General features: G+C 42.2%; 7 protein-coding genes and 2 pseudogenes across 20 annotated transcripts; 6 read left to right on the top strand and 3 right to left on the bottom strand.

Moving 5' to 3' along the window:
- Positions 1–936: 936 nt before the first annotated feature.
- Positions 937–23,672, bottom strand: Znf605 (zinc finger protein 605). 3 transcript variants are annotated; one of them, XM_076838304.2, is made up of 7 exons: positions 23,507–23,672; positions 22,975–23,188; positions 19,655–20,489; positions 19,205–19,389; positions 12,090–12,210; positions 11,784–11,876; positions 937–6,777 (listed from the first exon to the last, which is right to left on the bottom strand). In XM_076838304.2, exons 4-7 carry the CDS (start codon positions 19,217–19,219, stop codon positions 4,943–4,945), a joined length of 2,064 nt encoding a protein of 687 aa, XP_076694419.1. In that variant the 5' UTR covers positions 19,220–19,389; positions 19,655–20,489; positions 22,975–23,188; positions 23,507–23,672; the 3' UTR covers positions 937–4,942. The 3 variants fall into 3 exon arrangements, with proteins under 3 accessions (XP_076694419.1, XP_076694427.1, XP_076694408.1); XM_076838312.2 differs by having other exon boundaries at positions 19,205–19,775; positions 20,349–20,489; XM_076838293.2 differs by lacking the exon at positions 23,507–23,672 and adding an exon at positions 23,271–23,384 and having other exon boundaries at positions 19,205–20,489.
- A 4,102-nt stretch (positions 23,673–27,774) lies between these two features.
- On the top strand, positions 27,775–44,544 carry Znf26 (zinc finger protein 26). Of its 2 annotated transcripts, XM_076838413.2 has the most exons (4): positions 27,775–27,975; positions 38,587–38,713; positions 38,961–39,056; positions 42,841–44,544. In XM_076838413.2, the coding sequence occupies exons 1-4, from the start codon at positions 27,943–27,945 to the stop codon at positions 44,211–44,213; spliced, it is 1,629 nt and encodes a 542-aa protein (XP_076694528.2). In that variant the 5' UTR covers positions 27,775–27,942; the 3' UTR covers positions 44,214–44,544. The 2 variants fall into 2 exon arrangements, with proteins under 2 accessions (XP_076694528.2, XP_076694536.2); XM_076838421.2 differs by lacking the exon at positions 38,961–39,056.
- Positions 44,545–58,426: 13,882 nt separating this feature from the next.
- Znf84 (zinc finger protein 84) lies at positions 58,427–89,259 on the top strand. Of its 2 annotated transcripts, none has more exons than XM_076838271.2 (6): positions 58,427–58,568; positions 59,804–59,972; positions 64,830–65,026; positions 75,186–75,312; positions 75,917–76,012; positions 82,543–89,259. In XM_076838271.2, exons 3-6 carry the CDS (start codon positions 65,012–65,014, stop codon positions 84,522–84,524), a joined length of 2,220 nt encoding a protein of 739 aa, XP_076694386.1. In that variant the 5' UTR covers positions 58,427–58,568; positions 59,804–59,972; positions 64,830–65,011; the 3' UTR covers positions 84,525–89,259. The 2 variants fall into 2 exon arrangements, with proteins under 2 accessions (XP_076694386.1, XP_076694396.1); XM_076838281.2 differs by lacking the exon at positions 58,427–58,568 and adding an exon at positions 58,746–59,376.
- A 5,373-nt stretch (positions 89,260–94,632) lies between these two features.
- On the top strand, positions 94,633–111,960 carry Znf140 (zinc finger protein 140). 6 transcript variants are annotated; one of them, XR_013089172.2, is made up of 5 exons: positions 94,633–94,910; positions 97,084–97,210; positions 97,419–97,517; positions 108,758–110,136; positions 110,848–111,960. XR_013089172.2 is itself a non-coding variant. In XM_076838447.2 (5 exons), exons 1-4 carry the CDS (start codon positions 94,902–94,904, stop codon positions 109,909–109,911), a joined length of 1,389 nt encoding a protein of 462 aa, XP_076694562.1. In that variant the 5' UTR covers positions 94,633–94,901; the 3' UTR covers positions 109,912–109,939; positions 110,600–111,960. The 6 variants fall into 6 exon arrangements, 5 of the variants coding, with proteins under 5 accessions (XP_076694562.1, XP_076694571.1, XP_076694548.1 ...); XM_076838447.2 differs by having other exon boundaries at positions 108,758–109,939; positions 110,600–111,960; XM_076838456.2 differs by lacking the exon at positions 110,848–111,960 and having other exon boundaries at positions 97,422–97,517; positions 108,758–110,463.
- Positions 111,961–113,183: 1,223 nt separating this feature from the next.
- On the bottom strand, positions 113,184–126,612 carry Znf891 (zinc finger protein 891). Its single transcript, XM_077110128.1, is given in 12 exon segments — positions 113,184–113,251; positions 113,254–113,337; positions 113,340–113,573; positions 113,576–113,624; positions 113,626–113,790; positions 113,792–113,835; positions 114,031–114,382; positions 114,384–114,434; positions 114,436–114,678; positions 114,681–114,755; positions 119,199–119,831; positions 126,565–126,612. Coding segments are annotated over 12 exon segments (2,046 nt in total).
- Znf10 (zinc finger protein 10) lies at positions 119,570–149,415 on the top strand. 5 transcript variants are annotated; one of them, XM_076838364.2, is made up of 8 exons: positions 119,570–119,753; positions 122,669–122,783; positions 123,653–123,787; positions 129,578–129,732; positions 130,451–130,528; positions 135,110–135,236; positions 135,538–135,630; positions 142,810–149,415. In XM_076838364.2, exons 5-8 carry the CDS (start codon positions 130,496–130,498, stop codon positions 144,258–144,260), a joined length of 1,704 nt encoding a protein of 567 aa, XP_076694479.2. In that variant the 5' UTR covers positions 119,570–119,753; positions 122,669–122,783; positions 123,653–123,787; positions 129,578–129,732; positions 130,451–130,495; the 3' UTR covers positions 144,261–149,415. The 5 variants fall into 5 exon arrangements, with proteins under 5 accessions (XP_076694479.2, XP_076694488.2, XP_076694498.2 ...); XM_076838383.2 differs by lacking the exons at positions 119,570–119,753; positions 122,669–122,783; positions 123,653–123,787; positions 129,578–129,732 and adding an exon at positions 132,953–132,981 and having other exon boundaries at positions 130,501–130,528; XM_076838394.2 differs by lacking the exons at positions 119,570–119,753; positions 122,669–122,783; positions 123,653–123,787; positions 129,578–129,732; positions 130,451–130,528 and adding exons at positions 130,691–130,887; positions 132,899–132,981.
- Positions 149,416–171,911: 22,496 nt separating this feature from the next.
- Positions 171,912–173,064, top strand: LOC143407068 (tetratricopeptide repeat protein 1 pseudogene; annotated as a pseudogene).
- Positions 173,065–178,487: 5,423 nt separating this feature from the next.
- LOC143642007 (zinc finger protein 124 pseudogene) lies at positions 178,488–179,974 on the bottom strand (annotated as a pseudogene).
- Positions 179,975–190,156: 10,182 nt separating this feature from the next.
- Znf268 (zinc finger protein 268) lies at positions 190,157–197,774 on the top strand. The gene is given in 7 exon segments (XM_077110127.1): positions 190,157–190,643; positions 190,852–190,959; positions 190,962–191,054; positions 191,057–191,178; positions 191,181–191,763; positions 191,766–191,908; positions 197,676–197,774. Coding segments are annotated over 7 exon segments (1,635 nt in total).
- The last annotated feature ends 46,019 nt before the right edge of the window (positions 197,775–243,793 follow it).

Here is a 243,793-nt window from a genome sequence, read left to right as displayed (position 1 = left end):
AATTCAATTTCTTCAGTAAATATAACTGTTTAGTGACCACTATTATCATATTTTCTCTAAAATTTTCTAGAATTTATAGTACTAACTGTTCTGCCACACCTGTAATGCTGTCTTTATCCTGTTCATTGTAGAAACTGACCATTTTATAAACCTTTTAAATTAACCTTTTATCTCTGATTTTCTCTCATTTATTTTTCAGTACTGGGGATTGAACCAGAGACACTCTAAACTGAGTTACACCCCCAGCTCTTTCAGTTTTATTTTGAGACAGCGTCTTGCTCCTGCTTTAGTCTCTACAGTATCTGGGATTACAGGCATGTGCCACTGTGCCTGTCCTGTTGATCTGTGTCCTGTGCCTGTAAGTTGATCTGGCAGTGGAGTGTGATATTGCGTGGGAACTTGTAGAGGAAAGCAGACTTCAGGTGTAATTTAGTTGAATTTTATCTTTTGAACTAGTCATGAGAGGTTATATTGACTACTGGGTTGATGATGCATGCCTGTAATCCCAGTGACTTGGAAGCTAAGGCAGAAGGGTTAGAAGTTCAAGGCCAGCCTCAACAAATCAGAAAGACCCTATCTCAGAATAAAAAATAAAGAGAGCTGGGGATATAGCTCAGTGGCAGAGTGGCCCTGGATTCAAATATAAATAAATAAATAAATAAATAAATAAATAGAAAAGAAAAAAGAAATTATACTGTCCCCTATGTCACAGACATCAATAGATAAAACTGGCTAAGATGATGGGAGTGGGAATCTCCTTTACTTTGTAAATGAACGCAGCTGTGAAACAATCCTGACAGATCATCCTATGCAAATTATAACAAGGACTATAAAACAATTACAGATAACTCAATGCTGTGTTCTACTTATACCAAATATCAAGGCATTTATTTAATCCCTTAGAGACAGAACAGAGTGATACAAAAGTTCATGAACACAGATTGCCCTGTGCTTACTGGCACTGTCCAAAGAGGAGGCCTGCATCAACGTCTGTTTCAAAAGAGATGACATGCGAGTCCAGGGGAAGGGAGCTTCGTCGCCACCCAAGGGCTAGTGAGGCAGCTGAGTTGCGGGAACGGAAGCCACACAGGGAGTTACTCACTGGCAGTCTAGTTAGCCCAGTCAGCTCCATGGGACCGTTAGCTAAGCAACTCCTTACTCTCAGAGAGGACAGGCTTCTTTATGGCAGTGTGTGAGAGGGGACAATGGTAACTGAGGACTGGCAGAGACCACATGAGCTGCACATAAGGAACAGCAGAAAGCGGACAGGGCCTTCCAACCACACAGGGTGACTTCTAGAGCCTGGGCAACAGTTGATCTTGCTCCTGGTCCAGGATGATACAGCCAGTAATAGGACTTCTTGGAGGTATGTGGCTGACCCAGAGGTAGCTTAAGACTTTGCAAACATTTTGTTTTCTGTTACTGAAGAGGGATTCAGTAATAACTGCAAGACTGTTTATGTTTGTAACAGACAATAATAGACTCCAGGGCCATAAACGTGAAACACACACACACACCCTTTCATATTTGTTATAATTTCTACTGCATTGTTAAAATACAAAGACAAAATATTAATATCTGGAATATGAAATCTTGACAGATATCAGTCTGTGTCCTTGAGGCACAGGTACCAGGGCTAATGCTCTCACAATCTTAGTGCTCATTATTTAACACAACGCAGAAAACAAACCACCTTAAGACTGGGTGTGGTGGTACAGGCCCATTATCCTTCTATCTGCGAGGCTGAGGCAGGAGGATCATAAGGCCACCCCGGGCAGTTTAGCAAGACCTGTTTCACAATTAAAAAGAAAATAAAAAATAAGAAAGGCTGGCGATATAGCTCGGTGGTGGAGCTCCCCAAGTAGTGTGCTCCGATATGCCCCACACACTCAATAGCAACTCAAGGATGTTAATAAAGGGGCGATCTACAGACATCTCCAAAATGAAACCAAACCAGTGGTGGCACCCAGATCTGTATTCACCCTAGGTCTGAGGGCAAGGAGAAGGAGAGCTTAGGAAATCTTTAGCCAAAGAGGGGCCACAGCCAGAAAGGCTGTGAACTGGAAAGCCAAGCCAGCGTCCAGCAGGGAGCGGGGAGGGCACAGAGAGTCCCTGCCCTCCCATTCGGATCTGCTCCTGGTACCTTACACTGTTCAAACCTGAGAAGAAAAACCAGTGGAGTCATTCCTAAGACAAACTCTGGGGTGCAAAGGAGAAGGAGCAATGGGCCTGGAGAGACAGAAAGCAATCAGCATATGAACACCTAGGACTTAGGACTCCCGAGTGTGGCTGCTGAAGGGGACTTACCCTGAGCCCCAGGAACAGCTTCCCACTTGGTTGATGGGGTCCCTTCAACTACCCTTTCCCCAAAGCACTGGGGACCTAGCCCAGGGCTACTCTCACACTGAGCCAGCCCTTTTTCTTCTCGGAGCTTTGGCTCCTCCTGCCTCAGCTTCCTGAACAGCCAGGATCACAGGCATGGCTACTGTGTTCAGCCATGTCCAACTACACTTAAGGGTCACCCACATGCTATGTTGCCAGACACTTCCCTTCTCATCATCTCAAACACTCAGAGTCTCTGTCATGATACAGGTTGTGAGGGCCAACTCTCCCCTCAAAGCACTCTGAAGTGCTCTCATCCACCCCTCATCGCCATTCCCAGAACTCTGGGCTCCCTAGACAGATCCACACTTCCATTCTGTACTGTTCTCTGCTGCCCAGGGCTTCCTTCAGCATCTCCTATGGGCAGGTCAACCTGTGGAACAAATAATCTTCTGACTCTGAGAAGGCTTCATTTTGCCTCCATCATTTATAGATTTTTTTTAAGAGAGAGAGAGAGAGAGAGAGAGAGAGAGAGAGAGAGATTTTTTTAATATTTATTTTTTTAGTTTTCGGCGGACACAACATCTATATTTGTATGTGGTGCTGAGGATCGAACCCAGCACCGTGCGCATGCCAGGCATGTACGCTACCGCTTGAACCACATCCCCAGCCCTTATAGATGTTTTTGATGGAACCAGAACTCTAGGTTGTGGGGTTTGCTGTGGTGCTTTCTTTCAGTAATTTAAGGCAGCTTCCTTATCTTCTTACACAGCCCTGTTCAGATGCCCTGCTGTGATTTGTTCCTGTGTATGATTTCCCTTCTAAGTGCTTTAAAATTGTTGTCTTTTTGCAGTGCCAGGGAGGGAACCCAGCACCTCACACATTAGGCCAGCTCTTTTCCCCTGAGCCACAACCCAGCCTTTCACTAAATTTTACTTGGAAACACAGTAGCTTGATATAGGGCCAGTCAGTCCTCTGCTAAAACAGGGCTTCTGAGAGCCCACCTGCTGCCACACGGTGACCAGCCATTCGTCTCTGGCCAGTTCCCACTTGAATTGCCCCTGCCTTGCACAGCTCCAGCTGTTCCCAGGTTTCTTACACATGTGTAAATCCTTACTCAGCCAAAGGAGTTGGGGATCCCTCAGACAGCCCCTCTCTGTTAAGCACACCTCCACATCTTCCCTGCAAACTCCAGCTATTGTGGCCCTGTGGGAATCCTTCCCTTCTCACCACCAAGGCTATTCTTGGCCCCTTGCCTGTGTGGCCACCTGGAAACTGCCACTGTAGTAGGCTGGGTGACCATGAGTCAGCTCCATCTGTCTGGGACCACAGACCACATGTGTCATGTCAAGAATCATCACTGGCCAAGATGTGGAATCAACTCAGGTGTCTGTTGCTGGATGAATAAAGAAAATGTGGTATATGTGCACAACAGGATATCATTCAGACATAAAATAATGGAAATGCTGCTTTTGTTTGCAACAATGAGGTTGGAACTGGAGGTCACCAAGTAAGTGAAATGTGTCAGGCATTGAGCAACAATACCACCTGCAGAAGCCAAGTCTGAACTCAAGGGAGCAGAGACCAGCCAAAATAGGTTCCCAGAGCTGGGAAACAGTGGAGGTGGGGAAGCCAAGAGAGGGTAGCCAATGGGCCCAGGTATGTAGCTGGACAGGAGGACTGACTTCTGACATTCTGAAACACAGTAGGTTGACTATGGTGGGAACAGTTAGCCCTGGTTTGCAGAATTGTGATGGAAACCATGGGCACTCTACCACTGAGCCACAGCCCAGCCTTTTTCATTTTTTAACTGTGAGACCCAGGCTGGCCTAAACTTGTGATCTTCTTGCCTCAGCCTCCCAAGATCCTGGATAACAGGTGTGCACCACTGCACCCAGCAACAATTAGCAATACGAATATTTCAAAATAACTAATGAATAGGATCCTGAATATTCTCAACACTAGAAATGTAAAGCTGAGCTAACAGATAGATGCCAATTACTGATATGCCTGACCTGACCATTACACACTGTATCCACACTGTAAAGCCATACTAAAATCCACAAATACATACAGTTACTATGTATCAATTAAAAACATAAATTAAAAAAAGAAAAAGCCTTTTTACATAGAGCTGTTGAAGGCAGGAGCATGCTCTGATCCTGGTTATTCCACCACACACAAGAGAGAAGTCTTCACCCTTTAGCAGACATGTCTGTCTGAGACTGACAGCTGTTTGTAATGATTTCTACACAACAGACACAGTTTCCTGGCAGAATTACTTCAAAGACCCTTGGACACCAGGACTCCTCACATAGACTCTCAAGACACAACGTCCAGCACCTCCTTTCTGATGACACCTCTGAATCCTGAGGAGTTTGCTCCCCCAGCTTTCCCTGTTGAAGTCTCTAAACACGAATCCCTGTGACCTCTGACAGAGGGTGCTGCCAACCTCACTTCCACCTTGGCTTGTCCTCACAGGGGTGCCCCAGGGAATCTTCTGGGAGAAGGCTTTTGCACAACATCTGCTTTTCAAACACTAGAAAGCTCTCGTGACTCAACTCCCTGCTAGCACGTTTCCAGCAGCTGCTATCTCAACAGGAGTCTCTCCTACGTATCCTCAGTGGGGACATCTGACGGCAGACAGGGGTCGGCCCTTGCTGCACTCATGTGGCGTTGGTTCTGCGTGGTCTTTCTGGTGCAATGTGAGCTGCGACCTGCTGCTGAAGCTGCCACCACACTCACTGCATGCACAGCCTCTGCCTGCTGTGTGGCTCCTCTGGTGCCTCATAAGATGGGACTTTCTGGTGAACGATTTCCCACATTCGGCACACTCGTAGGGTCTCTCTCCTGTGTGAATTCGCTGATGGATGATGAGCTGTGCTTTCTCAAAGAAAGCTTTTTCACAATCACTGCACCCATGGGTTTTCTCTCCCGTGTGGTTTCTCTGATGTTTAATGAGCTGCACCTTCTGAACAAAGGCTTTCCCACATTCGCTGCATTCATAGGGCTTCTCCCCCGTGTGGATCCTCTGGTGCCTGAGCAGTTGTGGCTTCCAGGCAAACGCTTTCCTGCACTCACTGCATTCAAAGGGCCTCTCTCCAGTGTGGGTTCTCTGATGGTGAGTGAGACTGGACTTCTCACTGAAGGCCTTCCCACACTCACTGCATTTGTAGGGCTTCTCGCCAGTGTGTGTTCTCTGATGCGATATCAGGCTTGACTTCTGGGTGAAGGCCTTCCCACACTCACTGCAGCCATACGGTTTCTCACCAGTGTGAGTTCTCTGGTGAGTTAGGAGCTGTGACTTTCCAAAGAAGGTCTTCCCACATTCCACGCAGCCATAGGGCTTCTCTCCAGAGTGAACTTTCTGATGCCGCATCAGCTCTGACTTCTTGAAGAAGGCCTCTTCACAATCGCGGCATTGATGGCTCTTCTCCCCCGTGTGGATTATCTGATGCTTGATAAGCTGCGGCTTTCGGATGAAAGCTTCACCACATTCCCTGCATGCGTAGGGCTTCTCTCCTGTGTGAATTCTCTGATGCCTAATGAGGAGTGAGTTCCTGCTGAAGGCTTTTTTACACTCACTACACACATAAGGTTTCTTGCCAGTATGAGACCTCTGATGAGTAATGAGCTGAGACCTCCAAAAGAAAGCTTTCCCACAATCACTGCATTTATAGGGTTTCTCTCCTGTGTGCACCCTCTGATGTGTGATGAGCTTCACTTTCTGGGAGAAAGCCTTCCCACAGTCACTGCATCTATAGGGCTTCTCTACTGCATGAGCCATCTGATGCCTTTTGAGCTGGGACTTCCTGCTGAAGGCCTTCCCACACTCACTGCACCCGTAGGGCTTCTCTCCAGTGTGAGTTCTCTGATGTAGCATGAGCAGGGACTTCCTGCTGAAAGCCTTCTGACACTCGCCACACCCGTAGGGCCTTTCCCCTGAATGTATCCGCTGGTGCACAGTGAGCAAGGACTTCTGTGAAAAGGTCTTCCCACACTCGCTGCAAAGATAGGGCTTCTCTCCTGTGTGAGTTCTCTGGTGAATGGTCAGCTGTGACTTCCTGTGGAAAACTCTGCCACACTCCAAGCACAAGCAGACTCCTGTGTGTGTCCCACAAGCCTTGTTGCTGCTGGTTCTTCTGTGTTTCTTGTCATCACAGTATTGTACCTCTCCACAGGCTCTGCCGGGTTTCACACAAAACAGTAACTCCTTGCTGAGCTCATCAAATTTCTTTTTGCCACAGTTATTTTTTGGAATAAGAAAATCAAAAGGATGTTTCAAACTTTTTTCACCTCTGCCACATTTATGGAGTCTCATTCCTAAGTGAACAAAGTTCATGCTTGAATTAAATATTTTCCCCAAAACATCACATCCATGGCCTTTCTCCATGCTTTTAAGCTTGTCTTGATTATCTTGAGGCCATATTTTAGAATCACTGTCTAGCCAGATTTCTAAAAAGAGGGAAAAAAGAACCATACTGTGTAATTTCCTCAGTGACTATGCTCATGAACACAGTGAGACCCACAAATACTCTCTATGTACTGGGCACTGACATATTTAATGGAAATGGGAACCGGTGTTAGAATTACAAAGGTCAAAATTATGCAGTCATCTGCAATTTTCTACTTTATGTCTGGAACTTTGTTAGCTGCAGATTATGGAAAAAGACAAGGACAAAACCATCAGAGAGACACATGATACGCTGAAAATGGGAACAGCAAAAGAGCGAGTCGGCACAAGAGAAGACGAACTTGGCCAGAGAAGAGCTCAAGTGGGACGTCCTTCACTCCAGACAGCACTGATGTCTGTGCCACTGCTACACTGAAAACCTCTCTGTGCCAGACAGCCACCTGGCTGTCACCTCCAGGACCCCTCCACCACTGGCATCACTTTCTGGTGATAATTTCAAGAATTCTCCAGAGCTCACGTGAACACTTTTATCTGATGCATGTTGACATTCAGACCCTTTTAACTGGATCTATAACTGAATCATAATCTACATATAAAATCTACATAATGTTATAAATTGAAATTATTCCAAACCATAAGAACTTTCTTGTATAACCTTAGTACCACTTTTTCCATCCTACAGGTATATGTACTTGTGAGTTCCACCACATGGCTGCTTAATGAATATTGGAGTGATCTTTTAAAGGTCTGCTGACTGTTGATGACATTGTTTATAGCAACTGGGAGGCAAGATTCCCAGGAGGTACTCTGCAAGATGAAATATTTGGTGAGATTCTAAATGTAAAGCAAGTACTCTTTTTTCTTAAGAATACTTTTTGTGAGGCATCTCCTCTAATTCTCAGACATCAGAATTTCAGGGGAAGAGCCACTTAGAGCTGCTGATGTGGAGGAGAATGAGAATGCTCAATGTTTCGTGCATGAGTGATGTTCACATAGTCCACTGAGAGGAGAGAAAACAGAAAGAACTCTGGAGACCAGAATCAAGAGTCACAATCAAACACATGGAGGGGGAGAGTTTAAGAGCAAGTTGCTCTTTAAAATATAAGAAGAAATAATAATTTCAAATTAAGATCAAGAAGCAGTGTTAAGAAGTATATTTATTCAAATTAATAAGCAACCTGATATCAAGCAATAATAGAGTAGTTTACCTATGGATTTAAAGGCTTAGATATTCAATTGTATCAAAAAACCTTAAAGGAAATAAAAACATGTCATTTGGGAAGACAGGTGGACTACTGCTAGTGTTATACCACAGAACATATATGTTTCTCCATTCTTTTTCTGCCATGTGACCCTCATTACATCCTGTTTCCAAAATGACCTACTTCCTAACTGGGAGTCCAGCTTCCAATTCTAACCACTACTCAGCATCCAGTCACCTTTAAAAATGTAATCAGAAGCCAGGAGCAGTGGCATACCCTGTAATCCCAGTGGCTCAGGTGGCTAAGGCAGGAGGATCATGAATTCAAAACCAACCTCAGCAATGTCAAGGCGCTAAGCAACTCAGTGTGATCCTGTCTCTAAATAAAATACAAATAGGGCTGGGGATGTGGCTCAGTGGTTGAGTGCCCCTGAGTTCAACCCCCAGAACACCCCCCACCAAAAACAATGTAACCAGGCCTTTTCATCCTCCTACTTGAAAATTTTTTGATGCATGTCCTGTAAGACTGGTTTGCTCTAACCTCTTCAATTTTATTTCACAATATTCTCTCTCTTTTTTTTTAATCACAAAGACATTTTCTGCCATGGGTCCTCTGCATGTTCCATTCCTTAAATTTGGCATGCTCTTCCCAGTTTTCCAGCAGGCCTGGCTCATTCAAACGTAAACATCACTTTGACAGCACACTAACAAACATCCTGTTTATTTTATGCATAGTACTTATCAAGTTGATGATCCTCTACTTCTGTTTCTCCCTGTAGAATGTCAACTCCATGAGGGTTGGGGTAGGTGGTAGTTCCCACTGGTACTTTCCTAGCTCACAGTGCAGTACATAGCTACCTCGATGTGTGGGGAGGAACATACTTGCTGAGTGCTAAAGCAGCTCCTTCCTGTAGCACTGAATCTGATCATGAACTCTATACTCAATTATTGAATGCCATACAGTTCTGTATTTTCTTTTATGTTAAATTCTATGCTCCTGCATGGTTATTTCATGACTCTTATTTCCTTCTGAGTCCTCTCATTCCATATAATAGTAGTGGTTCTAAATTTTTTAAAAAAAATATTTATTTTTTAGGTTTCTTTTAGGTGCACACAATATCTTTATTTTATTTTTACGTGGTGCTGAGACTTGAACCCAGTGCCTCATGCATGCTAGGTGAGCACGCCACTACTTGAGCCATATCCCTAGCCCTGTTGGTTCTAAATTAATGGGGGAATGTGAATTCTATCACTGCAGTTTTCCCAGACTCTACATACCCAGACCTGCTAGCCCCCACAGGAAGGGCCTAGACCTAGACATTCTGAAGTACTTCCCAGCATAGGTTAATACACAAGTTAAATGGAAACCCTTCTACTGAACAGATATTTGACCAATAAGAAAGCTCCTGATGGGCACAGTGGCACACATCTGTAACCCCAGTGACTCGGGAGGCTAAATCTGGATGATCGCAAGTTCAAAGACAGACTCAGCAACTTGGTGAGGCCCTTAGCAATGAAGCAAGACCCTATCTCAAAATAAAAATAATAAAAAGGGGTGGGTATGTGGCTCAGTGGTCAAGCACCCTTGGGTTCAATCCCCATACAAGAAAAAAGAAAAAGAAAAATGCTAGTTGGGTGTGGTGGCGCACTCTGTGATCTCAGTGACTTGGGAGGCTGAGGCAGGAAGGTCACAAGTTTAAGGTAAGCCTGGGCAACTTAGCAAAACCCTATCTCAAAAACATAAAAGGGCTGGGAATGTACCTCAGTGGTAGAGAAACTGTGAGTTCAATCCCCAATACTAAAAACAAAAAAGAAAGAAAAAGAAAGATCCTCTTTACCTGCCTCCATAATAATAAACAAATACAATATTAATAATTGTACCATAAATTTCACATGGAACAGAGATCAGTAAGTTCCTGGCCATCTCCCTAATCTTAAGCCTAACAGTTTAAGGAATCCCAGTCAAGTCTGAACAGGCCTCAGGTCCTATAATATAGGTGCTCAGCAGGCAAGGGCTTCAGACAAGCTGGAAGTCAAGGAGCATCCACTGCAGGGGGAAGCTCAACCAGAGGGTGGCAGTGTCTATGTGGGGAGAGCACACCCCCACCAAAGGCTCAGAGGCAGAGAGAAACATGGGGGACACTGAAGAAGAGACTCGTCTAAATGCTCTGGGTACAGAAGAGGCACAGAAGAGGGGCTTAGTCAGGCTCTGCCACGTTCTGCTATTCTCCAGTGTAAATAGAGCTTAACAACACACAGCAGGGCAAATGTACCAACACATAAACCCAGTGCCCCACGCATGCTAGGCGAGCATGGATACACAGCCTGCAAGGGGAGGATTGAGACCCACTGAGAGGCCTCAAAGGCAGGGCTGCAGCAGAGGCAGGAGGCGTCTCCTGGCTGTGTCAGTGCTCAGCTCTGCTCCACACCACTTGCTCTGCCTTCCACTCTGTCTCTGCTGTAAGACACACAAGGAACCCTACCGAGGTGTGAGCATGCTGTCTCTGAGCATATGGAGCCTGATCATCTTTGTATATGATGATTGGCACCCTTGAAGCTAGTTCTCTGAAACCCCTGGGGATCTTATTTGCCTGTTGTCAACTGTGCTGTGCCTGCACAGGCACTTTGTTACTAAGTTACAAGCTGAGACAGAGGCATTTATGGAGCAGAAGACTCTTGGTATGGAAAAGCACATAGACAGAGATCATCTGGGCAATGGTATCTGTAACCTGGGAGGGCAGTAATGTCATTTGTTAATTCAAAGTTTCCTTCATACTGTTAAATTAAATGAGAAGCCTTGTAAAAAATTCAATAATGACATACCTATTAAATTTCCAAAGGGAAAAAAGCCCAAATTTGTCAAATTAGAGGAAGGAAAGTAATAACTCAAAGAAGTTCTACATTAATATGAACTCAAAAGTGGTTAATGTTATTTAAAGTGAAAAAAAGTGGGTAGAGTTATGGCTCAGAAGTAGAGTGCTCGCCTAGCATGCGTGGGACACTGGGTTCGATCCTCAGCACCACATAAAAACAAAACAAAGATATTATATCCACCTATAACTAAAAAAGAAAATATAAAAAAAGTGAAAAAAGTTACGGATTTTTTTTTTTTTTTTTTTTTGGTATCGAGGATTGACTGAGGAGGACTTAACCCCTGAGGCACATTGCCAGCCCTTTTTTCTATTTTATTAGAGACAGGGCCTCACTGAATTTCTTAGGACCTTGCTAAATAGCTTAGGCCTTGCTAAATTGCAATTCAGCTCAGCTGCCCAGGCTGCTGGGATTAAAGGCATGTGCCACTGTATCTGGCTAAAAATTATGAATTCTTAAGGAGGAGGACCAAAGCCTACCTCTGTAGGACGACTTGGAAGTGGGAATAAGGAAAGTAGGAACATAAGGCAGGTAGGAAGAACTCTTTATGCAAGGAAGGGGTCCTCAATGAGTGGCCACTGTGTATGTGCTGCACAGGTGGAGGGCTCGATTCATCCTAAACTACACACAGGGGCTGGGGTTGTGACTCAGTGGTAGCGTGCTTGCCTTGCATGCATGAGGCACTGGGTTCAATCCTAAGTACCACATAAAAAAATAAAGACAATAAAGTCCATCAACAACTAAAAAAAATTTAAAATAAATAAATTAACTGCACTCAGAGAGCCCAGCAGGCTAGGGCACGGAACAGCAAAGCAAGAATCATGAAGAACTCCTGTCACTACTCTGGAGTCAATTCTATAAAGATTTAGGAATTTCAAACAGTTTATAAGCAACATTTCAAAAGTACTCACCTATTGCCAAAACCCTGAGATTTAATTTAATTCACCGTTTTCAATACATTTCATGATTTCTCACCTGAAACATTCTGGTGTAGGGTTTCTTCATATACTGTCCATGACTCCTCTTGGTCTAGCTTGAAAACGGCATCAGGTTTAATGATTTGATAACCTGGAGATTGGAAGGAGGTGACATGGACCCAGCTGCCTGAGCTGGAGTCCCTTGAGGAATGTCTTATTACAAATGCTCTGAAATAACAAGAGACTAAACACCTTTCAATTTGGTATTGGAATCAAGGAATCTCTGGCATCTGAAATGCATATGCAATCAGTGAACACCCCAGAGGCCCGGTTGGACACAGCCAATCACCGAAGGGCACCTCACCCAGGAAGAGCAGGCTGCTGTAATTCTCCAGCATCACGTCTCTGTACAGGCTCCTCTGAGTGGGGTTAAGCAGCTGCCACTCCTCCCATGTGAAGTCCACAGCCACATCCTCAAACGATATCTGAAAAGCACAATCCCGGCAAGTCTACAGTAGTCCCACAAGGCTGTGCAGAGCACAGGCTCTCCTCTGTGTGTGACAGCAGCCTTGGGCACAGCACTTTGTGCATCTTCCCCTCCTGACTCACTTCCACAGAACAGAAGGGCACAGAGTGGATGCCACTTCCAGATTAGGTTATCAGAGACTGATTCCCTACTGGGAACTTGCTCCTCCTCTCCCTGGGGGAGGGGTATGGCAGCCATGTTGAGAGACCCAGGTGGTGTGCCTGGAAGGGACCATCTCTTCTAGCACCTCCAGAGCCCTGGCAGGTCCCAAGCCACAGTGGTATGAGGTGAATGCCTCCTGGTTTCAGCCACTGAGGTTTGGGGTGATTTGTTGTCAGCAATGGGTAATTAATAGGACACCCTAACACTGCATTATGCTTTGAAGGAGAAAGAAAAATGCCACTCAGCTACTCATCATGGTGAGTGCATTCATCCATCTACCCATCCAGGAATCAGAAACTAGAACAGGTTGTCTCTAAATAAGCACAGTGAATCTCAAAGAAGTGTCATGGGTATCTCAACAGAGCGGGAAAGCCCCAGGGCATGAAGACCTGTGCCTAGTCTGCCCTGCAGAGTGACAATAGCACCTCAGCCTCTATGAGAACCAAGCCACTACTCCTTCCAGAGGCAGCTTTGCCTCCAAGTCAGAACAACCAGCCAGCTCTTTCAGGATTCTTGTAAAACACAAATGTTGAACAGTTAGAAACTAACAGGCACTAAAATATGAAGATGAGCGGGAAAAAACTCATGTTTTCAACACCCTTTATTTAGACACTCAGCAGAGACAGTGAGGTGAACAGGGCTATGAAGCAAGTGTGTGCAAGGGAGGAGACAAAATGGCCTGAGCACCACGTGTGAGGACACTACCAGGTTAGGCTCTTCAGGGACTGGCAGACCCCTGAGAGGTCTTGAGAGGACAATGGGAAGGGACTTCCCAGAGGCAGCAGCAGGAGCGAAGCCATGAAAACAAATATGCTTCCCAGGCTGCCAGGAGTTCAGGAACACAGGGAGGATGGTGGGTGACCCAGTCTCTTTCAAAGTGAAAGCTGAGGCCAGAGCAGGCAGAGGCCCACACTGGTCTGGGGTGAACGTGAGCTTGTGTGCCACAAGAGCTACAGAGGGTAAGAGTAAAAGAAGCAAAGCATGGAGCAAGCCCAAGTACAGAGACCTGCTAGCTTACTTTCCCTGGTAAAGCTGGAACAAGAAAAGGGTCACTTGGCTTTTGACTGATGAAAAATAACATCAAAAATTAATTTCTTGGGCTGGGGCTGTAGCTCAGTGGCAGAGCACTTGCCTCGCATGTGTGAGGCACTGGGTTCGATCTTAGCACCACATAAAATTCAACCAATAAAATAAAGGCATTCTGTTCATCTACAACTACAAAAAATTTAAAAAGAAAGAAAGAAAATTAATCTTTTGCCTCAAATCTTAGTGCTACATGGAAGGGTGAAAAACTGTCTCCTGAGAACTCACAACAACAAGCTAGACTTACGTGGGTACGTAATCTAAGTACACAGAACAGGTGTGCTTTGCAAAGACCTCAATCAGAAAGAAAGTGGCTTTAGATGGCAGTACATCAGGCCCCTGCAGAGTCAAATGTACATACTATCTAGAGAAAGGAATCCAGATGCTTCTTGAAACAAAGCATGAGGAAAAATAAGTGCAGAGTGTACAAAGAAACAAAGCATCATGACTGAGATCAACCTTAAAAACCAAAGTCCAGACCCATTAGGATATATGAAATAAAGGCTGGGGTTGTGGCTCAGTGGTAGAGCACCTGCCCAGTACGTGTAAGGCACTAGGTTCAATCCTCAGCACCACATTAAAAAAAAAAAAAAATTATTACATCCATATGCAACTAAAGATTAAAATAAAATAAAATAAAATAAATATCCATAGTTCATTCAGAAAAACAAAAAAGGTCAATGAAAATATGAAACAGGACCAAAAGGGCTTGTGCATTGGCACATACTTGTGATCCCAGCAACTCAGGAGATGGAGGCAGGGGGATCACAAGTTTGAGGCCAGTCTCAGCAACATAGCAAGATACTGTCTAAAAATAAAAATAAAACAGGTTGTGGATGAAGCTCAGTGGTAGAGCACCCCTGGTTCAATCCCCAGAACCAAGAGGGGGGAAAAGAGAAAGAAAGAAAGAAAGAGAGGGAGAGAGAGAGAGAGAGAGAGAGAGAGACAGCGCGAGCGAGCAAAGGCTGTACAACTGAGTACGCAGATCTGATGAAGAACTAAACAGAATCCTAGAAATAAAGTATGGGTGTGAAATGAAGAAATCACCGTATAGTACACCAGATGCAAAGATGCGGGGGGCGGGGTGGGTGGATAGATCAGAAGAAGCTCATAGTGAGACAAAATCACAGAAATGGAATATATAAAGCAACCCAGACTATAGCTGACTACAGTGATACATGTTAATGACAAAAACAGTTTGAACACAAAAGTTTAAAAAAAGGTAGCAACATATAAACAATAAGCAGCTGGCATGGCTTTTTAAACAAAGGCAGTAGACCTCAAGAAAAACATTATTAGACACTGCAGAAAAAGGAGGATTATCAAGTATAAAGAACACTTCAAATGGTAAAGGGTTAATTCTCAAAAAAGACACGTTGACTCTGAATGTGTATGCACCTAAAAATGGACACAACGACAGAAGTCAGCACTCTTTTCTGAGGAATGGACATGATATGCAGTCAGAAAATCTGGAAGGATGCAGATGGCCTGAACAGCAGTTGGGTCAACTTGACCTAATGACTCTTAACTCTTTTTTTTTTTTTTTAAATTTTTTTAGTTGTAGTTGGACACAATACCTTTGTTTTATTTATTTATACGCGGTGCTGAGGATCAAACCCAGGGCCTCGCATGTGCTAGGCGAGCTACAACCCCAGTCTGACTCTTAACTCTTAACTGAGAACACTCAGCCCACAAGAGCTAAGCAAACACCCCACAGTGTATGAACATAGTGCCATAAGGCAACCCATAACTATTTTAAAATAAATCAAACAAAGTGTGTTCTTGGACTATGACAAAATTATCTAAAAATCAATAACATGTATCTAGAACATTTCCAAAGCCATATGTATGTGAATAAGCCACAGGTTGAATGGGAAATTATCGGGATATTATGAAAATAGTCTAAACTAAATGAAAATGAAAAGACAACTTGTCAAATTTTGTGGGATATAGTTAAAACAATGCTTACATGAAATTTTATTAAAAAAACACTCATATATTTGAAAAGAAAAAGACCTAAAATCAATATCCTAAATTATCATTTTTAAAAATTAGAAATGTTGGGCTTAGCAGTGCATTCCTGTAACCCTAGCAACTCAGAAGGCTGAGGCAGTTTGATCACAAGTGTGCGGTCAGCTTCAGTAACTTAGCATGGCCATGAGCAACTTAGTGAGACTCTATCTCAAAATGAAAAAATACAAATAGCTAGGGGTGTTGCTCAGTGGTTGAGCACTCCTGAATTCAATCCCCAGTACCAAAGCAAAACAAACGAAAACTAGAAATGCTGGGTGTGGTAGTGCACACCTGTGACCCCAGCTACTAGAGAGGCTGAGGCAGGAGGATCACAAGTTCTTCGCCAGCATCAGCAACTTAGTAAGATCATATAACCTAATGTAAAAAAACAAAAATCAAAATATTTAAAAGGATTTGGATGTAGCTCAATGGTAGAATACAGAATATTTGCACAGCATGCATGAAGCCCTGAGTTCAATCACTAGTACTGCAAAATATCAATCAATCAGGGACTGGAAGTATAGATCAGTGGTAAAGGATACGCTTAGCATGCATGAAGCCCAGGTTTTGATCCCCAGCACCTCACACCTATACACACATACACAAGGAATGTAATCCAAGGGATATAATGGAAATTCCATAACCTAAGAAATGATATCTATGGAAAACATACAACTAATAACATATTTTGATGGTGAGACAAAATGCTTCCCCTATAAGGATCAGAAGACAACAAGAAAGGCATCTTGCACTGTTCCTATTCAAACTCTGTACTGGAGCCTTAGCTAGTCCAGTATGGAAAAAGAAGCAGAAAGTAAAAAAAAATAAAATAATAAAATAAAATAAAACCCTATTCATAGATGACACATTTGTCCATGTATAAAACGCCAAAAAAAAAAAAAATCTGTCATGCGGATACGCACTACCTCCTAGAATGGACTAGTGAACTCTGCTGGAAAACAAGAGGCCATTTCACCTGAGCCAGTGGTTTCCTGCACGCCATCAGTGAACAATGGGAACAGAACAGGTCTTATAGGGCCATTTACATCAGCCCCCAAACACAGTCAGGTACCAATATACAGAGAAGGCAACACAGTAACAGTATCTGTGTGTTACTAACTGGTGACAAGAGAAATCAAAGAACATGACATCATGGACAGACACACATTCCATGCTTGGAGATGGAGTGTGGCCGGGTCATCACTTCTCCCTGAAAATGCCACGGATTTCACACAAAGTAGCAAGTGTTGGCTCAGCGTAGAGCGCTTGCCTGGCACGTGGGAGGCCCTAGGTTCGATCCTCAGCACCACATTAAAAAAAAAAAAAAAAAGAATAAATAAATAAAATAAAGTGTTTGTTTGGTTTTAAGACTCCCCATGGAGCCAGGGTAATTAGGACAGGTGGTAGTGGTGAAGGGATAGATGCACACAGCTCACTGGAACAGACCAGAACCCAGAGATAACCTCATAAACATGTTCTGCTCCAGAGTCCATTCAACAAATGATGCCAGAGCAACTGTGTACCCATGAGCAAAAGGATGAACCTCCACATAGAACTTACACTTTATGTAAGAACTTATTCAAAGTGCACTGCTGCAATCCCAACAACCGAGAGGCTGAGGCAGGAGCACTGCAAGTTCAAAGCTAGTCTCAGCAACTTAGCAAGGCCCCGTTTCAAAATTATGAGAAGAAAGTGAGCAAAAGAAGGATTGGACATAGTTGGGTGGTAGAACACCTGCCTAACATGTGCAAGGCCATGGGTTCTGTCCTCATCACTGCAAAACAGGACAAAACAATGAGCAAAAGATCTTAACAGACACTTCACCAAAAAAGACTGGATGGAAAATAAACACATGAAAAGATGTTTGATGTCATTTGTCAAGGGAAAAATGCAAACTAAAATCATAGTAAGATACTACTATGCATATAACAAAAGGCAAAATGTCAAAAAACTGATGGATGCTGGTGAGGATGTGAGCAATAGCAATTTCCACTTGCTACGGTCAGAGTGTAAGATGCACAGCAACCTTGGAAACATGTGGAGACTTTGGCGGCAGCTTATAGAGCTGAACACACTTGCCAGAAAACCCAAAAATCCCACTCCTAGGTATTGACCCAGGTGAACAAAACACTCATGGTCAAACCTACATGCAGAAGAATGCATTATTCCTAACTGCTAGCAGGTGCCAGCAACCACAGTGCCCTTCAACAAGCAGATGCTTAAACAGCTGGTACATCACATAGGCAGACACTGCCCAAGGACAGCACTTGGGGCTAAGGGGCAACCAGCCAGTCCTAGGTCCATGACTGAAGAAGCATTATTGAATGGCTACGTGCTGTTTCTATGTTTTATTTCTTTTGAGAGGGTTCTTTCTATGCTTCCCAGAACTTGTGGGCAGAGTGATCCTCCCACCTCAACCTCCCAAGTAGCCAGGACTACAGGCATGCTCCCCCATGCCCAGCTGATTTACATACTTTCAATTCCATTCGCGTGACATTCTGGAAAAGGAAAAACTATGCCATGAACCAGACTGTATACAACAGACAGACCAACTGATTCAAGACTGAGGAGTTCACAAAGATGAGGGGTGCCTTCTGGTAAAGGAACAGCACAGGGGCCTCCTGTTCAGGGCTCCTCTGCAGTGGCATGATTTGGTCCCATACCTGTTGCATGGACCCGACCTAACTGGCGTGCCATCTCAGGGGAAGGGGCACTTACTTGGGCTCCTGCCTGTACCATCTCAGAGGTGAGGGATGGTGCTGCCCTTGCTCTTTGGGAGGCTTGTGGCTTTCCCTGATGACTCTGATGCTTCGCAGCTCAGCTAGGTCAGCTCAGCTGAGCTGCCAGCATACAAGTGAACTTCAAAACGAAGAAAACATGAAACTTTTTGTATATTTATTTGAACAACAAAATTCTTAAGAAAATAAGGAAGGAAAAGAATGAAAGGGAGAGATAAGCAAGGTGGTCAAGAACTCCTTTTCCATGAATTAGAGCACAGATACAGCTGGAGGCAGATGCCTGCATGCGCACCTTTGCTAACAGAAGCACAAAACATTTTAACCTAAACTATCAAAATTCCAACTGAGAGGACTTATGGGGACCCGGTCAACTCTGCCAGATGACTTAGTGTCCTTCCTGAAACTAGCATCTAGGTAGGATGTGTCCCTGCTTCAGTCTCTGAGGAATGGTGTTCTGTGTTCTTTAGGTTCATTCCCTTAGCTTACACTGAGGAGTTTTAAGGAGCTATCCTAGAGCACATGCTATGATGGGTGCCATCTACTACGCCACTTATCTCAAGAGCCATCACTGCTTCCTCTTGTGTTGCCATCAAGAAGTGTGCACTTCTCTCAAACACTTGGTCTGCCTTTTCCTTCCCATGGAGGACACTGTCACTCCTAGTTCCTTTTCTGCTGTGGGCTTTGGGAATGTCTGAGAAAAGCCGGCTGCTCACCTTTGTGACAATGGAGGAGCCCGTGTCTTCTTTACCTATCTTCCAACTTTAGGCTTCTGTATGGCTCTATATTATTTAATAAATATAAAATTTGTGCTACTTTTGACATCTTCTTTCCCAAGTTTATCATTTATCTTTGATTATGACTTAAATGTATTTAGACCTTTCCTGTAATAAAGTCTCCTGTAAGCCTCATCACATCCACAGTGGGGAAAAAACTACTAAAGATAAACAAATAACTCACCTGTGACTCAATCATTTTCTGCTGCTCTCAGGAAACCTGCTGTTTTTGACTTCTGTCTGTTCTGACTCTGGAGAGAGGCCTTTAGTGAAAGATCTGGAAACCAAGACTATATTCTCATTCTTGAGAATCTCACATGAATTCTCTGCTTATCTCACATGAATAGTTTTGTTTCTGAGAGCAATGGTCTGTGAATGCAACAGAAATGTCATTTTAGATGAGGTCACTGGTCTGGGGACCTAAATCTTAGTTTTCTCTTTCTGGGAACTCAGTCTTGTAAAACCTCGGACTAGATGTTTGGTAGACACAATCAGGGCTGTGGGCTAAGAAATGGGAGAGAGCCTTGGCTTCTGGCATATCTTCTGCACCTGGCCTGCATCTGGGCCACGTCTCTACCACACTGCAGTAACAACCCCGGTGCCTTCCAGGAAGTGCTAGAATGAAGTTGCTCACCTCCTTGGTCCAAGCAAACACTCCCCCACAGGAGCAGCACTATGGAAAACTGCTCTGAAGAGACATGAAGGGATTGTGGAAATGCAATGATGATGACTCACTCCTTCTGCAGCAATGTTTCCTGGGGCAGGAATGAATTCATTAATTTAAGTGAAATTATTTGCCTAGATGTTATAAGGCAAAATGCAACTCTTTTGTAGACAGGCAGAATGGTACTCAGGAAGTGACTATTAGATTAAGATGAGGGGCTAGGGATGTAGCTCAATAGTAGAGTGCTTCCCCACCATGCATGAGGCCTGGGTTCAATGCCCATTACTGTAAAACAAACACAAAAAAACAACCAATAAAAAAGAAACAGTTTATAAAAGACCACAAGGTACACATCATATCATTTTAGGCAGAATTACAGGAAAATACAGAACAAGATTTAAAATAAGTACAATAAACTAAACAAACACATCCCACATCCTGATGCACACAAACAGAATTTAAGTTTCTTCACGGCCATGGACCAGGTCACTTATGTTCAACCAGATGTAGAATCAGAACCAAAGATTTCAAGGGCTCAGGGTTGTGCAGGAAAATCAATTTCTTCATAAGAGTAATCTTTAAAGGAAATGTTGAAAAAAACCTTACCCCATAAATTTTGGGACAAGAGGGATAGAACCCTACCTCACACAACAAAACTGCTCACCAAAACTGTCCAGCACTTGCAGTTAACACCTGCTGTGTACTCGGGTGCTCCAGGCAAGATGGTGTCCATCCCCAAAGTTGCTTTGTGGAAGCAGGCCACAGCAAGCTCACGTTCAGTCTCCATGGGCAAGAAGCCTACAGCCTGGCATGGATGACCAAATGTGGTCAAGGAGTCAGAAGGCTCTTTTCCAGAAAACAGGTGAAACTGAGCAAGAAGACGTACAGCATGCGCTCTCTGTCCTGTGTCTCAAATAATACCAAAGGCTGCTGAGGAATGTTGTGGGAAGACCATATCAACCAAGGTCCTCATGCAGAGGGCTGAAGTTGGACATGGCCAGGGACAGAACAGACTATGGGTTATAACTAGCAAGGCGGAAGTTATAGAAGGCAAGACCCTGAAGCCGGGGGGGGGGGGGGGGGGGGGGGGGGGGGGGTGTCGCTGAAAACTTAAGGAAACACTCAAGTAAAAATAGTTCCTGACCAACAGTCACAAGCTACAATGAGAGGCCAGAATACAAAAAATGAGTATGATTATTTAACAGAAGTTACCTGTGAGAGGCTTGCCTGGGCCCACACATGACCAACACCCACTCGGCCCTGCCTCCAGTCCCACAAACATGGAACCCCCAAACATCCCTCCCTTAGTTACCACCTAAGAATCCTCCAGCTCCATATCCCAAGACCTCTGCAGATCACAAAACCCAAAAGGCCCCTCTGTGAACCTCCAGATCACACAACCACTGAACCCCATAAATTCCACTATCACTTGCCCCAGTATCCCCTCATCCCCACAGAATCTCAATTACCAATTGCACAGCCCCATATTCTCTTCTTAACAGGCCACCCTTCTAGGGCCTTCAGTGACATGCACTGCAGGTTCCCTAGTGACTCTCACTGGCCTTATGATAGCTAGCATCTACAATCCTCAACCACTGACCTCAGACTGGCACAGTATTGGCATTGTGTGCCAGGATGACCAGAGATCATGTGGCTCCCTGCCAATGGCAAACAAGCCAGAAAGCTCCAGCTTCCCTCTCATCAACACCCACAGGCCCAACTTCTCCCCCCCTCACCCCTCACTCCATGCTTATCACAGACACCTACAGGCATACTAGTCATTCACCCCAACAGGCCACCCAAACATGAAACCTCATTCATGAGTCACCTGTCAGGTACCAGTCATCTCCGGCCCCCTTGGCTCAAGCTCCTCGGCACTCAACTCCAACCCCCTCAAGTAACAATGCCAATCCATGTAGGGCATAAATCAATGGGACCCAGAGTTTCTCCACACCCCCACCAATGATGACATGCTCAGGACTGGAGCTTCAATCCTGACCCTCCAGTGCATGCTCAGAGTACCTCGCCCTCACTCACTTGCCCTGGTGCTGGCCATTCCCTTATTTTTTATTTTTATTTTTTGTGGAACTGGGAATTGAGCCCAGGGGTGCTCTGTCACTGAGCTATATCCCTAGCCTCCTCCTTTCTTTTGCTAAGTTGCTCAGGCTGGCACTGAACTTGTGATCCTCCTGCCTCAGCCTCTCAAGCTGCTGGGATTACAGGAGTGTGCCACCACACCTGACTAGTGTGTCAGTCATTCCTAAGTCATACTGGGCTCTCAATCACTTGGTCCCATGGCAGCCACAGAGTCATCCCTATAGCACTGAGGCCCCAATCATAGGCTTACCCAGCCCTTCAACGACTTGTCCATTTACTGACTAAAACCAAGTCAGTGAAATCCCTGTGAGTCTCAGTAAGTCCCAAAGGACGCCAACCACTCTCTCCTCCAGTTTACTTGCCCTCATAGCTGCCCCAATGTGTTCTCACAGAGCCTCTCATCGCTGACATCCCCAGCCTTGCTATCTCTCTTTCACTGCTGCTCCAGTCATTGAACCCCAAGGGACACCCAACCCCTTATCCCACAGGGTGCTCCTGCACATTCTCTAATTCATCCCATGTTTGCCCACCATTCACCGGCAGCCTCACAGGCTCTCCTGATGGCCACCCTGCACACAACTGATACTAAGCTGCTCCAACCACTCCAATTACTAGCCCCACTGTTCACTCACAACCCCCACCAAACCAACACTGACTTATATCCACACAGTGCCCCAATTTCTGATGCCTCCATCAAAAAATCCTCAAACACAGCCTAGAGAAGAAACTCAGCCACTCACCTCCCCTAAAACAGCAATCACTAGCAGATAAACAAATCCAGAGTAAGGAGACTTACCTCCCAGGGATTATTATGGGGTAGGAAAAGGGAAATGGGGGACCACAATAGGGAGGATGTGGGGCCCTCAGATCTACACTCATCTTTGCAAGACAGAAAGCAGTTTCTTTCACAGAAAGGATAAAGAAAGTTAGAAAGAATCAGGTGAGGCAAAGTGGGATTAAAGAGTGGGGTGAACAGGATGCAAACCAGAGACTTTCTGCCTGCTGTGAGGAAAGGCTGTATGAGGGCCAAATTTCATGGAACTGGAGGAAAGAACAGTCCATGTTTGCTAACCAGATTTTTTTGTCCTGCCTGATCCATGGGGTTCACTAATCACTGCTGAGGCAAAGAATGAAAATGCAGAGGATCCGTGTCTGGCTTATCACAGGCAAACAAGGGCACTCTCGGGACTTACCTAGAACGTGCACAAAAGGAGCTTCTCTACAGTGAGCCTTTTCCTGGAGATTTCTGAACCTCCGCTGTTTTCCAGGAGCACAGAGCTCAAGTAAAACCCAACGTCTTCACAACCAACAGGACTTCCAGTTAATGAAACACCCAAAACAGATATACCACAAAAGCATCCTGTCCAGCCTGCAAACGAATCACTGGCAACCAGAGTCTTAGTTAACCTGCAAAGAAATCGGATAGACACAGTCGCGGGTCTGCGGATGCACTGGGCCCCAGCACAAAGAACTGATGCCCAAGGGCTACCCAAGGAGTCTCCCACGAGTCTTCCGAGGGCCTTGAACACTCAGCCCTTAATCCCAGACTGCTGTTTTACAGACGCGCCCCTGCCCAACCCTCAGGTGTCTACAGGTTAACTATCCACACAAGTCCAACAGGCAGGTACGCCAGAGACCGCCCCGGCCCCGCCCCGGCCCCGCCCCGCCCCGCCCCGCCCCCCGCCCCGCCCCGGCCCCCGCCACGCCCCGCCACGCGACACCCACCTCAGGGACACTTATCCACAATCCGTTCCTGGCGGAGCAAGCGCTGGGGGCCTCCCGCGAGCCTGAATCAGAGCGGTTTCTGCACAGGGGTCACGTGGAGTACAGGCCAGACGCCGAGCCCTCCCCACGCTCAGCCTCTGTGCCGCCCGCCCCAACTCCGCTCACCCTGACAGTAGGCCTCACGACGCCCAGGCCTACGCGGCCTGACGGCGGAAGTGTCCGTGCAAAACTACATTTCCCAGAATCCCGCTCGCGCGGGCGGGGCTGTACTTCCCAGTCTGAGGCTTTGTTTCCAGTGGTCTCAGGCTGTCTGGAAGTTGCCGCTTGCATTATCTAACATTTTAATTTTGGGGTTTTAGCATCATGGATTAGTGTAGATCTAATATACTCATTTAAACTGATCTAGAATGTATTAATGAATATATGCATAGAATTTGTCTATCAAATCATTTAAAATACTTTAAAAATTTTATATGTAATTTTAGTTGTTGATGTACTTATTTTTTATTTATTTATATGGGGTGCTGAGGATCTAACAGAAGTGCTTCACACATGCTAGGCAAGCACTCTGCTACTGAGCCACAATCTCAGTCCCTTAATCTACTTTTATAAATGGTGCATGAAGCATTCTTATGTTTGTCTTGATTTCATATGCAAGTTTTCTCTAACTGATATGTAAATGAATCAGTAGCTCCAAAGGTAGATTGTAAGTTATGAGTAGCTTCAGCTTTACTAGATTTCATCAAATAGGTCAACAAAATGGTTATATCAATTATCACTACTGTTGTAGGGAAAATGAGGCAAGGCACCAAAGATAGCAGGAAACAGTTTTATTTGGCTTCAGCCAGGTTCAGAGGGCATAGCTTTTGCTGTAATCAATTAATCCTCTGAACCCCGAGTTCAGGGAGTTTCAGAGTTTTATACCGAACATGGAAGGGGAGGGGCTCAGAAGTTCACAGTCTGCAGAAGATCACATAAAAGCAACTTTTTTTCTTTCACTGTTTTGGGCAAGTTAACTCTTCAAGGACAACACCTGAGAAAGGGAGAGCATCTTCTCCCCTTTCTTTGCTCCCCCTGCCAGCTGTTACCATGTGCTGGGAGCCATCAGCCAAGTAGGTATGACAAATTCCTTGCCAGCTTACTCCCATGCTGTCTAGTGGAAGGACTTCTGAAAGGTGACCTTGCTCAAGGACCAGGGCAGGATCCGTGTTTAGGGTGTTCCCCCTTTAGAATAGGGCGGTTTAGTATAATAGGAGATTAGGGTGTTCCTCTTTTGGAATAGGGCGTATCCTGCTGCTGAGTTCCTCTTGAGTGCTTAGGGTCAGACAGTATATTTTGGGAGACAGAAGCCCATGCGGTGTGGATTTTGGAGAGAGTGGATTAGGGCAGAGTGTGGATTTGGAAAGAGAACGTGGATTCCCCCAGAACGTGTTTGTAGACGGCCAGTGTGAGTTCGGGAATAAAGAATTGCTGTTTGAATCTACAAGCTGTGTGGAGACTCGTGATTTGTGCCCAGCCGAGAGACTGCGGCAACCATGGAGCCCATTTGTAACTTAACTTAAAGATGTAGACATCTCTGTGAAGTCCCAGCTCAAGGCCAGAGGCCTTGTTTGCACATTTCTTCAAAGTACTATACTAGATAAGTTTGTGAAAAACTAGTAAGAGGTGTCCAGCACCTGGAGTGCTGGTATCTTCTTGGCCAGTGGCCAAGTAAAACAGGACGACAGGAAAATAGGAGGTTCATCTACATTGAACTCTTTTGCTGACAGTCCTAAAATCAGACTGGGTGAAGATTTCTGGAGAAGCCCAGTTAAGTCTTTTCTGTGGAGAAAGCGGGTGCCACTTCACTACCTAGAGCAGAGTCCAGGAGTTTCCATTTGTTTACTACACTATCTACGTTATTATAATGTACTTTTAACTACATTGCCTCTTATCAACTTGTTAAGATTATGAAATTTCTTGTGGTCACTTTATTTGAAAAAAGCAGCTTCTCCTACAAATTCTTAAAAAAATTTGCCTTCAGTTTTATCGTATTCCCCTGCCTTATTCAATATTTATTTAACAGAACACTTTTAGAAAACATTTTCAGGCAGAAAAGTCTCTTCATTTGTATTGATGGCTTTGTTACATTATTATTGAACAGAATTGTTTCATCTGTTTTGAATAAAGAGCTCATATATCTGCTATTATTGATGTGCTTCTAGTTATTTCTCTACATCTACTGTATTTTTTCCTTTATGAAGTTGGTTACCATATTTGGTGCACTGATGTTCAAAAATGCTACATAACTCTGTGACTCTCAACTCATAGTACAAAGCATTATTTTTGTATGCCTGCCATGTACAATTTATGCCATTACCATAGCCCAAATATGTTTATGTCTTTCCACTATTTCAGAATATACTGAATAACAAATTCACAAGCTACACTGCTTACATTGGTTGCAGTTTTCAGAGTATTGGAGGGTCTCTTTATAGTCATGCTCCTGGCAATCAATCATAAGTTCTTTATTCCTTTCAAGCCTTTTTTTTAAAAGTTCTTTTCTTTAATTTTTCCATTCCAGTCTTAATTGCTAATATCTTAAACACTCAAGTCAGACATCATACTGTGTGTGTGTGTGTGTGTGTGTGTGTGTTTGTGTACATGCATGCCCACACACTACAAGAAGTGTTAAGTATTAAGGCAGCCACAGGGCAAAGGCACAGAGCACTTGCAAATTTATTGCTGTATGTAGTCAAATTCGGGTTTTTTAATTGTTGTTTTTGTGGTGCTGGGGGCTGAACCCAGGGCATTGCGCATGCCAGGCAGACACTCTACCATAAAGGCACATTCCCAGCCCCTGGTTTTAAAAGAACCAACTGAGTTGTGAAAAGAAAGGTTCAGGGTGTCAGCTTTAGGTATCAAGTTGGAGTGGGTTCTGTTTTTGTCACTGGAAGAAAAACTGAACTGGGCTTAAGATTGAGAACAGGGAATTTTTAAATTCATCACTGTGATTTTCCTGGGCAAGGCTGTAACAAATGATCAGGTGATGCGGTCAGGGTGCCCCCATGTCCAAGATTGGTAGAAGACTCCTCCTTTTATGGAGCTTGTTGTGGTGTATACTAATAAATACAATCAATAAGAGTGTAAAATATAGATTATAATATTTTGATAAGTGAGATAAGACAATTATAAAGCAAGAACTGCCATAGACAGGCCTCAGACTCCATTTTGCTGTCTTCTTTAAAACACTGTTACAAGAGTTGTTTCTGAGAAACTGAAATAAAGCTGTTTTCTTAAAAAAAATATTGTCTTTCTGTAATTTGTATTCCACGAATTGTACCCAACTCAGGATGCAGCGGTGGTCTTGGTGAGCTATATCCTGGGTTTGAATGCCCTTGTGGGTCTACACAACTTCGAAGTAGTTTCTCGCCCCGCCAACCTCTGCCCAAGTTCAGGATGCGACTGTCTAGCATCTATGTGCTTGAACCCAGGACGGTGGTCAACTGAACTGCAAAGCTAATGCTATTTTGGCTTCTGTTTATCACTTGCTTGCTGATTGGAAAATTCCTGTCCTTCCTAGAGCCCAAGGTCCCACTTACCAATGTTCTAATTTCTATGATTGGCTAACTTACATGATGCTAAACAAGTCACTGAGTTGGGGGTCTTCGTGATTATATTTTCTTTGGATGGACCTGGAAGCTGTTTGAGTCTTTACAGTGGGTGACAGTACCTATCCAGGTAAATAAAGCTCTCTTTTGATTTGAAATTTAGACTTAGGTGCTTTCTGAGGCGTCTCCCCATATCAGGGTTAGGTAAGGGGGGTCACTTCTGGTGAGGTTGATAAGCCCCTTTGTCTGGTGTCTCTGATATGATTTCGGATGTTCACCTGTACAGATGTTTCTGGGCACGAATGAGTTATTGATCAACTTGTACATTATGGTGGTGCTGGGCAGGTGGCAGTTGCTGACTTGCATAAACCAGGTGTAAAGTCACTCTGCCTCCCACTTGGACTCAAAACCGCGTGGAGCGGAGCACAGTCTTCTGTCCCCTCGCCCTTTGCGGGGGTCCCCGCCCCCACAGGTCGCGCTGTGATGCTCTTCCTCCTAGTGTAGTGGGAAGGCAGGCGGTGGGCGGGGCTGGCGGTGGGCAGGGGCGTTCTTTTCAGGCTCCGACCTCCCTTCCACTCCTCCGCCCCCGGAGGTCGCGCTGTGACGCACTTCCTCCTAGTATAGAGGGAATGAAGGCGGTGGGCGGGGCTGGCGGCGGACAGGGGCGGGGCACATCCGTCCCCGGCTCAGGCCCGGGGCCACGCCCGGGTGCTGGTCTGCCGGGCGTGCCGGGACGCTGCTAGCAGCGTGCAAGCCTCCAGCCCCATCACCCGCCGAGGCCGCCGCGCCGACTGGGGCAGCAGAGAGGAGACTCCGAGGGGCGCCAGGCTCTCCGCGCCCGTGGGGATGGCCGCCAGGGTCCGGACGGCGCCGTACTGGGTAAGCAGGACTTTCTCGTGCCTTTGAAAAGCGACCTGGCCCGTTCATCCCTGCTGTCGCATCCAGGACCTGACAGGACCTGAGCCCGGCGGCCCCTGGGATCCAGAAGCGCTCCTTATGGTATTTTGCGTCCGGCGTCGTCTTTGGCAGTCACCCTTCGTTGCCAGCGGTGGGCCCAGATTTCTGAGATTCGTTGTTTAAGGAAAGATCTTCGTTTGTCTTTTTATGCAGATCCATAAGAGTTCTTTGGGGGGAAATTACTTTCTTCTTTCGTTTGTGCAAGTGCTTGTTTATTAAGTGACTTGGTGTTCACTCCCTGAGGTTGGTGCTTGCAGTGCGAAGGTAAATTACGTTTCTTGTTTCAGGGAATCTGTGGTCGGATGCGAAGGGAAATCAAGTGAACAGTGAGGAAGGAGGACAAGAGATTAGCTGGAAAGTGCAAAAGAGAAAGACGCAGGGTTTTTTTTTGTTTTTTTTTTTTACAGAGGAAGGCGATAGTGGATCTTTTGGACTTTGTGATTGTTGGAGTAAAGATGAGTGATTGGATTGCTGGACCTGTTGCACTACATGGGTGGTTGTAGCATTTCCTGAGATAAAGATCACTGTTAGAAGAGATAACCCCAGAAAGACTCTCAGATGTTGAGTATGCAGTGCCTGTGCGTAATCTAGAGCTCCCGTGGGCAGACCAAACTGGAAACACACAGATTGGGGACACATTTATTCCAAGAAACTCAGAGTGTGGCCGAGTAGAACCCTGAAGAGCACCAAGTTGAGGATTCAGGATAATGACGAGGAAAGGATGTGAGATGAAGGACCAGAGAGCAAGAGAAGCGAGAGAAAGGAAGAGTGATTTTCCCCTAAGCTTGAGAAAAGAGAACTTCGTAAAAGCCACGATATGAAGTGCCACAGAAAATTAATAATTCATGAGAAAAAAGGTTTTTATCTGTTTGATTTGGGAATGTGTAGTCTCAGGAAATTTTGCAGAGTAGAGCATTTTGGGGGTGGTGACAGTGAAGGAGGGCTTCAGGTGAAGGGCAGCAGGCTGAAGGAACTGATCAGCAGCAGTGGGGCTGTTGGGTCAAGTGGAAAGTGGAATTAGGGTGCCAGGGAGAAGGGCACTTCAAAGTCAGTGAACTTTTTGTTTTTAAACAACTATATAGAAAATATAGTGAGATAAAATAGCCCTGTTTACCACAGCAATTTAAAAAACAAGTGAATTTAGAATATCTGGTAAAAATAACATTTTAAAACCATTGAATAATGTTAATAGCTATTACTGTTGACTAGCTCTCTTAAGCTCTTTATGTATGAAGTCATTCAAGCCTCATGGCTCTATTTTACAGGTGAGGAAACTGGGAACCTGATATGGTCCCAAACTACTAAGGAATACTAGGAAAGTAGGATGACAAAGCTAAGATTCATACCCAGGCAGTTCCTCTCTAGTATGTGCTCTCATTGCTTCTCAGCACTCCAAAAAACGTTTTAACAAATGTAAACAGAATTTTCTTGTTTTTGAGTGCATGTATTGATTTAACAAGCACTTATTGACAATTGTTAAATGTTTCCCAGAGGCCTTTGCGTTAAAGGCTGATCCCCAGGGCTGTGCTCTTGGGAGGTGGTGGAGACTTAAGCCTAGTAGGAGATTTTAGGTAATTGGGGACATGCCCACAATGGGGACAACGGGACTCCCCCCTTCTTGTAATCATCTCTACTTCCCAGCCCTGAGGTAAGCAGTTTTGTCCCCCCTGAGCTCTTGCCCACATGTGCTGCTACGGCCCACTGCAGTGGGGCTACCCAAATGTAGCCTAAAACTCTGTAACTATGAGCCCAAATACCCTTTTCTCCTAAAACAGTTGATTACCTTAGTTATTTGTCACATTAATGGAAAGTTTACTAATGCAACTATTTGCCAGACACTTTTCAAGAGCATGCAGGTATATTTTCTAATGGACAAAGACCGAGTCCATTACCCCTAGGGGGAAAATCATCAACGCTTAGAGGAACATCACTTTAAAAAGTTGTGAATGTTATATGTACAAATGAGAGAGGCTGGGTGGCTTCTTCAGGTAGCAGAATCAGGAAGCTCTCTCTTGAGGCAACATTTAAACAGTCTGAAAAACAGTATGGTGATCGTGGAAAGATGGGTTAGATGGAAGAAGCATTTCAGGCCTTGAAGAAGAAGCCAAGGCCAAGAAAACCCGCATGGTTCCTTTCTCAGGTGGAAAGCAAGCCTGTGGCCTGAGTGAGTGAGATGTGGGTGTGTGGAAGTATAGAAAAGGAAGACCATATTATTAGACTTTTAAAGTGAAGAATCATGATGAAAACCTTGGAGTTATTTTGTTTTGAAGTAATTTACAAACTAAGAGAAATTGCTAGAAGAGTATTTTTAAATTTCCTGTGTTGTAAAATAAAAACAACTTTCCGAGATGGGAATGGTTGTGCACACCTGTTGTCCCAGTGACTTGGGAGGCTAAGGCAGGAGTATAAAATGTTCCAGGCCAGTCTCAGCGACTTAGTGAGACCTTGTCTCAAATTAAGAAATAAAAAGGGCTGGGGGTGTTAACTCAGTGGTGAATTATTGGTTTCCAATCTGTGATATCGCATACACACCCACAAAAAAACTTTCTGTGCACCTTCATCTAGATTCCTCAGTTGTTACAATTTTGTAATCATTCGCTTTATCATTCTCTAGGTATCCATGTATGTGTGTGTGTGTGTATACATATGCACACACATTTTCTTCTCTCTGCCTTTAAAAGCCCTCTTGCCTTCCCACCTCATCTTTTTACCCTACTGAGTTTTTTTCTTATTTTATGTACATGGACACAATACCTTTATTTTATTTATTTATCTTTATGGGATGCTGAAAATCGAACCCAGTGCCCCTCACATGCTAGGCAAGTGCTCTACCACTGAGCTACAACCTCAGCCCTCCCTACAGACTTCTCTCTCCCCGGTCTCCTCCTCTTCTCCCCTGTCTCCTCCTCTTCTCCCCTGTCTCCTCCTCTTCTCCCCTGTCTCCTCCTCTTCTCCCCTCCCCCACCCTTTCTCTGTCATTTTTATGGACACAAATGCTGTAGGGTTATATTCACAGTATAAAAGATTGTTTCATTCCTGTTGAACCATGATACAAAGAAAAGACCTCGGACTCCAGTTTTAGACCAAATTAAAGCAAGTTTATATTGTGTACACAAGAGAGCTGACCAGCGACTGCCTCACCTGAAAAAATAGTCCAGAGGACAGTGTCTGATCTAAGGGCAAGGGAGGGGGGTTTATAACAAAAGTTACAAAGGTAATGTCTTGGGAATTTACAGCTGACAGGGTTCAGGCAAGCATAATACAGTAATCTATCTAGCAGGTTTATGACCTGCATACCTTAACATCTCAAGGTAGGGAGCAGACTCATCAGAGTTGATGAGGAGCAGCTGGGATTTCAGGGAGGGTGGTTAACTGGTCAAGGAGAGCCGGGCACCTGTAAGTTCAAAGCATGGGCAGGAATCTCAAGCAAGTTTTTAAAACATCAAATTATGGTAAGGCCAAATAGAAATCTTAGTATTTTACAGTAAAACAGAAATGAGCTTTTCATGACTTTGTGATGAGATGGCTCCCAATCTTAAAATGGAATTAGGCTGGGTTCATCAATTCCTTCTATTCTACTTCACAGAAAAATTTGCCATATACTTTTTTTTTGTTTTGTTTTTGTTACCGGGGTTATTGAATTCAGGGGCACTTGACCACTGAGCCAAATCCCCCACTCTATTTTGTATTTTATTTAGAGAATGGGTCTCATTGAGTTGCTTAGTGCCTCGCTGTTGCTGAGGCTGGCTTTGAATTTGTGATCCTCCTGCCTTAGCCTCCTGAGCTATAGGGATTACAGGTGTGCATGGCTGCAATATACTTTTTGTTGTGCATCCTCCTTTGTGCTTTTTATGTCTGTTTTACCTGTAGGATTATGTACACAGATATCTGTTTTGTGTTTTACTGTGAAAATAGCTTTATAGATTTTCCTGTTTAGTGTGATTTCAATTACATTCTCTCTTTAAGAAGCAGTATTTTAAATAGCACCCCGAACTCTGTTGGCCATTGCTTCCCTCCTCTTAAGTATTCAGCAGCTTTGAGGGTTTTTGTCCAGATCTTTTCCTCAAGATACATGAGTTATTAATGTTGCTATTTCCCTGTAAATTTATTTGGTGATACAAAGAGCTCAGGCATATTCTGAGGGCTCTGACCTCATCGGTGCACCAATCCATCAATGTACTCATAGCTGAAGGGGCTATTGGGAGATGATCACAATTGTCAGAGGTGGGACCTAGTTGGAGGGAGTGGGTCCTTGGGGGCACATTTTCAGGGACTGTATTTTGTCCCCCTTTTTTTTCCCTCAGGTATTTTGTCACAACAACAACAAAAAAGCTAAGGCATTAACTGACTCAGAATAAAGGACATAGATGCAAAATGAAGGCAGAGATGCCTGTTATATGTACAGGCCCATTTGGAGAGTCTTTGTTTTTAATAAAAATAGTGTCCAAGTCACTGTTACAAACTCACTTCTCTGTGTTCTGGCTGTGAGAAATCCCAGCTTGTAACCACTAGGGAGCTTTACCTTTCTGCTCTTATTCAATTCTTAGCTTTTGATATCCTGAAACTTTTCAATTTTTTTCATATATAAATGTTTAAATTTTAAAAATAATTGATTACAATTTTGAATTTGATAGGTGATGGGGTGGACTTTAAGCTTTGCTTAGTTCAACATTGAAAAAAGATTTGGGGTGCTAGAATGTGGCTCAATGGAGAGTGCTTGCCTAGCATGCATGAGGCTCTGGATTTGATCCTGGCACCACAGTAATAAATTATTTTGGGCCAGGTAGGTGGCGCATTGCCTGTGGTCCCAACTACTTGGAGACTGAGGCAGGAGGATTATGTGAACTCTGCAGTTCTTGGCCAGTCTGGTCAACACAGCAAGACCTTACCTCAAAATAATAACTGCAGCAATAAAAACAATAAATAAAACAAATTTAAAAGTTTTGCTTTTAGGTAGGAGGATCACAAGTTCAAGGCCAGCCTCAGCAACGTAATAAGAACCTGTCTCAACATAAAAAATAAAGGGCTGGGATGTAGCTCAGTGGTGGAACGCTGATGGGTCCAATCCCCAGAACCCCCCCCCCCCACACACACACACATGTTGTTGTTGTTGTTTATACAAGTGCCATTATGCTGTATATGGTAGTTATGCAATTTGCAATAATATCTTCACAGAATGAATGTGTTTTATTTGGATTTCCTGGTCCCCTATCAGAAATTTATACTGTTCAGTTTATCCAAACTTTGAAATATTGAACAACTATACACATGTATGAATATTTCCCATTTCAGTAATTTTTGAAAGAATTCAGAGATTTTTCAGGTTCACAGGAAAGCTGAGAGAATGGTACAGAGATAGCCCATAAAGTGTTCCACACATGCATAGCCTTCCCAGTGGTCCGTGTCTCCCACCAAGGAGTACACTCCCTGCATGGATGGACCTACGTTGATGCTGGGCTTCACTCTCAGGTGAAGTGCTCTGTGCCCTGTGAGTCTCACACAGAATGGTTTCACTGCCCTGGAAATCCTCTGTTCCCTCCTGCTTATGCTTTTCCATCCCCTGGTCACTACAGATCCTTTTACTGTCTTCACAGTTTTGCCCTTTCCAGAATGTCACATCGGAATCATGTTTGTGTGTATTCCTTTTAGAATTGCTTTTTTTACCTAGATGCATGCATTTAGAATTTTGTGGCTTGATCACTCGTTTCTTTTAGTGTTGAATAATATGCCTTTGTCTAGAAGTACCATAGTTTATCACCTATTTAAGGACATCTTGGTTGCTTCCAAGTCTGGGCAATTAGAAATAAAGTTACTACAAACATTCATGTGTAGTTTTTTGTAAGTACTTAAGTTTTCTTCTCTTTTGGGTAAATTCCAAGGATTCTTTTTTTTTTTTTTTTTTGCCTTTGTAGTACTTGGGATTGAATTTGGGGTTGCTCTACCATTGAGCTAGACCCCTGTCCTGTTTTTACTTTTTATTTTGAGACAGGGTCTTGCTAAGTTACCCAGACTGGCCTTGAACTTTCAATCCTCCTGCCTCAGCCTTCTGAGTTACTGGGTTTATAGGCGTGGTTTATAAATTGTGTGTTATAATTGTACACACAATTTAGTTGTAGATGGACACTGCCTAGCATTTGCCAGATCTATGGTAAGAGTACATTTAATTTTTATAAAAAAGGCGTTCCAATGTGACTTTACCATTTTGTATTCCCCTCAGCAATGAGTGAAATTTCTGTTGTGCTGTGTGCTTGTCAGCTTTTGGTAGTGTCACTGTCCACATTGTGGCTATTTTTCATTTTAATGAAGTCCAGCTTATTAATTCTTTTCTTTCCTCTTTGTGGTTCTGGGGGTTGGACCTAGGGCATATTAGGCAAGCCTAGTGCCACTGAGCCACATCACTAGCCCCAGCTTATTCATCTTTCATGGATCATACTTAGAGTGTCTTATCTAAAAAGTCATGCTAAACCTAATGTCATCCAGATTTTCTCCTGTTATCTTTAAGAAGTTTATGGGTTTGCATCTCACATTTATGTCTGTGATTGATTTTGAGTTAACTTACACACACACACACACACACACACACACACACAATTTAGTTGTAGATGGACATAGTACCTTTATTTTGTTTATTTTTATATGGTGCTGAGGATCGAACCCAGTGCCTCCCATGTGCTAGGCAAGTGCTCTACCACTGAGCCCCAACCACATCCCCTTGAGTTAATTTTATTGATGTCTGTGTCTAGGTCTTTTGTTTTGTTTTGCAAGTCTTGTTCCAGCACCTTTTGTGGCAGACTGTTTTAGTCAATCTCTTTGCTGTTCTGACTAAAAAACCTGAACAGAACTATTTTAGAGGAGAAAAGGTGTATTTGAGGGCTCTGTAGATAGCCAGCTCCATTCCTTGGGGCACCAGATGAGGCAGGACATCATGGCAGAAGTATGTGGTGGAAGAAAGCAGCTCACATAATGATCAGAAAGCAGAGAGAGACTCCACTGTCCAGGTGCAAAATATATACCCCAAAGGCACTCCCCCATGGCCCACTTTCTCTAGCCACATCCGGCACTGATTGGGTTAATAATCATTTCACCTCTAAGCTTTCTTGCATTGTCTCACAAATGAGCTTTTGGGGGACACCTCATTTCCAAACTGTAACACAGACTCTTTTTTCCATTGTATTTTTATATTCATAAGACAGTGATTTGTGGCTTCTCTTGTTCTCTTAGCTTGGGTAGAAGCTTTCATTTCATCCATCTTTTCATAAAACCAGCCTATGGGTAATGATTATTTTCTGGTTTATTATTCCTTTTTTTTTTTTTTCTTACTTTGGAGTTAATTTGGCTTTCCTTTCCTTTTTTCTTTTTTCCTATTCTCTTAATTTCTTAAGGTGGTACTAGGGATGATTCAGTGACAAATTCCTCCCTAAACACTTCTTTCATTGCATTACATATATTGCAATAAGTTGTACTTTCATTTTTGTTTAGTGTGAAATATTTTAAAGTTTCTCTTGAGACTTTTCCTTTGCCCTATTTGTTATTTATAAATGTGTTGTTGAATCTTTATGTGTTTGGAGGATTTTTCAATTAACTCTAGTTATTGATTTCTAGTTCCATTGATTTCTTGTTGTGTTTAATTCTGCTGTGTTCTGAGAGGATACAGTGTATGGGTTCAATCCTTTCAAACATGTTAGATGTGTTTTAAGGCCTAGAATGTGACCTTCTTGGTGAATAGTCCATGTGAGCTTGAGAAGACAGTGCACTCTGTTCTTGTGTGAAGGTCATAGAGAGCAGTTACATTCAATGGCTGAAGGTGTCTTTGAGGTCAGCTGTGTCCATACTGATTTTCAGCCTGTTGGATCTGTGTTTCTGATAGTGAGGTATTAAGGTGTCTAGCTGTGATAGGGGAATCATCTGTTTCCCCCTGGGGTCCATCAGTTTCACTTCACCTATATTGACACTCTGTCATTGCACACATATAAATTAGGAATTCTTATTTCTTTTCTTTTTTTAACCTTTTATCTTCTTATGTGATATACTCTGCCACTGAGCCACAACTGCCCTGTTGTTTCTTTTTATCCTTATGCAATGCAGTTCTTTGTTCCTAATAACCTTCCTTGCTCTGAAGTGAGCTCTGTTCGAGATTACTCTGTCTAGCTTGACATGGAGGCACACACCTATAATCCTAGTGACTCAGGAGGCAGAAGCAGAAGGATCATAAGTCTGAGGCCAGCCTGAACAACTTAGCAAGACGCTGTCTCAAAAAAAAAAAATTGTTTAATTAACAGAAAGGGTTGGTAGGGTGCTCCTGGGTCCATCCCCAGTTCCACAGGAAAAGCAAAAAGGAAAGAAATACCTGTACTATCTACTCCTGCTTTTTTTTATTACATATTTTTTTTTAGTTGTAGTTGGACACAATACCTTTATTTTATTTATTTATTTTTATGTGGTGCTGGGGATCAAATCCAATGTTTCACACGTGCAAGGCAAGTGCTCCATCATTGAGCTACAACCCCAGGCCTCCTACTTTCTTTTGAGCTAGCACAAGTTTATCTTTTCTCATTCATTTACTTTTAATTTATGTTACGGGTTTTTTTCTTCAGTTTTGGAGGTTTCTGTTGATATGTCCTCAGGCTTAGAGATTTTTTTCCCTTTGCCTTTTTCAGTTTACTGATAAGTCCATCAAAGGCATTCTTCATTTCTTTTCAGTGTTTTTGATCTGTAGCCTTTTTTTTTCCTTGAGATTTTCATCTGTTTGCCTATAGTACCCATGTGTCCTAGCATGCTGTGCACTTTACTCTTTAGAGCCCTTAGCATATTAATCCTGGCTATTTTTTTTTTGAGAGAGAGAGAGAGAGAGAGAGAATTTTAATATTTATTTTCCAGCTTTCGGCGGACACAACATCTTTATTTGTATGTGGTGCTGAGGATCGAACCGGGGCCGCACGCATGCCAGGCGAGCGTGCTACCGCTTGAGCCACATCACCAGCCCTAACCTGGCTATTTTAAACTCCCTGATAATTCCAGCATTATTGGGATTGCAGCCTGTGACAGGTTTTTCCCATGTGCCGTGCTGTGATCTGTTCTTTTCCCTCAACTCTTGTATGTTTTCCAGGAGTTCCCTCACTGTCTCTCCCTCTGGGGTGTCCCTCCCTCCAAGTGTATTCTTCAGGGATCCTTGGGCATTCCATAGAGTCAGGGAAACTGCCTCCTAGAGTCTGCACCTGGCTGTGGCCTTAAGCAGTGTGGAGAGAAAAGGGATCCAGCTAGGACTGAAGCAGTTGCTACCCCTGGCCTCCCTGGTGCTGCTCCTGTACGACCCTCTGACTTCTCCACAGCAGTTAGAACATCCTTCAGAACATAGGGCAGAGTCCATCCTCTTCAAAGCCTCTGGTGGCTTTGCATTGACTTGGGATGCCCTTACCATGTCCTCTGGTCCCGTAGGCCAACTGTGCTTTCACATTCTCGGCAGAGAGCTGCTCATACCCTGTCTCCATTGCAGTGCCTCTGCCCGGCCACCTGGCTCTGCTCCCTGCCTGCATGGTTGGCGACAGCTCCCGTCCCTGCTAGCACATTGTGTGGCTATACACTGACTTGAGTGACAGCTGCTGCCAGATCCTGGGTGGGTGGGACGTGGGAGCCTGGTCTGCACACGGCTCCCAGCCTTTCCCTATTCTAGCTCACACTTCTTTCTGGCATTCTGACTTTCCGTCCCAGAGGTTTTGGAGTTTCTGTGGGCAGCCCCTCTGCTTGTCTTTGGATTAGCTTCTCTCCTGGAGTTAGATACCACCTTTTTTTTTTTTTTTTTTGGCTTTCTGTTTTCTAAAAATCTGCTAAAATATCTTAATACCTTCTCTTTATTTTTATTTTCCTTTTCTTGTGAATGTGTGTCTGTAAGTGATTAAGGTGATTTAAATGATTCTCAATAAGAGAAGTTATTAGTAGTCTATCATGCTGAAATTTCCCTCCCTCTTCTGCCTACTGCAACTTTCAAATCACTTTTATTTCCATATCTTTTTTAAACTTATTTTCATGTTTTCCTTCCTTCCTTTCTTCTTCTTCTTCTTCTTCTTTTTTTTTTTTTTTTCTGTACCTGGGATTGAGCCCAGGGGCACTTAACCACTGAGCCACATCCCCAGCCCATTTTTATTTATTTATTTATTTTTAAATTAATTTTTATTGTAGGTTGTTCAAAACATTACATAGTTCTTGATATATTATATTTCACACTTTGATTCAAGTGGGATATGAACTCCCATTTTTACCCCATATACAGATTGCAGAATCACATCAGTTGCACAACCATTGATTTACATATTGCATTTTTATTTTTTGAGACAGGATCTCACTAAGTTGCTGAGGCTGGCTTTGAACTTACTTTGAAAATACTCCTACCTCAGGCTCTTGAGCTGCTAGGAATACAAGTGTGCTCCTTCGCACAAGCTGATGATTGAGTTTTAATTCTACTTTTCCAGTTGCTCTGTGTCTCCTGTATCACTTACTGTAATGACATCTGATTGAATGGGGTATATATTATTATAGGGCTTATTGTCATTCAACGATGTGTCCCTGGAGTTTTCTTGGGAAGAATGGCAGCTACTGGATTCTGCACAGAGGTACCTGTACAGGGAAGTGATCCTGGAAAACTATAGCAACCTGCTGTCAGTGGGTGAGTACTCAGATCCCAAGTCACACATCACCATCCCTTTTCTTTTATGATCTTCCCCCTGAAGCCTCTGATGTACTTAATGACTATGAACTTGAACTTTAGAGGTGAAGTTTTCCTCTTGGGCCCTCACCTCCTGGTTGTGCTGTTTCCCAAGGTACAAATGAGCGGTTGTGTTTTGTAGTTTCTGAGCCCTTAATTTCATCTCCAGCAGTTTGGCCCTCATCGTTTGTGATTTTTCCATTAACAGGATATCATGGTACCAAACCTGATTTAATCTTCAGATTGGAGCAAGGAGAAGAGCCGTGGATACTAAATGCCAAAATGTCCACTCAGAACTGTCCAGGTGGGTGAGAGCTAGGAAGATGGGAGGTGTAGAGGTAAACTGGCTATTCTTGAGAGCTTGGCACTGCTGGGTGTTGTGCATAGAAATCTTGGGAGTCCTCGAACCCTTGCAGCTGACTTACGATGAGACATGAGCGCCTCCGGTCAGCAGTCACGGACACACTGGGCCTCCTTCCTCCCTGGCTTTGAGAGGTAGGCATGCCCTTCTTCTGAGTTCTGCCCCACGGTTTGCCTCCTGGGTCAGTTTTCTTCCTTCCCACAGTCGAGGATACCTTCAGAGAACTTCTTCCCCTGGCTCTGTGTGATCCGTCCTCTTCCCTCACATTCCTTTCTCCTTTCTGGTGGGTGCATTGCTTAGACTCCACCCACAGCCCCACATCTGGTCTCACTGTATCACTGTGTGAGTTCACACACCTTCACACACTGGGCTTGCTCCCCAGTTCAGCCTCCTTCCATTCTGAATGTTTAGGTTTTTCTCTTCACTGTGGTATTACCGGCAGTGCCACCTTCCTCCTGTTCTCCTTCTGCACTTGGTTCTAGGGCTTATATGCCTGTAGGAGAGCTCCCCTGTGCTTTCCCAGGCTTCATTCTGGTGCAGAAATGGGAAGAAACTTCCTTCCAACATTGCCATTCCTCCCAGTTTCCCCCCTCTGTGGGCTTTCTGTTGTTGTGACAAAATGCCTAATAGAAACCACTGAAAGGAGGCAAGAGTTATTTTGGTTCATGGTTGCAGAGGTTTTGGTCTGTGGCTGCTTGGCTCCCCAGCAACAGTCCTATGCTGAGGCAGAGCATTGTGGCAGAGAGGACCCAGGAGAGCAGAGCTCTCCCTTCATGGCAGCCTTAAAGCAGAGAGAGAGAGGGAGGGCAGGAGGGAGGTCTTGAGAGAATGTAAGCCCTTCATATTGTGTTCTCAGGGCCCACTGGGGCCACCTCTGCCAGTGCCCACCACCTCCCAGGAATGCCATCACCTTGTGAATCCCTCAGTGGACTAAGCCACCGATGAGCTCAGAGCCCTGAGGGTCCAGGCACTCCCTAAAGCCCGGCTTTGAACCCTGCTGCCTTGGGGACACCCTGGGCCCCGCCCTGCCCGTCCCAGTGCTGAGGCTGCTGTGCAGCTGCTGCTGCACCCTGGACTGGGGCTCACTGGGAATTCTGTCTGCTTCCTTTCTACTTTGCTGATCTTTCAACTGCTTCTGCCTCCATTACTGTTTTGTCCTTTGAAAACTACCTTGTTGATACTCGTCTTCTCAGTTGTCACTCAGACTAGATCATTATTGTTGTAACTAGGAAGCTCAGATTCACAGTCATATCTAGGAGCTTTCATCGTCTTAGCTGGTATTGCTGGGTTTGTTTTCATAAGCATCCTGTCATTAGTCTGTGAAAATAAATGTATGTCTTCAATCCCGGATTTAACCAGAATAAAACAGTAGGGAGTCAGTAACCTCTACTGGCAAGTTGTCCTCTATAGAGCAACTGCAGACACTCCTCTTCTAGAAGGGCAGATGGCAGTCATTGTTGGCTCACCTTTCCCTGTAGAGGAAGGTCAGGGAGGGCTCTGTGCCCTGCACTTCCCGTGAAGCATCTTTTGTTGTCCTCTGTAGTCAGACCTTTTTTTTTTTTAGTTGTTTTTTTTTTTAGTTGTTCTTTTTTTTTTTAGTTGGATGGACACAATATCTTTATTTTATTTATATGTGGTACTGAAGCTCGAACCCAGTCCCTCACACATGCTAGGCAAGTGCTCCACCACTGAGCCCCAGCCCAGGCTTTTGAGAGAATGCCCATTCTATGGGCCCTTTGAGTAGTCTAATCAGTGCCCACTTCTGTTGTAGTAAGTCTTAGAGTAATAAGGCTTGAAGAGTCAGACTGTTATCAGACCAACCTTGGGGCTCCTTTCCAGACCTTGCAGGCTTCCAGTCTGTGATTCTGGGGGGTTCTGTTGTTTTCTGACTAATTCTGTGAAGCAGTAATCCAGCAATGGAGGAGTGCTATGCAGAAGTGGTCTGCAAGGCCAGGCCTTCCTTCCAGCCACTTAATGGTTTCCCCTTGTGGTCTGTCCACTGCCTCACTTCCCAGTACAAACCCTAACTTGGGCCTTCTACTACCCTTGGAGTGGGGCTGTGTAGGAAGAGCTCTGGAGAAGTGGGTGTGCCGAGGCCCACACAGGGCCTTGCCTATTCTGGTCAGCCCTGGACCTGAGCAGTGCCCAGGACTTCGCTTGCTGCCATCTCTCTTGGCCCCTGGTCTGGTCATTACTATCAGTACCAGACAAGGTTTGGGCCTGGATCTGGGCTGTCACCTGCAGCCCTGGTCCCCTGGTGGTCCCTGCCTTGTGTCACTTTGACATGCTGTGCACTTATCCTGCATGCAGCACTCAGGCCCGGCTGTTGACTCACATGTGGGTGCGTGGGCACTAACCTCAGGTGCAGCAGCGCCCAGAGCTGCCCTCTGCCTGCACCATGCTCTGCGTTTCTGAGGAGCCCTGCACCTTGTATGGGAGCTGGCGATCCTCCCCTTTCCTAAGTCCCATGGCAGCCCCTCGGTGGGTACTCTGGTTCTTCCTCCAGTGGTTCCCTCAGTGTGGTCCAAACCACTATCATCGCATCCTTGCTGACTTGCTGATGTGCTTCTCTGCCCTTTTCTTTCTCATTGTTTATGTCATAACCAGACACACCTTTCTAAGGAAGAATATTATTAATGAGGGTCTCTACTGAGCACCTCTGGGTGGCAGCAGACTTTGCTTCTTGCTCTCTGCTCTGTTTCCCAGTGGGTCCTGGATGTGCTCATCCTTTCCTATTTCCTGTTTCTTAAACCTTGCCAAGGAGTTCTCCTCAGGAAGTTTGTACTTGCCATTTCTTCTCGGTTTGAAGTGTTAGGCTTTGGGATTCATTCATCCTCCTTTTTAAAAATTAATTGTATTTTTTATACCTTTATTTTATTTCTTTTTAAGTGGTGCTGGGGATCAAACCCAGTGCCTCCCACATGCTAGGCAAGTGCTTCAACACTGAGCCAAAGCTCCAGCCCTTCATTGTCCTTTTTTGCAGTACTGGGGATGGAACCCAGGGCTTCATGTGTGTTGGGCAAGCTCTACCACTGAGTCACAAACCGACTCTTTTATTTTACTCGGAATCAGGGCCTTGCTGAGTGGCTGGCACTGGCCTGGAGCTTGCTCCCTCCTGCCTCGGCCTCCCGAGTCCTGAGATTGCAGGCGTGCCGCTGCTTCTAGCTTTGTTCTCCTTTCTAAAGTCTCGTTGCCATCAGACCTGAACATCTGGCCCCAGGAACCTTGTATCCTCTGAATTGACTTTTTTGTTTTTTTACTTGTAGTTTTTTTAACTTGTAGTTGGACATGATACCTTTACTTTATTCATCCATTTTTATGTGGTGCTGAGGATTGAACCCAGGGCTTCACACATGCTAGGTGAGCGCTCTGCCACTGAGCCACAGCCTCAGCCCCTGAATTCACTTTTTAATTAGGTAAAAATCTCACAGTAATAAAATTCATATATAAAATAATTGGGAATTGGCCCCTAAGTACAGGGTAAGTTTTTTAAGCCTCTTTAGAAACCCTTTTTTTTTTTTTCCAATCACTGCCAGTTTCATGAGGAGATTGATTCCTGTCTCCCCTTCACCCCTTGCCCCCTATGCTTGGCCAGTATTTCTTTTGAACAGTGGCATAGGCCTAGTAACACAATTTTAAAAAAGACTCTACTACATGCATTTTTAAAGCTTTCTAATTAATTCCATATTAGAATTTAAGAACTGCATGGTGTTTTGTTTTTCCTTAGAAGTCTGGGAAGATTGGTACCAGAAAAATCAAGATGAGTTTGAAAGTATTGAGAGAAGTCATGCTTGTAATATGTTCAGAAAACTTCACATAAGCAAAACCCACGTTTCTTCAGGACAAAGACTCCATAAGTGTAATACACTTGGGAAACACTGGACACAAAACTTGGGGTCAAGCAGAGGTTATGTAAGAAAGACGCCTGATGGTTTTCATGGGTGTGAGGAATCATGTTTTCTTAAGCATCAAAGAGCTCATAGCATAGAAAAATCCTGTGTATGTAACGAATGTGGGAAGGCCTTCCGTTGTAGGTCGCAGCTCATCGTGCACCTCAGGATCCACACAGGCGAGCGGCCTTACGAGTGCACCAAATGTGAAAGAGCCTTCAGTGCCAAGTCCAACCTGAATGCCCACCAAAGAGTCCACACTGGGGAGAAGCCCTACTTGTGTGCCGAGTGTGGAAAAGTCTTCTCGTTCAGGTCGCAGCTCATCGTCCACCAGGAGGTTCACACAGGAGGGAAGCCTTATGGTTGTGGTGAATGCGGGAAGGCCTACAGTTGGAAGTCTCAGCTCATTTTGCACCAGAGAAGCCACACGGGAGTGAAACCCTATGAATGCAGTGAGTGTGGGAAGGCCTTCAGTTTGAAGTCCCCATTCGTTGTACACCAGAGAACTCACACAGGAGTGAAACCTCACAAGTGCGCTGAGTGTGGGAAGGCCTTTAGGAGTAAGTCCTACCTCCTGGTTCACACCAGAATGCACACAGGAGAGAAGCCCTATCGGTGCAGCGACTGTGGGAAAGCCTTCAACATGAAGACACAGCTGGTGGTGCACCAGGGCACTCACACAGGGAACAATCCTCACCAGTGCAGCCAGTGCGGGAAGGCCTTCGGCAGGAAGGAGCAGCTCACTGCTCACCTGCGTGCCCATGCCGGGGAGAAGCCCTACGGGTGCAGTGAGTGCGGAAAGGCTTTCAGCAGCAAGTCGTACCTTGTCATCCACAGGAGGACACACACAGGAGAGAGGCCCTATGAGTGCAGCTTGTGCGAGAGGGCCTTTTGTGGGAAGTCGCAGCTTATCATACACCAGAGGACTCACTCTACAGAGAAGCCCTATGAGTGCAGTGAGTGCGAGAAGGCCTATCCCAGGAAGGCGTCCCTCCAGATCCACCAGAAAACCCACTCAGGAGAGAGGCCTTTCAAGTGCAGCGAATGTGGGAAAGCCTTCACTCAGAAGTCCTCCCTCAGTGAACACCAGAGAGTTCACACGGGAGAGAAGCCCTGGAAGTGCTCTGAGTGTGGAAAATCCTTCTGCTGGAATTCAGGGCTCCGTATACACAGGAAGACGCACAGAGGGGCCACCCGAGTGATGAAGTGAGCATGAGAAACTCCTCAAAGGGCAACAGAGTGATGACCAGAGGTCCTGAAAATGCACTCACATGACGAGTCATGTGGGAGAGACCAGCACAGCTGGGAAGAGCCTGAGAAGCCCCCAGGAGGCAGTCACAGGGGACTGTCGGGACAGGAGCAGTGAGCCTACCAGGTGTGGTGTTGTGAGAAGACTTGGGACGGTCATAACTGAGAACACCTTGCGGTTTACTCCGTCAGGGAAGCATTTTCCATAGGAACTGTGTTGCATGGAAAGCCACATTACAAATTGGAAGCTATGTTTTATAAAATAAAAAAAAATTCATTATAAACAATAGACTTTTTCATGGGGGAGTGTAAAAGTTTTTTTATTTCTTTTTAATGTGTAGATAAAGTAAAATCACAAGGCACTTATTCTGAAAGCTAAGGAATATTTTGTGTGACTTTCCTTAATTAACACTGAATAGCATTTTTCAAGAATTTGGCATTTTATTTTTTAATGTAACTTGTCATATATATTTGATAGTTTGTGACACAACATCCCCCAGTATTCTCCGTATTAAATGCTAAGTATCAGCATTGTCTCCTTTCTTTTTAGTTGTAGATGGACACACTATCTTATTTTATTTATTTATCCCTACTTGATGCTGAGGATCCAACCTAGGGCCTCACATGTGCAAGGCAAGTGCTCTACTACTGAGCCCCAGCCCCAGCCCCAGCGTCTCTTTATTTCTTAGCAATGTAACTAAAAGCATGTTTGGCTTATAATTGGAAGGGTAGGTCCTCCCCTGCAATTGTATTTGCTCTCAGAAGTCACATCCAGGAGCAGGTCAGGATGGGGCTGCAGGGCTGCTTCTCAGGTCTTGTGGCCATGCATGTGATTCCAGTGACTAAGGAGCTGAGGCAGGAACATGGCAAGTTCAAGGCCAGCCTCAGCAACTTAGCAAGACCCTATCACAAAATAAAGAATAAAAAGGGCTGGGGAGCCAGGATTGTGGCTCAGTGGTAAGTGCTTACCTGGCACATGTGCAGCACTGAGTTTGATCCTCAGCACCATATAGAAATAAAGGTGTCCATCTACAATTTAAAAGAAAAAAAAATTTAAAGCATTGGTGGGGGGGCGGCTAGGGTTGTGGCTCAGCGGTAGGTAGAGCACTAGCTTCACATGTGCGAGACCATGGTTTCTATCCTCTGTACCACATAAAAATATATATGTGAAATAAAGGTATTGTGTCCAACTACAACCAAATTTTATTTATATATATATATATATATATATATATATATATATATATATATATAAATAAATAAAGGCTGGGGATGAAGATGTGGCTCAGTGGTTAAGCACACCGGATCAAATCTCCAGTACAAAAAAAAAGAAAAACAACAACTTTTTAAATCAAAAGAGGAAGTACAAAACATCACATAGCTGCACGTTTCCATAGAAATACTGAATGAATGAATAAACTAGAAACATTGGTTGCCTTGAGGTTGTGAGACTGGAGTAAGGGGTGGGACAATTAACTGAGTGTGTCTTTTGTATATTTTTTCATTATTAATACATAATGTACAAAATAATGGATTTCTTTGCAACATTTTCATACATGCATATAATGTACTGTGAGTGTATCCACCCTCCCTATGTATAGTTCCTAAATATAATACTTCAACTAATGTTCTCATCCTTAAGAACTTCAGGGAATGAGTGAATTCTAGTGAGGAGTTGGTTTTTCACAGTGATATGGATAGGCAATACTGAAATTCATGTGTATTCCAGACCAAGCAAGTAATTATAGTATGGAAAATGAGAGCCAGGTTTCTCACTGTTGGCAAAGGAAGTTAGGAATTTTGACGAGGAACTCCTGTGGTGTTGGACTGGAATGGGAAGTATCAGTATGAATTCATGACTGTGTGTAAAGACATAGATACAGATGTGCATACTTCTTGCACTGTATCCTGACAGATCTGAGACACTTACGTCCAATAAAAATAAGCACACTGGCTGTTCCTACTTTGCTGTCTAACTACCATTTCCCACTGTAAGGAACTAGAGAGCCTTGGAGAAATGGCTCAGTCTAGGGCTGCAGTTGGGAAAATATGGATGAAATTTGATTATCTTGCTGTGCTAGAACGTAAAGAAGTACTCAAAAGAGGATGGGATAAGGAGTTCCTCTTCCAGTACGCAGACTAAGGAGCTCTTTGGACTGAATCCCAGTGAAGCTGCAAAGAATTTAAAGTCTCTGGAAACAGCAAAAGGACATACATCAAATGGAGAAACATATTCAAGAAAACCTACTAAACTTGGTGTGATGAGTGAGAGTCCATGGCATCTGAGCAATATCTTACTCCCTCCTTTCCAGCTCACCGTGGTGGAAACTCCACTTGGGAAGTGTAAAAAGTCCCAGGGTTTCCACTCCTCCAGCTCCCAGCTGAGGCCTACGGTGCCTTTTCAGGCCCTGCCCCCACCCCCAGCTACCCGTGGCAGAGATGAAGTACCACACAAGGGTTCCCAAGATGTGGGTGCTCCTTTTCCATCCAGCCTTCACTCATGGGATGGAGGCTTCACATGAGGTCTAGCATGTTGAGAATACAAGGACCAAGTCATCCTCACCTAGCCCGCCCTTCCTTCCTTCCTTCCTTCCTTCCTTTCTTTTTAAAATATCATTATTTATTTATTTGTATGTGGTGCTGAGGATCGAACCCAGGGGCTTGCACATGCAAGGCAAGTACTCTACTGCTGAGCCACAACCCCAGCCCACTCTTAAAGTAGAGATTTCACACCAGGAGAGACAAGCTGAGAGCCCCAGAGACCATAGCTCTTTTTCATCCCCCTACTGAGCTTCTAGATCCTAAGGTAGGGGTAAGTCAAAGAAAAATGAGCCATTGTCCCCACCTCCAGCTCCAGGACTGTGACTCAAAATTATGCTCATGGGGAGAGGCAGAGTTCCAGGTTTTTCCCTAAAGGAACTGGCTTCATGGGCTGGAGTGTAAGTCCAGCCTATAGGATCCTCCAATGAAGTTGTGATGCTATGGAATTAAGAGGAGACTGGTAGACTCATCGGAGACAAAAGCTAAATTCCTAATTTCCTGGAGTTACCAGGGAGAGAGACAGCTAAAATACACCCTCCTGGGGTCCTAACATAGCCAATGACCTCAAACACTATTCCTGTAAAGCTGCCCAGATTTAATTGAATCAGATGTTAGAATAGATTCAGTTACCTCTAAGGTCAAAACAATAGCTAGCAATTAATAGTCAACAGCTGACGAAGAGAGAAAAGACCCTGCCAAAACTGTCTTCACAGTGATGGTAGGTGATTGAGTCTGCACTCTCATTGAGTCTGACATCAAAGATGTCACCCTGTGGGACAGAAAGACCTAAGTTACCTGCCAGTCACTATGCCAACAGTTGGCTGTAACAATTATGATTGCCTAAGGAGCCCATATACAAAGTTGAGTTTTTTAAAGAGAGAGTGGGGGGGAGAGAGAGAGAGAGAATTTTTTAATATTTACTTTTTAGTTCTCGGCGGACACAACATCTTTGTTTGTATGTGGTGCTGAGGATCGAACCCGGGCCGCATGCACACCAGGTGAGCGCACTACCGCTTGAGCCACATCCCCAGCCCCCAAAGTTGAGTTTTTACATTATCTAAAACATAAAAAGAAACAGGAAAGTCTGACTGATAATGTGAGAAAAACAGCAGGCAACAAAATTGCCTTAACAGAAATAAAAACTTCCTGTAGGCATGACCAAGTAGCAGATAACATAGACTTCAAAGCAGCTGTTCTAAGAATGTTCAAAGAAATAAAGGAAGGTATGAAGATAATGTTCATCAAATAAGGAATATTAAAATAATAATAATTAAATAGAGAAGATCATCAACAGATTTGAATTAGCAGAAAAAAAGAATTTAAAAAACTGACAAGTTGATCGTGGTTATGTAATCCAAAGAAGAGAGGGTAAGAATGAAGAAAAATAAATAGCCTCAGATAAGTATGGGACAAAATCAAGCATACCCACATAGGTATAATGGAAATACCTGAAAGAGAGGAGAGAAAGGGGAGCCCAAAAGGCAATGAGAGGCCTAAAAACTTCCCAAATATGTTGAAAAGTTCTCATCTATACATTCAAAAAGTTCAGTAAACTTCAAGTTGAATACATGCAAAGAAAGTACATTATCTAACATAATATTAAAAATGCTGAAATCTGAAAAGAAGAAAATGTTGAGAGCATCAAAGAGAAATGGAACACAAGGGAAATTCATTAAGATCAACAGCTAACTTGTTTTTAGAAACAGTGGAGGGCAGCAGGAAGTAGGGTGTTTAGGGGGAGCTAGAGTGCCAACCAAGAGTCCTATGTGTATAAAGCGGTGCTGCTCCCCTCCACCTCCCCTGCATGGAGAAGTGGACTCTGTCAATAACACCATGAGGAAGGAAGAAGAAAGGTGGGAGCAATTTGTGTCAGGCCAGGAAAAGGACTCCAGATAGTAACTTAAGGCCAGTGCAGCAAATGAATAGAATCAGAGAAAACAAATGGCAAGCATAACAAAAGCTGTAAATACACACTTTCTCAGCTTTTTAAAAGATATAAAATTAGTAGGCATAGTGGTACAAGCCTGTAATCCCAGTAACTTGGGAGGCTAAAGCAAGAGGATCACAAGTTCAAGGCCAGTCTGGGCAATTTAGCAAGACCTTGACTCAAAAGAAATTTTAAGGGGCTGGGGCTTTGTTGGGGTTGTAGCTCAGTGGTAGAGCACTTGCCTAGCACGTGTGAGGCCCTGGGGTGGATCCTCAGCACCACATATAAAATAGATAAAGTTATTCTGTCCATATACAACTGAAAGTAATAATAATAATTTTAAAAGGGCTAGGTAAATTCAGTGGTAAAGACTCCCTGGGCTCAATCTCTAATACCCTCCCCAATAATAATAACAAATGAATAATAGGATTGTTTTTTGATACTGGGGATTGAACCCAGGGGTGCTTAACCACTGAGCAATATCCCCAGCCATTTTTTAATAAAAAATATTTAGAGACAGGGTCTTGCTGAGTTGTTAAGTGCCTCACTAACTTGCTGAGACTGGCTTTGAACTTGCCATCCTCCTGCCTCAGCCTCCTGAGCCACTGGGATTACAAGTGTGTGCCACCACACCCAGCTCAAAAATATTTTTAATATCTGATTCAAATTAAAGTAGTATAAATCAGTAGTAGCTATCCCTGGAGGGAGTAACTAAAAAAAAAAAAAAAAATGGTGAAAAAAATCTCTAAGAAAAAGACATTACAAGCTTTAAGCTACCCATAATCCCAGTGACTCAGAAGCCTGAGGTAGGAGGATGGCAAGTTCAAGGCCAGCCTGGGCATCTTAGCTGTTGCAGGATTCTGGCATAGAGAGTCAGGACACCTGGGCCTTCAGCAGGAAGTGTGTTTATGAGTGCTGGCACGGGCTCAGCAGATTCTTATTCAGAGGTGGAGGGCCCAACCAGGAGTCACATCCTTATCAGCTCTTGTCAGCCTTCTCTTCATGCCAGCTTCCATGCAAGGTAACAAGGTCTGCCTGGGAATTTTATCTGTATACTATAGGGTTCACACAGAGTTACAAAAGACTTGTGGAATGTGCACACTGATACTGATGGTACCATATTTCCTTTGTTTTGAGAAAGTCCCTACCATATAGCAAGACCCGGTTGCAAAAGAAAATGATAAAAATGGGCTCTTGAAGTTTAGCTCAGTGGTGGAGCACTTGTCCAGCAAGTGAAAAATCTCTGGAATCAATCCCCAGTACTGCAAAGCAATAAAACACAAACATTGCAGCCAGGTGCAATGATGCACCCCTATAATCCCACCTACTTGGGAGGCTGAGACAAAAGGATCACAAATTTGAGGACAGCCTCAGTAACTTAGCAAAACTGTGTCTCAAAATAATTAAAACATGAAAACAGAGGGTTTGACTCATTGGTTGAGCCTCACTGCTCATTCCCCAGTACTGAAGAAAAAAAGATGCAAATTTACATTAAAAATATTTACTTAGTGCAAAAGAAATTAATGAAGAAATTATGAGACATAATCAACAAAAGGGAAAACAGCAGTTATAAATCCAATTATATTGATAACAAATGAGAATGAGCTAGTTAATAAAAAGGCATGGTGTATGAAATTGGATAATGAAGTAAAATCTATGAGCACTCTACAGGAGACTGTTTCAGATTCAATATATGAAAAGACTAGAAGTAAAAGAATGAAAAAATATATGTCTTGCAAACAGTAGCCGTAATAAAACTTGAGTGATTATCCTAATGTCAGACAAAATAGACTAATTTTATTACATTACTGTGCTGGGAATTGAACCCAGGGCCCCATGTATGCTGTACAAGCTAAGCCACACTCCCATCCCTTAAAATAGTCTTTAAAACAATAGACAGCGCCACATTTTATAAAGATAAAAGAGTGACTACTGCAGAGAGCCATTCTGAATGACCCACACCTTCCATCCTGAAGCGAGAGGAGAGGCTTTGACCAATCACTACATTTTGTCGTCCCGATTCTGGAAGTTGCAGGTATGTCTTCAGATGTGAGTGGCACCCCTGAGGTTGAATTACACTCACTTGTCCCTTGTGACCCTGCCCTTTCTGGCTTTTCTTTGGATGGAACTTTCTAAGAATAAAGGTCCCCCCCAATAAAAGCCCACCTCCGAACGTGCTCGCTCTCTCTTGCCAGCCTCTGGTGACTTTCTCTTGCTCTCCCATTTGGGGAGCCGCAAGCTGAGAGTGGAGAAACCATCCTGAAGCTTGTTTAAAGGTAAAGTGTGTGTCTTATGTTTTATTTATTGTCTCTGGAAATTCTCACGAGTGACCCTAAATTCAGCTGCCCATGTGGGTCAGGGGCAGCAGACTGCATCAAGATGATATAGTAATTATAAATTTATATGTACCAAACAACTGAGAATCAAAATATATGAGGCAAAAATCTCACAGAAATAAGGAGAGAAACAACAACAGCTATAGTTGGAGATTCAATATATCACTTCCAATAATGTGTAGAACAATTAAGCAGTAAATCAATGTATTAGTTTTCTAGGGTTTCCATAATAAAGAGCCACAAACTAGGTGGCTTAAGCAACAGAGATGCATTGCCTTACAATTCTGGAGGCTGTCTTCAGTTTCGGTCTCCTTCTGAGGGCCATGAAGGGCGGATCTGTTCTAGACCTCTCCCTTGTCTTCTTATGTCTCTTTACCTCATCTTCTAGGTGTCTGTGTCTAAACTTCCCTGTTTATAAGAACACTTGTCATACTGGCTTAGGGTACAACCCTAATGACATCATTTTAGCAATGATTTAGCAAGATTAGGTTTGTAAAGATCCTATCCCCAAATAAGATCATACCCTGAGGAATGGGAGTTAAGATTCCAACAATCTCTTTTGGTAAAAGTAGATACCATTTAACTCATAACCATTAACAAGGAAATAGATGATTTGGGGACAGGGGTTGTGGCTCAGTGATGTAGCACTCACCCAGAATGGATGAGGCACTGGATTCCATCTTCAGCACCAAATAAAGATAAATAAATAAAGGTATCATGTCCATCTACAACTAAAAAATATTTTTAAAAAAGAAATAGATAGGGGCTGGGATATGGCTCAAGTAGTGCTCACCTGGCATGCATGAGGCACTGGGTTTGATCCCCAGCACCACATAAAAATAAAATAAAGATATTGTGTCCACCTAAAGCTAAAAAAATAAATATTAAAAAAGAAATATATTTTAAAGAGAGCAGTGAGAGAGAGATAGAGAGAATTTTTAATATTTATTTTTTAGTTTTTGGCGGACACAACATCTTTGTTTGTATGTGGTGCTGAGGATCGAACCCGGGGCGCACGCATGCCAGGCGAGCGCGCTACCGCTTGAGCCACATCCCTAGCCCAGAAATAGATATTTTGAATAACAGTATAAACCTACTAGATCATATAGTCTTATAGAAATCATGCCACCAGAACGTAATTCTCCTCCTGCACCTTATGAATCCATATCTGATAGTATCAAGTATAAAATATATAAAAATAAATTTACTTGTGGTTTTGTAACTCTTAAATATCTTAACTCTGGTTGTGGGTACATGAACTTATGCAGGTGATGAAGTTAAACAGAACTTAATACATACCCAAGTATAAGAGAAACTGGGCAATTTTTAAGTATTGTGTATTTCATCAAAGGCTGTGATATTGTAATAATTTTGTTAAAATGATAACAGTGGGAAAATTTTGGAAATGTGTAGAATGGATTTCTCTATTAATTTTCACACTGCAGGTAAATTTTTTTTAAAGATGGGGTCTCTGTGTTTCTCAGGCTGGTCTTGAACTCCTGGGCTCAAGGGATCTCCTGTTTCAGTGCCCATGAATACCTGGGATTACTGGCATGTGCTACTACACCCAGCAACTGTAGGTAAATTTGTAATTATCTCAAAAAACTTTCAATGAAAATGAAAAATCTAATAAATATGTAAAATGAAAATAAATAAACTATTATATTCAGTCAGTGAATATAAATACTGCCAAATAAATTGCAATAGAATAAGCAACATGTTCACATTCCAGACTGATAACACTATATGATGAAGGTAACTGCCAAAAGGCTACAGGTAGCATAATACCAGGGTGAAAACCAAAATAAAGTGAAATGGAATTTCATGTTGTTTAGACATATATGCTGATGTGATAAAATAATTTAAAAAAAAATCTAGGATCTGGGCATGGTGGCAAACACCTGTAATCCCAGCGGTTCAGGAGGCTGAGGTAGGAGGATCATGAGTTTAAAGTCCACCTTAGCAACTTAGTGAGGCCCAAAGCAACTGAGTGAGACCCTATCTCTAAATAAAATATAAAAAAGGGCTGGAGATTTGGCTAACTGGTTAAGTGTCCCTGGGTTCAATTCCTGGTATGCCCCACCAAAAAAAAAAAAAAAAAAAAAAACCTAGAAATGATAACCAAAAAAGGTAGCTTCTGTCTCTATGGAAGAAGCAGTGAGTGGGGAAGAGGGAACAGTAAACTGAGTTTGCAAATTATTTGTGGCTTTCTATTTCCCAGATTGGGGGATAGATTTGTGGGCATTTATGATAAAGTACCTGAAAATTATATTAGATGAAAAGAGGATATACAGATAGTTTAGATTTTTGAAAATGAAGACAATACAAAGAATAACCATAAATCTCTAAATGTGTTATCTTAGATAACCTTTCAATATTATCTTAGATAACATTTTTTAATCTTCTAGGGAATTATACATTGCCAAAGTTGACCAAGCAGAAAAAGCAAAACTAAATAAATCAATAATGAATTTGAAATAAATGAATAAGAAGCCTAAATGATTCTCTAGGAAAAGTTTACCAAACATTGAGGACTTTATCATTATATGTTAGGAAGTATAAGAAAAAAATTTAAAGGATAAACTATCCCTAAATTCACTTTACAATCTTAGTAAAACCTTTACACCAAATTAGTATAGAGACAGCAAAAGAAATTATCATAGGCTAATCTAATAGATGAAATTTTTCAGATAAATGGAATCCAGATCTCTTTTTCACATCTTCGTATATGCCTGTATTAGGGCAACCATAGGAAATCCCAGTGATTGACCCTTGTTGACACAGGTGGAATATTTTCTTTTCCAAAGATGGCTCTAACAGTAGCTCTCATTTCATAAATCATTTATAATGTGGCCTAGCTGTTCCTCCCTTTGAAATTCTCATCCCACTGTTTTGAGTTTTGTAACTTACTTTAAGCCAAAAGAATGGGGGTGGAAATGTGAGAAACACACTTACCTGTCCAACCCAAGGAATGGACTTATAGCACAGGTAGAGGCTTTATTTTAATGATTGTCTTGCAAGATCTGGCATCTGGTGTCAGAAATGCACATATTGGGTATGGCCATCATTTTATTCCCTTGTTATGGGCCAGGTTATATGGGCAGTGACCAAGTAGACTCCATTTTAATGGAGACCCCACATTATGTAAGAAATGCTTCTCCCATGGGAACACCCCGCCTCTGTACCCATCAACAGTTTCTTAGCACAGCATGTTTGGCAACACAAAATGGAAATTCTTATACAATGTAAAATTATTCTCTTTGGCTCCCATTTTTCTTGGAATGTACCCTGTTAGAGATTGATCATCTAGATGTTAGTAATCATTCTTTAACTTATACTAAACTAGGGTCGTTTTGACTCACTTCCCTTCTGCTTATGATTTCAGATCTCACGACGTTTATTTATGGTTTTGAATCATAGCAACAGCCACTTATGATTAATGTGGTTTTGGGCTCCAAAAGGTATACTCAAACCCCAGGAGGGTGTCGAAGGGTGCAGACTTTCAGCCTGCTCCTTGGCCCACCAGCTGGTGGATCTGGACCACCAGCAGGTGAATAAAGGTTCTGTCTCCTGCTTTAAGATAGACTAGGTGATTTATGGCAATCATGCCATAACAATCTAGAGTGCAAGGTCCCTTCCTTGGTTCCTTGTTGGCTGAGTACTATGGCATCTGTATAGTCACCTAGGTTTTAATGTCTTCTATTGGGTTATTTGAAGAAATATGCCTTGGGTCATTTAAAGTTATCCCCAAGTCCCTTTGTTATCTTGTGGTGGGAAAGTCTTAGGGTGAATGCATTCTGACACACGTGCAGCTTGCCTTTCTCTTTCTGCTGGCCAGCCCTCCTGTTTGTCAAGGGGCTGTTCAGGTGCAGTGGACTTTGGATTTGCCACACCCACAGGCTGTAGTGCTATTTTGCAACTTTCCCTTCTCTAGATCCCCTCTGGGGGCCTTTCTTTCATTCTAATTTTAGATTTAAGGCTGAGTACTGTATTCTGAAAATGGACCACTGGACTTTCTGGTTCTTTCAGAAGTGATGGTGCAACACTTTTCAGGATATAAAAAGCAATGTGTGTCTTTCTTTCTTCCTGGAATACTTGTTCTTGAAAACCATCTATCATGTAAGCAGTCCTCTCCTAACCCTAACTCCCCATAATTGAATCCAGGGACACTCTACCACTGAGCTACATCCCAAAACTTTTTTTTTTTTTTGAGAAACAGTTTTGCCATATTGCTCAGGCTGGCCTTGAACTTTCAATCCTCCTGCCTCAGTCTCCCAAGTCATTGGGATCACTGGCTTACGTCAGTAAAGCAGTTCTTGAGAGGCTGCAATGTTAAGAAACTTCAAGTAGTCCAACTGTGAAAAATAATGACATCTTCATAGTCATGTAAGTTATAAAGTTTTGGGTGATATTTTGGAAAGCAGTTGTGATGGGAATAAAAATTTGGTACTGGGGTGGGGTGCTATTCAATAAAAACTTAAAACATGGCACTGGATGTTACCACCCAGAATTTGCAAGTGTCATGTTCACTGAAACACTCAGGGTCACTCCAGGGGAACTGGGCTGCACAAAATAACCACACAAGAGCCAGAGATACCTTTTTCTTTGGTTCCTGTACAGCTCCTCTGACCTTAAGGGGAGAGAGAGAGAGAGAGAGAGAGAGAGAGAGAGAGAGAGAGAGAGAAGAGAGAGAGAGAGAGAGAGAGAGAGAGAGAACACGTGTGTATGAGTGCACGTGCTAAACCCTTTTATTGGGAGGAAGCCATTCAAATGAGGCAAGGGATCAGGTTTCAGGGGGTTGAGTCTAGCTTCCTGATGTCTGCTGTCAGCAGGTTGATTGACATCTAGGAAGGCCATACCCAAAGGCAGAACAAGAGACAGGTACACACAAAGTGTTTCCATGGAACATTCTATCCCAAACAGGGCAAAGGGGTAATATCACAAAGGAACAGGTGAGTGTAGCTCAATCCATGGGGCGACACACCTATGTCTGAAGACACATCCTCAAACTTCCGGGACTGGGGCAATGTCCAGGTAGTGACAAAGCCTCTCCACTCCAGGACTGAGAACACAAATGCATTCAGAGTGGCCTCCCACATGCTTGAACCTCATGGAATATATTATTAAAGCCTGAAGGGCCTTGGAGAGGGTAATAGCAGAGCCTTTGTGAAGGAGCTTGCTGGGGAATTTGAAGGAACCTAGTGAAATTCCATGGAACACGGAGAAAATGGGACTTTGTTTTGTAGATGTAAAATGGAAAATTTACCTGAAAGGAAAGTGACCATGATACTTGGAGCGACCAAGAGATCTTTATTGTGGCGATGTTTGATAGATAGGAGAAAGAGGAGGAGAGAGAGAGAAAAGGTGGGGGAGATGTTATGCCAGATTCATGGGACCCCAATAGACCTCCAGGAGCTGAATCCGATGCAATCACACAAGAGTCTTTATTGCAAGCTCGAGCCTGGACTCACAACCGCTCCGTTGCAGCGGTCCCAGGGAGTGAGCCCCGGTCCTTTATTCAGTGAGATTTTATAGGTTTTGGGGGGATACTCTATGCATCACTACATCACACAGCAAATCATTCCATCCCACGGGAAAATCAAACCACAACTCTTAACATTGATTAGCACATTCAATGGCGGGAAAAAGATGGGTAGGGGTGATTAGTTAGTACAAGAAGGGCATTCTTTTGAACTGATTGGTTTAGGCCATGAGGGGTGTATGTGCTGAACTACATGGTTTCCCAACATGTTATCAACCACCATAAACTACTTGGGGGTCATCTGGCATTCCAGGTATTTTCCCTGTCTCATGCTGATTGGAGGTTGCTAGGGGGGGTTGCTATGGGTCCTTACCTAGCCTAACTGAGTCAGGGACACGTGGCGCCACAGACTTCTCCTCTTATTTACAGACAAACAACTCAGCTGGGTGGGTTTTTCCAAGGACAAGGGTCATGTCCCCTTCCTTGGACAGGCTTTGCTCTGAGGTAGAGGCTGGTTTCTCAAAAATGGAGTCACATTAGTTTCTCAGAGCAAAGCAAGAGAGAGAGGAGAGAGTGAGAGAGAATCAGAGAGAGAGAGAGAGATGGGGAGGGGCCCAGCAAGAGAGAGTTTTTATAGCCAAAATCTAATGGGGTGTTTGGGTCTGCAAATTGCCTTGTTGGCGTACAGTGATTGGATCATACAGTAGTTGCTAAGGGTGTCATCTTCTGCCTTCAGGCAGACCGGGCAGGGGTCAGACATGGGTGGGTGTTGGTTGCACCAGATGGGTGGGGGCTGAGTGTTCAGACTTGAGGCAAACAAGTGATCATGAACCAAACGGATGGGGGGTCAAGTGTCCAGGCTACCCTGCAGCTTAGCCTTCTCCACAACTAACATTACCTACTGACCTCTAATGTTGTAGATAAGTGAGTTTTAAACAATGTATTCAGGACACTACCTGGCTTTCTCCATGCGTATAACAAAATCAGAGCAAGGAGAAACTAAAACTGAGCTATTACATGGAGGAAATGTCTTTCTTGCTTTCTCAGCAAAAGCAAGGTCCTCAGAAAAAAGATGAAATGCAGGGCAGGCTATAATATGATTAGGTGCGATTTCAGATGGATTCAGAGGTGCCTAATGAACACCTTCAAACAAATACAGGCCTTCTGAGGGCATGCTTCTGTGGAACCTCTTGCAAACAACAGAGCCATTAAGAATTAATTTTTTTCTTCAGTGCTGGGCATGGAAGGCAACTTAAGGCCTTCTGCATGTTAAGCAAGTGCTTTACCGCTGAGCTACATCCTTAATGAGAGCTGCTGTGTGTTTCAAGGGTATGCCCCCACTAAACACAGCCCAAGGTACAGAAACAAAGACATTTATCAGGAGCTGGGGCTGGGGTCAGCAGTAGCACACTTGTTTGGCATGTGTGAGGCACTAGGTTTATAAATAAATAAAGGCCTATCAACAACCCCCCCCCCCCAAAAAAAAAGACATTTATCAGGAGGTAGTTTTCGCCTAAAGCAGTCGCCCACGGCCCCCTTCCTCCCACAGCCCCCCCATTACCCCAAGCTCCTCCCACAGCCCCTCATCTTCTCCAGGCTCCCGCCACGGCCCCCCCATCTTCTCCAGGCTCCTTCCAAAGGCTCCTCCCACGGTCCTCCAGCTCCCACAGCTTCACCGACCGGCTGCTCCTACAGCTGCTCCCACCGTTCCACCCACGGGCTCTCCCACGGACTCTCCCACGGGCTTCTCTCAGGGGCTTCCCCCACGCGCGCTTTTCTGGGGCGTCTGCGTATCGGACGGGACGCGCGTCCCGCAGAGCACACTGGGAGCGGTAGTTCTGCGCGACACTCCATCGCGCACGCGCTCTCTGCCGCGCCGCCCTGCTCTTTGTCCTTCGCTGCCCGGAGGCGTGCGCGCTGGTCGCTGTCTCCTTGGGGCCTCGGTGGCCGGCGCTGGGCTGCGTATTTCTGCGTCTGGTTGGGCGGCGCGACGATGTTGAGGGATCCGGGCGACGAGCCGGCTGAGGGGAGGTGGTGTCTGCGACCGGCGGCAGGGCCGGGCGGGAGCGCGGGCGAGAATCCGGGGGCGAGTCCGGGGGCGCGCGGCGGGGCGGGGCGGGAATGCGGGCGGGAGCCGGGGGCGCGCGGAGGCCGGGCTTAGTCGCGGGCGGCCGCTGCGCTCTGTAGGTGACCTGGCAGAGGCTGACCCTGGCGGGCCCTTCTTGGGCTGAAGCCGGCTCTGGGTTTGATACTGGCTTCCCTTTTCATGGAATAGAATTTTGCCGTTGTGAAACCTGCTGCTGACTATGCCTTTGTTTCAGTCGGTGGTGCTGGTCTGACACCACTCTGCTGGCAGGTTGTTTTGTTGAAGTCAAGGACTTAATTCAGGATGTGTGCTTTTATCAGTTATGATAAATATGAAATGTGTGATGGGTTTAATGTTTTAATAAACATTAAAAAGAGCGTTATTCCTGATACATGACCGAAGGTAGTCGCCTTGGTGCCTTTATAGTCAGCAAACGTAGGTACGCTTTTTAATGCGTCTTACCTTTTTATATTTACTAAAAAAAAAAAACAAAAAAACAAGATTGAGAACATGCTGCTTTAAGTCATAACGGCATATCATTGCTATCTTTCTTTAACGTTTTGTTGAAAGTGGGGAATTTAAACTTACTCCAGGAGTTCTCATCAGGCTCCTGATGACTTGTCTGTTTCTCTTGCTTTTGTTCCTAGTCTGTCGAGGAGATACCAGTTCTGTATATGGGACTGTGTTGCACCTGTGCCCTGAGTGTAGACAGAGCAGAGAAGGCCTTTGCCTACTCCACCCCTCTGTTTTGCGGTGGGTGATCACAGGCTCTGAACAGGAACTGCATAGGTCCAGGGCCCAGGTGTGAGGCTTCCTGGCATCGTGGTACATGTTGGGAAAGAGGTGAACCTCTTTGTTACACACACACGCTCACACTCTCTTTCTCTCTCTCACCAGAGATTGAACCTAGGCATCCTCTACCACTGAGCTACATCCCGGTATCCAGGTCCTTTTTTGCTTTGAAATAGGGTTTTTCCCAAGTCTGTGAGGCTGGTGTCAAACTTGCAATGGATCCTCCTGCCTCAGATTGCTGACTCCCAAATCTCTGGGATTCAAAGTGCCTGTCTCCTTGCTGTTCTCTGTACTGGGTTTTCTGCACTGGGTTTTGTGGGGAAAAGTCATCTGGTGCATGGCAAGTAAGTTACTTTTTCTTCTCTGCCTTTCTTTGATATTCTCTTAGAATTCGAAGAAGCCTGGAACTGTAGGATGAAAATGCAAGTTGCCCCTCCCTTTCAAAGATGCACGTGAGAGCTGCTATCACAGGGAGCAATGTAGTGTTGGAAGGAAACTGCCACAGTGAAAAAATGAAGCCAATGAAGTTAAAATGAGCCACATTCTGCAGTGAGGGGGTAAGTGAGGACTGACTATCAGAGAGTTACAAATATCAGACACCCCCCTCTCCCAGTACTGGGGGGATTGAACCCAGAGCCTCATTTTGTTATTTTGAGACAGCATATTGCTGAGTTGTCCAGGCTGCCTCAACTTGTGATCCTCTTGCTTCAGCCTCCTGAGTAGCTGGGATTACAGGTGTGTGTGACCACACCTAGTTTTAGAAATATTTTAAAACTACCCAGATTGCTTATCACATCCCTTTCACCTGAAATTCTCAGAGATCTTTGATATTCTCTGCATGAAATCTAACTCATTTTCACGTATCTCTCCTTTTGACAAATTCTCAGTGAAATCTGACTAACCTTCACCAAGTAGACTTTTACAAGCTTATAAAGGAAGTTGAAATTACACTGTGAATTCAGCTATCTTCGAAGAAGATGATTTGAATGATAAAGAGATTTATTGTTTACGTTGTCATAATTTTATTCTGTGAAACTAAGTGAAAGCATAATGCAAAGAAAATTAGGTTTCTTTTGGAGTATCTTCTTGGTTCATGGTATATATGTGTGTGTGTTCACACGTACGGGCTATAATTTCCTAATTTCTCAGAGATTTTGCTTATTTTTGTACCTGGGATTGAATCTGGGACTTTGTGCATTAGCAGTCTACCACTGGTCTACATCTTGACACTTTTTATTCTATTTGAGACATGGTCTTACCAAGTTGCCCAGGCTGGCTTTGAATTTATGATCTTCCTTTCTTGGCTTCTCAAGTAGCTGGGATTACAGCTGTAAACCACAGTGACCTGCTAAGTTGTTTCCTCCCCTCCTTCTCCTCCTCCTGTTCTTCCTTCCTCTTCTTCCTCTTCCTCCCCCTCCCTTTCCTCTCTTCTCCCCCCCCCCCCTTCCTTCCTTTCTTCTTTTTTTGATGATACTGGAGATTGAACCCAGGGCCTCTCACATGTTAGGCAAGCCCTCTACCACCAAGCTATATCCCTAGCTTCCTCAATCTCTTAAGAATGTTATCTGTAGCCAGTGTGGTGACAGATGTCTGTAATTCCAGCTACTGGGGTCGGGGTGGGGCAGCTGAGGCAGGAGGATTCCAAGTTTGAGGTTAACTTCAGCAACTTAGTGAGACACAGTCTCAAAATTAGTTCAGAGGTAGAACACCCCTGGGTTCAGTCTCTGGTACCACCACATAAATAAATAAATAAATAAATAAATAAAAATAAATAATAAAATAAAAAAATAGTGGCTAGATTAGCAGTAGGAGTTACTTGTAATGTTTTTCTTGTGTACATTTAAAAATGTTGTCATAATTTTACTTTTGCAACGATAGTTACTGCTAATATTTGTTTAATAGTAACTGCTAGTTGCTGGTCTCAAATGCATGTGTTATCACAGTTTAGGATATAAATAAGTTGCTTCTATAACTGAGAGAAATCTGTCCTCCTGAGGTGGCACTGAAATTTGGGTCACAAAAAGATATGTAAATGAAGAGCTTTTTTTTTTTTTTAATTTTTTTTAGTTGTCAATGGACCTTTGTTTTATATACTTATTTTATTTTTATTTTTATTCTAATATGTATGACAGCAGAGTGTATTACAATTCATATTACACATATAGAGCACAATTTTTCATCTCTGGTTGTATACAGAGTATATTCACACCATTCATGCCTTCATGTATGTACTTATGGTAATGATATCCATCTCATTCCACCATCTTTTTTACCCCCTTGCCTTCCCTTCCTCTCCCACCCCTTTTCCCTATCTAGAGTTTGTCTAATCTTCCCATGCTCCCGATCCCAACCTTATTATGAATTAGCTTCCTTATATCAGAGAAAATATTCAGCATTTTGTTTTTTGGAATTGGCTAAATTCACTTATCATTATATTCTCCAACTCCATCCACATACCTGCAAATGCCATGATTTTATTCTCTTTTATTGCTGAGTAATGTTTCATTGTGTATATATACCACATTTTCTTTATCCATTTATCTGCTAAAGGGCATCTAGGTTGGTTCCACAGCTTAGCTATTGTTCATTGTGCTGCTATAAACATTGATGTGGTTGTTTTACTATAGTATGCTGATTTTAAGTCCTTTGGGTATAGACCAAGGAGTGGGATAGCTGGGTCAAATCGTGGTTCCATTCCCAGCTTTCCAAGGAATCTCCATATTGCTTTTCATATTGGTTGCACCAATTTGCAGTCCCACCAGCAATATATGAGTGTGCCTTTTTCCCCACATCCTTGCCAACACTTATTGTTGTTTGTATTCTTAATAGCTGCCATCCTGACTGGAGTGAGATGAAATCTTAGAATAGTTTTGATTTGCTTTCTCTAATTGCTAGAGATGATGAACATTTTTTCATATATTTGTTGATCGATTGTATATCTTCTTCTGAGAAGTGTCTATTCAGTTCCTTGGCCCATTTGTTGATTGGGCTATTTGATTTCTTGGTATTTAGCTTTTTGAGTTCTTTATATATTCTAGAGCTTAGAGTTCTATCTGATGTGCAAGTGGTAAAAATTTGCTCCCAAAATGTAGGCTCTCTCTTCACCTCATTGATAGTTTCTTTTGCTGAGAAGCTTTTTAATTTGAATCCATCCCATTTATTGATTTTTAATTCTTCTGCTATAGGAGTCTTATTAAAGAAGTTAGGGCCTAATCCCACATGATGGATATTAGGATCTACTTTTTCTTCTGATAGGCACAGTATCTCTGGTTTAATTCCTAGGTCCTTGATCCAGTTTGAATTGAATTTTGTGTATGGTGATAGATAGGGGTTTAATTTCATTTTGTTGCATATGGATTTTTGAGAATTGAACCCAGTGCCTCACACATGTCAGGCAATTGATCTACCATGGAGCCACAACCCCAGCCTTTTTGTTTGTTTTTGTTGCTGTTTGTCTACCAGGGATTGAATCCAGGGGCAATTAACTACTGACCTACATCCCCAGCTCATTTTTTCTTTATTCTTTTTTTTTAAATTTTTATTATTGATGGATATTTATTTATTTATTTACTTATATGTGGTACTGAGAATTGAATTCAGTGCCTCACACATGCTAGGCAAGCACTCTACTACTCAGTCACAACCCCAGCCCCATATTTTTTCTTTTGAGACAGTGTCTCATAAGTTTCTCATGGCCTTGCTAAATTGCTGAGGCTGGCTTTGAACTTATTACCCTCCAGCCTCACTCTTCTGAGCCACTGGGATTATAGGCAAGATGTTGCTTCTTTTTTTTTTAAATGTCTGGTAACATTTTTTATTTTTACTTTTGTAGTTGCAGAGGGACAACATACATTTATTTTATTTGTTTATTTTTATGTGGTGCTGAGAATTGAATCCAGTGTCTCACACGTGCTAGCAAGTACTCTGTCACTGAGATACAGCCCCTGTCCCCCTTTTAAGATGATTTAGGAGTGATGCAGTTTTTGTGGGAATAAGTGACAGAATGTGTGCATGGAAAGAAGAGCTAATTCCAGAATTTATGGTGTATGTATGTATACATAACTACATAAATATACACAAATGACAAATGATGTGATGATATTAGTGGTAAATACCTTGAACACAATTGAAAGGAGAGAAGACATTGTAATTCTCCTTTTTTTTTTTTTCAAATTTGTTACTGGGAATTGAACCCCAGGGCACTTTACCACTGAGCCACATCCACTGTCATTTTGTTTTATATAAAATGGGGACTATATTAAATTCCTTACAGGGTTGTCCATGAGAATTGAAAACTGTCCTGCGTATTGTCTTATGTGTAGGAAGCACCAGTGTGTTAGTTGTTACTGTTACAAGGCCCCCTTGTCTTCATCTTACCTCTCATTTGTCAGTCTGTGTCTGCTTTATCCTTACCAGTTAGGCTCAGAAGGCAAGAAAGGAAAAAAAAAATGAAGGAATAGTAAGTGTAAGAACCATAATAAATGTGTGTTGAATTTATCAGGAAAAAGGTTATTTGAATCAAACAACAGGTCTGAGCTCTGAGCTATTGGGCTAAACAATGCTGAAATTTTAAATGTAATTGCATGAAGGATGACAGAAACTCACAAAGGAGTACTGATGCCACCAGAGAGGTGAATGGTAAGGCAGAAAGCATCTGGCCTCCAGAAGCATGTGGCCTCTGTGCAGACCTCAACAGAATCACAGGAGCTGGAGAGTATAACACTTTTCCTTCAGAAACTGATAATCAGCTATAGACAAAATAAAGGAATGCAGGAAGAATATGGAGGATTTTAAGGGACACTATGGCTCAGGTAAAGTTCACTTTTGTAAAACTCAGGTAGCCAATAAAGGGAAGGAATTGATTAAGACTGAGATCTGGGGGCTGAGGTTGTGGCTCAGTGGTAGAGCGCTTGCCTTGCATGTGTGGGGCACTGGGTTTGATCCTCAGCACCACATAAATAAATAAAATAAATAAAATAAAGGTATTGAGTTCGTCTACAACTAATCGTTTAAAAAATAAAAGACTGAGATCTGTTTTAATTTAAGTCACATAAGCTTTGAAAATTTTTATCTGACTAAAACAGAGTTATCTTTTTTGCTTTAAAGGATTTTTAAAAGTGATTTGCACATTGGTGTCCACAGTGAATTTTAAATTAAACTCAGAATTATTTTAATTATGATACTTGTTGTCTGTTTGTGAAGACACAGACTTGTGATGTATTTTACTATGTGCTGCTTGTGTTCCTGAGAAGCTTATTTGAACTATATAGCAAACACACCTGGCTTTACATATCATACATTCCTAGTTTCTAAAAGAGGAAGAAAATATTTGTGCAAAGTATGACATAGACTAACTAAAAAGAATGCATTTGGTGAACATCCCAGTTGAAGTGCATTTGTCTCTGCGTCCATAGATCCTGGATCCCCGCCATTAAGCCTGCTCATGTGAACTAAGGGAGGAGTTCCTGTAGCTAGAGATCACTCACAGTGTAGAAGACCTTGCCAAGACCTTACCCCAGATTTTGGGGCAGAGGCAGAAGAGACCAGAGCAGAACAGATCTCACACTTGTGAATCCTCTTGCATAGGCAACTGAAAATGACCACAGTACAGGTGAGTTGATGGTTCATTCCTCATTATTTTTCCAGGGGGTTAGAAGAGGTATGCAAGTGTTCCATAAAAAGAAAAGTATGAGTAGTGAAGAAATCAGGAGGGAAATAGTCTCAGAATAGAAGCTTGGGATTGGGGTAAAATTGGACTGGTGCCTTCAGAAGGTCTTAAGGTTTTAATATTTATAAGCTATAGTGTCCCATTTGATTATTGGGTTTGGACTGCAAAATTGGCTCTCACATTTTTAAATACTTTTTATTTATTTTAATTAGGTATATATGACAGCGGAATGCATTTTGATTCATTTTTGTATACAATTGTAGCACAACTTTTCATTTCTCTGGTTACACAAGATGTAGTGTCACACCACATGTGCAGACATACATGTACCTAGGTTAATGATGTTCGTCTTGTTCCACCATCTTTCCTGCCCCCATGCCTCCTCCCCACCTTTCCCTCCCCTTTGCACAATCATATTTCTTCCATTTTTCCCATGCCCCACCTCATTATGGATCAGCATCCACTTATCAGAGAGAACATTTGGCTTTTGTTTTTTTGGGGATTGGCTTACTTCAGTTACCATGATATTCTCCAGCTCTGACCATTTACCTGAAAATGCCATAATTTTATTATCTTTTAATGCTGAGTAATATTTAATTGTGTATATATATCACATTTTCTTTATCCATTCATTTGCTGAAGGGCATCTATTGTGCTTCTATAAACATTGATGTGGCTGTTTTACTATAGTATGCTGATTTTAAGTCCTTTGGGTATAGACCAGGGAGTGGGATAGCTGGGTCAAATCGTGGTTCCATTCCCAGCTTTCCAAGGAATCTCCATATTGCTTTTCATATTGGTTGCACCAATTTGCAGTCCCACCAGCAATATATGAGTGTGCCTTTTTCCCCACATCCTTACCAACACTTATTGTTGTTTGTATTCTTAATAGCTGCCATCCTGACTGGAGTGAGATGAAATCTTAGAATAGTTTTGATTTGCTTTCTCTAATTGCTAGAGATGATGAACATTTTTTCATATATTTGTTGATCAATTGTATATCTTCTTCTGAGAAGTGTATTCAGTTCCTTGGCCCATTTGTTGATAGGGTTGTTTGTTTTTTTTGGTGTTAAGTTTTTGAGTTCTTCATACATTCTAGAGCTTAGAGTTCTATCTGATGTGCAAGTGGTAAAAATTTGTTCCCAAAATGTAGGCTCTCTCTTCACCTCATTGATAGTTTCTTTTGCTGAGAAGAAGCTTTTTAGTTTGAATCCATCCCATGTATTAATTCTTGATTTTATTTCTTGCGTTTTAGGAATCTTATTAAGGATGTTGAAGCCTAATTCAACATTATGAATATTTGGGCCTACTTTTTCCTCTATTAGTTGCAGGGTCTCTGGTCTAATTCTTAGGTCCTTGATCCACTTTGAGTTGAGTTTTGTGTATGGTAAGAAATAGGCATTTAGTTTCATTTTTGCTTCATATAGTTTTCTAGTTTTCCCACTACCATTTGTTGAAGAGGCTATCTTTTCTCCAATGTATGTTTTTGGCTCCTTTTAGTAGTATGAGACAACTGTATTTATGTGGGTTTATCTCTGTGTTTTCTATTCTGTACCATTGATATACAAGTCTATTTTGCTGCCAATACCATGCCTTTTTGTTACTATAGCTCTGTAGTATAGTTTAAGGTCTGGTATTGTGATGCCTCCTGCTTCACTCTTGCCAAGGAGTACATTGGTTATTCTGAGTCTCTTATTTTTCTAAATGAATTTCATGATTGCTTTATTTGTTTCTATAAAGAATGACATTGGGATTTTAATTGGGATTGTATTGAATCTGTATAGCGCTTTGAATATTATGGCCATTTTGTGTGTGTGTGTGTGTGTGTGTGTGTGTGTGTATAATTATATATATATATTTTTTTTTTCAAAAAAATGGCCATACTATATAATTTTTTTTTTTCTTTTTTTGTACTGGGGATTGAACTCAAGGGCAGTCAACCACTGAGCTATATTCCCAGTCCAATTTTGTATTTTATTAGAGCCAGGATCTCACTAGGTTGCTTAGCGCCTCACTGTTGCTGATGCTGGCTTTGAACATGCAATCCTTCTCTCTCAATCTCCCAAGCCATTGGGATTACAGGTGTGTGCCACCACTCCTGGCTCTGTTTTGACAATATGAATTTTTCTTATCCAAGGGCATAGGAGATCTTTTCGTCTTCTAAAGTCTTGTTCAATTTCTTTCTTTAGTATTCTGTGGTTTTGATTGTAGAAGTCTTTTACCTCTTTTCTTAAGTTGATTTCCAAGTATTTTATTTTATTTTATGTTTGAGGCTATTGTGAATGGGGTAGTTTTCCTAATTTCTCTTTCGGAGGATTAATCACTGATGTATAGAAATGCATTTGATTTATGGGTATTGATTTTATTTCCTGGTACTCTGCTGAATTCATTTATTAATTCTAGAAGTTTCTGGTGGAGTTTTTTGGGTCCTCTAAGTATAGAATCATTTCTTCAGCAAATAATGATAGTTTGAGTTCTTCTTTTTCTATTTGTATCCCTCTAATTTCTTTTGTCTGTTTAATTGCTCTGGCTAGAGTTTCAAGAGCTTTGTTGAATAGAAGTCATAAAAGAGGGCATCCCTGCCTTCTTGGCTCTCAAATTTTTGACAGTTATAATGATATGTGAATGTTGATATAAGTTGCACTATTCAAAGGGAAAAGCAAACTGATCATAGAAAGTATTTCTTGATCATTAGGTTTCTGTTTTTTTTTTTTTTCCTTGATGAAGAATTTAAATAAATAATATCATGGGTATTGTTCTCAATAGAAACAGTGTAGTAAATGCACGTGGGTGCTTTGCTTTATTCTGAGGGACTGAGTTAAACCCAGGCCTTTCACGTTAGGCACATACTCTATTGCAGAGCTACATCCCCAGCCTAAAATCCACACTCAGAGTGTGATTGGAGGTCAGAATGCCAAAGTGGGACTTAGTGAGTGATGACTGTAAGTGCTGGAGATCCGCCCAGGGCCTGTGCATGCTGGGATGCATTCTGCCATAGCTACATCCCCAGCCAACCATAATTATTAGTTCATTTGCCCTTTTATATTGTAAAGCCCAATTCATATGAAATGCATATAAATGTAAAACTATTTAATGAATTATTATCAAGTGGTTATGCATGAAATCACCTCTTAGGTCCAGGAATAAAATATTCCTACCCCAATGAGGATTTGCCTGTACCCTCTCCCAATTAGCCTGTGATGCTACTTTCTTACATCTTCATTGGGTTTGAGAACAAGGGTCTGCTGGCCTTGTAAAGTGATTGTGAAGTTTGCTCTCTTTCTATGTTCTCTGAAAAAATTTGAGACCATTTTATTTATCCTTTAAATGTTTGGAAGAATGGAAGAATTCACCATGGAAGCCACCTAGATCTTGAGTTTACTTTGAAGGAGGGTTCTAAATTGTGGGGTCAATTCTTTAACAATTATAGGCTTAATTCAGATTTTGTTTCTTTTTTTTTTTTTTTAATTTTATTTTTTTATTGGTTATTCAAAACATTACAAAGATTGCAGAATCACATCGGTTACACATCCACATTTTTACATAATACCTTAATAGCAACTGTTGTATTCTGCTACCTTTCCTATCCTCTACTATCCCCCCTCCCCTCCCCTCCCATCTTCTCTCCTTATTTTTTTCCCATTCCCCTCACAAACTCTTATATGTAATTTTGTATAACAATGAGGGTCTCCTTCCATTTCCAAGCAATTTCCCTTTTCTCTCCCTTTCCCTCCCACTTCATGACTCTGCTTAATGTTAATCTTTTCCTCCTGCTCTTCCTCCCTGCTCTGTTCTTGGTTGCTTTCATTATATCAAAGAAGACATTTGGCATTTGTTTTTTAGGGATTGGCTAGCTTCACTTAGCATAATCTGCTCTAGTGCCATCCATTTCCCTGCAAATTCCATGATTTTGTCATTTCTTAGTGCTGCGTAGTACTCCATTGTGTATAAATGCCACATTTTTTTTATCCATTCATCTATTGAGGGGCATCGGGGTTGGTTCCACAGTCTAGCTATTGTGAATTGTGCTGCTATGAACATCGATGTGGCAGTATCCCTGTAGTACGCTCTTTTGAGGTCTTCAGGGAATAGTCCGAGAAGGGCAATAGCTGGGTCAAATGGTGGTTCCATTCCCAGCTTTCCCAGGAATCTCCATACTGCTTTCCATATTGGCCTCACCATTTTGCAGTCCCACCAGCAATGTATAAGAGTACCCTTTTCCCCACATCCTCGCCAGCACTTGTTATTGTTCGACTTCATAATGGCTGCCAATCTTACTGGAGTGAGATGGTATCTTAGGGTGGTTTTGATTTGCATTTCTCTGACTGCTAGAGATGGTGAGCATTTTTTCATGTACTTGTTGATTGATTGTATGTCCTCCTCTGAGAAGTGTCTGTTCAGGTCTTTGGCCCATTTGTTGATTGGGTTATTTGTTTTCTTATTGTTTAATTTTTTGAGTTCTTTGTATACTCTGGATATTAGGGCTCTATCTGAAGTGTGAGGAGTAAAAATTTGTTCCCATGATGTAGGCTCCCTATTTACCTCTCTTATTGTTTCTCTTGCTGAGAAAAAACTTTTTAGTTTAAGTAAGTCCCATTTGTTGATTCTTGTTTTTAACTCTTGTGCTATGGGTGTCCTATTAAGGAATTTGGAGCCCGACCCCACAATATGTAGATCGGAGCCAACCTTTTCATCTATCAGACGCATAGTCTCTGATTTGATATCAAGGTCCTTGATCCATTTTGAGTTAACTTTTGTGCATGGTGAGAGGAGGGGATTCAGTTTCATTTTATTGCATATGGATTTCCAGTTTTCCCAGCACCATTTGTTGAAGATGCTATCCTTCCTCCATTGCATGCTTTTAGCCCCTTTATCGAATATAAGATAGTTGTAATTTTGTGGATTGGTTTCTGTGTCCTCTATTCTATACCATTGGTCCACCCGCCTGTTTTGGTACCAGTACCATGCTGTTTTTGTTACTATTGCTTTGTAGTACAGTTTGAAATCTGGTATTGCTACACCTCCTGATTCACACTTCCTGCTTAGAATTGCTTTTGCTATTCTGGGTCTTTTATTTTTCCATATGAATTTCATGATTGCTTTATCTATTTCTACAAGAAATGCCGTTGGGATTTTGATTGGCATTGCATTGAACCTATAGAGAACTTTTGGTAATATTGCCATTTTGATGATGTTAGTTCTGCCTATCCATGAACAGGGTATATTTTTCCATCTTCTGAGATCTTCTTCTATTTCTCTCTTTAGGGTTCTGTAGTTTTCATTGTATAAGTCTTTCACCTCTTTTGTTAGGTTGATTCCCAAGTATTTTATTTTTTTTGAGGATATTGTGAATGGGGTAGATGTCCTCATTTCCAGTTCAGAAGATTTGTCGCTGATATACAGGAATGCCTTTGATTTATGCGTGTTGATTTTATATCCAGCCACTTTGCTGAATTCATTTATTAGCTCTAGTAGTTTCTTTGTAGACCCTTTTGTGTCTTCTAGGTATAGGATCATATCATCCGCAAATAGTGATAATTTAAGTTCTTCTTTTCCTATTTTTATGCCTTTAATTTCTTTCGTCTGTCTAATTGCTCTGGCCAGTGTTTCGAGAACTATATTGAATAGAAGTGGTGAGAGAGGGCATCCCTGTCTTGTTCCAGACAGATTTTGTTTCTTTATGTGTCATTTTGGGTATGTTGATTCTTGGGAAGTATAGCTACTTCATCTATGTTGTCTAATAAGTTTACATAAATTTATTCATGATTCAGGGTTTTTTTTTTTTTGTGAATTTTTTTTTTTTTTTTTTTTTTTTAGTTGTAGATGGACACATACCTTTGTTTATTTATTTTTTATGTGGTGTGGAGGATCGAACCCAGTGCTTCACACATGCTAGGTGAGCGCTCCATTACTGTGCCACAACCCCAGCCCCATAATATCTTTTTAACAGTTTTGCTGATATATGATCTCAAAAACATCTCCTCACTTTGATGTACAGTTGAGTGAGTTTTAAGCAAATTTTCATTGTATAACCATTGTTACAGTTCAGTTCTAGAAGATTTCCATCACCGAAGAAAATTCTGAGTGACATTTGTGGCAGTTTCCATTCCTCCTCACAGCCTGAGGCAGCTGCTAATTTGCTTACTCTGTCGATTTGCCTTTTTAGGGCATTTCATGTCAGTGGATTTATGTAATATGTAGTCTTTGTGTCTGGTGTCTTAATTAGCTTAATGCTTTTGTGGTTCATCCATGTAAGCATGTTAGAAATTCATCTTTTAGTTGACAGATTGTAGTTCCTTATATTGCTTTATCCATTCAGTAGTTGGTGGGTATTTGTATTGCTTTCTCCTCTTGTGAGCGTGCTGAAATGAACGGCCACGGGCAGGCTTCAGTGTGCACATGTGCTCTTGTTTCTCTTTGTCCATACCGAAGAGTGGCACTGTGAATTGTGCAGCAGAATCATATTTACTTTGTAGGAAGCAGCCGTGGTTCCTCGTGTCTGGGTCAGCTCACACTCCTGCCAGAGCATGGTTGCAGTTTCTCCACATCCTGTCCTTCAGGGGATGTCTTGATTATCACCATTTAGGGAATGTGAAGTGGTGTCTTACTAGGGTTTTGCTTTGTATTTCCTTCATGGCTAATGATCCTTTGTGTGTTTAGTAGCTATTCCTGTACCTTTTTTTTTTTTTTAATCTTTATTTTTTATTTATTTATTTTTATGTGGTGCTGCTGAGGATCACACCCAGGGCCTCACCCGTGTGAGGCAAGCGCTCTATGGCTGAGTCACAATCCCAGCCTTCCTGTATCTTTTTGATGAATTATATTCAGATATTCTGCCTCTATTTTAATTGGGTTGTCTTTTTATTATTCATTATAAGAGTTGTCTGGTCAAGATTTTTATCAGAAATCTGTACCCTGACCCCACCGCAGGCTGTGTTTTGTCATATCTGTTTTTTTGTGGGGGAAGAGGGTACTGGCAGTTGAACTCAGGCAGTTTACCATTGACCAGTACCCCTAGCCCTTTAAAAAAATATTTTTTAAGAATCTTCAGAAGTTGTTGCAGTAATTCACTCGCAGGTCAGCATGAGAAAGAAAGAAGAAGCAGAGCAAGCAAAGCAGCAGCAGAAAAAAAAGCCCTTTATTGTATACAAGCAATCTTTTTATAGTATTGTGAACAAAGAAGGCAGCCTTCCAACAGCAATAAATCAGGTCTTTCAGCTAATTAAACATAACATACAGAAGTTTTACTTTCTAATCAGAAGTGACCTGCTTCTCATGGCTAATCTATTCTAGGCCTGGAGCATGCTGAGCTCTGCTCTTGTTAAGAACAGATAATAAAATTTTTCTTAGCGCCCTCCTAGCCCACTTGGCAGAACATCCCGTTTGCAGGCAAGTCCTCCCAAGGACAGTAGACACCTCGTTTTCAAGCATATCCGGTGTTACCTTATCTAAACCTTGAGGGAGCCTCTTGTTTGCGAGTAGGCCCTCCCAAGGACAGCAGACACCTCGTTTTCAAGCATGTCCGCTGTTACCTATCTATACCTTGACAGAATATCCCGTTTGCAGGTAGACTCCATCAAGGACAGTAATAGTAACGCAGTCACATCTGATTCTCTATAAGAAGTGTCTCACTAAATTGCTTGAACTTGTGTTTTCTGACATTTAAATGTTTTAAATTTCATTTTATGCTTAAGTGGGATTGTAGAGTGCCATCATTTAGTGCCCTTTCCTTTCTTTCTTATAAGATGCTTTACATACTGCATCTGTGTATATTAATACCTCTGTCAGACAATGTGAAGTTTTGCCATCGGTCATCATGTGAACACCGATGAACTTGAGAGAACAGTGGCTTGTGTTTGCCCAGATCTCTACCATGGTTGTTGTTTTTCTAAGTCACTCTAGTACCATTTCCCTTCTCTTTGAGAACCTCCCACTGGTAATTCTTGTAGAACAGGTTTGTTGGGTTTGAATTATCTTAGCTTTCTTTCATAAGAAAAGTTGTTTCATCATTATTCTTGATGAATGTATATATTTTGTGGTGCTGGGGATTGAACTCAGAGCCTTGTGCATGCGAGGCAAGCTGTCTACCAACTGAGCTGTATCCCCAGCCCCCTGATGAATATTCAAGCTAGAAACAGAATTCTGTGTTTACAGGTCTCTCCTTTTTGCATTTGGAAACATTTCACTCTCTGCTGAGTTGTTCTGATCCTAACAACTCAGGAGGCTGAGGCAGGAGGATCACAAGTTCAAAGCCAGCTTCAGCAACTTAGCAAGGCTTTGTCTCAAAATAAAAAGAGTTGGGGATATGGCTTAGTGGTTAACTGTCCTTGGATTCAAGCCCCTGTACTCCCACCCCATCACCACTCCTTGAAACAAGAAATATTCCACTCCCTTCTGGTCTCAGCTTTCTAGAAACTTTCAGCTAGTTGAATTGCTGTTCCCTATGAATGATGCCATATTTTTATTTCATGAATTTATTTGTATTTGTCTATTTTGGGGTCTACTGAGCTGCGTCAGTCTAGGCTTATACCTTTTGCTGGTTTTAGGGAGCATTTGGCTGTCATCTCTGGAAATTCTTATCTGTGGTGCTGTTTTCTGTTCTGGGATATTGTGCCACTCATCTTGCTTCCCAAGCTCTGTAAATTTAGGGGTCGACTCTACTTGGGATTGAACCCTAGGGCCCTCTACACTGAGCTGCATCCACAATCTCTCTCTCTCTCTCTCTCTCTTTCTTTTTTTTCTTGAGACAGGGTCTAGCTGAGTTGTCCAGGCTGGCCTTGAACTTTTGATTCTCCTGTCTTAGCCCCCAGTATCTGGGATCACAGGTGTGCACCAAAACACCTGGCAAGCTCTGTCGGTTTTTTTTTTTTTTTTAATTGTTTTTAGATATTGATGGAGCTTTTTTTTAAAATTCATTTTTATTTATATGTAGTGCTGAGAGTCGAACCAAGTGCCTCACACATGCTAGGCAAGTACTCTGCCACTGCGCCACAACCCAGCTCCTCTGTCAGTTTTAAGTCTTTCTCCATCTGTTATTCAGAATGGATGGTTTTGTTGATTAGTCTTCAGATTCATTGACACTCTCAAGGTGAACAGTGTGCATTTGGTGACACACTTCTTGGGTTTAAAAAAAATTTTTTTTTTTAATGATAGGATTCTTTATTTTTAAGATTTGTGTTTTTCTTTGATCTCAGGAGACTAGGACAAGAATTCATCTTGTTACAGTCTCAGTCATCTTTTGAAAACGTGCCTTTGGACGTGTTATCTTCCTTTCTATAAAGTGGCTAACTGTCAGCAGTAAGACGTGTGTTCTTTTTTATTTTATCTTATTTTTTTGCAATTGCTTGATTTTATTTTACATCAGGTGGTGGGCACAAAGCAATCTTCCTTAATAAAGTTGACAATTAGCTTCATTTAGAAGATTTCTAATCATATCAAAAAGAAAGTATTCATCTTACCAATTGTTCTGTAATCCAAATAAATATACAATAGCTTGGAAAACAAAATTTAGAAACCAAAAGCCAATGTAAAAAGACAGATTAAAACAACCAGAATCATGCAGATGGCGCAGATTTAACATTTTCTTACTGCATCATCAGTGTCAGGAATCTGTCCCTTTAGCTGGCTCCATTGCTGGGATTCAAAGAAATGCTTTTATTTCCGGCTTTCATTTCACCTTCTGGATCCATCCAATATTTTCTAATATCAATTAGAACTTTCCCTTTAAAATCTTGAACCCTGAGCTGGGCATGGTGGTGCTCACCTGTAATCCCAGCAGTTCTGGGAGGGCAAGGCAGGAGGATCGTGAATTCAAAGCCAGCCTCAGTAGCTTAGCAAGACCCTGTCTCAAAATAAAATAATGAAGAAGCAGGTGATGTAGCTTGGTGGTAGAGCAGTTGCCTGGAGTGCACAAACTCTGACTGTAATCTTAGGTATCACTCCTGTCCACCTGTCCCCTCCAGAAAAAAGAAAAATACCCCGAGGGACATAGTAGGTGTCTGTGTGATGTGCAGTTGTGAGAGCAGTGTGTCGAGCCTGGCACACCTCTCCAGGATCAGGCAGTGATGACCACCTCCGGCTCACTGGGATTGTGCTCTTCCAGGAATCATTCTCCTTTGAAGATCTATGTGTGGCCTTTAGCCAAAAGGAATGGCTGTTACTGGGTCCCCATCAGAAAGCCTTGTACAAGGATGTCATGCTGGAGAACTACCACGTCCTGGTGTCACTGGGTAAGAAAAGATTCCTCAGGGACCTCAGAGTATGTCCAATGCATTGCTTTTCTCTTTTTTAATAAAGTTGCTTAATGCTTCTGAATTTTTTAATGATTTTGGACCAGAATTTAGGAAATAAAAGTCTTGGATTATGTTGGCAAGAAAGTATCTGGATCCCACCTTCCCAATAATGAAACCTTAAGTTTGTTGTCAGAAACCTAACTGATGAGTAGTGGTGACAGTGGTGGGTGTCTGCCGTGTGCTGTGCTGCATACTGCACACCCCAGGTGCCTCACAGGAGGGAGTCCACCAGTTTAGGCATTGGAGCAGTCCTGCGTGGTAGGTACCCTTTTTTCCTGAGAAGAAAATTGAGGCAAAGTCCCAGTGACTGAGAGCAAGAAGGCCAAAGAGCCTGGAGTTGAACCCTGTGGTGTGGCTCCAGAGACAGTGCCGAGTGGAGCAGTCAAAGATCCTTAGACCTGTTCACCTCAGGGGCAGCTGTTGTCATGACTCCCAAGAATTGTCTGTTGAGATGAAGACCCCCTGTTAAGCCCTGCTGCTTCCTCAGAGGCCCTGAAGCCCAGGAGCCAGAACCAATCCCTTGGTGATTTCCCCCCAACAGGCTATGAAGTTATGAAGCCAGACGTCATCTTCAAGTTGGAGCAAGGCGAAGAGCCATGGGTGGGAGATGGAGACACTCCACGTTCAGACTCTGCAGGTGAGCGTGAGAGAACCTGGAGGTGGGCGGAAGTAGAAATCCAACCTCAGCGAGTAGTATTGGTCTGGAACCTTTGAAATCTGCTCTTTTCAAAATCCCTATACCTGTGTGGTGATTTGGAGCAGCTAACGACAGCTACTCAGATAAATCCCAGTCAGATGTGGCTTCTTGGTTTGCAGTTTAGGATTAAACGTGTTTTCTTCCTCAGAGTCCTGATGTTATTCCCTGCCTTGGAATCCAGGGCTCATACTTGTTGTGTGATCTGCTCTCCTTTGGTGTGTGTGATCTGTCCTTCTTTCCCCTGTGGTCAAAGATAACCTGCTTGTGCATTCCAGCATTTTAATTTTCCCTTCAATATTGGAGCAGCTTGTGAAGCCCTCTGTTCAGAGTCACTTACTAAAAAATAGAGCCACTACCCATCCCAGACATTGCCTCTTCAAATAGGTCCTGTTTGTGTTTTCTCTGGATTAGACCATGGAGTGTAAGGGGAATCTCTTCCTCCCATTCTTCCTTATTGTTGTCTTTACTTTTATTTATCTTTATATATTTACAGTACTGAGAACTGGAACTAGGGGTGCTGTACCACTGAGCTGTGTTGCCAGCCCTTTTAAATTTTCATTTTTAGACAGGTCTTGCTACTTTGCCCCGGCTGGCCTTGAACTTTCAATTTTCCTGCTTTAGCTATCATTTTTAAATGTTCTGCTCTTTGGGAGATAAATATCTTTTGAAAGTCTTCCCTCCTCAACTCCCACTTAAATTTTTTTTGGTTGGGGGGTACCAGGGATTGCACTTAGGGGCACTCAACACTGAGCCACATCCCCAGCCCTATTTTATTAGAGACAGGGGTCTCACTGAGTTGCTTAGCACCTTGCCAAATTGCTGAGGCTGGCTTTGGACTTTCGATCCTCCTGCCTCCGCCTTCCAAGCCTCTGGGATTACAGGTGTGCGCCACCGCACCCGGTCCTCAACTTCCACCTAAATGTCTCATTGCTGAAGTTCTCAAAATGTTAGATGGATCGGATTCTGAATTTTCATAAGTTACCTTCAATAATACCATTGTGCTTGATTTTGAAAAAGCATACCACACACACTGAACAGTTAAACCTTATTCGTTGTCTTTTGTTTGACATTGGCTTAGGTTCTCCCAAAAGAAGATCCTGAGATGTATATCTGATTGTAAGAATTTACTGGAGAAGGGGTCTCCTCCAGTGCACCAGGAGACTGGGGATATGAGAAGGGAGGGGCAGTGCCAATAAAAGGTGGGCAGTGGAGCTTGGTTCCTCTGAGAGCCCCCAGACACTGTTGCTGTACCTTCACCTTTGTCCCTTGGGGAACTGGGAAGCCTAGCCTTTCCCCTTTACCTCCCACCTCTGGTTCAGGACTGCTGTGACATTGTAAGTCCCCAGAATGTCCATGCCTCTACATGTGGACCATGCTTGCACCTACCCAAGAAAGGCTCCAAGTAGTGGAGAGTGCAAGTGTGTGGGTGGGCACCAGGTCAGGTATTCTCCAGATAATTTGCTGCATACCCTAGCTTTTACCTCTGTATTAAAATAATGCTTGTGGGCATAGACTAAATGGACACTGTGCATTTCATAACTGAAGCAGAGAAACAAAATTACAGGCCTTTGCATCTACACATGCAAAAAAAACAAAAAACAAAAAAACAAAACAAAACAGGAACCAACCAAATAAAAAAATATTACAACACTAGGACCTGGTCTGGGATGGGACCTCAGAAAAGGGTGAGAATTATGTAGGCTGGAGTCCCAGAACATTTCACACAAGACAGCATAGACAGTTCCTGCAGCAAGGACTAAGAATCTGTGGATAGCTAGCAAAGCACAACAGGAAGTTCAGACACAGAGAATAAATGTTGCAAGTCCACAAATACTGAGAAATGTTGAAATGGGGCTGCCATAAATTTGCAGGGAAAGAAGAAAATAGACAAATGAGTAATATGCTGTCACACTGGAGAAGACTTGGAAGAAAACGTTACACCCTTCGGCCAAGTTCAGAGAACACCTGCACTCTCCTCTATCTGGAACCTTTCTTGCACCTTTCTTAGGCAAGCACTCTACCAGTGAGCCACAGCCCCAGCCCTGGAAAGATTGATTTTGTCTCAGGGCCTCAGAATTTCAGTCCATGGTTGGCTGGCTCCATTGCTCTTGAGTCTGATGTGAGGTAGAACATCATGGTGGAAGGTTGTGTCAGAGGAAAGCAGCTCTTCTTATGGCAGTTGGGAAGCAGAGAGATGAGGGTGGGATTGGGGAGAAGGTGAACCATTTCAGGGCATGCCCCCAGAGATCTGCTTCCTCCAACCAGTCCCCACTTTCCAATCATCCACACAGCTGCCAATGGATTAATCCACTGGTGAGGTCAGAACCATCATGATCCCTTACAGCCTCAAAGCCCCACCTCTGAAACTTGCTGCATTGGAGACCATGCTTTCATCACAAGACTTTGGGGGACATTCCAGATGCAAACTCTGATACTTGGTTAAGAAGATGTTGGGCTGGGGTTGTGGCTCAGTGGTAGAGCACTCACCTAGCCTGTGTGAGGCACTGGGTTCAATCCTCAGCACCACTTAAAAATAAATAAATAAATAAATGAAATAAAGTTATTTTGTCCATCTACAACTAAAAAAAAAAAAGTGACATCTGTAGCTGGCTTTTATTTTTTTAATTTTTAAAAAATATTTTTTATTTGTCCAATAAAAGTTTATTTCACTTATCTATTTTTATGTGATACAGGGGGTTGAACCCAGGATCTCACACAAGTGAGGCAAGCACTCTACTGCTGAGCCATAACCCCAGCCCCTTATTTTTTAAACTTTTTGTTCAGCATTTAAACATTGAATGTTTATATTTCATTGCAAGGCAGCGCATAATTAATTGTCAAAATTATTTATGCAAACAGGGATTGCATATAAGTGTCCACAAGACCACCCCATGTTCAGAGTCATAAGAGAGACTCCAGGGCCTATAGCTACTTGGCCTGTAGCTGCCCTGTGGTTGGGGTTTATTTCTGTACCTTAATGAGACTGGATCATAGGAAGAGATCCCAGGCAGAGTCTAAAGGAACCAGTGTACTAGCTTCCCATGACCTCCTTGGGACCACATGGTGCACTCTCCTGCAGAAACATGTAGTAGCAACTGGCGTCCAGTTTGCCTGCCTAGGGAAGCCCATTAGGGCCTCATTGCCCATAGTCTTCTTGGAGTTGGCAGGTATGGCTCTGTCCCCCTGTGTTGACAGGCCCTAGCAGTCTTATCTGCAGGTGTGCAGTCCAGGGGGAGCTGGCAGGTATGGCTCTGTCCCCCTGTGTTGACAGGCCCTAGCAGTCTTATCTGCAGGTGTGCAGTCCAGGGGGAGCTGGCAGGTGCTCATTTCCCCTGTGCTGACATAACCCAGAAATCTATAGGTGTGCAGTCCAGGCATGTGAGTTTTTGCCACGAACAGAATGCTGGGAGCACTCTTCAAGCCTTGGACCGAGGCAGTATCTAAGAGACAACTGTGCAGGCAGGCTTTCTCTGGAGAACACTCACTTTTCTGCATTGAGTACCTGCTGATCTCTTCTGCTTTTCAGGCACCGAACCAGGTGCCCTGGGCTCTGAAGGGGCAGTAAGGATGTATTTCCTTCCCATGATCTCTGCTGCTTTTCTAGCACTAAGACAGGTGCCTTGGGCACAGTAGGGGCAGTGGAAATGTTTCCTCCCCATATAATGCTCATTTTGCAGTGAGAAGATGAAAGAACAGGAGAGCAAATAACCCAAGTAAAATCCAGACCCTGGCATGGCAGTTGTGGAAATTGATTTACATGTCACAATAGAGAATGTATTAGTGTCTTTGGGCTACCACAACAAAATACCACAGAAGCAATGGCCTAAACAACCAGAAGTTTATTTCTTAGGTCAGATGTTATGGTGCATGCCTATAATCCTAGTAATGTGAGAAGCTGAAGCAGGGAGATCAAGGCCAGCCTCAGCAACTTAGAGAGACCCTTTCTCAAAATAAAAAATGAAGGGCAGGAGATGTCACTCAGTGGTTAATTGCCCCTGGGTTCAATCCCCAATACCAAAAAAAAAAAAAAAAAGAAAAAGAAAAAAAGTGAAGGAAGAAGTTTATTTCTCACTTGGAGGAAATCCAAGTCAAGGTGCCAGATCTCTGGTGAGGGCTGTCTTCCTGACTTGCAGACAGCTCCTTTCTGCTGTGTGTGACCTTTCTTCAGTGCATGCTGGTGCAGGGGACAGTGTTCTCTGGTGTCTCTTATAGACACTGATACTATCACTTCAGAGTTCCATTCTCACAGCCTCTTTGACCTTCATCTTTTCCAAATGCAGACTCAGTGGGGGCTTCAGCATATGATTTTTGAGGTAATACAAGTATGCAGTCCAGCACAGAATGATAAATGTGGAGAAGCTGGGTCTGCACATGAGGACCATGAGATGAGCAAGCTGTGTGAAGAACTAGGAGAAAGTGTCCCCAAAGGAATGACAAATAGGAATGTTGTAAGTCAGGAAGGGGCCTAGTGACTTTAAGAAACAGAATGGAAGCCTGTGTGGCTGGAGGTCAGTGTATTGGGAGCTCTAAAGTGACTGGGAGAGGGCAGGGGCCAGTCCTGCCTCTACTTGGAGGCAGTGAATCTTTAAAGAATTTTTTCTTCTCTGATTGTTTCTTTCTCCTTACAGTGCTGGGTTTGGAACCCAGGGCCTCAAGCATACTAGGCAAGAGCTCTGCCTCTGAGTCACCCTCCCCTCCCCCCCCCCCCCGCCCACTCACAGGCATTGAAAAGGAGCTAGGAGTGCTGGGGATGTGGCTTAGTGGTAGGGTGCTTGCCTGGTATATGCAAGGCTCTGAGTTAGTTCCCCAGGACACCCCCCCACACACACACACACACAAGAATTAGGATTGATTTATAATTTTAAATAAAAGTTTAATTATTTGATTTATATTTTTGGAAGTTCAGTCTGACCACAGATTGGAAGATGTAATTAGATAAAAGTGTGATTAGAAGGTGGTAAAACCTGCTGGTGGTGCACACCTGTAATCTCAGTGATTCGAGGCTGAGGCAGGAGATCAGAATTTTGAGGCCAGCCTCAGCAAGTCAGCAAGGCTCTTTCTCAAAATAAAGAAATAAAAAAAGGTCTGGGGGTGTGGCTCCATGGTAAAATGCCTCTGGATTCAATCCCTAGTGCCAAAAAAATTAAAGTTTTCACATTACTGATTGTATTTCACACCCAAATTGACCTCACACAAAAAAGCTTTTATTAAAAAACAGGCCTTTTGAAGAGCACTTGCAGCAATTAGTGTTAAGTGGTTACACCATGAGGATGATGGATATAGAGCTATATAAAATTACTATCCAACTCAGAACATGCTGAGAATGGTAACTCAGGTCTTGGGATGATGTGAGTGAGCTGCTTTGTGGATTTCAAAGCTGTGTGCCTGAGGATTTGAATGAGAGAGGACATGGTTGAAGTGTGGTGCAAGCGAGGGTCTGTTGGTAGTAGTGTGTGAGATGTGTGTGGCAAGTTTAAATCCAACTTCCAGAACATCTGAGAATGGGGAAAATATACAGAATAGTTCTCATCCTCAAGCTTGAAATGGCTGTAGGCAGTTACTTCAATTCATTCATGTGCTTCATATTACTTACCACAGTTTTAGCTCAGTTGTGTTTTTTTTAAAAATACCTTTGTTTTACTTATTTATTTTATGTGGTGCTGAGGATTGAACCCAGTGCCTCATGTGTGCAAGGAAAGCGCTCTACCACTGAGCCATAACTCCAGCCCCAGCTCAGTTGTGTTTTGTATAATCTGTTCTTTGTCTTACCGGCTAACTGTTCTACTATCTTGGCAGTCCCATGATATGCTTTCAGTGGGCACCGAGTGAGGTGGTTCCTGAGAACACTGGATCAGTGCTTCTTCCAGCCTCTTGTCTTTGTTTCTGATTGCTCTTTCTGCATGTTTTTTTTTTTGGTGGTGGTGGGATACTAGAGATTAAACCTAGGGGTGCTTAACCACTGAGCCACACCTATAGCCCCTTTTATTTTTATTTTGAGTTGGGTTCTCATTATGCTTTTTAGGGCCTTGCTAAATTGCTAAGGTTGGCCCCAAATTTATGATTTTCCTACCTCTCCGAGTTATTGGGATTGCAGGCATGCACCACCACTCCTGGATCTTCATGCATTCACATTTTTCTTTGATAAACTCATGTCTGGCAAGAGCCAAAGGTGACTGTAGGTTTGTTCTGTTTTCACTGCTTCCTATATTTTTCAGTACCTAGGGGGTAAGCATTCTACTTTGGGAGTTATTTTATACTCAGAGGCTAAACCTTAAAAACACAGTTGGGCTGGAGATAAAGCTCAGTTGGTAGAGTGCTTGCTTGGCATGCACAGTGCATCCCCAGCACCAAAAATAAATAAATAATAAATAAATAATTTTTTAAAAAAAGGCAGTTAGTACCTCAGCATAGCATTTCTGGTGTTTTATTTAGTTAAGCATAACCAAATGGGTGTTTTGTTTCCTTTGTAGAAGTCTGGCAAGTAGATGGTCACATGAAGTGGCACCAGGATAACCAAGACAAGCTTAAAAATGTGAAAAGAAGTCATGAATGGGATGCATTTGGAAAAAATTTCAGTCCAAGTATGAACGTTGTTCCTTTAAGTAAATCAAATAATGAAGGTGACTTAGATGGATTGATTTTAAGACATCATTTAGATTTGCTTATTCCAAGAGCAGATTATGGAAGAATGGAATCAGATGACTTGAATGTATTTAATAAATTGTTTCTCAATACTGAATCTGAGGAAACTGATTCTTGGTTGAAATACTATGAATGTGATAAATGTGGTAACAATAGCTATAAAAAGTCACAGATTGTCATTTTCCACAGAACTCGGTTAGGAGAGAAACTCTATGAATGCAGTGAATGTAGGAGACGCTTCAGTAAAAAATCCAGTCTCATTAAACATCAGAGCAGACACATAAGGGAGATAGCCTATGGCTGTGGTAAATGTGGCAAAACCTTTCCTCAGAAGGCACAGTTTGTTACACATCACAGAACTCATACCGGAGAAAAACCCTATGATTGTAGCCAGTGTGGGAAAGCTTTCTCCCAAAAGTCACAGCTTACGTCCCATCAGAGGACACATACAGGAGAGAAGCCATATGAGTGTGGCAAATGCGGGAAAGCTTTCTCCCGGAAGTCACATCTCATATCTCATTGGAGGACACACACAGGAGAGAAGCCCTATGGATGCAGCGAATGTGGGAGGGCTTTCAGTGAGAAGTCAAATCTTATTAATCACCAGAGGATTCATACAGGAGAGAAGCCCTTTGGATGCCGGGAGTGTGGGAGAGCCTTCAGCAGGAAGTCGCAGCTGGTTACCCATCACAGGACTCACACAGGAACAAAACCCTATGGGTGTGCTGACTGTAGGAAAGCATTCTTTGAGAAATCAGAACTCATCAGACATCAGACTGTTCACACTGGAGAGAAACCCTATGAGTGCAGTGAATGTAGGAAAGCCTTTAGAGAGAGGTCAAGCCTCATTAATCATCAGAGAACCCATACAGGAGAGAAGCCTCATGGATGCATTCAGTGTGGGAAGGCCTTTTCCCAGAAGTCACACCTCATATCACACCAGATGACACACACAGGAGAGAAACCTTTTGCCTGTAGTAAATGTGGGAAAGCCTTCAGCAGGAAATCCCAGCTTGTTAGACACCAGAGGACTCATACTGGAGAAAAGCCCTATGAGTGCAGTGAATGTGGAAAAGCCTTCAGTGAAAAGTTAAGCCTCACTAATCATCAGAGAATTCATACGGGAGAAAAACCGTATGTGTGCAGTGACTGTGGGAAAGCCTTCTGTCAGAAGTCCCATCTCATTTCACATCAGAGGACACACACAGGAGAGAAACCCTATGAGTGCACAGAATGTGGCAAAGCCTTTGGTGAGAAGTCCAGTCTTGCAACTCATCAGAGAACTCACACAGGAGAGAAGCCATATGAATGTAGGGACTGTGAAAAGGCCTTCTCCCAGAAGTCACAGCTAAATACTCATCAGAGAATCCACACAGGAGAGAAACCCTACAAGTGCAGTCTTTGTACAAGAGCATTCTTTGAGAAATCAGAATTAATTAGACATCAGAGAACTCATACAGGAGAAAAACCTTATGAATGCAGTGAATGCAGAAAAGCCTTCAGGGAGAAGTCAAGTCTCATTAATCACCAGAGAATCCATACAGGAGAGAAACCCTTTGAATGCAGGGAATGTGGCAAAGCCTTCTCTCGGAAGTCACACCTTATCCCACATCAGAGGACACACACAGGTGAGAAGCCCTATGGATGTGGTGAATGTAGGAAAGCCTTCTCTCAGAAGTCACAGCTTGTTAATCATCAGCGAATCCACACGGGAGAGAAGCCTTACCAATGCAATGAGTGTGGGAAAGCCTTCCCACAGAAGTCCCAGCTCATTAATCATCAGAGAACTCACACAGTAAGGATGGCCTAGGTGTGCCCATGATGGGACGTTTTGACAGATCTCACTTTGTTCTACTTCAGAAAATGCAGTTATGGTAATTTTTCAGGTAATATTTGTATCACGTTTTTCATCAGAGTATTCCTTAGGATCAGAACTCTATAAATGAAGCTATATAGGTAGAGCACTCAGCAGGAAGCATGCGAGAATATTTGGACACCAGCCTTCATGGAGCAGAATGATACTACGAACACAGTGAGTAACATATCCTTCCCAACCATGGTCAAGTCTTATGCAGTGGAAAGTTCCAGCAAGGGAAATCCTGTGAATATCAGAAAGCCTTCCAGAGGTCAAATCTCATCAGCTATTAAATATTCCCACAGGAGATGAGGGATAATTCCCAGAATGCAGCAAGTGAGGCAATACTTTTTCAGGAAACAAGAGCTTGTTGTACATAAGAATATGCCGTTAGGAATGAACTTCTATGAAATCACTATCTATGGGACATGTACCCCCAGGATGTTGTACTTTAGAGAGTTCATGTTGTAGATAAGCCTAAGAATTACCTTGGAAATGTGTGACCCTTGAAGTAATGCTGTCATGGAAACCTCACAATTATAGATGTGGGTACCAGCAGTCTAAGTGGGTGAGAGATGTTTCCTTCAAAGTAGGAAGTTTTAAAAATATGTGAATAAATGAATCATTGAAACATCTGAATAGGAGATTTCTTGTATTTATGGCTTATTATCCTCTGTCACATAATGCTTTGTATTTGGGCATTGCAGGTAGCTGTTGCAGGAAGCGTGAAGCATATGTAGCTTATGGTCCCTTTGATGTGTCAAGACACTACATGTCACTGGCTTTTCTGTCTTAATACTGTGAAAAGGGTAATTGATTTAACATGGCTTTTTGCCAGAATCAATAGATTAGGCAATAATAACACATTTCTTTTTTCTTATTGTTTGTTGACATCTACAGAAATTGGTTGTTAATATTGACCTTCTTCTTCAGTAATGTTAACATTTCCAGTGCCCTCAGAGTCTGAGGAACATTTTATATAAAATCTTGTATATGCAGAGGCAGGAACCAAGAGTAGCACAGTGATACAAGATACTGACTGAAGAAGGGGTGGTGAGCTGCAGTCCTCTGCTGCAGACTCTGAGGGACACAAGGCCTCAGGTTGTTCCTCCTGCCTGTGTTCCCAGGCTGCGAGACCCAGGCACAGCTTGCCTCCGAACTGCTGTGATGAAATACAGCTGCTCTGTGTTGCTGCTGTTCTGGGTGTTGTTAAAAAAAATTAGTTGTGGAAACCAATTATTTAAGAGTGACAATTCACTGTTAAGTAAAATACAATGAATTTTGTGGTGAAATACTCTGTGAACATTCAGGGAAGCTGCTTCTGCCTTCCTGCACATTTCTGTGACTACTGGACAATTATTAGGAAACAAGATTTCTGTAATTTCTTCATTTGACATATTTGTGTTTCACCTTCTTTCAACAGCTCCATGACTCCTGGGAGAAATTACTATTTTAAATTTCATTTCCTTTAAAATGCAGGAAACATCCCTTAGCTAAATTAGAATTTTATAGTTCATTCTCTCTGTAATGTTCAGAAATGTCTAAAATCAAGCTTTTGGGCTTGATTTCAAACTTCAGAAAATTGAGATTTTTCTTACACAGAAATTGCTTTTAAAAAACTTATTTATTTTGTTTATTTTTATGAGGTGCTGAGGCTCGAACCCAGTGCCTCACATGTGTGAAGCAAGTGTTCTACCACTGAGCTACAACCCTAGCCCCCGCTTGTTTTTTAAATTTTTTTTAATTTTAGTCTTCAATGGATCTTTATTTTATTTGTGTATATGTGGTCTGAAAATCAAACCCAGTTTCTCATAATTCTAGGCAAGCAAGCTACCACTAAACCACAGCTCCAGCACCCAAAATTGTCTTATTAGTATGGTTTATGTAATTTCTATTCTAATCATATTCTTTCTTTAATTAATTTTGCAACATGGTTGGGAAGTTAAGACATTAGATAAATGTGATTCAATTTCTAAACCAATATAACAGAATTTCAATGTCCAAATTGTCCCCACTCTTTTTTCATAGTAATTTTTTTGTGGTGCTAGGGATTGAACCTAGGGCCTTGGGCACACCAGGCAGGTGCTCTCCCATTCAGCTATACCCTCAGCCCCTCCCCTCTCATAGTGATTTTTTTTGTGTGTGTGTGCCAGGGATTGTATCCAAGGGTGCTTTACCACTGAGCCACATCCCTAGCCCTTTTTATTTTTTATTTAGAGACAGGGCCTCACTAAGTTGCTGAGACTGGCCTTGAACTTGCAATCCTCTTGCCTCTGCCTCCTGAGCCACTAGGATTACAGGCAGGTACCAGTATGCCTGGATCATAGTAAATTTTTTTAAACAATTTTTATTTAACTTTTAATTAATTAATTAATTAATTGTTTGTGGTGCTGAGGATTGAACCCAGGGCCTTGTGCATGCGAATCGAGCGCTCTACCGCTGAACCACAACATCAGCCCCTCATAGTAATTTTTAAACATCTAACTTCCTGATTCATTATTCTTCCTCCAGTTTATTGTGTGCCTATTTTCTCTAATGCTTGAAAGTTATTTTGCCCGGCAAAGGAAACAAACCTTTGTAAATGAACAAACAATAACAGAATGATGTTCGGCTTTGTGATTTTTCCACTTTTCCCTTCCATTTCTCATGGTGTCTCTTTCCTAGTCATACAAATTGGTTCATTAGGTCTAGTACTGAGTCAGCAATCTTTTCCAAATTTGCTTGCTCCACTTTTAGGTTATTCCACTAACTATTAAGCAGTTAAACCTAATACTGTCTTCAATGGGTAGTGGAACTTCAGCACTAGCCTGCTGATTGATTGTCCGAGAACAACCCTCAGCTTTTTGAGAGTCAGGCTCTAGTCACAGGGAGGTTCAGTGCTGACTCAGAGACCTAGTCCACAGAGGACCTGGTGTGCACCCAGTTGCTTTGTGAAGCCTCTTTGGAACTTTCTGATTCTGCCACGTCCCTGGGGGGGAGCTCTGATTCTGGAATTAGATATTTTTAGTGTATGTTTTAAATGCCTTAACTACAAAAAACATCTTTCTACACTTCCCTCATTGATTTCCTATCATAAATCCCACATCACGAAGGAAGTTTTGGGGTTGGGATTGTGGCTCAGTGACAGAGTGCTTGTCTAGCACATGGAGACATTGGGTTTGATCATCAGCAACACATAAAAATAAATAAATAAAACAAAGGTATTTTTTAAAAGGAAATTTTGTTGGGCATGATTGTACATGCCTATAATTCAGCTACTTGGGAGGATGCAGCAGGAAAATTGAAAATTTGAGGCCAGCCTCAGAAACTTTGCTAGACCCTGTCTCAGAAAGCACTAGGGATCTAGGGATGTAGCTTATTGATAAACTACTCCTGGGTTCTATCCCTAGGACAAAATAATAATGATGTTAAACTGATTTTACTTGTGATTTCATAGAGCATATTAAGCAATACTGAGGGAGAATACTTAATATGGGATAGCATTCCTTGTTATCCTATTTGGCCACCAGTTTCTTCCACAGATCTCGAATTGTATGAAGTTCTACAAAAGATGATTTATACTGTACTCTTTTTGCTAAGGAACGGGGCTTTTTGGAGGTTCAGTTTGTGTATTTTGAAACCTATCCTAGGTATGCCCTCTGTTTGGCATTTTTTTTTTTTTTAGGTGGACTCTGCCACAGTTATCTGTGGATCCCCCCATAGGTTCCTGATGTTGATTTGAAGAATGCTACCTGTAGAAACCTGAGATGAATACCATATATAATTTATCTAGCAAAGCCTTTATTATAAACAACAGAGTATAGACCTCTAGGCCTTTGGGATGTACCCTTGAGACTTCCTCAGTCATTTGGTTGTTTGTCTGGCAGTATGCATCCAGGTTGTCAATCTCAGTGGGCCTGCCTGTCTACTTATTTGCTTAGGGTACCAGCAACCTTTCAGATGCTTAGCACCTGAGAATACTGTTCTGAGTGCTCGTTAATTATCCAGGGCCCTTGAAGCTTCAGGCACACTCTCTGCACCTTGCCCCCGTTCTTTTTAGTTCATTTTCTTCACTTCTTACATGTAGTGGTCATTTTAATGCAAATTTGCTAACACATTTTTATGTTGAAATATTGTGACCCACTGTGGACTCTTCATTGAAATATACCAGGACTTTTATACAAACCCATGCCAATATATTTTTAAATTATTTTTTGAACATAATTTTTTTCTCCTATGCAATATTTTCTGGTTTCTTTGAACTATTGGCAGTTCCTAGAGGTTTCTGTACTCTCTGATCTTTGTTTTTTTGGGGGGTGGATTTTTTTTTTTTCCAAATCTATTGCAGCTAAATGCTGTGGTTCTTTGTTAATGGTTATCCAATATTTGATGCATGTGGTTATGAACCTGTCCATGTATTTCTCACTGTGACAATGTAATCATTGTATGTTTTATCTTTTCCATTAGAAGGCTTCTGGAAAGCGTGACTCTTGTCTCTAGTTGCTGGAGTTATAATATTTAATGTTGGCTGTTTTCTGTTCCATGGAGAAATGTGGTCTGCAGTAGAGAAGATGAAGCTATCGTGGAAGCAAGGTCCAGAAAAGGCCTGGTACCTGCTTCTCCTTGTCTTGATGTCCAGATTTACTCTGCCCTTTCCATGCTTCAATTGTTGGGATAATCCAGATATCCTAATAAAGCCTCTTGTTTGCTTTGCTGGTTCATGTTGTGTTTGTTACTTACAACCCAAATATCCTTACTAACACGAAGCCAGGCTGTCATAAAGTGGGTTCTTAGGAGGCAGGCACTGAGAAGTTTGAGGTACAAGGTGTTTCCTGAGGTTAGCAGCTGCCGAATTGTGGGAGAATAAGAAAGGATTAAATAAAGGAAAATGTCAAACTGGACTTTCGGTTGTCCCAAGCCAATGGCGCCCAGAGCAGATATTGTTTGCTGGAATGTCTTGGTGGGCCATGATGGCCAGGCCTGGCTCAGCTGTGAGAGGCAGGCTAGGGGCCCTCAGGAGACCTGGACAAGTTGATAGCCAGGTTGTCTGCTGACTGCTCCCTCTGCCAATGGACAGCATGTTCTTCCTTGAGGAGGATCTGGACGATGCATCTGGGACTGCATTTTGCTCTTCCCCTGCTTAGACACTGTCTTAAGTTACCTCTGGAAGTCGCTGCTCTAGGGTTTCAGTGGGGCTCTGGGACACCGAGGAAGGTGAGTAGGACAGCCACAGCTCCTCTGGCTGTGTTTGCTCCCTGGTAGTCCCTTTATTACGGCCTCTGGCATGTCCCAGGACCTCATCCCCACAGGGTCTGAGCCCTCATCACCATGCCCTTCCCTGATCCAAGCTGCTGTCTCTGGCCATTACTGTAGTAGTTTGGCCTGGAAGCCCCAAGAGGCGCCTAGAGGGTCCTGAGTTCCCCTCCTGTGGTCTGCTCTGTTGTGTGATGGCAGCTGAACCTCTTGGTAGTCAGTGCCAAGCAGCCCTGCAGAACCCCACTCTCCTGGCCTGCTGGTCCTGGCCACAGGGAGCACAGACTTCCCACAGGGCATCTGTGGTTGATGGCTTAGAACACATTCTCTGACCTGTGGTGTAAAGGAGTCAGGAACTCTAGACCCACAGAGCCCAGAGGTGTCACATGAGGCACAAGGTTCCCCATGGGGTCTTTGGTCACAGAGGCAGGTGTTCTGCTCTCAGCCAGGTGTTTGGGCCCTGCACATTCTCTCTGGGTATGCGGAACCATGCTAAGGTCTTTGGCCTGCCTGGTTGCTGCAGGCACACCTCCAGCAGAGCTCTTCAGAGTACAGCACCACTGTGAGGGTGCTGGGTCCAGAGGATCCTTGCGTCCTGAGCATAGTCTTGCATTTCCTTTGCTTCAAAGTGGGTCCCCCTCATCTGATGCACTGTTATTTGGGTCCCCAAATGGCATAGCACACTAAGTCTTTGCAATTGTTCTGGCTGAGGCCAGATGTTCATCGAATTAAAAACTTCCCTTGAATCTGCCCTATAAGAACAAACCACTGGGTTTTCTTAACCCAAATGGCCAACCTGAGGCCAGTTTTTACTGATATCCTTCAGGAACCGTACCTCCAGGGGCACAGCTGTGGCCTCTGGTGAAGGTTTACTGCCGACAGTGGCTGAAACAGCCATGGAAACGGGACTTCAGTGTTGCAGTAATTCATATGCAGGTCAGCATGGGAAAAGAAAGAAGAAGCAGAGCAAGCAAGGCAGCAGCAGAAAAAAAAAGTTCTTTATTGTGTAGAAGCAATCTTTTTATAGTATTGTGAACAAAGAAGGCAGCCTTCCAACATCAATAAATCAGGTCTTTCAGCTAATTAAACATAACATACAGAAGTTTTACTTTCTAATCAGAAGTGACCCACTTCTCATGGCTAATCTATTCTTGGCCTGGAGTATGTTGAGCTCTGCTCTTTGTTAAGAACAGATAATAAGTTTTTTTCTCAGCGCCCTCCTGGCCCACTTGGCAGAACATCCCGTTTGCAGGCAAGTCCTCCCAAGGACAGCAGACACCTCGTTTTCAAGCATGTCCACTGTTACCTATCTATACCTTGACAGAATATCCTGTTTGCAGGTAGACTCCATCAAGACAGTAATAGTAACGCAGTTATATCTGATTCTCTACACTTGGGTGTTGGCCCAACACAAAAGCCCTATCTTTGCCCCACAGCTGCCTGTTCATGTGCCAGCTGGGCCAGCGCTATTGTGGCAGCCCCTAGCCAGATCTGGTTGCTCTCATGACTGTCTGGAGCCTCTTCCATGACGTTCTCTGATTAGTATCTATGGGCAACATGAAGATCTCCATGCATGCCCACCTACACGGTCTGTTTTTACTGCAGTCCTGGTCCAACTTTCCCCTTCCAGGCCCTGTCCAGCCAGCTGGACCATGCACCAGGTCCCTGTGTCTGCAGGCCTTGGGCCACTTTCCACAGGTGGTTAGCTTCGTGCATCTGTAGCAGAGTGGCTTCCCTTTGTGACTGTCAAGTTGCCCTTAAGTGAGTTGCCTTGCTTCCACGCAGAACTGAGGCTCTCCTGTCTGACGGTTTGCACGGGGCAATAGGTGGCCATCGGCAGTGGAAATAAGTGCATCTATAGATGTGGGGGTTACAGCCCTCAGGGAGGCATCCCTTTGGGTAATGGCTGCACCTGTCCACATTGATGCCGCAGTCTTGGTGTGACTCAGCCCTTTGTGGACAGTGTGACCACATCGCTTGATGGATTGCAATGGGGTGTTCCATCTCTCAGGTCCTGATGACACACCAGGAGCTGTTTCTCAGGAGCACATGTGCAATGATTTTAATGTGGCCACCCCCACCCAAACTTATGCTGTATCTTGGTCCCCAGTGCGGTGGTGTTGGGGCTTCAAATTTGTTTTTTATTTTTTAATACTGGGGATTGAACTGAGGGGCACTTTACTGATGCACGTTTTTGCTTAGCTGCATAGCCAACTCTATTTTTTATTTTTGAGACAGGATCTCCCTGAGTTGCTGAAGGTCTCCCTAAGTTGCTGAGGTTGGCCTTGCATTTGCTGTCTTCCTATCTAAGCCTCCCTAGTCACTGGGATCACAGGCCTGTGCCACTGTGCCTGGCTAAGGAAGACTCATGCTCCTCGAGGGAGCAGGTTCTTGCTCTCTTGGGACTGGGTGACTGTACTGGTGAGACTGTGGTGTTATGAAGTGAATCTGGCACCTTTTCCCCTTTCTCTCTCTGTGTCCCGCTGTCTCTCTCTGATGCTTCTTTCCAGTACTTGCATGAGGCCCTTGACAGATGCATCTACCTCATCTTGAGCTTCCCAGCCTCCTGAACTGGTGTAGAGAATCAGATGTGACTGCGTTACTATTACTGTCCTTGATGGAGTTTGCCTGCAAACAGGATATTCTGTCGAGACATAGAAAGGCAACAGCGGACATGCTTGAGAACGAGCCATCTACTGTCCTTGGGAGGGCCTGCTCGCAAACGAGGAGCTCCTTCAAGGTTTAGATAAAGTTACAGCGGACATGCTTGAAAATGAGATGTTTGCTGTCCTTGGGAGGGCCTGCTCGCAAACGAGAGGCTCCTTCAAGGTTTAGATAGGTAACAACAGACATGCTTGAAAACGAGGTGTCTGCTGTCCTTGGGAGAACTTGCCTGCAAACGGGATGTTCTGCCAAGTGGGCTTGGAGGGCGCTGAGAAAATTTTTTTATCTGTTCTAACAAAGAGCAGAGCTCAGCATACTCCAGGCCGAGAGTAGATTAGCCATGAGAAGCGGGTCACTTCTGATTAGAAAGTAAAACTTCTGTGTGCTATGTTTAATTAGTTGAAAGACCTGATTTATTGATGTTGGAAGGCTGCCTTCTTTGTTCACAATACTATAAAAAGATTGCTTGTATACAATAAAGGACTTTTTTTCTGCTGCTGCTTCGCTTGCTATGCTTCTTCTTCTTTCTTTTCCCATGCTGACCTGCAAGTGAATTACTGCAACAAACTGGGAATTATATGAACCTTTTTAAAAATAATTACCATGGTCTTAGGTATTGTTATAGCAGAAGAAAACAGACTAAAACGATAAAATTGTCTACCACCAGATGGTTTTCCTACAGAGCAGCTGAGATGGGCCTGTGGTTCTCCCCTGGGGTCTATCACAAACTCTGTGTGGCATCTTTCCCTGTTATTGACACTTTGAGCTCCATAGGGTGTGCTAGATTGCATGCCCAAGCATCAGGGCTGCTTTTATTGGTTGACCTTCTGGAGAGCTCTTTGCTCTACCCCCCATGCTAGAAGCTACTTAATGTAATGTACTCAAGTTCCGTTCATTTTTCTCCAAATGACATAATTTCATTCTTCTTTATGGCTGGAAAAAAAATTCCATTGTGTGTATGTACCACATTTTCTTTATCCATTCTTCTGTTGATGGACATCTAGATTGGTTCCATAGTTTGGCTACTGTGAATCATGTTACAATAAACATGGGTATGCACATATCACTGTAGTACAATGACTTTAACTGAAAATAATTTCTAGCCAGGCGCAGTGGCCCATGCCTATAATCCCAGTGGCTTGGAAGGCTGAAACGGAGGATTGTGAGTTCAAAGTCATGGTCAGCAAAAGTGAGGCTCTAAGCAACTCCGTGATACCCTGTCTCTAAATAAAATATCAAACAGGGCTGGGGATGTGGCTCAGTGGCTGAGTGCCCCTGAGTTAAATCCCGAATACCAAACCAAACAAAACAAAACACCAAAACAACAACAACAGTAACAACAAAAAACCCCAAAAGTAATTTCTAAATACTGGGTAGAGGACATTCAGGTGAAAAGATTGCTGAACGAAGGATTCTTTTAAGATCAGTTCACTGTTCTCTGGGCCTAGTGGGCATCTGGAGGAGATGTCATTACATATTGGAAGGTCCTCATGCGTCCTCCTCTATCAGACATGGCAGCATCCCAGGGGTTCAGTGAGTCCAGAGCGCTAGTATCTGCACCTCTTAAAGTGCAGGCAGGACAGGTAAGGACAGGCGGGAGCAGGGGCGCCCCTCAGGCGGCTGCTGCCTCACATATTTCCCAAGTCTTTAGGGAGCATCTTTCAGCAGCTCTGTAGGGGCAGGCCAGACTGTTACTGCTGTAACAGTCACAAGGCTCTGGTTTCCTGTCGGCCGGCAGGCTGGGGGCTGCGGTAGGACCTCAGGGAGGTGGTCTTCTGGGCTCTGGTTTCCTGTTGGAGTCCAGGGCGGGCTGGCAGTTGTGTAGGGACACAGGGAGTGTGGTCCCTTGGGGTCGGTTTTCAGTCTTAGGAGTTACTGTCCGGGTTTGTAGAAGGTCATCGGGGAGACTTATTTTCTGGTCCTTGGTTTTGTGGCTGGTACCGGGGCCTCCTGGGAGTTGTAGTAGAGCCGGGTCCTCTGGGCTCCAGTTTCCTGGTAGGGTCCCGGGGTATGCTGGGAGTTGTAGTACAGCCGGGTCCTCTGGGCTCCAGTTTCCTGGTAGGGTCCCGGGGCATGCTGGGAATTGTAGTAGAGCCTATAGGAGGCAAGTTCTCTGGGCTCCGGTTTCCTGGTAGGGTCCCTGGGCATGCTGGGAGTTGTAGTAGAGCGTCAAGGAGGTCCTACTAAGCTGAGAGTTGATTGTGATTGTGTTGGTGCTGCAAAGGCCGGTGCTTGGTTGTTGCAGAATTGTCCTCCTGTCGGGAGACCTGTCCCACAGCGGTGTCCCTCGGCGGAAGCTGCGCTGCGCCGCAGGGGAGGAGGCGGCGTCCTGGCTAAGTTGCTGCGAAGAAGGAGCACCCGCCGGCCCCCGAGGCTCGCGGCTCCCCACCGAGTCGGCTTCGCGCTGCACCGCTCTTTCCCGGAGCCTCCTGAACCATGTCTGTGGTAAGCTGACTCCCATTTCCTCTCGGGTGCGCAGCTGGCTCAGGCTCGGGTCGCCAGTGCGCGGGAAGGCCGAGTAGTACAGGCGGCTCTGCCCTGGCCTTGGACCGCCGCTCTGTCCTGGCCAAGCTCTTGGACCGCGGCTCTGTCCTGGCCTTGGACTGCGGGGTCTGCCCTGGCCAAGCTCTTGGACTGCAGGTCCCGCCCTGGCTTTGACCGCGGGCTCTGCCCTGGCCTTGGACTGCAGGCCCTGCCCTGATCAAGCTCTTGGACCGCGGCTCTGGCCTGGCCTTGGACTGCGGGGACTGCCCTGGCCGGGCTCTTGGACCGCGACTCTGCCCTGGCCTTGGACTGCGGGCTCTGCCCTGGCCGGGCTCTTGGACTGCAGGCTCTGCCCTAGCCGGGCTCTTGGACTGCAGGCTGGGTGGCAGGAGAGGGCAGGTATCTTTCCAGATGCTGCTGTTCCTGGCTGATGGAAGGAACGCTCACCTTCTGGGCGACCCTTCCGCGGCTGCTGGCTCACATATTCCCCAAGTCTTTAGGGAGGATCTTTCAGCAGCTCTGTAGGTGATTTGTTGGAGCCCCTGGGTACTTAATGGAGGAAAGTTCTGGAGACCCCCTCCCTTCTGGATGGGAAACCTTGTGCTGTGGTTTCACAGTCCCTCCAAGTGATTCTGATGCATGGCCCCACCTGTCTGGAGGATGCAGCAATAGCAAAATTCCCGAAGTCACAGAACTCATTTTTCAGATTTGACATTAAGTGCTTTTATCAAGGAACACTGATTGCTTTTATCTCATTTGGGCTAAATGCTTGTCTGATTATTGTGTTTCACAGGAGTGGGCATAACAGGGTCAGCCATTCCAAATTAACGCACCAGATTTTGCTTCCACATGCCTGTCCTACTTTTTGTTACTGTTGTCTCCAAATCCAGAAGCTATCTGGAGGATCTTACTGTTTCCTTTATTAGTTAACCTTTTGTCACTTTTTAAAAATCTTTGAAACTAAAAAATAACTGCCATCAATCTGATGCTGCCACTAGTTCTAGAATTTTCTTTCTTTCTTTCTTTCTTTTTTTTTTTTGGCTATGCACTAGGGATTGAACCTAGAACCCTGCGCACATTAGACAAGGGCTCTACTTCTGACCTCCATTCTAGCTCAAAATTTGGGACTTTTAAAATTCCCATTAATATCTTAAGAGTTAATTAGGCGAATCACTTAAGTAGTTCAAAACCAGCCTCTGAAGCATGTTGTTGACTGCTGTTATGCTTCACAACTCTTTCTTTGGGACAACATTAGCAAAAGTGAGTGCACATGTCCCATTTCAGAGGTGTTGCTGCTATGTGCTACAGCTAGTTATTACCGTGAAACAGGCCAAATCATCTTAAGATAGGCTGTTGCTAAGGAAAACAGACATTGTTTATTTGATAACATTCATGAAATGTATTTTTTTGGTGGGGATACCAGGGTGCTTAACACTGCACTACATCTCTAGCCCCCTTTAAAAAAATTCTTTTTGAGACAGGGTCTGGGTAAGTTGCTTAGGCACTCATTTGTTGCTAATGCTGGTTTTGAACTTGTAATACTTCTGCCTCAGTCTCCTGAGTCGCTGGGATTACAGGTGTGTTCTGTGCCCAGTATGAAATATAATATCTTAAGAATTTTTTCAACTAGAGTGTGAAATTCTTATTGTTCATGTATATAGTCCTAAATCTTGAACAAAATTAAATCATATTAGAACAAATCACTTGCGGTTTTCTTCTTTTGAACAAAACAATAAGCTAAGCAGAGTCAGGCATTATGGTGTACACCTGTAATCCCAGCTACTCAGGAAGCTGAAGCCAGAGAATCATAGTTTTAGGTCAGTGTGGGCAGCTTAGTGAGACCCTGTCTCAAAATAAAAGGGTCTGAGGGGTATAGCTCAGTGGTACAGTGAGTGCCCAGCACACTTGAGGCCCTGGGTAGCTCAGTGGTACAGTGAGTGCCCAGCATGCTTGAGGCCCTGGGTTGGATCCCTAGTGTGGGAGGGTAGGAGAAGCTAGATTGTTAGTTGAAAAATACTTAGAATTCTGGAACCTCTCATTGTCACTACTCTGCACATTTTCCGTTCTCCACAGTGAGACTCATCAGGGACTAGCAAGGCAGGTCTTGGTTGTGAAGACATCTGTGTCATTTCAGGAATCGGTGACATTCAGAGATGTGGCTGTAGACTTCTCCCAGGAGGAGTGGAACTGGCTTCAGCCTACTCAGAGAGATTTGTATAGATGTGTAATGTTGGAGAACTACAGCCATCTGGCTTCACTGGGTGAGTATTCCTCTCAATTGCCATCAGGCCACAATTTTATCTTCATTATAGATGTTGGAAATGGATTTTTACAAATTATTTCATCAGATGGAAGTATAACATCATCAAATCTTCAAATTTTTCATACTTCAATGTGCTATTTATTTTAATGGTCCCTTTTTTCTTAGAGTTTAAGGACTGACTTTGAATTTATTTTGTTTTCTGTAAGCAGGTCTTTCCATTCCTAAGCCAGATGTGGTTTCCTTATTGGAGCAAGGGAAAGAGCCCTGGCTGGGAAAAGGAGATGTGAGCAGAGATCTCCCTTCAGGTGGGTGAGGTAGAAACTGCCAGGGAAAGTTTTTAAAGTAACAACACCACTAGTCAATGAGAAGGCAATACTTTTAGAATGCAAGTTGGGAATTTTCCCACAAACATACCAACGATGTGGAGATGATGAAGTCTTGCTCACAGTGTACATGAGAGAACTCAGCCACATCCCCAGCCCTTTTTTTTTTTCTTTCATATTTTATTTAGAGACAGGGTCTTGTGGAGTTGCTGAGGCGGCTTCCACTCGTGACCCTCCTGCCTCTGCCTCCTGGGCTGTTGGGATGCAGTGTGGCTGCCAGGCCTGGCCTCACTGTGCTTCCTGCTGTCTCACACTGTGCCTCCTGCTATCTCACCTTTCTTCCTTCAAATCAGCAAATGTGTCTGTTGCTTAAATAAGAGTCATGTATAGTTTAAAGTGCTGTTCTTTTTAGTCATCTTGGAAAGATTAAATCATTGTTGTTTGGCTGGTTGATGATCGATTCATTTATTCATGTATTAATAGTTACTGAAATTTTAATCTTGTCAAGACTTTCTCTCAGGCAATACAGAGACTAAAGGATATATAAAATTGTAGAAACTATCAAAGAATTTGTGGCCTTTGTGTGTTTTTAAGTAACATGAGTTAGAGATTAGCAGTTCCACAATGAGAGAAGGAATTTCAAGTTGGTATTTTAGGCCGGAATATTCTGGGTAGGGATTGAAAAGAAAACAAAAAACAGGAAAATCCTGGTTTTTACTTATTTATTTAATTTTTTTTTAGTTGTTGATGGACCTTTATTTTATTTATTTGTATGTGCTGCTGAGAATGGAACCCAGTGCCTCATACATGCTAGGTAAGCGTGCTACCACTGGGCCACAACCCTAGCCCCAGGAAAATCCTGGTTTTAGAAAAAAGATGACAGATAAGTTTGAGATATACTTGATGGGATTAGAGGATGATACAAATGAAGGTGTCCAGCCATGGTTGTTGGAATGTATCTTAGAAAAAAGTTCAGGCTAGAGATGCAGATTTAGGGATCTTACACAAAGAGGTAAAAATTGAAGCCATAAATAAACTGAGAATGGCTCTGAAAGCCTTCCTCACCTTTGGTTGGCAATGCAATTGCTGATCAGACGCATCTTTATTTTTATTTTTTTGATACTGAGGATTGAACCTAGGGGTGTAAAACCATAGAGCCCCAGCCCCATCTTTTTATTTTTAATTTTTTTAACATTAAGAAATTTTTTTAGTTGTACATGGACACAATACCTTTATTTTTATTTCCATGGTGCTGAAGATTGAACCCATGTAAGGCAAGCCCTTTACTACTGAGCCACAACCCCAGCCCCGCAACTCTTTTTATGTTTTAATTTGAGACAGGGTCTCCCTAAGTTGCTTAGGGCCTCACTAGTTCCTGAGGCTGGCTTTGAACTCATGATCCTTCTTCCTCAGCCTCCTAAGCTACTGGGATTATAGACATGTGCTATTGTACCTGGCTGATGAACCTCTTTAAAAATAAATATGGCCATGCCCACTCTTGAAAATTTATTATGGAAAAAATATGAATCTATATTTGTATGTCTTTAGAAAAAGTTCTGTAACCTCTGTAGCTGGTGCTGAATCAGAGGTCTACTAGAGGCACAATGACCTTTAGAGAATGGTCCTATTGAGGAAAAAGGAAGACATCTGTGTTTAGGAAACAGCAGCATATAAGGCCTGAAGAGGGAACAGGAGATGTGCTGTAAGAACATCTCTTGCTGTCAGGAGAGTAGTTGGCATTAATGTCCTGGTACAGAGACTTCTAAGAGGATACAGAGAAGGTCTTAGGAAGAAGGTGCTGATGTGGACTAAAGTCAAGTGGGAAAACATGTACAGGGGACTTTATTCAAATGCAAGTTAAACAGTAAAGATGTCTTTTTCTAAACTTTTATTCATTTAGTTAGTTGTTGTGATAGGGTCTTGCCATTACCCAAGCTGGTCTCAAATTCCTGGGCTCTAGCAGTCCTCCTGCCTCAGCCTCCTGTGTAGCTGGGGTGATAGGCATTTGCCATCTGGCTTCTTTTGGGCAATAAAAATAAACAAACAAAATCCAAAACCAATGCGATCACATTTTGGGGAAGTAAGAAAAGGGACAGTGTGGAGGAATTGCTCGGATTTCACTACTGTACTGTAGCTCTTGGAAATTTTGTCTTTCTTCCCAGTACTAGCGATTGAACAGGGCTTTAAGCATGCTAGGCAGGTCCTCTACCACTGAACTATGCCCCCCATCCCAGCCTTTATTTTATTTTTTGTTTTGATACAGGATCTCATTAAGTTGTCCAGACTGGCCTTGAACTTGTGGTTCTCCTGCCTCAGCCTCCTGAGTAATTTGGATACAGGTGTGCACCATCATGTCTGGCTTTCCTGTTACATTTTTTGGGGGTACTTAGTACTAGGGATTGCACTTAGGGGTGTTTAATCTCTGAGCCACATCTCCAGCCCTTTTTATTTTTTTTATTTTGAGATAGTGTCTCCCTAAGTTGCTTAGGGCCTCACTGGTTGCTGGGGCTGGCTTTAAACTTGGGATTTTCCTGCCCCAGCCTCCTGAACCACTGGGATTATAGCTGTGAACCACCGTGCCTGGCTCTATCTTTTTTTGAAAACTCTTTATTGTGAAATATCACACAGAGACAGTAATGATGTGTACTCATAAACATGCATCTTTTTTTTTTTTTTTTTTTGGTACCAGGATTGAACCCAGGGTGCTTAACCCTAACCATATCCCCAGCCCTTTTTATATTTTATTTATAGACAGGATCTTGATAAAGTGCTTAAGGACTTTGCTAAGTTGCCGAGGCTGGCTTTGAACCCATGATCCTCCTGCCTCAGCCTCCTGAGATGCTGGGATTACAGGCGTGTGCCACCATGCTTGGCTAAAGTAAACACTTCACATTTAAAAGTTTTTATCATAACCTAGTCTAGCTCTAATAAGATCAATAGAGACATCTAGGTAGTCGAGGGAGGCAGAAAGATTGGTAACAAAATAAGGACATAGAATCCACAGGACATAGTAATTGAATAGATGAACATGACTAGACATGAAGAAGGTTCAGGAATTATGGTTGGCATCATCATTTGCTTGGTAGTATTATCTCCTAAGAAGGGAATGATGAGCAAGTTTGTGTAGGGGCTCAAGAGTGTATCAGTTTGTGTTTTGGGTCTCTGTGGGACACCTGAGTATCATTTATGGAGCTGAAGAAAGACATCTCAGTGCTCCTCAAGTTTTAGTCTGCACAAAAATCACCTGGAGAAGTACCAAATCCTTCCTGGGCATCTCCCAGAAATTCTGTGAGTAGGTTGGGGGTAGAGTGCCAGGTTTGCATTTTGAACAAATTACCAGGTGATGCTGATATTGAGCTAAACTAGATATTTAGGAGTTACCTGGAGAGATTTTTAAATTTCTTTGTAAAATTCCTGTGTAATCATTACTGAGTTTTTTTCTTAACTAACTTTCCCCAGTCCTTGCTAACAAGCTATATTGCTTCTCTACAGCCAAAGCTAGTGAATTTGTGTATTTATATCACTTAAACTTTGTTGTAGCAATAAAAATACCCCAAACCTTTCTAGACTGATTTTTTTTTTTTCTTGTAAATACTGAAAGGATTTTTTGAAAATAACAAACTTTACTTTAGGATGCCTTTATGTTCACAAAATTTTTGTTTTATAATTTTTTTTAAAGGGGGGGGGAAGAGAATTTCAATATTTATTTTTCAGTTTTCGGCGTACAACATCTTTGTTTGTATGTGGTGCTGAGGATCGAACCTGGGCCGCACGCATGCCAGGCGAGCGTGCTACCGCTTGAGCCACATCCCCAGCCCCTATGTTCACAAAATTGAGAGGAAAATACAGATAGTTTCCATTCAGCCGTGGTCTCCACACATATACAACTTCCCCGTTATTGACGTCCCTTGCTACAGTAGTGCATTTCATATAAAGGGACTTGAGCACCATGGATTTTATTGTCCAGAGTGTGTCCTGAAACTGGTCCCTGTGGATACAGAGGGATGACTGTGTTCTCTGTTGTGTCTTGCTGTATTGGCTGGGATGTCCAGTGTCATGTGTAAAGGCGGTGGTGGGGGCACATCCTTCTTCTCCTGGTCTCACCAGGAAAGCTTCCTAGTTCTCACCATTCTGCATGATGTCAGCTTGAGCTTTGTGGGTTTTAGATCAAGTTGACGGATCTCCCCTTCATTCCTGTTTTGCCAGGAGTTGTCATGAGTGGGTTTTGGAGTTGGCAGGTGCTTTTTCGTATCTGTGGTTTGTGATTTCTGCCTCGTGTGTTGTGTTACAGTAATTGATTCTCAAATGCTGAACCAGCCCTGCATATCTGCAATCAGTCCCACTTGGTGCTGGGTGTGGTTCTTTTTATACGCTGTTGGGTCTGACTTGCTAATACAGGTAACCCTTTAGACCTGTGGAGGGTTGGATCCAGGACTGTCTGCCTGCAGATGCTCAGATGGCATAGAGTTTTCATATGAGCTGTCACATCCTCCTGTGCACTTTAAATCACCTCTACGTTATTCATAGTGCCTGACGCAGCATGAATTCTACAGGAATTTATTGTATTGTTGTTGGGCAATAATGACAAGTCTATATACATGTTCAGTAATTGTTTTCTTGAATTTTTTTAAACATTTATTTTTTAGTTGTAGGTGGACACAATATCTTTATTTTATTTTTATGTGGTGCTGAGGATTGAACCCAGTGGCTTACGCATGCTAGGCGAGTGCTCTACCTCTGAACCACAACCCCAGCCCTTTCTTGAATATTTTTGATGTGTGGTTGAATCTGTGGATACAGAGAGCCAACTACTCAGGGAAGATTTCTACATGATGTTCATGGGAGACAATGCTTATAATTTTCTTCTAATATCTTTGGTATTAGGGTAATGTTGACCTTCTGGAACGAGTTAGGAAGTATTCCCTTTGTTTCTGTCTTCTGAAAGAGAGTGTAGAGAATTTGGCAAAAATTCACCAGTGAACCCATCTGGACGTGGTACTTTCTGTTCAGGAAAGTTATTATTGATGTAGTTCTTTCATTGATACAGGCCTATTCAGGTTATCTTTTTTTTTTTTTTTTTCAGTTGTAGATGGACAGATGCCTTTATTTTATTTATTTTTATGTGGTGCTAAGGATCATGTGTAGGCCAGTGCTCTACCACTGAGCCCCAGCCCCAGCCCAGGTTGTCTGAGTTTTAACAGTTTGTGTCTTTTAAGCAATTGTGACATTTCATGTGAGTTTATCAAATTCATAGGCACAGAGTTGCTTAGAACATTCCTTTACTATTCTTTTAATGTTCAGGGGATATGAAGTGACCCTTTTCCACCATTATTTGTGTCATCTCTTTTTTTCCTTAGTTAACTATTGATTTTCTATTTTCTCTTGTTGAGGGTCATAGCCGAGTCAGGATGACGCATGGCATTTTTGCCAGAAGTAGAGGTTTAGAGGTGACGCCAGCAAGCCATTAAGATGATGACTTTTGAGTTCTCGTGGAGTTCCCATTGAGTTCCGGTTGAGCTCTCGCGGGGATTCCTGAAGAGTTCTCATTGGTTGGGGAAGTGCCGGAGGCGGGACTTTCCGGTTGGGGGTTCCTGGAGGAGCGGCGTGGCATTTGGGGAGTTCCCGGGGAGCTTGTGTGGAGTGTGCTGGTGGAATTCAGAAATAAAGTTTGTTCCTGCTTCAGTGGCTCGTGATTTGTGCCCAGCCAGACTGAGGCATTCCCTATCCAATATCTTATTTTCAATTTCAGATTTCTGCTCCAATTTTTCTTTTTCTCTTGCCTACTTTGGATTTAATTTGCTCTTTTTCTAGCTTCTTAAAGTGGATTGATTTTGAATCTTTCTTTTTAAATACATAGATGCATTCATTGCTGTGTATTTCCCCCTAATCGCTGCTTTTGCAGTATTCCACTAAGTTTTGGTAAGTTCTATTTTCATTTTCATTTGTTTCAAAGTATTTTGAAAATTTTTTTTTTGCAATTTATTCTTTGACCTCTGTGTTATTTAAAAGTGTGTTGTTTAATCTCCATGTATTTGGAAATTTTCCATTTAACCCTTGTTTTTTATTTCTAGTTCACTGATTTCTTGTTCCATTTAATTCTGCTGTGGTCTTGGGAGGATATGTCATGGTTTCTACTCTTTCAAATGTGTAAAGGTTGTTTTATGACTCAGAATGTGATCTGTCTTGGTGAAAGTTCCATGTGAGCTTGAGAAAATGTGTACTCTGTTTTTGCGTGAACATTATAGAAGTTATACTTAGTGCGTTAAACGTGTCATTGACGTCAATTGTGTCCTTATTGATTTCCTGCCTACTGGATCTTTGCATTTGTGATAGAGAAGTCTTCAATTGTCTTCAACTGTGATAGTGGATTCATCTGTTTCTGTTTCTTCTTTTTTTGGGTACTGGGGATTGAACTCAGGGGCACTCGACCACTGAGCCACATCTCCAGCCCTATTTTGAATTTTATTTAGAGACAGGGTCCCACTGAGTTGCTTAGGGTCTCTCTGTTGCTGAGGCTGGCTTTGAACTCACGATCCTCCTGCGTCAGCCTCCTGAGCTGATGGGATTACAGGTGTGGCCACTGCGTCCAGTTGTATTTCTCCTTTTGGGTATAAAATGCCCCACCTATTTTGATATTCTGTTGTGATGTGAATACACACTAAGAATTATAATGTTTTCTAGGAGCATTCTTTATTTGTAATAATATTTTGGGGGTTCCAGGGCTGGAACCCAGGGCCTCATACATTCTTTTTTTTTTTTTTTTTTAATATGTTATCATGGCTTGACATTATGTATTTATTTATTTATTTATTTATTTTAGAGAGAGAGAGAGAGAGAGAGAATTTTAATATTTATTGATTTATTTTTTTTAGTTTTTGGCAGACACAACATCTTTGTTTGTATGTGGTGCTGAGGATGGAACCCGGGCCGCATGCATGCCAGGCGAGCGCGCTACCGCTTGAGCCACATCCCCAGCCCCCTCATACATTCTTGATAAATGTTCTGCCACTGATCTACACCCCAGCCTTGAGGACTCTTCTTATGCAGTGCTCTTCTTTAGATGTCTGCTTTGTTTGAAATTATTGTAATCACTCTTTCTTTCTTTTGGTCAGTGTTGGCATGGTTTTTCTTTCTATATTCTTTTTTTCTTTGATACCCTCTTGCTTCACCCCCGTACTAGGGATTGAACCCAGGGCTCTTCGACACTGGGCTACTTTCACAGCTGTTTTCTATTTCTTGAGGCAGTGCTGAGGCTACTAGCACCCCAGTAGAGCAGATTACTGCTTGGAAATGTATACTATCTGGGAAAATATAAAGTCTGAAAAAAATCAGTAAGGAATAAAAGACAACAGACACTTTTTAAAAAGCCTGGCTCCTCTCACCCTCACTCTCCTTGGTAATAGTGTAAGTTCACCAATAAAGTTCTAGTTTTCTATTTGTAGCAAAAAAAACCCCAAAAAACAAAAAACCCAGAAATTAGATTTAAAGGTGGGATACCTGGTGGGTCCTCCTGAGAGGAACTGGAACTGAACAATCCTATTTAAGATCCTTTATTTAAGGGGAAGTACATCAGAAGTTTCCATGTGACAGGCTTCTTGAGGAAGACAGGGTGGGGATGGGAAGACAAGTTGTTTGGTGGCTGGTTATACCGTCTCTGGCAGCTGCATTTGAACCTAGGGCTTGGAGCTGAGGCAGAGCACCAGCATGGCGTGGGCTTTCTCGAACCAGGAGTACCCAGAAAAGTGGCCTCCCTGTCTTGTATTGGCTCAACAGACCCATAATTCATGCCTGGCTTCCAGCAAGGCAGGATTTTGCTTAGTTGCCCAGGCTGGCCTGGGATTGGAGATCCTCCTGCTAGGGCCTCCTGAGTAGCTGGGACTATAGTTGTGTGCTACCACATGTGGTTTGTATGTTAATATCTTAAACCTGGTTTTCTTGGTTGTGTTTTTTTACTCATTGTTTTGGGGACTCATAGGCAAAAATGATCCTAGATCCATGTGATTAATACAGGTTTTTCCAGTATCATTAAATGTGCAGATTTATTCAGGGATTTCAGCTCTAACTAGTCTCCTTGATGAAGCCTTTCTTTTCTGTGGCATAGATTTTCATACTTCATCTTTTTTTTATGATTTTTACTCTAAATATAATGAATGTATTCTTTTGATTTTATATCATTAGCTAATGTTTTCTTCTGTGTTCTCTTTACTGATTTTCTCAGCTTCTGAAGAGAATTTGTCAGTAACCCCACGGTTCTTACACAGATACTCAGTAGACGTGTAATTGGCTTATGAAAGCGGCAGGAAAGGAATTTAATTTTCTCTTTATTGAGATCATTATTCCAGAAGCTATTTTGCTGTCTCCCCTCTTGTAATCATCCTGTATTTCTGTGTGCGTACCACATAGGTACAGATGTTGATTCATTACTAAAACAGACATTAAAGATACAAGGTTGCTGGGTGCAGAGGCACATGCCTGTAATCCTAGCGGCTCTGGAGGCTGAGGCAGGATGATCTCGAGTTCAAAATCAGCCTCAGCAACGGTGAGGCACTAAGCAACTCAGTGAGACCCAGTTTGTAAATAAAATGCAAAGTAGGCTGGGAATATGGCTCAGTGGTCGAGCGCCCCTGAATTCAATCCCAGGTAACCTCCCCCGTAAAAGACATAAGGTCTATTTACTTTTCCCTAAAAGTTAACAGTGATAATATGGAATAGCATTCCTTCCCCCTCAAAATGTGTCAAACTATGTTAGAAAGAAAAATGAATTGGTTTTATTTTTTGTGGTGTTGAGGTAGAGCCCCGGGTCTCATGCATGATAGGCAAGTAGTCTACCCCTGAGCTAGATCCTCAGCCCAGGAGAATAGTGAATTTTTAAATGTGTTATTGAGAAATAATGTTAAACTTACAGAAAACTTGTAAGAATAACACAAAAAATGTCCACATGCCCTTTACCTACACGGCTCACATGTTGCCACATTTGCCTTATCATTTGGTTTACATTTTTCCTGAAACATTTGAGAATAAATTATACATATCATGGTATTTTACCTTACATACTTGTGTATTTCCTAAGAATAAAGATTTGAAAACACACACACACACACACACACACACACTTATATTTATTTTGGTACTGGGGACTTAACCTAGGGGTGCTTAACCACTGAACCACATCCTCAGTCCTTTTTGTTTTTTATGTTGAGACAGGGTTTCACTAAGTTGCTAAAGCTGGTCTTGAACTTGTGATCTTCCTGCCTCAGCCTCCCGAGTCACTGGGATTACAGGCATGCACCACCTGCCTAGTGAGGATTTGAATATATTTTTTTAAAAACCCCTTCAGCTGAACTTGGTGGTGCATATCTGTAGTTCCAGAAGCTTAAAGGCTGAGACAGGAGAATTGTGAGTTCAAGGCCAGCGTGGGGAATGTAATGAAAATCCTGTCTTGTTATGGTTTGGATATGAGGTGTCCTGCAAAATCTCATGTGTGACACAATGCAAGAAGGATCAGAGGAGAAATGATCGGGGTGTGAGAGTCTTACCCTAATCAGTGAATTGATCCCTGATGGGATTAACTGAGTGGTAACTGGAGGCAGGTAAGGTATGGCTGGAGGAAGTGGTTTGTTGGGGTTGTGGCTATGGGGTGTATATTTTGTTTCCAGAGAGTGGAGTCTCACTCTGCTTCCTGATCACCATGTGAGCTGCTTCCATCTACCACACTCTTCTGCCATGATGTTCTGCCTCACCTTGAGCTCCAAGGAATGAAGCCTGCCTTCTTTAGACTAAAACCTCTGAAACTGTGAGCCCTCAAATAAACTTTTCCTCTTCTACAACTATTCTAGTCAGATCTTTGAGTCACAGCAACAAAATAGCTGACTAGAACACGTCTCAAAAGATAGAAAGGTGGCTGGGGTTATGGCTCAGCAGTAGAACGCTCGCCTTGCATGTGCAAGGCCCTGGGTTTGATTCTCAGCACCACATAAAAATAATAAATAAATAAATTATCAAGTTATTGTGTCCAACTACAACTACAAAAAATAAATATTAAAAAAAAAAAGATAAAAAGAACTAGGGTACAACTCAGTGGTAAAGCATCCTGGGTTCCATTCCTAGGATCACAAAGAACATAAATCACAGTTTTATATTATAAAATTTTGTTCCAAATGAAAAATGAAGTCACTTCCTAAAATTCAAGCTTGAGGAAATCAAAGCCGTGCCTGTCTGTGAAAGGTATTGGATGGGAAGACACCTGCACCAATGCTGAGCCTCCTGTCCGCACAGAAGGCTAAGTCGGTGTGCAGTTCTTGGAGAAACCTTTTCTTTCCTCCCACTTGGCACAGGTATTGTATGATGTTCCAAATGGCACTCAGCCCACAGTTGGATGTCTTGTGGGACCTGAAGAACACCTGCAGTGTTCATTAGCAGCGTCATGGACTTGCCACTTTCAGATCATTCTGGCAACCAGTGCAGTTTGAACAGAGACCTGAACATGAAGTCCTGTCCTTCATGAACATCTGTCTCCTGGATGATTGTGTCTTTGTCCCCCTCTCTTTCGTTACTTACATGTGGTCTTTCCCCCTGGGTGTCCATATCTCTCTTAAACTTGTCTCTTCTGATTACTGGGCACACTGCTCAGACTTCACAGCTAAATATAGCAGCTATGAAAGCCAAGGAATTGCTAAATTTTATTTTTAATTTCCCCCCAATTCTCTCATCAAAAAGGGAGGAATGGCAGAGTTGGGTGTGGTGACACATATGTGATCCCAGCAACTCAGAAAGCTAGGGCAGGATTGCAGGTTTGAGGCCAGCCTTGGCAACTTAGTGAGACCCTGTCTCAGAATAAAAAATAGAAGGGGCTGGGGCTGTAGCTCAGTGGTAGAACACTTGCCTAGCATTTGTGAGGCTCTGAATTTGATCCCCAGCACCACATAAAATAAAAACAAATGAAATAAAGGTATTGTGTCCATTTACAACTAAAAAATATTAAAAAAAAAAAAAAAACAGATGGGGCAATGGTGGTGAGAATAAGCCAAGTCTGGCCTGCTATCTCAGCCACTTGGGTGGCTGAGGCAGGATCATGAGTCAAGCCCAGCTTGGGTAACCTAGTGAGACCCTGTCTCAAAATAAGTAAGTAAGTAAATAAAAGGAATGGCTTTTAAATTTACTTAATACAGAAAAAAAAATTTGCCTTATTTGCTTTTTTTTTTTTTTTTTTTTGTATCTTTCAGTGTCAGAATCAAATGTTGAGATCCAAGAAGTTTCTCCAGAAGATGTCATTCACGATGACTCATCCCAGTATTTGATGATGGGAAGAGTGCTAAGCCAGGGTCCCATGTATTCCAGCATTAAAGGAAGCTGGAAATGCAAGGGTGGTCCTGACACACTTCAAGGAAATCAGGGATGTACTGGGAAAGTGGCAGACCCTCACCAAGAAGCTCTGCCTCGACACATGAGTATCTGTGCGGTAGAAAGGCCCTATGGATGCCATGAGTGTGGGAAGACATTCAGTCGGCGGTTTTCCCTCGTGTTACATCAGAGAACTCACACTGGAGAGAAACCGTATGTGTGTAAGGAATGTGGCAAAACCTTTAGCCAGATTTCAAACCTGGTGAAACATCAGATGATACATACAGGGAAGAAACCTCACGAGTGTAAGGACTGCAATAAAACCTTTAGTTACCTTTCCTTCCTCATTGAGCACCAGAGAACACATACTGGGGAGAAACCCTACGAATGTACTGAGTGTGGAAAGGCCTTCAGCCGTGCTTCCAATCTCACCCGACATCAGAGGATTCACATAGGGAAGAAGCAGTATGTTTGTAGGAAATGTGGGAGGGCCTTCAGCAGTGGCTCTGAACTTATTCGCCATCAGGTGACACACACTGCAGAGAAGCCTTACGAGTGCACTGAGTGTGGGAAGGCGTTCCGGCGCTCCTCACACCTCACTCGACATCACAGCATACACATGACCAAGACCCGCTACGAGTGCCCTGAGTGTCAGAAGGCATTCCGTTGCCACTCGTTCCTCACGAAACACCAGAGAGTCCACGCTGGAGAAAAGCTCTACGAATGTGACGAATGTGGAAAAGTCTTCACTTGGCATGCGTCTCTCACGCAGCACACGAAGACCCACACTGGAGAGAAGCCCTACACCTGTGCTGAGTGCAACAAAGCCTTCAATAGGAGCTTCTCCCTCATTCTGCACCAGGTGACTCACACTGGAGAGAAGCCGTATATTTGCAAAGTGTGCAACAAATCCTTCAGCTGGAGTTCAAACCTTGCTAAGCACCAGAGAACACACTCACTGGACAACCCCTATGTTTATGAAAATTCATTTAATTACCACTCTTTTCTTGCTGAACACACTATAAAGAAAACCTAAGAACAAATTCATCAGTAAACAGCAAAAGGTAATGCCTCACTTTCCCTTCAGACAACTCTCAGAAGCCTTGTGTGAAAGTGAAGATGTGATCCACACCTTATTCAAAATCCTGCAGAAGAGTCCCAAAATCTGTGGGAAAGCCATTCTAGCTGCTCATTCTCTATCAGAAGATGAAATCACTATTGAGGAAATTGTTCTTATAACACTGAGAATACTCTTCATTTGGTAGGAGTCTCTCACTCTACTTTTGTAAATTCCTTCCTATTAAGATATGAGGAAACTTTTATTTGAGATATCAGTCCTTATTCTTCATCTGTTAGTTCAGCCAGGACAGATGCATGGTAAGAAAGAGCTTTAGAAAAGGATACTTTGGACATCAGAAAGTACATAAATGAAGTGATGCATAGAAACACAGTGCTTGGGAATTCCTGTATTTTCCATGCAGTATTTATTAAAATTTTAAATACTCTTGAAGGAGAGAAGGCAGTATCTGAAGCTCAGATGAGGGAATCATGTTGAAAAACTACTCTAATGAGCAGTCATCTTGGGTGGAATCAGTGTGGGGAAGGGTCTCATTTTGGGGTGGGGGGAGATGGGATTTTTTAAAAAAGTGAATTCAGAAGAGGAAGTTATGAATAAACCTTTTGGCTTTTACTAAACTAATCTTGTACCTGCTCATCTTCCACAGCATATGTGACTCCGAAAGTATAACTACTACGATACTGACATCCACAAGGAGAGTGCTCTGCTTTCATAGGAATATCATACAAACACAGAACATTAGGAGTTTTCTGGTTTTAACTTTGCAATGAGAGAATTTGGTTTTAAAGTTATGCTAACTCCTGTTTATCCTTGAATCTAACTAAGACAGTCTGAAATGGAAGATGCATCACAGCAAATTTCCCAGGCAGTTTCCCTTTTTTGTTCCATTTACAGAGAGAACAGTTTTCTCATAAGCACACATATAAGCCTTTTGGCATGATCAGCTGCCCAGCTGGCACAGCTCACACCTTCAGGGTAAGTTTGCTTTGATCAGCAAGGTAAGCAATTTCATAGAAGGAATCAGTAAATAGGAGTAACTTTATTGAGCACTGATACTATAGTAGCTGCACATCTGTAAAAGGTGTTAATGGATAAATATCTCATTTCAGAGTCATTTTTTAATACCTTTATTTTATTTGTTTATTTTTATGTGGTGTTGAAGATCAAATCCAGTGCCTCACATGTTCAGAGTCACTTTTTTAGGAGATAAAACCTAGAATAATCTGGTCCTGGAGAGCCTTATTTACATGCCACTAGACTTCTGCATGCATGATCAGAAGGGCTGCGTTCTCTGGAAGCTTTCGTCATTATGCCATTTTTGTATACATATTTTGAAGCGTCCCAAAGCTTTGCATAAGATTCATTTAGGAGAGGCTGATATTGATCTGAAAACTGTAGTCTGGCTCAAACACTGATAATGCCTGGATAGAGATGGGTATCTAGTATTGGATTTGATTTTCTAAGGTAGTTGGTAGTCTGTATCAGGGTGAAGATCATGTTACCTGAGCTGTCAATATTAGGGAGAACATGAAAACACTTTATTTAAGTTGATATTTTATATACTTAAGGGTTTACCTAATATATTCCATTATCTGATTCAGATCCAGGAACCACCTGCTCTCTACTCAGTGGGACCTGACTTGTGTGAAATATAGTCAGGTGTTGGGGATTGTGGCCCATGTCCAGATCAGGGCCTGTGAATTAAGAATGGTTTTTACAATTTTTAAATGTCTGTTTATTTTTTAATTTTTATTTTAAAAGGATGACGAATATGCAATAGAGATATATATGGACCTTTATAGAAAACTTGTCAACTGTGATATAAATGAATATTAAGTTTACTCACGGATAATTATATTATATTTGGTTTTCAATAAATAACCTATGGAATTTAACATGTAATGAAACTAAAGAAGCATGGGGACAGCACAAGAAGGAGGGTGCCAAGTAAAGAGTAGGGGACCCTTGCAGCACCAGGGAAGTGGGAGAGGTGTTGATTGGGCTCTTTGTTCATCTAGGGGCAGGTAAAGTAGGTATGTACTATTTGGGAAAATTCATAGATGCTGTAAACTTCTCCCTGTGTTACTGTGTTTCAGTCAAGTTTTTACAAGTCTTCCAAAAGAAGATTAAACTAAGCTTCAGCACTGAGACAGGAAGGTACTCTGAATGCAGAAAGATAAGGGGTTAGAGCAACAGTATATTCAGTGTGAGTGAAGTAAATGCTGGTTGTGTGGTAATAATCCAACCTAGAGCTTCACTTTGCATTTAACATTGGTAATCTGCCCTCTGTCTGAGAACTTCCTAGATTTCTGGTTCTGAAATCTTGGAATTACCTTGCTTCTCTGATGTCTTGCTTCCAAGTGACTTCAGTTTTATCTTTATCTCCTGCCTAAGCACAAAAATCAGCCCACACTCCTCTTCCATCTTCCTTTTTGGATTTCTTTGCAAATACATACACTCACATTGTATTGATTGCACTCACATACTGTTTTTTAAAAAGCAGTATACTTAATTTTTCTCACATATAAAGAGTCCTGGTCTGGGGATGTAGTTCAGTGATAGAGCACTTGCCTAGGCCCTGGGTTTCATCCCAAGCACTGCCCAAAAAAGAGAGTCCTGGTAATAAGCAGGGAGGAGGACTAGCACAGCTATTCAAAGCTCTTTTGAGGAAGCAGGAGCTCTTCTACATTATCTTTAGGCAACAATTGTCATTCTCCTGGGCACAAGATAGATGTCTCTCTCAGCTCCAAAAATGGTACCTTTGAAGGCAGAAAAAAGAAGGCAGAAAGGCAAAGTTTTGCAAAAAGAACAAAATAGTCAGGTCCAGTGATACTAGTCTATTTCTGATTGATCAGGAAAGAAGGTTGTTGTCACCCTTGGCTACATTAGTTAGGAATGATGAGCAGTTAGGCCAGAAGTGATATCTGCCTTATTGGGCCTGATGGCAACTCTCAAGAAAACACCAATAAAGTAGCTTCAAGTGTTCTAGATACTGTCAACCAGTGCAGCAATTCAGAACTCAAAAAGGCAACTGAAACACTTCACATGTGAAAAATATGGAATTGTAAATAGCCAAGGATCAAAAATATCATAACAAATAGACAATATTCAAATATATTAACATGGGACAAAATGTGTTATAAAGTCAAAGGAGTGTCTTCAGGGCCATATTTAACCTTAAGTGCTAATTTTAGAGAAGAAAGACCAAATAATGAGTTTGAAGTGCACCATTAGACAATGAAAAAGATGACAACACACTCATCATGAATTTTCTTGTGTATAGTAAGTGAAGGGCTCTGAAAGCTTTCCCACATTGGATACATTTGTAGGGTTTCTCCCCAGTGTGAATTCCTATGTGTCTCCTCAGGGAAGAGGAACTGGTAAGGCCTCCCCACACTCCTTCCTTTGGTAGGCCTTCTCCCTGGAGTGAGTCCTGTTATGCATCCTGAGGGATGAGAGGCCCCTGGCTTTCCCAGTCACTGCATCAAAAAAGTCCCCTCAAGTGTGTGTCTTCTTGTGAACCTTGTGAGAGCTGGGGTTGAAGGCTTTCCCACAGTCACTGCACCCATGGAGTGTCTCCCCGGCATGTATTCTCTTGTGTTCTATGAGGTAAGAGCTGCGCCAAAGAATTTTCCACACAGGTCACACTCATAGGGTCTCTCTCTAGGTCACACTCATGTGAGTTCTCACATGAGCCTTAAGGGATGGTTTTTGACTGAAAGCTTTTCCACATTGATTGCACTCATAAGGTCTCTCTCCAGTGTGACTTCTTACATGTCTCCTTAAGGTGGAAGAGTTGTTGAATACCTTCTCACATTCTCTACATTCATATTTTTTTCTCACCAATGTGACTTTTTTTTGTGCAAAATAAAATTAGATTTCCTTTTTTTTTGGGTACCGGGGATTGAACTCAGGGGCATTCGACCACTGATCCACACCCCCAACCCTCTTTTGTATTTTATTTAGAGACAGGGTCTCACTGAGTTGCTAAGTACCTTACTTTTACTAGGCTAGCTTTGAATTTGTGATCCTCCTGCCTCAGCTTCCTGCTGAGTTTACAGGTGTGTACCACCGCGCCTCGCTTGGATTTCCTTTTAAAGGCTTTTCCACATTGATCACATTCATATTGTTTCTCACCAGTATGAATCTGTTCTTGTTACTTAAGGGGCAAATGATGACAAAATGTTTTCTTCTTTTTGATGTGTTCATGAGAGTTTCCTTTCATGTGAAAACTGTTGTGTGTAGAAAGCATGTTACTGTGTTTGAAGTGCAGACCAGGTTTGCAGCATATGTATTCATTCTCTTCTTGCTGTTTTAGGTTTTTTATGATCCACAGAACTTGAGCATATTAATGACTTTCACAGTGCTTCTCACTTAGAGAATCTTTCTCATAATTGTTTGCAATTGAATTGTGTCCCCACATGTTCACTGTCCGAATAAGATTTATGGCAATGTTTACTCGTGGAAACACTCTGTAAAAAAAATGAGTTCTGATCTAAGTTTAGAGTTTTCTTCTAACTCATGATAGTCACATAATCTCTCCTGAGATATCGGTTCCTTTTGGGTATATGTCACTTGCCTCAAACATCCCTCTGGGGTCTTGTGGTGCATTCTAATCTTAACACATTCCCCGTCTTCTAATGTGGAGCACCAATCGTTCATTATGAATCCTGTTTGCTCTCCATTGGATGGTTTCTCTTCTAAAATATTCTGCATAGGAGTTGGCCCTCTGGCTTTAAGTTGATCTTCCAGTGTGGACAGATGGCCTGGGGAATTCTCCTTTTCAATACTTCTTCTGTCTTCTTTTTAATTTTTTTTTATAGTTGTAGATGGACAACATACCTTGGTTTATTTGTTTATTTTTATGTGGTGCTGAGAATTGAACCCAGTGCCTCACACATGCTAGGCAAGCGCTCTACCACTGAGCTCCAGCCCCAGCTCCAGCCCCTCTCATGTCTTCTTGATCTGGGAGGAGTTCACAGAAGGTCTGTGTAATTGATATTCCACTGTGGTGAGATTTTTAGTTTTTTCTGTACAGACTTCTCTAAGAGTGAAGTCCATCACTGTAACCTTGGAAGTCACTGGTTCCTGTAACCAGGCTGTCAGAAATCTAGCCACTATTCTTTCCTCCCCAGTATTTCTCATGCAGACACAGGTAAAGTCCTGTGTAGGGAGAGCTCAGGCAGAGGACACATCAATGACTGACATTTTGTGAATCCAGAAGTGACAAACTTACATAGTAGGGCAGCAAGATCAGGATGTTTCTCTGATCTACTCAGGAGAAGAATGTGTTTCACCAGTGTCCTCCCTGCAGCCAAAGAGCAGGTTCAGGTAAAAGAAGGAAGGTGGGTATGGCCCCATGGGGGGACAAGGTGAGAATATTTTGTAGACCCTCCCTGTCACCTCTCAGTAAGGTTTAGCTATCTTAAAATTGTCACCAGGATTTGTACTGACAAGTGGTTTAGTCATTTTATAGTCTCTCTAGAACTACCATCCCGATTATTTGTACTAGATTCTCAGGTAGACTACTTCTTAGCTCTGGGTGAAAGGAGCATGTGTTATTTAAAAAAAAAAAAAAAAAAAAAAAAAAAAGTTAAAACTGAGAAGTCAAAAATGCAAAGTTGTGTAATTAATTAAATTTCCTGTACAGTTTGCTATTTTGTTGTCAATATTTTGGAGTAGACAAGTAATTTCCTGTTAAACATCACTGTCTTACCTTAAGACAAAGGCAAATAACCTTAAAGTTATTTGTTCTAAACCTTTGTTGTATGATTTGTCCCTCTGAGTAATCTTCTATATGCTGAGCAGGATTGATGATTTAGTTGCTACCTTACTAGAAAATTTTACCAGAGTCATGAATGCTACATTTTCTTAACCTTTATTTCACTTATTTATTTTTATGTGGTACTGAGGATTGAACCCAGGGTCTCACATGTGCAAGGCGAGCGCTTTACTGCTGAGCCACAACCCCAGCCCACTACATATGTCTTGACATTGAAACAAATATTCATTTAATTTCTGCCCATCTTTTCTTATGATAGTTTATACTGTATAAAACCTGCTTTGGGCTGGGGATGTGGCTCAAGCTGTAGCACGATTGCCTGGCATGCGTGGGGTGCTGGGTTCGATCCTCAGCACCACATAAAAATAAAATAAAGATGTTATGTTCACCGAAAAGTAAAAAATAAAAAAAATAATTAAAAAAAAGAATGAATTGTGCTGTGGGTTGAGTCCTCCATTCTCCGTAGGTTCTTCTTCTTTTTTTTTTCCCTAGTTATAGTACTAATTGAAAAAACAAAACAGTTTACCAAACAATAGATAACTACAGATAATATTTGATGTCTAAGATTTTTTACCAAAATGGTGATGGATACAAGTGTGTTCATTATGGTATAAATTTGTATTTTTAAAATTTTAATACTCATCAGAGAGATGATTTACCCACGGGGGAAAAAAAGAATAGGAAGCTATGGGTTTTAGGAAATTAAAGATCATAACAAAAGGGTTAAAAGTAAAAGAAGGTTGAGCATGGTGGGTGCATGTCTGTGGTTCCAGTGACGTGAGAGGCTGAAGCATGAGGACATCAAGTTTGAGGCTAGCCTTATCAACTTAGTGATGAGACCATGTCTCAAAATACGAAGGTGTGGGGATGTAGCTCAGTGGTTGAGGTTCTTGAATACAATTTCTGGTTAAAAAACAAATAAACAACAAACAAACAAACAAACAAACAAACAAAGGAACTCTTTAGAAAACAGATCCAAGAGAAAAAGCCATGAGTTAAAAGGAAAAAAAAAAAAAGGTAAGACAATTGTACAATCAGTTTCAAAATTCCAACACCAGATTATTCAAGGATCCAGAAAGAAGAGAAAATGGAAAGAATTAAACAGACATGGAGAAAATTTCTAAAAATAACAGTATCTAAGGATTGATCCAAATTGGTAATTTCTTAAAGACTATTGGAACTAAAATATTTATCACCATGAAATAGTTGCATAAATCTTTTATGTTTTTTTTTTAGCTGTTGAGTTGCTGAGACTCTGTTTCAGTGCTGCACACATGCTAGGCAAGTGCTCTACCACTGAGCTATACCTGCATCCCTGCATCCCTGCAGAAATCAGTTCTAAAGAGGTGATACATAATTATTTACAAAGGAATATTAATAGGCATGAAGCAAGACTTCTCCATTAACACTGCTCATTTTCTATCTAGCACTGTTTGTTTTCAGTGTTCAAATGAAAAAATAATTTTCTGTGCAGAATGTTAGGACCATAGTAATTTGTGGTGGCTGGCTGGGGTTGTGGCTCAGTGGTAGAGCACTCACCTAGCACATATGAGGCACTGGGTTCCACCCTCAGCACCACATTTAAAAAAATAAATTAGAGGTATGGTGTCTGTCTACAACTAAAAAACAATATTAAAAAAATAATGGTCACTGAGCTTTTGTCCCTCCAATTTTGCAAAGGAACAATGCAAATTGTTAAATAAAAAAGTAACATATATAGATTATTTAGGCCATTTTGTGGAAAGTAATAAGATAAAAATTGACCAAGAAAATGAGTAGAAACACTTCCAGGACACTGAAGATTTAACATAGTTGATATGAGAAATGCAGGACGTCAAGGGAAATCCCCTGATGTCAGCTGCTGCAGGAAAAAGCGGGAAAAAGGAAGCGCTAAGAGTGCTGGGCAGATTAGACCTTGAGGGAAGAAGAAGCGTACGTGGGTTTAAGACCATTCAGCTGTAAAACCAGTGACTTGGGAGGCTGAGCAAAGTTGAGGCCAGCCACAGCAACTTAGAGGGAATATAGCTCAGTGGCAAAGTGCTCCTTTTTTTTTTGTTTGTTTGTTTGGCTCTAGGGATTGAACTTGAAAGCCCTCAAAACTGAGCCACATCCCCAATCCTCCTCCTCCTCATTATTATTATTATTTTGCATTTTGTTTAGAGACAGGGTCTCACTGAGTTGCTTACTGTCTCACTGTTGCTGAGGCTATCTTTGAACTTGCGATCCTCCTGTCTCAGCCTCCCAAGCCACTGGAATTACAGGCGTCGGCCACTGTGCCCAGTTCAAAGAAGTAATTTTTTTAAAAACTTTTTTTTTTTTTTTAGTTGTAGGGGGACACAATACTTTTATTTTATTTATTTTTATGTGGTGCTGAAGATCGAACCCAGTGCCTCCCATGTGCTAGGCAAGCGCTCTAATCCACAACCTCAGCCCCCCAAAAGTGATTGTTAAAAAACAAACAAACCAAAAAAAAAAAAAAAAATTGTACAAAGAATCGTCTTTGGCTCAGTAGGAAAGACTGTTATGACAATGAAACACCGAATGTACTTAACCAAAGTTTGTGAGAACTACATTACATATTCATACTTATATCCATTGTGAGTTAAGGATGTGGTAAGAAGAAAGGCAGACAAAATTCTCAATAGCATAGTAAGAAATTTAAAACAACGTCTCAAATTGATGAATAAAATGCTGAGGGGCTGGGGCTCAGCGGTAGAGCGCTTGCCTAGCATGTGTGGGGCACGGGGTTCCATCCTCAGCACCACATAGAAATAAAATAAAGGGACTGCGTCCATCTACAGCTGAAAAATGAAGTAATTAAAAATACCGAGGAGAGTCCAAAGTCAGAGTTTCTTACATATCTAAAAAATGGATGCAGAAAAGGAACTTCCTGTTTTTATTTAGAGCCTTTAAACATTTGATTTTTAAAAATCTATGTACATGGGCTGGGGATGTGGCTGAAGCGGTAGCGCCCTCGCCTGGCATGCATGCCGCCCGGGTTCGATCCTCAGCACCACATACAGACAAAGATGTTGTGTCCGCCAAATACTAAAAAATAAATATTAAAATTCTCTCTCCCTCTCTCTCCTCTCTCTCACTTTCTTTAGAAGAAAAAAAAAATCTATGCACATATTTATTGGGAAGCAGAATAGGTAGAAAAAGTGCTGTACCAGAAGGCCAAACTACAAGGACTCGAGTTTCGTGACCCCTAAGGTCGGCACCCTGAAAAGCAGCGATCTGGAAATCGCCTGAACAGGCCCAGCGTGGTACCGCCATGGCCAGCTGGCCTCTCCGTAGCGAAGAGGCGGTGCACCAGCCACGGCTAAGGAGCCGAGTCGGAGGCTGGCCGCGCTGAGGCGGGGTCGCGGGGCGGGGTGAGAGTAGCAGAGTAGCTCGGGTGGAGCCCCTGGGCCAATCCCAGGGCCGAAATGCACACATCACACCCGGTGTTTTATTAGCGAACTGTGTACAATGAAGCCTGAAAGGAACAACGCCCGTAGCACGCGGGCAGGGCGGACCCAGGGTCCAGACCAGGGCAGAGCGCTGAGCCTGCTCCGCCCGCGCGGTCCTGCTCCACCGGAGCGGGCTCACTTGCCCGCGGCGTCAGGAGAAAGGCGCGGCGGGACTGCATTTCCCAGCGCGCCCCGCGGGGGGGCGTGCCGGCAGGGGCGGGGCGCGGCGCGTGCGCGTTGAAACGTGAGGGGGTGCGCGTGCGTGCGTCGGTGTGGATGGTGCGTGCGTGCCGGTAGGGGCGTGGCGCGCCGACGGCAGGCCGAGGAGCCGGGAAGAGGCCCCGCGGGGCGGGGCGGGTCGGGTCGGCGCCGCAGGGGACGCCGCCCTGCGGCCGTGGACGGCCTGCGTGGCTCTGGGCCAGCTGCCCGCGCCCGCTCGCCGGGCCTGGCCGTCGCTGTGGCCTCCTGGCGGGCCTGGTTTCCCGCGCACGGGGCGCCCCGGCGGAGGGCCGGGGCAGGGCGGCGGAGGTGCCCGCGGGACGAGCACGGCGCCGGGACGCACCACGGTGAGCCTGACGCGGGGCAAGCGCGGCGGCCCCTCCAGGCACTGCCGCGGGCACCCCGGTCGCGGGCTCTGGCGGACCCTGAGGCCAGGCGGGGCAGCTTTCACCAGTGCGGTGGCAGGGGGCAAAGGACGGGTGGCTGTTTTGTCGTCTGATGCAAAAGCGTTTTAGAACTTTGCTCCTCGTTGACGTTAAGTAGTATTTGCGTCGAAATTGCCCAGAATGGCATCAGTATTTTTAGTTAAGATCAAGTAGTTTGTGTGTGGCCTGAAGAAAAAAAGAAATCATTGTCTCTAGCGTCTTCACATTTTTTTTTTAAATTAAATAGATTAATTGGAAGGTGTGTGTATTTAACTTACTTTTTTCCCGGGACAGCTCACAACTTGGTTTTACATTTTCATTTTTTTCTTGACACTAGATTTGTTAAATTAGCTGTAGTTTGGTATGTCATCCAGCATTTAATGTGTGAAAGACTTAAGGTTAGTAGCAAAATTGAACACATAGATCCTCCCCAAAGTGTATGGAGAAGGTGCAGCATTTCCCCTCCCCTGCAGGTCAGTAGCAGCAAGAAGCTATTAATTAAAACAAAGGAAAAAGGAAGACAAGATATCACCCTGAATGCCAGTGGACAGTGCTGGAGCAGAGATGTTGTCTGCAGTTACCGGAAGACCACATAGGACAACTCCCTCCCCCCTTATAGAGCACCTCAGCACTTCACTATTCTTTATGAGGAAACTGTTCCTCCTCTGCTTCACGATTGTCCTTCATCTTGCAAAACTTACGAAGGGGGCAGGGGTTGCACATCCTCCTGCTTCTTTTTAAAACGTTCATGTGTTCATTCATTCCTCCTCTCAGCGCTTACTTCTTGAGCTCTTCTTTTGCCAATCTCAGGGGCAGGGATTTCAGGCACACATTTAGAGATCAGGATGATTGACTGCTTGTCCGTGTATGCTGCATGGTCTTCTTAGGGAATATTTAAACATGGGAGGCTTGTGTCCTGGTAAACAAACTCTAAAACTGTCATTAATTAGCTAAGTCACCAGCATGCAGGAGACTTATTTACTATCAGTAAGTTTTTAATGAAGTGACTGAAAAGGAGATAAGTTAACACATTGTTTTACTACTGTCCTCAGTAACAAGTTAGCACATATTTCTGCAAAAAACAAAGGTCTGTTCACAATAGGAAGAAAACACTTAGTATTAATTTTAAATAGAAGTAATGTGTTAACTATATGAAAACAAAACTAATAGAAGGTATGAAATAAGAATAAAGGATCACCTGGGCACAGTGGTCCCAGCAGCTTGGGAGGCTGAGGCAGGGGAGGCTAAGGCAGGAGGATTGGGAGTTCAAAGTCGGCCTCAGCAAAAGTGAGGTGCTAAGCAACTCAGTGAGACCCTTTCTCTAAATAAAATACAAAATAGGGCTGGGGATGTATCTCAGTGGTTGGTAGTCAAGCGCTCCTGAGTTCAATCCCTGGTACCCTGTAAAAAGTAAGAATAAAGGAACAATAAGAATGAAAATAGTTCTGTTTTTAGATTAAATTCAGTTCTCAACAAAATCTAACTGGAAATTTTAAAAAGAACTCCCATGCTAATTTTTCCTTCTTGCCTCATAAAATGATAATGGAAGTGGTCCATTCCTTTTTTTTACAATTTAACTAGAAAAACATTCTGTTAAAGGAGAACTAAGCCTAGAAATGGTGGTTTTCATCAAGTAATTTAAGCACTAAAGCATTTTGGGTTTTAAAACTTAAGGGAAATGAAATGTCACACTGTTCCTGTTCTGCAGACAGTGTGCTTACTGTGGTGCTCTTTCTAGCATCTCTCCTGTCAGCCAGGGCTCTTCCTTCTCTCTTTCTTGTCTGTAGGCTTTGACTTGGAACAAACATTCAAGACAGCATTTTTGCTCCTCTCTGCACAGTCCCTCTCTGCTACTGCATCCTAACCTTTCCTGTTCTAGAGACTGGGGCAGGTTGAAAAGTTGTCAGGGCCCAGAATGTAAGCGCTGTGAAGCTGAATGACAAGTAATTTGGTTGGAGCTATGTTGTGCAACTGCTGACACCGCAGAGGGTGACTTGCTGAACCTTTGCTGGCTTTGAGAAGGCAAAGTAATGTGGTAGGCAAAGTAATGGCTCAGATGTCCCCAGAACCTGAATCTTAAATGGTGAAAAAGAATTGTGATTCAAAAGGACTTTAAGATGGGTAACAATTACCCTGGATTATTCTGATGGGCCTGGGCTAATCACAGGAGTCCTGAAGAGGGAAGCCAAAGGTACAGCTGGAGGGTGTGACTTGCACAAAGGCACAGAGCTGGGTGGCTGCTGGTAGTTGTTGCTGGTAGAGTGGTGGAGGAACTGGTGCCTCTGGCAGCTGGCAGGGGCAGGAAGTGGATTTTCCCCAGGAGGCTCAGGAGGAGCAGCGCTACCCACACACTAATGTAGACCAGAGCTGTTAGGTAGTAAGTGTGTGCTCTTTTTAGCCACTGGGTGGTGGTTGGTTAATATAGCCTCTGTCCTTATATGAGTTTTCTGTGCAAAGGTTGGCCCCCTTGTCTTCTGGCTCTGCCCTTTGATGATGATTCAGAAGGAAAACAGAATGTTTATAAATTAATTTAGCAAAAAGTTTTTGCTGAGGGGGGGCAGTACTAAGGATTGAATCCAGAGCCTCACACATGCTAGGCAAGTGCTCTGTCAATTAGCTGCATCCATAGTCCATTTGAAAATTTTTGAGGCAGGTTCACCTTGAACTTGTGATCCTCCTGCCCCAGCCTCCTGAATCACTGAGATCACAGATGTAAGCCACTGTGCCTGGCTTCAATACTTTTTTTGGTGACTACATCTGGTAGAAAATGTAGGCTTTGTTATAATATTTACATCCAAATGTTGAAGATTTGTCATGTTTGTCTCCTGTTATGCCAGATTCGTGGGACCCCAGTAGACCTCAAGGAGCCGAATCCGATGCAAGCACACAAGGGTCTTTATTGCAAGCTCGAGCTTGGACTCACAACTGTTCCTGATGCAGCGGTTTCAGGGAGTGAGTCCTGGTCCTTTGTTCAGTGAGATTTTATAGGTTTTGGGGGATACTCTATGCGTCACAACATCACACAGCAAATCATTCCATACCTCGGGAAAATCAAACAATAACTCTTAACATTGATTAGCACATTCACTGGTAGGAACAAGTTGGGTAGGGGTGATTGGCTAGTACAAGAGGGGGGTTCTTTTGAACTGATTGGTTTAGGCCACGAGGGGTGTACGTGCTAAATTACATGTTTCCCAATATGTTATCAACCACCATAAACTACTTGGGGGTCATCTGGCATTCCAGGTATTTTCCTGTCTTATGCTGATTGAAGGTTACTAGGAGGGTTGCATGGGTACTCACCTAGCCTAACTGAGTCAGGGACACCTGGCTCCGCAGACCTCTCCTGTTATTTACAGACAAACAACTCAGTATGTACTCTTGTGTTCTGTGGGTTTTTCCAAGGACAAGGGTCACGCCCCCTTCCTTAGGACAGGCCTTGAGGTAGAAGCTGCTGTTATTTATTTATTTTTAAAAAATGGAGTCACATTAGTTTCTCACTCCTAGAAGATTTTACCTTCTGGAGGTGGTGGGTATAAAAATATCTCTCTGAAAATTTAGAGGTCCTCCTGTAGAATGGCATTTATTGTGATGATTCAGCATGAGACCTTTCCTTGTGTCATTTCTGGTCTCACTTAAAAAGAGCCCACTGGCTCGGAAGCCCTCAGGCACTCATGTGACCTTCTCAAATGCCTTTGATCTTTGCTTTTGCTGGGGACTTGTCCTTTGCCTTTCATGGGTGTGTATTGTCTTACTGGGAAGATTTTTGGATTCCAGAGCATCAGGACTGCCTCTCATCTTTGTTTTGCTTCCTACACCAGTGACCAAATAAGAAGATGAGCTGGAGTTCTCTGCTATGACCCAGGAAAGGGGGACTGCTCCCCAAAGGCCAAGACTCATTATGCTACTGCAGCCAGAACAAGAGAGAAGTATTGCTGGATATCGGCAAATAGAAGGTTTGGAACAGCTTTCTTCTATGGGTTGTTTTTCTGGGACTTTCTTACATGAGTGGAGCCTTCCTTGTAGGTGACATTCTCACCCTGGGGGCTCTGCACATTCCTCCACTGCTGTGCCTCAGTCTTCCTCTCGTCATCCCAGCAACATAGTATGTGAAACCTCAAACTCTAAAATCCTTCCTCCTGCCTGTCGCCTGTTATCTTCCTGTCTGAGTCTCCCGATTCTGTTCTTAGAGGTTCTTAGAGGTTCGTCTCAAGTCTGTCAGCTCCTTCCCCAATGCTGGTGTTTGTGCCCAGAGAAGGTTGTATTATGATCAGACACCTTTCACGCTGGGCATCCTGTCCTTGCTCCTGGCTGTGCCAAGCCTGCGTGGTTCATCCCATCATGTGCCTTTTCCTTTGCCTTGCAGTGAGCTTGCCAGAGATCACAGCCAGGTAGCTGGATGTGACCCGCACACTCTCCACAGCCTCAGTTTGCCATTTCCAGCTGTTTTTGTTGCTCCACTGCAGTGTGGCCCAGGCTGTCACCTTCCTCAGAGCTCATAGCAGTGCCATCTCTCTCATCCACAGCTTACAGCTTTCGTTCTATGTAATGTTTTTATGGAACTGTCACAAGCCGTCTATCCCGACTTCCTGGCATATACAAGGACGCACTCTCCTCCTCTGCAGGCCTGCTTTCTCATCAGAGCTTTGTATCCCATCCCCTCCTCCTTCCTGTGCTAGCCCCCTTGTTTGTCACACCTTCCTGCCTGCATACACTCACATCCACTTGATTGACCCCATTACCTCTTCCAGTGCTACCATTTCTCTTCTTTTGCCATTTCCGTACTTCTCATTTCTATCATGGGAACAGTGTATTGAAACTGCTTTCCCCAAATATTAGTGAACCCTTATCCAACTGATCTGATATATTTCCACCCTTGATTTATCCAACTCTATTTTGATCCTACCCTCCTTGAAATTCCCCCTTCTGTATCTTCTCATTGTCAGAGTTCTTCTCTGTGGGCTTCGCTTCTCTTTCTCCTTTGCTTCCTGCGTGTTGATTTCTCCATAGTTTAATCATGGCCCTTCAGTGTATTCTTTGGGTTGTCTTTCGTATTTTCATCCTGTGTCTTGGTCCCTTAGCAGGTGTCATGTGAGTGATGCTGTCGGGCTGTTGGTGGGGACATGTGACTGCCCTTAGGCTCCCCTCTTCATTGGTCTGCTTTATCTGAGTCTTAAAGCAGAAGTCCACAGTTACTTTTGAATCCTGACAAAAGGCCACAGAGGTGGGGGTCTGTTGCCAGGCAACTTGAGTATACATTATAGAAGAGAAACTTGGCAGGCAGACATCACATTAGGGTATATCACATTCAAGTGACCCTCCTAGATGTGCCTTCTCTGTGGCCCCTCCCTGCGTTGCAAACCAATCTCTCCATTCCTGTAGCACCTCTTCCTTCTGATGCACTGTTCTCAACTTGGACCTGCAGCAGCCATGAGCCGATCCTCACCCCACAGCTATCATTGTTCAGGACATACCCGTCTCCCAGAACTTTCTGCTCCCCATGTCCCTGTTGTGGCCCTCATTCATGTTCCCGTTTTCTGAGTAACTGTCAGCCTCCTGCCTGGCTTCTTTGTGGCCTTTGTATTTTCTTCTGATCCTTCATTTAACCACCTCTAATATAACATATGATGCTGTCTGACTGGCCACTGGGTGGCCGAGGTGGCCTCTGGTTGCCTGATCCAGAAAAAGAAAGAAGTAAGCAAATCATGGCTAAGCCTGAGAATTCTAGCTAGGGGGTCAATTTATTAGAGCTGGAAACAACTCCTGGACAGCCAAGCACCTCCCAGTATTATACATACAGAGATATCCAGCCAAGGGGTTTCCACTTCCCTTCTCTAAACACTATGGGGAAACTATGCAGACATAAACCAGGGCTCCCTAATACCACCGGGACCAGTCACCTTTCCCTCTTCACAAAGGTCAGTATTTGAGGGTACCTGGCACTGCAGCAGGCGAGAGTGGTCCTGAGCGAGACTGAGCAACACTGGCAGGAGAGCCAACAGGGGACGGGGAGGGGCCTCGGATGCCAGGTAGATATATATATATATATTTTTATGTGGTGCTGAGGATCGCACCCAGCGCTTTCCACGTGCTAAATGAGCGCTGTACCACTGAGCCACAACCCCAGCCCCTCTGGTATAGCATTTAAAAAAATATTTTTAAAATTGTGGTGCTGGGAATCAAACCCAGTGCCTCACACATGCTAGGCAAGTGTTCTACCATGGAGCCCCAGCCCTAGTACAGCATTTTTAAGACACAAATCTGATGTTTCCTGGCTGATAACACCTAGGGAGGAGTCCACACTTCTGAGAATGGCCTTCTTGGGCCCTGGCCTGGCTGGGCCTGGCTGTGTACACTGCCTGCTGTCTCTACTGCTGTTGGCCACCTGCACTGGATGTATCAGCAGCCTCACACAACGTCTTCTGGGTCGGCCTTTCTTCATGCTGTCTGCCAATCTTTACCTGTCAAGCCACTCTGAGACCCAGACCAGGTTTTGTGCAGGCTCCACATCCTTGGTTGCTTCTCACATTGTGAAAAGTGAAATCCATGAGGGAGGGTGGGTTTGGAACCCCTAGGATGGACCTATTGTTTTGTGAGCACTTGGGGCATCATCAGATGTGAAGGAATACAGGAGCCACATGGGCTTATTCCACTTCTTGGGCCTGCTGACGGTGGCTCTTTCAAAGGAGCCTGTGCTCTGATAATACCCACCCAGAGTTTACACAGCACCCACTCTCGCATCTGAGTCTTCATCTAGTGTGTTCACTGCCTTTATCGTCATCTACAAGTTGTGACTGATCCTTACTCACATTGCTGGGCAAAGGGTTCAGGACCAGGTACAGTGAGACCTGTAGCCTAATAGCAGACCTCTGCCTTGGACAGCTGGCTGTGTGTTCATGTTGCTGCTTGTCTTAGCAGCTGTGGGGGCAAAGAGGAAGAAGCACCAGATTTACCTGGGGAATGAGGTTGTGGCGCAGAAGGGATTGGTTGTATGACCTTGCAGGGTGGATAGGGTTTGTCAAGAGTCAAGGAAGGGAAGGACGCTGCTGGCAGAAGAACAGTGCTACGGAGTGAATGGGGAGGTCTGCAGAGGTCCTCCTTGAGTGTCCAACAAGCACAGGTCATTACATGCATTGGAGAACACTGCCTGAGCCAGGGAAAGGGTCATCTAAGGGGCCAGAGGGATAGTACCTGAAGTTTACACAGGCCGGAAGGAGGGGAAGACTACTTCCTAGCGGTGCCAGGGCCTATCAGGAAGGTCTTGCTACAGTCATGGGAAATATTCAGCACTGTGCTAGCTACTGCTGACTCCTCCTAGCAGATTGTAAAGTAAGACCCAGAAAGATCAAGCTCTTTCCAAGTGACCTAACTGCATCCTAAAACAACACTCAAGATTTATATTGCATGTAATGCAATAAAATTCACAACATCTGCCATCCAAAGATTACAAAGCACGCAAAGAGGAGAACGTGGCCCTTAATTAGGACAGTAATGAGGTGACACTGACCTAGATTGACACAGACACTGGAATCAGCAGAGGAGGGCAATGCAACTGTTAGAGTCATTTCATACTGTCAAGAAGGTCATGGAAGCCAGTGATGCACCTGTATCCCCGCTACTTGAGGCTCAGGCAGGAAAATCACAAGCTTGAGGCCACCCATAGCCACTTAACAAGACCCTGTCTCAAGGGCTGGGAACGTTAGCTCAGTGGCAGAAGTGCCTGGTTTCAGTGACTTTTATATATTTACTGTGTTTTTTTTTGTTGTTGTTGTTGTTCTAGAGAGTACACCTTTATATTTAAAAAAAACCAAGACAAGTCAAAAAACCACACTAAAGAGAAATAGGAGGTATAAAAGAAGAACTACATCAAGAATCTAGAGAGAAAAATCTATATTATCTAAAAGGAAAATACAATGGATTAACAACACATCAGACTTGTAGGGGAAATGATTGATGAGTTTAAAGGCATGGCAATAAAGCTGTCCAAAGTGAAATGTAGAAAGAAAAGGAAGCCGAAAGAAAAAAAGGAATGCTTTATTGAGCAGTGGACAATGGCCGGTTGCCCACTGTGTGACCATGTATGTGCCCCACAAGCAGCTTTTAGTCAATGACGGCGAAAAATAGGACAGTGTGATACAATGGAGCTGGAAAACAGCTGTTGTCTAATGATAGGACAACCTAGTGCCACTGTGGTGGCAACACAGTGCGCCTCTTGGAGACACAGCAGGTGGGCTGGGGGTGACTTGGGGGCAGAGCACTTGCCTTCCTTTTGCAAGGCCCCACACTGCGTTTGACCCCAGCACCATACACACAGGTAGCATGTGCAGGTGTACAGTGCGTGAGACTTGGTAATAAATGACCTTGCTAAGTATGGATTTACTGTTCTTTTTAATTGTTATTTTAGAGAGTATACCTTCTTGTAAAGGTGAAGGATATAAGGCATGCTAGGCTAAGCTGGCAGCAGCTTTACACATAGGTTTGCTTAGGTGTTGTCTATAATGGTCACACAGTAACAAGATCACCTAACATGCAGTTCTCAGAATAGATCCCTGTTGATAAATGATAATGTGGGCTGTGGTCATTATACCTAAGGAGAGGAGAGTAAGGAAGAAAAACATGAACAGCTCCTCGGGAGGCTGAAGTAAGATCCCAAGTTTGAGGCCAGCCTGGGTAACTTAGCAACACTGCATCTCAAAAAAATAAAGATGGGCTTGGGGAGGCTGAGGTAGGAGGATCACAAGTTGGAGGCCAGTCTCAGCAATTTAGTGAGACCCTGTCTCAAAATAAAAAAGCGCTGGAGATGTGGCTCAGTGGTTTAAGTGCACCAGATTCAGTCCTGGGGATGTAATTTGGTGGTAGAGTTCTTAACCTAGCACATTTTTAGTGAATTCTATATCCAGTACTGAAAAAAGGAAACAACAACAACAAAAAATCTAAACAACACCAGAAGACCCTGAGTATACTCCCAAAGAAATTGAAAAGGGGAACTCGGATTGATACTTGTCTGCCAGTGTCCATTGAAACATTATTCACAATAACTGAAAGTTGTAAACAGCCCAGCGTCCATCAGCAAATGGATGGGTAATGTGGAATGTGTAACAGAATAGTATTCGGTCAATAAAAAGGAATGAGGTTCTTTTTTATAAATAGTATTGGGGATTGACCCAGGAGTGCTGTACCACTGAGCTACATGCCAGCCCTTTTTACTTTTTGAGACAGATGTCACTAAGATGCCCACGCTAGTCCTGAACTTGTGATACTCTAGCCTCAGCCTCCTGAGTTGTTGGGATAACAGGTGTGGCTCCTGTGCCTGGCAGGAATGGAGTTCTGATACATGCTGCAATATGGCGAGCTTTGAAAACCTCATACTAAATGAAATAAATTGGACAAAATGGCAAATATTGTTAGATTCCACTTTCATGAACTATCTAGAATGGCAAATTTGTAGATAAAGGTTGTTAGGGGCTTTGAAGAGGGAGGATGGGGAGCTACTGCCCGACAGATTGGAGTTTCTGTTTTGAGTGATGAAAAGCTGTGGAGTTAGTGGTGATGGCTGTACAACATCGTGGGTGTAATGCCACTGAATTGTGTGCTGGAACACAGCTACAGTGGCAAATTGTCTGTATTTTACCGCGATTTTTAAAATTATGTAATATACCAAAAGTCATTGAATTGAAAACTTTAAATAGAGTGAATTATATTGTATAGGAGTTGCATCTCAATAAAGCTATTTAAAAAAACCAAAGGTACAGTAAAGACGTCACAGCAATTGCTGCAAGAATTTACAACCACGAGATCCCTTACAACGAATGTTGAAGAGCGCCTTCAGGGAGAAGGACATTAGAGCAAATGGAGAGCTGGCCCCCTGCCGAGGAGCGAACAGCCTGGTGATGGTAAATAGGTAAGTGTGTGATGTTCTCCTTAATGTTTAAGTCCCTCTAGGAGGAAGTTGACCATGTGGGTTTCTTGTTACTGTGTAACAAGTACCAGGTGCCTGGCACCTTCACACAGCACTCTGCTCACAGTTCTGCAGGCCAGCAGCTCCATGTGGCAGTGTCCTCTACTCAGGGTTGCCAGAGGCCTAGCTCAGGGGCCTGCAGGACCAAGTGCTCCTCTGGAGGCTGTGGCAAGGTTGCCAGAGACCTAGTTCAGGGGCCTACGGGACCAAGTGCTCCTCTGGAGGCTGTGGCAGGGTTCATTTTCTTGTCCCTCCTCCATGAAGGCTGTGGGCCGGATGGTGCCCTTGGCTCCCTGGAGCCTGCACTCCTGGCCATGCTGCACTTCCCTCCAGGTGCTTCAGGCCTCTGCTTCCTTCTGTGACCAGCAGGAGGGGACTTGTTTCTTATTTCTAAAGTGCGAATGTTAGGTCAGTTTATTTATTGCTTTTTTACCTCAAAAGAGGATCTGTAGTGGTAGGTAGAACCATCCAGTCCCGAATTAGTTTTAGCATGGTACTCCAGAGATTAAGGGGTCCCTTTTATGTAACCCCGTCTGTAATCTTGGGAAGTTTCAGGCATTGTGTGTTATTTTTCTGTGTGGTGGGTCTTTGACACCTTTGCACAGTTAAAGAGTCAGCAAACTTGTCTCTTGTTTCTCTTTTCCCCAACTTGGGTTTTCAGGACTCTCCTGTTGCTCAGGAAAGTGTTGCCAAGAACAAGGAGGGCATGGAGGCCACATTACTGCCTGCCTGGTCCCAGGTATGTTGGGCTGCTTTCTTTGTTGCCCAGTTGGGAACCCCTCTATACCAAGGTTCTGATGCCCTGTGTCTAGGGGCGTAGGAGTTTGCATCCAGGAGACCAGGAGTGTTTTGTCTGCTTTATTTGTAGATGTAGGTTTGTTTCCTTTAATACAAACAAACACAAGTGGAACAGTTGGGCTGGAGCTGGACCCAGTTGGTGGAATGCTCTTTCATCCACACCAGTCATTAAACCCACAGAAGAAGTAGAGTGTTGGTGCCTCACACAGGCTTCCTTGGTCCTGGCTGTTCTGGTGTGATGATGGATGTGTGAATTCATCCGTGGGGATCTCCTGTTTGAAGGATCTCAGGGCAGCACAGGTAATTATCAAAGAGAGAAAACTCCACCAAGGCACAGCACAGAGTGCTCAGGGGGATGCACCATCTAGGAGCAGAGCAGCCTGGTTGCATCCTTTATGTGGGTGTAGACAGGTGATCTGGGGAGCAGTCAGGAGCAGAACAGATGTTCCTTGCCCAGTAAATGCTCTGGGCAGGAGTTTGGTGTATGCATAGAACACAAGGAGATTTAAATAATTTTAAGGTTCAGGAGAAAACTTGCTGAAATGACATTCACACCAAGACATTAAGAATGATTTATGGGGCTGGAGCTGTGGCTCAGTGGCAGAGCCACTTACCTAGCATGTGTGAGGCACTGGGTTTGATCCTCAGCACCACATAAAAATAAACAAAATAAAGGCATTCTATCCATTTACAACTACAAAAAAAAAAGTCATTTATGATTATCCGCCTAAGCGTGAAGGAAGTGAAGGAAGTGGATTTGTGAGTACCCAGAGTTTTGAGAAAGCATGGCCTGTTTGAAGAACTCTGAGGGGAGAGTGGGCAGTGTGGACCTTATGCCTGTCGCTGCAGGCCCTCAGGAAAGGCCCTGCAGAACAGACACAGGTCAGTAACTGGCAAGCTGATTGAGCTGAGGGGCTTGCATGTCAATTGTGCTGCTGAGAATGAGAAGTTAGGCTGTATTGCTGAAAAGTGAGTTAATAAGAAATCACTATGGCTTGATCTTTTCCCCTCCCCCTCCCTCCCTCCCTCCATCTCTCTCTCTCTCTCTCTCTCCCTCTCTCTCTCTTTTGGTACTGGGGATTGAACTCAGAGGTACTAGACTACTGAACCACATTCCCAGCCCTGTTTTGTATTTTATTTAGAGACGGGGTCTCACTAAGTTGCTTAACACCATGCTTTTGCTGAGGCTGGCTTTGAACTCATGATCCTCCTGCCTTAGAGCCCCCAAGCCACTGGGATTACAGGTGTGTGCCACCGTGCCTGGCTTTCCCTTGTTATTATGGAAATTTCCACAGATATACAATAGTAGAAAAAGTAGTTTGATACGTCAGAGAAGAAGGGCATAAACATTGTTTTTATATTCTCTGTTGAAGGACATTTAGGTTAATTCCAGTTTGGAGCAGCTTTCAATAAAGCCCTTTACTGGTTTTTATACATTCGCATGTAGGTTTTGGTGTGAGCCTGTTTTCATTCTCCTAGTATTTAGCCAAGAGAATGGCAGGTTAGGTGTTCCCAGAGGCCCTGTGTTGACTTGTTCTCTGGCTTGATGTGTTGGGGGCAGTTGCACTTTTAAGAGGAGGGGCCTGTAGGCCTGCAGGTCCCTAGGCATTGGGGTAGCCCCTCTCAGGGAATTGTGGGCCTCTGTCTCTGGCCCTCTCTTCCTTGCACTTACCTGGCCATAATGTGAATAGGTCCTCACTGCCACACACTCCCGCCACAATGCATGGTGCTGCCCCAGGGCCAACTGGCATGGCCTAAGACCTCCAGAAGTGGGAGCCCAAACAAACCTTTTTGTTGTTGATTACCCATGTATTTTGTTAGAGTGACAGCCAGATGACATCGGCTATGTGGTGCAAGTAACTTTAACTTGAGGAAATGTGAGCAGCGTTTTCCCAAAGTGAGGCATTTTCCATTCCACAGTGGAGAGCAGCAGTCACTCTACATCCTCACCGGTGTTTGGTTTGAAACTTTACCCTTCCTAATTAGGTGTCTGCTGTCTTGCTATGGTTTTAGTTTCCATTTCCCTGATAAATATGACCTTGGGCATTTAAAAACATTTTTTTTAGTTGTCAGTGGACCTTTATTTTATTTATTGATACGTGGTGCTGAGAATTGAACTCAGTGCCTCACACATGCTAGGCAAGTGGTCTGCCACTGAGCCACAACCCTTGGTCATCTATTTACTTTTACATGGTATTGAGGATTGAGGATTGAACCCAGGGCCTCATGCATGTGAGGCAAGTGCTTTACCACTGAGCTACATCCCCAGCCCCTACTGTTGAGTTTAAAAAGAAATTTTCTTTTTTTTTAGTTGTAGATGGACACAACACATTTATTTTATTTATTTATTTTATGTGGTGCTAAGGATCGAGCCCAGTGCCTCATATGTGCTAGGTGAGTGCTCTACCACTGAGCCCCAGCCCCAGCCCCTGACTGTTGATATTAATGTGCTTGAATTTAAATGTGTCATTGTGTTTTCTGCATATTCCCCATCCCACCCCCATGCTGCCTTTACATGGGTGTTTTTTAGTATTTCATTTTTATTTATATTTTGACTCTTTAACATTGCATTTTTGTATTTTTAAAGGGTTGTTGTAGAGAATAGAATGTACATACCTAATCTTTTATAATCTAGGCTTAATTTTTTTACCGCTTCAACTAAAATCTGGAAGCCTTTTAAACACATGCATCCCTTGATTTTCCTCCCTTTGAGTTCATGTTGCGTGTGTGTGCATATGTGTTTGTGTCCTTACATATGTTGAAAAACCCCACCGGAAAATGTTGCAGCTTTGCTTTCAACTACCATATATATACTTTTTTATAATTATAAGTTTTGTTTTTAAAATAGTTTTTAAACCAGTACATAAAACTTGTACATATTAATTGGTACCATATAATATTCAGTTCACATATATATTGTGTAATGTTTAAGTGAACTTAAACATATTTATCTCCTGAAACACTTATAATTTCTTTATAGTGAAAACTTTGAAAATCCTTTCTTCCAGCTTTTGGAAATATGCATTTTGTTATATGTGCTCCTTCCTCTATATCCCATATATTTTTGAGTTTAAGGGAAGAAACCCATGACACTGGGCTGGGGTTGTGGCTCAGAGGTATAGAGCTTGCCTAGCACATGGGAGTTGCTGGGTTTGATCCTCAGCACCATATGAAAAAAAAAATAAATAAAATAAAGGTATTGTGTTCAACTACAACTAAAAAAAATATTAAAAAAAGAAAGAAACCCATGATACCCAGATATCTACTGTTTTTGTGGTTCATCCTTCATTTCTAAGATTTCAGTTTTTTCTTCAGTGTTATTCACTTTTTGCCTGAAGAATATCTTGTAGCATATCTTTTAGGGCAGATCTTCTGACAACAAACTTCGTTGGTTTTACTTCATTTCAAAATGTATATTTCTTGGCATTTCTGAAAGATATTTCCATTAGATGAAAAAATTCTGGGTTAGCCAGGCACAGTGGCACATTCCTGTGATCCCAGGTACTCAGAAGGCTGAGGCTGGAGGATCATAAGTTCAGCGCCAGCCTGTGCAACTTAGCAAGACCTTATATCAAGAGAAAAATTTACAAAAAGAACTGGGAGTGTAACTCAGTGTCAGAGCACTTGCCTAGCATGTGTGAAACCCTGGATTCTATCCCCAATAACACCAAAAGAAAAAAGAAATCTTGTTTTGACATTTCTTTCAGCATTTAAAAACAGGCATATATTCTTCATTCAAGTAGATTTTTTGTTCCCTTTGGTAACAGGGATTGAACCCAGAGGAGCTTAACCACTAAGCCCATCCTCAGCCCTTTTTATTTTTATTTTGAGTCAGGGTCTCACTAAGTTGCTTAGAGCCTCACTAAATGACTGAGGCTGACTTTGAACTTGAGATCCTCTTGCCTCAGCTTCTCAAGCTGCTGGAATTGCAGGTGTGTGCTGCTGTGCCAAGCTCCAAATAGATAGTTTTTCTACATATAATCAACACTTCTTTTTGATGAAGCTAGTACAGTCCTTACATTTGTATATCTTGTTTCCTTCATTTTGCTACTACTAAAGGATAACTTTCTTCTCCTTTTTTATGCCTATCAGTGTTGAGGGGAAATGTTCTGGGTGATTATTTGGGGTCATGAGACATGGCTTGAGTGATGCGCCTCTTGAGCCATGCAGTGTGCTCGATCTCTACTTTCCCCCCTATTTTCTTGCCTTGAATTTAGGTATAAACGGGTTAACTTCTAGTGTCTGATTTTCCCTTCCATAGTTGTTTTAAATAAACTTGGTTTAAATAAAAATGTTTGTTTCTAATCTAAAGCATGACATAGACTTTGCTTTTGGATAGTAACTACCTAAGATCCATTCCTTGGGAGACTTGACCCAGATACCTCAAAATAAATACTGCTAGCTCCTAGAGCGAGTTGGTCCATCCTCTCCCCACTCAGTGCAGGCAGCCTCCCTTTGCCAGGATCCGAAGGGAGGGCAGATATATTAATCTGGCTCAGTGCAGATTTGTTTGATTTTGTAGACACTGGTGACCTTCAAGGATGTGCTTGTGGACTTCACTAGAGAGGAGTGGCAGCTGCTAGACCCAGCTCAGCAGGTCATGTACAAAGATGTGATGTTGGAGAACTATGAGAATCTGGTGTCGTTGGGTAAGACTAACCTGTGCTTGAAAACTACTCACTGTGGTGATTTTGGCTTTTCATTGCTTAGTGGCTACAGACCCTGTGGGCTTGGGTTCAGTTACCTGCTTCCTTTGGGGCATAGAGTAGGGTTTTTATATCCCACTTTTGTGGGGAAAAATTGCTAAATTTAAAAAGATGCATATTTCTTTTGCTAACTCCTTGTAGCCCCAGTGCTGTGGAAGGGTTGGGGTGGGTTTAACTAGGGTTCTTCTCTGTCTACTTTAGAGCTCTCCTGTGCTTACCTGGGCCTTGTTCTTTCCCTGAACAGGGCACCAGCTTCCTAAACCAGAGGTGATCCTGCAGTTGGAGAAAGGGGAAGAGCCCTGGCTGGTGGAGAGGGCAGTTCAAGAGTTGTGTCCAGGTGAGCACCAGGCAGGAGCTGCCACAGTGATGTCCACATGGCCTGATGGGGCACAGCCTCAAGACAGGCTCAGGCTCTCCTCATAGGTCCTCCTTTCTGAGAGAGTGCTAGTCTCCTGCCTCCAGTTGTTCTGCATTCCTGGCAAGGTTGCGTTGGCTTGCAGAGACCAAGGTGTCTGACTGCTTCACTAAGACTGTCTTCTTGTGGCACACCTTGCTCAGCCCTGCTCCTGTTTGGGGATTATTACCATGAGCTCCACTTACCATGGGGTAATTTTTTCATCTCCCTGACTCTTTCCTTTCTCCTGTGGCCCCTCCACAGAGCTCAGCTCTTCTCTGTGAGCTGGCCAGTGAAACTGTCCCCTGCCAGTGTTCTGAGCATTTGTTTCTAGCCATTTGTAAGCTGCTCCGGAGGCTCCTGCTGGCTTGGCTCCCTCCATTCCAGAAGTGCTGTTCTTGGACCACTTTTCCCACTATAGCTCCGTATTTAATGTTTTTCAACTTACTCATATTTCATTTTAATGTTAGTATCCCTAAAATGAAAATTGTTGTGTAGCTTCCAAAGGTAATTTATTTTCCCAATTCCCTGTGTATTTCTGGGAAATTGACCTTCTGAGTTAAAAAATAGGAAGTTGTCTCCCAGCTCCTCACCCCCGTGTTCTCAGTCAGTGGTCTTTTTTCTGTGCTCTGAGCTCAGTGCATCTCACGTGTTGCTGTCAGAGTCATGCTGCAGGTACAGTGCTTCTCGCCATGCAGAGGGCCAGCGCACAAGCAAGGGGCTCTACGTGGGCTCTCAGGGGACATTAATTTCCCAGTCCCATTAGATTCCTGTCACATTGGAAAGAACTGTTTCTCCACCTTTTCACCAGTACCTGATGTGCACACCTGGAAGGCATTTCCGATGCCTCAATATTTGAGTCTTACGAGTCCTATGAATTCATTGAGTTATGTGTGTTTTTGGTGTTAAGTTTTTTGAGTTCTTTATATATCATGGAGATTAATGCTCTGATATGCAGGTGGCAAAGATTTTCTCCTATTCTGTTGGGTCTCTCTTCATGTTCTAGTTTGTTTCCTTTGCTGTGAAGAAGCTTTTAAGTTTGATCCCATCCCATTTATTGATTCCTGATTTTACTTCTTGTGCTTTGGGAGTCTCATTGAGGAATTCAGTTCCTAAGTCAACATAATGGAAATTTGGGCCTGCTTTTTCTTCTAGTAGGAACGGGGGTCTCTGGTCTAATGCCTAGGTCCTTGATTCACGCAGAGTTGAGTTTTGTGCAGGGTGAGATATAAAGGTTCAATTTCATTCTGTTACATGTGGATTTCCCATTTACCCAGCACTATTTGTTGAAGAGGCTATCTTTTCTCCAATGTGTGTTTATGGGACCTTGTCTAGTATGAGAAATGACTATATTTATGTGGGTTTGTCTCTTATGTCTTCTATTCTGTTCCATTGGTCTTCATGTTTGTTTTGGTGCCAGTACCATGCTGGTTTTGTTTCTATAGTATACTTTAAGGTCTGATATTATGATGCCTCCGGCTTCACTTTTCTCACTGAGGATTGCTTTGGCTCACTTGTAAGAACTTGATCAGTCAACTGCTTTGGGCCTGGGAGGAAAGCTTTTTCTATTTTCTTGCTTCCTTTTCTTATTTCTTTTATTTAGTGTTCATTCATTCAGCAAGTTTTCCTAGATGTTAACTGAGAAGTTTCCAAAAATATCAGTCATTAACTAGATTGAGCAGTTTAGATATTTGTTGATAAAATAATTTAGATGTCTATTGATAATTTGTTGTCAAATGAAATATTGAAACTCCATGTTATCAAACACATGGAATTTAAATAAATCTACAAGACTTAATGAACTTCATCATCAAAACCATCAGTGTAATGAACCGATGCTTTAGAAATGTTGACTGACAGGTGCTGCAGTTTGATGGGTGATGTATTTGCGTAACAGTGTTTCCTGGTAAATCAGGGTTTCTAGGACATTGGTGATGGAGAGCACACCGCTCATGCTCAGACACCACACTCAGACTCTTCTTTACCAGTGTGCAGCCCCTTCATATCAATGTCCATTTTAGAGTCTTGCAGTTGCCATTTGTAGTTTGAAAAGCCACTCTGAGATTCTCTGATGCCTTGGGTAATGGAAAGGGGACCAAGAATCATCAGGGCAGAATAGAAACTAGGAACTCTAATGGTCATGAAAATGAGGATATTGGAGTGGGCGTTTAAAAAGAAGTCACCCAGGCAACTGGCTGGGCACAGAGATCATGTTGCTCGTGTTTGTTTCCTAAAGCTGCCATGAAAAAGTACAAGTTGAGCATCTAATCTGGAAAGTTGAGATCCAAACTACTCTAAAACCTGAAACTCTTTTTCTCCCCCCTGTAAGACTGGAAGACGCCGCACCACACGACGCAGATCACCAAAGAGGTTTCCACTTTATTACAAAAGGCTGTGTGTTTATGTAGGCCTAAGGAGAGGTCGCAGGGCTGAGGTAGATATTAGGTCGCCCGTTTATTGGTAAGCTCTTCCATATGTCAGTTCCGGAGCCCAAGAAGTTAATTCTAATTGGGGCTAAGGCTTCCTGTTGGGTAAACATATAACAGCAGCAGCATCCCAGAGAAAAACCCCAGCATGGCGTCTAACGACCCTCCTTCTCTTCTTTGTTTCTTTCACTGGCGCGAAACGTCGTCGTCGGGGCCCCCCCCCCAGCGCCAATGTTCAAACCCTGCTGGTGGGAAGCTTTAGCCCCAATTAGAATATTCAATACAATCAATCCAGCATCACAGCAATTATATATAGCTTAACTCAAATCATCATCTCAGTGGTTCGCTGGTCATCTTTCAAACATTCCCTCTGACAAATGCCAGGCGTCATTTTGACTGGGCCGTGGCTCTCAACAGACCTCGAACTTGTATTCGTCCTGCCTCAGCCTCCCAAGTAGGTAGGATTACAGGTGTGCACATTGCACCACCTGATAAAACCCAGACTTTCTGAGCACTGACACGATGTCAAAAGTGTAGAGTTACTTGGTGTACTGCATGTTGTTGTCAATATGAAGGAATGTGATACAATTTATTTAGTCCCCAAGGGAAGCAAAGACTCCCAGCCCACTCAGCTGTGGTGTACCTTTTCTAGGTGTGCCTGTGTTCCTTACACAAGCGTGCTCAAAGAGTGCAATAAGATGTGTGTTATATGGATAATGAATGGCAGGTTTCCAGTTCCCCACATGAGGCCAAGATCTGTGCCCTTTGTATACTCTATGTCTTCTTTACTCTCTGGACTGTGGTGTAAAGGACTTCAGATGTCAAAAAGGCCTGCAGATGCCCCTGTTGATAATGGTGATAAGAAAAAGTGTAAGCATTTGTATCTTTCCAACACTGTTTATTATTCCTCCTCCTCCTCCTCCTTCTCCTCCTTCTCCTTCTTCTCTTCTTGCTGCTGCTGCTGCTTCTTCTTCTTTCTTCTTCTTCATTTTGAACCCAGGGCCTACAGCATGCAAGTCAAGCTCTATACCAATTGAGCTGTATCCCCAGCCCCCCAAGCATTTGTGTCTTTCTGTAGCACAAAAGGTGCTGCCTGAGAAACTGAACAGCAGTTCAAATGTGAAACATATTTTAGAAAAATACGTTGTTGGAATGACCTGAAGGGACAGAAGGATAGACTGGTGAACGCCATGCTGGAAGTGATGAAAAGAAGGAAAAACCTTGAAAAATAGAAAGAAAACTTAAAATGCATGAACTGAAAATTAAAATGTCTGCAGTATATCAGAAGAATCCAAAAGATGATCAGTATCAGTTAACATATGCCACATGACAGTGTGCTCAACTCAATAAACTGAAAATCCAGGGGAACTGGATATTCATGGTTGGTTGCAGAAATTAAGACAGCTATATATTTTAAAGATTGGCAGTGATAAAGCATCTACTGATGCCCAAGCAGGGGGACATTCACAGAAGAGCTGGCCAAGGTTGGCACTGGTGGAAGCTGTCACTATCCTGATGCCAGAACAAGTCTGTCATGCTACTATCCCCATGAGAAGCCTCCGCAGGACCCAGGAACCAACAGAACCAAGGCTGGAATGTGTTGATGAGCAGCTTGCCCAGCGCTCTGCAGACCTGCTGCAAGTGAGGAAAGCTCTAGGACTCTCTTTTTTAAAGGAGCCGGTTTCTTGCCAGGCCATTTTTATGCCAATAAAGAGGCATGGATTGCCAGGAATGTATTTCTGATTGATTTCATAAGGATTTTGCTCCAGTGGCTCAAGTCACCTTGGGGAAGCTGCACTGGTTTCTTGCAAGCCTTAGTTCTTCCTTGGTAATTGAGCTGCTTGTCTTGCTGAGACTCTTCAGAAACAGTGTTTATGCTATGTCCTTTCCCTAAATGTGACTGCATCACTCCAGCCTCGCCTTGGGTCCGTAGTGCTGTAGATCACTGAAGAATGAGCAGAGCAAGTGCTGATAGTAGGGAAGAGAGATGGGTGTGGAACGTTTTCCAGGGAGTTTAGTAGGCGGCCTCCATGTGCACTGCGCCTGCAACTTTTTGTTTTTGTTCTTTTTTACTGTGTTATTGACATGTTGTATTTTTCACTCTTAAGTCCTTACGTGTGAATAAGTGTAAGAAAATGATTGCTGTAGCACAGATTCAGTCAGGACAGTGGTAGTGCCAAGCAGCCATAGGTGTCCCCAGGGTGTGGAGACAGTCATCTGTGCTTACTTTCCTGCTTTCTCTCTTCCTTCCCTTCCCTTCTCCACCACAGAGCTATGTTCCCAGCCCTTTTATTTAAATTTTTTTTTTAGTTGTTGATGGATCTTTATTTTATTTACTTGTATGTGGTGCTGAGAATTGAACCTAGTGCCTCATGCATGCTAGGCAAGCATGCTACCAATGAGCCACAACCTCAGTCCCAATGTCCCCAGCCCTTTTATGTTTCATTTCAAGGTAGGGTCTTGCTAAGTTTCCCAGGCTGACCTTGAACTTGGATATACTCCTGCTTTGGCCTCCCGGACACCTTTGTTTTCTGATGGTTCAGTGTATCCAAACTTTGTTTCATGCACAACATTATTAAAAATATTGTGTGTCAGGGCTTGGGATGTGGCTCAAGTGGTAGCGCGCTCGCCTGGCATGCGTGCGGCCCGGGTTCGATTCTCAGCACCACGTACAAAGATGTTGTGTCTGCCGATAACTAAAAAATAAATATTAAAAAATTCTCTCTCTCTCTCTCTCTCTCTCTCTCTCTCTCTCTCTCTCCCCGCTCTCACTCTCTCTCTAAAAAAAAAAAAAAAATATTGTGTGCTAGGCACTGTGGCACACACCTGTAATTTATTGGCTCAGAAGGCTGAGGCAGGAAGATTGCACGTTCAAAGCCATCTTCAGCAACTTCGCAAAGCCCTAAGCAGTTTAGTGAGACCCTGTCTCATAGTAAAAAAAATAAAAAGGTTGAGGATATGGCTTAGTGGTTAAGTGCCCCTGGGTTCATACATACACACTCACATACACATATATGTGTGTGTGTGTATATATATATATATATATATATATATATATATATATATTTATTTATATAAAAAATGTATATATGTATAGATCTATCTATGTACCTATGTATGTATGTATGTATTTATATATAATACAAAATTGTCTTCAGGCTGTGTGTGTAAGGTATATATGAAACATAAGTGACTTTCGTTTTTAGGCATAGTCCCATCCCCAAAATATTTTGTTATGTATGTGTGGATATTCTAACATATGAAAAAATCCAAAATTCAAAATACTTTTGAGTCTTAAGGATTTTGGATAAGGGATGCTCAAATTGAACCAGAAACCAGGTGATTTAAAATTGAACTTTACTGCTTATGGTTCTGGAGGCTTAAAAGTTCAAAATCAAGGTGCCATTAGGGACATGTCAGACCTCTAGGAGAGGGTTCTTCCTGCCTCTTCTAGTGCCTCACAGCCAGGGGCTCCCAAGCTTGTGGTGAACCACTCCATGTGGTGGCCACTCACGTCTGTTTCTGGGTCTTTTCTTTTATAAGCTCACCAGTCATATTGAATTAGGAGCCAATGTACTACAGTACTGCCTCATTTAACTACTTCCATCTACAGTGGTCGTATTTCCAAGTAAGGCCACATTTTGAATTATTGGGCATTAGGACTTAACCATGTCTCCTTAGGTGGTACAGTTCCTCCTTATTTGTGTAAGAAGTGGAATTGTATAAGTAGTGTGTTTTGTTTTTTAGATTTGGAACCAAGCATTTTACCTAAAAGGTATTGACAAACAAATGTCACACTTAAATAGGGGAAATAATTTGTAGTTAATATCAATAGACAGCAGGTAGGCAGAAAGTCTAGGAGATGATGGGAAAGACTTGAGGTTCTGAGTTAGTTTTCTTTAGTGATTATCATATATAAGTTGTTAATCTTGATGTCTGTGTTATTTTTCTGTCACTATAGAAGAGTACCTGAGGTTGGGTGTAGTGGCTCATGCCTGTAATCCCAGTGATTTGGGAGTCTGAGGCCAGGAGAATTGCAAGTTCAAGTCAGCCTCAGCAACTTAGTGAGACCCTGTCTCAAAAAATGGAAGTGGCTAGGGATGTGGCTCCATGGTAAAATGCTCCTGGGTTCAATTCCCAGTCCCCCAACCAAAAAAACCCACTTGAGATAGTTAACTACAGTTGTGAAGGTTCCAATCTATAGCCAGGCAGGCTTGTGATGCCTTGTCTCTGGGGAATGGTACTCTGTGGCAGGAGCAAACAGTGAACAGAGCCCCACTTCAACAGGAAGAGACCCGAGTCCCCCTATCCCCTCCAGGGTACACCATGACCTCAAAACCTTCTATGAGGCCTTCCTAAGGCTTTGCCACCTCCAAGTGCTGTTGCCCTGAGACCGTGCTTGCACAGGATTCATGCCCTGTGAAGGGGAAGTTTAGCAGTGCGTGAGTACCCCGTCTGGCATTTCCCTTTTCCTGCCACTGCTGCGTCTTGGTCCCAGTGGTTGTGCACCAACCACACCTCCCCTTCATGTGGTGTTTCTTCTGTGTGTGTGGCGTGGCGCTTGGCTGCTCATCCACCTCCTCTCTCCCGCACGACCCTGAAGGCAGCTCTATACTCCTATGTCTCCTGACTTCATGTACTCCCCACCATTCCTACCTCAGCACTTTAATCGAAGAGAGCTTTTCATTTCTTTCAGATTTGGATACTAAAGTTGAAATGAAATCACCTGTTTCCAGTAAGAACATTTCTCAAGATAAAAAACCCTGTGGCATTAAAGTAGAAGGAATGGCAAGAAAGGATCTCTGGTATCTGTCATTGGAAGATGTGTGGAAATGTGAAGACTCGTTGGGCAAGTATCAGGAGAACCAAGACAGACATTTGAGGCAAGTGGCCTTCACCCCGAAGAAAGTCTTTCCTCCAGGCAGGGTGTGTGAGAGTGGTAAGTATAAGGGCAGCTGCCTCCTTCCTGCTCAGCTAGTGCTGAGGGAGTATTTCCACACACGGGGCTCAGATGAGAGAAGCATGAAACATGACCTGGCATTTAGGGGGCATCAGGGGCACTTCGTGGGTGACAGTGGGGAGTGTGGCCAGGCCTTCTGCAAAAACATCCACCTGATTGAGTGTGCGAGAGCTCACACAGGAGGCCAACCCTGCAAGTGCCCTGCTGGCAGCAGCCCTCTTGATCCCGGAACATCCCTCCATGTGTCTCCGGGCACACACAGGGAGAAGCCCTATGAGTGTAAGGAGTGTGGAAAGTTCTTCAGCTGGCGCTCCAATCTTACCAGGCACCAGCTCATTCACACTGGAGAGAAGCCCTTTGAATGTAAAGAGTGTGGAAAGTCTTTCAGCCGGAGTTCCCACCTTGTTGGGCATCAGAAGACGCACACTGGCGAGGAGCCCTATGAGTGTAAAGAGTGTGGAAAGTCCTTCAGCTGGTTCTCCCACCTGGTCACCCACCAGAGGACACACACTGGGGACAAACTGTACACATGCGGTCAGTGTGGAAAATCCTTTGTCCACAGCTCCAGGCTCATTCGGCACCAAAGGACACATACAGGAGAGAAGCCCTACGAATGCCCCGAATGTGGGAAGGCCTTCCGACAGAGCACGCACCTCATTCTGCACCAGAGAACTCACGTCCGAGTGCGGCCCTACGAGTGCAGTGAGTGTGGGAAGTCCTACAGCCAGAGATCCCACTTGGTGGTGCACCACCGGATCCACACTGGCCTCAAGCCTTTCGAATGTAAGGACTGTGGGAAGTGCTTTGGTCGCAGCTCGCACCTCTTCTCACATCAGAGGACCCATACTGGAGAGAAGCCTTACGAGTGTCACGACTGTGGAAAGTCCTTCAGCCAGAGCTCTGCCCTCATCGTGCACCAGAGAATCCACACTGGGGAGAAGCCGTACGAGTGCTGCCAGTGTGGGAAGGCCTTCATCCGCAAGAATGACCTTGTGAAGCACCAGAAGACCCACGCTGGAGAGGAGACCTATAGGTGTCAGCAGTGTGGCCTCGCCCTCAGCCAGGACTCCCCCTGTGTTGTCCATCAGGTAGGGCATACTGGGGAGCAGTTCTTCACCTGCCATCAGTGTGGGGCTGAGCTTGCAGGAAGCCCTGCCCTCACCTGCATTCCAGAAAAGGCGTACTAGGAAGCAAGGGCTGGTGTGGTCACTGTAGGGCATCCTTCACCCAGAGCTTTGCAGAACACCTGGAGAGAAGCTCTGCACATGGACATATGTGGAGTCAGGTATGGTGGCCAGACCTGTGATCCCAGCTACTCTGGAGGATGAGGCATAAGGATCGCAAGTTCAAGACCAAGCTCAGCAACAGTGCAACCCTTTCTCAAAATAAAGAATAACTTTAAAAAGGTTGGGGTGCAGCAGTGCATCCCTAGGTTCCATACCCAGTACCCCCCTAAAAAGGTCCTAGAGTAGGAAAAATCCACTAATTTCATTTCAGTACACAAGTCCAAGTTTATGAAGCATTATTGACCAACCGAAAGTGCTAGCCTGAGGAGGAGCTGTGAGGGTGGTGGTTGGGGATGATCCAGCCTCATTGCTGTCCTCAGAAGGAGAAGAGACGAGGGTGCCTGTGTGGGGAGTGGCTTGCTGAGAACAAGAACAGCTGGGCTGCTGCATCAAGCTGGCAAGATGCCCTCCCTTGGCCAGGTGCTGCTCAGTGGCTCTTCTGAGGTTGACATCTTGGCTAGGCCACACTTTGGTTAGCAGCAAGGAAAATGCCTCTCATGTCAAACAGTAAAGGACACATTTATACTACTGGGTGATAACTCATTTTTAAATACAGTTCCACGAGGGCAAGAATTCAGTGGAAAGATGAGAAAGTCTTGGTAAATGGAAAAAACTGACATGTTAGGTTATGGGATTTGAGCTTTATAGTCTATTCAGTGTTGCTGAAATAATTGTTAAGACATCTTAAAGTGCTCAGAAAGGACATCTAGTTTCTTCAGTATCCAGGAAGCTTGAGGACCACCTGCTGGCCAAGGTTCCTTTTGATTCTAAATTGTCTGGGGCCTTAGAGTTCCATTCTTTGCAAAAAGGTGCTGAATGTTCCTAAGCATTTTAAAATGAAGCAGTTCTCTGGATGTGGAGACTTAGAGGATCGTTGGGCATTTGGATACTCAAGGGAGGGTCACCATTGGATCAGGAGCAGGAACCTGGGCAATATTAAGAGCACATGTGCGCACCAGACAACCCAGCACTGCCAAATCCTTTCCCTTTGTAGAGGAGACTTACTGCCTGAGGGCATGTACTCCAGCTGGAATGCCCAGGGTGAAATCCCACCTCTTTCCCTGACTAGCTGGTGTTCAGTGGGCATCTGCTTGGCTTCTCTCTGCCTGAAGTGCAGACAGCCTCCCAGCAAGCTGGAGATGAGGGGAGCATGTACCTTGGATCATCGAGGTGAGTGTTTGAGAGTGAGTGTGACAGCTTAGAAGAGGGCCTCACGTGTGCCAAGTTCTTTGTCACCATTACCATGATTGTTAATATATTCCCCCACTGAATGTTACTTGTCACCTAATTTACATGTGCTTGTTGCTTCCTGGGTTCTCAGGTGCCTGACAACTACCTGTTGACCAAGGTTCCTATTGATTCTAAATTTTCTGGGGCCATACAGTTCCACTCATACATGTTTTTCCCTTTTGCCTAAGTCAGAATTTACCTGTGAAAGTTACTGACAATTACTGGGATTATGGTTTAATTCCTGAGGATCAGTAACAGCTTTTAATATTGTATGCAAAATTGTTTTGTTGGTACAGAGGTCTTCTAGGGGGGAGACCCCAATCTTCAGATTCTCTGGTAAGTCCATTACCCAAAAAAGATTCAGGAATAGGATCTGCTTTAATTTTCTGTTTCATTCTTTAAATGAATCTTGTGTGTGTGTTGTGAAAAGTGTCAAAATCAAAGTGAAGTAGCTTGCGTCAACCCTAATAAAAAAAATAAAGCCACAAGGTTGTGAAGGAAGAGCTATCACGCATGATTGCCTGGTAGTGACTTTGATAAGATGCTCACCGAGCCACACGTGCACTCTGAGGCCACGAGGCTTCACACAGATGGCCCTTCATGGGGATGCCTGCCCAGAAGCTGTGTTCAGCCTTCATGGTTATGGCCAGTCATCTTTCAAAGTACATGGTGTCCTTGTTTTTGCCTTTAAAAACCTCCCCTTGGCCACCTCCATGAGTACATCTGCAGTTTACTATGCCACATTTTCCTATTGCAGTGCTGCTCCCAAGCAACAGTTGCCTTGGCTTCAGTGTTGCAGTGTGCTTCTCAGTTAACAGTGGGGACTGACTATGGTTTGCCATTTTATAGCACAGGTGATGCTCAGATGGCTGAATGATAACATTGCAGAGACAAGTAGATTGTGATCTCTCCTGGGAAGAACTAGGATGGTGGCTGGAATCAGAGTCTTGTAAAGGAGCACAGCCCCTCATAACTTATGCTTTGTGATAAAGTGGGGAGAACATCAGTGGTGGTAGAGCCAGTGAGATCCAGGGCTGCTCATTTCCCCATGCTGTTCACATGCAGTGTGCTCCTGTCCACGGTTTTCATCACGGCTGTAGTTCTTCACAGGAATGTCAGAGTAGCCCTTTAAGTGGGCCTCGGGTTTTCTGATACCTGTGGCTGTTGTTCCTCAACCTTTCAAGGAGGATACTACTAATACCTGCTTCAGAGGGCTGTTGTGTGGACTGACATGACATGCAAGCCACACCTGGTAGGTGCATTTGTGAGGGCTGTAGGTAGTTCTGCTGACAACACCTGACAGGTGTCTAGCTGAAGTGTTGCTTACAATAGTGCATCATTTGCAAAATAATAAAAAGTACCCAATAGCAGAACAGTCGTACATGGCATAACTAAGGTGTGGCACGTCATGTACCAGAAGTCTGACAGCATTGGAAAGTGTCAGTGCTGCCACACACTGTGAAGCAAGCTCAAGCAGGGTCAGCATGGAGCGAGCATAGCTGCTTAAGTGAACGCCTCCTTAGACAGCAGACAGTGCCACCCAGACCAACCAGTGAGTGGAAAGTTTACCTTCCTGCTGGGAGAACTGGAGTTTGCTCTTCTTTTTTTCATTCTACTTTTAAATTTACTTTTCTATTCTTGACAAAGTTTCCTTGAGGAACATAAGCTAGTTTTAGAATCAGGAAAACAGTCCCCTCAGTGATATAATTTTTTTTTCTCTTCAGAAACTCATGTTTGCAAGTAATCTTGATGAGGAACTTGAGCAAGGCCACAGGAAAGGAAGCCGGCTCTCAGTCCGCGTGCCACAGCAGAGGCATGCAGTGTTAGGGGGCCCCCGGCAGTTAGTGAGGGATGCTGCCAGAAGATGGCAGGCAGACCGTGAGCATGGGAAGTGCAGGGGCACGAGCCAGCTGCCCTCCTATGAAGCACCCAGCACCATAAAAGAAGAGTGTCCCTGCCATAGCCAAGGTTGGGAAGCTCAGTGTGGTGGTGCTCCACAGATTAGTCTTTTTAGATTTAGAGGCATTCATATGGAAATTGACAAAGTAATCAAAAATTTAAATGGCAATGAGAAGGGCCTAGGAAAAACAAAAGAATTTCTGAAGAAGAAAAAAGTTGACCAGCTTGAGCAACTTTGGAGACCCTGTTTGAAAATGAAAGGAGGCTGCAGATGTAGAGTGGAGTGCTGCCTAGCACTCAAAGAAACCTGGTTCAAGATAGTCCTGCCAAAAATGAGTGAACAACAACAAAACCCCCAAGTATGAGGGCTGCACTACCTGATTTCACAGCTTTACCACAGAACTGTGTTAGTAGTACGGTGTATTATTGGCATCAGCCTGGGTATGTAAGTAAGTCAGTAAGATGCGAAGTCTAGAAACCAGTCTACACCTAGATTCTCCAGTTTTGAATAAAGTGTCCAAATAATTTGGTGTAGGAAAGAGTTTTCAATGAATGCTGCTGAAATAACTAGGTATTTGCGTGGGGGCAGAGAAAGACTCCCCTTACTTCAAGGTACATAGAAGAAGTAACTTGGAATGCATCACAGAGCTGAATATGAAAGCTGACAGTGAAGGTATCTAGGAAAATAGTGTAGGGGAAGATTTCTCAGCACCAGAAGCACAAATTTTACAGTCAGGCACAGTGGCATACCATGTAATCCCAGCAACTCATGAGACTGGAGGAGGAGGTTCACAAGTTCAAGGCCAGCCTGGGCAACTTAGCAAGGCCCTCTCTCAAAAATTTAAAAAAGGGCTGGGGATGTAGTTGAGTTAGAGCTGGGTTCAGTTCCTAGCATGCATGAAGCCCTGGGTTTCATCCCCAGAATGGAAATAACTTTAGCTCTTTAAAAAGTACTGATTAGGCTGAGTGTGGTGGCACACACCAATCCTAGCTGCTGGGGAGGCTGAGGCAGAAGGACTGGGAACTTAGCAAGGTGCTTAGCAACTCAGTGAGACCCTGTCTCTAAATAAAAATATAAAAAAGTGTTGGGGAGGTAGTTCAGTGGTTAAGTACCCGTGGGTTCAATCCTTAGTACAAAAAAAATTACAAATGCACTGGGTGTTGTGGCACATGCCTGTAATCCCAGAGACTCTGGAGGCAGGAGGATTGAACATTTGAGGCCAGCCTTACAACTTAGACCTTGTCTCAGAATTAAAAGGGCTGGATGTAGCTCCATGGTAAGGCACCCCTGGGTTTAATCCCCAGAACTGCAAGACCATCAAAAACCTGTGGAAGCAGGGGAAGGTGGAGACTGACCAGGGGCCCATTGATGGGAGCCGTTTTTGACATCCTGCTGGCCACCTTCATCCTCAATATCTGGTGTCTACAAGCTCACTGGTGTTGGTGGCAGCAGGCAAGTTCTGTTGTGAGATCTTGGGAACAGGAAGTCGTGCTGCCCACAGGTCAGTGGAGCTGGAGTGAGACAACCTCTCCACTTGGAAATGACTGCTCTGAACAGTTAGTAAGTGCTAAATGAGTGAGGAAAAAAAAAATCTTAACAGTGAATTTTTTCTAACATAATGCAAGTAATTGGATTCTGAATAAAAAATATTATACAAAGCTGAGTCACAGGAGTATGTCACAACACGTACATCTGACAAAGACTTCTATCCCAAATGTAAAGAGCCCTATAACTTAAGAATACAACCCAATTGACTCCTCTCTTGGGCTGTTTTTCTGCCTGACAGCCATGTTCCATCAACTGGAGGGTCCAGAGTGGGGTTGAGAAGGACCTCTGGGTACAGACAGTGTGTTCCCATTGCAGTTAATTCTAGGAAGTGCTTTTTTCAGAAATGACAAGACTATGGCCAAAAAAATAAAAAAATAAAATAAAAAAAAATAAAAGAAAATGTTTGTGGTTGTGTTTGATGTGACCTTGTGTGCAGTTCCTAATGCTGAGAAATTGGAGCCTCATTCTCTAGTAATGAAGCATTAATGAGGGCTGGGTCTCTGGTGACAGCACCTCCCCCTTTCTCTCTAAAACCACATAGCCATTGATTGAAGCAATGACTGAATATACTAAGGTTGTTTACACCTTAATTTCTCTTTACCAACAATATACAAATTATTTGGGAAAATGAATTCTGAGACCATAGGGGAAGATGAAGTGTGGCAGGTGGTCACAGGAGCCAGAGTTGATATGATGCCCAAACAAGAGGACTTGAGGCTGGAAACCACTTGGGTGACTGCAGTTGGTCTTCAGAGATGGCAGCCAAAGCCGAGTACCAGGCCTCCAGAACTGCCAACTGGTGAGCTCTCAGGTGCAGGTGTGCTGGCTCTCCTAGAAAGCAGAAACCAAGCTGGCAGGAATGCACACACAGGAGAGGGCCAGCCAGAAAAGGAGGCCTCCTGCTGGAGACTGAGGCCTGAGCTGGCCGTCCTTTCTACCCACTTGGTGGGAAGCAGAGGTGGATGCCCTCCCACAGCAGCAGCACAGCTCTGCACAGGCTCATCAGGCCAGGAGCCTTGATGAGCGCTGAATTCCTGGCCCTTTCTCCTATGGTCTCAGATTCTCCTGGACCTGGTTGTTAGTTCTTGGGTTCTGTATGTACCCTGTTTAATACTGCACCCCCCCCCCCAATACCTGGTCGCTCTCATTTTTACCTATGCCTGAAGCATTTCACCAGACTGGGCCAGAGAGGAGTCTTTTAGTCACTTCCTTAAGTTCAATAGCTATTTAACCTCAGTTTCAAGCTTGCTCAGATTTTCAAATGTGATTTAGTATTTGTTCCCTCCATAGGAATTTGAGTTTGGTGAGGAAGGGGAGCCTGTTTGGCTGTAAGATTTCTTTATTAGCATATGTAATGTCTTCTCTGATATGGCTTTCCCACCAACTCTTTGGGCAGCTGAGGCCAAGGGTCGAGATTGTGACAGTTATGAGGATGAGTACAGAGTGTTCACCTGCTACTCCCAATATATGCCATCTGTATTGTTTTCTTCTTTCCTTTGAGTTTCTCTGTTGTACCCAAAGGAGAATAACGTTTTAACAATCCAATTAGAAACTGCAAATATTTTCACATGCTTCACAAATGAATACATGAGTGGTCAGTAGACACATGACAAGATGCTCAGCATAGGGAAATGAAAATCAAAACCAGGAGGAGCTAGCACTTCACATCCAGTGTCATGGCCAAGGAGAACCAGACGAAGTATGGGGTGGAGGGTGGGGGGGGGTTAGAACTGACATTGCTGGTGGGCTGTAAAATGGCTCATCTGCTTGGAAACTAGTTTGGCATGTTCTCGAAATATTTAACAATTAACTGTATGACCATCAAATCCACTGTATTTCCCAAGGGAATTGAAAATATGTCCCTTCAGGAACATGTAGATGAATGTGTAGCACTGTTCACAGTAGCTGAAACAGGAATAGACACAGACATAGGATGTGTGAGTGAATGAGCAAATGGTATTGAATAGAATGGAATTCTGATAACACCTGGCTGGGGACGCAGCCAGCAGGAGGGTAAGTCTAGTACAGGGAGTGAGAAACAGCACAGACCATGGGACTGCATTGTCAAGTTCCACAGATGGAACCTGGTCTCAGAAAGCAGATCCAGACCTGTCAGGGGTTTTCTGGCTCGGTGAGGAGGGACTGGTCAGCTTGACCTGGGAATCGCTAAAGCCATCTTCTCTTGGCCCTGTTGGTTCCCACTGTTCATTTATCAAACTCATGGAACAACACCCTTTAAATGGGTCCAGTCTGTTATATGTAAGTTTTACCTCAATAAAATTGATTTTTGGGGTGTACCAGAGATTGAACTCCCAGGCACTGGACCACCGAGCCAACCCCCAGCCCTTTTTGTATTTTATTTAGAGACAGGGTCTCACTGAGTTGCTTAACACCTAGCTTTTACTGAGGCTGGCTTTGAACTCTGGATCCTCCTGCCTCAGCCTCCAAAGCTGCTGGAATTACAGGCATGCACCTCTGTGCCCAGCAATAAAAATGATTTCTAAAATGTGTAGAAAACCAGGGTTTGCAGGGCAAGGAGGAGATCTGCAGCTGCTACTGAAGGTTGTAGTTATATGATAGGTGCTGATGTTGGCAGCTCCAGGGATAGCATAACATGAGGCAACAATGTGCCAGGCCCTTTCATGATCAGGTAACTGCATATTTAAATCAATCCTATAAAGAATTAACATTACCCCTCCAACCCCGTTCTACAGGGTTTAGAAACTTTGAGGTAATTAGGGTTTGGAAATTTTAAGTAATTTGGCCAAATTTAGCAAGATTTGGAAATGGGAGAGCTTCATTTGAAGACTAGCAAGCCAGGCACAGTGGTGCACACCTGTAATCCCAGTGGCTTGGCAGGCTGAAGCCAAAGTATTGCAAGATCAAGACCAGCTTCAGCAACTTAGTGAGGCCCTGTCTCAAAATAAAAAGGGCTCAGGATGTAGCTTTCTGGTTGAGTGCTCCTGGGTTCAATCCCTGGTACCAGTAAAAAATATAAATTAAATAAAAATTTAAAAAGCAAAAAAACTAGCAAACTTGTGGCAGAGATGTGATAAGGTAGTCCCTGGTCCATAGTTGGGTGGTGTTGGAGTTACCTGTTCTGAGATAGAACTGAGTGCAGGCTGCCCTCGTGCTTACTGCTCTCCCCAGAGGAATGCTTACCCAGACTCCAACTGCCCTGTCCCTGTTGTACTTAGAACGCCATCTCCAGGTGAAGAGAGAGGTGAAGAAAACATCCTGCATGGTTTGTGTGCATCTTGAGTCACATGCTGCCTCCTTTAGTGTCCATTAACGCTTTGCTTTATGAGTTCAGTGACTCTTCTGGGGTTGTGACCAGAAGCAGAGGAGCTGGGTGCCACACCACATGTCCCGGGCTGGTGTCTGCATCTCTTCTGCTGCTCTTTGCCTCTGCATCTGAAGGGCTGGCCATCATGCTGGACAGAGGGAAAGCAAAGAGAAGTCTGTTTTTATGGTGTTGGGGAAGGAACCCATGGCTTCCTGCATGCTGTGCAGGGCTTTGCCCCTGAGCCCTACAAGGCCCGGGCATCCTCAGTTACTGACATTACCGGTACATGACGAATTGATGTATTTCTAGCACTCGCCCGTGTACTGTGCACTGTGCAGCCCGACAGAGGCAAAAGATCCTAGTCTCAGAATGATTCAGATATGGCACCAGTGTTTTCCGAAGACTCTAGCAGTTTAGTTACCAGAACCCTGGGATCCTCTCCTGTAGAGAATCAGATATAACTGCGTTACTATTACTGTCTTGATGGAGTCTGCCTGCAAACAGGATATTCTGTCAAGGTATAGATAGGTAACAGTGGACATGCTTGAAAATGAGGTGTCTGCTGTCCTTGGGAGGGCCTACTTGCAAACGAGAGGCTCCTTCAAGGTTTAGATAAGGTAACAGCGGACATGCTTGAAAACGAGGTGTCTGATGTCCTTGGGAGGACTTGCCTGCAAACGGGATGTTCTGCCAAGTGGGCTAGGAGGGCGCTGAGAAAAAATTTTATTATCTGTTCTTAACAAAGAGGAAAGCTCAACATACTCCGGGCCGAGAATAGATTAGCCATGAGAAGGGGGTCACTTCTGATTAGAAAGTAAAACTTCTGTATGCTATGTTTAATTAGCTAAAAGACCTTATTTATTGATGTTGGAAGGCTGCCTTCTTTGTTCACAATACTATAAAAAGATTGCTTGTACACAATAAAGGACTTTTTTTCTGCTGCTGCTTCGCTTGCTCTGCTTCTTCTTTTTTTTCTCATGCTGACCTGCAAGTGAATTACTACAATATCTCCCAAGTCTGATCTCAGGCTGCAGCAGGGATTCTGGCAGAGAGAAGCTGCTTCTCCCTCCCTCAACCTGTCTCTATTCCCAAGGCAGCTGCCAGGGGAGAACCATGTTCTGTGTTCAGATTTTAAACGTTTTTGTATCTGTGTGCATTCTCAGTGTTCCCTGCTTGTTACCTGAATTTGTGGTTATAGACTCAGGAAAAAAAAAGTGGACCATAAAGGCAAGACTAAGGGCAGAAATTTTGGACTGCTTGGTTAGATCATTTAATACCAGTAATTGTATATTTAAGAAACATTAAGGTGGTAAATCTTTGTCCTGTGTTTTTTGCTACAATTTAAATAAAGTGGCAGGGAGAAGGGTTGTTGGGGTATGTGGCAGGAGTGGGGTGGAGGTGCAGGGCCTGTCTGCAGAAGGAGCACAGTGGAGACAAAAATGTTCTTGATTGACTACAATTGGAACTATTGGATTCTCTGCAGCCTTATTTGGATGAGTCCAGGCAGAGACCACCTCATGAAGCTTCCTGCTGTGTGCCGGGACAGGGATGCCACATTCAGGACTTTAGAGCCTTATGAGGCTCAGCTTGACATTAACGTTGACATCCAGGGGTTGTCCACCATAACATTGGACTCTTGTTTTCATCAGACTTGAAGAACTGCAAATTTACAAGAAAATCATGGACAGAACACAGCCGAGAAGTGCTTTCCTCTTCTTTAGAATGCAGGATTTGGGGCTGTGGGTATGAAGTGAAGAACCAACCAGCATCAGGTTATTCCAAGTCTCCATGCTCAGTGAGGAATGAGGTACTTACACAGTCTCAGCTACCTCACTATGACACGTTAATTAGTCACGGAGAAAATGAGTAACTTTAAGGCAACGATGCTGACCAACACATCTTAACCAGGTGACAAACTTCTCAGCAATGTAACAAACACCCTCAGCAATATGACAAATCAGAACCACCGTTCACCTCACAGGATGCAATGAAAAGAGCTCATCATGACTTCCATGACATCCCTGCAGCAAAAGTGGAGAATGGGTTCGTGAAACATTCCCAAAGGAGATGGTAGAGAGACCACAATTAGATAATGTGTGGTTCTACGTTGGGGTTAGAATTTCACAGTGGCCACTGACATTCCCAAATGTAAGCTGTTATTTATGTTGTGAACCTTTGCACAGATAATGCAAAAAGAGTGGAGGGTAAAACTGCATGTCAGGAAAAAAAGTGGCTAGTTTTTCTTCAGAATGTCCCTAAGGAAGCAGTAAAAATTCATTTTATTCCAGCACTTGAGTGCATACCTTCTTATGATTGCAGTGAACATTCTATGTTGTGTACTGAAGTTCTGAGGTTGTCCAAGTAAAATCACCTGCACTGTTACCTCGGTTGGGAGCTGAAGTTTGCATTAAAAGGCCACAGACTTTGACATTTTTCCCCCCCTAAATCAACCTATTGAACTTGTCACTTTAAGGAAAAGAATGCTAGTATTGTTTTGACAATATAAAATTAGTTTTCTGGGGCTGTGGTGTAGCTTCATGGTAGAGCACTTGCCTGGCATGCTTGAGGCCTTGGGTTTGAGCCTCAGCACGGCAAAAAAAAAAAAAAAAAAAAAAAAAAAAAGTCGAAAAATGTAATTTCAGGAAACTTATGTCTACCATTGTGAGTTTCAGTTTCATGATACTTAAGATCAATGATATTGATGATGACGATTTTATTGTGTAGTGAAATATGTCAACTCAGCTGGTACTTCCCAAATGGCTAATGCATGACGTTACAAAATAAATGATAGAAGAATCCAAAGTGCAAGGTAGATCAATGGATTTTAGTGTAATAAAGAAGAAAAGTTAACATATACAGTTTTTATTTTTGGTACTGGGGATTGAACCCATGGGTGCCTCAACCATTGACATCCCAGCCCTTTTAATTTTTGAGATTGGGCCTCACTAAATTGCTGAGGCTAGCTTCCAAGTGACCATTATGTCTCAGCCTCCAGAGCCAATGGGATCTAGGGGCTGTGGTGTAGCTTCATGGTAGAGCACTTGCCCCGTGCCAGGCCCACCCACAGGGTTTTGAAGCCGAGAGAAGCCCACTGGTCGCTCTGTTAAAATTCGGGGACCAGGCTGGGAGTTAAAGAAGTCTATTCAGACCAGGCGTTTTGAGAGCGAGGCTGGCCGGCGGCTGCTGCAGTCTGGCTGGGCACAATTCAGGAGCCACTTGTCAAAAGAAACTAACTTCATTTTTAGAACCACACACGCCAAACAAAACAACTCCTCAGGAAAAAACCCTCAGAGCCCAACTGCCACCACCGGCTTCCCACAAGCCACTCCCTCAACCACCAGCCTCTCCACCTCCCACAATCCTCCTGCTCTTGAGGCCGATTGGCTGGGTCACATGGGCGGAGCCAAAAAAGTCCCCCAATGAGCAGCTCCGTGGCCTGAAAGGGCAGGGAAACAGCCCAATGAGCATCACCGCAGAGGAGCCAATCAGCTAGATGTTGCTGGGGCCGCTGTGAGCCAATCATCATCTGGCAGTCTGAAAGTTTGCTGGGGCCCCTTCGCCTGTGGCTCTCAACATCTCCCCCTCTCTGTTTAAACAACAAGCATGTGGCTTAGGGATCGTGCCTGCCTTAGGTTGTCCAATAGTACATATGGTCCTTACCTGTTATCTTAGGTTGGTACCATTGTAATTGGATCTTACCCGTCACTGACTACCGGTCCAGTATACAGCCACACCTGTGTTGAGGTCTTTGTACCAGCGGGGGGGGCGGTGGGGTGGGGTGAGGTTCTTTGCCTCACCTCTGTTGGCCCCCAAATTTTAGCTGAACGATCATGACAAGCAGAAGGGAGGAAGATAAAATTGTACCACCGATGACACCATCAGCAAAAATACCCCAACACTACCACAAGTCTCTGCATCAACAGATAGTTCACAATGCATACAAGTGAGTTCATAATGCATACAAGTGACACATAGTCCAGGCAAGTTCTGCAAGCAGTTCAGTGATAGCTATTGCAGAAGCTGTAGATTGGTTTTATCTTTGTCTTCACTGGCACTGGGATGAAGATAGGAATTCTGGCAATAATGGCTAAAGAAAAAATTATGTAAAATTCCAGAAGGCACTAAAAGAAAACAATTTTCTTAACAATTTACATTATCTTGAAGAGAATTATTAAATATAATGAAAAGGAAAGGTGAAAGTAAACAAACAGATCTGTTAACCTCCTTTTTTGTTCACATTTTAAAACAATCCTCAACAGGCGGCTTCTCCGCCCTCCAGGTGTTTCCTCCGGGAAGATCAACGCTCCCCAAACTCAGGGACTGCTGCTGGTCGCTGTCTTTCGCTTTTTCGTCCATGAGAACGTCATTAACGGGAACATGTAGCGGTGTCTGGAACCCCTGCTATGGCAGGGTGAGGGGCAGGCCGTGCCACTGAGGCTCCGGGGCACCCCCTGGCGCCCAACGCAGAGGCCTATGGGAGTTATAGTTCTGCTCGTGCTGGGCCGCATGACGCACTTCCCATGCTTGGGCGGGGCGGGGCCTGTCGCTGTCAACCGGACCCCTGTGTGGTCTTGGACACTGAGGGGCTGCTGAGCTGCTCCCAGAGCCAGAGCTGGCGCCCCTGCCCCATGGCCTCCCAGGCATGGCCGGTAGGATCCGCATGGCCGCAGTCTGGGTGAGTGGGGCTTCCGCTCATCCCGGGAAGGCTGCCAGGCGCCCGGCCTGCGAGGAGGGAGCTCTGCCAGTGGTCAGGCTGCTCTCCTCCTTCAGTCGGCTTCCTGCCCACCCAGCCTCGAGTTGGCGGATGGTCATTGCCCTCCAGCTTGTCCCGCTGGCGGTCACTGCGTCTCGGGCACTTGTCGGTTAACTCCTAAGATTGTCCTGGGTTTGTGGCCCCGGGGCAGGTGCGGAGTATGGAGACAGGGTGCAGGGATCTGCGGACTCGGGGGCGAGCTGGAGGCGGGTCAGTGTGGGCGTGCTGCAGAGCTGTCGTGTTTCCCCGTGGTGGCGTGGGGCTTCCCACCCATTGCTTCTGCCCATTTTCATTTCTCATTTCCAGCAAGGTTTCGCTGAGTTGCCCAGACTGGTCTCCAACTTGCAGCCCTCTTGCCTCATCCGCACCTGTAGCAGGGATGACAGGCACGCACAATCAGCCCAGCGGAAAAGAGGTTTGTGAAGGGAGTTTGGGAAGGTGAATGTGCTGGACGAGGACTGACCGCCAGTTTGTGAAGGGAGCCACGTGTACACATTTGAGAAGCTTCAGATGAGCTGCTGTGTTGGTGAAATTTGGGCTCTTTAGGATTGCTGGAATAAAGAGTTGTGGGGCTTAATAGTGGTGGTGGAAGTGTGTTTTAAGAAGTGAGGCCGGATGTGGTGGTGTACGCCTGGGAAGCAGAGGCAGGAGCATTACAAGTTGGAGGCCAGCCTCCGCAATTTAACAAGATGCTGTCTTAAAATGAAAAAAAAAAAAAAAAAAAAAAAAAAAAAGGCTGGGGTGTGACTCAGTGGTAAAGCACCCTTGGGTTTAATCCCCAGAACCAAAAAAACAAAACAAAACAAAAAAACAAAAAAGAAGCCAGATTGCATTGTAGAGTTTCTCAGAGGATTTTTTTTTTTGACCTGGAAAAAGTTTTTTAATTATGAGACTAGAGTTACATAATTTATTTGGTAACAACTTTAGTGAAAAAAAAATGAACAATATGAGAGAAAATGTACTCAAGGGAAGTAGGGAAATGAAAACTAAAAAAAAAAAAATTAAAATGCTGCAAATAAGGATTGATACATTTTACCAATGAATCTTGTGTACTATTCTATAACATACTTCTATGTACAAAATTATACTACACACTAAATTTTGCACACACATACAGGCACAGTATATATAAGATTATGTCATAATTTGTGAGAGATGGCTACAGATGCAAAAAATTTAAAATACAGAAAAATTAAATCTAACAAGAAGAGATAATTAATCAAGAGAAACATGTCGTGTTCACATCTTCATGCTGAAACAGTCCCTACATACACTCCAGGGTGCATTTTCATTACCCCTGAATAGACAAAAAAGGTTCCTTGCTGAAGAGATTGCATGACTAATTCCAGTGAAAAAGCAGGCTGAAGAAGGGAATCACAAGTTCCCAACTCAACCTCAGCAACACAGTGAGGACCTAAGCAATTCAGTGAGACCATGTTCAAATATTTGAAAAACAAAATTAAAAAGAACTGGGATGTGACTCTGTTGCAGTAATTCACATGCAGATCAGCATGGGAAAAGAAAGAAGAAGCAGAGCAAGCAAAGCAGCAGCAGGAAAAAAAGTCCCTTATTGTGTACAAGCAATCTTTTTATAGTATTGTGAACAAAGAAGGCAGCCTTCCAACAGCAATAAATCAGGTCTTTCAGCTAATTAAACATAGCACACAGAAGTTTTACTTTCTAATCAGAAGTGACCCACTTCTCATGGCTAATCTACTCTGAGCTCTGCTCTTGTTAAGAACAGATAATAAAATTTTTCTCAGCGCCCTCCACTTGGCAGAACATCCCATTTGCAGGCAAGTCCTCCCAAGGACAGCAGATACCTCATTTTCAAGCATGTCCGCTGTTACCTATCTATGACTTGACAGAATATCCCATTTGCAGGCAAACTCCATCAAGGACAGTAATAGTAACACAGTCACATCTGAGTCTCTACATCCCCCTCCTTTTGTTTTTGTAAATGAGCCATAGCAGAAGCGATAAGAGAGGTTTCATGTTTCAGTTTCCTTCGATTTTTCCAGCGTTGGAAGACTAAATACAAAACAAAACACAAAACAAAAATTATTACAGTGTTACCTAAAGAAGCTGACAACAAGGTAGAGAAATGACTTAAAGGATTTAAATTAGCAATACTTGAAGACAATTTTTGTAAAATGTCAGATCCTGTTAGTTCAGGTAATGTCTTATTAAAGGTGTCCATAATAGTTTTTTCCAAATTCGTAATTTCTAAAGTTAAATTTTGATGTCCATTTAAACGTCTTTTAACAGTTTCCCAGGAATCACTGGTACTATATGGCACAGGAGTCACACAAATATGAGAAGAACTCCAGTCACACTTCAGAACACTTCTGGTAGCCAAGATAGTCACTTGATCGCCAAGCCAGGAAACGATGTGTTGTAAATTGATCACATCTGTAGCCAATTGAGAGTCTAAGTCCTTTTGTTGTTGCCATAATAAATGAGCATCTTGATGCCATGTTCTCACTAAATCCAAAGTTTGAATGCCTTGATGTAAAGCAGCGCCAGCTACTGCAGCAGTGGCAGTTACAGAAGCAACTGCAAGGATTGAAGCTATAACTATTCCTATTAATCGTCGAGAGCGATGTAACAAAACTTGAACAGCATTGTACAAATGAGTAACAGACAGTGAATCAGACCAAGGACGAGTCAAATTAACAGGCATCCACAATTCTGTGCAAGCTTTAACAATATCTAAAGAATAATTATTGGGCTGGGGATGTGGCTCAAGCCGTGGTGTGCTCGCCTGGCATGCGTGCGGCCCAGGTTTAATCCTCAGCACCACATACAAACAAAGATGTTGTGTCCGCCGAAAACTAAAAAATAAATATTAAAAAAAAATTCTCTCTCACTCACTCTCTCTCTTTAAAAAAGATAATATTTATTAATTTCTATTAATTCCTAATTCTATTTACACATTGAGTAAGATAACAGACTATACATGATATTGTTCCCCAAGTTACATTCCATTCCCAGTTTCCAATCATAAGAGAATAAGGGAATTTAACACATGCAGAAGCAAAATAAGTCAGATTATTATGTAGATGTACTTCAAAAGGAGAGGAATGAGATAAGTCTAACATGAAATTTCCAGTCCATACAGTGAGTTTCCCAGATACTGCGCATAATTTCCATATATCGCCTTGAATATTGGAAAATTTTATATGCTGTAACATTGGAGGGACCAAAGCATAATGTTGCATTTTAATTGTCTCATTACCCCAAGCATTTATTGTCCCATTATGTTGATGCCATCTTAAAGTACGATTTGGCCAACTTTTCTATAAATTCCAATCAACTGTAGTGATATTTTGATATTTGACTACTGTTTTAGGGTGATGATCACGGCATTTTTCCCACTCTAAATGAGTTAAAAAGGTTTCAAAATATTTAGCTGAACATAAAGGAAGATGAGTTCTGACAAAGCATTCTTCAGATGATAGCGATGATTGATTAACATACATACTAGAGGTATTAAATCCTCGGGAAGATATCATGACAGTGAAAACAGCAGTAGAATAACTACGATAATTAACTCCCCAAGTATTATAGGAATGAGAGTCATTATGTGCTATAAGAGGCAAACAGAAAGAACAAGCCCCTATACACAATGGGACTCCTTCAATAGCTACGGTTATATTTGAAATATTTTACAGATTTTTATGGAATGGAATATCTTCAATTCCCCTACATACAGGAGGGGGGAAAATTAGTATTATTAGTACACACACGAACTTCAGGTTCTCCCCAGGAAACACTGCGCACCAAAGGAGGGTTAGGAACATAAGCCCAATAAGCAAAAGAATGAGCAGAAACTATACTTACCTGGCAATTAATAACTGCAAGCATAGCTAAAAAAAGATTAACAGGATTTAAAGGCTGATTTGCCTTTTGAAGGGTTTTTTCAGCTTCTTGAGTCAACTTTTTCATCTGTCCCCATGTTGGGGGGGGGGTCTGCTGTTCTCTGCATTGCCAGCTCCTGAAATTGTCTGACAAATGGGTCGCTCATTCTGCAATTTGATAAGTCTTGAAGGTACCCAGAAAGGTGTTTTACCTGTAGAAATAAGAGCAAACCCCCTTCCCATGTGGTGCAACAACCCAGAAATCCATTCTTTATTTTCATCCCTGTACCATATAGGTATTTCCAATTTTAGAAATAATGGTCGAGGGGCTGGGGATGTGGCTCAAGCGGTAGCGCGCTCACCTGGCATGCATGCGGTCCGGGTTCGATCCTCAGCACCACATACAAAAAAAGAAGTTGTGCCCGCCGAAAACTAAAAAATAAATATTAAAAAAATTCTCTTTAAAAAAAAAAAGAAATAATGGTTGAGATTTAAATGTAGAGAAATGTTGCTGAGCTGCAGGAACCTCAGAAGCTGACCAGACATTTAAAAAATTTAAAGTTAGTAAAGTTTTATGAAGTATATTTTGAGGTGTATAAGCCATAGCCATATCCCCCCTTTTTATTTTTAATGTATATTCTCTTAACATACAATTTGCTCTTTCTATAATAGCTTGACCCTGACTATTATAAGGTATGCCAAATGTATGTGTAATGTCATATTTTTGTAAAAATGAATGTAATTTTTGTGAGGTATATGCAGGTGCATTGTCAGTTTTAAGTTCTCTAGGAATTCCCATGATAGCAAAACAAGATAATAAATGAGAAATGACTGCATCAACTTTTTCTGAAGATAATGCTGTGGCCCATTGAAAATGAGTATGAGTGTCAATAGTATGATGTACATATCTTAGTCTTCCAAATGACTGAATTATAACAACATCCATTTGCCAAAGGGCATTAGGATGGAGTCCCCGTGGATTAACACCAGGAGGACAGTAAGGGATATTAAAAGGAGCACATGAGGAACAATTAGCTACAATTTCACGTGCTTGTTTTTGAGTTATATTGTATTTTTTGTAAAGACCTTTAATGTTTGTATGATGTAAAGCATGTTCTAGATGAGCCTTTTGTAAGGGGAATAATAACTGATCAATGTTTTGATTTCCTCTAGATAATGATCCTGGCAGTGTAGAATGTTCTCTAATATGAGTAAAATATACTGAAATAGTTCTCTGTAACAATAATCTTTGTGTAAAAGCAAATAGTTTTTCAGTAACAGTTTTTGGATTAATAGGAAGGCTAACTGAAGGTAAATGTGTGCACACCAAAACTGCATACTGAGAGTCAGAAACAATATTAAGAGGAACATTTGAAAAATCTAATAAAGCTAAGGTAATAGCCCATAATTCAGCAGGTTGAACAGAGGAAAACTCATGAGGATATACTTTAGAAGCTATAGAAGTCCGATATCCTGCTGAAGTTTTGTTAGCATCAGTAAAAACAGTAATACCGGAAAGAGTAATTGAAGAAATAGGGTTTACTAATATCATAGAATGTTTTCTAAAAAATTCAAAGACTTTAGATTTAGGATATTGAGTAGTTAAAGCTCCAGAATAACCAGCTAGAGCAATTTGTCAATTATCATTTAATTGTAAATTGTAAGAAATTTGTTGCTGAGTTATTTGAGTAATGATTTGATTTGGCTCTCTACCACTCAATTGTAACAATCTAGATCTACCTTTAATTATTAAAAAGGCTAATTTATCCATATATGTAGTTAATCATTTATTATACTTATTAGGTAAAAAAATCCATTCTATTATATGATCATTTTGAGTTAGTACTCCAGACGGGGAGTAAGGAGTATGGAAGAGAATTAGTTGTACAGATTTTTCCAAGTCAATATAAGATAAATATCCTTCATTTAAACATTGTTCAACTAAAGTTAACTCTTGTAATGCTTGTTTAGTTAAAGTTCTAGGACTATGTAGTTCAGAATTACCTTCTAAAGTAGCAAATAAATGTTGCAATTGATAAGTAGGGGTTTCTATGGTTGAACGAATCCAATTGATATCTCCCAGTAATTTTTGAAAATCATTAAGAGTCTTTAAATTATCTTTTCTTATTTGAACCTTTTGAGGCTTAATTTTTTGTTTATCCAAAACAAATCCTAAAAATGAATAAGGAAAATCAGTTTGTACTTTCTCTGGAGCTATTTGTAATCCAAATTTAGATAAAGCTTTTAGAACTGCTTTATAAAAACGGTCACGTTCAATGTTAGTAGGGGCTGCTAATAAAAGATCATCCATAGAATGATATAAAATATAATGAGGGAATTGTTGTCAGGCTGGTTCTAAGGCTCTGGCAACAAATTCCTGACATAAGGTAGGACTATTAATCATGCCTTGAGGTAACACAGTTCATTGATAACATTTAGCAGGTTGATGATTATTATATTCAGGAATTGTAAAAGCAAATTTTTCCTTATCCTTAGGTTGGAGAGGGATTGTAAAAAAACAATCTTTTAAATCAATAACAGAAATTGACCATTTATTTGGAATCATAGCAGGAGAAGGAAGTCCTAATTATAATCCTCCCATAGGTTTAATACATTTATTAATTTCCCTTAAATCTGTCAATAAACGCCATTTTTCCAGACTTTTTCTTAACAACAAATACAGGGGAATTCCAAGGTGATGTGGAATATTCAATATGTCCCGCCTGTAATTGTTCAGTAACTAATTGTTTTAATGCCTCGAGCTTTTCTTTTTTTAAAGGCCACAGCTCAATCCATTTAGGACTGCTGGTTAACCAGGTTAATGGCATAGCTCCAGGGGACTGAACAATGGCTACAAGTTTTTTGAAGGAATATTAATGTGTGCTCCAAGCTGAGATAAAATATCACGGTCCCAAATATTAATTGGAACATTGATTATGTAAAAGGCTGTTAAAAATCCAATATTTTCTAAGGTATGACATGATAAAGGGCCAGAATTGACCCACACATCTGTTATTGCCCCTAATCCATTTAATGTTATTTGACATTTTTGTTTAGGCCATTCTTGTGGCCATTGTCTTATAGAGATAACTGAGACTGTAAGGGTCCGGCGAAGCTTCGGAGGGAGAGACCACAAGAGACTGGCTCCATGCAATTGGCAGAAGGGATTTTATTGATTCAGCATGCTGAGGCTCCAGGCTCACTCAGGAAGATAGAGCAGCCCAGCGCCCAGAGCAGAGGTTAAGCTGAGCTTAAGTACACCTTTTGGAGAGGGGGGGGGGCTTTGCATACATCAGAACAAATCGTCAGGAGGCGCGGGAAAATTGAACAACAACTCTGAGTCATGATTAGCACATTCATTGGCGGGAACAGATTGGAAGGGGGTGATTGGTTACTTTTAAGTGGGGTGAACATTTAAACTGATTGGTTCTATGGCCGAGGTGCCTACGTGCCAGGCTGCTCAAAGTCCCAAGTTATCAGACCACCAGAGGAGCCAGTGAGAATGTTTACTGGCAGTTCGGGTATTGTCCTAACAGCTACAGAGATCACAGGCTCCGGGAGTAGCAGAGGAATTTAACAATAATAAACATAACAATGGTCTTTTACTTTACAACCCAAGCCTTGCAGTTTAGAAACTTCACTGTGTCCGGTCTTTTACCCTTTAACTCTGGCTCTGCGTCTTAGAATCAGCTTAGAAATTTTACCTTTACAAGACAACAGCTTCAGTATCTATTAACCTTTCAAAATATTTTTCTTGAATAATTAGAGTTAAAGAGGGTCTCTGATCAGTAATTAAGGTTTCCCAAAATATATTTTTTTCTGTGTTATTAAATCCTCCAGTCCTTGATTGATTTTTAGAAGGAAATTGAAAAAAAGGTAACAGCAAAATCTGCGCTATTTGTTCTCCACTGATCAAAGAAAGGGTTTGAGTAGAATATGCCATGATGAAAATTTCATCTGTAAAATCAGGATCAACAATGCCAGGAATAACATGAATGCCTCTTAAGGCAGAACTACTACGTCTAACAATTAATCCAAAACTCTTAGAGGGAAGAGGTCCAAAAACACCAGTCTTTATTTTGTAAATTCCACCTCCAGGAGATATCAAGACATTTTCATTAATCGTTAAATCAACAGCAGCACTTTGTTGAGTAGCCGCATAAAGATTATCAATAGTTCACTTAGTACTATCCTGGGGTTGTTTGGTGGGTGACCCAACTTGGGAGTCACAGATGCCCGAAACAAATGAGAAATGATCCCTGGTATTGTTTATGGGCCCCAGGGATGATGGCCCATTGAGTAGTTTCCCGGACGGGGGCAAAGGGTTTCCATCTTTATCTGTCTTAGAATGACATTCATTTGTCCAATGTTTGCCTCCTTTACATCATCGGCAAACTTCAGTAGGTGTCCTTTTTGCACTGGGAGATATACTATTGTTACTTTTTTTCTTACAATCCTTTTTAAAATGACCTGCTTTTCCACAATTGAAACAAGTTCCTGATTTATTGGGTTTAAGGGCTCCAGCCATGGCTGCAGCAAAAACAGAAGCTTGATGTTCAATTCCTCCCACTCCAGCACAAGCTCTCACATATTCACTTAATGAGGCATTTTGCCCTTTTAATGGCCCCAAAATATGCTTACATTCAGGATTTGCATTTTCAAATGCTAATGTTTCCAATAATACCTTTGCTATTTGATCTTGACCTACTGCCCTCATTACAGCAGTACACAGTCTAGCAAGAAAATCAGTATAAAGTTCAGTAGCCCCTTGTACAGTTTTAGTAAAGGAAGGTTGTGCTTGACCAGTGGGTATCACACGTCTCCAAGCTCTTAAGAAAACCTGTTGAACTTGTTGAAGATCTGGATCTGTATATTGAGCCTGCTCTCTATAGGCACTGTAATTACCCTCCCCCATTAACTTATCCTCCATAGGTCCCGGGGGATTTTGAGCCTCATTCTCTCAAGCTTGTTTTTGTGCCTCATCTTCCCACCAACTTCTCAATTGTAACCACTGAGATCCCTCCAAAACTGTTTTGGCTAATGCCTCCCAATCCAAAGGAATAAGTGGTTTAGAAGTTCCCAAATTTTCTAACATACCTAACACAAAAGGAGACTGAGGGCCATAATGAGAGACTGCAGCTTTTAAATCCTTAATAAACTTGTATTCCACTGCAGTATAGTGAACATCAATCATTTGGGGATTTTGAAGGTTTTGTTGTCTAGTTATAGGAAACAAATGTGGTGGATCAACAAAACCACCAGGGGGATCTGCAAGATCATCATCATCATGTATCATAGTAAGAAGAAATGAAAAACGTTGTTGTTCTCTACCCACATCAACTCTATACCTTGTCATTGGAAAGAGAGAAGCATTAGAAGGAGTAGTAGATTTAAGAGAGGACCTTTGCTTTTTTAATTTCATTTTTTCCACAAAGGCCTCCATAATTTCTTTCATACTGGAGTCACTATCTGAACTTTCTGAATCTTCCTCATCACCCAGATCTGATTCAGGAGAGTCATCTATAGTATCACAAATATCTTCTTTGGGCACCATTTTGTTAACCTTATTATCAGATTTTGATGTATTAACTTGACTTCCACAAAGAGAGCCCTTTTCATTATTGCTTTCTAATAATTGTAATGCCTGAGTAATAGCACTACACAATGTCCAAATCTTCAAAGAAATAACATTTCCAGCCTGATGCTGCTTACGGAGCTCTTTTTGAACCAATTTCCATTCTCCTAAATTTAACTGGACCTTAGTTTGATACTGGAACCAGTGACAATGACATTCTATAATTTTAAATAACTCCTTGAGTCTCTTATGAGATGTTTTCACACCTATGGGGAATATAATAATCCTTGTAGTAACTCCACATATTGTTCCTTTAAGGACTGGGAGTTTCCCATGTTAGTTCTGAAAGTCCCCCTTAAGTCTCTTTCAACCTGGGGCGATACCTTTCGATATTTTCTTAGTTCTGAAAGTCCCCCCAAAGTCTCTTTCAACCTGGGGCGATACCTTCCGATATTTTGTTAGTTCTGAAAGTCCCCCTAAAGTCTCTTTTAACCTGGGGCGATCCTTCCGATATTTTGTTAGTTCTGAAAGTCCCCCTAAAGTTTCTTTCAACCCGGGGCAATACCCTTTTGATATTTTGTTCCGAAAGTCCCCCTTTCGTTTTCTTAACCCGGGGTGCTTACCCTTTCGGTGCTGGATCCTGCTGACTATGCCAAATGTTGCAGTAATTCATGTGCAGGTCAGCATGGGAAAAGAAAGAAGAAGCAGAGCAAGCAAAGCAGCAGCAGAAAAAAAGTCCTTTATTGTGTACAAGCAATCTTTTTATAGTATTGTGAACAAAGAAGGCAGCCTTCCAACATCAATAAATCAGGTCTTTCAGCTAATTAAACATAGCACACAGAAGTTTTACTTTCTAATGAGAAGTGACCCACTTCTCATGACTAATCTACTCTTGGCCTGGAGTATGCTGAGCTCTGCTCTTGTTAAGAACAGATAATAAAATTTTTCTCAGCGCCTTCCTAGCCCACTTGGCAGAACATCCCGTTTGCAGGCAAGTCCTCCCAAGGACAGCAGACACCTCGTTTTCAAGCATGTCCGCTGTTACCTAGCTATGACTTGACAGAATATCCCGTTTGCAGGCAAACTCCATCAAGGACAGTAATAGTAACGCAGTCACATCTGATTCTCTACATGACTCAGTGGTTAAGTGTCTCTGGCCTTACTTAATTCCTGGTACCAAAATAAGTAAAATAGAATAAAGTAAAAAATTCCCTCAAGTTTGATGAGTAAGTCTAAAACAACTGAAAATCTCATGACATTTTTGTATACAAGGCTTTTCTCCAGAGTGAGTTCTCCCATGATACTCAAAAAGAACCTGGAAAGGTGTTTAAAGAGCAGAAAGGTTTTCCATGATATGAATCCTTTTAAGTCTTTGGAGGAAACTGTGAAAGATGAATACTGCCCCGCATGGCTTATCCACAAGATTTTATACAGTATGAGTCCTTTCATACAACTAAACAAAACTGGAACACCCAAGCCCTTTGTATTTCTTACTTGCATACAATTTATTCAATTTGACATGAATCTTTCAAGAAGAATCTTCCCAGTCCTAAGAAAAAAGTGGGAAAATTAGAAGACTTCCCACATTTCTCACATTCTCAGGGCTTCTCTCCATAATTATTTTAATATATGAGAAGGGAAGCAGGGGTGGGATGGGAAGCTGACAGGATGTATCCAATCCTTCACATTCTGAGAATTTGTTTTCCAGTGTGAGTGAAATAGCTTTGAAGGCACCAGGGAAAATGGAATGGTTTTCCAGTTTTTTTCCATTTAAAGCATTATTCAGTTAGATGTGGTTGTGTATGCCCTTAATCCCAGAGACTCAGGGAGCTGAGGCAGAAGGATCACAAATGTGAAGCCAGAATCAGCAATTTAGGTAGACACTAAGGAACTCTGCAAGTTTCTGTCTCAAAATAAAAAGGAAAAGGGATGTGGCTCAGTGATAGAGGAACACCAGACTAAATCCCCAGTACAATAGATAGATAGATAGATAGATAGATAGATAGATTTATTGGCTTGGACATGTGAGTACTGAAAGAACGATAAAGCTTGCCGTCAGAGAAAATGCCCGTTTATTGAGGAACAGCTCTGCATATTTATAGAGCCTCGGTCTATTTGACAGTTATGACAGTTTAATGGTTGAACGGTTTGACAGTTGGCTGGGGTGGTTTCTGATTGGTGGGTTAGGATCATGTGAGCCATCAGGGCTAGTCTGATTGGTGGGTAAGGATCATGTGAGCCATCAGGGCTCACCATTGGACAGCAGGATCATGTGAGCCAGCGGGGCTCACCATTGGATGACAGAATCATGTGAGCTATCAGGGCTCACCATTGGACGGCTCTTCTTGGGGGATGGAGAAGTTAGTCTTTGGAGCCGGGGCATCACCCAACATTAGTACTTTCTTCTCTTTGTATTTGTTTTTTTTTTTAAATTAATTTTTATTGTAGGTTGTTCAAAACATTACATAGTTCTTGATATATCATATTTCACACTTTGATTCAAGTGGGATATGAGCTCCCATTTTTACCCCATATACAGATTGCAGAATCACATCAGTTGCAGAACCATTTATTTACATATTGCCATTCTGGTGTCTGTTGTATTCTGCTGCCTTTCCTATCCTCTACTATACCCCCTACCCCCTCCCCTCCCCTCTTCTCTCTCTACCCCCTCTACTGTAGTTCATTTCTCCCCCTTATATTTTTCCTCCTTTCCCCTCACTTCCTCTTGTATGTAATTTTGTATACCCCTGAGGGTCTCCTTCCATTTACATGCAATTTCCCTTCTCTCTCCCTTTCCCTCCCACCTCTCATCCCTGTTTAATGTTAATCTTCTTCTCATGCTCTTCGTCCCTACTCTGTTCTTAGTTACTCTCCTTATATCAAAGAAGACATTTGGCATTTGTTTTTAAGGGATTGGCTAGCTTCACTTAGCATAATCTGCTCTAATGCCATCCATTTCCCTCCAAATTCTATGATTTTGTCATTTCTTAATGCAGAGTAATACTCCATTGTGTATAAATGCCACATTTTTTTTATCCATTCGTCTATTGAAGGGCATCTAGGTTCACAGTCTTGCTATTGTGAATTGTGCTGCTATGAACATGGATGTAGCAGTGTCCCTATAGTGTGCTCTTTTTAGGTCTTTAGGGAATAGATCGAGTAGGGGAATAGCTGGATCAAATGGTGGTTCCATTCCGAGCTTTCCAAGAAATCTCCATACTGCTTTCCAAATTGGCCGCACCAATTTGCAGTCCCACCAGCAATGTACAAGAGTACCCTTTTCCCCACATCCTCGCCAGCACTTGTTGCTGTTTGACTTCCTAATGGCTGCCAATCTTACTGGAGTGAGATGGTATCTTAGGGTGGTTTTGATTTGCATTTCTCTGACTGCTAGAGATGGTGAGCATTTTTTCATATACTTGTTGATTGATTGTATGTCCTCCTCTGAGAAATTTCTGTTCAGGTCCTTGGCCCATTTGTTGATTGGGTTATTTGTTATCTCATTGTCTAATTTTTTTAGTTCTTTGTATATTCTGGATATCAGGGCTCTGTCTGAAGTGTGAGGAGTAAAGATTTGTTCCCAGGACGTAGGCTCCCTATTTACCTCTCTTATTGTTTCTTTTGCTGAGAAAAAACTTTTTAGTTTGAGTAAGTCCCATTTGTTGATTCTAGTTATTAACTGTTGTGCTATGGGTGTCCTATTGAGGAATTTGGAGCCCGACCCCACAGTATGTAGATCATAGCCAACTTTTTCTTCTATCAAAAGCCAAGTCTCTGATTTGATATCAAGTTCCTTGATCCACTTTGAGTTAACTTTTGTGCATGGCGAGAGAAAGGGATTCAGTTTCATTTTGTTGCAAATGGATTTCCAGTTTTCCCAACACCATTTGTTGAAGATGCTATCCTTCTTCCATTGCATGCTTTTAGCTCCTTTATCGAATATAAGATAGTTGTAGTTTTGTGGATTGGTTTCTGTGTCCTCTATTCTGTACCATTGGTCCACCCGCCTGTTTTGGTACCAGTACCATGCTGTTTTTGTTACTATTGCTCTGTAGTATAGTTTGAAGTCTGGTATAGCTATACCGCCTGATTCACACTTCCTGCTTAGCATTGTTTTTGCTATTCTAGGTCTTTTATTTTTCCATATGAATTTCATGATTGTTTTCTCTATTTCTACAAGAAATGCCGTTGGGATTTTGATTGGCATTGCATTAAACCTATAGAGAACTTTTGGTAATATCGCCATTTTGATGATATTACTTCTACCTATCCATGAACAGGGTATATTTTTCCATCTTCTAAGATCTTCTTCTATTTTTTTCTTTAGGGTTCTGTAGTTTTCATTGTATAAGTCTTTCACCTCTTTTGTTAGGTTGATTCCCAAGTATTTTATTTTTTTTGAGGATATTGTGAATGGGGTGGTTGTCCTCATTTCCATTTCAGAGGATTTGTCGCTGATATACAGGAATGCCTTTGATTTATGCGTGTTGATTTTATAGCCTGCCACTTTGCTGAATTCATTTATTAGCTCTAATAGTTTCTTTGTAGACCCTTTTGGGTCTGCTAGGTATAGAATCATGTCATCTGCAAATAGTGATAATTTGAGTTCTTCTTTTCCTATTTTTATGCCTTTAATTTCTTTCGTCTGTCTAATTGCTCTGGCCAGTGATTCGAGAACTATGTTGAACAGAAGTGGTGAGAGAGGGCATCCCTGTCTTGTTCCAGATTTTAGAGGGAATGCCTTCAGTTTTTCTCCATTCAGAATGATGCCAGCCTGAGGCTTAGCATAGATTGCTTTTACAATATTGAGGTATGTTCCTGTTATCCCTAGTTTTTCTAGAGTTTTGAACATAAAGGGATGCTGTACTTTGTCAAATGCTTTTTCCGCATCTATCGAGATGATCATATGGTTCTTATTTTTAAGCCTATTGATGTGGTGAATAACATTTATTGATTTCCATATATTGAACCAACCTTGCATCCCAGGGATAAATCCTACCTGATCATGGTGCACAATTTTTTTGATATGTTTTTGTATCCGGTTTGCCAGAAGTTTATTGAGGATTTTTGCATCTAGGTTCATTAGAGATATTGGTCTGTATTTTTCTTTCTTTGAAGTGTCTTTGTCTGGTTTAGGAATCAGGGTGATGTTGGCCTCATAGAATGAATTTGGAAGTTCTCCCTCTTTTTCTATTTCCTGAAATAGCTTGAAAAGTATTGGTATTAGTTCCTCTTTAAAGATTTTGTAAAACTCTGCTGTATACCCATCCGGTCCTGGGCTTTTCTTAGTTAGTAGTCTTTTGATGGTATCTTCTATTTCCTCAAGTGATATTGGTCTGTTTAGGTTGTCAATATCCTCCTGAAGGTCTCGGAGACTGGCTAGGTAGAGTGTGGAGGATCTGTGAGGCTGTGAGTAGCCGAGTTTCAGCCTCCCTCCCTCTCTGAATTCAACATGGAGGAGAAGTCAGAGAACTGTAAGGTTCCAGAGGATCTGTTCAATGGTTTGAAGATTACAGATCCCCAAGAAGCAGAGAGTGCGAGCCCTGCAGTTCCTGATCCCAAAGATGAGCATTCCCAGAGCAAGCTGCCGAAGGATGACAAGACCCATCCCCAGGATGACCAGGGAGAAGAGGAGTATTTTCATGACTGCAGTGCCTCATTTGAGGAGGAGGAACCAGGAATGGATAAGGCTGAGAGCAAAGCTGATGATGGTGTGAATTCCTCTGAACTAGAGGAAGAATACCTAATAGAACTGGAAAAAAACATGCCAGATGAAGAGAAACAGAAAAGGAGAGAGGAGAGCACTAGACTAAAGGAGGAGGGAAATGAGCAGTTTAAGAAAGGAGATTATATAGAAGCTGAAAGTTCTTATAGTCGAGCCCTTCAGATGTGCCCATCCTGCTTCCAGAAAGACAGATCAATTCTGTTTTCAAATAGAGCTGCTGCAAGGATGAAACAGGACAAGAAGGACATGGCCATCAATGACTGCAGCAAAGCAATTAAACGGAACCCCAGCTACATCAGAGCAATTTTGAGGAGAGCGGAGTTGTATGAGAAGACAGACAAGCTAGATGAAGCCCTGGAAGACTATAAATCTATATTGGAAAAAGATCCATCAATACATCAAGCAAGAGAAGCTTGTATGAGATTACCTAAGCAAATTGAAGAACGTAATGAAAGACTAAAAGAAGAGATGTTAGGTAAACTAAAAGATCTTGGGAACTTGGTTCTCCGACCTTTTGGGCTCTCCACAAAAAATTTCCAGGTCAAACAAGATTCCTCTACTGGCTCCTACTCCATCAATTTTGTTCAGAATCCAAATAATAATAGATAACAAAGATAACAATAGCTTTAAAACCTGATTTGGAAATTGTGTGCTGCTTGGTGTTCGCAAGGGGCAAGGCCCTGCCAATATTTAATTTTCAAAAGCATCTTAATCTAAGCTAGTCCAAAAGGCTACCAGTAGAGCCTAGAGCCACCTTTTCACTCTTGTTTCATGGTCAGAGTGGAAGGTACTTCTAATGCAATGAGCCTCATTTAATTTCATTTTAAGGTGGTGTCTTTGCAGCTGTTGTCCCTGGTTCTGACTGTCCTTTGTCCAGGAGGAAGTCTGCTTGGCAAGGCTGACTTCCCTGAGCCACACAAACCCACTAGCCTAGCAGACCTGTGGTCTGGGAGACTGCCTGGATGTGATTGACAGCCTCCATGGGGTCCCTGGAGTCTGCTGCCCCTCCCTGATCACACAGCTCCTGGCTGCTGTGCAGGGTCTCCAGGATTCCCTGGTTTCCTCTGTAATAATAAAAGCTTTCTTTGGTGGTCTCGAAAAAAAAATATCCTCCTGACTCAATCTGGGCAAATCATATAACTTAAGAAATTTATCGATGCCTTCACTATCTTCTATTTTGTTGGAGTATAAGGATTCAAAATAATTTCTGATAATCTTCTGTATTTCTGAAGTGTCTGTTGTGATATTGCCTTTTTCATCCCGTATGCTGGTAATTTGAGTTCTCTCTCTTCTTCTCTTCGTTAGCGTGGCTAAGGGTCTGTCGATTTTATTTATTTTTTCAAAGAACCAACTTTTAGTTTTGTCATTTTTTTCTATTGTTTCTTTCGTTTCAATTTCATTAATTTCAGCTCTGATTTTAATTATTTCTTGTCTTCTACTTCTTTTGCTGTTGTTTTGCTCTTCTTTTTCTAGGATTTTGAGTTGAAGTATTAGATCATTTATTTGTTGGTTTTTTCTTTTTTTAAGGAATGAACTCCAAGCAATAAATTTTCCTCTTAGAACTGCTTTCAATGTGTCCCATAGATTCTGATATGTTGTGTCTGTGTTTTCATTTATCTCTAAGAATTTTTTAATTTCCTCCTTGATGTCTTCTATAACCCATTGATCATTCAGTAACCTATTGTTCATTCTCCAAGTGATGCATGATTTTTCCTTCCTTCTTTTATCGTTAATTTTCAATTTCATTCCATTATGATCAGATAAGATGCATGGTATTATCTCTACTCCTTTATATTGTCTAAGAGTTGCCCTGTGACATAATATATGATCTATTTTTGAGAAGGATCCATGTGCTGCTGAGAAAAAAGTGTAACTGCTTGATGTTGGGTGGTATATTCTATATATGTCAATTAAGTCTAGGTTATTAATTGTGTTATTGAGCTCTATAGTTTCCTTATTCAACTTTTGTTTGGAAGATCTGTCCAGTGGTGAGAGAGGTGTGTTGAAGTCTCCCATGATTATTGTATGGTGATCTATTAGACTCTTGAACTTGAGAAGAGTTTGTTTGATGAACATAGCTGCACCATTGTTTGGGGCATATATATTTATGATTGTTATGTCTTGTTGGTGTATGGTTCCCTTGAGAAGTATGTAGTGTCCCTCTTCATCCCTTTTGATTAACTTTGGCTTGAAATCTATTTTATTTGATATGAGTATGGACACTCCTGCTTGTTTCCGAAGTCCATATGAGTGATATGATTTTTCCCAACCTTTCACCTTCAGTCTATGTATGTCTTTTCCTATCAAATGCGTCTCCTGAAGGCAGCATATTGTTGGGTCTTGTTTTGTGATCCATTCTACTAGCCTGTGTCTCTTAATTGGTGAGTTTAAGCCATTAACATTTAGGGTTATTATTGAGATATGGGTTGTTCTTCCAGCCATATTTGTTTATTTATGTTACTAAACATGGTTTGTTTTCCTCTTTGATTATTCCCCCCCCTTTTACTGTACTACCTCCCGCTGTTGGTTTTCATTGATATTTTCCATTTCCTCTTCCTGCAATATTTTGCCGAGGATGTTTTGAAGAGATGGTTTTCTAGCTGCAAATTCTTTTAACTTTTGTTTATCATGGAAGGTTTTAATTTCATCTTCCATCCTGAAGCTTAATTTCGTGGGATACACAATTCTTGGTTGGAACCCATTTTCTTTCAGTGTATGAAATATGTTATTCCAGGATCTTCTAGCTTTCAGAGTCTGTGTTGAAAGATCAGCTGTTATCCTGATTGGTTTACCCCTAAATGTAATCTGCTTCCTTTCTCTTGTAGCTTTTAAAATTCTCTCCTTATTCTGTATGTTGGGCATCTTCATTATAATGTGTCTAGGTGTGGATCTCTTATGATTTTGCACATTCGGCGTCCTGTAGGCTTCTAGGATTTGGGATTCTGTCTCATTCTTCAAGTCTGGGAAGTTTTCTCGTATTATTTCGTTGAATAGATTGCTCATTCCTTTGGTTTGGACCTCAATACCTTCCTGTATCCCAATGACTCTTAAGTTTGGTCTCTTTATGTTATCCCATATTTCTTGAATGTTCTGCTCATGGTTTCTTAACAGCTTTGCTGAGCTGTCTATGTTCTTCTCCAGTTGAAATACTTTGTCTTCATTGTCTGATGTTCTATCTTCTAAGTGTTCCACTCTGCTGGTAGTATTCTCAATTGAGTGTTTAAGTTGGTTTATTGTTTCCTGCATTTCCAAGATTTCTGTTTGTTTGTTTTTTATAACCTCTATCTCCCTGTATAATTGATCTTTTGCTTCTTGGATTTGTTTATGTAATTCATTGTCGAAGTGGTCTTTCATTGTCTGATTTTGCTGTCTAATGTCTTCCTTAAGACTCCAGATCATCTGAAGCATGTATATCCTGAATTCTTTATCTGACATTCCATCTGCTGCAGATATTACCTCTTCTAAAGTTGAATTGACCTGCATTGCTTGTGGTCCTTTCTTTCCTTGTCTTTTCATACTGATCGCGTTTCTTTGTGCTTGGTGAAACTGTTGTGTTATTGATTTTTCCCCCTATATATTTATATTGCTCTTGTATAGCTGCAACATCTCCCTTGCAGGCTTTGGCGGTGGTTCTGCCCCTCCTTCAATTGAGGCAATGTGCCTACCATGCTGGGAGGCCGCTGTGCCTGTACTTTCGATGGGCCTGTTCTTTCGGTGGTCACAGGTCAGCCTACCTTGCAGGCGTGAGCAGCGGCTTTGCCCCTCCGCTGGCCACTAGGCCTATTCTGTCGGTTGCAGGTCTGCTACCTAAAAGGCGCTGGTGGCGGCTCTGCCCCTCCCCCAACCGGGGTGATGTATCTGGCGGGCCACTGGGCCTATTTTGTCGGTGGTCACGGTTCCGCCTACCTTGCACGCGCGTGGAGCAGCTGTGTCCCTCCGAGAGTTGCTGGGCCTGACCTGCCGGTGGGTGGCAAGTGCGCCTACCTTGCAGGCGCAGGGGTGGCTCTGCCACTCCGCGGGTCACTGGGCCTGATCTGCTGGTGAGTCGCAGGTCTGCCTAATTTGCAGGCGCCCGGCGGCTCTGCCCCTCCCCCAACCGGGGCAGGGCGATGTGTCTGGCCGGCCGCTGGGCCTGTTCTGTTGGTGGTCACGGTTCAGCCTACCTAGCAGGCACGTGGGGCAGCTGTGTCCCTCCGCAGGTTTTTGGGCCTGACCTGCCGGTGGGTCGCAGGTCTGCCTACCTTGTAGGCTCGGGGGGTGGCTCTGCCGCTCTGTGGATTGCTGTGCCTGTTCTGCTGGTGGGTAGTGGGTCCGCCTACCTTGCAGGCGCCCGGCGGCTCTGCCCCTCCCCCAACCGGAGCGATGTGTCTGGCGGTCCACTGGGCCTGTTTTGTCAGTGTTCACAGTTCTGCCTACCTTGCACACGCGTGGAGCAGCTGTTTCATTAGTGCCTGGGCACACTCTCCTTGTTTGCCTCCCTCAGGCCCTAAGTTTGTAGAGCTTGGGGCTGAGAACCCCCAGCCAATTTGCTTACCTTCTGGTAGCCACGCCCCCGTATCTGGTGCAAGAGACCTCAGTTGTCAGCACTGGAGGGAGCGGTAGCTGTGAGTCCCACGCTGAGGCGAGTCGGTGCAAGAGACCTCAGTTGTCAGCACTGGTGGGAGCGGTAGCTGGGAGTCCTGCGCCGCGCGGCTCCCGCCGGCTCCTGCGCCAGCGCTGCCTCCGGGGTTTCTTGACTACCACGCCAGCAGGTCGCTGGACCTGTTCCGGGCGCGGGCGGCGGCTCTGTTCGGCCCCCGCTCTAGCCGGGGCGACGCAACACCACGCCGGCGGGTCGCTGGGCCTGTTCCGGGCTTCGGCGGCGGCTCTGCTCCGCCCCTCTGGCCTCCACAGTATTCAGCAGGACCCGGACCGAGAAACAGTTTCCGCGGGTTCTTTATCCCTGGGCCAGAGCAGTTCCGGGAGCCAGAATTCGGCCTCTCTGGACTTGGTTCATGCTCCGACAGGAGCAGGCTCCAAGAAGCAGTTTCCGCGGGTTCTATAGCCCTGGGCCAGAGCAGCTCCGGGAGCCGGAACTCCGCCACTCCGGGCTCGGTGCGTGTTCTGATAGGAGCAGGCTCCAAGAAGCAGTTTCCGCGGGTTATTTAGCACTAAGTCTGAGCAATTTGTCTGGGAGACGCAGACAATTGTCAGCCTGAAATTACCTGTTCTATAGCTGAAAGAGCTGCAATCAGTCGAAAACAAGGATGGTGACATCAGCTCTCCAAGATGGTGGCCGCTGGCTTCCTCCGTGGTCTGACCGGTGTGGAGAACCGAACTGGACCGTTTCCTTCCCCCGTCTCCAACCCAGAATTCAGCTCCGAGCTCAGCAAATGCCTAGCTGGCAGGAGCCCGCAGAATCAGCATCGCTGTATCTCTGCGCCACCAGCCTGTCGTTTCCCAGTGTGCGCCGCAGACTCCAGCCGTGGGGTGATCTGCCGAACAAGCAGTGCTCCATATGGACAGATCGCTCACGTTTGAGCCCCTGAAGCTGATCCTCGTGCGATGAAAATCCTTCCACTAGGTTTTGGAGCACCCCAATTTTGCTGGAAATTCCTAACAAGATAGCTTTTAGCCGTTCTAACTCATCATTTTCCCTCACAGTGACGCAGTACACGGAGTTACTGCACTCCCTTCATGGCCATCTTGCCTCTTTTTTCTTCTCTTTGTATTTGACAAGAAATATTGATTTACCACATTTCACATTCAAAGAATTTTTCTCCAGAAAATTTACTACATGTTAATGAGTGAAACATAATATTAACAGAAGAATTTGCCAATTGTTTTCATGAGTATGATTTCTCTGCACTGTGGGTTCCTTCATGTAAGTGAAACTGAGCAGATGTAACAAAGGCTTTTCCACATTGTTTACAATCATAGAGCTTCTCTCTGGTATGTGTTCTTCCATGTCTTTGAAGGTCACCGGAACTAGGAAGGGCTTTGCCACAAAGCTTACATTCATAGGGCTTCTATCCAGTATGATTTTTTCATGTGAGTGAAGGTCAGAGGGCTGAGTGAATGCTTTTCCACACTGCTTACACTCATAGGACTTTTCTCCAGTATGGATTTTTCCATGAATCTGAAGGCCACTGGATCTAGCAAAGGCTTTGTCACACTGCTTACATTCATAGGGCTTCTCTCCAGTATGCATTCTTCCATGAATGTGAAGGTGACTGGAAGTAGCAAAAGCTTTTCCACACTGCTTACATTCATAAGGCTTCTCTCCAGTGTGTGCTCTTCCATGAATCTGAAGAGAACTGGATGTAGCAAAGGCGTTGCCACATTGCTTACATTCATGGTGTTTTTCTCTAGTATAAATTTTTTTCATGTGACTGAAGGCCAGAGGACCTAGTGAAGGCTTTTCACACTGCTTACACTCATAAGGTTTCTCTCCAGTATGCATTCTTCCATGAATCCGAAGGTTAGTGGATGTAGCAAAGGCTTTGCCACATTGCTTACACTCATTGGGCTTCTCTCCAGTATGTGTTCTTCCATGAATCTGAAGGTCACTGGATCTAGCAAAGGCTTTGCTGCACTGCTTACATTCATAGGGCTTTTCTCCAGTATGAATTTTTTTCATGTGAGTAAAGGAGACTGGATGTAGCAAAGGCTTTGCCACACTGCTTACATTCATAGGGTTTTTCTCCAGTATGAAGTTTTTTATGTGAGTGAAGACTTTTCCACACTGTGTACACTCATAGGGCTTTTCCCCAGTATGTATTCTTCCATGTCTGTGAAGGTTAGCAGAACTAGCAAAGACTTTTCCACATTGCTTATACTCTTAGGGCTTTTCTCCAGTATGAATTTTTTCATGTGAGTGAAGGCCATAGGACTGAGTAAAGGCTTTTTCACATTGCTTACATTCATAGGGCTTCTCTCCAGTATGTGTTCTTCCATGTCTGTTAAAGTCACTGGAACTACCAAAAGCTTTTTCACACTGCTTACATTCTTAGGGCTTCTCTCCAGTATGTGTTCTCTGATGTATTCTAAGTAAACTGGGATGAGCACGGTCTTTCCCACATGCCTTATGTGCATTCCCTGTGTGTGTGATCCTGTACATTTGAAGACTTGTGTGTGAAATAAAGGTTTGACCACCTTGTTTACATTTACAGTTTCTCTCCAGAATGAGTTCTTTCATGTCTTCTAAATAAAGAGGAGAAATGAAAGGCTTTCTCACGTACCTCACATTGAAAAAATTGACCTCCACTGTGTGTTCTCATGTGTCTTTGAATACCTGTGGGAGTAGAAGAGGCTTCATCACATTATTGATATTCATAGGGTTGCCACCCAGTATGAGTGTCTTCATGCCTTTGAATGTCACTGGAACAAATGAAGACTTTCCCACGTACTGTACTTTCATATGGTCCATCTACAGTTTGTGTTAACATTTGTGTGTGAACAGTTTTGAGAGAATCCAGGGATTGCCTGTACTGTTTAAGTTCACGTGGCTTTTCTTCACATTCCTCATGCTTGTAGCATTTATGTCCAGAGTAAGATGTGATGTGCCTTAGAATGCTCTCAGAACTTTCAATCTCATCTTCAATGTTCTCTTCATCCCATTTGTTCCTATAAAAGCCAGGTTTCTGAGGACTTCCAGCATCACATCTCTGTAAAGGTTCTTTTGGGAAAGATCCAATAAAGCCCATTCCTCCTGGGTGAAGTTCACAGCCACATCCTCAAAGGTCACTGAGACCATTTTTTCTTCCTTGGTGACCCTGTGATTTCTCGAGGAACCTCCAGGCACCACAGATCTCAGGGACACAGGCTGCTCAGAAGCACCTAGGCTTTTCACACAGAGGATTTTTAAATGAAAGAGTCTGCAACTGGCAAGAGAACACTAAATAAACTTGTAGCAGTAATTCACTTGCAGGTCAGCATGGGAAAAGAAAGAAGAAGAAGAAGCATAGCAAGCGAAGCAGCAGCAGAAAAAAAGTCCTTTATTGTGTACAAGCAATCTTTTTATAGTATTGTGAACAAAGAAGGCAGCCTTCCAACATCAATAAATCAGGTCTTTCAGCTAATTAAACATAGCATACAGAAGTTTTACTTTCTAATCAGAAGTGACCCGCTTCTCATGGCTAATCTACTTTTGGCCTGGAGTATGTTGAGCTCTGCTCTTTGTTAAGAACAGATAATAAAATTTTTTCTCAGCGCCCTCCTAGCCCACTTGGCAGAACATCCCGTTTGCAGGCAAGTCCTCCCAAGGACAGCAAACACCTCGTTTTCAAGCATGTCCGCTGTTACCTTATCTAAACCTTGAAGGAGCCTCTCGTTTGTGAGCAGGCATGTCCGCTGTTACCTATCTATACCTTGACAGAATATCCCGTTTGCAGGCATACTCCATCAAGGACAGTAATAGTAACACAGTCACATCTGATTCTCTACATAAACTAGTGTTTTTGAGAAGAGGAGGTAGGGGCACAAGGTACTGCATTTGATAACTAGCTGAGTCCTTGTGGCCAGAGAGTCAGAAGGCTAGGAAGGAGGCTGGAGCTCTGGTCTGTGGGCCTGCATTTATGGTTGCACCAGATCAGGTGGAAGGGAAGACTCTTGGTTTTTCTTGGGAGGGGTGTTTAGATTTCTGGTGGCAATTGCTGGTGGGTAGGTGTGCATCTCAAGAGAAAGTTCCACTTTCTCAAGAGAAAGTTCCACTGATCGCTCAGGGAGAACAGTGCTTAGGGCAATAGCAAGGGAAGGCAAGGAAAGAGGGGTGGAGATGAGACAGAGCCCAAGAGAAGTATGAGAGAATAAGGAGAGACTTGTGTTCCAGTGTTAAAAAAAGGGAAGCCTGAAAAAATGGTTGCTGCCCTGAGCTGCCCCAGGGAAATCGAGTAATATTAGATCATTATCTTGGTCTATTGTGCTGTTATAGCAAAATGCCTCAGACTGGGTAATTTATAGAGAACAGAAATAAATTTTGTCATGATTCTAGAGGCTGGAAAGACCAAGATCCTGGTGCCAGTAGTTCAGTGTCTGCTGAGGGCTGTTCCCTATTTCCAAGGTGGTGCAGCCTTAATGTGTCCTCATGTGGTGCAGATGGTAAAAAGGGCTGCGTGTGCCCTTGCCTGGCAGGAGAGGTGGAAGGGTAGGAAGCTTTCTGAAGGCTCTCTTACAGGGCATTAGTTCCACTCATGAGGGCAGAGCTCTTGTGACCTGATCCTTTCCCAGAAGGCTTCACCTCTTAGTCCACCTCAGTAAGGATTAAGTTTCACCATCAAACTTGGAGGAACACAAACATTTAAACCACAGTAGTCATGGAATCCTAAATTGCATTTAGTGGTGATGGATGGTGGTGTTTCTAGTAATATTTCTAGAAAAGAATGCAGGTGTGTGTGCATGATAGGTGGGGAAGGTGATGAAAGTGTGAAGGGGGGAGCACACTTGGGTGCAGAAATGGAATTTGGGGCAGTGGAGACGGTGGCGTAGACTTGGTTAAGATGCTCTGCAGTGATGGGACGAAACAGCTTGTGGGGAACCACCAGGATCTTGGGTTTCATACCAAGATGGTATGAAATCAATTGATTTACTCTTTGCAAATGGTATTTATTCAGAAAGTATATGAAAGAAGTTATGTTACTTGCCTTTGAAATAAAAGGATAAAATTGAATTCAATTTAAGATGTGTAGAGGACTTAGATAAAGAGAGCTTTACAATGTTAGTATGCTAATCAACATATATATAGTGTAAGGTCAAAGCACTCTTGGCAGGGGGTGGTACTACTGCAGATTGAACCCAGGGCCTCCCAGATGCTAGGCAAGTTCTTTACCTTTGATCTACTTTGCCAGCCCCCTTCTGTCGGAGTCCAGCTCCAACAGGGGTTCTCAGGAGATGAATGGATGGATGGTGAGGAGTCGGCGAAAGCGGGTGGAGAAACAACACAGACACAAAAGTGAAGATGCTGAATCCCAATCTTTACTTGTGAAGTTAATCATATATACTTTTCATTTTGGCAGGCTCACAGTACTTTGTGGTTGCAAAACAGGAATCATTATTCAAAGAAACAAAATATTACGTAGCTACAATTAGATAAGAAGAATGAATCTTGGCTTATGCATAAGCAAGCATTTTTACTTTCAGTTCGCATTTTGCTTTGAGCTGTTTCTGCTTAGTTAGCTTTTTTTTTAAAGAAAGAGTGAGAGAAAGGAGAGAGAGAGAATTTTAATATTTATTTTAGTATTTGGCAGACACAACATCTTTGTCTGTATGTGGTGCTGAGGATCGAACCCGGGCCGCACACATGCCAGGCGAGCGTGCTACCGCTTGAGCCACATCTCCAGCCCCTTAGTTAGCTTTTAATAATAGTTAAAAATGTCCCAGACTATTGGCCTATACCTTGACTATTCTTTCTTGACTTACTGACTAGAGTCGGTGCCACGGTTATTGCAAGTGGTTAACTTGAAAAGAGAGGCTAATAATTTTAATCAAACGAGCAAGAGCACAAACCATTGTGCACAGGAACAAGAACAAGTTGCCCAGTACTAAGCACTAATCTGTCTTCTTAACATTAATTCTTCTTCTCTAGATTTTAATTTAATTTCTCAAAAACTTCCTTGACTATTTTTCCTACAGGGGGTTTTTCATTAAACATTAACAATTTATGTTCCACAGCTAAATCATTGCATTTAGAGTAAACAGAGTTATTCTTTAGAAGTAGTTGCATTAATTGGGAAAGTCATGTTTTTTCCTTCATACTTAATGGTCATATGAGAAGTCGCAACTATACTTATTAAAGGAATACCAAAGCAAACCAGCCCATTACCAGAAACATACTGCACTCCTCCAGAGGATGGATGCCTTACACCATCCACCTCAGTTGGGCCTTGCCATTGCCTGAGTCAGGGGAGGGGCGTAGCACCCTTCCTTGTTTTTGTGCAGGAAATCAAACCCAGGGTTTCTTGCATGCTAGGCATGCACTGAACTACCACTGAACTAAATGGTAAGCCTTTCTTGATAAGCTGCCCAGGCTTACCTGGAACTTGGACCCTCCTGCCTCAGCCTTTCAAGTAGCTGGGAGCACAGGTGTGGCCTCTTTACCTGGCCAGGTCTGAGCACTTTACACATATTAGCTTTAATCCTCGCAGCAGCCTCATGAGGAAGGTACTAATGCTAACTGCTCTTACAGATGAGGAAATTTCAACAAAGATGGGTAAAGTGGTTTGCTATGTTCACAGCATGTAGGTTGCCATAGGCAGTTAGACTCCAGACACCGAGTTCTCAATACTAGAGTCCATATACTTGGAAGTTAAAGTGCACCCTAATGCTGGCACTGTGGGCATGCCTGCTTAGGAGTCTGAGGCAGAGGATCTCAAGTTGGAGGCCAGTCTAGGCAACTTAGCCAAACACTGTCTCAAAAATTTAAAAAAGGGGGAGTGCAGGGGGCTCAGTGGTAGAGCTCCCAAGATGGCAAAAGAAAAACAGCAGCAATAACAAAACAAACCAACCTGTGAACAGTCTTTGTAGAAGTCATTTTCATTGCTTCTCTGGATGGTTTTACTCTGTCCTTACTTCTTTAGGCTTTCTTCATTTTCACCTTTGCTGCCCTCTGGTTTCTGCAGGATTTTTTCCCCCTTTTTCTTTTTTTTCTTAATTTTTTTTAGTTGTAGATGGACACAACTCTTTATTTATTTATTTATTTATTTTTATGTGGTGCTGAGGATCAAACCCAGTGTCTCACACATGTGAGGCAAGTGCTCTACCACTGAGCCACAACCCCAGCCCAACTTTGTTCTTCCTAATTTGATCTTAGTTTCTCATTTTTTTCCCATTTCTTAGTTCTCATATTTCTTATTTCACATTCTTCATCTGCCTTCTAGGTCCTTTATTTATGATTGTCCTTTCTGATTTTTGTTTTCCTAATTTTAACTTCTGAAACACTAGGTTACAATTTATGTGCATGTGCAAAAGGGTCAAATATTTTGGATGTGTTTTTCCTGTCTATGAGCCTTCTTTGGTTCTTTTAAAACCAAAGAAGTTTAAATAAGGTGCTTTTTGGCTGTTCTTTTGGGGTCTGGAATGGGCCAGATCTTGCTTCACTACCAGAGGCTCCTGCCTCTGTCTGTACCACGAAGGCTGGCCTCACCAGGAGGCTTTTTCCTGCCTTGATCCTGTCTCTCATGGGGCTGGACATGCCTTGTGTTCTGGTGCATTTTCTCTCATGTTCACATGCTGTGTGTTGTTCAGATTGTTTCTGGGTAAGCCTCCGCTGGATCCTCTCTCTCCATCTAAATCCTGTCTCTCCCTTCTCTCCTGTGCCCCACTCTGAGCCCCCTCCACTCTTCCCTCCCTCCCCTGAGTCTATTTTTCTCTCTTGGGTCTCTGTTTCATTTTGGTCTCTGTTTCCAGTAACTTTCCCTTAGACTGAGGATCTGTGCTCTGGAAGTGACTGCTTATCAATTTCTCAGCTCCCTGTGGTCTCAGATGATCAGATCCTTAGCACCATATATAAATAAAGACATGCTCTCCACCTGCAACTACCAAAAACAAAACAAAACAAAAATAAACAAAAAACCCCCATAAATACATAAATAAAAACAAAAAACAAACCAAACCCCCCAAAACCTCAAGAAGTGAACTGTTACAGCATTAGATGGTGGGAGGGGCTGGCCATGACTGACACGTGTGGTCCAGAACACCTTGTGGGATGCCCCTGAGAATTTGGCAGCCATGCTCATTGACCTTGCTGCCTAGCAGTCCTGTAAATATCCAGTGAACCTGGTGGTTTGTTGCACTTCCAGGGCTCCAGGCTGTGTGGGAGCTGGTGGAACTGCCATCAGTGTGCTGGGCTCCAGATATGCATTCTGGTTCTTGCCCTGCTTCTGCCAACTACTGTGCACAGAACCCCAGCCTCCCCTCCATGTGGGCAGGAGTTACCAGCTGGAGATTGAGGTGGGGCTGGAAGGAAACTTTTGCTGAAGTGAGCTTCTCTTGAGCCCACAGGTTCCTCCTCTCCAGGAAGGAGACCACTCATGTGATGGGATCAGAGAGCATCAAGGTCAGGAGCCTGTTGTCCAAGGGACCCCCGACCAGAGGCCTCTCCTGGGAGCAGCTGGGCAGAGGTAGAAGAGCCCCAGGACAGAGCAGGTCCTAGAGTGGCTGTTTATTTCCCAGGAACAGCTAGAAACCACCAAGTCCTGGGTGAGTTGCTTGCTTGTCTATTCCATTTCCTCCCTTTATATATATATATTTTTTTCCATGGAGGAGGCCTGGGGATCCTTAGGTCAGTGGGCTGAGTCGATTGCCTTTTTTTTTTTTTTGGTGGGGGGAGTACCAGGGATTGAACTCAGGGGCACTTGACCTCTGGGCCACATTCTCCGCCCTATTTTGTATTATATTTAGAGGCAGGATCTCACTGAGTTGCTTAGTGCCTTGCTTTTGCTGAGGCTGGCTTTGAACACTACCATGCCTGGCCTCAGTCACTTTTTGGTTGGTACCTTTTACATATCATGTGGCCTTTGTGCACTCATACCTTTTTTATACCTTTATTCATACATTCACTTATGTCTGCATACCTGATTGCTGCCTCCTTCCAAACCTTGAAATTATTCTGTTTTAGAGTATGCTTTTGTTTATGTGTGTTTACAAGGTGTGTGTTGTTCTGGAAGCTGTTAGAAATGCAGAATCTCAGACTACACCCCCATTCTTAATTTTAGAGTCTTCATATTTACAATGACTAATATCAGACTCTTCTCAGGGCATGATGGAGCATGCCTGTCATCCCAGTGACTCTGGAGGCTGAAGCAGGAGGATTGCAAGTTTGAGACCAGCCTGGACAATTTAGGGAGACCCTGTCTTAAAATAAAAAATGAAAAGGGCTGGGGATGTGGCTCTGTGGTAGAGCACCCCTGGGTTCAATCTGAGGAAAGGGAAAAAAATCAGACTCTTCATCTCTATGGGAGTCTTTGATTCATGTATAGTAAAGTTTACATCAAACTTGATACAAGTCCATATTCATATTTTACTGGGGTAGTGCTTTTTTATCATCAACATTTTTTGTTAGGAAGAATTTTAAATGCAGGCTAGAATTGAATGGCTGTTTCCAGTGAGCACATGCTTGTCTGGCACTTCAGATTCACCAGTAGCATTAGTGTTCAGTGTCTGTTCAGTTTTTTTTTTCTGGCTTGGACTCTTCACTTTGTTAATGTCCTCCCACCCCATCTGATTGGATGGCTAGGGCCCTCTCTCCTTCATGGACATGTTTGTGTATTTCTCCTGGGAGGAGTGGCAGCTGTTGGATCCAGTGCAAAAGTGCCTGTACTGGAGCATGATGTTGGAGAACTACTGCAACCTGGTGTCCCTGGGTAGGTGCCACTTCCTGAGGGGAGTGAGTATAGACCTGAGGCCACCTCTCCTACTGATCTGCGGAACTCTTTGTGTTGTTGGCTTCACTTAGAGCTTTCCTTAGTCAGTCTCAGTTTATTGGTTGAATGATCTTTGCCTGAGTGCATGAGTTTCTCTTCACAGGGTATTCACACTCTCCACCTGGTGTTGTCTTCAGGTTAGAACAAAGGGCAGAGCTGTGTGTGGTGCAGACCCAGAGCCTGAGTTGAGGCCACCCAGGTCAGTGATAGAGGTGATGTGCTCTCTCTTCTCTCTCAGAGTTGGTGTGAGTCTCCATGTGACTCACCCTCTTGTCTATACAGTTTTGGTCTCCTTCACAGTCATGCTCTTAATTAATCTCCTCCTTCGCATCCTCCATTCCCTTCTTGCTTGATTGATGATATTCTTGCTTTATTACTCATGTAAGCAAGGGTTCCTCTCCCCCGCTCACTGGCATGGCTTCCTCTCTGTCCATTATACATGCATGCATACTTGTGTATATATATATATGCACACACAGTTTATGCTTAAATTCAACAGGTGCAGTTCCAACTTTTTCTCTTTGTAAACTGTTGGGGAATCTTCGCCTTCTAGCTTGGCCTTGCTGGTTGCCTTAACATGCTCCTTTCACCCTCTAAACACATCTAGCATCATATAAAGCCTGTCCCCTTCCCCACTTCAGTCCCCCATCCCATGGAGCCTGTCTTCATGCTGTTCCTCCAAGTCCTCGTTCCCCTCAGGTCTTCTCTTGCTGTTTCCTCTATGTCTGTGGGGGTCTTTGAGTATTCTTTTTTCTTTTCTTTTTTTTTTAAATTTTTTGTTTTTGGTTGTAGATGGACACAATACCTTTATTTTATTTATTTATTTTTGTGTGATGCTGAGGCTCGAACCCAGGGCCTCACACATGCTAGGCAAGCGCTCCACTTCTGAGGCACAACTCCAGCCCCTCCTTTATTCTTGTATGTTGTAACTCTGAGGTGTGTGTGTGTGTGTGTGTGTGTGTGTGTGTGTGTATGTGTGTTGTACGTACTGCTGGGGATGGAGCCCAGGACCTTGTGCATGGTAGGCAAGTGCTCCACCACTGAGCAACTCCCCTGCTCATGTGTTGTAACTTTTAAAACCTTCTTAGTCCATTTTGGGTTCATATTAACTATACATAACATTGGGGTTAATTTTGACCAAATAATAAAAGCAAGGAATATATTTTGCTATAACTCACTGCCAAGTATTTACCCTTTTGTGGGGAGCCACTCTGAATGACTCATGCCTTCTGACCAATCACTTCATTTCTTGGTGACTTGGGCGTTGTCCCAGATCAAAAAGTAGAAGGTGTGTCTTCAGATGTAGGTGTCACCCCTGAGGTTGAATTACACTAACCTGTTCCTTGTAACCCTGCCCCTTCTGGCCTTTTTTGGATAGAACTTTCAAAGAACAAGAGTTCCCCCAATAAAAGCCCACTTCTGAACGTTCTCTCTCTCTCTCTCTCTCTCTCTCTCTCTCACCAGCCTCTCATGACTTTCTCTTGCTTTCCCATTTGGGGAGCCTGAGGCAGAGAGCGGAGAAGCCATCCAGAAGCTTGTTTTAAGGTAAAATGTGTGTCTGTGTTTTATTTGGTGTACCTAGAAATTCACACAGGCGACCTTAACTTCAGCTCCCCGTGCAGGTCGGGGGCAGCATCCTTTCCCTCTCCCTTTCCCTTTGCTCTAGTCTACTGATTTGTCTGCTCTTTGTTCACAGTTTATTTTTAAATTAGTGTTTTGTGGATGTACATAATGGTGAGTCACTGTAATGTATTCATAAATATGCATAGGAAGGTTAGATCAGATTTATTCCATTGTCCCTTATCTCATTTTTTCTCCCTCTCCCTCAACCCTTCAATCCCCTTCTTCTATGGTAGAGGTTCTTCTATTCCTTCATTACATTTATTCTCAGGTATTTCATATTATTTTTTAGGATATTGTGAATGAGATAGTTTTCCTAATTTCTTTTTCAGTCTTGCTATGTTACTGAGGCTGGTCCTTCTGATCCTCCTGCCTCAGTCTCCCCAGTTGCTGGAGTTATATACATGTGCCACATTGCCTGGCTTCTTGGTATATGTTATTGAAGCACTTCCTTCAGTAGCACTTCCTTCCTGAGAAAGGGTGCATGTGATAGACACTTTGAGCCTTGTGTATCTGACAATATTTTCACTCTCAGTATTGTCAATTGTTCTGTTTTCTGTCTTCAAACACTACTAATGAGAGGTCTGATGCCACTTTAATTTTTGGTCCATTGTATGAAACTTTGTTTTGTTGTTCCTCTGGGAGTCTTTAAGAACCGCTCCTTATCCTAAGTAGCTTCATGATGATGGTCCATGTGATCTAGGTGTTCTGTGGGACATTATTCCCAAAGGGATTATGAGCTAACTTGCAATGCTCTCTGCCATTTCTACAGAGCTTAGCACAATGTTTGGTACATAAAATGTATACAGTATTTGTTGAATGAAACTAATGCTTAAAGATCCCATACAACTTCTTTATATTATGCTCACTGTTCCTTGAGCGGATTTGTTTTTGTTACATTATACAAAACTTGGAATTCAAAACCATCTTTATTTGTTGTTAGTTTCTTATAGCAGTTGATCTCTCTTTTAAGATCTGATGTCTGAAACTAAAAATCTTATGACATGGTAATTTTAATACAGTTGTATACCATACCAGGATCATGTTGTTATTTATAACATGACTAATTATTTTCACTTCTAGACAAAATCTGGGAAATTAGTGATCATACAGAGAGGTAACAGGAGAACCAAGGCAAGGTGGGAAGCGTGGCAAAAAGCTTTGAATGTACTTCATTTGGAGAATTGTGTCTTCTCAGTACAAGTTATACTTAAAGACAATATTCATAACTGTGGCACACATGGAAAGATGTTGAACTATGATATACTAATTATGAACTATGATACTAATTATGCTGGAAATAATCCTAATGGGTTTCACATACAGAGGGAATTATTATTTTATTCTAAGCATGAGCAAACTGTTACTGGAATTACATAATATGAAAATAACAAATCAGGAAAACTGAACAAGAAGTCACCACTTATTTGCCAGCAGGTGCATCATGGGGAGAAAGCCTATAGCAGCAGGTCATACTTTGTAGTGCATCAGCAAACTCCTGTGGAAGGGAAAATCTGTGAATGCAGTGGATGTGGGAAGGACTTCAGTAGTAAGGCATACTTCATTGTATGCCATAAAACCTACATAGGAGAGAAACTATATGAAAGCTGTGAATATGGGAAAGCTTTTGGTTTCACTCCACAACATGTCACACATCAGAGGATTCATACAGGCAGCAATCCTCATGAATGTTGTGAATGTGGGAATATGTCTGCAAAAGAAAAGACTAGCTCATTCTACACCAGAGAAGTCATGCAGGACAGAAACCCTATGGGTGTGATGAATGTGGGAAAGCTTTTGGTTTGAAGTCACAGCTCATTATACATCAAAGAATTCACATAGGACAGAAACCATATGAATGCAGTGAATGTAAGAAAGCCTTCAATACAAAGTCAAATCTTATGGTATATCAGAAAACTCACACAGGAGAGAAGCCCTATGTCTGTACTGACTGTGGGAAAGCCTTCACATTCAAGTCACAGCTCATTGTACATAAGGGGGTACACACCGGAGTAAAGCCCTGTGGTTGTAATGAGTGTGGGAAAGTCTTCAGTTTGAAGTCACAGCTCATTGTGCATCAGAGAAGTTACACAGGAGTGAAACCATATGGATGTAATGAGTGTGGGAAGGCCTTTAGGAGAAAGTCCTACCTCATTATACACATGCGGACATACACAGGAGAGAAACTCCATGAGTGCAGTAGTTGTGGGAGGGCCTTCAGTTTTAATTCACAACTCATTATACACCAGGGGATTCACACAGGAGAGAGCCCCTATGAATGCCATGAATGTGGGAAAGCCTTCAGTTGGAAATACCAGCTCATTTTACACCAGAGAAGTCATGCAGGACAGAAACCCTATGGGTGTGATGAATGTGGGAAAGCTTTTGGTTTGAAGTCACAGCTCATTATACATCAAAAAACTCACACAGGGTCTGGGGATGTGGCTCAAGTGGTAGCATGCTTGCCTGGCATGCGTGTTGCCCGGGTTCGATCCTCAGCACCACATACAAACAAAGATGTTGTGTCTGCCAAAAACTAAAAAATAAATATTAAAATTTTCTCTCTCTCTCTCTCTCTAAAAAAAAAATAAAAAAAAAATTCACACAGGAGAGAAACCATATGAATGCAGTGAATGTCAGAAAGCCTTCAATATAAAGTCAAATCTTATGGTACATCAGAGAACTCACACAGGAGAGAAACCCATGTCTGTACTGACAGTGGGAAAGCCTTCACATTCAAGTCACAGCTCATTGTACATTAGGTGGTACACACTGGAGTAAAGCCCTATGGGTGTAATGAGCCTTCAGTTTGAAGTCACAGCTCATTGTGCATCAGAGAAGTCATACAGGAGTGAAACCTTATGTGTGCAATGAATGTAGCAAGGCTTTCAGGAGTAAGTCCTACCTCATTATACACACGCAGACACACACACAGGAGAGAAGCCACATGCCTGCACTGAATGTGGGAAGTCCTTTACTTTCCATTTATGGTTAATTTTGCATCATAGAATTCATACAGGAGAAAAACCCTTTGAATGCAGGGAATGTGGGAAAACTTTTAATAGGAAAGACCAGCTCATTGCACATCAGCAAACTCATGCAGGCGAAAAACCCTATGTATGTAGCAAATGTGGGAAAGCCTTCAGCAGCAGGTCATATCTCATTATACATATGCAGACTCATTCAGGAAAGAAACCATATGCATGTAGTGAATGTGGGAAAGCCTTCATTTGGAAGTCACTACTCCTTGTACATGAGTGAACTCATGTAGGGCAAAACCCTTATAAATGCAATCAGTGTAAGAAGTTCTTCAGTGGGAAATTACAGCTTGTCATACATCAGAGAATGCACATACGAGAGAAACCCTATGAGTGTAGTGAGTGTGATAAAGACTTCATTAGGCAATCTCAGCTTATTGTACATCAGAGAACTCACTCAGGAGAGAAGCCCAATGGATGCACTGAATGTGGAAAGACCTTCTCTCAGAAGTCAATTCTCAGTGCACACCAGAGACACATACAGGAGAGAAACCTTGCAAATGCTCTGAGTGTGGGAAAGCCTTTTGTTGGAAGTCACAACTTATTATGCATCAGAGAACTCATGCAGATGAGAAACATATTGATGCATTTCATATCAGAAAATTTCTCTCAAAAGTTAATTCACAGGGAATAGCAACAAAATCATATAAAAGAGAAACTCAATTTGAGTCATCTCATTATATGCCAGAAAACTCATTAAACAGAAATGTTTTCAATGGTTGGCATATGCCAGGAATCCACACAGTAATTACAAAACGCTGGTTTTTTTTTAAAAAAAATATTTTTATTAGTTGTTGATGAAAAAATTTACTTATTTGTATGTGGTGCCGAGAATCAAACCCAGTGCCTCACACTCTACCACTGAGCCCCAATCCCAGCCCTCCAAAAGCTGTTCTTTTTTTTAGAGCATATTTTTATTGATTGTTCAAAACATTACAAAGCTCATGACATATCACCTTTCATACATTTGATTCAAGTGAGTTATGATCTCCCATTTTTACCCCAAATACAAATTGCAGAATCACATCAGTTACACATTCACATTTTTACATAATGCCATATATGTGACTGTTGTATTCTGCTGCCTTTTCTATCCCCTACTATCCCCCCTCCCCTCCCCTCCCATCTTCCCTCTCTACCTCATCTGTTGTTGTTCAGTTCTCTCCCTTGTTTCCCCCCCACCCCTTTCCCCTCACAACCTCTTATATGTGATTTCATATAACATTGAGGATTTTCTACCATTTCCATGCAATTTCCCTCCCACCACTCGTCTGTTTAATGTTAATCTTTTCCTCATGTTCTTCCTCCCTGTTCAGTTCTTAGTTGCTCTCCTTAAATCAAAGAAGACATTTGGCCTTTGTTTTTTAAGGATTGGCTAGCTTCACTTAGTATAATCTGCTCTAATGCCATCCATTTCCCTGCAAATTCCATGATTTTGTCATTTTTTAGTGCTGCATAATACTCCATTGTGTATAAATGCCACATTTTTTTATCCATTTATCTATTGAAGGGCATCTAGGTTGGTTCCAGAGTCTAGCTATTGTGAATTGTGCTGCTATGATCATTGATGTGGCAGTATCCCTATAGTACGCTCTTTTAAGGTCTTCAGGGAATAGTCCGAGAAGGGCGATAGCTGGGTCAAATGGTGGTTCCATTCCCAGCTTTCCCAGGAATCTCCATACTGCTTTCCATATTGGCCACACCAATTTGCAGTCCCACCAGCAATGTACAAGTGTACCCTTTTCCCCACATCCTCGCCAACACTTATTGTTGTTTGACTTCATAATGGCTGCCAATCTTACTGGAGTGAGATGGTATCTTAGGGTGGTTTTGATTTGCATTTCTCTGACTGCTAGAGATGGTGAGCATTTTTTCATGTAATTATTGATTGATTGTATGTCCTCCTCTGAGAAGTGTCTGTTCAGGTCCTTGGCCCATTTGTTGATTGGGTTATTTGTTACCTTATTGTTTAATTTTTTGAGTTCTTTGTATATTCTGGAAATTAGGGCTCTATCTGAAGTGTGAGGAGTGAAGATTTGTTCCCAGGATGTAGGCTCCCTATTTACCTCTCTTATTGTTTCTCTTGCTGAGAAAAAACTTTTTAGTTTAAGTAAGTCCCATTTGTTGATTCTTGTTATTAACTCTTGGGCTATGGGCGTCCTATTAAGGAATTTGGAGGCCGACCCCACAATATGTAGATCGGAGCCAACTTTTTCTTCTGTCAGGTGCAGAGTCTCTGATTTGATATCAAACTCTTTGATCCATTTTGAGTTAACTTTTGTGCATGGCGAGAGAAAGGGGTTCAGCTTCATTTTGTTGCATATGGATTTCCAGTTTTCCCAGCACCATTTGTTGAAGATGCTATTCTTACTCCGTTGCATGCTTTTAGCCCATTTATCAAACATAAGAAAGTTGTAACTTTGTGGATTGGTCTCTGTGTCATCTATTCTGTACCATTGGTCTACCTGCCTGTTTTTGTACCAGTACCATGCTGTTTTTGTTACTATTGCTCTGTAGTACTGTTTGAAATCTGGTATCGCTATACCTCCAGATTCACACTTTCTGCTTAGAATTGCTTTTGCTATTCTGAGTCTTTTATTTTTTCATATGAATTTCATGATTGCTTTATCTATTTCTACAAGAAATGCCACTGGGATTTTGATTGGCATCGCATTAAACCTGTAGAGAACTTTGGGTAATATTGCCATTTTGATGATGTTAGTTCTGCCTATCCATGAACAGGGTATATTTTTCCATCTTCTAAGATCTTCTTCTATTTCTCTCTTTAGGGTTCTGTAGTTTTCATTGTATAAATCTTTCACCTCTTTTGCTAGGTTGATTCCCAAGTATTTTATTTTTTTTGAGGATATTGTGAGTGGGGTGGTTGTCCTCATTTCCAGTTCAGAAGATTTGTCGCTGATATACAGGAATGCCTTTGATTTATGCGTGTTGATTTTATATCCTGCCACTTTGCTGAATTCATTTATTAGCTCTAGTAGTTTCTTTGTAGACCCTTTTGTGTCTTCTAGGTATAGGATCATATCATCCGCAAATAATGATAATTTAAGTTCTTCTTTTCCTATCTTAATGCCTTTAATTTCTTTTGTCTGTCTAATTGCTCTGGCCAGTATTTCGAGAACTATATTGAATAGAAGTGGTGAGAGAGGGCATCCCTGTCTTGTTCCAGATTTTAGAGGGAATGCCTTCAGTTTTTTTCCATTTAGAATGATGCTAGCCTGAGGCTTAGCATATATAGCTTTTACAATTTTGAGGTAAGTTCCTGTTATCCCTAGTTTTTCTAATGTATTTGCTGCTGATTTGTTCTTCTTTTTCTAAGGCTTTGAGGTGTAGTATGAGGTCATTTATTTGTTGGCTTTTACTTCTTTTACGGAATGAACTCCATGAAATGAATTTTCCTCTTAGTGCTGCTTTCATAGTGTTCCAAGGATTTTGATATGTTGTGTCTGAGTTTTCGTTTACCTCTAAGAATTTTTAAATTTCCTCTTTGATGTCTTCTGTAACCCTTTGTTCATTCAGTAGCATATTGTTTAATCTCCATGTGATGTAGGGTTTTTCCTTTCTCATTTTATTATTGATTTCCAATTTCATTCCATTATGATCAGATAAAATGCATGGTAGTATCTCAACTCCTTTGTAATTGCTAAGATTTGCCCTGTGACATAATATATGGTCTATTTTTGAGAAGGATCCATGTGCTGCTGAGAAGAAAGTGTATCCGCTTGATGTTGGGTGGTATATTCTGTATATATCAATTAAGTTTAAGTTATTAATTGTATTATTGAGCTCTATGGTTTCTTTATTCAACTTTTGTTTGGAAGATCTGTCCATTGGTGAAAGAGATGTGTTAAAATCTCCCATGATAAAAAAAAAATCTCCCATGATTATTGTGTTGTGGTCTATTAGACTCTTGAACTTGAGAAGAGTTTGTTTGATGAACGTAGCTGCACCATTGTTTGGGGCATATACATTAATGATCGTCAAGTCTTGTTGGTGTATGGTTCCCTTGAGGAGTATGTAATGTCCTTGTTTATCCCTTTTGATTAACTTTGGCTTGAAGTCTATTTTATTTGATACAAGTATGGACACCCCTGCTTGCTTCTGGGGTCCGTATGAGTGATATGATTTTTCCCAACCTTTCACCTTCAGTCTGTGTATGTCTTTTCCTATCAGATGAATCTCCTGTAGGCAGCATATTGTTGGATCTTTTTTTTTAATCCATTCTACTAGCCTATGTCTTTTGATTGGTGCATTTAAGCCATTAACATTTAGGGTTACTATTAAGATATGGTTTGTATTTCCAGCCATATTTGGTTATGTACGATACTTAACATGATTTGTTTTTCCTCTATGCTTAGTTTTTCCTTTATTGTACTACCTCCCGCTGTTGGTTTTCATTGTTATTTTTCATTTCCTCTTCCTGTAATGTTTTGCCAAGGATGTTTTGAAGAGTTGGTTTTCTAGCTGCAAATTCTTTTAACTTTTGTTTATCGTGGAAGATTTTTATTTCATCTTCAATCCTGAAGCTTAATTTTGCTGGATACATGATTCTTGGTTGGAACCCTTTTTCTCTCAGCGTTTGAAATATGTTGTTCCAGGATCTTCTAGCTTTCAGAGTCTGTGTTGAAAGATCAGCAGTTATCCTGATTGGTTTACCCCTAAATGTAATCTGCTTCCTCTCTCTTGTGGCTTTTAAGATTCTCTCCTTATTCTGTATGTTGGGCATCTTCATTATTATGTGTCTTGGTGTGGATCGCTTATGATTTTGTATATTCGGTGTCCTGTAGGCTTCTAGTATTTGGATTTCTTTTTCATTCTTTAAGTCTGGGAAGGTTTCTAGTATTATTTCATTGAATAGATTGCTCATTCCCTTGGTTTGGACCTCTGTACCCTCTTGTATCCCAATAACTCTTAGGTTTGGTTTCTTGATGTTATCCCATAATTCTTGGATGTTCTGCTCATGATTTCTTAACATTCTCGCTGAGCTGTCTATGTTCTTTTCAAGTTGAAAAACTTTGTCTTCGTTGTCTGAAGTTCTATCTTCCAAGTGTTCTTCTCTGCTGGTAATACTCTCATTTGAGTTTTTAATTTGGTTTATTGTTTCCTGCATTTCCAGGATTTCTGTTTGTTTGTTTTTTATATCCTCTATCTCCCTATAGAGTTGATCTTTTGCTTCTTGGATTTGTTTATGTAATTCATTGTCAAAGTGATTTTTCATTGTCTGAATTTGATGAATAATGTCTTCCTTGAAACTCCAGGTCATCTGAAGCATGTATATCCTGAACTCTTTGTCTGACATTCCATCAGTCTTTCCATACTGCTCATGATTCTTTCTAGCTTTGTGAAACTGTTGTGCAAATGTTTTTCCCCTTATATATTTGTATTGTTCTTGTATAGCTCCAAAATCCCTCTTTTGTGGAGAAAGACAATGTTAACAGATCCCAATATCAACAGTACATTGTCTAAGCACAAGTTTTCATTATTAATACATTCATAGTTAGATTCTAAGACTATAGATATTGGTTTTAATTATTACTTAAGAATATATTTCTTAGTTTCATAAAAGGCATACCATATCTGGTGGCATATAGAAAACTTAATTTCAGACGAAGGATGTTATACTTAGAGGGAAAGGAGTGAGGGTATGAGGTTAAACTAACTTAGCACCTTTGGAGAACTCTAACCACTAGACTGGTAATTTATGGAAGAATGTATAGACTCAACCTCCTATTTAAATAGTTACCCTATGTATAGATAGCAAAAGTTAGGAGGTTGAAAGTGTGATAGAGAGAATACAAATTAAAAAAAAAGAAAAAAATAACAAGGAAGAAAAGAGAAATAATAGAAGGAAAAGGGAAGTAAGATAGAAATAAAGAAAAAAAATGGGGGGGGGAGGTGGGGTATATGCAATTCCTGTATATTATATTACTTTGGTAATTCAGTTGTTCATGCACAGTTCTTGGTTTCATATATGCTGAAGTTGTGGAAGAGAGAGAAGAAAAGAGAAAGAGAGGGAAAAAAAAAAAAAGTCTCTCAGAACACTGTTTTCCTTGCTTCCAGTAGGTGGCGTTGTCTATTCCTAGCTTGAGCCTCTGTATTCAGGGTGGTGGGTATAGCCAGTGTGAAAGGAAATGAGCTTCCACCTGTATCTTCCCTACTCTAGTCTCTGAGGTAGAAACCAGATGCCTGTACAGTTGTTGTTTTGCATTGATAGCTACAACCCCCAAAAGCTTGTGGGAAATATTTTGAGTTATCGCGGCTAAGGGTGGGGGAGTTGGAAACCTGGTACCTGGATCAGCCGCAGAATCGTGCTGGTAGCCACACCCGCTTTGATGGATTTTAAGGGTTGATGGGCTTTCTCCAGACTAGCACTTGGGGCGGGGCCGGACTTCCGCACCTGGCGTCTTCCTGCTCCGGTGTGGCTGGGCAGCTGGCGCGTCTTCCTGCTCCGGTGTCGCTCTAGGGAGGTCTTTTACACATAAGAAATTTACTGCCCATTTCAGTCACCTTTCTTGTGAGGATTGTACTTGGAAGACAGTTGTATGTTTGGAAAGTTTACAGTTAGAAGTCTTTTAATGTAATTAACCACACTACTATTTTTTTATGGCATTGGGGAAGGCAAAATTCTATCAAAAAGAATGCAAGTATGTTAACCATAAAGGAAGTACAATAAATAGATTTTGTTAAAATAAAGAAATCTGGGCTGGGGTTGTGGTTCAGTGGTAGAGCATTCACCTGACACAAGTGAGGAACTGGGTTCGATCCTCAGCACCACATAAAAAATGAATAAAATAGAGGTATTGTGTCCATCTACAACTAATATATATACATACACACATACCAAATTTGCCTCCAAGACATCTTTAAAGCTGGGAATATATATGGTTCCGTGAGCACTTGCCTGCCATGCACAAGGCCCTGAGTTCAATTCCCAGTACTGTATTAAAAAAAAAAAAAAGGACAAGCTTGGCTGGGGTGTTGCTTCATGGTAGGGTGTGTTTAGCATGCATGAGACCCTGGATTCCAGCTATAAGAAGGAAAGCAATAAAAGTAGAAATTAAGAAAAATCACAACCCAACATGAACCAGGAAAAGGATATGTGTAAAAACTCCACAGAAAGGAAAACCAAATCGACAATATGCATATGGAAATGTGCTTATGGGCACAATCCTTCAACAACACAGCATGGTGATGCACAAGTCCACCCTGCAAAGTGGATAAAACATCCCACAGTTTCCAATGCCATTAAGGATGTGGAGGAACTGGAACTCATGTGCTGAAAGGAGTATAAATTTGGATAGCTACTTTGGGAAATTGACAGTTTCTTCTGGAAACAAAGTTTCCCATCGTATAATTCAGCATTTTAACTGCTCACTATATCCCAAGAGAAATAAGTGCATGCCTGTGCTACCAAATATTAGGAGAATGTCCATACACTGCAGCCTTTTCACATATTAGTGTTTGAGTGCCCAATCATTTTGTGGCACATTAAGCCACAAACTTCTATACAGTAAGGAAAAGTAAAGATACTTGGAACAGCATAAGTGAATGAATCTCAGAATGCTGTTGAGCAGAAGCAGCCAGGCTCCAGAACATGCAGTATGATCATTCCCTTTATATGAAATTTAAGAAAAGACTATGGCAACAGAAGCCAAGAACAATGGTTGCCTTTGGGGTATGTTGCCAGCGAGGGGCACTAATGTATGGCTGTCAGGAGCTGTCTTGGTCTGAGTGCTAGCGATGACCCCACCCAGCTATGTACACATACAGTCCAGGGTCATGATTCTGAGGGCTAGTTATCACCCCACCTATCTAGCTACAGATACAGCCCATGGTCATGATTCCGAGTGCTAGTGACAACTCCACCCACCTAAGTACAGAAACAGTTCAGGGTCATGATTCTGAGTGTTAGTGACAACTCTGCCCACATAGGTATAGATACAGCCAAAGTCATGATTCTGAATGCTAGTGATGACTCCACCCACATAGGTACAGATACAGCCCAGGGTCATGGATGACTTAAGGTGGAGCAGTGGCTACTTGCGGGGGGTACAGAGTGGATGCGGACATGAGAGATTTAGGGTCCTGGAATTGGTGATCATGCATATACATACATGGAAAATCAGAGGTGTACACTAGACATGTGTACACCATCTAAGTTATAGCTCTTCAGGAATAATACAAAATCAGAATCTTTAACATTCAAGAAGCTCACAATGCAGCTGGGTATGGTGGCACAAGCCTGTAATCCCATTGGCTCCAGAGGCTGAGGCAGGAGGATCATGATTTCAAAGCCAGCTTCAGCAAAACCAAGGCGTTAAGCAACTGAGAGCTTGTCTCTAAATAAAATACAAAATAGGGCTGTGGATGTGATTCAGTGGTCAAGTGCCCCTGAGTTCAATATCCAGTACCAAAAAATAAAATAAAAAGAATTTCATAATGCACTTTGATTTTCTTGGGCTTATATTTCTTATCAACTTTTTGTATGCAATATGGAGCTAACAAGGTGCCGAATATTTGTTATTCAGATGCATCCAGTCATTCTTTCACAACAATGATAACTGTTTTCTCCTGCCCAATGTGAGGTAGGCAGCCAACAACTCCTTTTAAGAGATGCAGTTCTCTAGAGAAGGGACTCTGACTCACCTCTCATGTCACCTCTGAGGACAGCATTGTGAAAGGGCAGCGTGAAGACAGGTCAGGTTACAGCAAGATCCCTCTCCACATCAGTGCTACTGATACCAGGAGGACCTAGAGGTGGCCAGATGGGCTTCAAACCTGTCCTCTACCAGCCTCTGAATGGGAGATGATGGCAGAGCACTCATCTCACCTGGGAGTGCTGCATGGCCTGAGATACCATGGGGCACATTCCTCCAGTGGCTCCCAGCCAGAGGGAAAGAAGCCCCAGGGGTTGAGTTACCTTACCTGTCCTTGTAACCCCGCCCCTCTTGATCTTTTTTTGTATGAAAATTTCTAAAGAATGAGAGTCCCCCCAATAAAAGACCACTCCTGAATGGGCTGGCTCTCTCTCTTGCCAGCCTCTGGTGACATTCCTCACTCTCCCATTTGGGGAGCTTGAGGCCGAGGGCAGAGGAATCATCCCAGGGTTTAAATTAAAGGTAAATTGTGTGTCTGTGTTTTATTTGATACCTTGGGAAATTCACTCGAGTGACCCTTAGTTTAGCTACCTGCACTAGCTGGGGGCAGTATGACCACACAGTGAAGATGGTAAGAAACCATGAGCAGAATATTCAAACATTATGGGATAACATTAAAAGACCAAATTTAAAAATTATTGGGATTGAGGGAGGCATAGAGTTACAAACAAAGTAATGAAACAATATCATAAAGATTTCCCAACATGAAGAATGAATTGGAAAATCAAATGCAAGAGGCTTACAGGACATCAAATGACAAAATCAGAACAGATTACACCAAGTCACATTATAATGAAAATGCCTAGCATACCGAATAAGAAGACAATTTTAAAGGCCACAAGAGAAAGGAATCAGATTACATATAGGAGGAAAACAATTAGGGTCTCTGCAGACTTTTCAACCCACACCCTGAAAGCTAGAATTCCTGGAACAACATATACCAAGCTCTGAAAGAAAATGGATGCCATCCAAGAATCTTATATACAGCAAAATTAAGTTTTAGATTTGATGATGAAATAAAAATCTTCCATGATAAACAAAAGTTCAAAGAATTTACAACTGGAAAGCCTGCACTACAAAGCATACTTGGCAAAATATTCCATGAGGAGAAAATGAAAAACAACAATGAAAATCAGCAAAAAGGAGGCATTACACTAAAGGAAAAACAAATCAAGTACTATAAGGTGCCTTGTTAAAAAATAATGTGGACCTGTGTCCCCCATTGTCCCCACAGAAGACCTCCATTGTCCCCTCCCTTAGATCCTGAACTCCAGTTAATGACATTTTTTTCCCCTAGAATGTAGCTTCCCCTCTACAACCTTGGTTTTTAGGTTGCCTCAGAACTTAGGCCAGGGGTCATCTCATCAGGCCACAACAGACCCCTTGAGACAGCATAGCCCCTGGTCCCACCCCAGCACCTGGGTCCCACTGTGTAACCAAACTTGGTAGGCTTCCCCTCAGTCCCAACTGGTATTCCTGTAGTGGTTGTAGCTTCCCTCAGTGTCTGCCAGGAGGGCCCAGGAGGAGCTAGGTGGATAGTTGGGGCACAGAGCTGCTGAGGCTTCAGATTATCTGCTTTGAGGGCTGAATAAGAATGCTAGACTACACTACCCAGAATCCTTGGGGGCCTGAATCTTCCAGAAGTCATATGGTGGGGCCTGCATGGGCAGAACACTGTCCAGAATCCCTGGGTGTGCCCAGATGAATGTGCCTGAGTTTCCTAGGGGCCTCTGTGGTGAGGGTTATGTTGTTAGAGCACTGAAGTGTACTACCCAGGAACATTTGGGATGAGGGTGGGGGAGGAATTAGTGGGCAGAATGACAGAATATATTCTCCAGAATCCCTGGGTGCAGAGTCCAGGTGAGTGTGAGGCCTGCATTGGTAGAACACCAGAATACATTACCTGGAATCAGCAGGGGCAAGAGCTTCCAGAGGCCATCATGGTGAGGACTGCATGGACACTGAACTACCATTGCTACTATCCAGAATCTGTGGAGGTGCCTGGATGAATGTGCCCCTGTGGCTCCTAGAGGCCTCTGTTGTGAGGACTACATTGGTAGAGCACTGAGGCTTACTACCCAGCTTCCTTAGGGGTGCACAACTCCTCCGAGCCTTTGAGGTGAGGATGGGAGGAGGCATTAGTGGGCAGAACAGACTACACTCTCCATATCCTCTGGTGGGGCAGGGTCCAGGTGAATGTGAGGGCTGCATTGGTAGAACAACAGACTGCACTACCCAGAATCTCCAGGGACCCACAGCTCCCCAGAGCCTCTGCAGTGAAGGGGGTAGTGACAGGAGAACTGCATTACCCAGAAACCTCAGGGGGCTACAGATCCAAGGAGTCTTTGCAGTGAGGTGGGAGGCAGCCCCAGACAGGATGGAGTGTACTACCCAGAATCCCTGGGGCATGGGAAGGGAAGATGTGCAGCCTGCAGCTCCCAGAAGCTTCTGGGAGCTTCACTTCTGTGTGTAGATTCTCCTCACATTGAGAGTGGCCACTGTTGAATGGCCATAATCCTAAAATGGAGGCAGTCCTTGGCAAAGTAACTGTCTCAAAGACTACACTTCCCAGAGGCTTCTGTGGCATCTTCTGTTTTCTGCCTCCAACCCAGGCCTTGAACACAAAGATAGCAAGTCCATTGCACCCTGTGGACTGGTCACTCAGCCATGTGCACCTGCTGAATGTGGTTCCTCTGCCTCTGCTCCATGGGCTTCAGCTGTGCTTGGAGGGGCTGGTGCAGAGGATGGAGCTTAGGTGGTCCCCTTGACTCCTTTCTCTCCTCTTCTGAATGTTCACTTGCAATGATGTTACAGATAAATTCAACAAGACATCAGGTAAAGCAGTGGGAACAGATTTTATTAGGTAAACAATCATGGTAGAGGAAAGACCTGAGCTCCTTTATGATCTGTGCAGAGTTAATTTGGGTATTTTAAAGGGGAAGTGAGGGATGGGGAAAAGTATGAGCATAGGAGTCAGTGAAGTAAAAAATAGACTTGGTCATTGTAAATGCAATTAGGCCAATCATGTTTGTGACAGTTGTCTAAGAATTCTTTCTTCCCACAGAGACTGGGAGAGGGGCCTTTTCCTGCTAGATGATTACATTTCAAGGGAATGGCTCTCAGTTTCTGAGAGAGGCCCTTCTGTGTTGCAAGAGATGCATGTTGTCAATTGTAAACCCTTTCTAAATGATTGGAGAAAGGGAGGTTGAGGGCCTGTCATCAGATGTTGGTTAGGACATAGTAAGTTTTCCTGGAAGCCTTGAGCTTTCCTCAGGCAGTTGTTTTGATGGACATGGTGGAGGTGGTGGAGCTGGAGGTGGGGTTGTTTCACATAAGGCACAAACTATGCTGAGTCCCTGAGCTCAGGGGATTTACTTCCAGCAGGGTGTGTGGACTTGGGGGAACAACTATCTTCCTACCAGCCTCAGGAGGCCTGAGCTCATGCATCCCCCCCCACCAGGAAGCCCCCACCAGACTCAAGAGGGCAGAGGCAGTGACTGCTCCGCCTTCAACTGCTATGGGGAGTGCCAGCCCTCAGCCCTCCCAGGAAACATGCAGAGTCCTTAGCTATCCCTGTGTTGGCCTGTGGCCTCTTCTGCAGCCAGAAGGGCCTGGAGTTCCACAAAGGAGATGCCTATAAGGGAGGCACAGTTGGAGGCTTGGGCTGTGGGAGGACCTTTTGCTCCTCCTGTGCTGAACAGGGAGTATGCTAGTCCTAAAAGTCAGAATCCTGACTCAGCAAGCTGCATCATGTCCATTTTGGGGAAACAGACTAAAGTCCCTGGAGCTGACCCTTGAGTGGGACTAGGCCTTCTGAGAAGGAGGGTCTATGCAATTATCAGAGGCCCTGGATGGAGGCAGGAGGTCCCTCTTCAGCGCTTGCACTTAGCCTCTGTGGGGAGATATATTCATCCTCAGTGTCCTGACAACCAGCTCCTCCATTCCCTTCTCCCCTTTCTGTCTTGTTTGACCCCCAGGCTGTTCTACCCTCACCCTGCTCAGGCCCAGTGGACCCAGGTGAGATGCCTTGACCAGGTGGAACATCCTCTCCTTTGCCTCATGAGATTAAAAGGGACATTTTTGCTGTTACAAGCTATGGATGGCTGGGAGGTAGAGTTGAAGGACATGTAAAGGGTGGGATTTGTCTAGTTCTGTGCTTTCTGGGGTCCAGGTACAGCAAGATGGAGGCTCAGTGTCCAGTTCTAGGAAAGCTGACCTCTTACCACTCCTTTCCTCCACTGGCCACAGGAGGTTGAAAGCTGAGGCCAGAGTCCCCAGACAGGGAGGGAAGTGAACACCTGGCAGTGGTCATGGTCTGTGAAGTGCCCTGTTCCTGCCCCTTCTCTATGTGAGGTGAGCTTGGGGAGAGAAGTATCTGCAGAGAGTGGGGCAGAATGTGCCTGTATCATTGTCCTAGAGCTGCCTAGCAAAGCACTACAACCTGGATAGCTTAGACACACAGAGTCTTGTTGCCTCAGAGCTCTAAAGTTCAGAGCTCTGGAATTGAGGTGTTGGATGCATTCCCCGGGATGGTCACTGCAGCCTCTCTAGTTTCCTGGCTTTGTCAGCAGAGCTCCAGTCTCCACAAGCGTGTTTTTCCTGTGTGCATTTCTATGTCTGATTCCTCCTATTTATAAGACACAAGGCTATGTAGATTTTTTCTATAAATTTTATTATTTTGCATTTGAAAATTTAACTTTATGGATTATTTTGAGTAGCTTTTTGGATAATCCATAAAGATTGTGTTTATTATATTCCAAATGGGTTTGACATAGTTCATTTTTTTTTTCACGATTGTTCTGTAGCCTTTTGTGGTACAGACTTTTTCTCTCCGTCAAGTTGCCTTTGTCCCTTTGACAGGACCATTTGACTGGTTTTACATGGGTCTTTTTTGGGCTCATTATTCTGTTCCTTTTGTCTATTTCCAATTCCTTTTCCAATGCCACACCCTGGGATCACTGAAGTTTTATGATAAGTGCTTATAACCAGATGTGTAGAGTCTTGAACTATTTTTTAAAATATCTTTATTTTGTTTATTTTTATGTGGTGCTGAGTGAGGCAAGTACTCTGCCACTGAGCCACATTCCCAGCCCCCTTTTGAGCTATTTTCGTTCACTCCTATGTCAATGGTTGAATTGATCCTGAACAAGGAAAATCTCTGCATTTATTTATGTTTCTTTTTATTCCTTTCAACCATGTTTCAAAGTTTTCTGAATGCATACTCGTATATATTTTGTCAGAGTAATCCTTCAGTATTTCAATTTCAGGAATGCTATTTTTTTTAAAATTAAAATTCCAGTAATTCCTATGTTGCCTCATCAGTTTCCTTTTGTCCTCTAGCCATCTGCTTTGCCTCTCATCAGTTTCCTTTTGTCCTCTAGCCATCTGCTTTGCCTCTTGATATTTCCATCTGTCTTGGGCTATTTTCTGTTGCTATATCTTCTCAACTGAGACTGAGTCATTCATTAAAAAAACTATTTTTAGTGCCGGGGATATAGCTCAGTTGGTAGAGTGCTTGCCTTATAGGCTCTGGGTTCAATCCCCAGCACCAAAAGGAAAAAAAAATATTAATTTTAAGGTGTGTAGAGAATCCCAGGTCAGGGGGCTAAATCTGTTGAAGACCTTATTCTGGAGGGGACTCTGCAGTATCCTGAGACACTGCATGATGAGACCAGCTATGCCAGAGAGCTAGCTTTTGTAGCAAATCTGTTCCCTTGACAACTCATTGATCCACTAATTAATTAAATAATTAATTAATTTTTGTGGTGCTGGGGATTGGACCCAGGGTTGTGTATATGTGATGCAAGCCCTCTACCAACTGAGCTATATCTCAGCCCCTTGATCCATTAATTTATGAATGGATAAATACACTCAGGAGGGCAGAGTGTTCAGGGCCCAGTCAGTTCTCAGAGTACACCCTTACTGTTTCCACATAACTTTGGGGAATAAAATTTCATCATATGAATTCTGGATTACAAAAATTGAAACCAAAGCACCATCAAAGACAATCCAGGAACAGAATTTACTTGTGACTTTTCTTTTTTTCCATTTTTCTTTACTTTCATATTAATTCCTTCTCATTAAATGCCTGGCTATTGGCCCAATCCAGCAAGTATCCTCCATTACAAAGTCCCAGAAATGAGTCAGCTGGTCCCTGATAAATACAAGGCAAACAAATGACAACATGATTTAATATTGTTCAAAGGAGAGAAGAATCTCTCTTCTTGAACAAGAGGAGACTGACAAAGATCCTCTGCTTGGCCACACTTCTGTCAGACTCCTGAACCCTTTCCTGGGCTTGTTGCTGCCCTACCTTTTAAAATTCAGTGCTAGTAGAGCACCCTGCTCAGTCAGTTTAGCAAGGACACCCCCTCCTCCCCAGTATCTGATCAGGCTCCTCATCCTCTGCCATCCCTGGTGACATCTGGCTACCCTGTCTCCAGTAAGCACCCTGCTCGATCAGTTTAGCAAGGACACCCCTTTCCCAGCATATAGAGCCCTGATTAAACTCTCTTCCCTTGCTTTAATGGATAATTATTTCTCTAATGCTGCAAGACAGAAGATTGTCAGTGAACACCAGAAGCTGAAGAGACAAGGAAGGACCTTCCCAACAGCTTTCAGAGGGAGAATGGCCTTGCTGACACCCTCATTTGGGGATTCTGGCCTCCAGAATGGTGAGATAGCAGGTTTGTGTTTTAACTCACACTTATTTCTGTGCTCTGTTTTGTTGGTGCTGGGAAATGAACACACTGGCTCTCCCAGTACTAAAGATATTTTTTCCTCCCAGAGCACCTTGATAATCACCTCAACATTAAGGAAACTGTTCTGAATTTGAAGCTGAAGAGGAATCCTGGAGCAGTTTTGGTTTTGGTTAGGTGAGAGACCAAAGAAAGTGGCCAAGGCATTTGGAGGGCTGAGTTGAAAGACAACAGGGCAGGCGGGGCTTAGATAAGGTCAAGGGTATGTGGCAGGAAAGGAACTGTTTCAGTTTTGAGCCCCTCAATTCTATTCTGAGCTCAGGCCATTCACTGCTGTGCCTGGGAACATTCCTGTGTGAAAGTGCTGCTCTCAGCTCAGGGATGAGCATCAGATCCAAGACCAGCAACTTCTCTCTTCCTCCATGGGCAGCAAAGTCCATGCCCTGAGTGTCGGGCATTGATTCCTTCTAATCCTCTACTGCTCAACTTGTTCTTCTGAGGGAGACCTCAGCACATTCTAGTCATGTTTCTGCTGGAGTAGAGAGGCCTGATTCAGCCTCCTCCAGCAGCACAGGAAGGGGTGTAGTGACAGAGGGAGCGACACCCCTATCCAGTTGGCCTGCATGATCCCTCTGCCCTCCCTAAGCTGGGCTGGGCCTTGACCAAGTGTGTGAATTTTAATAAGAAATGCACCACTTCTTAATATTCTTAAAAGAAAAAGGTAGGGGGCTGAGGTTGTGGCTCAGAGGTAGAGTGCTCACGTACAATGCATGAGGCACCAGGTTCAATCCTCAGCACCACATAAAAATAAAATAAAGATATTTTAAAAAAAGAAAAAAAAAGGTAGGAAAGTGAGGATCTAACATTCCCCTGGTGGAGTGGGGTGCATCCCAAGTGGACACATAAACACACAAATACAAGTATACACATTTGTGTAGGTGCACACACATACACAACACCCTCACAGTCTTCCCCACCAACTCTGTTACACATACCCATGATACACCCATGCACCGCTGTGTGCCTATACATATGTGTATACACTCACATCCCTGTCTGGCTTGCACTTCTGAGGCTGCAGATTGGAGGAAACCAGGAGAGGAGCCAGGAGAAGCCAAGGGAGGAGCCTGGCAGCAGACAGAGGAAGCATCACTTTCCAGGAGACCAGGGCGTTCCCTTCCTGACCCAACTCTGTCTCAAACACTAGACTTCTCTGCAGAGCCAGGAATGTATTTTCCAGGCTTGGGCTTTTTCAGGGGTTGATTCCTATGGGGACCTGAGCTGACATGTGAGTTTTCTGGGTCCTCACTGTTCTGCCTTCAGTGAAAAGGGGGAAAAGGGGTCTATGCCTTGGGCTTTTGATTTATTAGCAGACAAAACAGAAGGCCAACAAACAAACACACAAACAAGGGATCAATGTGGGACACAGTGCAAGTGAGCTCCCCCGAACCCTTCAGGAGCCATCCCCTTTCCCCATATAGTAGTTGTGGTGCCACTGGAGATTGATGTGGTGTGCTCTCTTTGCAGAGTATGATATGTGGGATCAGGTGTTTCCTCTGAAGCCCCCAGCCCCCTCCACCATCTGGGCAGGGACATCCTCTGAACACCACCCCCACCTTGGGCAGGGACATCCTTTGAGGTATCTGGCTACTGTGAACCGAACTGCTATATGTAACTGCATGCTGTTACCTAGATGTGTTTTCGAGGCAGTTGTCTATGTTCTTAGGATCATGTGGTGACACCATGTCTAACTTTGGGGAAAATGGCCAGCTTTTTGATAGTAGTGAGCTGTAGTGTGCTTCACCAGCAATGCAGAGTACCTGTGGCTGCTCATCATCTTCAAGGTGGATGCTGCACTTAAGGAAAGACCTTAGCAGCTTAGTAGGTGTGCAGTGCATCTCAAGAGTTTTAGTCTGTGCTTTCTTCATGACAGGTGATGCTAAGAATCCTTTCTATGCTTCTTTGCTATCTCATACTTTCTTGTGGGTTGTCTGTTCAGATTTTACCCATTGGGTTGTCTTATTGCTGAGGGTATTATTATGTTTTGGACATAAGTTTATTTTAGACACATACTTTCCAATTGTTTCACCCAGTCTTTGACTTGTCTTTCCATTTCCTTAATATGATTTTTTACAGAGAAATTTAATGCAATCCACATTATCAGTTTTTATCTTTCATGGATTTGTTTGGGGGCTGTATTTAAAGCCTCATCATGAAACATATGGTCATACATGTCTTCTAGAGTTTTGCAGTTTTGCATTTTAAATGCAAGTCTATGGAGTATTTTGACAGGTTCTGGGGTCCAAATGTATGCCTTCTTGAGGTGTGTTCATATCCTAGGTTCAGAAACAGTTTGCTGGGAATTTCACTGGGAATGCACTGAATCTGTAGATCAGGTTTGAGATAATTTTATCTCAACTACATTGAGACCTGACAAGGAATATCTCTGAATTTATTTACATTGCATTTGATTTCTTTCTACTGTTTCAAGATTTTCTGAAAGCAGGTATTTCAGTTTTGGGGGGTGCTATTTTATTTTTAATTGATTTTTAAAAAATAAATGACAGCAGAATGTATAACAATTCTTATTACACATATATACCACAATTTTTTATATCTCTGGTTGTATATAAAGTATGTGGACACCCAATTTGTGTCTTCATACATGTACTTTGGATAATGATGTCTATCACATTCCACCATCCTTGATAATCCCCTGGCCCCTGCCTTTCCCTCCCACCCCTCTGCCCTATCTAGAATTCATCTATTCCTCCCATGCTCCCCCTCCCTACCCCACTATGAGTCAGACTGCTTGTATCAGAGAAAACATTCAGCATTTTTTTTTTTTTTAGCTAACTTCACTTTGCATTATCTTGTCAAGTGCCATCCATTTACCTAAAAATGCCATGATTTTATTCTTTTTATTGCGGAGTAAAATTCCATTGTGTGTATATGCCACATATTTTATCCATTTATCCACTGAAGGACAAGTAGGTTGGCTCCACAGTTTAGCTATTGTGAATTGTGCTGCTATACACATTGATGTGACTGTGTCCCTGTAGTATGCTGTTTTTAAGTCTTTTGGATATAGATCGAAGAGAGGGATAGCTGGGTCAAATGTGGTTCCATTCCCAGATTTCCAAAGGATCTCCATACTGCTTTCCATATTGGCTGCACCAATTTGCAGTCCCACTAGCAATGTATGAGTGTACCTTTCCCCCTACATCCTTGCCAACACTTATTGTTGTTTGTCTTCATAATAGCTGCCATTCTGACTGGAGTGAGCTGATATCTTAGAGTAGTTTTGATTTGCACTTCTCTAAGTGGAATTAAACCAGAGACTCTGCATCTAATAGAAGAAAAAGTAGGCCCTAATCTTCATCATGTGGGATTAGGCCCCAACTTCCCTAATAAGACTCCTATAGTGCAAGAATTAAAACCAAGAATCAATAAATAGTACAGAATCAAACTAAAAAGTTTTTTCTCAGCAAAATAAACAATCTGTTAGGTGAATAGATAGCATACATCTTGGGAGCAAATTTTTACCCCTCACACATCAGATAGAGCACTAATCTCTAGGGTATATAAAGAACTAAAAAAGATAAGCACCAAAAAAACCAAATAACCAAATCAACCAATGGGTGTGCTATTTTAAATGTTAATACATTTAGAATTCTCTTATTCCAGTTTACAAATTCCACTCTTTCCTCTACATGATTGCTGATATATAGGAAATCAATGGAATTTTTTCTAGGGGCCATGTACTTTGAAGCTTTCTATCTCCATCCATTCTGATCAAGACACAGGTTGGGCTATATATTTTTAAATTTTTGTATAGTTGTAGATGGACAGCATGCCTTTATTTTATTTATTTACTCAATGCAGTGCTGAGGATCAAGCCCAGTGCTTCACATATGCTAGGCAAGAGCTTTGCCACTAAGATAAAACACACCCTTCTATTTCTTTTTGATTTATAAAATCATAACCTGAAATAATCAGAACTATGAATTTCAGAGCTTCATTGTTGACTAGCACTAGGGTGTGCAGAGGCAGCTCTGAATGGTGAGCATTGGTATCCTGTGCTGCCCATGACAGCCATCAGAGAGCGCACATAACAACTTTCTCTGACCACCTGCTTTTGGGGGTCCTGTTCTGTGTCCTCTGCAAGTTTCCTTATCCTGGGGACACACATGGGAGATGCCACATCTGGGGACACCTGGGGACCCTAAGTTGAGGAGCAGAGGTTCATTATCCTGGGGACCCACTTGGGGAGACATCATGGCCTGGGGATTCCTGGGAACTGTGTCTATGGTGAGGACAAAAACTTCCTTTTCCTTGGGACCCACATGGAGAGACACTTTGGTCTGGGGATGCCTGGGGGATATATCTATGGTGAGAAGCAGAGCTTCCTTATCCTGGGGTCCCATGTAGAGAGACACCATGGCCTGGGGATGCCTGGGGAATATGTCTGTGGTGAGGACCAAGCTTCCTTCTCCTTGGCACCTACCCATGGAGACTCACTGTGCATTCAGGATGACAGAGGTCCATGTGAGGAAAACATGAGGAAGAAGCTTCCTGGGCACTGCCTGGTGTGCTGAGGAAGAAGTTCTGCCATATTCTTTACTTTCTCAGGTAATATTTTAGCAGAAATTCTTTTACAACAGTATTCCTTACAAAGGCTTTGGCTGCTCATCATTATGACATTTCAGTGTGTTTTGTTTGGTTTGAGTATATTTTTTTGGGAGAAATCCAAGGATGCAGAAGAAACACAGATGGCCCCTCAAGATGGTGCAGGGAGGGCCCATCACCTGGAGTCCCACTGCGGCCTGAGGGGAACGGCTAATGTGCACCTCATTGCTTGTGTTATAGTTAAAGCTTCATCCCAGGGTTTCATAAACTGACTTCCAGACCACTCATGTATAATTGAATCAAGCCTTTATTGAAGCACACTAGTGGCAACTAACCAGAACATAAAACTGTTCCCCTGATCAGCCCTGAACAATTGCAAGGGCACTTCTTATAAGCCTGAAAACCACAAAAGGGATGTTCGGGGGTCTAGCCAATGCAAGCAAGCCAGGTTACAGGAGTGGGAGAGTGCAGTCAAGCAGAGGGAAGTCTAACCAATCACAGTTAGCCCAGTCACCCCAGTTACAGAAACAGAGCCCCGTTACCCTAGTTACAGAAACAATGCCCCATTAGGGAGTTCCTGTTCTTAAAGGTTTCTGTAGCAAAAGGAAAAGAACATTTTGCCTTGGTCATGACCCTTCTACTTGGCATGGTTGTTTTACAGGATGAAGTCATAAAATAAAATGGAGTCACATTTGCTTCTACTCTCACACTTGCTCTTATTCATGTTTTAATGACTAATTTTTCTTATAGGTTTAAGTACTTGAGAAATATTGAGAAGTTGATGTGTTAAAATTCAAAGTTACCTTAATATTGTATTTGTGTCTGTTACAAGAAGAACCTTGTGGGTGGGGTTATAGATCAGGGGTGGAGTGCCTCCATCCCAGGCACTATGAGATAAAACAAAACAAAGAAGCAAAACACAGACTTTAAGATCTATAGTATAATTTAACCACAAGTAAAGGAGGACTTAAGATATATTAATCAAATACATTGCATGCTTCTATTAGAACCTGATTTGTTTTTGTCTAAAATTTATTTGAAATAGCTGGAGAAATTTGTGTATTAGTTGGGTATTATATATTAAAGAGTTATTATTTTCAACCATGGCTGTATTAAAGACTTCTTTCCATTACATGACTACAATTTTTTTTTAGAAGAAACCTGATGATGCTGGAGTTTGCTGGGTGAGTATGTTTCTAGTGAGGTGGGCCCTCTGACAAGTCCCACAGTGTTGATGGCTGTGTGGGCAGTTTATTGGCTGAAGTACTTATAATCCTTAGGATACCAGGGCCAGCATGTGGCCTGCAGCTCCTAAGGACCATACAGCTCTCAGGTCCTCTGTAGCAGGGGTTGCATGGGCAGAACACCAGATGACACCTATAGTGTGCCTGGGTCAGCACATGGTATGCAGCCCCCATGACCCTCTGTGGAAAGGGCTGTATAGGAAGAACACCAGATGACACTGCCAGGGGCCTCCAGGGGCCTGAACCAGCATGGGGCACATGATTTTCAGGTCCTTTGTGCCAAGGGCTATGTGGGCAGAACACAAGGTGACAATGCCAGGGTCCTCCAGGAGCCTGGACTAGCATGAGGCACACAATCCTCAGGTCCTCTGTGGCAAGGGCTGCAGAGAACCAGATGATACTGCAATGGTCCTCCAGGTGCCTGGACTAGCATGTGGCACACAGCTTTCAGATCCTCCTGTGTGGGCAGAACACCAGATTACAGTCAAAAATCCCTGGGAATTCTGAATGAAAGTGTAGCCTGCAGCTCCCAAGGGTATCCATGATTAGAGCTGAGTTTTCTAGAATGATTTAATTAGGATTAGTTAGAATGCCCCAAGGCAGGGGACTGAAGCCTGCATTCTCAGAATCACCAGAGAGTTTGATCTGAAGTCAAGTTCTCCTCACCTTAACAGTGGTCACCATGGGCTGAGATTCAATTCTTTTTTTTCCTACCAGGTATTGAACTCAGAGGTGCTTAACAACTGAGCCACAACCCAGCCCTTTTCAGTTTTTATATTGAGGTAGAGTCTTGCCAAGTTGCTTAGGGTCTAACTAAATTGCTGAGACTAACCTTGAACTTGCAATCCTCCTGCCTCAGCCTCCAGAGCCACTTGGATTACAGGTGTGTGCTACCACATCCAGCCTTAACTTCTTTTCTTAAAAACCATGATCCTAAAATGGGGCAGCCTCTGGCTAAGTCACTCTGTCTCAAAGACCACACTTCCCAGAGACCTCTGCGGTGGCCTGTTCCTGGGCTTCTGTTGGGCGCATGAGTGAATTTCCTGGCTCCTGCAGCTGCACATGTCTACACCTCTGCCCACCTGGCCCCTGGCTGCAGCAGCACTTGGCCTGGTGGAGTGCAGGGCTGGGTGAAGGTGTTAGGTAGTAGCTATCAATGAGCAGTGAAATGCAGGCAGATTTTGTATTCTCTCTTGAAAGTAAATTTATAGTTCAAATTTAAACTACTTCCAAAGTAGGTAAGAAAGAAAACCTGGTAGTTAATTTGTAGAAAATAAACAGAAGCAAAAGAGCTAATGGGAAGACATTAGTTTCATTAGTTAAGAAAAGGGAGTAATGGGACTCTTCGACTGTCCACTGAAGTTGGTGTGAAGCTATAAATTATGGCTAATGATGACTCCATTTGTCTGTAAAGGAAGTGTTGCAGGGCACAGACTAGGCAAGACACCAAACAGGAAGCAGATTTTATTTGGTAAAGCCAGGTTCAGGGGCACAGCTTTTGCTGTAATCAATCAATCCCCCTGAACCCTGAGTTCAGATAGTTTCAGAACCTTATACTCTTCATGTAAGGGGAGGGGTTCAGAAGTTCACAGTCTGCAGAAGTTCACACAAAAGCAGCTTTTTCTTTCACTGTTCTGAGCAAGTTAACACTTAAAGGACCATGACTGAGAAGGGGAGAGCTTTTTCTCCCCTATCTTCCCCCGACCCCCCTGCCAGCTCTTACCATGGAGCCCGATTGGTAACTTCTTTTATCTTAGGAATGTAGACATCTCAGTGAAGCTCCAGCTCAAGGACAGAGGCCTTCTTAAAGGATTTGTATTTTTTTTTAAAAATCACATTAAACAGTAAGAGTCATTAGTCAATAAAGACCTTCCTTAAAGGAAATAAACTTAACATTTTAATAGGTTTTTATTATGTCAGAATATGGACAAAATCTTAGCTCACATTAGCATAATAAAATTACGGAAATAGCCTAATATATTCTTGAATTAATCAGTTAAAATTTTTATAGTCAGTCCAGGACATATAAATCTTTTTTTAATTGTTTTAACTTTCTGTATCATCTGTCCAGATAATGATATAAAGATTTTCTGGTTTAGGAAAATACCTTTATCATTAAAATCTAGAATATAAAGATCTTGTTTCACTCAAAGATGTTTTCTTCTTCTTAGGACCTCCAATGTGTGCTTCCTCTCTGTTGAAGCATCTTTTCCTTTTAAAAGTTTTCCTGGCTATACTTTGGAATAATTTCTGAAAATCTTAGAATCTAAATAAATTTTGTACTTTTATAAGAAGAAATATCAATGAAAATATAGTTAAAGCCCTTGAATATTTCTGTAGATAGAATTATATTTTTTTATCATCTTATAAAAGTTTGTATGGGGGCTGGAGTTGTGGCTCAGTGGTAGAGAGCTTGCCTAGCATGTGTGGGGTGCTGGGTTTGATCTTCAGCACTACATAAAAATTAAAAAAAGAGGTGTTGTATCCAACTACAACTAAAACAAAAAAAAAATATATATATATTTTAAAAAGTTTGTATAATAACTGAGAATTAGAGATTGCTTGAAGGTTGTATTCTCTCTTGAAAGCAAATTTATAGTAAAATATATTTATCTAAAATATCTAACTAAAAGGCAAAGCATCAGATAAATGCATTTGTAAGAAAATCATTTACAGGAAAATCAACAGAAATGATGGGTTTTCTGTTGAAGAAAAGCAATTGGATAAATATATATTAACTAAACAATTAGATATATATGCTTATTATTTTATGGATTAATAACTATAGGTTATCCAAATACCTAGAAAAATATATATTAAGAATAAGGGCATAAGTTATAATTGTATTAACTTTATGTAGCCACGTGGTTTTTAAGATATTTGGATCCATTTCAATTTATTTTTAACTAGGAGTGCACTCTTATATGTGACATGATGTAGCTGAAATAAGATCCTTATGTATATTTTATTTATTTATTTATTGTAATTATTAGGAATGAGAATAAAGATTTTTTTTTTTTTTGTTAATCACGGGAACATTGCCAGCTTTTGTTCCTATGACAAGAAAATGCACCCTCGTAACCTTCAAAATTAAAAGCAAAATATAAAAAAGCATATGTTGAAAACCTCCCACCAATAGCATTATTTAGTAACAAAACCATAGAGAAAAGTCAGGTTATTTAATTCAAAAATAACTTATATTTAGGGCTGCATCATAGAAACCTATGGAATTAAATTTTGCCTGAAAAAGATATCTTTTGTTAGCATTTACAGGAGGGTATTCTTAAAAATGTAGGCTCTGGGTAGCTCCTGGTAGCAGGTCCAAAACAGGAAGTACAGGTTAGTGGCTGGAAGGCAGGACCAGAAGTCCTGTGTGAGTGACAGTGGAAGAACCAATGGGAAACCTGCAAAAATGCAGGAAGCAGGACCAGGAAGGTCACTCCAATGCTAGATTTTGGGCAGTTACCATGGTGATGGAAAAGGCATGGAGCCACCTGCCCATTGTCAGGGCAAAGGCTCCTGGAGCTTCCTTAGTCAGTTGCATTCCATTTGATTTGTCTGTATACCCACCCCCCTATCCCTGTCCAGCAGGATCCTACAGGCGGATAGCAGCTTGCTTTGTCTTTGAGACCTGCGCTTGCAGCTTGTATTCTCCTGTATTTTGTACTTTCCCTTGCAGCATGTGAGACTTTAAAAGTGAGTTTTAATGGCAGACATCAGTCTTACTATCAGATTTTAAGGCAGTCTGCGTTTGGCACCCAGGCCAGGTTGCTTAAGGGTTAAAAGCAGTGCTGGTGGTGGGTCTAGTTACAGACACTATAGGGAAAAGTGGCTCAAGTCTTGTGTCTGCAGTAGCTGAGTTCCAGCTATTCTGATCCAGTAGGACAAGAATGTAGCAATGAGTTCAGTATAAGCATTCTGAGTATTTGCAAAAACAATAGGAAAATAAAATTCACTCCTCTACAGGTAAAGAATCCTTGTATTAAGTCTCATCACAAAATTTTCCTTCTCTTTTTCTCACTCTCCAAGCACAGACTTCTAGTATATAAACCCCCAAAATCTTTACCTAATATTTCAAAATATAAAGATTCACAAAACAATCCAAAAAAGTCCACAAAAGCACTTTTCCCATGGGAAAGGATCAAACTTAACAGCATATCCCACTAATCATCTTAATAATTCTTTACATTATTTTATAATTCTCTAGAATTATAAAAATATTTTTTTCTTTCTAAAGACAAACTATTCCCAAATATTAAAAAGTTTAGCGTCATAGATTTCTCTTCTGTCTAATTCACTTACTTTCTACAGTTCAGCCCACAATACTCTGCAATCCTAAGCATGTTTAACTTCTGAAGAAAAATTTCAAACCCACTAAATTTCTAAAAGTCATCCTGAGTCACTCTGTACAGGCCACAAATTGTCAGGTTTCTTATGACTAAAACACTCAGGGTTATTCCAGGTGAACTGGGCTGTACAAAATAATCACACAAGATGGGCTGGGGATGTGGCTCAAGCGGTAGCGCGCTCGCCTGGCATGCATGCGGCCCAGGTTCGATCCTCAGCACCACGTACAAAGATGTTGTATCCGCCGATAACTAAAAAATAGATATTAAAAATTCTCTCTCTCCTCTCTCACTCTCTCTTTAAAAAAAATAATCACACAAGAGACAGAAATCTTTTTCTTTGGGTCCTATGATGGCTCCTCTGACCTTAAGGGTCCACAGAAAGAGAGAGAGAGAGATCACTTGCTAAACCCTTTTATTGAGGAGAAGCCATTCAAATGAGGCAAGGGATCAGGTTTCAGGGGGTTGTGTCTAGCTTCTGCTGTCAGCAGGTTGACTGACATCTAGGAAGGCCACACCCAAAAGCAAAGCAAGAGAAGGGGATACACAAAGGGAGTTTTCATAGAACATTCTATCCTAAACAGGGCAAAGGGGCACTATTACAAAAGAATTGGTGAGTGTAGCTCAACCTCAGGGGTGACACCTACATCTGAAGACATGACTTTGACTTTCTGGGCTGGGACAACACCCAAGTCATCCCAAAATGTAGTGACAGGTCAGAGCCTCTTGCTTCAGGACTGGAAGGTGTGGGTCATTCAGAGTGGCTCCCCACACTTCTACAAACTACTATACTGGATAAATATTTGTGGAAAAACTAGTAAAGGGGCATTCAGCACCTGGAGTGATGATTTCTTCCAGGCCAGTGGCCAAGTAAAATAGAGAAACAGGAAAATAGGAAGTTTACATATATTGAACTCTCTTGTAGATAGAGACTCTTTTGCTGATAGTCCTAAAATCAATTATGGTGAAGATTTTTGGAGAAACTTAGTTAAGATTTTCTGTGGAGGAGGGGGTGCCATTACAGAAGATTCTTTTAGTAGCACAGTCACCATTAAGGTAACTTCTGACATGCAATTGATCCCAGCGCCCACATTAACATGGGACTGACTTGTAGATGAAGCCCCCTAAACAGGATGGCCACCATGACAGTTCTGGAGAGGACCAGCTAAGTTAAAAAACTCCACTGCACAACATGAATGAGAAATTGAATACCTGATTGCCAGAGTACAGAGTTGGTCCCCAGTTCTCTTGGTAAACATCAAACAGTAATGAAGTTTGGGGACAGCTTCATTTATAATTCAGGGACAGCCTCCTTTATAATTCTCTGCCTAGAGATGCCCACTATCCTCCTTGAGAGTGCTTTTGCTTAACCTCACTTTTCTTTTAGTTTATTTTCATCTCACTCTCACTTATAAGAAACCTCTCCTACATGACTTTTGGTGTCTGACTTTAAATTTTTCTTCATTGGAACACAAGAGCTGGGGTTTGGAGTTTCAGCTCCCTGCTTTCCTGTGAACAGGGAGGTGGGCTTCCTCTCCTAAGATTCCATTCCATGATGCCGCAGACAACACAGCCAGACCTCGTGACAGCTGTGGGAACAGGTTTTATACAGTAACTGCTGAGAGTGGAGAAAGGGCTGAGATTCACCAGGAACCCAGAAGCTGGCACTGCTTCTGAGCAGTGAGCAGCGTCCTGCAAGGTGTGGCCATCAGGGGCATGACCATAAGGGAACAGGGCCTCATCACATCTTTGATGCTGGTCTACCTCCTTCAAGATGAGAGGCCAGCTTTCTCCTCAGGACCAACACTGGAAAGCCTGGTTCCTAGACACTGTGGGTCACCCCTCAGGGAGGGAAAAACTCACTTTTCCTCAGAAAAGCTTCAGGGAGACACCTGGTTTGGGGACACTGTGGGTCATGTCTCTAGGGATGCCTGGAGCTCCCTTCTCAGTGCTGCCTGAGGGTGACACTTGGCTTGGGGACACTGTGGGTCATGTGTCTAGGGATCTCTGGAGCTCCCTTCTCTTCAGAACTGCCTCAGGGAGCCAATATGACCTCAGAACTGTGGGTCATATCTCTAGGGATGCCTGGAGCTCCCTTATTTTTAGAGCTACCTCAGGTGGACGCCTGGCTCAGCAACACTGTAGGTCATGTCTCTAGGGACACCTGGAGCTCCATTCTCCTCAGAGCTACCTCAGGGAGATGCCTGGCTTGGGGACATTGTGGGTCATGTCCCTAGGGAAGCCTGGAGTTCCCTTCTCCTCAGAGAAGCCTCTGGGAGACACCTGGCTTGAGGACACTGTGGATCATGTCTCTAGGGACACCTGGAGCTCCCTTCTCCTCAGAACTGCATGAGGATGACACCTGGCTTGGGGACAATGTGGGTTATGTGTCTAGGGACACCTGGAGCTCCCTTCTCTTCAGAGCTACCACAGGGAGGCACCTGGCTTGCAGAGACTGTGGGTCATATCTCTAGGGATGCCTGGAGCTCCCTTCTTCTCAGAGCTACTTCAGGTGGACACCTGGCTCTGGGACACTGTGGGTCATGTCTCTAGGGGTGCCTGGAGCTCCCTTTTCCTCAGAGCTACCTCAGGGAGAGGCCTGTCTTTGGGACACTGTGGATCATGTGTCTAGGAATGCCTGAAGCTTCCTTCTCCTTAGAATTGCCTGAGTGTGATGCCCCAGAAGCTTCTGGAGTGACCAGCAGCAGGTGTGGGAAATGTGGTATTGGTGAAGAAAGAGCTCCATCTTGGGACTGAGAGCTGAGGATAGCCTGGCTATGTGATCTGCTGCTTTACTATTTCTTTTAGGCTGGCTGTGCAGCAGGCCTTAGGTTTTGACCCTCCTAATCTTTTTTTAAATTTTACATTATGTATATTTTGCCATAATTTAAAAGAAAATTTAGTTGTAGTTGAACCTAATAACTTTACTTTATTTATTTATTTTTATGTGGTTCTGAGGATTGAACCCAGTGCCTTGCATATGCTTGGTGAGTGCTCTACCACTGAGCCACAACCCCAGCCCCCTCATCATCTTAATACAGTTACCCCAGATTGTTTCTGGAGAACCTGGATGGGATGAAGGAGGAATAATAAATTAGGGTTCTAAGCCCAGGAGGGACTCTATTACTTGTTTTTCTTATTGTTTATTTTTTTAAAAATTATTTTAGTTGCCAATGGATCTTGATTTTATTTATTAATATGTGGTGCTGAGAATCAAACCCAGTGCTTTCTACATCCTAGGCAAGTGCTCTGCCACTGAGCCACAACCCCAGTCCTCCTTATTGTTTTAATGGTTCTTTTTAATTTTTTTTTTGCAGTGTTAAAGTAGTAGAAAAGAGACTGGAGACTCAACATGGCAGTGGTCGTGGAGAGATCAAGTCTCTGACCTCTTCAGCTGCGTGGGCATAGGGAGTCTTAAACCGTCTAAATGCTGTTTGCTCAGGATCACTAGGCAATGCTGAGCTGATGTAGATCTGGGGAGAACAGTCTATGCCTCCCAGAACACACACCAAGCCTGGATCGGCTGAATTCAAGCTCCTGATCGCCTGTGTCTCACAGACAAACTGCTATGACTTAGCGCTAACCGATCCTGCTGAAACAACTGGTCGGCCCTTCTGAACCTGCAGGGGTTAATACCAACTGAGCCTTCATAGGCAGTGGCCACAGGATTGAGACGGGGCTTGGGAGAGCCAGTCAGGACACACCCGTTGCATTGGTCACCTGGCAAAGGGAACGAACTGTTGCCATTTGCATGGGATACCACCATGGCAGAGAACTGATGTCACCAGAATGCAGCGGAGGAGATAACTTCTTTGAAACTGGCGGTGGCAGGTATGTAGCTTCCTAGCCTTCCCTCTCCACACAGCGGGGAAACCTCAAGGGCCCCTCCGAGCTCTCCTGTGAGCACGATAGTCAGACCCAGGGAATCAGGAGTGGCGCGGGACCCCAGCTACTGCTCCCACCAGTGCTGACAACTGAGGTCTCTTGCACCAGCTACTGGGGGTGTGGCTACCGGAGGGCAAGCAAAATACGCTGAGGGTTCTCAGCCCCAAGCTCCACAAACTTAGGGTCTGAGGCAATGGCAAATAGGGAGAGTGTGCCCAGTCGTTCAAGAAAATAGGGCTCCCGGGAGCAGCAGACCTGGCGTGTAGCCAGTATTGTGGTGAGCGTCACTGGGGAGCGGGGCCTGGCTGGAGGAAAAATGGGGAACTGACTAGACACAAGAAAAGGCCCGAGGCACTCAGGATTGGAGACCTGCCCAGTCGGGGAGGAGGAGCTGCAGCACAGTGATTGATTCCTGCATATTGAGAGGAGAAGCTTGGCCTGGTGGGCACAGCTCCACCTACTGGAAGAGAAGTTAGTCAAACTCTAAGACTGCATTTATTAAATTTTTTAAAAATTATTTGGGTTTTTTTTATTTTTTATTTTTTAAAATATTTTTTCATTATTTTTAATTTTTATTTTTTTGATTATTTTTAAAAATATTTTTCTTTTCTATTTTTTCTTTTGTCTTTTCATTTCTTTTCAATTTCCTTATTCCCCCTTCCTTGAATTCTACCTGTTTACTCTCATTCTCTTTAGTGACTTCTTCCCTTCCCTTCTAATACCTTTCCTCCCAAGCATCAAATAAATTTATAGGAGTAAACAGTAACTCAACAGTCAAACAGAACAAGAAGTAACATGAGCAGCATGAAAAAGCAAGAAAGAAAAGGAGTACAAACAATGCAGGACAGCCTAAATATTCAGGAGGACCTAGAGGCATCAGAAAAATGATCAAATAAAGAACTCAAGGAATATCTTAGACAGATGGAATGGAATCTTAAAGAGGATATGAGACAGCAAATTCAAACAATGAAAGAACATATTGAAAATGAATTACATAAACAGATAAAAGAAGCAAATAAGCATCTTTATCAGGAGATAGAGATTACAAAAAAAATCAAACAATAATTCTAGAAATGAAGGAAACTATAAACCAAATTAAAAACTCAAATTAGAGTATCACTAACAGAGTGGAGCAAGTAGAAGCCAGAACGTCAGATACTGAAGACAAAATATATCATCTTGAAAAGAGTCTAGCCAACTCAGAAAGGCTGGTAAAAAAATCATGAGAAAAACATCCAAGAGATATGGGATAACATAAAAAAACCAAACTTAAGAGTCATTGGGATAGAGGAAGGTATAGAGGTTCAAACCAAGTGAATGAGCAACATGCTGAATGAAATAATTATAGAAAACGTTCCAGAAATAAAAAAGGAAACAGATGTACAAATTGTAGATGCATACAGGACACCAAGCATACAAAATCACAGTAGACCAATGCCAAGACACATTGTTATGAAGATATGCAATATACAGAACAAAGAGAAAATATTAAAAGCTACAAGAGAAAGGAGTCAGATTACATTCAGGGGTAAACCAATAAGGTTAACAACGGATTTTTCATCACAGACGCTGAAAGCAAGAAGATCCTGGAACAACGTATTTCAAACTCTGAAAGACAATAGATGCCAATCCAAGAATTTTGTGCCCAGCAAAATTAAGCTTCAGGTACGACAACAAAATTAAAATCTTTCATGATAAACAAAAGTTAAAAGAATTTGCAGCCAGAAAACCAGCATTGCAAAGCATCTTGAGCAAAACACTACACGAGGAAGAAATGAAAAACAATAACCAAAACCAACAGTGGGAAGTACCTCAGTAAAGCCAGAGGGTGGGGGGAAAGCTAATCACGGAGAAACAAACCAAATTAAAAAAACAAGATAAATAATAAATCATGGCTGGAAGTACAAACCATATATCAATAGTAACTCTAAACGTTAATGGTTTAAACTCACCAATAAAGCGACATAGGCTGGTAACATGGATTAAAAAAACAAATCCAACAATATGCAGCCTCCAGGAGACACATCTGATTGGGAAAGACATACACAGGCTGAAGGTGAAAGGTTGGGAAAAAATATACCACGCACATGGTCCTCATAAGCAAGCAGGGGTGGCCATCCTCATATCAAATAAAATCGACTTCAAGACTAAGTTAATCCAAAGGAATAAGGAAGGGCATTATATACTGTTAAAAGGAACCATTCACCAACAAGACATAACAATTATCAATATTTATGCACCAAATAATGGTGCTGTGACGTTCATAAAACAAACTCTCCTCAAGTTCAAGAATCAAATAGACCACAACACAATAATTATGGGTGACTTCAACATACCTCTCTCACCATTGGACAGATCCTCCAAACAAAAGTTGAATAAAGAAACTATAGAACTCAATATCACAATCAATAACCTAGACTTAACCGACATATATAGAATATATCAACCATCATCAAGTGGATATACGTTTTTCTCATTAGCACATGGATCCTTCTCAAAAATAGACCATATATTATGCCATAGGGCAACCCTCAGTAAATATAAAGGGGTGGAGATAATACCATGCATTTTATCTGATCATAATGGAATGAAACTGGAAATCAATGATAAAAGTAGGAAGGAAAAATCCTACATCACATGGAAAATGAACAACATGTTACTGAATGATCAATGGGTTACAGAAGACATAAAGGAGGAAATCAAAAAATTCTTAGAGATAAATGAAAATACAGACACATTATATCGGAATCTATGGGACACAATGAAAGCAGATTTAAGAGGGAAATTCATCGCCTGGAGGTCATTCCTCAAAAAAAGAAAAAAACAAACAAATAAATGACCTCACACTTCATCTCAAAACCCTAGAAAAGGAATAGCAAAACAACAGCAAATGTAGCAGAAGGCAAGAAATAATTAAAATCAGAGCGGAAATCAATGAAATTGAAACAAAAGAAACTATTGCAAAAATTGACAAAACTAAAAGTTGGTTCTTCGAAAACATAAATAAGATTGACAGACCCTTAGCCATGCTAATGAAGAGAAGAAGAGAGAGAACTCAAATTACTAACATACGGGATGAAAAAGGCAATATCACAACAGATGCTACAGAAATACAGAAGACAATTAGAAATTATTTTGAAACCCTATATTCCAATAAAATAGAAGATAGTGAAGACATCCATATGATTTGCCCAGACTGAGTCAGGAGGATACACACAATTTGAACAGACCAATATCAATGGATGAAATAGAAGAAGCAATCAAAAGACTACCAACCAAGAAAAGCCCAGGACCGGATGGGTATACAGCGGAGTTTTACAAAACCTTTAAAGAAGAATTAATACCAATACTTTTCAAGTTATTTCAGGAAATAGAAAAAGAGGGAGCTCTTTCAAATACATTCTATGAGGTCAACATCACCCTGATTTTGAAACCAGACAAAGACACCTCAAAGAAAGAAAACTACAGACCAATATCTCTAATGAACCTAGATGCAAAAATCCTCAATAAAATTTTGGTGAATTGGATACAAAAACACATCAAAAAAATTGTGCACCATGATCAAGTAGGATTCATTCCTGGGATGCAAGGATGGTTCAATATACGGAAATCAATAAATGTTATTCACCACATCAATAGACTTAAAGATAAGAACCATATGATCATCTTGATAGATGCAGAAAAAGCATTCGACAAAGTACAGCATCCCTTTATGTTAAAAACACTACAAAAACTAGGGATAACAGGAACTTACCTCAACATTGTAAAAGCTATCTACACTAAGCCTCAGGCTAGCATAATTCTGAATGGAGAAAAATTGAAGGCATTCCCTCTAGCATCTGGAACAAGACAGGGATGCCCTCTATCATCACTTCTATTCAATATAGTTCTCGAAACACTGGCCAGAGCAATTAGATAGATGAAAGAAATTAAAGGCATAAAAATAGAAAAGAAGAACTTAAATTATCACTATTTTCAGATGACATGATAATATATTTAACAGACCCAAAAGGGTCTACAAAGAAACTACTAGAACTAATAAATGAATTCAGCAAAGTGGCAGGATATAAAATCAACATGCATAAATCAAATGCATTTCTGTATATCAGCGACAAAACTTCTGAAATGGAAATGAGGAAAAACACCCCATTCACAATATCCTCAAAAAAAAAAAATACTTGGGAATCAACCTAACAAAAGAGGTGAAAGATTTATACAATGAAAACTACAGAACCCTAAAGAGAGAAATAGAAGAAGATCCTAGAAGATGGAAAAATATACCCTGTTCATGGATAGGCAGAACTAACATCATCAAAATGGCAATATTATCAAAAGTTCTCTATAGGTTTAATGCCATGCCAATCAAAATCCCAACGATATTTTTTGTAGATATCGATAAAGCAATCATGAAATTCATATGGAAAAATAAAAGACCCAGAATAGCAAAAGCAACTCTAAGCAGGAAGTGTGAATCAGGTGGCATAGTGATACCAGATTTCAAGCTATACTACAGAGCAATAGTAACAAAAACAGCATGGTACTGGTACCAAAACAGGCGGGTGGACCAATGGTACAGAATAGAGGACACAGAGACTAATCCACAAAGTTACAACTATCTTATATTTGATAAAGGAGCTAAAAGCATGCAATGGAGGAAGGATAGCATCTTCAACAAATGGTGCTGGGAAAACTGGAAATCCATATGCAACAAAATGAAACTGAATCCCCTTCTCTTACCATGCACAAAAGTTAACTCAAAATGGATCAAGGAGCTTGATATCAAATCAGAGGCTCTGCGTTTGATAGAAGAAAAGTTGGCTCCAATGTACATATTGTGGGGTCGGGCTCCAAATTCCTTAATAGGACACCTATACACAAGAGTTAATAACAAGAATCAACAAATGGGACTTACTTAAACTAAAAAGTTTTTTCTCAGCAAGAGAAACAATAAGAGAGGTAAATAGGGAGCCTACATCCTGGGAACAAATTTTTACTCCTCACACTTCAGATAGAGCCCTAATATCCAGAGTATACAAAGAACTCAAAAAATTAAACAATAAGATATCAAATAACCCAATCAACAAATGGGCCAAGGACCTGAACAGACACTTCTCAGAGGAGGACATACAATCAATCAACAAGTACATGAAAAAATGCTCACCATCTCTAGCAGTCAGAGAAATGCAAATCAAAACCACGCTAAGATACCATCTCACTCCAGTAAGATTGGCAGCCATTATGAAGTCAAACAACAACAAGTGCTGGCGATGATGTAGGGAAAAGGGTACACTTGTACATTGCTGATGGGACTGAAAATTGGTGTGGCCAACTTGGAAAGCAGTATGGAGATTTCTTGGAAAGCTGGGAATGGAACCACCATTTGACCCAGCTATTCCCCTTCTCGGACTATTCCCTGAAGACCTTAAAAGAGCGTACTACAGGGATATTGCCACATCGATGTTCACAGCAGCACAATTCACAATAGCTAGACTGTGGAACCAACCCAGATGCCCTTCAATAGATAAATGGATAAAAAAATGTGGCATTTATACACAATGGAGTATTATGGAGCACTAAAAAATGACAAAATCATGGCATTTGCAGGGAAATGGATGGCACTAGAGCAGATTATGCTAAGTGAAGCTAGCCAATCCCTAAAAAACAAATGCCAAATGTCCTCTTTGATATAATGAGAGCAACTAAGAACAGAGCAGGGAGGAAGAGCAGGAGAAAAAGATTAACATTAAACAGAGTCATGAGGTGGGAGGGAAAGGGAGAGAAAAGGGAAATTGTATGGAAATAGAAGGTGACCCTCATTTTATAAAAAATTACATATAAGAGGTTGTGAGGGGAATGGGAAAAAAAAACAAGGAGAGAAATGAATTACAGTAGATAGGGTAGAGAGAGAAGATGGGAGGAAAGGGGAGGGGAGGGGAGGGGGCATAGTAGAGGATAGGAAGGGCAGCAGAATACAATAGACACTAGTATGTCAGTATGTAAAAAAGTGGATGTGGAACTGATGTGAATCTGCAATATGTATTCGGGGTTAAACTGGCAGTTCATAATCTGCTTGAATCAAATGTATGAAATATGATATGTCAAGAGCTTTGTAATGTTTTGAACAACTAATAATAAAAAAAGAATTTTGATAAAAAAGTCCTATCAGATTTTACCTAAAGTATTTGGTATTCCATTGTTGGATGTACATATTAAAGATTGTTTTATCTTCTTGAAAAAAAATAAAGACTCTAAACTTACTGATGACACATTTGCATGTAGGAGGGTGAAAAATAAACCCAATAAAAATTCAGGGACTTCAATCAACAAATGGGCCAAGGATCTGAACAGACACTTCTCAGAAGAGGACATACAATCAATCAATAAGTATATGAAAAAATGCTCACCATCTCTAGCAGTCAGAGAAATGCAAATTAAAACCACCCTAAGATACCATCTTACTCCAGTAAGAATGGCAGCCATTATGAAGTCAAACAATAATAAGTGCTGAGGAGGATGTGGGGAAAAGGGTACACTTGTACATTGCTGGTGAGACTGCAAATTGGTGCAGCCAATTTGGAAGGTAGTATGGAGATTCCTTGGAAAGCTGGGAATGGAACCACCATTAGACCCAGCTATTCCCCTTCTTGGACTATTCCCAAAAGACCTTAAAAGAACATATTACAGGGACACAGCTACATCAATGTTCATAGCAGCACAATCCACAATAGCTAGACTGTGGAACCAACCCAGATGCCCTTCAGTAGATGAATGAATAAAAAAAATGTGGAATTTATACACAATGGAATATTACTCAGCACTAAAAAATTACAAAATCATGGCATTTGCAGGGAAATGGATGGCATTAGAGCAGATTATGCTGAGTGAAGCTAGCCAATCCCTAAGGAGCAAGTGCCAAATGTCTTCTTTGATATAAAGGGATGACTCAAAACAGAGCAGAGAGGAAGAGCATGAGAAGAATATTACCATTAAATAGGGATGAGAGATGCATGGGAATGGGAGAGAGAAGGGGAATCGCAGGGAAGATGGAAGGAGACCCTCATTTTTATGCAAAATTACATATAAGGTGGTGTGAGAAAGAAAAAAAGAGAGAGAGAGAAAAGTGTCATAGAGTGGGTAGAGAGAGGTGATGGGAGGGGAAGGGAGGGAAGAGGGGAATAGAAAGGGTAGCAGAATACAATAGACACTAATATGGCTGTATGTATAAATGTGGCTGTAAAACCAATGTGATCGTGCAATCTGTACAAGTGGAAAAAAAAAAGAATTCATACCCCACTTGAATCAAATATATAATATGTCAAGATCATTGTAATGTTTTGAGCAACTAAAAAAATTTTTTTTAAAAAGTAGAAAAGAATATGGAAAAAGAACATGTATTAACAGCCCACTACTTTATTTCAGTTTAACATATTATTTGTAACAAATTTATTTATTAAAACTGTATTCCAAGGATTGGGGCTATAGCTTTCTGGTAGAGTGCTTGCCTAGCATTTGTGAGGCACTGGGTTTGATCATCAGCACCACATAAAAATAAATAAAATAAAGGTATTTGTTTTATCTACACCTAAAAATATTAAGAAATTTTATTCTATGGCTTTCATGGGAACTAAACTCATGAACCACATTTTTCTTTGGTTGAGAAAATTTCAGTTTAATTGTCAGTATATGTGCATTTTCTCTCTTTTGAAAATGTTTTTATTAGTGCATTTTACTTATCCATAATAGTGGGGTCCATTTTGATATATGCAGACATGCATGGAATATAATTTGTTCAATTTCACCCCAGTATTTTTATTTTCCCTCTCCAGTTTCTTCCTTTTCCTCCCCTTTCTCTAGGGTATTCCTTCTATTTATTTATTGTTTTGTTAAATTGGTGGTTTATAGATATACACAGAGGTGGGATTCACTGTAATATAGTTGTATATGTACTTACGTCATTTGGTCAGTTTCCTTCTGCAGTTCTTCTCTTTTTCCCATCCCTCTTCTTTCCCCCTACATCCCCTTCTATTCCACTGACCTCCCTTCTATCTTCATGGGATTTCCCCCTTTTTATATTTCCTTATTTATCTCTAGTTTCTGTATATAAGATAAAACATTTGACCCTTGACTTTCTGAGTCTGGCTTATTTCAATTAGCATGATGTTCTCCAGTTCCATCTATTTAGCAGCAGATACAGTAATTTCATTCTTCTTTATGGCTGAGTAAACTTCTGTTGTGTGTATATACCATGCTTTCTTTATCTGTTCATCAGTTGTTGGATACCTGGGATGGTTCCATAGCTTGGCTATTGTGATTGTGCTGGCTTAAACATTGATATGTCTGTATTACTGTAGCATACTTATTTTTTCTTTTAGATAAATACCAAAAAAAGGTGGAGGGACAGCTGGATCTTGTGATGATTTTATTTCTAGTTTTTTTTTTTTGTTTGAGAAATCTCTGTACTGCTTTCCAGAGTGGTTGCACTAGTCTGCAGTCCCACCAACAACAGTGAGTGTAACTTTCTCCACATCCTCCCTAGTGTTTGTTATTTTTTTGTATTCTTGCCATTCTAACTGGAAATGAAATCTTAATGTAGATTTGATTTGCATTTCTCTAATTGCCAGGGATGTTGAACCTTTTTTTTTTCATGTTATTTTGGCCATTTATATTTCTTCTTTTGAGAAATGTCTGTTTAGTTCTTTCACTCATTTTTTTATTGAGCTATTCATTTTTCTGTTGTTAAGTGTTTTGAGTTATTTATATTTCTGGATATTAATCCCTTGTTGGCAGAGTAAATGGAAAAAAATTTCTCCCATTCTGAGGGGCTCTCTTTATGATCCTATTTCCTTTACTAGGCAGAGCATTTTAATATGAAGGCATCCCACTTATTGAGTCATGGTTTTATTTTTTGAACTATATGGGTCTTGTTGAGAAAGTCAGTGCCTGCACCCATATGTTGGAGAGTTAGGTTTCTGTGAGCACAATCTAGATTTTCCACTGACTTACATCTTTATTTTAGAATCATTTATCTTCAATTGATTTATCTATAATAAATAGCATCTTAAATTTTAGTTTTCAAGTGCTCTACAGATTCTGCCAAAATAGTTAATTCTCCATGAACATTTAATGCATTTAAATAATGATAAAGACAAATGTAGAATAAAAGGAATTGAATTTTATAATAACAGCATATCCCTCACCTAATATATATATATATTAGTACTGGAGTTTGAACTCAGGACTTCATGCATCCTATGTAAGTGCTCTACCACCTATAAGTGAGCAATACTCTCACTTCTTTTTTGAGACAGGATCTTGCTAAATTGCTCAGACTGGCTTCAAACTTAGGATTTTCCTTTCTCAGTTTCCATAGTAACTAGGATTATGGGTATATACTACCATGTCCCGCTCCTCTGGCAGTGGTGGTGGATGGCCCAGGGACTTTTGCCCCAGATTCAGGGAAGCTGCTGGTGCCCACTGTATAAGGTGGATGGTGGTGGGTCAGGCAGGCTGTCACTGCCTCCGCCCAGCTTAGGTCAGTTTCCCTGGGGTGAGTTGTTGGGATGAAAGTCTAGAGAAGGAGGGGCTCTGAGCTAGTGACCACCAAGGCCACTATTTTGTCACCACCTGTTGTCCCTCCTGTCTGCTTTGACCCTCTTTCAGAGGTCTCCTCCAGGCCCTGCCTCCCTTCTCCTGATCCCACCCCATCCTCCAGACCACACCCTCCACATGCTCTGCCCTACACCCCTCCCCCAAGGCCTTGTCCCTTCTCCAGGCTGGGTCTCTTTTCCAGATCCCTGCCCTGTCCTGACTGTGGCCCTCCTCCAGACTCTACCCTGTTTCTATACCCTACCCTTCTCCAGAACCCCCTCTCACAGCCACAGCTCAGTGCACTAATTGACAGTACATTTACAGTAGCACACAAAATAGCCTGTTGTATAAACATTGACATTCTACATTGGATGAAATAACCTGAGTATATCAGGCTTTGATGGATCATAAACTGAACTTAGAAAAGTCATATCTTTTCTCTAGATTATAAACATTTGAAATAAAATCAGAATTTGTGAAAGTCAGGTAATACTCAGCTTTGAGCCTTAATGATCCCAGGGTCTTTTCCAATGGGAGATCTCTAAGCAGCAGTCCAAACTTTTCTATGCTAATTGATTGAGTTTTCTTATTTTAGTTGTTTTGCAATCTCTGTATTTACTAGAAAACGCCCCATGTTTTCCATCTTCCAGGTTTCCAGTTCTATGCAGTAGGTTTCTCCTATTCAATTTTTAGTTTCTTCTCTTTTTAGTTTTCTACAGAATTCTTAATCCTGTGAACATCTGTTGTTTTTCATCAGCAATATTTTTTAAATATGCTTTTAGCTTTCTTGGTTTTTCATTGAGAGACTTGTCTTGTTTGAAAATTCTCATGATAATCTTAAATGATTTTAATTATTTTTCTGCTTATTGAAATGTCTTTGGGTATGCAGCTCAGTGACAGAGCACTTGCCTATCAATTGAGAGGCCTTGAGTTGCATTACAGCACCACACACACACACACACACATATATTTTTACATACTCACACACAATGTCGTTTGGCTGAACTTAAGCATCAGAGGTATCCAGAGATATGTTTAAAAACATTATGTATTTACATATATCTCTTCCAGATTTAAATGAAATTATTCTAAGAAAAAATTTCAATGTCAACTATTATATTGCATGACTTCTTTTTTTTTACTTTTATTTATTTTTATGTGGTTTTGAGGATTGAACTCAGGGCTTCACACATGCTAGGCAAGCACTCTACCACTGAGCCACAACCCCAAATTTTTTTTAATATTTATTTTTTAGTTGTACACAGTACCTTTATTTTATTTTATTTTTATGTGGTGCTGAGGATTGAACCCAGGGCCTTGCACATGATAGGCGAGTGCTCTACCTCTGAGCCACAACCCCAGTCCCCTGCATGATTCTTTTATTTTAAATATTTATTTTTTAGTTATAGATGGACACAATATCTTTATTTTATTTTTATGTGGTGCTGAGGATTGAACCCAGTGCCTCACACATGATAGGCGAGTGCTCTACCTCTGAGCCACAACCCCAGCCCCCCCTGCATGATTATTATTATTATTATTTTTTTTGAGAGAGAGAGAGAGAGAGAGAGAGAGAGAGAGAGAGAGAGAGGGAATTTTAATATTTATTTTTTAGTTTTCGGCAGACACAACATCTTTGTATGTGTGCTGAGGATTGAACCTGGGGCCGCACGCATGCCAGGTGAGCGTGCTACTGCTTGAGCCACATCCCCAGCCCTGCATGATTCTTAAAATCACTGTAGATGAAGTTTCCTTAGGACTCAACTCATTACAACGTGTAAGAGACAAGTCAATAGCTGAATTTTGTAATTAAAAAATATTTTTACTAAAAATAAACTTTTTAAACAGATATTTTCTTTTCTACTTTTCAATTTAGAAAGCATATCCCTATGTCTTATTAAAGTTCTACATTTGTTTATTTTTATGTTGTACTGAGAATTGAAGCCAGTGCCTCACGCATGCTAGGTAAGTGCTCTACCACTGAGCAACATCCCCAGCCCCTAAAGTTTTACATTTATAAAAAGTTAGTTCTTTTATTCATTGCAAGGGATTGGGTCTTCTGATTAGCATGATGCTTTGTATATTGCCAGAAATTCTTGTTGGAGAACTCTATTTGTGTTTTGTGTCTGTTCAAAGTATCATTTGTTAATATACCATTATGTTTTGAGTTCAGGAATTTGAATTTATTCTTTTGAGGTTATATGTTTATTATCACTTAGAGTTATTTCATGTGAAATGCCATAATTACATTTTATCCTAATGTTTGTGCCCCTATGTGCTTATAAGTCAGCTTTTAGAGCAGAGTTGAGTTTTTTGCATATCTGCTGGGTTTATTAGAAAAGTACATACACTTTTTATCATATTTAAAATGTTATCATATTTAAATTTGTAGAAGTAGAGGTTAGATATGTTAGTATTGTGAGCTGAACAAAGTGCAGGTTTACTTTAATTATTTTTGGGAGGTTGATATAATGACTTCTTCCCTGTTCTATTCCTGCAGTGGTTGTCTATGATCAGATGTGTGGCCTGGAGAATTTTTTTTCACACTGGGTGTTGAACTCAGGGCCTTCTATGTGCTTGATAAGCACTTAGCTACATACATCCCCAGTCCTTTTTAAAATTTAATTTTGAGACATGGTCTTGCTATATTGCCCAGATGGGCCTCAAATTGCCTTAGCCTCTTGCCTTAGCCTCCCAAGTAACTGGGATGACAGGCATGTGCCTGGCATGTCCTGGAGGAGTTTGATGCCATTATCATGTTTCCAATGTGTTAATAATTTCATAAGCTATATTATGTCCATTTTTCTTCTCAACAGTCAATAAAGCCTTTTTATTTTTTCAATGGTATGCTTTAACATGAACATGCTTTAAGATGTGTCCCTGCTGTTCATGATACTGTAGTTATGCAATTCACAGCAAGAGTATTTTGATTCTGATAGTCCCAATGGTGTTTCGCGGTCAACATATTTTCCTGGAAGCAGTGATCATTCATTTCCTATTTGATTACACAAATAAGATACAAATTCTGTCAGGGGCTAGAAGGAAATTCTCCTTCAAAGAATAGCCTGACAGCCCCCTGGGAGACATCCTGCCTGGGAGACATCCTGCAGCTACCTATCTCCCTGGAACATCCTGTGGTTATCAGGATCATCAGACATCTTGCAGCTGGCAGTTTTACCACCCACATCCAGCAATTGCTGATTAGAGAGCTTCCCCATCCCCAGCATATAAATACCCCTGTGTGAACAATAAAAATTTGCAGCTTGATCAGAACTCCTGTCTTGCTGTCATCTCTCTTGTCTCTTGTCCCTTCATTCCTCCCCACCTAGGTTCACTGCCCACGTTGATGTGTCCTGCCAGTCGGGACAAAATTCTTTTTTTTAATGGACCTCCTACATGTTGGGCAAACACTCTTCCACTGAACTGCATTGATAGCTCCATAGATCCTTCAGTTATGACTAGCTAGAGTGATAATAAAATTGTATAGAAGTTCTACTGAATTTGAAACATTAAAGAGTCTGGGCATCTAATAATTCTTTGTAATCTCTAAAGAGTAGAGTGTTTTTCCATCCATGCCTGATCTTAGCAGCATCTAAGATCAGGCATGGATGGAGCTGCCACCTATGCTCCTGTGTCTCACTATTTCCTTCAGAATGTCATGGAGGAAATAAACCTTTGTGTCTTTTTAAACTCTTCTGCTCACAAGGCAGATTGTTTTCCAATCTTATTTACCTTTTTCTTTTCATTTAAGAGTTTGGGCATCTGATAGTTCCTTATGATTTTTAGAAAGTAGAATATTTTCCCATAACACAGAGCATCTAAAGTCACTGTTGGGCTGACTACCATCTGTACTTTTCTGGGCTCACCACTTCTTGCAGAGCATCATGAAGATGAACACTGGTGTCCTCTTAAACTCTAATGCCGGAAGGTGTCACTCATCATCACTGCCAATGTTGTGGCAGTTTCCTTTTTCTTTTCTTTGACTATTTGTCCAGGGAAAATATTTTATTTTATTATTGCTAAAGTGTATGCATAGAAACAAAATAGAGACAAGGATTCTTTGGGATAACTAATCCAAAGTTGAAGTGAGTCAATTTGCCATTGGAACATGTATTTTTATAAAGTAGATCTTTTGATAAAATTCGGCCATGAGTTAAAATAGAATCTCATTTTTTTCTCTAAAGCGATGAAATTTTTAGAAGTACCTAGTGACAGCATAAAAATATAACAAGTTTACATGTGTTTTTACTTCAACACAGAATATAACAGAGGCACTTGTCTTGAATTAAATATTAGCTTGAGTTCTTTGATTTTTATGTTATAATAAATTTTATATTCATAATAAAATACAGAACTAGCTAATAGTGTCATTTACCAGTAACTAACTATACAAATAATTAAAAAAACAGGTGTTTCTGAAAATGTAGCTATGTTTATTTATTTATTTTTTAGTTTTAGTTGGATACAATATCTTTATTTTACATTTATGTGGTGCTGAGGATTGAACCCAATGCCTTGTGCATGCTAGGTGAGCTCTCTACCACAGAGCCACAACCCCAGCCTGGAAATGTCACCATGTTTAAAGTTTTATTTGAGTATCATTATCTTTATACAGAAATTTCAAAGAAAGTCTCAACCTGAGTTTTCCCTTGTGATGACTTATTTGCACCATCTCAGATGTATTAACATCTTAGACCATTTGTCATGAAGAATAAACACTAGTATGCTATTATTAACTGAAGTTGTATTTCCTTTGGATTCTCAGTTCTGCCTCTTCCTGTTCCAGGACCCTGTCCAGGACCCCAAATGACATCCTGTCAACATGTCTCTGTAGACTCCTCTTGGGGTGACAGTTTCTCTGAACTTCCTTGTTCCAGTGACCTCAGCACCATGGGGAGAACCTGTCAGGTATCTTTTAGATTGTTCTACTTTGGGGTTTACTTGTTTTTCCACACATTTAGACTTAAGCCATGTGTCTGGGGGAAGCAGTCACAGAGGTGGAGAGCTGCTCTGTCATCTCAAGCCCTCAAGGTGAATGTCATATTAGTACTGAGTGTGCTCAGCTGGCTGGGGGAGTGCCTTTCATGTTTCCTTGTTTTTCTCTTGTTTAGCCTGGGGCTGTGAGTCTTAGGGAAGCAGGTCACAGAGGTGGACAGCTACTTTGTCATTTCAGACCCTCAAGGTGAATGCCATGTTAGTACTTACTGTGCTCACCTGGCTGAGGTAGTGCCTTTCAAGTTTCTCTCTGTGGAGTTAATGTTCTATGCATGTCCACATTGTGTTTTCTGGATGAAGTCATTATACAGGGCCCACACTTAAGGATCAGGGAGTTAGCTTCACCTCCTCGATGGCTTTGTCTGCCTTAGTTATCTGGTATGCTTCTTCACAAGAGGCACAAGAGAATTGCATATTGTAAATAGTTATCTCAGTCTATAGCTTTTCTTTTTGCTCTCTCTTTCACAGAGTATAAAATTTATTTTTTTCATGTGATGCTGGGGATTGAACCCAGGGCCTCACATATGCCAGGAAAGTGCTCTACCACTGAGCTATACCCCATCCCTTTAAAAATCTCCCAGGATGGCCTCTAATTTGTAATCTCCCTGCCTCAGCCTTTTGAGTAGTTGGGATTCTTGGCATGCAACAGCACACTTGGTAAAAATTTAATTTCATAAAGTCCATGCTATCAATATTTTCTTCTGTCAATTTACTTTTAGTATTGTGTGTTAAAACTCATCACCAAGGGCTAAGGATGTAGCTGAGGTTTTATGTAGCTGAGGTTGTCTATCATGTGTGCGGCCCTGCATTTGATCTCCAGTTCCAGAATGAACACACACACACACACACACACACACACACACACTGTTACCACTCTCTAAGATTACATGAATTTTCTTCTGTTTCTGTTTAATTTTTTTTTTCAAATTTTAGTTATGAAGATTATGAGTCAATTTTTGTGGAAATTTTGGTTTGCATATACATTCATTTCACTGAATATAGTTTCCAAAAGCTTGTTCAATCACCACTTTTTGACAAATAGTGTTTAATGGGTTTCATTTCTGTTTGAATTTCCAAAATTGGTCTTGAATAATCTGGATACAGTACTGAAGTTCATCTATTTCCCAGGAACGCCAGGAGGGGACACGAGTGCACCTCTGAACTGCAGTGTCCTGAATTGAGTCCCAGCCGCCACCAGAGGGCGTGTCACCTTCCCAGACTTGGTGGTAACATGCTACTGATATGGCGATGTGATAGTGCTAACATGTTATTCAATTTATTTATTTATTTTAGAGAATTTTAAAAATATTTATTTTTTTTAGTTTTCGGCGGACACAACATCTTTGTTTATATGTGGTGCTGAGGATCGAACCCAGGCTGCACGCATGCCAGGCGAGCATGCTACCGCTTGAGCCACATCCCCAGCCCTAACATGTTATTTATATGCAGCCTCTAATGCTAATGCATTATCCATAGTGACTTTTAATACTAACATGTCCACATGTGGCCTCTGATAGTAATATAGTACCCATAGCTATATTGCATTCAGCCCTATCATCTTTAACATTAGCATAATGTCCATACTGTGGCCTCTAATATTAATGTAATATCCATACTATGACCTCTAACAGTAATATAATATTCATATGGTGGCCTTAGATGCTAATATAATATCAGAATCATACTCTCTAACAGTAATGAAATATGTACACTGTGCCCTCATAGCAATATAATGACTGCCCTGTGATTTTCAATATTAATGTAATGTCCAAACTGTGGCCTGTAATACTAATACAATATCTACATTGTGGCCTCTAACATTAATATAATATTAACACTTTTGTTAGTGAAATATCCATATTATAGCATCTAAGACTTATTTAATATCTGCCCAGTGGACTTTAGTGCTAAAAAATTTCCATAGTATAGCATCTAAACCTAATGTAATAGCTGTCCTGTGGTTTTTCATAATAATGTGGTATTTATAATATACAATCTGAAACTAATATAATAGCTGATCTTTGATGTTTAATACTAATATAATATACATGCTTGGCCTTAAACCACTATAACAGCTGCCCTGTGGACTTTAATACTAATGTAATATCTACATGATGAAATCTAATTCCAATATAACACCTGCCCTTTGACATTTACTACTAATGTAATATCCTTACTATAGCATATAAAGCTAATAAACTAGCAGCCCTCTAACCTATAACAATTATGATATTTACATCATAGCATGTAAAACTAGTGTAATAATTGCTCTGTAGCCTTTAACATTAATATAATATTAATACTGTGACCTCTTAAACTAATGTAATAGCTGTTCTTTGGCCTGCTAATACTAATATTGTATTCATACTATAGCATCAAAAACTGGCATAATAGCTGCCCTTTGGCCTTTAATAATATATAAAACCCATAATATAGCATGTAAAACTGATATTATAGCTGCCTTGTGGCATTTGATACTAATATAATATTTATACTGAGGCCTCTAAAATTAATATAATAGTTTCCTGTGGACTTCAATGCTAATATGATATGCACTATAGTACCTAAAATATTATAATAGATGCCTTGTGGTATTTAATAATAATAATATCTATACTATAGCATCTAAAACTAATACAATAGGTATCCAGTTGCTGTAGCTGAACTCAAGGTCACTCATGTGAATTTTCAGGGACACTAAATAAAATACAGACACACACTTTGCCTTTAAACAAGCTTCAGGACCTCTCCTCCACTCTTGGTCTCAAGATTCCCAAATAGGAGAGTAAGGAAAAGTCATGAGAGAGAGTGAGCACATTCAGAAGTGGGCTTTTATTGGGGGGACCCTTATTCTTAGAAAGTTCCATCCAGAAAAGTTCAGAAGGGGCAGGGTTACAAAGGACAGGTAAGTGTAATTTGACCCAAGGGGCTACAGGGTGACACACCTATGTCTGAAGACACATCCTCAAACTTCTGGGACCAGGGAAATATCCAGGTCACTATGAGATGCAGTGATGGTCAAGGCTTCTCCATTCTGGAATGGAAGATACGAATTATTCAGAGTGGTCTCCCATACCGAGTGTTTTTAATACTAAAGATATTTATACTATACCCTCTATAACTAATATAATGACATCCTTGTGGCTTTAAAACTATTATAATATCCATACTAAAGCATTGAAAATAATTATAATAGTTGCCCTGTGGTCTTTATATGAATATTATAGTTATACTATAGCATCCAATACTAATATAATAACTGCCTTGTGAACTTGTAATATATTATAATCGTAATATGATATCCATACCATTGCATCTAAAACTAATATAATATCTGAGCTGTGGCCTTTAATACTTATGTAATTTTCACACTCAAGCACATAAAACATATAGTAACTGCCCTGAAACCTTTAATATAACAGCTAATATATTAGCTGTCTTGTGGTCTTTCATATTAATATAATATCCAAAATATATCCAAAACAAATGTAATAGTTGACCTTTGGTCTCTAATGCTAATATAATATGCACACTATAGCATTTAGTTCTAATACAATAACTGCTTTTTGGTCTTTTACAGTAATGTGATATCTGTATCAAAACATCCCAGTCTAACATAGTAGCTGTCCGATAGCCTTTCACACTAATGTAACATACATACTGTCTCATCTAATATAATAGATCTCCTGTGTTTTTTATATCAATGTAATATCCACATATAGCATCTTAAACTAATTCATGTACTTTTGCCTCTAATACTAAAATGATGTTTATACTATAGCACCTAACGCTAATATAATAGCTGACCTCTTTAAATCAAATGTGCATCTATACAACAGCCTCTAAAACTGATAATAGCTGCACTGTGGCCTTTAATTTTAACATAAAATACATAATACAGCATCAGAAACTGATACTATAGTGACACTATGGCCTTACATACTAAGGTAATATCCATACAGTGGACTCTAAATCTAATATAATAGCTTTCTGTGGCCTTCAATACTAACATGTTATGCTCTCTGGTACTTAAAATATTATAATAGTTGCCCTGTGGTCTTTAATACTAATGACATCCATAGGATGGCATTTAAATCTAATAAAATAAGTGCTCTGTGACCTTTTATATTAACATAATATCCATAATTTAGCATCTAAAACTAATGTAATACATGCCTTGTGGCCTTTAAATTTTTTTTAGTTGTAGATGGACATGATACCTTTATTTTATTTATTTATGTATTTATTTATTTATTTTAGGTGGAACTGAGGATTGAACCCAGGGCCTCACATGTGTTAAGTGAGTGCTCTACTGCTGAGTCACAAACCCAGCCCATAATTTGTTTATTTTTGTGTGGTGCTGATGATCAAATCCCAGTGCCTCACATGTGTTAGGCAAGCACTCTACCACCAAGCCACAACCCCAGCCTGCCCTGTGGCCTTTTAAAAATATTTTTTAAAGTTATAGATGAACACATACTTTTATTTTTTAAATTTATTTTTATGTGATACTGAGGATCAAACCCATTGCATTATGCATGCCAGGCAAGTGCTCTACCACTGAGTCACAAACCCAGCCCCTGCCCTGTATCCTTTAATATTAATATGATGTAAAAATTATGGTCCCTGAAATTATTTTAAAAGCTGTCCTGTGGCCTTCCAATACAGATATTATATCCATCCTATAGCTTCCATCTGCCCTTTAATATTAATATAATTACCTTGTGATAACATGTAAAACTAATATAATAGCTTTCCTATAGACTTCACTATTTTTAAAAAATATTCTTTGATTGGCCTTTATTTATTTATATGTGGTGCTGAGACTCCAACTCAGTGCCTCATGCATGCCAGGCAAGTGCGCTACTGCTGAGCCATAACCGCCGCCCAGACTTCACTATTAATATATCATCTATATTATGACCTCTAAATCTAATATGATAGCTGTCCTGTGACCTTTGTTATTGATATGATCTCCATAATATGGCATGGAAAACTGATAAAATAGCTGCTCTATGGCATTTACTATTAATACAATTTTCATATTATAGCATCAAAAACAGATATCAGAGCCATTAGAGGCCTTTAATACTAATATGATATCCAAATTAATACCTAAAATGAATATAGTAGCTGGGCTGTGGCCTTTAAATCTAATGTGATATCTATACTGTGGCATCTAAAACTAATATAATAGCTCCCCTGTAGCTTTTAAAACTAATATGATATTCATATTATGGCCTCTAAAACCAATGTAAAAGATATCCTGTGACCTTTAATATGAATGTGACACATTTTCTACAACCTGTGAAAGCAATATAATACTCTCTGGCAGATTTTAATATTTAATATACATGATATAGAATCTGAAACTGATAAACAGGTACTCTGTGGCCTTTAACATTAGCATTCTAGCTGGGGTTGTGGCTCAGTGGTAGCGTGCTTGCCTAGCATGTGTGAGGCACTGGGTTTGATCTCATATAAACAAAAATAAATGAATAAAGGTCCACATATAAACAAATAAATGAATAAAGGTGCATCAATAACTAATAAAAAAATCTAAAAATATTAGCATGATATTTTTATTATAGTACATTAAGCTAGTATAATATCTGCTTTGTAGCCATTAAACTAATGATATTTATGCTATACTATTGAAATTAATATATCAACTGTCATGTTGACTTTAATACTAACATGTTATGCATATTTGAACATCTAAAAGTGACATAATTCTTAACCTGGGCCTTTAATACTAATAAGATATCCATGCTAGAACATCTAAAACTGATATAATGGCTGCTCTGAGATCTTAAAAACTAACAAAATATCCATCCTATAGTATCCAAAGCTAATATAAGAGCTGCCCTGTGGCCTTTAATAACATAATATATATATAATACTAATATGATATTTATATTATGTCATCTTAAGCTGATAAAATAGCTGCCCTGTGACCTTTAATATTAGTATGATATTATACTGTGATACTAACATGATATTCCTACCATAATATTCACAACTAATATCATAGTTTTCCTGTGATATTTACAATTTATATAATATAGATATTATAGATTTTAAAGCTAATGTAACAATTGCCCTGTGACCTTTAATTTTAACATAATATCTAAATTATACTATCTAAAACTAATATGATAGCTGCCCTATGATCTTTAATACCAACATGATATCTATACAATAGCATTAAAATTGATATGCTAGTGCTTTTAACATCAAATGCCACAAGGCAGCTATAATATCAGTTTTACATGCTATATTTGGGTTTTATATATTATTAAAGCCCAAAGGGCAGCTATTATGCCAGTTTTTGATGCTATAGTATGAATACAATATTAGTATTAGCAGGCCAAAGAACAGCTATTACATTAGTTTGAGAGGTCACAGTATTAATATTATATTAATATTAAAGGCTACAGAGTACTTAGTGAGTTTTCAATGCAATATTATGTTTAATTTAACATATGATACAAAAGGCCGCAGAACAGTTATATCAATTTTTGATACTCTAGGAAGGACATAATAATAGTATTAAACACAACAGGGCAGTATTATATTGCTTTTAGATGCTGCAATATAGATATCATATAAGCTATGAAGGCCACAGGGCAGATACTATATCAGTTCTATTTTTGTTTTTATTTTTTATTTTTTGGTACCAGGGATTGAACTCAGGGGGACATGACCACTGAGTCACATCCCAGCCCTATTTTATATTTTATTTAGAGACAGAGTCTCACTGAGTTGCTTAGCACCTCACTTTTGCTGAATGAAGCTGACTTTGACAGTACAGCTATAATATTAATTCAGATACCACATTAATGTAGCATCTTTAGTAGAGCATCTAATACTGATATAATAGCGGCCCTGTTAACTTTCATGTTAATATCATGTAGATACTATAGCAACTAAAACTAATTAAATCTCTGGCTTGTTTTCTTTATTATTAACATAATATCCAAATACATTTTCTATGGCCTTTAACATTAATATGATATCCACAGTGTGACCTCCAGAACCAATGTAATTGCTTCAATGTTGCTTTCATGCTAATATGATGCCCATAAAATAGCATCTACAACCATGGCATCTGAAATAAATAGAATACTTGGCCTGTGGCAAGTAATACTAATACAATCTTATTATATAGTATCTAAAGCTAATATAATAATTAATCCTGTGTCCTTTAATATTACTTTGATATCCTGCTAGAACATCTGAAACTAAATGATAGCTGCACTTTTCCTTTTATTTGTACTATCCATAGTGTAGCATCTGATACTAATATATTAATATTTATGTAACATTTTTATTAAGTATCTAAAATTAATACAATATCTGTCCTGTTGCTTTTAAAACTAATATGATATTAGTATCATAAACAGGTATTATAGCATCTAAAACTAATATGTATACTATATAATCTAAAACTGATATAATATTTGTCCAATGGCCTTTAATATTGATATACTATCCTTACTAAAGCATATACAACTGATGCCTTGTGGCTTGTTATTATATTCATAGCACAGTATCAAAACCTGATATTATAGCTATGCTGTGGCTTTTAATTCTAATGTAATATCCATACATAGCATCTAAAATGAATGTAGTAGCTGATCTGTGGCCTTATTATTAATATGATATCCATAGTGAGGCATGTAATACCAATAGTTGTCTTATTACCTTAATACTAACATTTCATCCACATGTAGCACATGAAATTAATAAAATAGCTATGTAGTTGTGCTAAAGACCAATCTGATGTTTATAGTATAGAATCTGTTACTAATAGATTAGCTGCCCTCTAGCCTTTAATATTATTATAATGTCTATACTATACTTTCTGTAATTTATACAATAGCTGCTCATTCACTTTTTATGTTACTGGAATATACATAGTATTGCATCTGAAACTAATTTAATATCTTCCATGTAGCCTTTAGCACTAATATTTTATCCACACTAGAGCATCCAAAATTAATATAATAGCTGTACTGTGGACTTCAATATTAATATTATAGCCATTCTTCAATCTCTAAAACTAATAAAATAACTGATTTGTGGCCTTTAATATTAGCATAATATCTATACTTTGTCCTCTAAAACTAACATAATATCTGCCATGTAGCCTTTAATATTAATAGAATATACAAACTGTGATATATAAACTTATATAATGGCTGCCCTGTGGCCTTTAATCCACCGTGCAACCAGCACGCTGGCTTCATACAAGAGGTTCGAAGCATAGAAGTTAACTAGTGAGATCAAAATAAACACACAAAACTCAATTTACCTTTTTCTTTGACCAGGTATGAGATGGCTCTCCCCTCTGGCTCCTGCCTCAAGCCACCCGGTGAGGCAGCGAGGTTTACACAGACTAGCAGGAGAGAGAGAGAGAGAGAGAGAGAGAGAGAGC

The sequence above is a fragment of the Callospermophilus lateralis genome, chromosome 1, assembly GCF_048772815.1.
Source record: "Callospermophilus lateralis isolate mCalLat2 chromosome 1, mCalLat2.hap1, whole genome shotgun sequence".
Classification (NCBI taxonomy): Eukaryota; Metazoa; Chordata; class Mammalia; order Rodentia; family Sciuridae; genus Callospermophilus; species Callospermophilus lateralis.
This window is presented reverse-complemented; position numbering and strand designations above follow the sequence as displayed.

Bases quoted from the DNA above. Each gene is read 5' to 3' on its own strand.
- Znf140 (XM_076838447.2), top strand. The intron at 97,211-97,418 runs GTGAGTATTCCT...GTTTTCTGTAAG, and splicing joins CAGCCATCTGGCTTCACTGG to CAGGTCTTTCCATTCCTAAG. The intron at 97,518-108,757 runs GTGGGTGAGGTA...TGTATCTTTCAG, and splicing joins GAGCAGAGATCTCCCTTCAG to TGTCAGAATCAAATGTTGAG.
- Znf10 (XM_076838364.2), top strand. From the start codon at position 130,496: ATGGAGGCCACATTACTGCCTGCCTGGTCCCAG. The intron at 130,529-135,109 runs GTATGTTGGGCT...TTGATTTTGTAG, and splicing joins TACTGCCTGCCTGGTCCCAG to ACACTGGTGACCTTCAAGGA. The intron at 135,631-142,809 runs GTGAGCACCAGG...CATTTCTTTCAG, and splicing joins AGTTCAAGAGTTGTGTCCAG to ATTTGGATACTAAAGTTGAA.
- Znf84 (XM_076838271.2), top strand. The intron at 75,313-75,916 runs GTAAGAAAAGAT...TCCCCCCAACAG, and splicing joins CCACGTCCTGGTGTCACTGG to GCTATGAAGTTATGAAGCCA. The intron at 76,013-82,542 runs GTGAGCGTGAGA...TTTCCTTTGTAG, and splicing joins TCCACGTTCAGACTCTGCAG to AAGTCTGGCAAGTAGATGGT.
- Znf26 (XM_076838413.2), top strand. From the start codon at position 27,943: ATGGCCGCCAGGGTCCGGACGGCGCCGTACTGG. The intron at 27,976-38,586 runs GTAAGCAGGACT...ATATTATTATAG, and splicing joins TCCGGACGGCGCCGTACTGG to GGCTTATTGTCATTCAACGA. The intron at 39,057-42,840 runs GTGGGTGAGAGC...GTTTTTCCTTAG, and splicing joins GTCCACTCAGAACTGTCCAG to AAGTCTGGGAAGATTGGTAC.
- Znf605 (XM_076838304.2), bottom strand. The intron at 11,877-12,089 runs GTGAGGTGCCCT...TCCAATCTCCAG, and splicing joins CAGCAGCCTGCTCTTCCTGG to GTTATCAAATCATTAAACCT. The intron at 6,778-11,783 runs GTGAGAAATCAT...CCCTCTTTTTAG, and splicing joins CCTACACCAGAATGTTTCAG to AAATCTGGCTAGACAGTGAT.